The sequence below is a fragment of the Diabrotica undecimpunctata genome, chromosome 6 (assembly GCF_040954645.1).
Source record: "Diabrotica undecimpunctata isolate CICGRU chromosome 6, icDiaUnde3, whole genome shotgun sequence".
NCBI classification, from domain to species: domain Eukaryota; kingdom Metazoa; phylum Arthropoda; class Insecta; order Coleoptera; family Chrysomelidae; genus Diabrotica; species Diabrotica undecimpunctata.
In genome coordinates, this window is record NC_092808.1 from 63,264,884 (window position 1) to 63,508,676 (window position 243,793).

At 31.3% G+C, this 243,793-nt stretch overlaps 2 protein-coding genes and 9 non-coding genes across 11 annotated transcripts; 9 read left to right on the forward strand and 2 right to left on the reverse strand.

Moving 5' to 3' along the window:
• The first annotated feature begins 68,373 nt into the window (after positions 1–68,373).
• On the forward strand, positions 68,374–243,506 carry LOC140443470 (uncharacterized). The gene is made up of 6 exons (XM_072534755.1): positions 68,374–68,659; positions 205,312–205,510; positions 214,580–214,785; positions 220,559–220,994; positions 230,857–230,916; positions 235,026–243,506. The coding sequence occupies exons 1-6, from the start codon at positions 68,618–68,620 to the stop codon at positions 235,214–235,216; spliced, it is 1,134 nt and encodes a 377-aa protein (XP_072390856.1). The 5' UTR covers positions 68,374–68,617; the 3' UTR covers positions 235,217–243,506.
• Positions 174,494–181,699, reverse strand: LOC140442669 (uncharacterized). The gene is made up of 4 exons (XM_072533661.1): positions 181,161–181,699; positions 179,388–179,538; positions 176,910–177,236; positions 174,494–174,895 (listed from the first exon to the last, which is right to left on the reverse strand). The coding sequence occupies exons 1-4, from the start codon at positions 181,648–181,650 to the stop codon at positions 174,643–174,645; spliced, it is 1,221 nt and encodes a 406-aa protein (XP_072389762.1). The 5' UTR covers positions 181,651–181,699; the 3' UTR covers positions 174,494–174,642.
• Positions 181,795–181,867, reverse strand: TRNAF-GAA (transfer RNA phenylalanine (anticodon GAA)). The gene has a single exon. It is a non-coding gene; the product is annotated as a tRNA-Phe (tRNA).
• TRNAF-AAA (transfer RNA phenylalanine (anticodon AAA)) lies at positions 183,234–183,306 on the forward strand. Its single transcript has one exon. It is a non-coding gene; the product is annotated as a tRNA-Phe (tRNA).
• TRNAF-GAA (transfer RNA phenylalanine (anticodon GAA)) lies at positions 183,788–183,860 on the forward strand. Its single transcript has one exon. It is a non-coding gene; the product is annotated as a tRNA-Phe (tRNA).
• On the forward strand, positions 192,508–192,580 carry TRNAF-GAA (transfer RNA phenylalanine (anticodon GAA)). Its single transcript has one exon. It is a non-coding gene; the product is annotated as a tRNA-Phe (tRNA).
• On the forward strand, positions 193,044–193,116 carry TRNAF-GAA (transfer RNA phenylalanine (anticodon GAA)). The gene has a single exon. It is a non-coding gene; the product is annotated as a tRNA-Phe (tRNA).
• TRNAF-GAA (transfer RNA phenylalanine (anticodon GAA)) lies at positions 194,481–194,553 on the forward strand. The gene has a single exon. It is a non-coding gene; the product is annotated as a tRNA-Phe (tRNA).
• Positions 199,856–199,928, forward strand: TRNAF-GAA (transfer RNA phenylalanine (anticodon GAA)). The gene has a single exon. It is a non-coding gene; the product is annotated as a tRNA-Phe (tRNA).
• On the forward strand, positions 200,993–201,065 carry TRNAF-GAA (transfer RNA phenylalanine (anticodon GAA)). Its single transcript has one exon. It is a non-coding gene; the product is annotated as a tRNA-Phe (tRNA).
• TRNAG-GCC (transfer RNA glycine (anticodon GCC)) lies at positions 201,659–201,729 on the forward strand. The gene has a single exon. It is a non-coding gene; the product is annotated as a tRNA-Gly (tRNA).
• Positions 243,507–243,793: the final 287 nt, after the last annotated feature.

The window sequence follows — 243,793 nt, forward strand, 5'->3', positions numbered from 1 at the left end:
GTTCTTTTATAAAATATATTGTCGATATTAAACAAGAAGTTGTTAAAAAAAATAATATTTGTCTTTTATAATACTTATTCGTTGGGAAGAATTGACCATAATTGCGATAAAAGATATATCTATTTTATTGACGTTGAAGTTTTCAGGAACCGTTTTCAAAATATAGAACTGGATTTGCAATTTTTTCAAGGATTGCAACATAATTTAGAAAGAGTACATACACTGTGGCAACGCCATACGATAGTTTGCTCACAGATACGGTGATCAGGAGTTGGCTTCGGTTAAATAAAAAAAATAGTAATGCCTAAAAAAAATTATAAAAAAATTATTAAGGTTACCATTGGTATATATTTCAGTAATAGTAATATAAAATCCTTGGTTAGGCAAAAAAATGTTACAACTAACAATATAGTGCATATTTTTTTGCCTTTGGAACTGTGCCCATTTAGCCAGCCACCGCAATTTACCAGACTATAATAACTAATAACAAATATCAACATATCATAAGATTATACAAGGAATAAACATTTTCTTGCAACAGCTGAATATATAATATATTTTTTGTATCACATACTTAAGGCTTGAAAAAAATACATAATCTAAGTCACTTATTGTATTGAAATTTTCGCAAAAGTCCGACTGTATTAAATTTTATATTAATGTGCGGAATAAAAATTGTCTTTGGAGATCTAAGAAAGGTTCTAAACCTTCCACACGCAAAGGTTCACAAGGGGTAGAGCACATTGCTCCCAAACATTGTCCTAAAGCAGCGTTTTGTGTCACTTCTAACGGTTTAAAATGTGATTACTAGCCAAACTATAAAAGCATTAAACAGATTAATGATCTCCACCTAAGTTTTTTGTCCAGCATTATGCCAATATACGCTACTATATTTTTTATTGGAAATTGCATTTCATTGATCACAGTATGATATAAGGGTGGTGGATTATGCCTTGTAAAAAACACTATATTTAAATTTTCTGGTAATAATGAAAAACCAATTGAAATAAATTTAGTAATAAGAGAGTTTATATTTAATTTTAGGTTTATTGTACAGCTCTCAAAAGTTTAATCAGTGTCATATATTATGACAAATCGTCAACATATTGTATGATACTATATCTGTAATTTTTTTCGTAAGCTATTTCATTATATATAGTACATGCTATGTACTTCACATAGTACATGTTATGATACGACAATAAATAAAAGTAATAAAAAAAGTCTAGATTTATAAACCACTTTCACACTCATGTTATTCATATTCTACTCGATAACATTTTCCCAATTGTCAGTAGTTATATGGGTAAATGAATTTCTTATTATATTTATTTTAAAAGTGGACTTCAAAGAAAAGTTATTTTCACAGGAAATATTTTTTAATTGTGACTATAATCATTACATATCGTTGAGTATAGAATAGCATGGTGGTAAATGTAAAACTTTAAATCTTGGCAATGCTGTGTATAACAAATTTACATTTAAAATCGGCCTTTAAAAGGTTTAGCAACTGTTTTCTTTTGTGTAGTTTTCTTCAAAATATACATTATCTCCTGCATACTGGGTGATACTTGATTGTTTGTTCCTTGTAAATTTTTTTAAACCTAAATTTGTAACGTTATAAAAATCTTTATAGTAGTTTTCTGACACTCTTCTATCAATTTTTTTAGTTAAATGGTAACTAAACGATGAAATGTAATGAGATGATCTAGAAACTTTCTAGGTTCTACCCATTCCTTAATAATTTTGCAAACAGTTGATTAGTGTCGAATTTTGTATCTTTGTCAAAATGACAGTTTTTTTAGCCTCAGAAGAAGGCAATTTCATTTTTAGACATTTAAATTATTATTTTTTGAGAATAATTATAATTATTCGCCAGAATAAACGTTTAGAACTATTTGGTTCACAGTACTAAATAAATGACTACATTTATCTTTGTCAAATTCGCGGAACTTATTTCGAACGAAGATTCTCAAAATTCACTAATTCATACATTTTATCAAAAAATAGTCATAGATCACATTAACATCAAAGTAAAACTAAAGTTTGGCAGAACAAATAATATAAATTGCATTACTTTGACTGTTGCTGTTTTGAGATTGTACTACCTACCCTTCTTCACTTTTTAATTTAAGTAATTTAACAATAACTGTTTTGTCCGTTATAGTACCAAAAGGAACTACAATTTTAATTTTATTTTTGATCATATATAATCCCTTCCATGAATATATTGTGGTATAGCGAATGGTCATTATCTGACAATTTTTATTTTTAAAAGAATGCCATCGTTCTGGGTTGATATTTAATATCTGTTATAAATGATATGCTAATTGCCAATACTTGGTAATAAAATATGGTAATTATAATACGGTAATTGCCAATACTTGGTTTCAGCTTTCTAAGAGAAGACTATATACATGGAAGTCTCCTTCACATACAGAAAACCACATTGTTAGAAATCAAATAGATTTTATAGGTACTCGTAAGCAGCAGATATAAAAACTCTACAACCTCTGTTAAAACTTATCCTGGAGCAGATGTTAATTAAGACCACAATCCGTTAATTGCTGTCGTGAAAAAAAAATTAAACTCAAAGACAAGAACCAAAAATTAATACAAGAATGCTGAAAAACGATGAAATTAAAAACGAATTAAAAAATAATGTGAACATTAATATACAAAAAAAACACTATACAACAAATAATATATAACTGACTAACTGATAAACAAATTATGGACGTAAATAAAAAGTGGAATAATATAAAGAACCTCTTACTGAAACCAACTTAAGACAGTGTGACACAACATAGGTCAGAGGTTAAAAAACAATGGATGACAGAAGAAATACTACTACAGACGAAAGAAAAAATCATATTCAAGAAACAAGATCTGTTGGCCGAAAACATTATTCTTGGTTGAAGAATTTACGTGATTGGTATCAATGCAGATCGATTGATTTGTGTAGGGCAGCAATTTCAAAAATTAAAATAACCATTATCAATAATAATAATTGTTAATTATTGTTATGATAGTTTGTCTTGATTTTAATTACTTTTTAATTGTTCTATTTTTTCTGCATCTGACAGGACTGGATTTAAACATCCATATATTTTCATACTTTATTCGGCGCACCCTACCTGTTGCGGAGAGTATTCCACTTCGCTTTATCTGCAGCACGGGATGATTTTGTACTTGCAATTGCTGCAAATGTGTGAAAGAAATTTATTTATCGTATGGCAATTACAACACATTTAGAACAAATACACAAACACTAGTAATATAGGTATTTGACAAACTTTAAATAGTTACAAACAAACATCAAGTGTATTTATATAATCAATTGACTCTGAAGTTGCAAACAGGAAGTCTTCAGGGCTACCATTGTAGGATCTTGAGGGACACTCTTGAATAATGTGGTCGATGGTTTGGTTCTCCCCACAGTCACATTGAGGAGACGGGTTCTTTCCCCATTTATGTAGCATGTATGCACATCTGCCATGTCTGGTTCGGATCCTATTTAGAGTGGACCATGTTTTGCGTGGAAGATGAAAACCTGGTGGCTTGTGGGTAATGCACGGCATGTTATTTTGCTATTCGTTCCATTCTTGGGACCATGCATTCGTGATTTTGAACTCCTCATGTATCATTCTTGCCGTGTTCATTGGTGGTTTTCTAGAACGGAGACGGGTATTTCGTGCATCCTCGCTATCTTGGTGGATCGGCAGGTTTATATTGTTCATGATCTTTTTGTATTCACGTGTAAGTGCGTCGACTCGTCGTAAATGTGGAGGTGGGATGTGACTTAATACTGGAAGCCATTGGGTGGTAGTTGATTTAATTGTACCAGTTATCATCCTCATAGTGCTGTGCAGCTGATCGTCAACCTTTTTTACGTGTGGACTGTGTAGCCAGACTGGAGCACAATATTCAGCGGTCGAGAAAACAAGGGCTAAGGCAGTAGAGCGGAGAGTGGAAACAGATGCTCCCCAGGTGGTACCGTAGAGCTTCTGTATAATGTTATTTTTTGTACTCAACTTTTGGGCAGTTTTTGTTAAATGCTCTTTAAATGACAGCGTTCTGTCTAGTGTTACGTCCAGGTACTTCGGTGTTTTGTTGTGGGTAAGTGTGGTATTTTCAAACCGTATGTTGAGTTCCTTTCCAGCAAGTTTATTGTTCAGGTGAAATCAACTAACTTCTGTTTTGGATGCATTTGGTTGAAGTCGCCACTTGCGAAAATATTTGCCCAATATATATAAGTCTGCCGTCAGAACTTCTTCAGACGTTTCTAGTATTCTGAATCGTGTAGCGAGGACCTAGTCATCGGCGTATCCGAACTTTCTTGACTGTGTTTCCGACATATCTGCTAGGTATAAGCTAAATAGTAGTGGAGAGAGCACTGACCCCTGTGGTAGGCCATTCTTAAGTTTCTTTGGTAGGCTGATATCTGTGCCCATCACTACTTAAAACATTCGGTCGTTGAGCATGCTATCTATTAGGCGTGCTATTGGTTTACAGGGGATTGCACGGAGAATTTTGTATATAAGGCCCTCTCTCCATACTGTATCGTAAGCTGCCGAGAGATCAATAAATGCCGCTGAAGTTTTAAGTCTTCTTTGGAAACCCGCTTCGATGTAGGTGGTGAGTGACATTACCTGGTCTGCACAGCTTCGTTCTGGTCGAAAACCCGCTTGTTCGACTGGGATCGCCTGGAACAGTTCTGTACTGATTCTATTACTAAGCCTCTCTAATAGTTTGTAGATGGCAGAGAGAAGCGCAATTGGTCTGTAGTTTTTTAGGTTGTCGGCGGGTTTGCCTGGCTTTAGTATGGCTATTATCTTAGAGCGCTTTAGTTCTTGTGGAATATTTCTAGTTACCATGATGTCTGTGAAAAATCGAGCCAGCCACACTTTTGTATACTTGCCACAATTTATTAGAAATTCAGGGTGAATATTATCAAATCCTGGTGCCTTTGCTGGCTTAACGTCTTTAAGAGCCTCTGATATGTCTTCGCTGGTGAAGGGGAGGGAATGCTCCGTTTCTGTGGCTACATGTTTTATTGTTTTAAGTTCCCTCTTTACGAAGATGGTGTGTGCTTTATCCTTTGGTGCCCTGGATGTTTTTACTATATGTGATGCTACGGCATCTGGCTTTACGGCTGCCTCTCGGCGTTTCGTACGGACACCACTCCCTAATTTTCTTAGTAATGACCATGCCTGTCTGCTTGATTTCTGGAAGTTTAGACTTTCCACTGTTTCGGTCCACTTTTGGCTTCTAGCGGCGTCTAGGCTGTACAGTAGTTCATCCGCTATTTCTTGGTCGCCAGTTTCAAGAAAGCTTCAAGAAAGCAAGAAAGCTGATATAATTCCTCGCTATTTTCCGACCAGCCAGGGATATATTCTTTGCGATAGCCTCTTGGTATGTGTTTTTTGGCTACACTTAGGACGGCACCAACAAATCTGTGGTAGTTTTTGATATTAGGTGTAATCCACCCTAGGCATTTATCCAGATCCACAGAGAAGTCAGTCCAGTTGGCCTTTTTAAAATTCTATCTTGGACGTGGGATAGAACTAATTAAAGGGATTTGCGTCCCTACTTCTATTATTACTGGTCGATGTTGGCTGTGTGGGAAATCAGTTAGAACTGTTCGTGAAGCCCCTAGAGGTATGTCTTTGTTGTCGGTCGAGACGAAGCATAGGTCGGGGTTGTATTCCCGCCTCCATGCCGCGGATCTGAAGGTTGATCGATCTTTGGCATCAAACAAAAGGTACAGGCGTTTGTCTTTTGCCCATTTTATTAAAGCATTCCCATTCGCATCATTATTTTTGTACTTCCACTGTTCATGATGGCTATTGTAATCTCCAACATATACAGCAGGGTGAGGATGTACTTCAATTGCTTGGGCTGGCCACGACGTAGCAGGTGGCTTGTAAATGTTGGACACGGTAATGTTAGCGATTTTTATGACCACATTATAAATACAGTCATCAGTGGAAGTAGAGATTAGTGAAGCATTTTCAATATCTTCTTTGACATATGTGGCTGTGCCGTATGTTCGGTGGTAAGTTTTGCCTAATAGTTCATAGCCCGGTATTTTGCCCCTTTTTGTAGTTGCTTCTCTGTTTCGCAGTGGGTTTCCTGTATAGCAACTAAGTCAATGTTGTCATCTTTTAATAGTTTTGATAAAAACTGGCTTTTAGCATAGCTTATGCCTTCTATGTTTATATGGCAAATTCGAACTATAGGTCCGATTGGTCTGGTTGTGCGGTCCTCACAAGGGCCGTTTATTTTGTTTATCATCTTTCGTTGGGAGTGTTGTTTAGTCAGGAGATCCTAAGGATTATCTGACTGCCAGTATGTGATAGTTTATTTAGCGTTACCCAGGGTGCACGTGTAGTATTCTACTACGGACGCGAACTAGCTCTGCACCCCTGTGAAAGAAAAATATTTAGGAATAAAATAAGGAATGGACTATGGATAATAAGGATAAAAAAAATCCAAAAGAGCTTTATTAAGAACTTGCCAAAGTTTAATGTCAAAGATTACAGTGGTTAAGATTGTCCAAAAATGTATAACTAGATAGGAGGAAATAAAGAATAAAATGGCCTATCATGCGTTGGAAAATTTAGACAAACAAAGATTTAAACGGAATGGCCATCACAAACTGAAAAAAAAGCAAATAACGGATGTAGGCAGATAATCAGATGGTCAATTTAAATGTTATGAAAATAATACTGACTAAGGCGTAGTTAGAAATATGTTTGTGATCCCGAGATAATATCGTGAAAATATCGTGAGCACGTTTGACAATATATAACAACGTAACGGTCAATGTAACTCCGCGTGAAATGACTGTTGGGTGGATCGAGTAGCTTAGCAGACTTTCTTGCCGGTTCCAAGCCCGGATAAATGAGGAGAGAAGGACGGATAAGCCGAAGGCCAACAACCTGCCCTTATAAAAAACAGACTGGTATGAAAACTGCAAGTTTGCCTCGTAATCGAACAAGACAATCGCAATGGATAAGGATTTTGAATGTTGGAACATGGAATGTTCTGCGTTTGTACCGGACGGGAGCATCTATACATGCAATTAAACAGTTAGACAGGAAAACACGAATTAGTCACATATTTCGTAGTACGAAAAGAATATCTGAACAGTGTTATAAATTTCACGCCTATTAGTGAAACACTTTGTTATATTAGACTCAAAGTAAAATGGTACAATATCTCAATTATATCCGCATATGCTCCGACAGAAGATAAAGACGAATATTACTTCTATGAATAACTCGAAAAAACGCTTGAGAAAATCTCCAAATAAGACATGTAGATAATCTGTGGAGTCTTCAACGCAAAAATTGGCAAAGAACCTAACCTAATACCGACAATAGGACAACACAGCCTGCACGATATCTTAAACGACAATGGACAAAGGCTCGTAGAGCTAGCATCGGCTAACAATATGCTTGTAAAGTCTAACATGTTACAACATAAAAACATTCATAAACAGACTTGGGTCTCTAACGACCACTCCACGCGGAACCAAATTGACCACGTAATTATCGATGCTGAACATGGAAGTAATGTGCTGGATGTAAGAAGCCTCAGGGGATCAGATGGAGATACAGACCATCACCTAGTAAAAGCAAAAATCAGGTTGAGAATATCTTCAGAGAAACCTAAGGCCAACGAAGCATTGGGACAGTGGAACATCGAGAAAATGCAAAATGAGGAAATCCGAGAAAATTAAAAACAAGAAATTAAACAGCATCTAAATACAGTAGACCAGAGCAATGATGTCGAAAGGCTGTGGCAACAAGTGGCAAAATCAATTACGGCGTCAGCGGAACTAATAATAGAAAAAAGCAGGAAGAAAACAAGGAAATGGTTTGAGAGAGAATATCAAGAAAAACTACACGACAGACAGATAAAGCGAAACATTGTGCTTCAACAAAGAACAGCAGAAAGTAAAGAAAACTATGCAACTTCGCGCCGAGAAACGAGAAAATTAATTAGAGAGAAAAAAAGGAAGTACAAACAACAGAAATATAAAGATATGGAAAGGAATATGCAACAGTCATATAGCCGAGCATTTCACAAATCAGTGTCAAACGAAAAGAAAAGCTTCAGACCTAGATGCGTGTCTGTACTTAGAAAAAATGATGAATTAATAATAAATGAAAAAGAACTGCTCCAAACATGGCGAGAATATTTCAAGACTTTACTAAACATACATCAAGAGGAAAAACATGGAGAAAATATACATTTTGGGGTGGACATACCGGTAGAGGACCCCAAAATAGATGAAACATTGCAAGCAATTAACAAATTGAAGAACGGAAAAGCTCCAGGCTCTGACAATACACTGGCTGAATTCCTTAAGTACGGAGGAGAAACTCTACATAGACAAATACACAAACTAATACCACTTATATCGAACGAAGAGAACATACCAACAAAATGGCACGAAAGTGTAATAATCTCCATCCATAAAAAGGGAGACAAAACCAAGTGCTATAATTATAAAGGCATCTCCCGACTTAATACGGCATATAAAATATTATCGAACATCCTATTAAGTCGGCTGACACCGTTTGTAGAAAATTTCATGGAGGAATACCAAGCCGGCTTCATAAAACATAGATCGACCATATATTAGATCTTTACTCTAAGATAGCTGCTTGAAAAAGGATGGGAATTCAATAGAACTATCCATAATCTTTTCATAGATTTCCGACAAGCGTACGGCAGCATTGAAAGGGATTAGATGTGGAATACAATGGCAGAACTTTCAGTTCCAAAAAACTTATCCAGCTTGTTAAGTTATGTGTGAATAGCTGTAGATCCAGAGTACGGATAGGTAACAAACTCTCAGAATCTTTCGAAATAAGCAGTGGCCTGAAACAAGGAGATGCGCTGTCACCTCTTTTCTTTAATATCATCCTGGAGAAAGTAGTAAGAGCAGCACAACTTAAAACTGAATTACTGACAGTAAATGCACCAAAATTACTACTAGCATACGCAGATGACATTGACATTGTGGGAAACACAGTCACCAATGTGAAGGAGACTTTTAATAAATTGGAAGTAGAGGCAAGGAAAGCTGGTTTAAGGGTAAATGAAGAGAAAACCAAATACATGTGCATCAACAGACAAAAGAGACGAGATAGAATAGGGCAAAATGTTACAATAGACCCATATAACTTTGAAAGAGTGGAGAGTTTTAAATATCTCGGAGAGCAACAATTACTGCAGATAACGATATCGCGGAAGACATTAAAGGAAGAATTCAGGCAGCAAACAGATGTATGTACAGCCTCCACAATACTATTAAATCTAAAAGCCTAACACGAACATCAAAGATTAGAATATATAAAACGGTGATTAGGCCGGTGCTCATGTATGGGTGTGAGACGTGGACCCTGATCAAAGAAACTGAAAGAAAACTTAGATTTTTTTAGAGGAAAATCTTAAGAAGAATCTTTTTGCCTTATCACGATATTAATAGCAACCAATACCGAATGAAAACAAATGCTGAGGTCAAGCAGATGTGTAGAGCGAGCGATATAGTCCAAGAGATTAAATCCCAACGTCTAAGATGGACTGGCCATGTCCATAGACTCCCTAATAATCGCCTTGCCAAGTTAATATGGGAGGAAGCCCCCACAGAAAGAAGGCCCTTAAGACGTCCACAAATGCGATTGAGAGACAATATATGGTCAGATCTAAGAACAATGGGGCTACCCACTGACCCAACTATTATGGACGACCGTTCACGATAGAAGCAAGTTGTGCAGTCAGCCAAAACCCACCCCGGGTTGTAGTGCCACGAGAAGAAAAGTCAATGTACAAGTATGTAAGTAGAGATTAATAGAAGAGCTTGTTAAGGTGTTTAATGAAACTACATTTCCTGTAAGCTAAGATATATACAGGGTGGTCCTTAAGTAATTGTACAAAAAGGAACAGTAGATCCTACACTTTAAAATATTACGATTTAAGCCAAATTGCTTTAATAAAATGTTGATATTACGAAAGATACAGGGTGTTAAATTGCAAAATTAAAATTTTATTTTTCGCTATAACTTTCATGTTTGTAAACATTTATATATAAAAATTTACAACTGGGTACTTTTAAATATGAAAAATTATAATTTTATGCATACTTTGATATATCTGATAGAGGGCGCCACTTATGCCACATATGTGGTATAAATTTGCACTTAATTTTTTGCTCCTTAAGTTACCTATATTTGGGATAAAAATAATAAAAACTCGTTATTTTAACAAAAAAAGGTATACTTGTTAAAAACTCAACAGTTTTCGAGATAATTGCATTTTAAAAATCAGCTGCATAGTTCTGATCTAAGGCAATTACACCAGGCAACGAAGAAAAAATAGACAAAAACATTAATACTTCTGAATTTTGGTATAAAATACTTTTAACTAAAGTTAATAGTGAACAAAATATTAAATAACATAAATATATCAGCAGAATAATTAATAATAGAATTTGACAAAATAACAGAATAATAGGATTTTACGTCAAACATTTTACGTTTTATGTTAAATTAAAGTTATAATCAAAACATTTTGTTTACAAACCAAATTAAGAAATAGTTAAACTAAATAGCATAACTTTTTGTCAAATTAAATGTTCGATATGTCCACCATTTTCTTTAATTCGTTTGTCAATATATTCCATAAAAGATCGTCTCATATTAAATAGCATCATCGGTTCTAAAGAAACTTCTGCAGTATTTATTTCTTTCCATAGTTGGTTGCGAATGTTTATGGGAATCTTATAGACACGTTATTTTAATGCGCCCCATACACCAAAATCAAGCGGATTAAATTCAGGGCTACGTGGTGGCTATAATGTATAATGGATGAATATATCGATGACATTACTTATTTATATGATTACGTTACAGCTTATGAGTAACTATAATTACATCTCGAACAAATAAACTATTATGATTTACTAACGAACTAATATGCTGAACTAAATTGCCTGTGTGTTTACTATATTTATAACAATATCGGTTATTAGGACAACGATGATGTTTTTGTAAAAATGCTGAGTCTTTCAGGTTAGATTTGTAGCAAAAGTATTATGAAACAGGACACATGTGTGTTATTAAATACCTGTGCTCTAGTTTCTATTTGTCCTAATAAAAATGAGTAAACAATTTACGTAATGAACAATAAGTATTCTTTTCCGATTTTTTTATAAATTAAATAATTATATCAATATCTCACCACATTGCCAAGGAATATGACTACCACGGCCAATCCAACGTTCAGAAAAGTTGTATTTAAGTATGTTCCAACTGCCTTCTCTCTAGAATGTGGTTGTGAACCATCTTGCATAAACCACATATTATGGGTTTTTAGCATTTTACAATAGAATAGCAATGGGAAATTGCTACATGATGACGGCCAACGTCTGACTACGGACATGGCACCTAAAGAAGGAGATGAAATATATCTTCTCCAATAAGACATTGGGCATATAACAAAGCATTTTGTGATGTTACATTGTCATCTTTGAGTTGTTTTAATAAGAATAAACTATGAATTATGCTTATCTACAGGTATTCAGTGCTTTACCGCACAAATATCAAACTAAGAATTATTGTGCAGCTGACTTTATAAAATGCATTTATCTCGAAAACGGATGAATTTTAGGGTTACTATCAAGTATACCTTTTCTTTGTACAAATAATGTATCTTTAATATTTTTTAACAGAAATAGGGCTAACTTAAAGAACACAAAAGTTAAGCGCAAATGTATGCCACACATGTGGCATATGTGGCGCCCTCTATTAGTTACATTAAAGTAAGTATAAAATTATTGAAACCTTGAATTACTCGTGATATTGTAGTATGAGATACTCTTAACCTGAAGCCCATTTCACGATAACTTAACCCTACATCAGCTAAAGTAATTGCCTGCACACAATATTCTCCGCAAAATAGATAGCTTTCGAGATAGCCTTATCCTTTTCCAATGTTTTATTCATTCATGACATATTCATTATGATATCCCGATTTTTAAAAAAGACAAGTACGTTCAAAGCATTGCGTAATTTTCTACTCTCCAAAATTAACGCACCCATTTAACTATACCATAATTTTTCTTTTGAATCCTTAATTGGATTTCCATGTTTTTTTCGCATTGCAGATCTATTTCCAACTAATTTCTTTATTAATGTTTTATGGGAAATATCAACGTGTTACCCATATACAGGGCTTAAAAATAAAGTCGTTTTTTCATCATATTTTATAACAACCTGTAAAATTACCTAGAAGCAAACGCTACATCTTATTAATATTTCGAAATAGCTTCATTTTTGTTTTAATATTTTCGTAAAAAAATCATTGATATATTTATTATTAAAGCTCGGATTTATAGGCAACAAAAATTGAAAAAAAAGGGGTCTATATAGGCAAAGATTTTTATTAAAAAAGGCAGGAATTTAGGCAAAATATAGGCAATAAAAGAATATAACTTATTATTTATTGTACAAAGTGAATTAACGTAATATTAACTTAAGGCAGGTATATTTACACATCATAATCATAACATTAGTATAAATAAACTAGTAAATAAATAACTGTAAATTAATAATTAAACATTGTAACCACTTAAAAGTTTATCATTAATAGAAACAACTAACTGTTTTTCAATATTTTCGGTCTTAAAACTATGTCTTCGATCACTTAAAATTAGTTTGTACATTGAAAACGAACATTTGACATCGACAGATTTGATGTAATTGGAGCATATTTCAGAGCGTATAATAAATCTGGCATAATTTGAAATTCCTCGAAAAATATCCCATTTAAAACTTTAGCAACATTAGATAAAAACGAAAAATCTTCATTCTTGTCGAAAACATATTTCATTTTTTTTTTTTAATTAATTGACCGTTACTTCCAGGTGCCGATTTAATTTTCGTCTTTAAATTATCTATTAATTTTACTTACTCACATAAATGTATCTCTTGTTTTTCTAATAAGGTAATTGGGGTAACTATTAATTTATAATTGTCATTGATATAAGCGAGTTCCTATTTCAATTTGGGATTTTTTAATATTTTTTTTTGCTTCTCGAATGGCTTCGGAAATATCATCATCAAATTCTGACAACTAATTCTATTTAATTGCAGTGTTTAAAGTAAAAAAAAAACTGCTTCGAGCCAGGTTCCCCACCTTGTAATTACTGGTTTAGGTGGCAAAGGGACACCGGGAAGTCTTTCTTTATATATTTGCACCCTCAGCGGAGCCTTTACAAAAACTTTTTTCATAAAATTTATAAAATTATTTACCAACGGAAACAATTCTTTCTTTCTTTCTTTCTTATTTCTTTAACAATTCTATTTACCCCGTGGGCTACACAAGTGCAATGAATTAAATTAGGATAAAAAATCTTTAAATTAACAGCAGCTTTTAACATATAAGCCGCAGCATCTGAAATCATTAAAACTATTTTATTCACTGGTATAGCGTTGGGTAAAAAGAGGTTTGTTAAACTATCTTGTATAAATCGACTTATTGTTAAATTGTTTTTTTTTTTCAATTATTTAACGGCAACTAAATAAGGTTTTCTCGCAAAGTTTTTGTTCAAAATTCCAATCATTAAATTAGCTATATACCTGCCGCATACATCTGTCGTTTCATCCACGTTTCGGGTAAAATCGCAAAAAAATGAAAAAAAAAAACGTCGATTTTAAGGACTGAATAACCGCTTGCCACGCTTTTAACAGGTGTTTCTTGGTTCTTCAAAGGGTCAGAATTCATTCTGGGGATCAAGTGTCGAAGCGATTGGTACCTAATATGTATGTGTGCTCCATTTATAGAGGTATCTTTTAATCTATTTTAGGATAAAATCGCGAAAATCGCGAAAAAATGAAAAAAGCGTCGATTTTAGGGACTGAATAACCGTTTGCCACGCTTTGAGCTTTTTTTTGATTCTTCAAAGGGTCAGAGTTCATTCTGGGGACCAAGACGAAGCGATGGGTACCTAATATATATGTGTGCTCCAACTATAGAGGTATCTTTTAATCTATTTTCGGGTAAAATCGCGAAAAAAAATGAAAAAAAAAAAGTCGATTTTAGTGACTGAATAACCGCTTGCCACGCTTTGAGCAGGTGTTTTTTGGCTCTTCAAAGAGCCAGAGTTCCTTCTGGAGACCAAGACAAAGCAATTGGTACCTGATATGTACGTGTGCTTTAAGTATAGAACTTTCACTCGTTTTTCGAGGCAGATCGCTAGAAGAATGAAATTGCTTTATCAAACAAATCAGTTTTTTGTGTGGAAAAAACTTAAATTTGCCTTTTTTTTAGGCTTGTACCTGAAAACATGTTTTTTGGTATCAATCTACAGAAAAAAATTGTTACTGTGGGGTACGGGCAGCAAATTGCAATATCACCATATTTGGCTCCAGTTAAGGTGCGAATTTTTGTAGAATTCCTCATGTATATACTTTTAGGGTATACATATCTGCTATCTTGGGCCGACGGTCAATTCATAGTTGTTAGGTGCTGGAGGTAAGTAAAAATAGTCTTTACTTTCCCTATAGTATCAGTGCTTATTTTTACGTATGTTTTAAAAAATCTTGTTACACATTATTAATTAACATTTTCTTATTACGCAGGGCAACCCTTCTACCAGATGCTTTAAAGTTTTAAAAAAATAACGTAACTTTCCATATTATCCCACGCTTGATTTTTATCAAGCAGTCAGACCAATCGTAAAGGACCAAACATTCCGCCAGACACACACAAAGGCTTGCTATGTGTATTCAATAGTAATTAAGTTTCTTAAAGTCTCAGTGCTTATTTTTACGTATTTTTTAACAAATAATATTTAAAATTAATAATTAATCCTGCCAGACTTATTTCGTTGGTGATAACTTTTACCAGACACTTTAAAGCTTCCAAAAAATAATACAACTTTACTTATAATCTCACTCTTGATTTTTTTATATAATAGTCAGAGAACCAATTTAATATTTTTGTAAGCAGTCAGACCAATCAGAAGGGCTAAACATTACCCTAGACACTCGCTATGTGTATCAACACAAGGTCATTATTTGTCTACGAGCTGTATATTTTGGAAGTTTCAAAGCACCTGGTAAGAGTCGGACAGTATTAATTATTAATTAAGACTTTAAGACAAGTAATTATTGTTATATAAGTATATAAAGCGAGGCTTTGTGTGGGTGTGTGGAGGAATTTTGACTCTTTTGATTGGTCTGGCTGCTTACAAAAATAATTATTGGATAAGTTCCCTGAGTATCATATTAAAAATCAAGCGTGAGAGAATAAGGAAAGTAACATTATTTTTTTTGGAAGCTTTAAAGCGTCTGGTAAAATTTACCGTCATTGAAATGAGTCTGGCATTACTACTTATTAATTTTTAACAATATTTTGTAAACATACGTAAAAATTAGTAATAATACGTTAAAAAAAGTACTGTTGTGTACCTATAGCCAAAATTTTTGTGTGTCTCTCGGAATGTTTAGCCCTTCCGAATGATCTGGCTTTTCACAAAAATTATTAGAATAATTCTCTGGGCATCATATATAAAAAATCAAGCGTGAAAAAATAAGGAAAGTTATATTATTAGTTTTTGGAAGCTTTAAAGCGTCTGGTACAAGTTACCGAAAACGAAATAAGTCTGGCAGTATTAATTATTAAATTTTTAACAATATTTTCTAAAACATATGTAAAAATAAGCACTGAGGCTATAAGAACAGTTAGGACTGTTTTTACCTACCTTTAGCACTTGATACTTATGAATTAGTCGTCGGTCCAATATAACGGGTATGCACTTATTTAAAGATTATACTAAGCGTCCATAGGTCCGCATCGTACGCATCGGACGCATCGTAGGCATCGGATTCATTTTTCATACTGCGTCCTCTCTATCGGCAGCGATCGGATTTGCCGACGCGAGTATAATAAAAATGTAATTAACATTGGTACAGGAAAGTTATTAGGGTAGAAAAATTACTAAGACGGACTTTAAAATTGGTTGTTTATTTAATTTAATAAATAATTTTTGCATATTAACTACATTTATTAGTTATGGTAAAATATTTTTTGTAACATAATTTAAAGTTATTAAATTCAATTAAGTTTTACTATAATTAAGTTATAGCATACGTTTTATTTTAACCTTTTATTAAATTTTTGTTGTCATTTTTCATATCTTAATGTATCTGTTTAATAACAAAAATTTCCGCAAAAACGTAAAATTTATAGTTCTTTTTAAATATCTACAAAACGAAACATGCTAGGTACATACAACCTGATATCAAAAGAAAGGTTGTAATATTTACTACAAAATGGAATACTAATATACAGGGTATGCCAGTTAAAAAAATGAAAAAAAATTGTATTTGCAAATAGTGATCACATTGTATATTTAATATACCTATGTCAAAGATATTAAATTATTTAAAAATGACACATTTTTTTACCTTAAAACCTAATCCACACCCCTTTAAATATTACCATTTGTCTCAATAAAAGATTTTGAAAATTATTACCTTTAGACCTAGAAAACAGTGTTGACAAGACTATCGTCAAATGCAAATAGTCGTAGATTAGCTTCCACTGGACCTTGCGACCATGCGAAATTGCGAACAGAACGCGCAGAGTGCGTTCACTGATCGGCACTGATCGAAATTCCGTATGACGTCATCGGCACGCATCGCAAAAGTTGCCTCTAGCAAAGTTGCCTTAGCAAACCTTCGGCATTGCCGATGATGCCGTCTGTACGATTCGGATCAGTGGACGCAGTTACATAAGTTTTATATAAGGCAAACTAAAATCCATGCGTCCGATGCGTACGATGCGGACCTGTGGACGCTTACCTACGTTATTCTATACATTTTATTTGTAAGAAAATAAGGAATATCTGGGGGCCCTGGAATATTATAGACATCAGTCTATTATATTAAAGATAGAAGACTTCGGAATGGTTTATTAAAGTGCGATTAAATATAAAGGTGTCGACTACAAGAAAACAACATAAAAAGGACAAGAATCCTAATTTTAAAAGTATATGTGATATTCCTCCACAAGAAGCTACAGAAAAAAATAGTAGAAGTAAAAGGAGCAATTGTTAAACATTTATTAAAAGATATACATTCTTTAATTAAATTATGTTTGTTCATTTATCTATGAGCAATATATCTTTAATTATATATTAAAAGTTACTCTAACTATTGTTACTTTACCTTAAACAATTTAAATAATTTTCTTATTGTTTTTGCTGTAGGGTATTATTACAGTTGTTACGTACCAATGCAACAATTATTAGTCATCAATCAGTCAAAAACATATAACTTACAGCGCAAAAAGAGATGTACTCCCGTTTGCCGACCTAAGTAGTTAGCATTTTAACCACAACCTCTTACTCATATGTAAAACATTACTCACGATGCGTGCATACATTTATTATTTATTTTCATTATTATTCCACCTAGAACGTGCAAGCATTTTCAGAAGGAGCTTATGATTCAGGAAACGAAGGACATTTAAGTGCTATTATAAAGAACTTATCGTAGAAAATCTTAGCGTTCAATATTCTAAGCATATAAAGTAAATATCATTTATCAATGTAAATGAATTTTAAAAGGAACCAGTGGTTTGCTAGAAAATAGAGACATGTTCTATTTAAGTGAAGACATGAAATGATAAAATGTATTACAGGAATGAAAATAAACCAATTTCAATCTTCCACTACTTCAACCACATTCTCAGTTAATACTGTACTTTCCGTCCTGTAAGTGTTTCAGTTTAATCATGTTTTTTTTTTTCAAAATATGAAAAATTATATAGTTGCCGTACCACAAAAGGAGAAGAGATAATGAGAAAGATAAACAATTTTATAAGCACCGCAGGAACACCAAGAAGAATTCTCCTAGACAATGCAACGTATTTCCGAAATGATCATTTCAAGGGACAGCTAAGAGAAAGGGGAATAAAAACAAACTTTTGTTTGAGTATTAGAAATCCTCAGGGCAATCCTTCTAAACGATTTATTCAGGAAGTGACCAAATTTCTTCGGATTACGACAAATGGGCAACATCGACGATGGGATAGGAAAGTAGAGAAAATAGAGAATTAACCCTGTATAGGTTAAGAATTTGTAAATATAATGGTTTATAATTAAGAAAAAATATTTTGGGGTTATTAAGAAAGTATTGAATATTGTATAAAATCTTACAAATAATTATAGACGGTTTTGTATCAGATAAGAATTTCAAATGAATGTTTGATAGACAATGGTTTATATATTATTTTTCTTCGATGGTAATGCTATGAATTAGAAGTTATCTTTTACAAATACGGATTAGCCTGTAGACATAAAAAAAAGGTTAATAGGTTCTCTTAATTTAGAGAAAACCTAAGTGGGTAAAACACGCTTGATTTCTTAAAATTTAAAAATTGGAAATATATTGAAGATAGGTAGAAAGAATGATTGTGTATGATTAGCTGGGAAGAACGAGGGTAGGAGAATAGGACTGTCGATTTGAAAATTGAAATAGGAGATTTCAATCATTATGTTTTTACGATCCAGAATAAGTCCAGTTTGAGAACGGTGTGTGAAAAATAAGTATAAGTTGTTGTTGGTAAGTTAAGTTGGTAATAGCAGAATAGTTGAAGGCGAATCAAGACCAGGTCGAAAATGCCAAACTCCTTGTGTCCGAAGAGACTACTAACTGTGTAAGAAGTAAAGAAAGAAAATTTATATAAAGTTTATATGAGATAACCAGTCGAGGCAGGAAACCATTTGGCTGAAAGAGAGCCATTATTATTATTATTTTTGAAACGAGTCGGAGGTTGAATTTTGAAGAGAATCTGAACGAGTGCTGTTTTGTGTAACAGTTTTGGAAGAAGGAAGCAGAGCCACACGTGATTCGAAAATTGGACAGTTTTGCGGTAACACAATCCAGATACTAAATCCATCGGGAAACATCGCAGAGAGTAAATCAAAAAGGTCAGTCAAATTATTTGTAAAATGAGCATTCAACATGTAAACATGAAATTTAAATGTAAAATGTAATGTTTAAAGTTTAATAAAGTGCTTATTAAAAATGGCAAATTTGCCGAAACGTTTAAGAAAAATTTAAATAGTTTTTAAATTTTTCAAATGCTTGTTTTTACAATTTCTATGAAATTATAAAACAAGTATTATATATTTTCAATATAAATCAAGTATTGTAATTTTAGAATAAAAATATATATAACATAAATAATATACAAATAAAAATCTACTATACACGATAATCAGAATAATGAAAAATCAAGCATCCATCAAATCATACACCCAAAATTATAATAAAAAAATTAAATAAACTTAGGTATATGAAAATCAAAGACCTCTTATTTTATTCTTTTCTTTTCTTTTTTATTAGTGACTCAAATATTATATATTTACTTCAATTTTCAATTAAGAAAAACAAATAATTCTAATCTGAATAGAAATTCGTAGTTGATAGTTTCTGTTAACTAAATGACGAAACTAACCTTTTGTCTTCAAAATGGATGACTACACCTTATTCACCTTCGATTAGAAAGAAAATTAGATATGTAACATAAAAATTCAAATTTTAAAATAAAAATCGACCCGGTTTTGCGTTTTTCCCAAACTCTATCAGGAACAAAATTACAATTAACAGACTTTATCTTTATTTACTTTATAAGCTTGTTTATTCTTCTCAGCAATTGCTCCATTTTTACGTAAACCTAGAATTTTGAAGTTATTTAGATAAATTTTAAACTAACGTTGATCGATATATGATCAAGTCAATACAAACATTATATTTAGACATTTAGTGTAATAATTAATTTTTATAATTTGATATTAAACTACAATATATACGGTACAACATCCAATAAATCCAATAGTTATGGCATTAACTTTAAACGTTATATAAATGATCACATAATTTGTTTTACATATATTAATATCATAACATAGAAAGTGTTCAATATTTTTAAAATAATGTTAAATAATTATATCTCACACCTGGTATCTTAGACCAATGCGACCAATATACAAAAATAAGAAGAAAGTAGTTGGAATGTACGTTATATTCAACTCCTGTGGGTAATTAAAAATCTCGGATATCACATTACGACGAACTACTGCAGCCTTTATGTGCAACATTAATCTAATAAAAAGACAGTCTGCGAAAACAAAAACATTCATTGATGATCTTGTAAGATCTTAAAAGTTTTTAGAAAAATTTGTAATGAGAAAATAAAATAGTTTCCTTAATTTGATTTATTGCAATTGCTGGAAATTGATTACTGGATTTCCGTTTTATTGGCCATAACTACTTTGCATTACAATACAATGTATTTGTGTGAGATCTTCGATATTACGTGATTAGAAGGATCATGATTTACCCTTTTTATTAATTTTGTTTAATGCTTTTTCTTAACAAGTATAAGCTCAAATAAAACTGGTCTTCTAGACAAAACATTTTATGTCATTGGACTAAATCAGTGGTTTGATCCCCTCCTTTTAAGTCTTTTTACTCCCGTGTGAAGCACTGACCACTCAAGGAGAATATCCCTACAGTATTTCTCATGCTTGTCGCAAAAGTCGACTAAACGGAGAAAGAGTCGTGCTTATCTTTGAAAACTTTTAAAAATTCAACTGATATTTCATCGCATCCTTTTACTTTCTCATATTTTGTTAGATACATAGCTTATATCGATATATGCTACGATTATTAATTAAAAGGAAGTTAGCGGGTAGAAGAAAAGTAGGCAGAAGAGCCATATCATTGCTTCGCAATATCAGAACTTGAGTGAGCATAAACATTCTACAATTACTAAGAATGATGCAGAATAGAGAACATTTTGATGTAGTGATCACAAACCTCCAGTAATGGAGTGCACCGGATAACTTTTATTACCTCACTTTTCAATATCTTTGGTCCATTTACGTAAAGAGTGTTCGTTATATAACGATTATTTGTAAACCATTATTTTTTGTAAATTTCCTAAGGCTGTAACCATTATTTTTTGTATATAATGTAGTTTTTGTTGACTAACCTTCGAAACTGTGCTTTCTTGTAAGTATAAGTACACTTTTTGATTTTTGTATGCATGTTTAAGATATTATGTCTTCCTTCGAGCACTTTTCTCTCTTGACATTTTTCTTGTAACTGTTTCTGTTCATTTTTTTCTCTCTCTGCTGACAGTTGTATCTAGTTCTTTATAATATCGTTAGGGATTATTTTCATTTTCGCTCCTTCTGTCCATAAGATGTAATATTTTGTCTGTGGTCTACTCGTTCTTCTTCTTCCGTTAGTAGTAACCAATTACTTTTATCTCACTGTTGCATATAACTTCCCTTAGTTTGATTCACTATCTTTCGATATCATTGATAGTGGCTGTTGGGCCAACAATGTAATTAACGCTTTTTGTAATCTTGACTTTTATCTTGGGATCTCCAAGTTAATCTATATCTAATATTTTGTTATTCTGTTTCTAGATTAGGGTTTTTAGTCGGACTCGTAATTGCGCTACAAGTCGAGTATGATCAAAATTTATGTCAGTTCCAAGATATGTTTTGGCTGGTACTATTGCGTTATGAAAACGTTTGTTTATTGTTATAAAATCTACCTTATTTCTAACGATTTTTACCGATTTGTCTTGTGGTGACTTTCAAGTGTACAACCTTCTTAATGGTAACTTAAACCAAATGATAGTTAAGTTTTTCCTCAATTAATTAAGTAGCTCACCTAATAGGCTCTCTAATAGGCCATATCGAAGCATATAAGGTTAAACTGAAAACGTATAATAAGAAAATACTCTCTAAAATAACATCCTAGAAAGTATTACGTGAAAACATTGAAAGTTTACCTGACAGTGCCAGAATCAACGGAATTCATAAAAGAGATAACACTAATTGAACCATTTGAACTATATAAAACTGCGGGACTAGATCACATATTTCCCAGGCTATTGTAAGAGGGATTGGAAATAATTATAGATCCCCTTATCCAAATATAACTAGTATACTTATTTTTTTTAATTTTAAATTCAATTTGTTAAGAATTATTTTATTTCAAATATTTTGTGCTCTAGTATGCTTTTATAAGAGGTCGTCTAATTAAAATGTTATTTGGTTCTATCTATAAGACTGGTTTGTATTTATATGCCGATGAAACTGGCTTGTGATAAATTTAATGATGTTCTCTATGTCGACATTCATCAGTTTCAGTAATTAACACACTAATCGATTCTGACAAACAAACATTATAATTGTAATTGCCGTGAAAAATTCGATTCGTCAATCGAGATGTTCCAATGAGATAAAATTATTCGTATTAAGTTTATTCTAAGTACTGTATGTTTAACTTAAATTAGGCGAATACATATTTTAGCATATGACAAATGATTTACTGTAGTTGTCCAATTAAAAATTAAATAGTTATAACTAGATTACATTTGTTTCTATTGTTGACGTAAACACAACTTTTAAGCTACAAAATTGATGATAAAGTTCAATATTAGCAGTTTTGTTTGGATTGACTCATTCTGTTAATTAAAGATACTTTTGTCAGTTTTACTTTTGAAATAAGTAGAAGAGTAAGAAGAGTTTAAAAAAATTAAGAAAGGAAACTGTTACTTATGTAATATTAACTGGTATTGTTACCGAAATCTAGAGTACTTGGTAAGTGTTAGTTGCATGTATCACAATATATGATTTAATTTTGTAATAAAGCATTAGTTCTCACTAAGTAAAAGTTCATTTGCTATTTGGAAAAACGGTTCATCGTTGACACAAGTATCAGAAAAAAATCTGGAGAAAACTATTAACTGTTTAATAAGAAAACGCCAATAAGGCTGTACGGCTATCATGCATGACTGCGAGGCACTTATGCAATGCGCAAACAGTTTTTGAAGACTTTCAAGTGACTCGAAAAACATATGGGAACAAGTCAGTAGAGTGTACAGCTAGTACAAGGTTTGAAAAAACTATATTTCTACAATTTGTTAAAACATTTCGTTCCAACGGTAGTATGTTAGATGAATATAAAACCTGTTCGGGTTGTCGAAGAACAGAACAGAACAGAACACATGCCATGGTGAGATTAAAATTCTCTAGTTAGTGATTCCATAGTAAATTATGAGGGAAAAACCAGGAAAAACCTCATAATACTATCCCGACATGTTAAGTATTTGGTCTTACATTTAGTTTACTCTCAATAAACACCAAGGTATGATTTTATATGTTTGTTATTTAAAAAAAAAAACATAAATGATGTATCCTCGATATGTTACTGACTTACTGATACTGGTATTTTTCTTTTAATAACTTTCTCTTTTAATACGGGCAACCAGATCCTACTAGATTCTGCCGATGAATTTGTGATACAATTGGTCTCATTTAGCATAATTAGGGCCGTTTCTTTGATTTTTCCCTTTTTACCATCCGTTTCTTTTAGGACTATACTTGAATCATTCCATTAAGCCCTATGTTCATTATCCCATACGTGTTTTTTTATGTGAGATCTATCAAATTCTCTATTTTTAATATAAGATTGATATTCACTTATTCTAACATTTAATGGCCTTGATGTTTCACCTAAATAAAAATGATCGCATCACCATCTTTGGTTTTAGACAAAATAGATCTCAATGAGTTTGTTGTTTTGAATGTTGTTGAAATGTTAAATTTATTTCCTATCCTTTTAAGTTTTTCTGATAATCCTTTTATGTATAGTATTGTTATTTTCCTCGTATTATTCCTTGTGTATGCTGTAAGATCTCCTTCCAAGTTGTTCTGTTCTATTCGGTCGACTGTTGAAAATTACTTATTTATAAACGAAAAGGATAATAATTTTTTAATAAAACAAATGTTTTTCCTCCAAGAACGAATTTTCGTTAGAACAAGCAATTTTGGCTCTATCGTATAAGGATTTAATGATTCCCTTTTTAATATTAATATTGTGATTTGATTTGAAATTTAAATATTAGTTTGTGTGTGTTGGTTTTCCGTACACCTGAGTCTCATATCCAGTATGGTTTTTAGAGATTAAAACATCCAGGAAACGTAGTGAGTTATTATATTCCGTTTCCATGGTAAATGTTAATGTCTCTTCTTTATCGTTTATATCATTCAGGAATGTGTCTAACAACTCTGATCCATGAGGCCATATAATATTAAATAAAAATTTTGATAGTTCACTACAAGGAGAATTCATGTTACTACAAATGGGTCTAAGTGGTATATTCGTTTTATGAACTTTCAGTACTCCATGAAAAAGAGGGGTCTTGCTGTAATGAGGTGTAATTAATCTTGTTTATTTTAATATATATTATATTGTAATTAATATTTTTATTAATTTTCGAAACCAAATTCAAGAATTCCGCTTTAATCTGTGCCTTCTAAGAATTGCAAGGCAAAAACAGACGTTGATAAAGGTGTTAAGAGAGACATGGGGAATCTAAAACTTGCATTCCACAACATATCTTTTCAACTAAGCAAAATTCTTAGCGAATTGGTTTCTAGTACTCGTACAGAGTATATCGAAATAACAAGGAAAAGACAGTTAAGATTTTATTTCACGTATAGGGAGCTTGCGCATCCGTTTATACGTATTTCAGCCCAATAGGCATCATCAGAACGGCTTTCGCAAGCGCTCTGAACGTGAAATAATTCTTCTCTGTCTTAGGAAGCAACTATAACATGGCTTCGTATAGACGCAATGTAGCGACATCTGATAATAAAATCGTAGACTAATTTTCGAAACCAAATTCAAGAATTCCGCTTTAATCTGTGCCTTCTAAGAATTGCAAGGCAAAAACAGACGTTGATAAAGGTGTTAAGAGAGACATGGGGAATCTAAAACTTGCATTCCACAACATATCTTTTCAACTAAGCAAAATTCTTAGCGAATTGGTTTCTAGTACTCGTACAGAGTATATCGAAATAACAAGGAAAAGACAGTTAAGATTTTATTTCACGTATAGGGAGCTTGCGCATCCGTTTATACGTATTTCAGCCCAATAGGCATCATCAGAACGGCTTTCGCAAGCGGTCTGAACGTGAAATAATTCTTCTCTGTCTTAGGAAGCAACTATAACATGGCTTCGTATAGACGCAATGTAGCGACATCTGATAATAAAATCGTAGACTAATTTTCGAAACCAAATTCAAGAATTCCGCTTTAATCTGTGCCTTCTAAGAATTGCAAGGCAAAAACAGACGTTGATAAAGGTGTTAAGAGAGACATGGGGAATCTAAAACTTGCATTCCACAACATATCTTTTCAACTAAGCAAAATTCTTAGCGAATTGGTTTCTAGTACTCGTACAGAGTATATCGAAATAACAAGGAAAAGACAGTTAAGATTTTATTTCACGCATAGGGAGCTTGCGCATCCGTTTATACGTATTTCAGCCCAATAGGCATCATTAGAACGGCTTTCGCAAGCGCTCTGAACGTGAAATAATTCTTCTCTGTCTTAGGAAGCAACTATAACATGGCTTCGTATAGACGCAATGTAGCGACATCTGATAATAAAATCGTAGACTAATTTTCGAAACCAAATTCACGAAGAATTATTTCACGTTCAGAGCGCTTGCGAAAGCCGTTCTGATGATGCCTATTGGGCTGAAATACGTATAAACGGATGCGCAAGCTCCCTATACGTGAAATAAAATCTTAACTGTCTTTTCCTTGTTATTTCGATATACTCTGTACGAGTACTAGAAACCAATTCGCTAAGAATTTTGCTTAGTTGAAAAGATATGTTGTGGAATGCAAGTTTTAGATTCCCCATGTCTCTCTTAACACCTTTATCAACATCTGTTTTTGTCTTGCAATTCTTAGAAGGCACAGATTAAAGCGGAATTCTTGAATTTGGTTTCGAAAATTAGTCTACGATTTTATTATCAGATGTCGCTACATTGCGTCTATACGAAGCCATGTTATAGTTGCTTCCTAAGACAGAGAAGAATTATTTCACGTTCAGAGCGCTTGCGAAAGCCGTTCTGATGATGCCTATTGGGCTGAAATACGTATAAACGGATGCGCAAGCTCCCTATACGTGAAATAAAATCTTAACTGTCTTTTCCTTGTTATTTCGATATACTCTGTACGAGTACTAGAAACCAATTCGCTAAGAATTTTGCTTAGTTGAAAAGATATGTTGTGGAATGCAAGTTTTAGATTCCCCATGTCTCTCTTAACACCTTTATCAACGTCTGTTTTTGCCTTGCAATTCTTAGAAGGCACAGATTAAAGCGGAATTCTTGAATTTGGTTTCAAAAATTAGTCTACGATTTTATTATCAGATGTCGCTACATTGCGTCTATACGAAGCCATGTTATAGTTGCTTCCTAAGACAGAGAAGAATTATTTCACGTTCAGAGCGCTTGCGAAAGCCGTTCTGATGATGCCTATTGGGCTGAAATACGTATAAACGGATGCGCAAGCTCCCTATACGTGAAATAAAATCTTAACTGTCTTTTCCTTAATATTTTTTTCTTTATTTGCGAATGTTTTATTAGATAAGACTTTAAATATAGTCAAGACAAAATTAGACAGTGATGATACATTGGCAAATAGAACAAGACTAAACATATCAGCTATAATGGAGTTATTAACATTATGTACTGATAATACATATTTCCAATTAAATAACGAATTCTATAAACAAAATTTTGGTCTAGCAATGGGCTCTAGTTTATATTCATTCTAGGCCTATATATTTATGAAAAATTTTGAAACACATATTATTTCAAATCAAAATTTAAATCACAGAGTGTGGTGGAGATATGTAGATGATGTATTCTCAATATGGTCTCATGGATCAGAGTTGTTAGACATCTTCCTGAATGATATAAACGATAAAGAAGAGACAATAACATTTAGCATGGAAAAGGATTATATTAATACACTACCTTTCCTGGATGTTTTAATCTCTAAGAACGATACTGGATATGAGACTCAGGTGTATAGAAAACCAACACACACCGACAGATATTTAAATTTTAAATCAAATCACAATATTAATATTAAAAAGGGAATCGATAAATCCTTATACGATAAAGCCAAAATAGCTTGTTCTAACGAAAATTCGTTCTTGGAGGAAAAAGGTTTGTTAACATCTTTTTTGTTAAAAAATTATTATCTTTTATCGTTTATAAATAAGAAATTTTCAACAATCGACCGAATAGAACAACTTAGAACGAGATCCTACAGCACGCACAAGGAATAATACGAGGAAAATAACAATACCATACGTTAAAGGATTATTAGAAAAAGTTATACGAAATAAATTTAACATTTCAATAACATTCAAAACAACAAACAAATTGAGATATATTTTGTCTAAAACCAAACCTAACAATAAACAAGCAAGGACAAAGAACGTATTTATAAAATACCTTGTGAATACGATCAGTTTTATTTAGGTGAAACATCAAGGCCATTAAATGTTAGACTAAGTGAACATCAATCTTGGCTCAATGGAATGATTCAAGTATAGTACTAAAAGAAACGGATGGTAAAAAGAGAAAAATCAAAGAAGCGGCCTAATTATGCTAAATGAGACCAATTGTGTCGCAAATTCCTCGGCAGAATATAGTAGGATCTGGTTGCCCATATTAAAAGAGGAAGTTCTTAAAAGGAAAATACCAGTATTAGTAAGTCACTAACATATCGATGATACATAATTTATGTTTTTTTTTTTTTAAATAACAAACATATAAAATCAGAATTTGGTGTTTATTGAGAGTAAACTAAATGTAAGACCAAATACTTATCATGTCGGGATAGTATTATGAGGGGTTTTTCGTGGTTTTTCCCTTATGATTTACTATGGAATCACTAACAAGAGAATTTAACTGTTATGATGGCATGTGGTTGTCTTTTTTAAAGATGAATTACATGCTATGATTTTTTCTGACGGATATTCTCAAGTTAAAGTTGATTACATGTAATCAAATGAACTATCTTACAAGTAAAGTCGTCCCAGGAACGCAACTGAACAATATTGGCAATATCAGTTTAAAGTCGTCTACTTTAAAATGTTGAATGTATGTCTGAATTGTCAATATAAATGAGTCAGATAAAATTTAATTATTAGAAGAATTCTTTTCACTAAGTAACAAAAAAACAAAATTTGTTTAATTTACTAATGTTTGTATTTTGAGAACGATTTCCGAAGTGGAAATTGAAACTTCGATAAACTTACTTTAACATTTAATTGTGGCTTATTCCCATTTAAATAGTAATTACTTTAAAATGCCACAAGAAAATAGCTCTGGTCTAAATCATGTGAATTATGTTTCGATCTAGTTAAAATAAAATTAAATCTCAAAATATAAGACGTAAAGATCTCAGAGAAATTATATATATATATATATATATATATATATATATATATATATATATATATATATAATAAGGATACACTCGCTCAGTTAGCAATCCAAATAATTACATTCAGATCGGATCCATTCCACGATTTTCCTCGGCGATATCGTGATGCTTACTAACGATTTGCTAATAGGAACATTAGTCGCATATGTTCTCTTAACGAATATTTTTGAACAAAAACTTAGTGTTGGGATATTCTATTTCAGTACTTTATTCTTTTTATTAAAATCTGTTTGCATATTCATAAATGTTTTATTTATTGTTGAAAAAAATATATATGTAAATTAAATGGAAAAGCCGGTTTTGCAAGTGGACAATAGATTTAAAATATTGGCAAATAGGTGTTGAACATTAGTTTTACGTCGAATAACAAAAAGTCTGCAGACATTTATGCCGCTTTTTTAATTATAAAGGATTTATGTATTTTATACGTTTACTCACCTTTCTGTAAAAAATATTTATTCAAGAGCGTATTAGTATCTTTTAGTTTTATAACTTGGCAATTATTTACCTAATAAACATTGTTCCTATAGTTTTAAAACAAAAATAGAAAAAATATACTTATGTATTTTCTACGAACATATTTATTACAAACAAACGATAGATTGTTGAGTAAAAACTAGCTTGAATCTTTTAAAGTTATTTCCCTTGAAGAAGAGTAAGTAGAACTTAAAAATGGTATTGGAGAATTCAACGTTCAGTCACAACAAAATTTCGAAAAAGTAGAAAAAGATGTATTATAATTTAATTGTAAAAACAGACTTTATAATAAATATTGATTTAACTTCTCTGAGATCTTACGTCTTATATTTTGAGATAACATTTTATTTTAACTAGATCGAAACATAATTCACATGATTTAGACCAGAGATATTTTCTTGTGGCATCTTAAAGTAATTACTATTTAAATGGGAATAAGCCAAAATTAAATGTTAAAGTAAGTTTACTGACGTTTCAATTTCCACTTCGGAAATCGTTCTCAAAATACAAACATTAGTAAATTAAATAAATTTTGTTTTTTTGTTACTTGGTGAAGAGAATCCTTCTAATAATTAAATTTTATCTGACTCATTTATATTGACAATTCAGACATACATTCAACATTTTAAAGTAGACGACTTTAAACTGATATTGCCAATATTGTTCAGTTGCGTTGCTGGGACGACTTTACTTGTAAGATAGTTCATTCGATTACATGTAATCAACTTTAACTTGAGAATATCCGTCAGAAAAAATCATAGCATGTAATTCGTCTTTAAACAGACAACCACATGCTATGATGACAGTTAAATTCTCTTGATAGTGATTCCATAGTAAATCATGAGGGAAAAACCACGAAAAACCCCTCATAATACTATCCCGACATGATAAGTATTTGGTCTTACATTTATTTTACTCCCAATAAACACCAAATTTTGATTTTATATGTTTGTTATTTAAAAAAAAAACATCAATTATGTATCATCGATATGTTAGTGACTTACTATTATACTTACTATTATAATGACTGACTTACTATTATAATACTGGTATTTTCCTTTTAAGAACTTCCTCTTTTAATATGGGCAACCAGATCCTACTATATTCTGCCGAGGAATTTGCGACACAATTGGCCTCATTTAGTATAATTAAGCCGCTTCTTTAATTTTTATCTTTTTAACATCCGTTTCTTTTAGTACTATACTTGAATCATTCCATTGAGCCAAGATTGATCTTCATTTAGTCTAACATTTAATGGCCTTGATGTTTCACCTAAATAAAACTGATCGCATCACCATCTTTGGTTTTAGACAAAATAGATCTCAATGTGTTTGTTGTTTTGAATGTTATTGAAATGTTAAATTTATTTCCTATCCTTTTAAGTTTTTCTGATAATCCTTTTATGTATGGTATTGTTATTTTCCTCGTATTATTCCTTGTGTATGCTGTAGGATCTCGTTCTAAGTTGTTCTATTTGGTCGATTGTTGAAAATTCCTTATTTATAAACGATAAAGAATAATAATTTTTAATAAAACAGATGTTAACAAACGTTTTTCTAACTACCAAAGGAAAGGTAGTGTATTAATATAATCCTTTTCCATGGTAAATGTTATTGTCTCTTCTTTATCGTTTATATCATTCAGGATAACAACTCTGATCCATGAGACCATATTGAGAATACATCATCTACATATCTCCACCACACTGTGTGTTTTAAATTTTGATTTGATTCAAAATCTTTCATAAATATATAGGCCAAGAATAGAGATAAACTAGAGCCCATTGCTAGACCAAAATTTTGATTATAGAATTCATTATTTAATTGGAAATATGTATTATCGAACATAATGTTAATAACTCCATTATAGCTGATATGTTTAGTCTTGTTCTATTTGACCATTTGTTGATTGAAATTCAACATTTCAACAACATTCAAAACAACAAATACATTGAGATCTATTTTGTCTAAAACCAAAGATGGTGATGCGATCAATTTTATTTAGGTGAAAAATCAAGGCCATTAAATGTTAGAATAAGTGAACATCAATCTTATATTAAAAATAGAGAATTTGATAGATCTCAAATATATAAACACGTACGGGATAATGAACATAGGGCTCAATGAATGATTCAAGTATAGTCCTAAAAGAAACGGATGGTAAAAAGGGAAAAATCAAAGAAGCGACCCTAATTATGCTAAATGAGACCAATTGTATCACAAATTCATCGGCAGAATCTAGTAGGATCTGGTTGCCCTTAATTAAAGAGAATGTTATTAAAAGGAAAATACCAGTATCAGTAAGTCAGTAACATATCGAGGATACATCATTTATGTTTTTTTTTAAATAACAAACATTTAAAATCATAACTTGGTGTTTATTGAGAGCAAACTAAATGTAAGACCAAATACTTACCATGTCGGGATAGTATTATGAGGTTTTTCCTGATTTTTCCCTCATAATTTACTATGGAATCACTAACAAGAGAATGTTAATGTCACCATGGCATGTGGTTGCCTTTTTAATGACAAATTACATGCCATGATTTTTTCTGGCGGATATTCTGTAGTTAAAGTTGATTTCATGTAATCGAATGAATTATCTTACAAGTAAAGTCGTCCCAGGAACGCAACTCAACACTATTGGCAATATCATTTTAAAGTCGTCTACTTTAAAATGTATAATGTATGTCTGAATTGTCAATATAAATGAGTCAGATAAAATTTAATTATTAGAAGAATTTTTTTCACCAAGTAACAAAAAAACAAAATTTGTTTAACTTACTAATGTTTCTATTTTGAGAACGATTTCTGAAGTGGAAATCGAAACGTCAATAAACTTACTTTAACCTTAAATTGTTTCTTATTCCCATTTAAATAGTCATATCTATTTTAAAGTTGAAACAATGTTATAGTTTTGTTGTATTTCTTATAGTGTTAATGCAGTATATACCTATTTAATCCACAGTGCGCAATTCTTTCGTGTATAATTCTTTACGTATTTTATGATAACATAGTTAAATAAGAATAGCAGACATGAACATAAATTCATTCCCGTTTTCGCACGTGCAATGAAGGTTTCATTTTACAGTTTCTCCTTCTAATCTTAATGTACGATGACATCTCGATTTTTTCGAGACGGGCTATATTTTTGTGAAAGTATGCAATTATTAAGTATTTATTAGTTTGAGACATGTTTAATTGGATCTTGTCATATGATGGTAGTGAGGGGGAATATAGTTCTATTCAGCGTTCCTTTATGCCACTATGCCTTATATCATATATAGAATAATTTAAAATGAAAATTAACTTCATCCATCTTCGGTTTAAATAGTTGGGTTTAAATTCTTAGTAGTAATTCTGGTCCAACAAAAGACTAAACCGTTTTTTTATAAAATGTTTTGTATAAAACACTTAAAAATTAAATATAACATACGGATACCAGTATAAATATATGGACGTAGTTTTGCAAGAAAGAACCAACTACCAAAATATATAATTTGATATTATTGCTTATATGGCATAAGGAAGGTTCAAACTTTGTTTAGCAAAAAAGAACCAATGGCTTCAGCATCAATATTTTGTGTTATAACAGTTTGAATCAACTACCATTTACGTAACTATCCTTTTGAGCTTTGCATTCAGGATCCAACCGCATAAAGTCAGTCATGTGTTTTGCAAGAGGGAACCAACTACATCTGTGTTTATTAAATTGAATCAAAGGAGCCATATTGCATTTTACAAAAGAGAACCAATAACCAGTGTTGTTGACTTGTTGCTGTAGTAATTTTTCCTGTGCCGATATATGTTTTTAGTTAGTGTTAATAAAAGTTAAATTAGTTTAAAAACATTAATTAAGAATGTATTCACGAGGAAAAATAATGGTAGATATGTGCTAAGAACCACAGGAGAATAAAGCATCGTATTTTGAGGTTAGTTAGCTATTTTTTACTCTTATCAGATTATTGGTATCTACTTATATTTTTTTAGTGATTTTTAACATTACTTTTTTATGTATTATCTATCGGCAATTTTTATTCCTTATCTACAATTTTTCCCTTAAACACAAGAAAGTTTTCTCACTATTTAATGGTGATTGGTTCCATATCGCAAACAGAAAATAAAGAAATATTGATAGCTAGAGGTATGTTTGTGGTTTCAGGAAAATGTCCTGCTCCCTATTTTTAATGGTAAAAATAAGGTTTCTACTAGTAATGAGGATGAAAATATTGTGACTGACCTTGAAAATATTCCTGGTAATAACTATGATGAAAATTTAGTCATTCCAGTTAGTTATAGTGATGAAGATGTAATATAATTTACTACAATATACAATAATGATAGCAATATGATCCCTGAGAGTAATAATGATGAAAATGTAATGATTTCTGAGATTCAGCCTAATACTGATAAGAATTTAACGATTTTTCCTAGTACTGAAAATTAAAATTTAGAACCTCCACTTCCTGACGAAGAAATTATCATGCCATCTGCTCCTGATGCTAATGCTGCATTAACAGAAAGACAAAGTGTTTTTCAAAGTACTGAATATTCTTCTGATAGTTAAGTAGAAGTTTCTCATACGGGTAGGCCGAAAAAGGGTAGAAAGAAAAAATATGGGAATTTGAGTAGGGAGGACAGAAAAAAATAAGAAAAAATCTTAATAAATCATATGTGAATACTAAAGGTTTATTCAAAGTCATTTAGAGATTATATATATAACTGTAACCACAAATGTTATGAGCAAGTAAATGTTGAAGAAAGAAAAATTATATATAATAAATTTTGGGAGCTAGGGGATTACAACTCTCAAAACATAATAATTGGGACTATTGTTAAGGAATCTAAAGTTACACGTCATTGAGGTAAGGATACTACCAAAAGATTATTCAGTAGAAAATATTACTTGGCTGAAAAGGAAGTATGTAAAAATTTGTTTGTATAAAGCTTGCGAATTTCTACTAAACGTATAGACACATCACTTAAAAAAATGCATTCTAACTCTTTCCTAAACAAAGAAGACATTAAAGAGGGGCTCAATAAAATTTCTAATTCCCGAAAAATGATGCAGTAGACCATATAAATAAATGTCCAAAGTACAAGAGTCATTATCAACGAAACAATACAGATTCTTTGTACTTGCCAACTGATATTACGCTAATGAAAATGTATGATTTATATAAAAATATGTACAGCAACCCAGTAAGTATAAACATATTTTTCTACAAGACTTTAATTTACGACGTAAACCACTCAAAAGAGATACTTGCAATCAATGTGACACACTTATACTACAGATTAATAATGCTGAAAATAGTACTGAAAATATAAACTTCAGGAAAATCATGAGGAGCATGTGGCACTTGCAAACTTAGCTCAAGTTCTAATGAAAGACGATTTGAAGTTTGCAGAAGAAAACAAGAGTTCAGAGACCTAACCTTTGACTTGGAGAAAACAAAATGTTCTACAAAAGACAACTGATGTTATACAATTGTGGAATTCACAGTGGCAAGACTGGAAAGGGCTTTTGCTATGTTTGGATAGAGGAACAAGCTGGTCGGGGCGCTCAGGAAGTTTCATCTTGTTTATACAAACATATTATGGCTAATGTTGACAAGGATGTCACCAATTTGACACTATGGAGTGATTCGTGTGGTGGCCAGAATAGAAATATCAAGATAGTTCTTATGCTAAAAACTGTGTTGGAAGTCCACCCTAGCCTCCAAAATATTACTATGAAGTTTTTAGTCTCTGGGCACAGTTTCCTGCCAAATGACAGTGATTTCGGTGACATTGAGTCTGCACTGAAATTCCAGCAAAGACTTTACACACCTGAAGACTATATCAGTGTTATGAAGAATGCTAGAAAACGAAATATTTTAAACGTAGTAAAAATGGAATCTGCTGACTTTAAGTCTACAAGTGATATTAAAAAAAGTATTGTCAACAGAAAAAAGACACAACAAACACCAAGATAAGCTGGTTGAAATTTAAACAAATCCGCATTATTAAAAATAAACCAATGTCTATTTACGTCAGTAACAACTACAATAACGAATTTGTTGAAATAAATGTGCATGATATGATGATATTGATGGGTACATTGGGATGCTGGATTTTCAAATTGAAATTGATTAAAATACTACTCCATTTCATATATTAAAATTGAACAAAAACATTCTGATTTTTTCATTACACTAGTACTGTCATATTTGTTATTTTAAAATTTTATTATTTTAGTTCAGTCTATTTTTTATTTTTAAGCTATAAAATAATATTAGATTTGCCTTTATTTTTTCCTTAGTTTTTCGTATTAATATTGCCAAATAATTACAATAAAAATATAATCTAAAGAAGTTTGTGTTTTTATTTCTCTATTGTGAAATATAATACCAAAGCTGTTATTATATATTATGTTAGTTTAAGTATCAACAATAAAAATACTATCTCTCTCAAACACGGTACAACTTTTAGTAAGGTTGTAAGTTGTACCTGTAATTTACAATAGATAGCTTTGCGAAAATGTCTCTCCTGAAAAATACACTTTTTGGAGTTGAGTCTTTCTTGCATAACTACGTCCATATATACCTATACATTTTAGAATTTTAAAATTTATTTGATCAACACACAAAAATAGTTTTGTTTTTGACAAGTGAAAGGAATAGTGACAAATTATTACATACATTCATTATAAAATTTAAGTAAAATGTTTGCGAATTAAAATATTACACACAGATACTTGTTACCAAAAATTTAATAAACGACAAACACACTAAATACAAATATAAAAACATGAAATATTGCCATAATAGGGCAATAAAAGCTGTACATAGGTACTCTGTTTTTGAATAGAAACGAATGTTTTAACATGTGTGGTTTGATTTTGTACCTAAACGATAATAAATGAAGACTTTTTATTTCATCTGGCAAAAAGTTATACAAACCAACAGTCGAATTTTTTATAATATTTGTCAACCTAAAAAGTTGTGCTCTAATAGCGTCTCTAGATCTTCTGTCGTGATCATAGAAGTTGAAGTTTATGTTAAACTTACCTATGTTGGCATGAATTTCAATCATCGTCTTATATGTATATACAGTAAAGGTAGTGGCATAATACCTAAATTCAGAAATAAAGGTTTACAGTGTTCCCTATACTCTGGTCTTACAAGTATCTTCACTACTCTTTTTTGTAATTAAATAAAAATTAAAATAATTTTTTTGCGTGACAAGAACCACCCAAACAGTTATTCCGTACTGTAAATGTCTATGGAATAGTGTAAAGTAGCACATTCAAAGGGTACTTTTTAAAATCATATAAACTAAGTTGCGTATTAAAAATATTCGTGTAACAAGTTTAGAACTTAGGTAATCTGTATGAGCACTCCAATTCAAATTATCGTCTAGAAAGATTTCTAATACTATAACACTATTTCTTGAGATATACTTCCAATCGGACCTAAAAAGCAAATTCTGATTTTTGTCTTTATTTAGCTTCAGCCCATTATTCAAAAACCACTTTTATGCTTTCTGAGTATCAGTATTTATTTTAATTTTTAAATTGTGTTGATTAATATCAGTATTAATGAGAGTTATATCGTCTGCAAAGCATGCACATTTTATAGAAAAATCACAGTGAAATAAATCTTTCAGATAAATTAGAAACAAAGTGGTCCTAATATCGAACCGTCGGATTAACTCGGACGGTCTTGTCGGGTTATGAGTAAATAATAACTTTCGTAGATGTTCATTATAAAACAAGTTTTATTGAGAGAAATGAGTTTAAAACATGTTATTTTTGATGGTAGTAATCCCAAAAATAATTCTTATTAACTGTATATTTTTAAAAGTTGAGGTCAAATTTGAAAAAGACAAGCTGCGTATCAGATCTCCTCACACATCTCCTTGTGTTTTCTATTTATTTAAACTGGAAAATGGTTTTCACCATCAAAACGTTCTTTTTCCAAGACCAGATGAACTAGCTTTACTAGAAGAACCTGGTTCACCATTTCGAGCTGATGACGGTCGACCTAAATTTCGTTTTTTTCTGAAAGAAACAAAGAATTTCAAAACGATAGGCAAAACCATGTGAATCATATAGAACAAACAATTTTACACCCCATTTGTGCGGCTTATTTCGCATTTACTAACGCAAATGGTGTTTCGTTTTTGAAAAGCAAATTTGTTTATCAACACAAAGTCTAGACGTTTTGGAGATAGAATCAAACCTGCATTTAGTTTGTTAGATAGCGTACAAACCTGAAATAATGAATTATATCCTGGTTCACCTTTCTTATTTCGTTGTTATTCATTTTAAAAGGACAAATACTTCTTGATGGCGATAAACCGTTTCGATGTCATACAGTTTTGAATTGGCACAAAAGCATTATTTCTCCAATTACTATCTATGTTGGGATAGCGATATATAGACATGGGCAGCATTATAATAATATAATGTCTTATTTCGTCTGCGGCAGTCCTGAATGTTGTATTTATACTTTTTATTTAAAAGCCATTTTATTTACATGTAAATACATTAAGCGATTACGCCACGTCAATTTGGAAAGCTCTTTCGAGTTTTTTGATACTGTATTCAGATTAATAATAAAAAATAATAATTTAATAAAAAAGACAATATACCTAAGGTATAAATACCTATATTTTCTATATACTTATATCCTCCAGTAAAGCCACCACAGGTTGAATTAATAGTCCAGTACCTTCAACAGTTGGCGATGGAGATCGAGCTCTTTTGACTGGTTTAAAACATGCATTTGTAGAAGTGGATGTAGATGATTTTTGTACTTTAAATGTTTCCGTTGCTACATCATCCAAAACTAATGTTGAAAAAACTGCTGGTTAATCAACTTTACTAATATCCAGTGACAAATTTATATCATTTGCAAAAGCAACAGCTTAGCTTAGCTGCTGAACAGTTGTCTTAGCTTTAAGCATTTCCTGAATGCATTCGTCAATAACTTGTGATTTAGCCTCTGATACCTTGGATTGGCTGTAAGGCTTCTCAGGCTCAATACTATCATTAACATAGTCGGGATATACAATACTATGGTCACTACTATAAATGCTATCGTCGGTTTCAACGAAATCAATAACTTCGAACAATTGTTTATCAGAAAATTCTTTCAAATTGATTTTGTTCTTATGGTTATGATTTAGATGATGCATCGATCACAGAAAAGAAAAATAATAGAACAACAGGAAAATAATAACAAAATTTCGTACTGAAGGGAATATTTTTAATACGTAAATCGGCAAGACCGTCTTGAGACGGTCCTGGTATTTTTGTTTATAAAGCCTATTTTCACAATAGTTTTTATTAAAAGCATAATATATTACTGAAACATATACTTACCATAAAATTATCAAATTGATCATTTTGATCTAAACGTGTTTTTTGGTGGTTTAAAAATAATGTTTATAAAGAAATAATTTTCACTGTCATTTTATGGGATGTTAGCACTTGACTAAAGACCTAATGATAAGAACGGAATCACGATGCCAAAATCGTTTAGTTGTATAGAATAACGCCAAGTAAGGTTTTTTAACCCAAATATGCCTGACGTACAATAAATTGTACACCACAGATATCTTTTAACTTAATTATCTATGAGGATCGTATTTCTCGATAACAGCCTAAATACTTTCAGTACGTAGAAATCATCCATAGGGTGTATAAAAAAAAGTGTGTATAGTTTTGAATTGTTGGCTTTTAAATATTTAGCAATAATTTTGTGATAAAGTTTACAGTTTTTATAATATGGCTGAATTTGGAATACGATTTGCTAAGTAAGTAAATATTTGTTATATGCATGCAAAAAAAGAATTATTTTTGTGTTTACTTGTAGAAAACACATATATTTCAATTTAGATTTATAATTTGAATAAATTGATATTTTGTAACTAACGTTAGGCCATTTGATTTTAGTGTACAAAATATTGTACTACAGGACATATGACTACAGAAAAATTGCTGATCAAAATTTAATTGCAGTAGAATGACATGAAAATAATTTAGTAACGCTCTGTTCTATCTCCGCAAGACTTCAATCACTTTATCTTTTAAGTAAAATCTCAACATTAGTAAATTGAAAACAATTTACTAATGTTTGTATTTTGAGAACGATTTCCGAAGTGGAAATTAAAACGTCAATAAACGTACTTTAATTTAACCTTTAATTGTGGCTTATTCCCATTTAAATAGTAATTACTTTAAACTGCCACACGAAAATAGCTTCAGAACAATATTAAGAAACCGTTATGGGCCCAGCGTTATTCAAAATTTTCGGAGATTGAAAATTCTATACAAGAAACTGGCACATTGTCAAAATCATTCAAATTTTTACGAAGATGTAGAGACAACAACCTAATACCAAAGGGCTTGAAGTTACGTCCAGCATATTCAAGCAGAAGGTTGAAAAATATTCTACATAGAGCCAGCTTGCCCATGATCCACGAAAGGTTACAATATCATAGATCTAATTTATTTTTTGTTGAACAAGATATTGTAAGTATTAAAGATTTGCTTTTCAATGTGATATCAAATTCTAATTTTGATCAAATTATTTTTAGTTTACATATATAAGAAAATTCATATATTAAACAAAGAGATATACTTAAAAAGTGAAACTGGAACAAACCATGAAGTGGAGATATCCAGGAGTGGCTAGTATACCTGTTGAATACAAAGCACGTGGTGTTCGTGTGTATTAAGGTATTATTTTTTTATACCTTAATACACACGAACACCACGTGCTTTGTAAAGAGATATACATTTAAATAAATTTAATATTCTATTAAAACAAAACAGTATACACAATTTACTAATGTTTGTATTTTGAGAACGATTTCCGAAGTGGAAATTGAAACGTCAATAAACGTACTTTAACCTTTATTTGTGGCTTATTCCCATTTAAATAGTAATTTCTCTGTAACACTAGTAATATTTATCATTTTAGGTAGAACAACCCCATCTCGTACATCCCAAAATATTAGCCTTTACCGGATTGATCAATCATTGCATTGATACAGCAAAATAAAAAACCTTCTTCCTATTCTCAAGATCGTCTATCAGCCAATGAAAACATTGATATTCGCTATGACCGACTAGACCATTTGGTGATTCCACAGGAAAAACCAACTCGATGTGGTCTGTGCCACGATAGAGCAAAAATGAGGTGTTCAAAATGCAACGTAGGCTTACATGTTAAATGTTTTGTTTAATGCCATACTGAAACTTAATAGTTGCTTATATGCCTGGCGTACCCTATTTTGTCCAGTACTTTTTTACTTATTTTTCATAAATATTTTGTTTTAACGATAAATATGTTTTTGTTACATTTTATAAGGCGTAAGTTTGGAGAAAAATATTAAAAAGTATTTTCGGGTAAGTTTTAGGCATATCTGGGTTAAAGTTGGACGTCGTTACTGTGGCAGCAAAAAACATCCGGTGTAAGTTTTATAAGCTAAAATGCAAAGACCTGTTAGGGTTAAGAGGGTTAAGAATTAAAAATCCGTACAGTGTAAATGTTTCAAGCTATGTAAAACATACTTAATTTCAGTGTCACTAACAGGTAAAAAGAGTGGCAAGGAGAGCGTACATATATAATAGGCGAGTCTTCTACAGCTGGCGCCGTTTCTCGCATCCTAATTTCCAGTGTTTTTGTCGAAGTAATCATCAGTTTTTAAATCTCTAGCGGTCATTGCATCTTCGATATCTTCTCTCCATGACCGACTTGGTCTCGTTTTCTTGTAGTTGCCGGAGTTCATTTTTCTCTCTTTTTTGGCCATCTATTTTTATGCATTCTCTGCAGGTGTCCATACCCGTTTAGTCTTTTGGCTTCGATAGTATTTACTATATCAAGGTCAATTTCAATATCCCTCTTAATGTCTACGTTCCTCGCCCTATCAAGTCTAGTGTGCCGGCAACATCGCCTCCAACAGTCCATTTCCATTGCGTTAATTTTTGATTTGTTTTTTTGATTGATTTCCCAAAGTTCGGCGCCGTACAACCCAATACTTTTTATTATTGTTTTATAAATTCTTCTTTTATTTTCTTTTGTTATTTTATTATACCACAATAGTCTGTGTAGATGTCTAGTAGCCAAGCTTGTTTGGCTAATCCTAGAATAAATTCCTTCGTTACTCCCTGCTTTTGATGTTATTTGGACTTCCAAGTATTTGAAGGTTTCAGTTGATTTTATAGTTTCAATTTTAATTTGTAGGCTTTCTGATTTTTCTTCTATAACTATATACTCGGTTTTTTGTATATTAGTTGTCCTCCTCCAGTTTTCTAAGCATATAGTTTATATCGCTCTTGTCTTCAGCTAGCATGGCTTGGTCGTCAGAAAAGTGTATCGTGTAAAATACCTCGTCTTCTATTGGACTGCCCATATTGCAGCATTTTCTTCTCCAAACTGAGAGCGCCTCATTCAAATATATTTTAAAGAGTATATGTAGCTTTTAATTGTTATCTAATTTTACGTAATTCTGTTGATTTAATAATGTTCAACTTGACTTCATCTTCTGTGATTTTGACCATCACGTTTGTTTTTGTAGTGTTTAGCTTCAGTCTATATTCATCACACGTTGTGGTAATCGTATTAATCAAATGTTGTCTTCGGAAGTCTTTTCCAGACTTTTGGTCCACTCTGTATATGCCTGCAATTTACTAATATTGTGTCTTCTTTGGATAAAACTTAATTTCTAGTTTAAGTTTCTCATACATTTTGTTATTTTGCTCTTTAGTTGCACTTTCATTCGAAGCTTGAACATTTATCATAGATATACTGAATGCTTTGACTTAAGTACCTTTCATACCTTTATTTATTGGTTTAAATTGCATATTTTTTCGTTCACGTATATGTTTAAGAAGGCGAACCATATTCACCTTGTTTTATTGGTGTAAAATCTTAAGTTGTATAATTATTTTTATTAGTTTTTACTTGTCCTTTCATCCCATTTCTTGAATATATATTTGGTCACTTTCCAGCTCTGAGACAATTTTCGATATGTTTCCTGGTTTGACTAGTGTTCTGATGCTCCAGGTATTTCTTTTAAATGGAGCATATTTTTCATTTTATTATTATCATATTTTTGTTCTGCCCCTGGCCCCTGTGTTTTGTTACCTTTTCTTATCTATTCATGTTTCTGAATACATCATAGTTACACAATTATTATCATTGATAATAAAAATTAGCTAAATACATAAATCGAGGTCAGTGGCGTACCCAGGGGGGTTTTGGGGGTTAAAACCCCCCAGGGCTCTATTCCGACATTGTTCCTCACACATTTTAAGGACTCAAAATTGGGGTAGCATCATAAAAATAAATTTCGGTGCCCAACCAAACCCTCTACACCCCAGAGGAAAATTCTAGGTGCAACCCAGAGGTTGTAGATGAACACACAAATTAAAACAAAAGTTTTATAAGATTTAAGATAAAACCAAAGAGAAAAGCTATGCATTTCTTTAGACGCAAGCATTAAACTGAACTAAAAAACAAAGAAAACTTTAATAAAACCTTCATGAAAAAAGCGAATCATAAAAGTTTTTCATAAATTAAAATTTAAAATAAAAACCAAACTTGTAGCAGATATATCGAGTACAAACATAAATAAAAATGTACCTAATATGTTTCTAATAGGTACTCAAACATAACCTTTACGTAAAGAGCGGTTTTAGGATAATGGAATACTAATAGTAAAAGTAATAACAGTACAAATATTAATAGTAGAAAGCACAAAAAAAAAAGTTTTAAAATTATTAACCAGTATCTTAGTATTTGTTTGTGATAACTACAAATTGCAGCTAATAATAAATGTCCGCTTAAACCTACTATAATATACTTACATAAATTGAAAAGTTTAATATGAGTTGTACCTTTTTCCTTAGTAACATTCCATTGTTGATGACATTGTCCACATTTCTAAAATTTACGACCAAAGACTCGGCCTCACAACAGCGTAAATCGAAAGAAAGTGCCACCACGAGATCCACAAATAAAACACGTCTAATAAAATTCAAAATTTAAACATCCTCGTACGACAATACCACTTTTAGTGGTCGATAAAGTATTTGGAACAACTTAATAAGATTTTAAAATACGATTCAGCTTGTTAAATACCTGTCTTTATGGCGCAAAGCTCATTTTAACAATTAAAAATTACCACCATTATATACATGGTGTCAAATATCGCGTAAAACTATGGCTTTCCAGTCGGATAAAATATTGTCGGTAGTGTTTATGTGACAGAGACTGATCTGTAATATGCGCCACACACATCGTAGAGTCCTTTAAACCATTATAATAAAACAGGTAGTTTTGCCTATTTATAAATGTCATTGATAAAAGGCTGGCTGTACAAAAAGGGTCAGAAAAAAGAGACCTATGGCGAACTTTGATTCAATAAATTGCAATTAGAAGCTTTTTTAAGTTGAGATATTTAAGAATATATGATTTGATTTTAACACCATGGTTTATTTTACAAAAAGGTTAAATCGGTAACTTCCAGCAAGAAAGTTTTAACATTTCTAAACATTTACTTTCTTTTTATTACTATGAAATTCATAAAAAAACTGCGTAGAAAAATTATTTAAGAAACAATTAGTACCTATAAAATGAGTTCAAAAGTATGTGGGCTCACAAATACCATAATGAACCATAATCTTTGGCGCTTGGTGGCTCCGTTTTATAAACGATATTTCAGACACTTAGGATAATTACAAGAAACTCATTATTTATATAAATCTAGTTTATTTAATTTTTTGGGTATTATTGTTAGGCCGCATAATCTATTTATATTCGATATATTAATTTTTTTTTATTTCTCAAATTTCTATGCCGATGAGATACGAACTTCTATCTCTTAAAATGACAAGGAAAAATTCTATTTATATTCATTTTCAGCCATTTAAATTATTGCTTTTGGAGCTCGTTTAATGTTTAGTCTATTCAGGGGAACAGCGGCTACACAAATAATAAAGGTAGGTTGTTTTGTAATTATATGATATTGTTTTTAAGTTTTACCTTGTGGATATATAACAGACTATTTTACTAGACTACTAGACTATTTTTAACTGATAAAATGTTATAGCAACGCCACGTTTCCTACTGACAAAACTCCTTCCTGCCCGTGATTTCTCAGGGACAGAATTATGACAGAACCGTCACGAAGGTGTCTGGTAATTCTATTGTTGTCAGTTTAACAAACGTCAGTAAGGCGTAATGAATTTTGGACAGATATAATAAATCCAGACGAAAAATCAAGATTTGATGCCAGTCACGTGGAGAAATCAAAAAATTGGTTTCGGAAAATGTTCCATTGAATCCTAGAGGTCCAGAAGCTCTATTTGGACCCAATTTGTCTAGTTCCTATAGGTGAGAAATTTTACGCTTGAAAGATGTACTACCATAATGGAACTAGCAACAATTCTCGAGGATTATCCCTTTAACATGAAAAAAGGCAATGGCAAAGACTATAAAGAGTCGTCTGTAAAGTCAATGTGTCAATACTACAGCAGAAATGGTACAAGAAAAATATTTTACAGAGAACGACATACAAATCGACCCTTCCACGGATATATCTTTCAAATGTGCAAGATTGGCCAGAGATACCAGGCGGAGGCAGCTTCAAAGTGTTCAAGAAAAAAGAAAACTACGACGAGAAAACCCCCGATGGAGCACAAAAATTTTTTTTTCATCTTCGCTCATTAGAACTTGCTTGGAGAGGCAATGAGGCCGTAAACTGTAAGATTCACTTTTTCCAGAAGGAATTTTATGTTTAGAGTTTGATGGGAGAATTTACGCTCCGAAATGAATACAACAGCATTTTTTCCACAACAAATCAAGGAAGTTCGGAAAGTTTGACAAGCAGCAAATGGCTGGTAAGAAATTAATCAAACGAAAATCTATGCCCAGTTAGATTATTTTTAGAATTAATGGAAAAAAGGGGACCAAAGATTTTATCAGACAGACTTTTTCTTACCGTTCACCCCAACTGGAAGGATGAATCTTGGTTCAAAAACTGTCCACTTGAAATCAACACCGTATCTAAATAAACAAAAATGTCAGCTGAAAAAAATTAAAATAGACGCAAAAAAACATTAAGTAACAAACTATTCTCATCGATTTTCAGCTGTGTCAGCCTTGCTCAAGCAAGGTGTTTCTGAACAGCAGTTAATTAAATTAACGGGTCACTTAAATGAAAGCTCTCCAAAACCATATTTGCAGCTGGATTCCAGTCACCACCTGAAGTCTCAAAACAACAAATAAAGCTGGACCTTCGACTTCTTAAATGCTGCAGATCAATAATATACAAAATGATGCTTTGGTAGAAAAAAATGGGCAGACTGCTATAGCTTATAATAATTGTACATTTAATATTATTAACAAATAAATAAAGATTATGTTTCATTGATATGGTGCATTAATTGTCTTGTGAAATAGTCTTGTCGAATATCATTCGAGAGAAAATTATTTACCGGCAAAATTTTCTTCCGGTTTTATTCAAGTTTGTTGCCATGCCAATGTTCAATTATGAAATTTTGACAAAATCACTGGACTGACGTCTCGTGATTTAACTGTCAAAATTTAATTCGCGAAAATTAACAAACCTTCATACCAATCGAAAATATTGCCGGCAAAATTTTCTCTCTTATGATATTATATACGATAAAATTTATGGTTTATCTTACTTTGCCTTTCATATGCCATATGCCTCTTTCTTTTTCAGTTTCATCTTTTATCGAAGGTTGGAAATCTTCATGGCTATTCAGACTTTGTTGACTGCTGCTCTAAGTAGTTCTGCACTACTGCACTAAAACCATTCCTTTAAGTTCTTAAGCCACGATATTCTTCGTCTTACCACATTTCACTTTCCTCTAGTTAAGTTTCAGGTCTGTAAAGTTCTATTTCATTATCTTCTGATGTTTTCAGGGGAAAAACTTTCAATAGCGTTTCTATCATGATGTTTTAAATACAAATTTTGTGTGCCTACCAAAAACATTGAAAAGCGCTAAACCCTCGAACACACGCGGTTTTAAAAGTTACGAGTTTAAGACCACACAGAGCGGTCAAAAGAAGCGCGTCTCTGCTTAAGTTTTAATAATAAATATAAACACATATATACTATTTAAAGGCACTATTTATTAGTGTATGAATTGTTACACATAAAGATAAAATGCATGGTTATAGTAACAAATTTAGAAAGATACAAAGCATATAAAGATTGGAGCTGAAAGGTCAGAGAATGGAACAAGTGATGGAGTTTAAATATCTAGGCATCACATTATTTAGCTATAGAAAGCTCAAAACAGAAGTGGAAGATCAAGAGAATAGAGAAATAAAAATATCGGAAAAGAAATGAAAGGCAGAATTTACAAAAGAGTCATAAGACCAATAATGACATACGTGGCAAAAAAACGACCTGACATAAAGAGGACAGAAAGGACGTTGGAAACAGCAGAAATAAAAACACTTAAAACAATTGATGGTTAAACACTAAGGGACAGAGATAGAAGACCAGATATACGACGTTGATGCAAGGTGCAGAACATCAAGCACTGGGTAAGAAATAAAGGAGTAGAATGAAAGAATCATATAAGCCGAATTGCAGCAAATAGAGTAGTACCGATTTGCAAAAGACGGTTCCCCAATAACAAGACGATCATTAGGAAGACCACGAAAACGATGGAACGACAACTGTCAATGTGCTGGGGGAATATTGAAGAACAGACACAGTGATGTCTACATAAAAATAGGAGAATAATATTCTTCACAATGAATACATTGAGATTTTGTTTTTTCGATCGCATAAATAAAAACTTCCAATTGGGGTAGAAACCGGTTCTTCTGGTAATTGATAATTGATCATTTCCGAAATTCGTTTTTTATTTTATTTTGAGATATCCGCTTGAACACGTTTTTGTTAATATTAAAATAATGTTTTAGTTTATTGAGATTATTGGTATATTCTTTCCAAATAACGAAACTATTGATACCCAAATGCAAGGTTCAAGCAGCTATAAATTATTGCCAGTGGTCACCGTGCCACCGGATAATTTTCTTTTAGCTGGTCAACTACATCGACTCTGCCTTTTGTTTTATTATAAAAATCAGTTACATATTTCGATTTTCATTTGCAGTCGATTTATTACAAATATGGATGTGATCCAATTGGGTGATGACGTTATTATTTAAATATTATGTTTATATTGGAGTAAGCCACTATTATTGTTTGTAATGAAAATCACATTTTTAACTAACTTATGTTTGAAATTTCGATTTCCACTCCGGAACTCGTTTTCAAAAAAGATTAATATACAAATTCTGGGAAATGTATAACCAAAATTTTTGTAATTGGTTATGTTATTTTAAAATTAACATGCTTGACCTCGACATTGTAGGTAAAAAACATATAAATAGCTGAAAAAATCTGAGGGTGGTGATTTTATTCTAGGAATATCAAATTCTGACTGTTCTGTGTATTTTGTGTTATATGTTTGTGTAAAAACTGTATTGTAATTGTGGTTGAGTAACGTAAATTGAGCAATAGTAGATCTGTGTTTGTGTGTATTGTGATTTGCATATATGTGATTTGTGTAAAAACTGTATTGTAATTGTGGTTGAGTAACGTAAATTGAGCAATAGTAGATCTGTGTTTGTGTGTATTTTGATATGCATATGTGTTGTGCATAAGATTGTAGATGATATTTTTCGGCCTCCTCAGCGATTATATATATTGTTATTGTTGAACTTCTTCTTTTGGTATTGGCAATTAAAGTCTGCTACATTCTGCTGATGGGTTTGCTACACATTTTTTTTCGTTCAGTAGGATGAGAGCTGCTTCTTTGACTTGTCTCTTTTTCATGTCTGTTTCTTTCATGACTATTGATGCTGATACTGATACTGATGATCTTTCCATTGTAGTATGTGCTCATTGTACCAGGAATGTTTGCATATCTGAGATTTCCTAAAATCTCTGTTCTTGATATATGTTCCATGTTTGTTTAACCGGCACTTAGTGGTCTTGCGGTTTTGTTTTTCCTACGTAGAAATTGTTGCATTCACAATGTATTTTATAGATGCAGTTTTTTTTATCTTTCCTATGTGTTGTTGGGTTTGGTTTTGAACAGAATAGATTTCATTGTGTTGATTGTTTTGAATGTTGTTGTGATGTTGTACTTATTTTCCCTTTTCTTCATTTTTCTGATAATACCTTTACATATGGTATTATTTTCTGTAGTGAATTGGTTTTCTTCATCCTGTAGTGAATCAAATAATGGAATAAATAGTTGCTAGAATTCTCCAAAAAAGAATTGACAAATCGATCCTAAAAAACTATGATACCGTTTTCCAGTGTTTTGACCAAAATTACTTATATAAAGTTTAACCAGCAGTCTTAACGCAAACTTTAATCAATCAGCCAAGAAAACAATATAACATAAAATAAAAATTTAGTAGTACTAATCATGTGTTCACGATAACAATATTTATAGAAAAGTATACTGAATCAACGATGAAAGATCTTAATTTCAAAAATACATAAGTTTAGTTAATTTTCAGTTTTACTCAAACAGCTTGTATAAGACATTTGTGTCATAGTATTTTTGTAAAATTTCTCTTGGGATTACCAAATACTTAACACTACGTCAATAAAATTTACATTCAGAAGATGATGTTTTTAATAAAGTCTAGTAGAAGTAGTAGTAATACTGTTTGTGGCTCGCGCTGTCCGCTTTGCTAGACTTGTGGGTGGTTCAAATACCAACGGGCACGCAGTGATATTGAAAACTTGTTTTCGGCGAAGTAACTCGGTCGGTAATGAATGTGATTTATCAAGGATTTTACGGTAGAATTATCTTCGGAATACCACAGGAGCGCAGCTAGAGAAAGTCAGAAAAGCATCCATACTTTAAGATTTTTTGTTATTTAATTGAATTAATTATTGGAGTGTAGTACATAAATTGCTGTTAAAATAATTTTACAACTTATTGGTAAAAGGAATTGCAATATACACTTTAAAATGTATTAACGATAAATTAAAAGAGTAGGCTGAATTCATTAGAGCATCAACTTCTGCATGTTAACAATAAAGATACTGATGGAGAAAGCTAATGAGTGTAATATTTCCATTGTTCTATTTTTACTGTCGATTACTAGTGTCTTCAACTGCATCAAACAAACAATTACTTTTTATTTAAATAGTATTTTCCTAAATTATCACATTTTGAAATATAAATGTTTTATTCCTAGATATCGAACTAATGTTGGCATAGATTTGTTTTTTCATATCCATTGGTATATATTTAAAAATTTAAAACAAAAATAAATAAAAATGCATTAACATTAAAACTGTACTTCTAAAAGCAGCATTTGGCAGAATGATATTCTTCTTCTTCTCTTACACCACAACCTTGAAGAATATTCTGGAGCTGTCGACTACTATTTTTTATTTTATTGATAACAACATCAACCACTTTGGGTTATTAGTTGTACTATAGTTAATACATAGATACTTAAATGTAAACAGCATTTTTGATAAATTATTAGGTTGACAATTAGATAAGAAAGTTATATTTTACAATTTGTGAATAGGGTTTACAAAACATTAATAGTTGTTACAGTTTGTTTAAAACATTAATATCTTTCAAGTAATTAAACATAATTGTAAATTTACAATATGTTCCTAAGACTGCTTTTATATTGTTAGGTAGTGAGTGTTTTTGTCTTTCACTTATATATTTAGAACACTCTATTAGGGTATGTGTTACATTCATGTCGCAGTTACATAAGTCACAAATAGGGCGATTTGATTTGGAGATTAGGTAGCTATGAGTTAGTCTGCTATGACCTATACTAAGCAAACGGGTAAGGTTAATAAACAGCTGGCAATTTAAATTTATCTCGCATCAAGATTCGGTTGAGGTCTTTACGATGTGTAGAGTTGATTGTGAAAGATTCCATTCGTTTTTCCATTCAATTGTCACTTTTTCTTTAAGAAATGATTTGTAGTCGGAAACAGACACTAAGTTCACTAACACTAAAGAGGCACTGTGTATTGCTTCCCTGGCATGAAAATCTGCTTGTTCCTTTCTTTGAAGTCCAATGTGTGATGGAATCCAATCGACTACTTTCCTTTTCCAATGCTTGGTTTTCATTGATTTAAGTTCCTCTTTTACATCATTTATCTATATTTCACGGATGTTTCCGTGGTTCTTTTTACTTTGAGCATCCATATTTGTATTAATATTACACCGTCATTATATATCGGTATTTTTAATACTCAATAAAAATGTATCATTTACTTATTCAAATAAAAACATGAGAACAAAAAACCGAATGTCACGTAAATAAAGGTGGACTTTTTTGTAGATACCTTTTTAATATTTTTTGTCATCAATATTTGCCATTATATATATGTATATATATATATATATATATATATATATATATATATATATATATATATATATATATATATATATATATTATATATATATATATATTATATATATATTATATATATATATATATTATATATATATATTATATATATATATATATATATTATATATATATATATATATATATATATATATATATTATATATAGATATATATATATATATATATATATATATATATATATATATATATATATGAAAATTACTTAGTTCTCGGGAAGAACCGCGTTGAGAATTTATTACTCGACGTTTCGGCACCCATTTTGGAGCCATTATCAAGAGTGATACGGTTCGGTTCGAGTTCGGAGTCTCAATCTGCCTACTCCCCTCACTCGAGACGTACCAGTATCGTGTTCTATATTGCAAGAACTGTCTCTCGGCACTGAGGTCTCAATCTGCCTACTCCTCAGTGTCGAGTGACAACCGGTCTTATCCTGTGTCGCTGCTTTTATACTCGCTGTATGCGCGGGAACGGTATGCGCTGACGTGGTCTGAACTAACGTGGCCTGGGTGGTGTGGGCGGGAGGTCGCTGAAGCAGGGGTCGCCACGTTGCCGGCAATCGTTTCGCGTTATCGCGCGTGTTCAAGCTGTTAGGCGGTTTTTCGATTTCGATAGCTTCACGAATGATTCTCGATTTTAAGGAGCGGATGGGGGCGATGGTTTTTGCTTTTTCGAAATCTATTTTGTGGCCTGTTTGAATATGATGTTGGGCTAGGGCTGAAGTAGTATCGGAATGTTTGACAGATATAGAATGTTCGTAAATACGGTTATGAATTCGTCGGTTTGTCTGTCCGATGTATGTACGTGGGCAACTGGAACAGGGTATCTCGTAGACACCATGGTCTTCATTAGGGATTTGGTCTTTTACGGATCTGACGAGATTGGATAACTTGGAGTGAGTAGTGAAGATGGTTTTCACCATTTAGAGGAAGGAGAGTTCTACTGATTTTATCAGTGACACCTTTAATAAAAGGTAGAAAGATTTTGGGTTGGTCCGGCGGCAAGGTTTCTTTTTTGGATGGAATGGGGTTTAGATGTTTTTGAATGCTCTTATTGAATATATATATATATATATATATATATATATATATATATATATATATATATATATATATATATATATATATATATATATGTGTGTGTGTGTGTGTGTGTGTGTGTTCGGATAGATTTCCGCGGTCAGATAGATGAAAATCACTAAGTTCTCGGGAAGAACCGCGTTAAGAATTTATTGCTCGACGTTTCGGCACCCATTTTGGAGCCATTTGTAGAGCTAGCTATAAGGTAAAAATTTATGAAAACACTCCAGAATTTCCCACTACCAGAGGCGTCCGACAAGGAGACGCAAAATCACCAAACCTCTTCACTGCCACTCTAGAAAATATATTCAGCAAAATTAACTGGCAGAGTAAAGGAATATCCATTGATGGAGAATACCTCAGCCATCTAAGATTTGCAGACGACATCGTTCTGATTGTTAATAATCCTGCAGAACTACAAGAACTTATAAGCGACCTAAATGCAGCTAGCAATGATGTTGGCCTAAAAATGAACTTGTCAAAAACAAAAACCATGTACAACGAGCTGGTGGATGTCCAACATGTAATAATAAACAATACTGCACTTGAGACAGTAGACAAGTATGTATACCTGGGACAGTTAATACATAAATCTGGCTCCTTACTTCCAGAAATCAACAGAAGAATGAAACTAGCTTGGATACCTTTTGGTAGAAATGCGTTATATTCAAATCAAAGATGCCAATCCACCTAGTGTTTTAACAACTCAAAAATAATTTTGACGTATCATTTAAGCCCTAAAAATAAATAAACAATACTACCCTTAGTTTTTATAAAAATATTTTAAAAACCCTTTCGGATTTTAGATGTATATGCTGCTGTCTGGTCAGAAAGATCCATAAAAAATTTCGTACTGTTAAAGTTCTGATTTTACTACAGTTAAAGGCTTTCTGATAGTTCTTCTTTCAGTAACTAATCTTCCATTCTGGTAAATATTTTGTTGCCAGAAGCAAAACCTGCTATTTATTCCAACGCGTTCCTACAATTAGATTTACTCATTACTACTGCTCATTACAATTTCGTCCTTTTTAGTGAGGTAGAAACCACTAATTTTGGATTAAATTTCCTCTTGAAACGTAGTTCCAATTAAATGAATACTATTTGAATTTAGTTTCTAAACTATATATCTCTCCAATACACAAGAAAGGCACAAAGACGGATCCTAAAAACTATAGAGGGATCGCAGTGATTGCTACTATGGGCCGACTATACTCAAAAGTACTACGAAATCTGATAGAAAATTATATTAAAGACAAACAACCCGAAGAACAAACGGGATTTAGGGCCGGACGCTCCACTATGGATAATATTTTCACATTAAAAATTGCAATGGAAAAACGAGTGCAGAGAAATAGAGCAACCCATATAGCTTAAATAGATTTGGAAAAAGCATATGACAGTGTACCGATCTCCCAACTATGGATAGAAATGGGTAACTTGAAAATAAACCCAATTCTTATTAACGCCACTCAAAAATACTACGAACAAAACTTTGTAAGAATTAAAATGGGACAAGAAATCACCTCTCCTCTTCAAACAACAAAGGGACTAAGACAAGGCTGCTGTCTATCACCCACCTTATTTAAAATCTATTTGGACAGATCCTTAGTGAAATGGGTAAAAAATGTCAAATAACGGTGGAAGAAAACATGCTATATAAACTTTTCTTTGCGGATGACCAGGTAGTAATTGCCGAAGACAGCTACGATCTTAGCTATATGGTAAGAAAACTGCAAGAATAATATGAAGTGGCAGGTCTAAAAATGAATATGACAAAATGTGAATATCTCTTAGTGGGAACAGATGAAATATGTAACCTAGCCTTGGAAGACGACAAAATCAAAGGCGTGCAATCCTGCAAATATTTGGGGGTTATTTTCAACAAGAAGGGAAATAGCAAAAGTTAATAGAAATATCAATGATGACATAAAAAGAAAACAATTAATCTGGTTCGGACATGTTAAAAGAATGCCAGAGTACAGATGGCCTAGAAGAGTACTGGAATGGACCCCTCCTAAAATAAGAAAGAGAGGACGACCGCGGAGAAGTTGGCGCAACGATATTGATAAAGCAATGACGGCAAGAGACTTAAAAGAGGCAACTGCATATGACAGAAAAAGATGGGAATTAGTGGCGGAAAAGCTGCAATAGCCGTATTTAATCCGTTATTATATATATATATATATATATATATATATATATATATATATATATATATATATATATATATATATATATATATATATAAATAATAACGGTTTGATTACGGCTATCGCAGCTTCTCCGCCACTAATTTCCATCTTGCTTCCATCTTCCAACTAAAATAATACTTGCAGAAAAAATGTAGGTCGACAATATTCTATCTCTATTGACAGCGGTGTCATAAATTCAAACCCTCTGTCGCCAAACTTACATTTCATGGTCAAGTGGATTTTCATCCATACAATTCTACAGTATAGGTATTTTTACATGCAGAACATAATTTATTAAGGATATCCTTACAAAAACTAAGTCACACAACTAAGTAACTAACTATCTAAACTAAACTAACTAGTAAACTACATAACTAACTATGACACAAAATAATTATAATAATTTCGTTAATATGGAGGTTTACCAATTAAATACATACACCACTTTTTAAATTTTTAATTTATTAATGGCACCAATGAACTTATTTAGTACAAATTCTGGTCTTTATTGTCGTTTTCGTTGTAAGCAGCATGAAGAAAAAGGAGATTGGATTCGTATCTAATTACATTCCCTCCATATTGTGAAGTAGGGAATTTTTGTAGAAAAGATTGTTTTTCGTCGAATGTTTTTTTCTCAAAAAAGATGTGAAATCGTTAATTTAACCTAGGTTTAGACTAACAATATGTGTTACAAGTAAAAAATTATTGCTAAAAGTGATGAAAGAAACTGGAACTACTATCTATGTGAAAACAGGAACTACTAAAGTAACTTTTAGTCTATACCTACTTTCGAAGGGAGTATAGAAAAATTGATACACGAGGTTGAAATTTACACAACAAAAGTCATACAATATTAAAAATTCTTGATGTTTAGGCATGTAAGTTCCCAAAGTAGGGAAAAAGAAGTGAACGATGTGGTGAAGAACATAAGTACAAACTAACTCGCACTTATGGGTCCTAGTATTGCTGGTATAAGCAATCCCCCCTTACTGACCAGCGGCTTCGGGTGGATGAGTTGGTAAGTGGTAGGGCACTTTTTTAACCTGTAGTTGAGAAATCGGTGCCGAAGGCGGATAAGCCGAGAATATGGTCAACGTCATGAGAATGCGGAAAGCACGAGTAAACCACTACATTAAAGGAACATAATGAGCTTTCTTAGTATAATCAAGATGACTCATCTTCAGATGAGTCTAAAGAAACACATATGATCCATGATTGTCGAAGACCAAGGACAGGTGGGGGAGGAAGACAACACCTAGAACACAGGTGAAAATTAGCACATCATAATTAGAACATTATATACATCAACAATGGCACAAATACCTGTGAAAAAGCCACAAAGAAGCCAGCAACAGTCTTATACATCACCAACTTAAAAAGCAGTACTTGGAATGTACCAAGTGTGTTCCAGGCAGGAAAAACTACAAATATCATACGAGAAATGCTGCATCAGATTTTGAGATTTACTTCTCTGAAAAAAAAAAGTGGAAGCAATCAAAATTGAGTGGCTCTCACAGTGAGACACTATTTGGAAAGATCAGTTGCCGACTTTATACCAATATCAGAGAGAGTAGCTCTTCTAAAGTTTAAGGCTAAACAATTTGATTAAAACATCTTCCAAATGTATGGTCTGATATCGAAGAGCGAAGAAGATCAAATAGAGGAATGCTATAAAGACATACAGAATGCACTTAAAAATAAAAAACAAGCGAAATGGCACTTTTATTGGGAGATTTTATTGCAAAAGTCGGAAAAGAGAAAAAAGACGCATAGTAAGTAGTTTTGGTCTCGAAAAACACATATTTCAAACTATCGCTGCGAAGGTTATATACGTGAAAAACCTCCTATTACAAGGAACCAAATTGATCTTATCACAATTATTAAGAAGAGGTACACAAATTAAGACTGTATAGTTTTTTAATCAGATTATACCTTACTATATACTGATATATTTTTCTGCTTTGCAGATTACGAAAAAGTTTTCGATAAAGTAAACCACAGTAAAATTATCGATATTCTCAGAAAATCAGGTGTACAAGATAACGATCTGAGTTATATAAGAAATTTATATACATAACAACTTTTAAGTTGAAAATAACTATTCCAAAATATTAAATATCTAGAGAGGAATTCGACAGAGTTATGTTTTACCAACCTTATTATTAAAAATTTACTCTGAATAGCTATTCCGAAATGGCGGACATCTGGTAAATGGAATATTTATGAATAATGTCCGATACGCTGACGATACTGACCTTCCTGTTGATGGTAAAGGCTGATTAACCAAATCGAAATGACAAGCAGACATTTCGGAATAAATCTTAATATCGGTAAAATAAAAACGATGATAATCATCAAAAATTTTAATGCAAACTACCATTTCTTTATAAACGATAAGCCCCCAAAAAGAGTCCAAAACTTCACATATCTAGGGGGCAACTTAAATGAGGATTGGGATTACTTTGGAGAAATTCGAGTTAGAATCCCTTCGTTAAAAATCTGAGACAGAAGACATGTAAAACATGCTAAGAACTGTTTAGACTCGCTTTAAACAAACTTATGTGGGTCGAAATGATCGCCAACGCCAAATGTCTTCTATTATTTAAACTGTATAATTATTTCCATCAGTTCTTAATTACGATATTATTATCATACTCATTTTTTATTATTGTCTTTATTTATTATCATATTAGCGGATGTCAATATTCATAACATTACCAAAAAACCAAATGCAAAAGAATGCCGAGACCACCGGATAATAAGTTTAATGAATCATACGCTCAAAATATTTTTAAAAATTATACACCGAAAAATACACAACAAACTTGAGCAGGACATAAGTAACTAACAATTTGGATTTAGAAATGCAATGGGAACGAGGGAAACCCTGTTCGCTGTGAATATACTTGTGCAAAGGCAGCCAGTATATATTTGTTTCTTGGATTACATCAAAGCCTTCGATAAGGTAAGACATAACCGTCTTATCGAATTACTTGAAAAGAAAAACTTAGATATGAGAGATATCAGGATCATTAGCGCTATCTATTATAATTAGATCGCTGTGATAAAAAAGAACAACGTCTTTTCAAATTAAATACAGATTGAGAGGGGCGTCAAGCAGTGCTGTGTCCTGTCTCCTACTTTGTTCAATTTATATTCAGAGAAAATAATCCAGGAAGCACTAGAAGAACTAACTATGGGAATAAAAGTAAATGGCCGACCAATCAATAATATACGGTTTGCCGACGACACTATTTTATTAGCGGAATGTCTTGAGAATTTACAACAAATGGTTGACTGAGTGGTAGAAGTCAGTGAAGAAAACGGACTGTCCCTAAACACAAAAAAGACACAATTTATGGCAATTACAAAAGCCCAACAGCGCCAAGAAAACATAACAATACATGGAGAACAAATTAAAAAAGTTGAAAAATATAAATATCTGGGTACAACAATTAACGAAAATAATGAGTACACAGAAGAGATTAAGGCAAGAATAGGACAGGCAAGAAATTCTTTCAACAAACTGAAAAAAGTACTCTGCAGCAGGGACATTTCAATTTCTTTAAAGATAAGACTTCTGAGATGCTACGTGTTCTGCGTATTATTTTATGGGTTGGAGGCTTGGAAATTAAAGAAAGATGTTTCGGACAGATTAGAGGCCTTCGAATTATGGGCCTACAGAAGGATATTAAGAATAAGTTGGGTGGATAGAGTCACGAATGTCGAGGTGTTGAGATGTATGGGAAAAGATAAAGAGGTTTTAAATACAATTAATGTCAGAAAACTGCAATATCTGGGACGATATCATGTCATGAGGAGCGAGCGTTATAACTTGCTGCAATTAATAATACAAGGAAGAATACAGTGTAGAAGGAGTCGCGGAAGAAGACGCATCTCCTGGTTAAACAATGTGAGAGCTTGGTTTAACTGCACTTCTGCTGACCTCTTTAGAGCAGCGGTATCGAAAGTACGAATTGCCATGATGGTTGCCAACCTTCTTAGAGGAGATGGCACATGAAGAAGAAGAAGATTATCATAGTTGACACACAGTAAAGAGAAGACTCAACATCAACAAACCCTAAAGAAATTTTTAAATAAATAGAAATGTCCGTTGGCAGCTTATTGAATTGATATTTTGATTTTTGGTATATAAACCATAAATCTGCTTATCAGTAATGACTACTTTAATTCTGACTATTATGGGTTAAATATAACTTTGTTATAGACGTCTTTTTGGACAACCTGTATATTTTCGAAAATTTCGCATTTCCTATATTAACTTTACCTGTCACTTAATGTTTTAATTTAATTCCAAAACAATATATAAGAATGAATTTTTTGCAAATTTGCTGCAAGCGTAGTTTTTTTGATATTCTGTAGTCTGCTTTTGTTAAATTTATCCAGTTCTATCTAATTTTCATAATAAATTTAGATTGGTACGCATTGTTCATCGTACTCCTTACTACAAAGTAACAATGATACGTCTTTGAGTTAAAGAATCGTGACCGGGAACCAGAGCGGTTGTAGTTGATGTTGTTTTTAACCCAGGAAATTCGGTAACAATGTCTCACAGCGCAAGGTTGATGATGAAGTCGAGAAGCAGACCACTTTTCTTTTCATTGATTGTTTACCTTGGTTCAGAAGAAGAAATTCTTTCGTGAAATTGAAAGTTGATATGCACCTAAACTTTATATATTGAAGGTTTGCGAGAAAACTCAAAAAACCTACATTTAAGGTTAGTTTATTTTAGTATCTTTATACTAAGAAAAAGAATTAAAGACGAATATAATAATGAAGAAAATTATGAAGGACAAAATGATTTAGATATAAAATCAATATAAGACTTTATATATATATATATATATATATATATATATATATATATATATATATATATATATATACTGCGGAAGAGAAAAATATTTAAAGGGAAATTCAGAAACTCAAATCAGCGGTAAAGAAAATTTTTTAAGACAGTGATAGTTGATAAATTCATTGTGTGTGATCAGGAAATTAGTGGAGCGAAAACTGCAATATGTACAGAAAAATTATTGACATATTCAATTCATATCAATGAAAGTTACGTGGAAGAAATTTATAAAACCAGATTTTTTTACTCCTGGTTCCAAAAAAACTACAAAAAACATATTTACTCGTAGACTTTGAGTGCTGGTTATCCTGCTTATCCTGCTGTGTAGGTACCATTTTCACAGTTGTATATTGTAACATCTTCCACTGTTGGTCAGTTAGTCTTGAGTAATGCTTTGACGTTTTAGTTTAATGGGTCTCCCATTGACTGTGGGTTTTTTTAATGAACTATTGGGATTATACCCCATTTATACACTCAGCGTTCAATTTTGATTTTTAATTCTTAGTATTTCAATTTCATAGTTCGATCTCTTCTTTTAAACAGTATTGATAGCGCTTGGTAGACCTTTTTATTGTAGTCAACACACCCAATCTAATAGATTGTTTAGTCTATTTCTTGAATTTCTACTTTACGTCCACTTCAGTTGCCCCCTAACTAACACCCTAATTACTAACGACATGTTTGAGTGTGAGATCTGGATTACCCAATCTACAAAAAGTAATTTATATAATTTTATATTTCATCAGTTGATTTCCTATAGTAGTGTCAGTTGGACCTTTGGTCAATGCTCAGTTGCATAAAATTTTGAAATGTTCAGATCACATCACCATGATTGTGACTGTCCATCCAAGTTGTCATATTTTAGATGTCACTTTAACATTTCCGTTAAGACCAGGAGCCATTCTCTCTCTGATACCACCCAATATGTAGCTTCGTCGATTTTTAATAATTTTAAACTGTTTGCCTTGTGTCGTGTTGTGTTATTGTATCATTTAATGTTTATGACATTCTCCATATATTATTGAATAGCCTAATTTTGACGAAATAAGTCTAAAACGTTATATTACATAAAAAATTGTATCAACTCCGAGATTTTTCGAAGTTAATTAATTTTTCTTCAGTTGAAAAAACGTTTCTTGGCTTCTTTCAGATGCCCCTGAAGATACTCTAGGAGCGAAAGTACTTGGGCAAGATTTAATAAAAACTGTGCTCGATATCTGGCTTTTACTTGATTAAAATTTAGAATTTTTATTGTGGCTGGGTATTGAATTTTCGAATATAGTTTTTATATATCACTGTGGTTCAGTTGATTAAGAAGCTAAAAGCAAATTTGATTCAATAAATTCGAATGACATTTCCATTAACATTAAGAAATATGTCCTGTTGCTTAATCATATTTACTTTCGTTGATAATTATTTTTGACTCCCTAGTGAAAACCAATGTCGAAAATGTGCTGCTTATATCTACGAATAAGTAAATTATAACAGGCTATCGAAAAAAAAAATTATTAACCCACACAACGACCGAAATTTTTGGAGTATTTGATCCTTCGACCCTGGCTGTCAGCTATTTCGAGATGGTTTGATCTGATTATGTAAGCCAGCAGGAGCAGGCTCTGAAATAATTTTTGCGATTTTACACATCAGTACTAATTCTTTTCCTAATACGAATGGCACCATATTTAATAAATCTGTACAAGTGGTCGGATATGCAGCTGACATAGAAATTCTTGCTAGGTCCACAGGGCGTCTGCACTGAGAATGGGATTAAAAATAAACGCACAGAAAACCAAGTATATGCATTGTACTAGATCAGGCAACCAGATACCTAGACTATTAATTGATGATCTGGAACTGGAAGGTGTGGACACCTTCGTCTACCTGGGCTCGCTGCTGACCAAAGACAACAATGTCAGCGAAGAAATTAAAAAAAGAATAGTGCTTGCCAATGAGTGCTATTATGGCTTGAGGAAACAGATGGCCCCTAAACTACCCAGAAAAATTAAAGTTACCATATATAAAACACTAATAAGGCCAAAGTTAGTATATGATTCAGAAACGTGGTCACTTACACAGAACGACCAAGAATTGCTCAAACGTTTCGAGAGAAAAATTCTAAGGAAAATATATGGAGGAATCCAAGAACAGGGTTTGTGGCGTAAGCACTACAACTTTGAGTTATATAGAAGTTTTGGGGAACCTGACGTTGTAAAATGTATTAAATTAGCACGCCTTCGATGGATATGACATGTAATTAGGCGAGAAAAATCAGAAAAATTTTTGACCGAAAAGGACCAGTGGGAAGACGAGCCAGAGGAAGACCAAAACTTAGGTATTAAGATAACATAAAGGATGATCTAAAATCCATCGGAATTAAAGCGTGGAGAAGAGTTGCCAGAGACAGGGGTGAATGGAAGATTGTTCTGAAGAAGGCTTTGGCTCATAACGAGCTGTAATGCCACTGATGATGATGACTAATTCTTTTCCAAGCGGTAAAAGTTAATGTAATAATTAGTAATTGTGATAATTGTATTTAAGTGAGTTTTGAGTTAAATAAAGTTGGTTAAACCACATTGTGCTTCACTTAATCTCTGAACCTACAGAACAATGTAACAGTGGAAAGATTTAAATACTTAAGGGTAATGGTTGACAGATCAAATAACAGATTCACTGAAATAAATGAAAGAATAAGTGCAGGCAACAAATTTACTGGAAATACCAAAAATTTTATAAGAGAGGCGAACATCGGTAAAAAACAAAAATTAGGTTATACAAAGCTTCAAATAAACCAGTCATGACTGACAAACAATGTGCCTAACAGATATAAAAAAAAGTTAGGAATCCTAGAAAGCAAGATTCTCAGACGTATCCTGTATCAAAGAAAACAAAAAACGGGGAATTGAGACTGCTATTCAATAACGAAATTAGAACTCAGATAAACGGGGAAGACATCATTTGACACCCTAAGGGCCAAAGACTAAAAGTATTTTGGCGTGTTCAAAGAAGTAGGGAAGAAGAAATAATAAAGTAAATGTTAATATAGGAACCAATTACTACGAGACCTAGAGCAAAACCGAAGTAAAGGTGAAAGGAGCATGACACTAAAAAGATGAATATACATAACTGCAAAGAAAAAATTCAGGACGGAAAGGATTGGAATTTAATTACAAATCGAGCAAAAACACATACCAATCTGTGACGGAAAAGAATTGCAAACAGCAAAAATGCGGATTGATCCCCGCCAGAAGCCGGATCAGAAGAGCTCTTGAACTTACACTTCTGCAGCAGGAGTGTTACGCGTGTATACATATAGAAATAATTGAAAATGCTGACTATGCTACTACTGAGCCGTATATTTAGGTGACTTAATATCTTAACCGCGATTTTTTTAGGTGAGTAAAGAAATTATAGTTTAGAACATTTTACAGCATGGTACAGAAAATTATAGTTTAAAATAATTAACGGATATTCACTCATCTTACTAGATTAAAATAAATAAACTAAAAACTGCTAGTTTCAAGAATATGAACAACTTCCATAGAGGTAACAACATGCCAAGTAACAAACAAAATTGCATATGTAACAAACAACAAAAAAAGGGTTTTAATCAAGGAAGAAGTTTGAGAACAGTAAGACATTGATCTAATCTATAGAAAAATTATATGCCTAACCAATATTTTATCTATCGTTAGGCTTTGTCATTACAACTTAATTTTTAATACTTTAATTTTATTTTGTACTATTTTTCTTTTACCTACATACCCTTTTGTAAAGAAAATTAATTTGTGATCGATTATATTGTATCTGTCAGGAATTTCACTGTAATAGACATGCTGAGTTATACCGGTCTTGTAATGGTATACAAAAGCATTATGAGATCCGTCTACCTACCATCGAGTGATTTTATCAAATTATTGAAATTAACGGTATTATACCAATTACTAAACATTATATTATTAAGTAGTAATCGATATCTGCTTTTAGCATTTTACTCTTTAAATTACTAGAGATTTAGATTATTCTATACCGTATATAACAGCATACCATCACTCATCTATTTTACGTCACATGAGCTATGATTACAACCACCCACACTAGTGGAATGCGTGAAGTCGGACAAAGAACACTAGTCAAAACAAAATTAAATCTGACCGGTCGCAACAACTGTCACCTGCAGATAACTTAATAGGCGTCCGGTTTTTTTATTGTCCCTCGCAAGAGCTTATTTACATTTCATTTAAAATTTTCAGATAATCTGAGCGATTTATCAGACAAGAAGTGTGTCTTTTCTAACCCCTAAAAGACAGGTTCGGTTTCACAATCACAATGTTTTGGATACTTGAGATATAAAATCATAAAATCAAATTTAAAATAGTTTATCGCAAAAAGTTCGAATTTGGTGATATAATATCTCTCTCTCGCAAAACAAAAATCACGTTTGAACAATGACATTTGGAGAACAGGTTTTATTCAACATAAAATCTCAAATCCCTAGTTCAGTTTCCAAATCTCTTCAAGATTAGTTTAGATCTGGAGAAAAAAAGCTTTTGTAATTATAGTATGTACATCTAAAAGAAATATTTTGATAGTGTATTAAAATTATCCCTCAGGTTATTTGGATATACAAATTTGTTTTTGACGCGTAGAATCTAGACTTTTCCGCTAATTTCTCGTTTTATTTATGATCACATAAATGAGGTATTTATATATTTAAAAATGATGAAATTATACCGAAAAATAATTTAAAATGATATTTAAATCGACAAAATACATTGCAATGTGAAAGTTGCAAGACGTGCCAATTTTAGGTATTTAACAAACGCTGGATCAGAGTTATCCGACGTTGGCGATCACCATTGACTTCTGCCAAATTAAATAATTGTCCTGCATTTGATATCTCAGTCCATTCACGAATGTTTTTTATCTAAAAAATCTGTTTTCTTCCTACACTTCTACGGCCTTCTATTTTGCCTTTAAGGATAAGTTGTAATATTATATTTCGACTTCCCCTCACTATATGTCCCATAGACATTTTCCGCTGTTTATATAATATATATAAAAAGTTCTATACTGTGTGTAATTTTAAATTATTTTAAAGTTGAAACGTTCACAAAAATTTACTTAAAAAATAATATTTATGCAAAGAACACTAAACTATTGTCTACTTGTCTTAAGTAATACATTGGAATGGCCATATCACTTAACTTTTTGGAAAAATGATAAGCTAATTTTCACAAAACAAAATTCATTAAAAGTCTAATAAATATTAAAGTGTTAATAATATTTTAATTAGTTAAAACTTGTAACATTTTAGCTTGTAACATTCTAGATAATGTAAATGTCTAAAGTATGTAATAGTATGTTAGATGTAAAGCAATACCTTAAAAATCGTTTTAATGGAAGAGTTATACATCGGGTTTCTGAAATTGTTTGTTCTCCTTTGTCTCCAGATTTGAAGCCACTCAATTTCTTCTTGTCAGGTCACCTGTTGCAGTTTCGCAACTGTATATAAACATTGTTAAAATATCAACAGACTTTTTGTTAGTTTTGGTTCTCCCCGTATAGTTAACCAAGATTCCGCTTACAAATACCCAGACACTATCAAACAATAAAAAGTTGTTATGCAATGTTGCAATGAATTGGGCTGTCCATTCATACACTGTATGTTAATAATGAAGCATAGAGAAATGAGTGCTTTTCTTGGGTAATTACCGTACACACGTAGCGTCAACTTGGAAAAAACAACTCTTGAACTAACCGCCGTTTTACAGTCAGTACAAGACAGTCGTTCCATGCATTTTGTTAATGTTATATTTAAATACGTTTATTTTCTACAAATTCTTGATTTTTTGTGCTGAAGTCTATTGAAATTTGACTTGTTTAAAATTATTCTATTGTTTTACTATATTTATCTGGCAATCCGCTGTAAAAGTCATTGGTCTTTCTCAGCGTATCATATTTTAGCATACTCCTGATTTCTTTTGTAGAAAAGTGGTTTTTGTTTGATATAGGTACTCAAAGTTCGTCAAATAATATTTAGTTTTAGAAAATAGCTGTACTCCAGTCGTCAGAGATGAAAATGCAATTGAACCTCTAAAAATCATATAAACAAGCTAAATTTTGCCAAAAATATTAATTTAAGGACCCCAAAAAAGATGCAAAACAGGTTTACCACTTTTACCTCCGGGCTTCCCCCTAAAACCACCTCGTAGAAGGGTAAAAACGCAAAAAAAACGATTTACCAAGAATTTGTACACCGTAGAAAAAAATATTAAAATAAAAAATGTAGCTGAAATAATTTTAAACAAAAATGTTTATAAGCTTTTTTGTGTAGAATGAACCATTCTCTTAGAAACAACGCTTGAAGCGACCGTCGATTTAGCATGTCAGTTACGCGCGCGAAATCAATGTTCAATTAAATTTGTATCAGCTCGGCGGTAAAAATTCGATATATTTTTTGATTGAAGTGACCTGTCGACAAAAATTAAGATGCGTTTTAAAGGTAAAGAGTTCAGCTTACGTACGCAGTTTTGTACTTTGTCGCAAATAAACACAGATTTTATACAGGTGTGTAAAAAGTAAACGTGGCGCGATTTTTACCATTTTTTATGATTTTCACGAGATCAATACAATATATCCCGTTCATTGACTGGCCACTCTAAAGTTTTAATTACTAGAGTAAATGAAATTTAGTTTTGAGTTTTGGCAACAAATGTGAGTCATTTGAAATTTGCTTAAAAACCGCTGGATTTAAACTTTCACACAACAAACGATCTAAAACATTTCAAACTTTTTTTCAATAACACTAGTACGTTTTTTAAAAGATCAAAACTTTTGAAATAAATTACCCCCAAAACCATTATTTCAGCTACAGTTTTTATTTTAAATATTTTTTTACGGTGTACAGATTCTTGGTAAATCGATTTTTTTGCATTTTTACCCCCCTGCGAGGGGGTTTTAGGGAAAAATCCGGGGGTAAAAGTGGTAAACGTTTTTGGGGTCCCAAAATTAATATTCTTTGCAAAATCCAGCTTGTTCATATGATTTTTAGGGGTTAACTCTTTGACGACTGGACTATGTGTTTTTAAGCTAATTCGTTCACAGTTTGCACAGCAATTTGGATTATGAATAACTGGTCTATTTTTGTATCTTTATCACGCATATTTTAATTTATAAATATTAACTCTTCAATGTTCATTAGATTTTAACGAATTATGTTTTGTGAAAATTGGCTGATTATTTTTTATGGGAACGGAAGTATTCTCATATTTATAATAAATAAAAATTATGTACTATATCATCAATTTAAGAAAAATTTCCAAAATAGTTAAACATATTTTTTAATTCCAAATTATTTTTCATAATAAAAATTTTAGATATTGTGAAATATAAAGGTACTTTACTCTTGAGCGTAATTCGTATATTTTGACGTACTTTGTACAAGCTTGATAAATTTGATATAATATGGTGGTTGCATTTTGAGTTTTATACCGTGCAGAACTTTTTATGAAAAATATCTTTTTTTTTTGTAAAAATAATAATAAAAGAGTTTCCCATATGTTGCCAACTTAAGTAGACACGCTGTATATATTAATATATATATATATATATATATATATATATATATATATATATATATATATATATATATATATATATAGTATACAGTGAAAAACTCGTTGTATTGAAAACTTTTAAAGTCCCAAATTTTTTAATGAGAAACATGTAAAATACGCTGAGTATAGTAAATCTATAAAATAGTTACACTATATACAATAAAAACTTTTTTGAGAGTTCTTGAACAACAATAACCGATTTTATGAACTTTTGACTATTTCGGTTAATCCCACATTTTAGATAATCCTAGAATTTTGGCCACTTCAGAAATCCCATATGTAAACTATCCAAGAATTATCATCAAAGATCATGACAGTTGTCAATAAACAAGTAAAAAGTGCAAACTGTAAGTCTAAGAGTCTAAGCGTAATATCTAAGACAACTATACTGTCTAAGCGAGTATTTAAGTTTATCTGAAAAAATTAAAGTTTTGGAAGTTGATCAAGGCTTTAAAAAATTAACATTACTTCAAAATTCGGTATTTCACGAAGTTGCCTCGTCATTACTGTAACAAATCGCGAAAGTATTTAAAAAATTAGTGACGTTCAAAGCAGCAAAGAAGTGTACAGGTTTGTTCCCATACGCATTAAAATATAGCAATATCGGTAATTTTAATAAAGCAGAAGTCTTACAAAATGTTAAAAAAATATAACTGCGATATAAAATCGAAAAATTGTATACGAGAATGTAAAAACAAAAACGAAAGATTGTGATATTTATAGACAACCGTCCTGCATATCCAGTTGCTGTAGATAAAAAATTAACTGTTTGAATTATATTTTTTCCACCAAATATTACTTCCAAACTTCAACCCATCCAGGATATCATAAAAATATAAAGACACACGATTGTCCACAAAATGGTTAATACAATTGATAACAATTTTCGCGTTTAAAAATTTATGGGTAATGTGGGATTCACTGAAAATTTGAAAAACAAAAGAAATGAACCTCAGCGACTTAAAAAGCAATGAGCTATTCACAAACATTTGCTAGTCGACGCAGATTTTTAACTTGAGGACTTTTTAGGTATTGTAGATGATATTAGCACAATTGAGCACATTGAAGATATAAAAATATAAAGAAATGCGAAGAAGTAAAGACTGGAGGAAAATCCTGCCTTAGTTTACTGTTACTATATCCTGCCTTGCTATTACTATTCTTATTCCTTTAAAGTATCCTTTATAACAGATTCAGTGGGAATAAAATACATTTGACGATCTCATAACTACTTTAACAGGCCAGGAAAGAGTACCTGGTCAAATATTAAAGTAATTGAATTATTGTGAAAATTTTGTTAAAATTTATTATTATATAAAAAAGAAATTATTTTTTAAAAGTAATATTAGAAAATAGCAGATAATTTTTCTTTGTAGTCCATCAATTTATTTACATGATCTATCTATGATGTACCTATCTATGATTTACGTAAGAACATACTTTTTAAATGTGCAGTTACCTGATAAAGTTCGTCTAATAACTGAGTTTTGCATATACATATATATATATATATATATATATATATATATATATATATATATATATATATATATATATAAAACTATATTTTAAAACTATATTTATATATTTTAATTATATATAATCCTTTCGACAGTTAAAACAACAACATTCATTAAATAATATCCAATTGGTCATTGCCATTTAATACAACTTAGATACAATACTTACTTTCGTAACTGAGAAGAATTAACAATACAAGGAAAAATTGACAAAAAGTACGTTTTGGAAACGTACCTCGTGCATAAAGGTATAAACCATAAGTATACCTATAGTATCAACTAATCGATAACCGTTCAAGAAAATAAACTGCCTTACATACAGCTTTAATCAAATTAATTGGCAAAAATTACCAATCGAACGGAGATATTCAGAAAATTCAAATGAATTCAACGATTTTACAACCTCATATCAAAACTATTGATTACTCGGGTATTTCGAAACGTTTCCGCTTTAATTTACACACCGCTATCGCTATTTAACCATTTAAACGTCGACATAATCGCTTAAATATGTTCGCTCAGAACCAATTCCAAACAGTCGCCCAACTAAATAGATCGAAAGAATCTTACTCAAAGTTGAACAACTAATTGTATGTCATCGGCGGTTGAGCGAGCTCATGAGCTTGCGCCGTCCCTGGACCTCCCCCTATTCACGGGATTCGGTGATTGCAAGTCCGCAGACCACTCGCGTTAGTTCCAGGCAGACCGTGAAACTGAGAGCTTTGTGCGCGATTGTCTTTAGTTGTGATCTGCGTGTGTTTCGGATTTGCGACTGTGAAAGTGACCGATGAGTTTTCACGGAGAATATTTTCCCGGAAAAGGATATATGGACATTGTTTGAGGTGGCGGCTGTGGATTTTAGTTTATTTATTGTCTTTTGAGAATTTAGAGTGATTTTTTTGTGATATGGTTATTTTGGGTAGAAGTTTAGTTCAACGATAAACCTGATTGATGACTGATTTTTACATGGTGCTGGAACCTAGTATGTTTCTAGTAAGTGTTTTGTTTTATCTTATCCCTTTAAAGTAGTCTTTATAACAATATTTGAACATAAATCATCGTGATATATTTTGGTAAACCCTTATAATCCTAAATTCTAATATAATAGAATATTCTTACGAAAGTACTACTTATATGTCATGAATTTTCTTAGAAATCCTCCGTAATTTTCTTACGATGAGATGGTCCCGGAATCTAATATTTTTTATAATTTTAAAATATTATTTCTTCTCGCTTCTACATTCTCAAATTTTGTAAATTACATCGAGATGTCGCCAGGCCAAATGTTTTTCTGAATATATATACTTTTCTCCATTTATAGTTTTATTTCTCTGGATGTAATCCTTTCCTGGATTGCTACTTCTAGTTTCTTAGTTAAGTTCTTTCCAGGCGGTACATAGATTTTAAATATTTTATTTTACAGATGTTAGATAATTACAGATAATTTTCCTAAATATGCGACCCAGTGTACTTGTGATATTCATAGTATGTACTTTGAGTACTTCGGGATTGTTCCTGACTTCTTTGAATTTTGTTTTCCAATAAATAATTATGTTTTTATTATTTCTGAATACTTACATATAGAAGAAAACGGTGTATTATTTAATAGCTATATGAATGAGTGTTCTTACATCTATATTTCTGATATTTATTATCGGCTGTTTTTGAATATTATAAGTTTAAAGGATTATTGAATTCTGAACATTTTACCATGTTAACCAAGTTTCATTATCTCTATATGACCTATATCTAGTGAATCTTCTTTGATTTTTACAGGTTGTACAGTTTTCGTATTGTCTTTAAGATTCCTCCATGAATGATGGAAGTGTACCAAATGTATTAAACCGTTGAAATTTTTTTAGTCTACAGTTTACCATGGTTTTTATATCATGATATTTTATGCAAATAAAAAAAATTCTCAAGAAATAGATATCTTCGAAGGTATCTTCTTTTGTAATATAGTTAGTTACCTATTGTTGGAAACTCAGATTTTAAGAAAAGATAATACCGCAACCGACCTCCCTTACTTAACAACCTATTTGTCTTTCGGTACTTAATATTTCTATTTTCTTAGTTAATTTTAAAGTTAAAAGATTTTCGAAAAATCAAAATAAAATTGTTAGGTACGTTTTTTTTAAATAATTTATTTGGTTCTTTAGATTCAGATCTTAATATGTAAAATTAAAAAAAAAACTGTAATTGTAAAAATAGGCCGTATGAAGTTAAGAAAAACGTTATATTTTCTAACTAAGCCATAATTTCAGTATTTTCAATACATTTTGGGTTTGTTTATTTAGTTTTTTGAAAATTCTACAAAGTGGCAGTTTTTAAAATATTTATCTGGACTCCTAGACTAAATTTAGTTTTCTCTTTCTTTCGTTCTCTTTTAGTTTAGTTTTCTTTTGTCATTAATCCTTACCAAATAGTTTCATGAATTGCTAGTAGTAATCCATGTTTTATGGTACCTAAGTATTTATTAATAAGTACCCCTTTTGTAAAATTATACACTCTCGCTTCACATTAATTAAAATTTCTGTTAACTGTACACAACTGTTACTGAATTCTGTAAATATTTGATACTAACAAAAATTATATTTTTGTTTCTAGACATCCAATCGTCGAAAAACATATATCTAATATATTTTTCCGCCATCAGTATTTCCGCTTTCCTCTACATTAGTTAACTACTTACTACTTACAGTTAAATATTAATGATTAAACATTGATATTTCCATTTTTTAACTGATAATTGACTATGAATCTGCAATCAATGATAATTAAAATTCAGTGGATTTTAACAATACACAAACAAGTCTGGTTAATTGGCTCTACCAAAGCCATTTTTCTGAAGAAAAAAATGATAATTGTTCACGATGCCTTCATTCGATACTTTCCTTATTTGTTTCTTCTATATTGAGTCAGTTTGGCAGCAAAAACAAGTAATATTTTCGAAATATACGTTTAATATCTATTTAATAAAGATTATGATTTTAACCCACAAATTCGTTGGGTATGCAATGTCCCAATTTCATCTTTTTTATGGTATAATAAAGATGCTAAAATAGATTACCTCAATAACATGGCATCATCAGTGTTTCAAGATTTGTTTTTCTTTTTTGGTTTTCAATTTTAAAGGGTAGTCCAGCTATCATACCTAACTAATTTGTGAAATATTGTAGAAACAGTACAAAAACAGAGCTTAAGGAATTTTTTAATAAAAAAGTTTTGGATACGAAAAGCAATATGTATCTAGTTGATAATTTTGCAAAAAACACGATTATACGGTTTTGAGATTACTCTATCTCATTGTTTTTTCAATTTAATCGAAATGATTTAATAATTCCAAATGCTAAAACAGAGAGGGCAACGAAATAATAGCATTACTCTCTTAGATAACTCGTATTTACAGATCCCAATAAAATATACATATGAGTTGATATATGGTCAATACCTATCCAATAAAAGGTATATAAACCATAATTAGATAAGCAAATATATATTTTTGAAAATATCCTATAGAGACGAGAAAGTCAAGACTGCGACTTCCTCTTTCTTTCGTTATATTTTTGTCATTAGATTTTATTATATGCGTATGATTACGAATTGCTAAAGTGTATTTATGTTTCATGGTGTTTATTAATAAGCATTGTTTTTTAAAATTTTGCAGCATCTCTTAGTCTTCATTTTGAAACTAATTATACTTTTATTCTTTAATACATCTTTGATACTTTTATCCAGTTCTTCTGTTTTTATTTTACCTGCAGTGAAAATAGGAGATAATTATGAAAATAAGTAAATCTTCATTGGTTTCGTAGATCTGCTATAATGTTTGTTTGCAAGACATTTATAATTTTAGGTATCTGTGACAAATACCAATTTTAAAAACCTCGAGTTAACATTTCTTGATTAATTTGAATGTCCAGATATACTTAATATAACAGGTTATAACAGTACTATAATATAACAGTTTAAAGTAAATATGGGCATTTTATCCTTCAATATCGAATACCTATTTAGACAGTGCGTGGCACAAAAAAGTTTTTCGTCGCATCACTATTTTTCTTGATATTATTTTGCTTTTTTTCTCAGTTTCCGACGTAACTCGATTGTTATACACCTTTTAAGTATTAAATTTTTTTAATAATTAGGTTTGTTCTGTCTTTTTTGTCGAAATTAAATATTACGCTTTGGTTTTAATTGTTTTGTTTGGATTTTATTTTTTTTTTGGCAGTTTTTTTTTATTAATTAGATAGTTTTACTAAAGACTAATTAGCCAGTTCTTTGCAGTAATTTGATCCATAGGTTTTGTTTTTTATGCCGATTCTAGAATTAATAAGACGATATCGTATATTTATTGGTGTTTATCTTCTTTTTACAGTACCATTTTTATTAGAAGTTGACAGTATCGGCGTCTTCCCACCAGTCCTCTCTTACTTACTATTTTTCCTTTGATAATTTTTTTACCAAGCATTTGAGGAACACCCTGATTGAGTGCATAATCCGACCAGAGATATTTTAAAGAGTCTATAAATCCAATTTGTGTTTAAATGTTTTTTAATTTAGCTCTTCGTCTTTATCTAATATATAGCTTTTGTATGTTTATTACAAAAAAGTTTTGAAAACGACCTTTGTCACACGAAACGTCAATAAAAAAAATTGATAATTGTGAATAATTGCCATTACCTAAATAATAATTATAAAATTTCAAAAAATAGCACCACTACAATATTTTTATAAAATATATAAATAATTGTGACATTAATAACAAACGCAGTTTATAAAGTAAATTTATTTTATGCTCATATAAGAGAATATGTTAAAAATGTATGAGTATGCTATATAACGGAACTTTGTTGGATTTTCCAAGGACTCTTCACAATGCTACGTGCTTCCCTTTTTTTAATAAACTGAATAACGGTTTGATTATCAAAAATTTCTTATGCCGGAAATTGTCCTAATTGTTGATTTTGTTGCTTATTACTTTTCTCTGTTACCGATACATTGTTTTTGATATTTCATAATTTTTCACTATGTGTCATAATGTAGGGTTTTGAAGTTCTTTCACTTTTTATTATTTTTTATCTAAGTAATTCTTTTTTATTTATTATTTCTAGACCCTGTACTGTACCATACTTACGCAGTAATATTAGCCTTAATATGTAGGCATAAACACATCAGGAATTGTTATCTTTAAATTGAGAATATGAAACATGCGTAATTCACAACATAAATTTTGGAATCAGTGTAAATTTTTATTTGAAAAAAAAAGTTCTACACAAATAGCGGTGAAACATACATACTTCATTTTAAATTAAAAATTTTAGAAATAATAGCAAAATATACTTGCATACGACCGATCATGACATATGGCATAGCAGTGCGCGAAGATACCAACAAAACGAAACAGATGCTAAGGGTTGTCGAGATGAAAACCCTAAGAACAATAGTGGGCAAAACAAGAAGAGACAGGGTGAGAAATACAAACGTTAGAGAGCAGTGCAAAATTTTAAGATATTGTAAGATGGGGAAGGCAGTGTAAAAGGATGTGGTACAGTCATGTAAGACGTATGGATGAGAATAGACACCCAAAAATTGAACTTGAAAATAACCCGCCCAGTTCAAGACCTCCATACTTGGATGGAGGGATAGTTGGCAATCTACCTCCCTGGAAATTAACCAGAGGCAGCTTCAGAATTAAACAGATCGAAAGGTCTCCAAGAAGAAGAAGAAGAAGAAGCAAAATAAACATTTATGTATTGTTTATTATACAATAATACATTATATTAACAATATTAAGTATTCTGCCCTCCTAAGGAAAACCACAGCATCTGCAGTACTTATAATCATGAGTAAATGGACTTCAAAGAATCTGCAAGTTTTAAACAGGACGAAAATTGTTACAACAATGCGGTTAGAAACGATTTTACTTAATATCAATAAATCTGTAAATAAACTATGTTTAAAAAAAAGGGGCAGTAGTTTACCCTAATTTTATGCTTACTCTGGCAGATACTGGGAAAAAATCGTAAGTAATATTAGGAATTGCTAAGTAAAACTACAGCATCTACGGATGTTATGCTTATGCGGTGTTTGTTCTTTGCACAATGTTAAAGAAAATGTAATTAAACAATAAAATAAGTTTTTGAATAATTTATTAAAACTACATATTAAAAAAACACATTTATTAGACCGGATAAACCCTAACAAACAAAATTTAATACAAAAAAGAAAAAATTCAATATAGAAAGAAATTATATTATTAATCCTTATCTTCCTCAAGGTTTTGCCAAAATTGTAATCTATTTGAAGGCATTATGGTTTTGAGATTTTTAATCAAGGTTTCATTTTTATTTTTTGATACTCCACATGGAGATGTAAATGCCTGATTGCTTGGAATTTTTTTATTTAAAACTTTATTTTGAAGAAAATTCATTCCAAACATACTATCGAAGTTATTTGTTAACTTGTACGTTAGAGAAAATGATCCCCTGTTGGCAACAATTTCTCCTTTTTTCGCCAAGTAAGGACGAGGCTCTATTTTTTTAATTTTTGCTTGTGACGCAAAATTTTGCCACTTAAAAAAAACCTGTATACTGCATTGTTTTTATTGTAACCTTTTTTGAATTTGCATTTCCAACAGCAGTCACAAAATCGTTAAAATCGTAGGTTTTCTTTTGTTTTTTTAAAGATAGTTTCATATCTTGAGCAGATATAGCGTCAGAATTTACAATATATACAAGGAAATATAAAAAAATTCCAATTTTTATTTTGACCTGAGCAGTTATCAACCCAAAGTACAAAATGTTCGATATACCTGTAATGTAAAAGGAAAGCATTATATGAGTAAATTATTTCTTCTTTTCCTTTTATTGAATGTCGATGTTCTTTGGGTAAATACTGCTTTCTTAAACATATCGATCCTTAGTAACATTATGACTTTTTGTAAGTCAACATAGACTTTAATGGTCATTGATGTATCTGGTTCATTTGTATCAAAACGGTATAATTCTCTTGAATCTCTGGTACGTTGAATGTATTCTTTCCAGCTATCATAATTCACTACATGCTGGATTCAAGTTTTGAATAGAATAAACACAGTAACTGCAGGCTCCGTCAAGTATATGCGGGGTTTTACCTAAGTAATGTTGTAGTTGCGGGATTCTTCCATAGCTCCACGCATGTTTTCGTAGATGCTAGGTTTAGTATTTCGTTTAGAATAATAGATATTTTACTATTTGATGTTTCTTTTTTTATTGTGCTCTGATCAAGGGGAACTGTTTTGGTAGATTATTTGCCATTTGTGCTCTAATCGGATTTATTTTGTATTTTTAGGGCCCCTGCATTATCTAGTTATTCCATACTGCCACTTTACCTAGACTTATTTTCGTAAATATTAATAACATTTTAAATAAAACGCAAATTGTTATGTGTACAATATTATCAAATGGTTGACTATTACTTGGTCTTTCTGTGCAACGATTTATGTAAAAAAAATAAAGTAATATTTCAATAAAAATGTACATTGATAAATTTTTACAGTATCAATTACTTTTAAAATGAGAATGAAATGAATGATGTGTATTTGTTTTCGATGTTGACGCAGAAGAAGGTTCTGTCCATTCATACGAATGAAAATATTGATTTTTCAATGCAATTATTTACTAAGAAAAATTGTAAATTTTTTACAGATGAAGAGTAGATAGTAGTAACTCCAATAAAAACAATAAATTGTATAATTTGTAAAACATTATATTTACAGAACATAAAAATTTTAGTTAGTAAATAGTAGAAAATAATATTACTATGACTATTAATATCACTAACTAATAAAAAATATCATTCTGGATTCTTTTAATAAATATCAAAATGAAATCTCATTAGTTGATTTGGCTAAGGGGGAAATAACAGTGTATTTCTTTTTTAATGTGGCATTTTGGATTTCCTTTACGATTATTTTATGATTTTTCGTAGGCGTCATTCGTTTACCTGTAAACCAAAAACCTGTAACAAGTTACAGGTTTTTTTTTTGTTTACAAAAAATTACTTCAACCATGTTGAATCAAGGATAGTAAAAATAAATTTAAATAATTATAAATTCGAAAGAGTTGTACACAATTACCTATTTTAGATAAAAATATATATGAATTCTTAAAAATTCTTTAAGGGACCATGAAAGGGACTAATATTACATTTATAAAGAAGTTTCACTTATGAAAATGTTTTTTTAGTTTTTTCTTTCACAAATTTGTGTTATATACTGATAGTTTGTATAATTGATCGAAATGTCCGAGATTATTAGCGAGAATTATTATTATCTCTTGTGAGCCTGCTGTGGTTTGGAAATATAATTTTTTTGTATATCCTACTTATAAATAAATTATGTATTTGCTTTTCTTTCAATCTTTTTTGTTACCGTCTAGTAATGAAGTAGACTTATTCTTTCATTATCTAACTCATCTATGTAGCTGTATTTGATTATTTTTATTCTATGTCTTTGACTTTCTGATTTTAGTTATTGCTATAGATTAAAGATAAAAATACTATGTTTTATTTTTATTTTAAAACTAAGTTGTATTTATTTATATATAAAGTATATTAAACTTATATAAAAAATGATATATAGACCAATTTTGATAAGGATTTATAATCTACGTAAAAAAGCGTCATTAAGATTTTATTTATTTTGATCCATAAGTTTTTGGAAAAGTTAATATTGTCATGCCTTAAAACTATATTATAACTGTATATTTTTAACATGTCGCATTTGTGCTTTTTGGTGTACTACTAATATGCTCAGAATTTCCTTCTCTGCAGCCGCTGTTGCCCTAAATAACGCTGTTTTTGTATGAGCTTCCATATTGATACCATTCTTAAGTCAAATGTCAATATTGTACCATTATTAAGTCAAATGTTCAATATTGTACTGGAAAAACATTCAGCATGTTTTTCTTCTTCACTCGGCAGCTTTGATACCCAAAAAGCAAAACTTGGTCGGTATAATGAATTACTTCCAAAATTCAAATTTTTCGGGAATCTCTCTGGTTTTATTTTCACCTCCTGGCGGTATTCCGGCAGCTAATTAATGTATTTTGAAGTTTCCAGATTTTGATTTACAAAATTTAAAGAACTAAAATCATTTTTTTAAAATACAATATATTAAAAAAAAAGAAAGTTTACAATGTGAAAACTAGGTACGCTGTGATGATTATCACTATTTCATATAACTGTTAATTTTAAAAGTTACACTAATGCAAGAGAAGAATATCTCACAAAAAAAGCTCTTTTAATTGGGGAATTTATAGACACTTGGTATCAATTATAAGAAAAATGTTGGACTTTTCTTTTCGTTTATGTTTATATAAGAAGTATTTAAGTACTGCACTATATACAATTATGTATATCATCATTCTGGCTACGTCAGTCCTCAAGAATTTCTCTCCAGTCATCTCTATACATCGCCTTCCTCTGCCAAGCACGTATTACTATATTTCTCATGTCTTCATATATGTTATCAAGAAACCTTATTCTGGGTCTTTCTCTTCTTCTCTGTCCAATGGGTCTATCAATGAGCGTTTTTCTAGCTGGGTCATTTTGTTCCATTTGCATTGCATGCCCTATTCACCTCAGACGTCCTATCTTTAGCATATAAATATATTTTGTAATATATGCTTCCTGGTATATTCTATAAAGTTCGAAGTTGTATCGTCTTCTCCACACTACATTGTATTCACCTCTACATAGATTCGCCTTAGTACTTTTCTCTAAAACATCCTAAACATCCTAACATATTTTCATTACTTTTTGTTATAGTCCAGGTCTCTGAACCATATATTAGGACTGGAGGTGTTATTGGTTTATATAATTTTACCTTTGTATTTCTCGATGAAATTATGATATCTTCGATATCTTAATGGATTTGCAGATTTCAGCTGTTCATGATCTTGTTGTACTCTTGTGTAAGAGCGTCAGTTCTTGGCAGGTGGTCTGATTTTCAGCCATTACTTGAGCGTTAGTTTATGTAGTTTAGTAACTATATTCTTAATATATTGGCTTTTAGCCAGATTGGAACACGAAATAAATCTAAAGTAGTGGAGAGGTGGATAGAAGCAGATGCTTCCTAGATGGTGCCAACATGTGGTATTCTACAATGTTTCTAGTGTAAATAAACTTTATAAACATTTTGAATGATTTATCACAGCTTTAGAATGATTTTATAGCTACGAATCTACAAAATGTATTCAAATAAAATATAAATTAAAATTGGATTAAGGTATTATAAATACTTTTATTTCACATTTCTTATTAATAAAACAATTGTTTGTTCTGAAAAAGATTACTTAAAATCAAAGATAGGAACTAGTAGTGAGATATTTAACAAGCAATTTAATTTATTAATTAAATAATAATAATTAATCAATTTATTTTAAAAATGGGTGGTCAGAAGCTGTCCAATTTCTGGTTACATATATTAGAGCAATAATTTTTGAGTATATTTTTTCTTGGTATGTTATTACAGATATAACCATAAATGTCTTTAAATTCCATGAAAAATATTACTAAATAAATATTTCGACTTTATTTGACTAAAATCGGCACTACTGTTTATTATATAGGTTAAAAATAAGTCGGTTTTACCTCGGCCGCTCAATTTTTTTAATAAATATTTCTACCTTTTTCTATATGTATGTATATGCACATATCTGATAATAATCTAAGTATTGTGTTACTTATTGCATGTGATATTTAATCTGTAACTCTTTAAATGCCGTCTTTCAGTCTCTTTCGTTATCATAAGGTGTCACATATATATCTCCCTAATGTTTACCTAACGAATTTAACTGTGTACTTATTTGTTTATGTCACCTTTCGAGTAACAAAGTGGTTCTTTTTAATTTTTGCAAAAATATATTTAGAATACCTATCTATAATAAAACTCATGGTATTATAAAGATTTTTTATAGTGATATTAAGTATTTTTCTTCAACCGGTTAACTCGCCATATGTAGGCAGACGTTCATTATTTTTACACCCACAACATGACTTTTTTGTTATAAAAATTACTCTTTAATTGCAGGGTCCGGTTGAGTACCGAGTTGTTTTTAGTGTTGTTTGAAATAAGTATATTGTTATTAATATCTACGACCTTCTTAAGTTGATACATGATTATTTTAACAAGTATCTTGTCAGGTAAATTAAATCACGGAAAGTAGATAGATCATATCATTGATATAAGACTAAAGGGATATTAAATATTTACAATCTTCTTTCTACCTTATTTTGTTCTACTACTATACAGCTTATCATTTTTTTTAGTTCAAAATTTACATTTGTATATTAAATAACACATTTGTTCTCTCCACTGTATTGCTCCTGAGTAATCTTTTACATTTTGCTTCCAGATTTGCTATACATAAGTATAATTTTCAAATTTATATATGTGTCTTTTGGTTTTTTAACATCTCCCACCATTATATTCATATATTTGCTGACCGTCACTCGCGAATTGCAATTCAAAGGCGCAAATCCAATTTAGATTTTATACGGCTGCATTTAAAATTTTTTGATTATAGTGTGGCTCAAACCATGAACATAGAAAACCGCTAACGTCTTAATGAGTTACAATAGTCTGCTGAATTATCGAGATAATTCAGCAGGCTATTCTCGTTAGATAAGTATAAATTAAAAGGTTTTTGAAATATTGACAATCAAACATATATGATACCTTTTAGTTTCATTTGCTTTTAAATTAAATGTTCTTTTTCCACATATAAAGCGAGTAATTAATAATACATTATGTCAGTATGAGAATTAATCTGAACAACTTATAGCATACTATGGTTTTTAATTAAACATAATGTGTAACTATTTAAAACATTTTGTTTATCATACATTGGTGAAAAAATTTCAAGACATGAACTTTTACAATTATTGGATTGGTTGAATTTAAGTTTTATCTTTGCGTAGTACCCATTTAACATAATTCTGTCCGAATAATTCCAGTGTCATCCTTATATAAATACACAAAGTGCAGAATAAGCTCATAATATTGTAATCTATGATGGACTACTAGGCCTTGGACGTTAATGCATTAATCATTCGCCACATACGTGGAACAATTAGATAAGATAGTATTGCCCAGTGGATGCTAAACTAATCAATAAAACAATATGTTAAAAAATTCAATCTGTATTCTTAGTATATCTATATAATATTATTTACAACCACAACAAAAATAACAAATTTAAAACGATTTATTCCCATTATTTTTAGTATACATATTGTTAATATGCAAGGGACTAAGTAAAACGCATTAACTTGTTTTAGTTTTTATAATTGTCCAAAGAAGGAAATAACTGTTTATTTACAGCCGTATAAAACTAAATAAATATAAACTAATAAAATACGTGATTAACTAGCAACTTTAATAATATGTACAAATGCAAGCTAAAAAATTTAATAATGTCTTAAAAGCAATTAATATAAGTAATTGCACTAAACAGATCTATAATACAGATCTATTGTAAAATTGAACCAGACGTATTGCAAGAATATTAATTAACCTTAACCAATATTTCTCTATTCTTCTTCTTGTACGGCACTACAGCCCAAATTGGGCCTTGGCCTCCTTTATTGTTTTGCTTCCACCATTGCTTGCCTGTGGCTGATCTTCTCCATACACGGAGTCCTAAAAGGGTTTGTGCGTCGCTGTTTACTGTGTCTTTCCAGCGCTTTCTTGGCTTTCCAACCGGTCTCTTTCCCTGCATTCTAGCATTCAGTGCTCTTTTTGGTCTATCCTATCCCATTCTTATCACATGTCCGGCCTATTGCAATGTTTGTATTCTAATGAAATCTGACAGTGGTGCTTCCTTATAAAGTTGATAAAGCTCGTTATTGTATTGACTTCTGAAGATTCCGTTTTCTCTCACAGGTCCTAGTATTCTCCTCAGTACTTTCATTTTGAATGTATCGAGTTTGCTTTTGAATGTTTCTTTCAGGACTCATGCTTCACTGCCATAGCATGCTATTGGTCGAATTAAGGTTTTATAGATTCTTATCTTTGTATTTCTGTGGACATTTTTAGACCGAAATATATGGGAGAGGGCAAAATAAGCTCTGTTTGCCTACGTTATTCTCTTCCGTATTTCTCCATCTTCCGATCCGTCGGCATATATTTCTACTCCCAGGTATGTAAACTTTCCAACCGTTTTAATGTCATCTTCATGTATAATGATCTTCATCATAATTTTTATTTTTTCTGTGTTAATTTCCAGACCTAGCATTTTTGTTTGCGTTTTTAACTCTGCGTGTGTTTCCTGTGCTCCTGTTGATGTTCTACTCATAATATTAATATAATCGGCATATTTCTCTATAACAACTATAAAATTGAGCAACTATCAGAATTCGCAACAGAATCGATCTTTACCTATACTTCTACTCAAAAGTAAAAAATTAGCGTTAATTTATCATTGGGTAATATTACGCTGCAATGACAATATACGATATGAATAATTGTACGGATTATATAAATTTGAGGATAAAAATGCTAATAATTATATAAGTACATCTTTTATCAATTCCCTTATGAACTGCCTAAGCACGTGTTCTATTTACATTACATGCTATATTGTGAGTATGTAGTCCTGTGCAAAAATATCTTGCCTAAATAAACATGCTCACACTTATATAAGCATAATTATTCTACCATAACGCTGTGTGATCTTTCAAAGGCCTTCGACTGTGTTTCTCATGATATTTTGCTAAAAAAACTGCATTTTTACGGTATAAGAGGTACTCCTTTAAAACCAATTTCATCGTATCTAAAGGATAGATACCAAGCAGTCAAGTATGGAAATTGTCTCTCTGAATCTAAGCAGATAAAGCATGGAGTTCCACAAGGATCAGTTCTGTGCCCTCTATTATTTATAATATATGTTAATGGCTTGGCCAATTTCATGGCTCCATTTAAAACAGTTTTATTTGCAGATGACACTACTTTTGTTTTTTCTGATAAAAATCGTTCAGTTGTAGAAACCAGTCTAAGTATGTAAATTCCAATGCTCAATCATGGTTCTTAGCAAATAAACTTAAACTAAATGATAACAAAACTCAAAATTTAATTTTTTCGTCTACCTTCGATCTGAGTGAGGTAATCTTAGCAACTTAACATTCTTACTTTTTGCAATTTCATGTACGATACGCTCATCATACTGCGATTTAAAAAAAGCTACAACGTCCAACAGTTCGGATTTTAGGTAATCTTCTTCGAAATAAATATCCTTTGAACGCAACCACTCCTTTATGTCTTGAATCATTACTCTTTATCATTACTATTACAGTTTTATCTGGAATATTTGAAAGAAGTTTAATTTTAAACCAATGTTCAAAAAAAGTTTCAACTATTTAGTCATGATAGTCTGCTGTATTTTTCTTTGCTAAAAAAGTTAGTTCGGATCCATAAATAAAACCATCTTTACTTCCTGCATGCAGTAAAACGAAGCGTGGGCCACGTGCAGCAGGGGGTGTCGAGCCTGTAGTAAATTCACGAACAAATGCATCCCTATGTATCCTTCCATTCATAATTGACACTGTGACCAATATTTACTCATGATTCGTCCAAATAAACAATGTTGTAGTTTTGTTCCCGAAATGTACGAATTTATCGCAAATATCGGTGGCGCCAAGAAATAATTTTGGGTTTTTCTATCAACAGTGATATTCTGTCCCGTTTTGTGTACGTAAATCTCATGTCCTTAATTAGTCTATACAGTGTATTTCTAGAAAAATTACGTAAATGTTCGTCTTTATTATCTACTACTGCTAATAGAGAATGTCATGTTGCCGGTGTATGCTTACAAAAAAAATAATGCACTATTCGACGAATGCTACTCATTTGTTCCTTCATCGTAATTTTTATCACGCAATAATAAAGTTAGCTTGTTCTTGGATCGTCTCTTTGCTGGTTGTAATCCAAGTGCCGAGGAATTTTCTTTTCTTACAGAATCAATTGTTTTTTCGGAAATGCCGATTTCTACTGCCACTGTTTCTATTATTTTTGAAAGTGAATCATATCCTTGATTTACACGATAATTCACCATGTTGAATAAGATTTGTTTCTCCCCTAATGACAATGCCTTTCCTTGGGGATGTTTCAGAGTACTGTTCTCCTTTAATAAATTCAATCGTTATATAACACAAAAAACCACAATAATAACTATAGTCGATATGAACTTCAACGAATCAAATGAACTAACTAAAAAGTGAACTAACTAAAATTAATTTCAAGTTTAGAATTTATACTGAATTTTAATGAGGTTGTAAACACATTAAAATATCATTAATTTCAGGTTGGAAATCAGTCGTTAAGAATAACAAAAAACTGTAATTAGGATTTAAGTTTTTCTAAATAAGCAATGAGATACTCAATACAATGTTATCAGTAATAATTATAAGCTTATTTGATATTCTTTGTTATAACTTAATTTAGGAAAACTGACCATCAACAGTTATAATTTATTTCATATAAGGTTGACACAGTTTTATTAATTAAATCTTGCCCAAGTACTTTCGCTTCCTAGAGCATCTTCAGGGGCATTTCGTCAATTTTGGCCTATCCAACAATTATAGAATGTCATTTTATTTTATATTTTTCTCGACATTACTTCAGAACTGTCTATACTGTCAATACATAAATCAAACAACCATAGAACAACATCCACTTTTAATGTTGGATATTCTAACATACTTTACCAAAAAAAGTTATTACGCATATCGATTATAAAATTGCTGATTACTTTTCGAAAATAACTATCACTCACAAAAAACAATGAAAAATATTGTTTTACTACAATGCTATTGATTGTAACGGGTTAGTTTTAATTTAACATTTTTAGGGCCCTACATTTTTAGAACTCTGGTAATGTCAATCAAGTAATGTAAGTCAAGGAGGCGCAGACTATAGTACCTTATTTTTACTCAGACAATTAAAACTTGTTACAAGTATTGATACCTTGAAAATAACGTACTTTTCCCCTTTCCATTCATTTTTAAGATATGGTGTTATACTGTGGGGAAACTCTTGCAATGCCCTAACAATATTTAAATTGCAAAAAAAAGCAATAAAAATAATTGCAAAAGTTAGCTACTTGGAATCTTGCAAACCGTTGTTTACTAAATATAAAATAATGCCCTTGCCAACATTATGGCTATACTGCGTTAATGTAAAAATACATAAAAACGTTGAGACTTTAATTAAACACTGACTTAAATATCTATAGCACAAGAGGTGTAAATAACATCAGAATAGTTAAGTATCGTTTGTGTAAATCACAAAAAACTCAATTGACTATAATAATATATACAATGTCCTACCTAAGGATTTAAAACAACTTTCGATGAATAAATTTAAAGTAAGTCTGAAAAGATACCTTTTGAGATTTGCTTTTTACTTCGTTAGTGAATACTTTGATCACTTCAAGGCATTACCGTGAACACTGATGTACTCACTATGTTAGTATATGTCTTATTTTGTATATTTTATGTTATGCGCATTAATGTATTTTCATCTCCTATTTTATTTTGTGTATGTTATATATTATATTTTTTACTTATACATATAATTGACTTGCTACAATCAAATGTAAAATTTGTAAACGTAGTTAAATAAATCTTGAAACTATATGTTAAAAGTTTTTAATTCACGGTTCTGTTATCGATAAAGTAACCAAATAGGAAACCTTGCGAAGTTGATATTAATAAATCAATAAACTCATAACAATTATTGTTAAAAATAGAAACATATTTCAAAACTAGTTAAAATAACTTTCACATATCCCATAATTATTCTTAAGAAAACTGATTTATCTCCTTGTCTTGTTTTAATATTCCTTAATATACGTTGATACAAATGAGTAGCCACTGGGTAAGAAGTTCGAACGAGCGCAACAAATAATCTCAGTATTCATAATAGAGGTGGGCCAATCCATAACGAATCGTTCAGTAAAAACACGAAGAAACCGAAGGAATGTGAAACAAACAAAAAATTGTCAGGAATTTACTATATATAAATTCTTATTTTGCATAATAACCCGATATGTTCGTTTATATAGATCCAAACAAATAAGAAGGTAGATGGAATCGTCAATTCGATCCGAATATTTATTGCTGAATTTTAGCAATATTCTGTTCTGGAGTATAACAAATTTTTTGCACACGTAAATAGTTAGTTTAAAGTTCCTCTTCTGAAGAAGGTCTTCTTTCGCCATACAAATTAATTTGACGATATTATGTTGGATTTAATAAAGAGTGGTGTGTGTTTGTGTTTAGTTTTATTATTAAACATAAATTTTTATCAAGCAACCGCTAATTTCATAAACAGTTAACAATAGCTAATGAAAAGATCAGATAAATCGATTCTCAATAAAGTGCCAATACCGAAGATTTGGATTACTAAAAGGAACGGTTTGGCCCAGTTCTAATCCTAAATAAAAAAAATAACATTTGAATATGAAAAACCAGACGTTGAGATAATAAATAGGTACAAGATCTTTCCTGCCTTATTGTCGGCGCAACTTCGTGTTTCTTGATGTTGGGTTAATATACATTGTGTCTCCAATATACCTATTATTATAATGGTATTAGTGTATTATATAATGCATCATTAATCCATGGTTTTATTGGGTAATAAGAATATTTTTGAGTTTGGTTTTATTACTCATGATATCACCTTTTCAATATAGTTAATGGTTTAACTAGGAATTTAACTATATTTTATAACTAGTTTTGGCTTGTTAAAATTATTTGTAATTACTATTTAAATGGGAATAAGCCACAATTAAAGGTTAAAGTACGTTTATTGACGTTTCAATTTCCACTTCGGAAATCGTTCTCAAAATACAAACATTAGTAAATTAAACAAATTTTGTTTTTTTGTTACTTAGTGAAAAATTCTTCTAATAATTTAATTTTATCTGACTCATCTATATTGACAATTCAGACATACATTATACATTTTAAAGTAGACGACTTTAAAATAATATTGCCAATATTGTTGACGACTGGGACGATTTTACTTATAAGATAGTTCATTCGATTACATAAAATCAACTTTAACTTGAGAATGTTCGTCAGAAAAGATCATAGCATGTAATTCGTCTTTAAAAAGACAAACACATGCCATGATGACAGTAAAATTCTCCTGTTAGTGATTCCATTGTAAATTCTGAGGGAAAAACCAGGAAAAAAACCTCATAATACTATCCCGACATGGTAAGTATTTGGTCGTGCATTTAATTTACCTTCAATAAACACCAAATTCTGATTTTATATGTTTGTTATTTAAAAAACATAAATGATGTATCCTCTATATGTTACTGAGTTACCAGTACTGGTATTTTCCTCTTAATAACTTCCTCTTTCAATATGGGTAACCAGATCCTACTACATTCTGCCGATGAATTCGCGACACAATTGGTCTCATTTAGCATAACTAGAGCCGCTTCTTTGATTTTTCTCTTTTTACCATCCGTTTCTTTTAGGACTATATTTGAATCATTTCATTGAACCCTATGTTCATTATTCCATGCGTGTTTACATATTTGAGATCTATCAAATTCTCTATTTTTAATATAGGATTGATGTTCACTTATTCTAACATTTAATGGCCTTGATGTTTCACCTAAATAAAACTGATCGCATTCACAAGGTATTTTATAAATGCAATTCTTTGTCCTGTCTTGTTCATTGTTAGGTTTGGTTTTGGACAAAATAGATCTCAACGTGTTTGTTGTTTTGAATGTTGTTGAAATTACTTAATTTTGAATATACCACTTAGACCCATTTGTAGTACCATGAATTCACCTTGTAGTGAACCATCAAAATTTTTATTAAATATTTTAAAACCAATTGCAAATAAAAACGATACATTTATAAAAAATACACAACATTTTTTAAATAAATTATTCAATATTGAATTTAAATATTCAATAATTCAAATAATACTTTGGTAAGTTTTGACATAAATAGTTTATTTACGAATGTGCCAAGTCTTTAAATATAGTCAAGACAAAATTAGAGAGTGATGATACATTGGCAACTAGAACAAGAGTAAACGTATCAGATATAATGGAGTTAATAACATTATGTACTGATTATACATATTTCCAACTAAATAATGAATTCTATAAACCAAATTTTGGTCTAGCAATGGGCTCTAGTTTATCTCCATTATTAGCCGATATATTTATGAAGATTTTGAAACAAATAATATTTCTAAACAAAATTTAAAACCCTCAGGATGGTGGAGATATGTAGATGATGTATTCTCAATATGGCCTAATGGATCAGAGTTGTTGGACAAATTCCTAAATGATATAAACGATAAAGAAGAGACAATAACATTTAGCATGGAAAAGGAATATAATAATACACTACCTTTCCTGGGTGTTTTAATCTCTAAGAACGATACTGGATACGAAACTCAGGTGTATAGAAAACCAACACACACCAACAGATATTTAAATTTCAAATGAAATCACAATATTAATATTAAAAATGGAATCATTAAATCCTTATACGATAGAGCCAAAATTACTTGTTCTAACGAAAATTCGTTCTTGGAGGAAAAACATTTGTTAACATCTGTTTTATTAAAAAATGATTATCCTTTATCGTTTATAAATAAGGAATTTTCAACAATCGATCGAATAGAACAAAACAACTTAGAACGAGATCCTACAGCATATACAAGGAATAGTACGAGGAAAATAACAATACCATACATAAAAGGATTATCGGAAAAGCTTAAAAGGATAGGAACTAAATTCTACATTTAAACAACATTCAAAAGAACAAACACGTTGAGATCTATTTTGTCCAAAACCAAACCTAACAATGAACAAGAAAGTACAAATAATTGCATTTATAACATACCTTGTGAATGCGATCAGTTTTATTTAGGTGAAACATCAAGGCCATTAAATGTTAGAATAAGTGAACATCATTGCTATATTAAAAATAGAGAATTTGATAGATCTCAAATATGTAAACACGCATGGGATAATGAACATAGGGTTCAATGGAATGATTCAAATATAGTCCTAAAAGAAACGGATGGTAAAAAGAGACAAATCAAAGAAGCGGCTCTAATTATGGTAAATGAGACCAATTGTGTCGCGAATTGTTCGGCAGAATGTAGTAGGATCTGGTTACCCATATTGAAAGAGGAAGTTAATAAGAGTAAAAATACCAGTATTGGTAAGTCAATAACATATGGAGGATACATCATTTATGTTTTTTAAATAACAAACATATAAACTCAGAATTTGGTGTTTATTGAAGGTAAATTAAATGCACGATCAAATACTTACCATGTCGGGATAGTATTATGAGGTTTTTTTCCTGGTTTTTCCCTCATAATTTACTATGGAATCACTAACAGGAAAATTTTACTGTCATCATGGCATGTGTTTGTCTTTTTAAAGACGAACTACATGCTATGATCTTTTCTGACGGGTATTCTCAAGTTAAAGTTGATTTCATGTAATCGAATGAACTATCTTATAAGTAAAGTCGTCTCAGGAACGCAACTCAACAATATTGGCAATATTATTTTAAAGTCGTCTACTTTAAAATGTATAATGTATGTCTGAATTGTCAATATAGATGAGTCAGATAAAATTAAATTATTAGAAGAATTTTTCACTAAGTAACAAAAAAACAAAATTTGTTTAATTTACCAATGTTTGTATTTTGAGAACGATTTCCGAAGTGGAAATTAAAACGTCAATAAACGTACTTTAATCTTTAATTGTGGCTTATTCCCATTTAAATAGTAATTACTTTAAAATGCCACAAGAAAATAAATTCAGAACAATATTAAAAATTATTTGTGACCAAAAGCTTGAGGTATAATTAATCCAAAAGCATATAGAACTATGTTTTGAACAAAGATATATTTGTTTAGCTCATTTAAGTTCTAACTATGCAAAGTTGATTGTTTCACAATGCAAAGTGAATAAAACTAACCAAGAAGAAATGCCTTTTTTTATTCATTTTTTAAATAAATCTATATAAAAGTTTTGTATGTACCTATTGCATTTAAAATTATCGGTTGATGCTACAGCTGCGTCAAGACTGTTTGAACAAATATATATATATATATATATATATATATATATATATATATATATATCTAAATCTTAAAAAATAAAAGTTTTTTAGAAGTTGTATATTTATTAAAGACTTTTTTAGGTATTTGTTTATTTTTCATTAGAATAGGTACCAATGTATTGTAACTTCCGACTCGGAAATTTTTTTAACATAAAATTTTTGAAACCGATTTTCTACCGTTGAAAATTGCGTAATTATCCTTGCAGTTTATTCACAAAAAAAAAATATATTACTTAAAATGTACAAATAGTAGCTAGTACTTATTAAATTGTATCACATGTAATTAAATGCCTTTTAAATGTAAATTATTTTTAGAAAAAAATATTTACCAAGAATTTCCACAAAAAAACATTTATAACGATTTAGTTTATGACATGTTTATGCCTTTATTAAAACAAGTTAACTTGTGTGTTCAGTCTGTCCGTCTGTTAATTAGTGCAGCCAAAACCGCGACAAACACGAAAAAACTGTTGATGGTCCTGATTAAATATTAAAAGATATGTTAGACGAAATGATAAAACTTTTTACTTAAGATTCTAGGAAAACTAGAAAAACACATTTACTTGTAATCTATGACAGATACCCTTTATTCTGCTTTTAAGGTTTCTTTTGTGACTGAGCATTGAAGTCTGCAATATAATTTTGAATTCCACTGTTTTTCACATATGAAGATATTATAGAACTTAGCTTGTTTTGTTGAACAAATTCAAAAAAAAATTTCAACTTTTAAAAATGTGTATCTCGGTCAGATAGCCAAGCGGGCTAGGCGTGCGATTCTCATTCGCTTCACTGTCGGTAGGTTCAGTGGATGTGGGATCGAGCCCCAGCTCGGTGTACAGAAAAATAAAAAAGGCTAACGTAGCAGTTTAAAATTCTAGATAAATCTGCGGCTTAGACTAGAATATGCTGGTGTCTGATCGGCCTATGGTGGAGCAGTACGGCAAGGGATAAGGGCTTGCGGCTCAGTGATACTCCTCCATAGATCCCTACCGGAAGGGCGTGGCGCCAAAATACCGGTGTATATATATATATATATATATATATATATATATATATATATACAGGGTGAGTCATGAGGAACTTTACATATTTCTACCATATGTAGAGTCCCTCAGGGAGCATATCATGTGGCCACTAAAAAATGTCAACTCCTCTTCTTTATTAATTAACAGGGTGATTTGTGTAATTGACCATTTATTTCATTTTACTGTAGTGTTTATACGGCTCATTTGATTTTTTTAATTTTTGCATGATACAGTACACTACTATCAAGCATTCGACTGGTATTAGCTAAACTAAAAAATTCCAGGACTGGCTTTGGAAAAATTAATTTAGGGATTCGTATTAAATATTACACCCTGTATATATTTTTTTAAAAATTCAATAAGTGATTTTCAAACTACATAAATAGCCAATGAAAACGACATATGCGACAATGTTGTCGCACTTTTATTAAATTTTTAGTGAACGATCAAATCTTACCAAAAATAGAACAACCATAATGAAGTATCAAATTATAAGGTAATTAATTTAAACAAATGTTATAAATTTCAAACATTTTAATTAAAATGAGTTTCTACAACATAATCTAATACGTAGAAAATTAACATCTTTACTGTCACTTTGTATTATCTCTACGATAGAATCAATTGTTTTTCAATTTTAAATTTTTAATTTAATTACTATTTAACTGGGAATAAGCCACAATTAAAGGTTAAAATACGTTTATTGACGTTTCATATTATTATATTATGTAATCGAATGAACTATCTTATAAGTGAAGTCGTCCCAGGAACGCAACTCAACAATATTGGCAATATCATTTTAAAGTCGTCTACTTTAAAATGTATAATGTATGTCTGAATTGTCAATATAGATGAGTCAGATAAAATTAAATTATTAGAAGAATTTTTCACTAAGTAACAAAAACAAAATTTGTTTAATTTACTAATGTTTGTATTTTGAGAACGATTTCCGAAGTGGAAATTGAAACGTCAATAAACGTATTTTAACCTTTAATTGTGGCTTATTCCCAGTTAAATAGTAATTAATTTAAAATGCCACAAGAAAATAGCTTCAGAACAATTTTAAATTTTTACTCATAGATCGTATTGGGGCATTATTTTCGATAAATAATAAATTAAATTGATTAAAAATTCAAACCTCTTGTATGTGTTAGTTTTTGTTGATTGTAAATGATTAAAATTTTATGTCAAATAATAATACATTGCATCAACTGTACTAAATAAAAATAAATCTAAAAAAGTTTAAAATGAAGGTTGGCGTTGACCGTTTGACGTTTCTTGATATTTTATACCCATTGTCATTATTGTCATTATCAATTGTTATTTATGTGTACAAGAATACATATTTCTTCTGTCATATCTACGTTAAGTACATTGTGTTAGTTTTGGTACAGCTTTTGTTACTTTCGTTCAAAATGCCACATCAGTTTTCGACCACAGAATATGCAGACATAATATTTGTTTATGGATTCTGTAATGGGAATGGTAGGGCTGCTAGTAGAGAATATCGCAAGAGATTTCCTAATCGTCGAATTCCCAGTCATCCAACATTTGGGTCAGTTTTTAATTATTTGCGAGAAAATGGCACTTTTCCTAGTGGAACAACAGAGCGACATGTAGATGAAGCGCAGGAAGATGACATTATGGACGCCGTTACTATGAACCCTACAATAAGCACTAGACAAGTAAGTCGAGAACTCAATGTTACTCAATCAAAAGTAAGTAAAGTCTTACAAAAAAATAATCTATACTCATATCACATTCAAATGGTTCAGCGACTACATGCTGGAGATGAGATCGATAGGTTGGAATTTTGTAGATGGATTAATAATAATCGACCAACGCTATACAGGACACTATTTACAGATGAAGCCCAATTTACCAGAGACGGGATAAATAATTCACGAAATTCACATGTGTGGGCAGAAGAAAATCCCCATGCTATTCGAGAACGTCGTTCTCAGTTAAGGTTTTCGGTTAACGTGTGGATTGGTGTCATAAATAACCAATTAGTAGGTCCTCACTTTTTTGATGGTCCTTTAACAGGGCAGGTCTATTTGAACTTTCTACAAAATATTTTGCCGAATTTGCTTGCCAACGCGAACGTTGCTATCCGAGGGATGTATTTTTAGCATGATGGGGCACCCCCACACTTTTTACTGGCAGTGAGACAACATCTCAATAATGTTTATGGCAACAGGTGGATAGGACGTGCAGGTCCTATTTCGTGGCCTTCAAGATCCCCTAATTTCAATCCCGTTGATTACCATATTTGGGGACGATTGAAGCAACTAGTTTACGCAGTGAATATTAATAACCGACAACAATTAATTGATAGAATTATACATTGTTGTAATACTATTAGAAACGATCCCCAGAGTATCCGTAATTCAATACGTCAATTAACAATTCGGCAACAAAAATGTGTACAGGCTGCAGGGTTCCATTTCGAAAATCTATTTTGAATTATTTTTATTTTGTTACCATTATTGTATCTTTTCCAGTTCTAATTTGTGGGTTTATCATAACTATGTACATATTTTTAGTTTTTTTTTTTAAATTGTTCTTCGTTATTGTTAGTAGTCACTGTTTTTTGTTGTGCAGTGACTCAGTTTATCATTTCAATTAAAATGTTTGAAATTTATAACATTTGTTTAAATTAATTACCTTATAATTTGATACTTCATTATGGTTGTTCTATTTTTGGTAAGATTTGATCGTTCACTAAAAATTTAATAAAAGTGCGACAACATTGTCGCATATGTCGTTTTCATTGGCTATTTATGTAGTTTGAAAATCACTTATTGCATTTTTAAAAAAATATATACAGGGTGTAATATTTAATACGAATTCCTAAATTAATTTTTCCAAAGCCAGTCCTGGAATTTTTTAGTTTAGCTAATACCAGTCGAACGCTTGATAGTAGTGTACTGTATCATGCAAAAATTAAAAAAATCAAATGAGCCGTATAAACACTACAGTAAAATGAAATAAATGGTCAATTACACAAATCACCCTGTTAATTAATAAAGAAGAGGAGTTAACATTTTTTAGTGGCCACATGATATGCTCCCTGAGGGACTCTACATATGGTAGAAGTATGTAAAGTTCCTCATGACTCACCCTGTATAATGTGTATTATGACAAATATTTATTTGAAAATGAAGAATACATATTTCGATCCATAGACTTTTGTAAAAGCTAATATTGTTGCTTTAGTTTGAATTTTGTTTTCTGTTCGTTCTCTCTCTCTCTCTCTCTCTCTCTCTCTCTCTCTCTCTCTCTCTCTCTCTCTCTCTCTCTCTCTCTCTCTCTCTCTCTCTCTCTCTCTCTCTCTCTCTCTCTCTCTCTCTCTCTCTCTCTCTCTCTCTCTCTCTCTCTCTCTCTCTAGTTCCCCCTTGTAGAGTATTGGGCGCTTATGCGTTTCGTGACCAAAAGTGTAAGATTGCGCACTGGCCGGGTCAGCGCATCTTATTTCTTGTTCATTATCTGGGTAAACTCTTCTATTGCTTGCTTTGTCTTTAATACTTCGGTCCATCTTAGTCTAATTTTTCGTGTTTTCTCGTTATATATAGGTTTTAGTTTTTTTCCAGCTGTTGTCTTATCTTCCTCTCTTTCTTTTCCCCTCTGGTCTGGTAGAGTATGGCTAATCGATTTTCATTTTTTTTTCCTAAATTCAAGATCTTCTAACTCTTTGAATACGTTCCATCTGATTTAGGTTCGATCGTCATTTACTTTACCCACTATACAATCTATCATAATAAGGAAGAGGGTAGGAGGTAGTACACATTTCTGTTTAACTTCACTCTATTCCTATTTCTTCTGTTACTTCACCTGAGTATTCCAATTTGGCTTTATATCCTTCATAGAAAAGTTTAATAAAGTTAATGATTTCTAATGATATCCCATATAGTCTTAAGATTTTCTACATCTGCACCCTATTTATTCCGTCGAAGGCCTTCTCAATGTCAATAAAACTCATATCTATATCAATATTTTTTTCATTTGTTTGTTCCAAGATAATTATGAGGTTGGTCACCGGTGAAGTGTTTATCACGGAAGCCTACTTAGTTACTTCCAAATTTTTGTATCTAGTTCCGGCTTCAATCTTTCCAATATAATTTTGGTCAACACTTTGGACGTGGCACTTAGTACTGTTATTGCCTGCAAAATTATTGCATTTACTTATGTCTCCTTTTTTTGGGTATTTTTATTATCAATCCCTTCTTCCACACCTTTGGTAAATCTTCATCAGTCTATATCTTGTTAAAAATTTTCTGTAGGATTTCTATTGATTGCTTAGTATCTGCTTTGATTAGGTAAATGGGTATATTGTCTATTGCTTTGGGCATACCATTTTTTAGAAGGCTAAATGTTGCCTATTTCTTCCATTGTATTTATCCAATATTCACTTCTAGCTCTGGTGGTACTACCTCGTCTTCTATGAATTGTATTATTTCGTATTTAGCATATATTTCTTAGAAGTAGTCCTTCCATCTTTGTATTATTCCATTTTTATTTTTTATTCTGTTTCCTTTTTCTTCGTTTGAATGTGTATAAAAGACATGGCAAACAATGGAAAAAAATTTATCGATTAAAATCTTTATTAGCAACAAAATCTTAATTTTTTAATTAAAATTAGTACTTGATTAACAATATAGTGCAACTCATATGGAAATTAACATTGGAAGTCGTCAAGGTGCGTTCTGGTGATTACTGCCTCTTTTGAAGTCACGCTCGAACATGTCTTTATCAGGTCTCAAACAGATCATCTCCCGATATAGTTGCGCTTCCAGCTACAACATAGCTCTTTATAACTCATAGTCCTTTAACTGTAGTTTATTTTGGTTTATGGATTATACCCAAGTATTGTAAACATCACAAAGCATAAATTTTACTTTATACTATATTTATGCTTATATCAAATATACTATAAAAGTTTTAATTAGTGAATTTTGAAAATAATTAATATCCAGAAAGGTAATTAAAAGATATATTAAACTGGTTTTATTACTTTTTTACAGGTTTTTAATATCTATTATTTATAGAGTTTAAATTTTTTTTTAAGATTCTTTGTTGACGATAGAGTTTAAACATTTTATTAATGTATCAACTAAAATATCTACATCATTTATTTTATTTGTGTGGTCCGAAGTAGTTCTAAATGATAGTAATTTATTTAGTTAAATAACACCTACAGTAAAAGGCATTTTATCATTTAATTCTTTGATTACAGGTTTTGGATTTCTTAGAGAAAGCTAGATTAAAATCCGTCATAATAGGTTTAAATTAGTATATTGAAACAAATACTAAATACTAAAAAATATTTAAAATTGGTTAGTAAAAGCATTTATAATTAGTTAGGAAAATATAACGGAATGTAATGAAATTCAAACTTTTAAACTTAAAAAATATATGGAAACTGGAAGACTTCGACAACAATAGCCAAAACCAAGAAAATAGTAGAATGACTAAATCACGTAACATAGAATGTTAACCGACTTGATAACTACCAATATTTCAATTAACGATAATAATCATATTGTCATTATTCAAATGGGATCAAATAAGGCAGTTAATAAGGCAAATGGGATCAAAAGCATAATTGGATGTAGCAAGAATAAGAATGAGATATAGAGAACTGTTTTGCTAGATAAAATACTCGACCAAAGGCAAAATACAGAAGTTGTATTTCGTTATGTAAGGGTTAAATAAAAAGAGATGAGGCATCAAAATAAAGACCAAGTAAATGGATTCGTCCAAGAACAAGGTTTAATAATAACAAGCTCACGAAATTGATAGTGTTGCGTTCTGCACAAACGATGACCTCAATATAACAATTGGGGTTATCAGAAAAGGGAGAGAATATATTATGTTCAATCTAGAACTAGCTGGTTTAGCCTTTCGCATTGGGCATGTATATTTCTATAGAAAAATAATAAACGAGTAGACTATATAAACTTTATTTGACTATATAAAGTAAAATCAAACATACATGTACATCAACAAACATACAATTATAACTAAACATATCTGGATGCAGGATGTCGATGAATAGGTTTTCAAAACACATTAACAAAAAAGGAATTTGAGATTTCGATTGCTATGGTTGAGTATGATTAGAAATAACGCATAAAATTGATATTAGACGTTAAAGAGTAAAAAATATGCGCACATATATTAATATTATTATTCCGTGGTAAAATGAACATACGTTGTTGATAAAAGGTACACAAAATGCAATTAGACATAACATATATGAATTATATTGATCGTAATACAAATAATAATAAACTCGATTCAAAAGTATAATCGGTAATAAAAATACACATTAAATTAATAATGAAATTAATACAATTAGTAAACTTATCACGTAAACGCTGTGATATACATATAAAAAAAAGAATAATGAAATTATTACAATCTAATAAATATAAAAATCTACGATAAAGGTAATAACGTTTAACCAAACTTAAAATGTTCTCAAACGGTTAAAATATTCAACACGCGATATAATGTGAAATATAGTTTAGCACAAACAATTTCAACTTGCCAAATAATTGAATAATAATGTAACGATTCTACACAGTAAACGTACATGTTGTAATGCTTTATATAAGTTGTACTTTACCCCGTGAAACGGCTTCAGCCACGAATGGATTGCGAACCCTCTGGTTCGGTGAAATTCAGGAATCAAAATTAGTCCATTTCTACGATAGGAACTGTCTTTTTTACAAGACCGCAGCAAAGTCCCCTAGGAAGCGCTGCTATTAACCCACACACAAACATCTGTGTCGATTGGAAGATAATACTCGACTCCCCCACACGACCGAAGCGAAGTGTGTCAGGTACTCTTAACCGAAACCCACGTCTGTCTCATTTGGTATATGGAACTCGTCTCTTATCTCATTCTTATCTATCATATCTCAAATACACGTCTGTGTCATTTTTCAGATGGCTCATCTCGTAATATGTAGTTTTTAACACAGCTGTATTTTTGTACACGGAATCTTGGAATACGGAGAGAATCAAAACTACCACAAAGTCTGTTAATATTATATAAATGTTTATATATCGTTGCGAAACTGCAACAGATAAAATGCAAAATAATAATAGATAAATGCAAGAAGACGACAAACACGATTGCCAGAAAATTTGAAAAAGTTAAAAGTAAAAACTGGAAGAAGACTCGGAAGAAGAAGATCGGCGCTGAAAACTAGAAGTTTATTAATGATTTTATAGATAATTACTCTTTTCTCTAAATTATCAAACCACTTATCAATAGTACTTGAAACGCCACTTAAAGCAATTGACTTATTACATAAACATATGTTTCATAAATAAATTATTATTTGAGAATTAGAATCTTCCTAACCCATTTTATTTGGACAAAATCCATATAACATATTTTTAAATATAATCGTTTTCAATAATAATCGTGCTAAATCATTGTTTTTCTCGTGATTACTTGTTATAGCTTTTTTTTCTAATGTGCTGTGACACCTTGATTTACCTCCGTAGTAATTAAGTTTAAACTTATTAAGAAATTTATGACATTAGACAAATTAAAAATTGTATAAAAAACCTAGTAGAAATAGATAAATTATATAATTTTCATCTTTCATCTTTAAAAGTTGTTAATTATTATGTTAATTCATGGTTTTATTACAAAAATAAAAATAAAACATAAAAGTAGTACAACAAAATTTAAAAGTTATAAAAGTTTGAGTTTATTTTCCGCAGACTTCTTATATATGGGACGCCAAAATTAAATATATTTTAAGAACCTCCGAAAGTATTATCGTAACAGAAATTATACTAACCTACTGAAATGCTTGCAGAAATACATAGTCTACACTTTATAATTAAGTAAAAGACGATAACGGGTTTACATTGATTTCAAAATCTCTATTTAGATCACTTAAGCATACGAAACAATCAGCAATCCAGAAACGTATCTAAAACTAAAAACAGGTTCAACGAAAAAAATGAGAAGATTGTAAAATATTTGCAACAATTATATAACTTTTTATTATAATTGTCGCCTTTATTCCGAAAAAATTAAACTATCAATAAATTGAGATTTTTTAACTAAATACTTGGTGTTTTTTGCATATTTTTTTGTGATATATGTTTAACTATACATATACACGTGTTTGAGAGTCTTTTTGATGGCTCAACATACGATATGATATTGAGATTATTGCCTCTCTTTAGTAAAAGATGGTACCATCATAGAAGAAAAAGAGAAATGGAATGACAATAATTGGCATTATATTAAACATCAAGCATATTGTAATGGAAAGGATCAACTCTTTTGCTATTAACGCAAACTTATGGTGGAAACACAGCGATATCCTGTGAAAAACAGTACTCCAACAGCGGACAGAATACTGTCCGCTGATATATACAAGGTCATCTTATACACATAAAGATAAGGTGATCTAGAAATAGATCACTGGGCGTTAATAGGTTTTAAGCATTAGAAATACTATTTTCAGTTATAAATTTCAGGGAATATTTTATAATATAATATTTTTTGGCCATTATAAGCTTGAGGGTACCTCTCACTCTACCCCCAATATTGTGTCCCGCTTTGGGGACATCTAGAAAATGGTCACGGGAATTCTAACATGGTCTCTACCTTGAATATTACCGTCATATATTGGATGTAATTCCGTATATTTATTGACTCTCCTCTTTTACAAAGAAATGCATATTGGCTATGTAAGATTTAAGTAGTTGCTTCATAGTTTTGAACTCTATGGGGCTAGATAGTCTTGTGTTTAACCTGCAATCTCTGTTCCACAGTTTAGTAAAATGTGTGATATATCTACACAAGGCTGCAAAGTAATATCTTTTTCCATTCTTGGCCTTGTAAATCTGGTTTACTAATCTGTGTACATCAGTGCTTTGTTCGGAGTTTGTTCCGAAATCCAAATTCGGGATTTTAAATTAGTTGTTTTTTCCTTCGTTCATATTTTAACGTTTTTAGCCTATAGACTTTTGAAGACTTAGGAGAGCATTAGAAGTAGGCCTATTGTAATATAAGAGGAGAAACCCTCCCTTTTTTGGGTTTTGGGATCATGTTGATTTGTGCAACCTTCGAATTGATGAAAATGAAAAATGTATCAATTTGTAATATAAACAAGGATACTATCACTGTTACAAATTGTTCTATTTCGGTCTTTGTTATAACCGGCTTTATTAATATACATAGCAAGTGAAGAAGTACTTCTGATTACATAATGAAAGATTTAATTATCACAATGAAGTATTAAATATTTAGGATACTTATACATTTTACAACCTTTTTATGGAGGTATTTACTATTTTCACGTATGTTTTAATGATACAGGTGCAGTGATCAACGGGTAACGAAGAAGCATACAGAAGTATTTACCAATTATTTTTTTGTAATAACTTACGCTATAAATCCTTGCTTCTAACATTTAATAAACGTTAAAATTGTTTTGTATATCTTCTTTAGATGAACCAACCGTTAGATTTCAACGAAATACTTAAGATACTAGCCAATGTAATAAAGATTGTTTCTGATTATCTTAACAAAGGAAACTGTAAATAGGTATATTAGTCTTTGTGGGTGTATAGTACCTCAGGTTTTAATGGTAATCGGTGTATGTGTATGTTTTAACGCTCTCTGACATAAATATATATATATATATATATATATATATATATATATATATATATTATATGTATATTATATACTTATTGTAAATAATAATATTGTATATTTTTAGCATAATGCCCTGCTATACTTTTAAATATCGCTCATGGCTGTATCTCGAAGAGAATAACTCGAAAGAATTAGTTTTACTTATTACTTTAAATTATAAAAATAGTTATTTTTGGTTTGTTTTACTTTAAAAACTATATTTTATAATGGGCTTCGAATCTGAAGACTGGATAATTTACAGTTATTTTATGTAATTCTGTTTTATATAAATAATTAAAAAAAGGAAGATCTCAATATGAGCAACCCAACCGAAGACGAGTACACGATACACTTCACTGGCGGTCAGGCCATTCCAGTTAAAGACGAGAGTAATGTGCTTAGAAAACTAGAACAGTAATCACCAAGTAGGACCTCCCAACTAATATACATACAAAAATCCGAGTTCTTGATATATTCAATAAAGTGATTTTTGGACGATTCCACTGTGACCTGTTCAGATCTATTTTGGTCCTTTAATTAATTCTAGATATTTATTTATAGAAATGCATATATCATTATCTGCCAATCCTATCAGCTTCAACTGCTTATTCAATCTACAGTGGCCTGTTAACAGACCTTATGCTACTTTAAATGGTTAGTTATAGGAGAAAAATCAGAGAACCTACAAATCGTAATTAGAACTACAAATTCAACCGAAATCTTCAAATACTTGCGAGTCCAAATAACATCAAAAGCAGTGAGTAGCGAATAAATACATTTCAGGATTGGCCAAGCAAGATCAGCTACTAGACAGTTACACGGACTATTTTGAAATAATAAAAGAAAATTAAAATAGAGTTTATAGAAGAATCATAGAAAGTATTGGCTTATACAACGCCGTACTCTGGGAAATAATAAAAAAAAAACAAATAAAAAAAAACAAATAAAAAATTATGGCCATGCAATTAGAGATGATGTTGCCGGTTCATTAGACCTGATAGGATGAGTAACGAAGATATTTGGAGAGAAATAGAAATTGATCTAGATATAATAGACACAATTGAATACAAAAGACTAAACTGGTATGCCTGAAAATAGATGACCACAAAAGATGGATAGAAAATGGATAGTTTTGCCCATTAGAAGCAAACGAGGTACACCAAGATGGTCCTGGAGAGATGTCGAAGATGCAATGATCGCCAGAGATTTGAAAACTGAAGACTGCTTCAACAGAAAACACTGGAAATTAGAACGCAGTTGTAGAAGACTCGCCTATTATGTATTTAAAAAAAGAATATGCAACAGTGAAACAAGTTTAGAACGATATTCCAAATACTTTTAAATTGTGCTTTTTTTAATAATCGTACCTTTCAAAAGCTAATCGTTCATGAATATGTTACTTCAATATTTATATTTAGGTTAAAAAATCAGTGTCGAAAAGATTTTATTATTTTATATTTATTGCTGTCAAATTACTTATGTCTTAGAAATTATTTTCATTTAACAAAGTATCTATGTACACAATCCACATGTACACAATCCACACTAATGACCAACAATCTACAATTTCAATATTTTTAAGACCTGTTTCTAAACCTAGAAAATGTTTTAACCAAAATGCAATGCACACTCACAACAGCTTCTAATGAGACTTTTATTCTAATTATATTCGATAAAATTAATAATTCAGTCTTAACCAAAGCATGAAACAATCTAGTTCCAGTTAATGAAGTCATATTATAGATAACATTAAAGTAGATATAGTTGTTAAGTATAATTTAGGCAATAAACATTAACCTTTAATAATTTCATTCAATATGAGGTCGTTTAGTTAATTTTATAATTTCTCAATTTTAATCGCTTATAATGATAGAGTATTTGTGCTCTCCTATATCTTTTATCGAGATGTTTTTCTAGTCACAAATCTAAATAGTTCCCATGAAATGGCAGCTTCCTTAAGTATTGCTTAGATGTAATACTGATAAGAAATTTTTTGAACGTGCCAGAAAGTAATTACGATTAACATATTTCAACATGATTAGCTATAATTAAATAGTTAGATAAAACAAATATCGTGGAATTTTTTTATTGAAGCAAGAAGAGTATAAAATAAAACATAATTTACAACTAATTTAAATGTTTATCGGATAACGAAGTTTTCTAATCATCTTTAGTGATACTACTGAGTTTTGGCGTTTTTTGTCGCTAATTTGCCACATTTACACCATCTTTTCACGTTAATATTGGCCTGTAGTTTTCTAATCATCTTTAGTGATACTACTGAGCTTCGGCGTTTTTTGTCGCTAATTTGCCACATTTACACCATCTTTCCACGTTAATATTGGCCTGTCTAATATTGCCCATGGACATCGGTAATAGGGAAGATCAACTTTATTTGCTTTTGAAAAGTGTCGATCTTAGCATATCCTGGTTGGTACAACGTCATACACACATACACATATGACTTCAAAATTTTAAATTTCCTCGTTAAAGTTTTCGCAGAATTTCCGTTTTTAGTTTCCTATTTAGAGTAAATTTCACTGATTTGGTCTTATTGTTTTATCTTCGTGCATTGCGAGAATTATATTTTCTGCCGCAGGAAAGAAGTGAACGTTTTAAGTGTTGGTTGGTAGTAACAATAAGGTACTGATCATCAGCGTATGTTATAAATTTGAGTTCATTTATTAAAAATAGTTTCTCTACTGTATAATTCGATCTCGCTTGGAGAATTTTCCTGTATAATATTAAAAATAGAGTGTCCTACACAGTCTCATATGCTTATATAAAGTTTATTAAATAACAGGAAAGTATCAATATTGAATTCGTTGGTTTTTTTTAATATTTGACGTAGAAAAAAAATCTGATATATTGTAAACCTACCTTTCGATAAGCACCTTAGTTTTCACAAAGAAGTTCTTATACTTATTCAATTAAAAGAGTGTTTAGAGAGTTGTAAAATAACTTTTACACTGTATTCAAGAGATTTATGTCTCTATAATGTTTAGCCTAAATTAGATCTCCCTTTTTATGTAGTATGTAGATTATTTGAGTATATCAGTATTTTGACATTAGTTATTTGCTTCAGACTTTAAAAATTGTATTGTAAGTCAATATTTCGTACATTAAACAAGGATTTATTGAGGTTTAGTTTCTGAACACTAGTAGCATAGGGGCAACAAAAAATTGTAAGTTTACCTAATGACAATTTTAACTTTTATATAAATGTATATATACTTAATTGGTTTCACGTTTTTTGATGCCTAAGTTCCACCGCATTACCTTAGTTATTTCTTTTCTTCGGGATCTTTGAGATCTTTCTCATCTTCTGTGAAACAGAAACATATGTGGGGAAACCCATATCATAATCTTTTTTGGGAATTTTGCATTTTTCATCGTTTAGACATTTTCGTACCATAAGAGTTACTTTCTCTCTTCATCTGTCGTTACTAATCCTTTAGCTCTTATTCATCATCTTATTTTATCGTCGCAAATTCTGTCTCTGCGGGATACTCCAACTGTATTGGTCAGAGCGCATAATTATGTCATTATCTTTTAATGTGATGTTTGTTATTTTGGTTCCTATTCAGCCCCCACTTTCTATATTACTGTTATTGTGTCGTTGTCATTTATTCCAGATCGACTTTATCATTGCCTATGATGAACTGGTCATCAGCAAACTGCAAGGTATATAAAATGTCTCCATGATCTACACATGTAACTTTACAGTTGTGTTTTCATTGTTCCAAAGCCTTTGCAACATATATCTTAAACAAGGTTGGCGAAATATATCATCTTTAACGTAGACCCTAATTGACAAGGAATATCTGTGAAAATCTATTTCCATTTTGAATTTGCTATGTTGTTTCTTTGTATAAATTCCGTAACGCTCTGATTAAATTGAAGCTTATGCTAGTTTCTAGTAACTTTCCAGAGCTTGTTTGTAGGAACTGTATTATAAAAATTTAACAAACATAAGGTAGATTTCTTGATTTGTGCTTGACTTTTTTTTCTGTAAGTTATTTCCAGAACAATATATATTATCACTACAACCTTGTTTCTTTACGAAAACCGGCTTGTTGTTCTTCCTCTTGTTTTTCGTGCTTGTTTTAATGAGATCTCTTATTAATCTTCCGTAGAGATAGCTGAATGTACTTGTCACTGATATTTAATCATAGTTCACACACTTACGTTTATCTCCTTTTTTATAAATATATGATATAAAGGCGTTTTTTATTTGTTGGATACGGAAATGTTATTTAGATATTGATGTACGCACCAAGTGAGAATTAAAAAAAAATGTTGTTCCTATTTTATCAGTTCAGCAGGGATATCTCCTGGTGCTGGAGATCTACCGTTTTTCAGCTCTTTTTACCGACATAAAAAATATGTCAATATTTTCTACTTATTATACGCAGCAAGTTGGATTTGTTAAGCTTAAATATATTAAATATTTCCGGTTATCCATTATCATTTTTATGATATGCGACGTTTTAGTCTAGATTATGACCAATCCGAGGCCTGCGTGCCAGAACTTGGTACGACGAGACGGAGTTCTTACAGTGGCCCGGAAGAAGTCTTCTTATAACGAACACATGTTTTCAAGAATTTTCTTAAAATTCAGGTAAATCAGAAATACAATCCATTTACTCGGTTTAACTGGAAGTGATTAAAATTATTTAAAGTTTGTAAATTTTTACCATAAATTACTGTCTGAGATTTAAATGAGATGACTCATAGATGCAGTGTTCCTTTGGATCTCATATGTGTTAACTTTATATATTAAAAATTCTAAATGTCGATCAACGAGTCACAAACGTAACATGAATTATATACTGACTGGAATAAGAATATAAAGAGATTTATTTAATAAAATTTTTGGATTTTGGCGGAAAATTTCAAAAATCAGTTTCTAAATAAACTTTTTCCACCAAGTATAGTGCATAAACTTACTACTGACACTTTTTCCAAAAATTTTGACCATCTAGTCTGTGACTATCCTCTAGCTGTTTTGTATGATGTGCACCTCAATTAAATAAGTCTACAGTTCACCGTGTATCCAACGCTCTGGTCAATTGCTCTTTTCAGTTACATTTCAGCGACGTGATAACTTCGATCTTTTATCATTAAGTTCTTTGACCAATTTTTTCCTGTGTTATATAATTACATGTCTGCTAAATATTTTATAATAAAAATAAATACAGCAAGAACACTTCTTAATGTAACACTAGTTTAGTCAAGTCTTTTATTATATTTTGTCCTCTTTCTTCATATTTCTTTAAAAAAGAATTCAAATATTCTATAATATATTTTAACCATGTTAAGCGTATGCAATAAAATATTTAAACGAAAATAATATGTAATTTAGGAATCAGTAGCACACCATTACAATAAAGACTTCCCTTTTATCCAGTGACAATCGAGTTTCTCCGTCCTGTCGAGTAAGTTTATCACTTCTTCCTTTCACCTTGGTATCATTTTTCTTTCGTCCTTTTGAGATTTCGATGTATGTATTTACATACACTGCCTCGAATAAATAATCTTTGTAGCAAAGAAAATAAACGTTTCGTTGAACATGAGATTTAAGAATAAAAACTTCCCCGTATATGATCAAAATATAGATGCCATGAGCGAAATTTATATTTTCAAATACGTATGTGACTGGCTATATTATTATTGGTTTAAATATAAAAAAATGTACAAATATTTAATAAGTGCGAAATTTATTCTACAATAAATGAAAATCAAATTACCTTCTGAGTTTTCAGGGAAGGTTTCACAGTTCAATCGATTTTTTAACAGCACTAAAGAAGTATGCATACTCTGCACTTTTTTATTCGTTTGGTGTTATTAGATAATACTAGTAGTAATTAGAATAACAGACTGCTAATTTAATAACTTATTTTAGACTTAGACATCTACTTTATTTAACGCAATTTGAGCAGTACCTATCTAAGAAAGAAAAATGTACACATGGATTGAGAAATTTCTGCGTGGGTATCCCAATTAAGTCAGACACGAATTCGCTGGTAATATCGCTTCGAAATATTGATTGCCATCGGGAAATATGATTTCTGAAACAGAGATTCAGGATCAGGCTATTACTAATATTCGAACCAAAAATGACCTGGATATATTTGGCCGCAACATATCCCTTATTATTAATATACTACAACAGCATGCTTAAGAATGACAAAAATACTATACTGCGACCGCAGTATGCTCACAGACTAACCTGAGGCACATATTAGACCGGGTGGCATACTATTTGAATAAATAACTACTGGTGTTATTTTGAAAAACACCCTAGAGAACATAAAAAACTTCCAATATACTAGGTTATCCAGGAGTCAATAACCAATAAAACTCTAGGTCTGAAAATCTGAAACCTAGGTGTTTAAGATAAGCAAACTTTGACCCAGAGAAAGTAAGAGTCGTCTAGCTAAAATATTGAAAAAGAATAATAATCTAGATTTTAGTCGTGTATGAACGGAGTAATTCAGTCTTATAATAATTCTTATAAATTCGTATTTTTAAATATTGGAAAACGGTTTAAATTTTTATTTTGCTATTAAATACTTCTCCCATAGGTTACGAGCAGTGTCGCCTTTATGATATAGTAAGAAATTGAACAACAGATTGTCTTTGAATTACTAAGGTAAACTATTTAATCAACAAAGTTACCCAAGACTTCAAAGCAAGAAAAAAATTCATACATATATGCCTTATTTCTCTAATAATTAAGGAAAATAACAGTTGCAGTACTGTGGACATAGTCCAGGATAACCAATAAGATTCTCTGCATGGTAGTCTAATGACAGTAACAGCTAATAGGACGTTCATCTTATGAAGAAAATTTGTACATATCCTTCACAATGGTTGAATAATAAGTAAAAAAAATCCAACATTGCCTATCTTATTGAATTTGTTTTTCGTAGAGACCTAGAGCTTAGATGACGTTTATTGGCTTCTTCTACATCTTCCATTAACTATTATACTAGGCTCTTTAATAAGTTTTGCGGTTCGATAAGAGAGAGCGTTGATACTAGCCTAATTTTGTTTGTTATGTTGGTACACTCTTCATATGAACGTGTATGAAGATTCATTTTAATCATGTAACAGTATTTTTTCACACATTGGAAAAAATCAAGTATCCTGCAGTGTTTAAAAGTAAAGGAAATTCTAAACGAATGTTGAAAGTGTATAAGAGTCTTCATCTTTAATTAGTATAGTACAAAGATGGGTTGCTAAATTTAAACGTAGTCGTACAAGCCTTGAAGATAATTTACGTCAAGGATGTCTACAAACAGCAACAACATCAAAAATCCTAGAAAAAATACAGCGTGTCGTATTGGAAAATCGTCAAGTGATTGAAAGAGATTTAGTAGAGGTCCTAAGCAGCTCATTGGGTAGTGCAACTAATACTTTTACTGAAGTATTGTGTTTCAAAAACCTGTGTTCACAATTTGTGTCGCATGTGCTACCAATGAAACGAAAACATATTCGAATGAGACTTTCTCAGCAATATTTGAAGAGGTTTCAAAAGGATAAAGTAGATTTTGTGCGTTGATTTTTAGGGATAAGACTTAGATCTACCACCATTATCCTGAATTAAAACAAGCGGATAAAATGTGGTGTGATCCTGGTTTTTTAAACTAGTAAATCAGTAAACTCTGAATATTATTTAAATGTTTTAGACCAATTTAAGGGAAAAAATCCAGTTTGCACAAGATAAATTCCTTTTCATCAGGAATCATCCTATGAACATTTTGAGAATGGCTAAAATCCATGAATTAACGTTTAAATTGTTGAAGTGTCCACCATATTTACCAGATTTTGTCCCTAGTGACTTTCATCTGTTTCAATGTCTAAAATAATTCATAGATAAAAAGCGTTTTTCTTCAAGTGATGAAGTTATAACAGCTGTCGAAGCGTATTTTGCAGCTCTTCCAGATTATTACCTCAGGGATGAACCTCATCAATTGTAATCTCATGTGTTGATGTTCAGGGAGGCTATACTTAATAATAAAGTGTATTTTAAAAAATAAAATTTTGTTTTTCTTATTGAAACGCAAAACTTATTTAACAGCTTATTACAGTTCTCAGACTTACATAAACTCTACACGACTCTTATATCAAGGCATCATCGAACCTGCTCCCAGCAACAGTAAGTTCTGCATCAGTTGCCTTACTATGATAAAGGTTCGCCAGTAGAACCCTGAGTAAGTTCATTGGGACCCAGTTGAGGCAGAGTCCGCGATCATGGTCACCTCTCTGCGCGTTTTCTTTACATTTTTCTTTATGCATTCAGAAGAGTCATTCATTTGTGAGTTCTCTTTTGGACTATCTCATTTTTTGTTGTGTCCATTTTATTTCCATGAGTTGGGACAAAATATTGCCAGGCACGACTGTGCACACAAACCGTGCCAAGACTACAATCATCCAGAGATCGCCAGATCTCTGGGGCTTCACTTATACAACACTTTTTCCTCTATGCCATGCATTTTCTGGGAATGATGCTATTAAACCTCGGAATTACGAAGGGCAATAGTCACAGAACAGATCTCACCATAGAATGTGTCAATTAGAGTGCTGCTCTCGCTATTATGAATGATTTGTTGATTAAGCACGGTCTAGATGTGAATATGTGTATGAGAATTTTATGTGCGGATGTGTTTGCGTTTATGTATGTATTAGTGTATGTTATATTTATTCAAAAAATCTACAATTAATGGCTTAGTTGCGGAGCTGATATGCCATATTTTCCGTTGATATGCAGCTATTTCTTTAGTTATACGGTATATTCATTTGTTCTATGGTCCTGATATGCATAAAATGATCCTTATTAGCTATTGAGGCTAATAGGAATGATAATTTTTTCACTTGGAACGGTACGGATTATAGTTAGTTAATACCAGAGGTAACAGACTATTGTGCTTCGTTGCTTTTTATTATTGCTTAGTATGCTAATATATAATAGGCAATGATCCTTTTCGTTACTTGGTTTATTATATTCTCTAGTAGGCTATACTTCGGTTTGTTATCAATATAGTTTAATTAACTTAAAGGAAATATAAGATTATATCTTGCATTTGCTGCAGATGTTTATATCTTGCATTTGTTATTTTCAGCAGTGTATTTGTAATAACCTTAATACTGATAATTGCTATGAATTTTAAGTAACGAGTTATAACGATAACGATCGGTTGGTAACAGCTCAACAGATTTTCGTCATCATAAAGTATGCGTTTATGCGGAGCTATTCAAGCGGAACTCTTGAAGAATTTATATATCAAAAGTGATATAACCTTCGCTTATTGGAAAAATGTGAACTTTGAAATATATCAGGAAACGTATGCCGTATGCGTGCTTTCTGTTGATTATAAAAAAAGTGAATAAGTCTTAAAAACTAAAACTCTGTTCTACACATTTATTATCAAAAAACATAATATATAAGTGAAAGCTGTTTTACTTGATATTAGAAAATGCCTGTGTAGTAGTTTTCGTGTCACTATAATATTACATGAAATAGATAAACCTAGTAAAATAAAAATAACTGGTTATAAAATTTCAATTTTAAGATATTGGCTACGAAAAATGTGATAATTGCTACCGCAAAGAAACTAAAACAACACTATTCCAAAGACCAAAGACCTATTCCCAGAATGGAAAACTACATATGTCAAAAATATATACAAGAATAAATGTCCCAAAAAGAATTGTACGAATTACCAAGAACTTACTAAAACCAGCTCAGACTGTAGAGTATACGGGAAGATTAAAAGCAGAATTGAGATTTTTGGGAAGACGCTGAAAATCAGTGTATCTTTTGTACTGGCCATTCTTATATAGACAATTGGTTTACCAATTATTCTATCAAAAAGAGTATGTAGTAGTGAGAGTTGAATGAACGCACTTAGAACTGAGGCACATACAAATCAAAAATACTGACAACTATAAATAATTTATAAACATTACAAGGAATACAAAAGAAATATCAATATACTTTGGAATAACAATTTTACTGGTAACATAAAAATTAGGATATACAAGAGTATCATAGAATGTGTTGCTACATATAGTTCGGAACTTTTTGGATAATATATTAAAAAGACGCATCCAAAATAGAAACAATGGAAATAAGTTGTTGGTATAAATGTTGCCAACTCACTAGAAAAGATAGAATACAGAATATTTAAATCAGAGAGTGTACAGGCACAGATATCGTGGCAACTATAGAAACTATAGGATTCAAAAGGCTAATGAGCTAAGGCTAAAAACTAAAATTGGCCTGAATAAAACTAAAAAATGATGGCCAAAGCGACTGTTATAATAGATCCTCACCAACAATAGAAAAAGGGTAGATCACGAAGATCTTCGAGACAAGGAGCAATTGGTGCAATGGTAGATAGAGGTCTATAAGCAGCTGCAGTTGTTCATATATGTATATATATGTATGTATGTATATATAATACACGTATATATATATATATATATATATATATATATATATATATATACATTTACATAGTTGACTGTGATATGTAAATATGGATATAAATATTTACCGGTCAAAAAATCCGGTAACTTGCATTTTATATGTGTTTTTAAATAATGTAGGTGTAGTATCAAGTATTGCCTCCACTTCATTTACTAAGGATTTTAATACTTCTAGGCATACTTGCAATAAGTTGCTGTATGTGTTCTTGCAGTATATGTTCCTATTCTTTATTCAAAGCTATTTTCAGCTCTTGAATCGTTTCTAGCAATAGTTGCCTCTTTTTAATCTTTTTCCCTAAAAGGATCTATACATGTTGTAAAGGATTTATATCAGGACTACAAGCGGGTCCGTCCAAAATGGAAATTCCGACAGTATTTAGGTAGCCTATGACGATTCGCGCATAATATGGATGCACATTAGGCTGCATAAATAAAAAATTATCAACAATAAAAGAAGCGAAGGTGACAACATTGTCCTCCAGACACTGTCTGTATGTATCTGTCTGTAATCCTAACCTGTTACCTCGATGAGCGCTGTTAATTAAGTGTATGCTACTTGTGTATGAGAACGTTAACCAGTTTTATACAGGTTCAAGTTCTTCTTACAGTTTGTTTATTACGCTGATCTCTGCACCTTTTCCTGCCTGATCCTTGGTCTTTTAGTGTTTATCCAGTCTGAAGATACTTAGTTAGATCATCATTTATGGTATTTTTGGCAACATTCATATGCTTTGCATTATAACGTGTACTTCTACTTACTATCTTTATGTAATGTCACAACGTTTACATTATTTTCGGAACTCATACGAACACGATCTTAACTCTAATGAACAGCGATCTATGTTTATTAGAATCAACGTGAAAATAATCGCAAATGCAATGAAAAATGCAAAACATCTGTTGCTAGTAAACAAGATAATGTATCACTTTCTGCCGAAAGTCAAAATTTTGTTTCTATGATGACGTAATCAGTTAGAAACATTAAAAAATAATTTCCAATAATCGGATATGCATCTACTTAACAAATTCTAAACTCGTCGAACATATTTTAACAGAATCTCCTACGATTACAATCAACTCTGTAGAACTACCCGTAAGAAGACTGGTAACCCCAGCCAAAAGACTAATAATCTCCAACGTATGTCCAACAATCCCTCATGAAATTATAGAAAAACACCTTTAAGATCTAGGTCTTCAACTAGCTTCACCAGTGTCACATCTTAAAGCTGAAATCCCCGGTGATGGATTTACGCATATTATGAGCTTCAGAAGACAGGTATACGTTACTCCAACTCATCATTTATGGTATTTTTGGCAACATTTATATGCTTTGCATTATAACGTGTACTTCTACTTACTATCTTTATGTAATGCCACAACTTTTACATTATTTTCGGAACTTATACGAACACTATCTAAACTCTAATGAACAGCGATCTATGTTTACCAGAATCAAAGTGAGAATAATCGCAAATGCAATGAAAAATGCAAAACATCTGTTGCTAGTAAACAGGATAATGTATCACTTTCTGCCGAAAGTCAAAATTTTGTTTCTATGGTGACGTAATCATTTAGAAACATTAAAAAAGAATCGTTTTTATTGCTATAAATAAACGTTTTTTATTATTAGTGTTTACTTCCTCTCCATTACAACCAGTATACGCTAAAAAAAACATACAAAATGAAAGTGTCCCGAGGATTTTTTGACCAGGAGTACATATAAATTGTTGTTCCATAGTAAAATTCACGACATGATGGCATTAATGTCATCTTGAAAAAACACCATAATTTTATATGATATAACACGTTATAAAAATTGTAATAAATGATGAAATAAATTTATGATGGAATGAAAAAACAACAAACTAATTAACCTTTTAATAATATTGCTCAGAAAACATTAAATTTAATTATAGACAGTCTAGATAATATATTCTAGAATTACTTGCATCGAAATACTTCAGAAACGTAATGCTTTATTGAATAGGTAACTTTTTGTAACATATTTAAATAGTTTTCATATTATAAATATAATTACAATATATCTAGAACTAAAGGATAATAACTTGCATGTTTTTTACATAGTACCTTGTACCGTGTACATTTTTTAGGTAGCAACTAGCAAGTTACTAGCTTATTATGTATAGTATAACATTACATAAAAAATAATTTTAATTAAATGTGATAGAATACAATCACAATTAAAAAACAATTAAGGTCAAAATTTTAAATAGGTATTGATTTTAATTAAAAATTTAATCTGTTTGATCACTTGGTTTAAAAATTTTAGCCACCGCTTAAAATTGAACAGTCGCTCTGCGACGTAGTTTTGGTCTACATTTATCCATTCACAATATTTAGCGCTGTAACTTGCAATGTCTCCTTTGGCCAAAACAACTTACAGGTTTTTTTTTATTAAAGACCTTAACATTTTTTTCTGGAAGAATTGAAGAGCTGCGAGATTAAAGTTCAGCTAGAGGTTCTCCATAGCCATATTCAATAGTTAAAAAACGGTTTTGGGATCGTCTCACACATAATTACTTTGTTCTTTAATGATAATAGAAAGTTAGTAAGATAAGCTAGTAAATTTGTCTAAATTTGAAGCTGCGCACTGGCTCGTTGTTGTTTTATTGTTACTTCACTGTCTGAATGTATAATCAAGTGCTGTGTGTTTTATGTTTTATATTTCATGTGAGATTTGCATATGTTAAGTTTCCATTTATTTATATTTGCTAACATTTATAACTAAGTTTTTATTTTGTTTAGATTTTCTGCAAATTTCCCCATGTTTGTGTGGAACTAAAGTGCAGGAATATAATTGTGGAGGATGACGTATAGCGTTAGCTTTATAGTTATGAAATGATAGGTATAATAATAAAGCAATATATAAAAAAACTAAAAGATTTTTATATGAAATAAATAAATTGCTTTCTGATTACCGTGTAGAATAACCCATATGATCCATGAGATATATAGCTCTTTAAATTTTTATACGTTTTATTTGTTTCTGTAAAAAGACAATAAAAGCTTGAAGAGATAGTAATTTCTATCCTTTTAATTGACTTTGGGGAAACCGTTATAGCAATATTGTTTCTTTATAGTTTAACACTATAATATGTAAATTTAAATTTACTGCTTTTAAATATTTCCGGTCGATGAGTCGGTGACGAATGTTGTAATTATTGTACTTATTATTATAATTACAATCAAAACCTACGTTGGTTTTCTTCCCACGAAAATATAGGGATCAAATATGTTGATGCAATAAAATGATACATTTGCAATTCAAAACATTAATGTCAAATATTAGGATGAATAATTAGTAGAAAATGCAAAAGGTAGTTTTAAAATAATTTTAGTATACAGGATACATATTTTATGAATGTAACTTAAAAAGTATCATTATTGACGGTATTTATCGTCAGTAAGTATATTATTTATGTTTCTTTAGATTTTATCTTTTAGATTTTGCAGTTTTAGGAATAAAGTTTATCTTATTGCTTTAAACATGCTTATTTAATTCGAAATGCCTGTAAAACACATAAATTAATTAAAAACTTAAGTAATCGATTTATTTGATTGCTTTGATGATGCATAACATTTCTTGATGTTATATACTAGACATACAACAGCTTCAACACAAATTTAGCTGAAATATTGCCTGGGAGTGTTTCGTGAAATAGCCTTAATTTTGAATATTATTCTGTCTTAAAAAAAATTGGTCAATATTACATATTTACAAGTAATTGTATTTTAACTTTTTCATTTTTTTAAATTAAAACTTTTATTACGATTTAGATTATAGCACTGGAGACACTGGTATTCTTGATTTTGGGGACTAAATAAATCACTCTAGTCTATATCCAACTTAGTCTTTCAAAGAAACAGATAATATACATTATATTATTACTGTCAAACCAATATGTGACAGAGTTTATACATTAGGTGGTACAAAATTACGGTTACGTACAACGTAATGTAACCTATGTCAAAAACTCTTATCCTAAGTGCCTTTCCGATTGAGTTTGGCGGCCTCATATATCAATCTCATATATTACGTAGCCGTGACCTTCTGTTTTCCTGTACTTTCTTCGGTCTTACATTATTATTACTTCAATTTGTTCAACTTCATGATATCTTACAGTGTTGAATAGATGTAGAGAGATTTTATTGCGGTTTATTACCCTTTTGGTAATATTTTTGTTATTTTAACTTATTTTCAATATCCGTCAATACATCCACATTTCTAAATTGATTTATATTCCTAATCTGATTTGAATAAAAATTATGTTCATAATACCAGATCTTGCTATATTAATACGCATTCTTATTCTAAGGATGTTTTAATTAGCTATTTATCTCTCTGCCCAGATATATGTAACTCTTCACGTTCTGAGGTGTGAGCGTCGTCTATCTTTAAGTTGGTTATGATTTGTTTTTGATTTTATCGAATAACACAGTTTTCGTTTTAGAAGTACTGATTTCAAGCCAATCAAGTCATCATATGGCTTTCGTTTGACAGTATTTTCATCAAAGCTGTTAGTTACTCTTGTGATTCACTATCGTGTACTATCATCTGTATACCTTAATTTATTAATCATGATTTGAAAGGATTAACATTCTGATGATTTGTTCGGTAAAGACATTATATAATAAATAAAGACTAAATGAATCCCTTAACTCATCCTTTTACATTTATATGATTGATGTTATCTTTTTTTAAACATGCCCTTTGTCGTTCTGGTATTTATTGCTAACGACTGTTTATATCATATCGATTTAGTCCTACATATTTGAGTACTGCGATTAATTTTTTATCTTTAATTCCGTCGAAAGCGTTTTGTACCCGAAATGCGTGTACTATTTTATAAAACGAGAAATCCCTTTGTTGATAGAGTTAACCTGTTCCCTTTTAAAACCATACGGGAGAGACTACTAAAATAAAATATAAAAATATTATTTTTATAAAGCTCTTGGCAGTATTGCTGATCAGGGATATAGTTCGAAGGTCTTCACATTTTCTTGCTTTATTTTTTTTTGACAAATTAAATATACAGATGTGAGACTACCGTATACCTGCTAAATTTTTTTATTCATAATAACTATATGATATTAAAAATGTAGATTAGTTTTTGATAGCATCTTTATATAACTGAAGGTGCTATAGTCTTTTCCCGGTGTTGTGTCACTTTTAATTCTGCTATAGTTTGAGTCGTGTGAGTACAGTCATCATCATTTCTGGGTATTTTTTTGTTCTTTAATTATCAATTAGATCTTGAAAATATGGTTGCCGTATTTGCTTGTATTTTTTGGGAACTTTTCATATTCAAAGCCGTATAATATTAAAACTAGTAATGAAATTTGCTAGAAATGCAAAATATGACGCTTAAATAGTATAAATTAAAGTAACAGGTCACAAAAGACAGACACGTCCCAAACAAGTTATATAAATTTTTACTACGAAATGATAAATATCTTATACACATACATAGTATATTACTAAGAAGAGAATACCAATTATTCTGCTGAGTGAGTAATCTGATTATATTATAAATTAATTCAAAATTTTACTGTTAAACAATTGTCCAATACTGGATCTATTAGCTACTTATTTCTATTTTATACATACTACCGTTGATTTATGATCATTCAATTTATATTACGTAAACATAAAATCATATTAGATTAAATGCTTTAAATATCAAAATATATAAAGAAGTCACCCATCAATGGTGCTACAACCCTAGTTGAGCCTCGACCTTACCCAGTCTATTTCGCCAGTCATTTCTGTTTATCGTCAACAGTTGACAGTTTGCTGCGCCGATCTTCCTCGTATTCCCGTCCACACGATCTCTTCATCACAGTCTTGGTCTACCTCTACTCCTATATCCTACTCGTGCCGCTAATAGGGTTCGTATGGGTGGGTAATTTTCATTTGATCTCGACACATGTCCAGCCCATCTAAATCTACCTATTTTTCTGAAAGATATTACATCTCTACCATTAACTATTTCTTTATATTTCTCATATAATTCAAAATTATATCGCCTTCTCCAAATACTAATCTCACAGATTGCGCTCATTATTCTACGTAGTATCTTCCTTTCGAAGACCAGCAGACGATTTGCGTCTGTTTTGGTGATGATCCATGTTTCTGACACATGTCAGCACTGGCAGGATGAGTGTTCTATATATTATTAATTTGCTTTTTTTGATTAAATTTTTGTTTTTTAGCTGCTTATTTAGTCCAAAATAACATTATTTCTTTGTTCATGGTGATTAGTTGTTTTAAAAGTATTTAACAATAAACCGTCTCTTTCGCCAAAATTTAAAATTTAAAATTCTTTCACCAAATTTATGAAATAAATTTCATTACAAATTACAAGTCCACTCAAAATATATACACTATATGTATTTATATTTACCAATTAACCCGATTCAATAGGGTTGATTGTAGTGAGTCGGACCTCGGATTTTTTAAGAAATGTCTCCACAAAGTTACTTATAATTCGAATATATTTTCTCTTGATTCAAAGTGATACCGCAAAATATTCATCGTTAATATAGTTTTTCTTTATAAACATTTATATAAATTTTTCAAATTGCTATAAATTTTAATTTTCATTTTTGGGTACATGGTACAGCATTAAATCATGTGTATTACATAGGAAGTTGCATTTCCCTTATCGACAGGTAAGTTACGGCATCTTGTTTAAAAAGTTGAAATAATTGGTATTAGCTTGCATTTTGCTTTCAAGAAGTAGTATTTTTATTTATACTTTATAAAGGACTGACTGTATGCCTTTAGAGGTATTTTTCATTTTATTTAAACTTCCACGTGTCATTATTGTCTATTATGCGAGAAAGTGGGAGGAAGAGAAAAGAAAAGAGAGAGAGAGAGAAAGAGAGAGAGAGAGAGAGAGACAGAGAATAACCTATTATTTTTAATACTGAAGTAAATTTCAATTTACTTCAAGCACCAGCAAAAAGCGTTACTACCTGATTTGACAATGTCAATGCGATCTTGACGAAACGTCGTGAAAATTATGGTTTTTGTGAAAACCAAACTCATTCAAACGGAAATTTTAAGTGTAAAATGTATACCTAGTATGTATATATAGTATATATATATATATATATATATATATATATATATATATATATAATATATAAGAGTAAGAAAAAAGAAGTACTTGTGATTTGTTTGGAAAAAATATATAAATGTTTTGGATGGGTTGGAGTCAATAAAAGGGGCTATTGGTTAACTATTTATTATCTCGAGCTTTCAATTGTGTTTACAATTGAAAGAGCTTTATCAAGAGCTGCTAAAAAAGACAAAATATCTTACAAAGTTGAACTAGAAAGAAAATTTTTTTTGTTAACTCACCAAATAAAATTAGTTTGGTTAATAAAATTGCTGCTAAAACATTTCAAAAAGAATTACTACAAAAATGTCTTTATCCAATAAATGTTTCTCTGAAATTTTAATATAATTTTTAAAACATTTTCTGAACACAAAAACAAGTGAATTTATAAATAAATTAGAATAGTGACCAATTACAAATAAGCCTCAATGTCATAAATGCCAACTTAAAATTTTTATTTTTGACAATTATATTGCCAAAAATAAAATTTTGTTTAAAAATTCTTTTTTGTTTAGTAACAAAAAAGAAGAAGATTTATTCACCATTGATAGATGTCTGAAAAAATGTAACAGATATATGGAAAATTAAAACAAAATGTGATATTTTATAAGTTTCATATATAAATTATAAAGAAATAATATAATTATAAATTTAGCTTAGATTTTGAATTTCTGATCTTTTGTTTAAATTATTATCACTTTTGCTAATACAAACCATTTCCAAAAAAGTCCTTTTAAATTTATTACTTTTACTACATAAAATTTTAATGTTATCAAAATCCATAATATTGTCTTTATCGATTACATGCTCTGCCAAAGCACAAGATGGTTTTTTAATTCTGCAATCACTTTTGTGAGAAATAATGCGATTTGAAAGATTTCTTCCGGTCTCATCAACATACTCAGCTTCACACTGAGTACAACTAATGCTGTATACTACATTTGTTTTTTTCAAATTTGTCTATAGGATATTTAGTTTTGGAATATAAAGATGAAATAGTTTTGATGTTCTTTGTTGCTATTTTTATATTGTTAATAACCTTTATGATTGATTGATTGGCGGTCAGACTAGTTGGACGCGTGTAGTGTCGCTCCGAAATTATATTCCAATTTTGGGTGGTTTCGAGTGTAATCTGCATGCAAATTAGTGTAAAGTGTAGTTAAAAAGGACCTTTATTTTTAATTGCCCTACGGATAAAAGTGAAACTTCTGAGTGGTCGAAACGAGTTGAGCTTTTTACGCTAGACGGGTGATTAAGAACGATAAACAATAATAATTATCAACAAAAACAATAGGTCTGTTATTCAGGTTTTGGTAAAACTATACAGAATTATAAAGGCTGAATTTATTTGCTGTTTTTATATTAATTGTATTTTGTATTTACAAGTGGTAGAAGTCGAAACTGATTAGAATCGAGAATAATAGCTAAGATTTAACTGTAGAGGTAGGCGCGGCGCTTGTCGAGATTTGTAACCGTTACTTATAATATTTATATTTATAAATACTTTAATTATTTGAATAAGAAGAAAAATGGCGGATGGTAAGGTTGATGAAGATGGTAAAAGAAAAAGCAAAGAGGAGATAGATATATTTAGCAGGAGCAGAAAAGTGAGCCGAACGCCAGACAGGTCGAAACCAACAACGAATGAAACCAGCAGCCAGAACGAAATGATGGAACTAATGAGACAAATAGCAAGCGATAATAAAAAGAAAAACAATGACCTGGAAGAGATAAAAAATACAATGGGTAATATGATTGAGGAACTAAAAGAAATTAGGAAGGAAAATAGTGAATACAAATTGCAAATGAAAGAAATAATAAGAGAAAATGAAAATCTAAAGAAAGAAATGACAACTATGAAACAAAAAATAGATAAAATAGAAATAGCATTGGAAGCATGTCAGAAAGAAAAGAAGAAAAATAACCTAATTATGAGAGGCTTACCAATAGACACAATAGAAGCAGAGCCACTGGAGAACTTCATAGAAACAAAAATGGGAGTAAAATCAGAAATAAATAGGGTTCAAAAGATAAATGAAACAATGTGTGTCATCGAATGTAAAAAATTCGAAGATAAAATGAAAATACTGAAAGCCAAGGGTAAACTAAAAAACTATAAGCAACATAGAGTATATATAGAATGTGATCTAACATTAAAAGAGATAGAGATACAAAGAAATCTTAGGAAGATAGCAGCAGATGAAAAGACTAATGGGAAAAGGACAAAAATTGGATATGGTTTCATAGTTATTGAAGGCATTAAGTGGAAATGGAATCAAAAAACAAGCCAGATAGAAAAAATAACATACAATACAGAACCAACTAGTTCAAAAAACTAGCTGAAGAAAACACAATAACGGACCGAGAAACAAAACAGGCACAGAACAGGGACATGAGCAGATCTAAAGATAAAAACACAAACGGGAGTAAAAACAAATTGAAGTACAACTTAAACACAGAAAAGAACAAAACAATTTGGAAAATGGCATCATGGAATGTGAGAGGTATAAATGGGAAGGAAATAGAATTGGGGGAAGAAATTAGAGATAAGAACATTGAAATAGTAGCTATAACAGAGACAAAGAAAAAAGGAAAAGGATCAATAATATTAGAAAACGGAATGTTACTAATATACAGTGGAGTGGAAGAAACGAAGAGAGCTCAGGCAGGAGTAGCGTGCATGATAAAGAAGGAGAGTATCAACAAAATAAAAAATTGGATATATTACAACGAACGTATACTAAGAGTAGACATAGATATGGATACAGAGGAAACCAATACAAACCTAATAATATGTTATGGACCAGATGAAGACGCAACAAAAAACGAAAAGAATGAATTCTGGGACAAATTACAAGAAGTGATAAATGATTGTACAGAGAAAATTGTGATCACAGGAGACATGAACAGTAGAGTGGGGAAAGAAACAGAAAAATGGAACAATGTCATCGGACCTTATGGGGAGGACAAACTAAACAAAAATGGAAAATTACTACTCGAATTCTGTCTAGACAATAACCTGGTGATTATGAACACACACTTCCAACATAAAAGGATACACAAGATCACAAGAGAAGTCAAAGCAAGAGACGAACAATCAATTATAGACTATACTATAGTGCAAAAAACAGAGAAGAACTGGATAAGAGACGTAAGGGTAAAAAGGAGTTATGAAATTGGTAGTGACCACTATCTACTAGAAACCACATTCAAAAGCAAAAGAAAAGAAATAAAAAGAAATGAGAACATAAACAGAAAACACAAAGAAATAATAAAAATTTATAAACTAAGGGAAGAAACAACAAGAATAAGATACTCAGAAGGACTAGAGAAAGAGATGGATAATGAACATGAAATAACAGAAACAATAGAAGAAGAATGGGGAAAATTTAAAAATGCGATGATAAAAACAGCTAAATCAATATGTGGAACCACAAGAAATAACAACAGAGGGAAACGAACATCTTGGTGGAACGATGAAGTGAAAAGAGAAATAAAAGAAAAGAAGAAATTATGGAAAGAATACATCCAAAACAAAACACAACAAAAATATGAAAATTATAAGAGACAAAGAACAAAAGTTAAAGAAATAGTTAAGAAAGAGAAAAAGAAAAGTTGGGAAAAATTCGGGGAAAAAATGGAAGAAAACAGCACAGAAAACGTAAAATTATTTTACAGAACACTGAAAAACCTAAGAAGCAACAAAGAAACGAAACTGAAACAAATAATGAACAAGGAAGGAACAATAATAAACGACGATAAGACAATAATGGAAAGATGGAGGGAATATTTTCAGCTGATACTGAATGGAAATCAAGCGAATATAATGGAGAAGGAAAGCCACAACAGGAGAGTATCCATGAGAAACACGGAAAATCCAGAAACTATAGAAAAAGAAGAACTGGAAGAAGCAATAAGAAAGATAAAGATTGGAAAAGCAGCAGGAAGCGATGAAGTAGCACCAGAAATGATGAAATATATAGGAGTAAAAGCAAAAGAAAAATTGTTATACATATATAACCTAATATGGAAGAGAAAAGTAATACCCAGAGAATGGACAAATGCAGTAATTATACCTATATACAAGAAAGGAAACACAAGAGACTGTAGGAACTATAGAGGTATATTACTACTATGTGTAGCAGCAAAAGTATACGAAACCATAATAGAAAGGAAAATTAGAAAAGAAATAGAACATAAATTAGAGGATGTACAAAGTGGATTCAGGAAAGGACACAACACACAAGACCATATATTCACCATGCAACAAGTAATAGAAAAAGCCTTAAAGAAAAATAAAGAAATATATCTGAGCTTTATAGACATGGAAAAAGCATTCGACTCAGTCAAAAGAAAAGATATATGGGAAAGCCTAAAGAAGAAACAAGTAAGTGAAGAACTGATAGAAGCAACAAAGAGTATATACATGAAAACAACAAATACAGTAAGAATGTTAAATATACAGTCAGAACCATTCGAAACAACCCAAGGAGTTAGACAAGGTGGAAGCCTCAGCTCAGTACTATTCATAAATGTAATAGATGAGATAGTGAAAGAATGTAAGAAAACATTCAAGAAATACTGCATCGGTTGGAACAGAATGCAAATGATAAATGCTGAGATGTGTATATTTGCAGACGACATAGTATTAATTGCGGAAACTGCAGAAAAACTGAAATACAACTTAGAGAAATGGAACCTAGAAGCAAGCAAATACAACTTAAACGTAAACAAAGAGAAGACTCAAATAATGAAAATATCAAGGAAACAAGGGACGGAAGATCAAATAGAAGTAATGATAGACCAACAAAAAATAATACAGACAAATTCATACAAATACTTAGGAACAGTAATCAACAACAAAGGAGACATCGAGGATGATCTTAACAACAGATTGGAAAACACAGGAAAACTATTCCAAGCACTAAATAGAGGATTCCTTAATAACAAAGAAATATCAACAAAGACCAAGATGACAATATACAAAACAATATATAGACCTACAGTGACATATGGAGCAGAAAATTGGATATTAAACAAAAGACATCAGAGCAGAATTCAGGCAGCAGAGATGAAATACCTCAGAAGAACGATAGGAGTAAAAAGAACTGATAGAATCAGAAATGAAGAAATAAGAGAAAGACTCAAAATCAAACCAATACTCGAGTCAATCAAAGAGAAAAAATTGGCATGGTTCGGACATCTAACCCGGATGGACAATAATAGACAAGTTAAAAGAGTGTGGGACGCCAAACCAATAGGGAAGAACAGAAGAGGAAGACCCATTAAAGAATGGAATAGTGACATCTCGCAGATACTGCAGAGTAAGGGTAAGACTTGGCAGGAAGCAACACAGATGGCATCCAATAGGAAGGAATGGAGAAAGTTCGTTAAGAGCTAGGACACCTCAGAAGACTGTCAAATATTGAAATGTAATGAATTGTATTTTAAACGGCCCAACACCGAAAGGTACAAATGGGTCTACTGATTAAGTAAGTAAGTAATAACCTTTAGTGTTTGTATTAATTTAGGTGTTAATGATGGTATAAAAAGTAGTGAATGATAATAGATGTTCTGATTGTTAGATACAATGTTCTGAGATTTAGCAAAAAATGGTGTTATTAAAGTTATTTATATTAACAATATTAGAAAAAAAGCATCCTATGTAGCATATCTGGAAGATAAGAGTTTTCAATTAAAATATTTTTTAACAATTGAAGATCTTCTTGTAGATAATCTGGATGAGAAAGCTTTAAAACACGTTGTTTTAATCCTGTTATAAGGTTCATTTTCATCTTATTTGGATGATGAGAGTAATAGCTTATAAATATATTACTACATATGGGTTTTCTGAACCATCTGGTTTTCAACATATTGTCTGTATTTCTTACAATTCTCGTGTCAAGGAATGGTAGAGAATTATCTACCTCTTCCTCAACTGTAAATTGTATATGTTGATTATGATTGTTGAAAATGTTGACTGTTTCATGAATTTTGTGTTTAGGAAGTGCCAAAACTAAATCATCTATATATCTTTTAATAAAAGGAATGAAAAAAGAAATATATATATATATATATATATATATATATATATATATATATATATATATATATATATATTAACCAATATTATATTACTCAAGATAAACTGTTTATTTTTTTAACTGCAGATTTTCTTATGATTATATTAATTCTGTTATGATCATAAATCCCTTTTTCTCTCAGACAAAATTTATTAAATGAATTACAAACTGACAGTCTATTTATTTTGCATGGTATCAGATAAAAGACCGATCGAATAATAAACTACTATCTCTAATTAAATCAAATACTCAAAATCAGTCCCAACTAGGTCACTTATAAGAGATTATGCATTTTTCTCGTCGTCCCCGCATATCACTAACGTTGACAACTAGTAGTAGTTCGGTGTGTACAACAATCCATTAGCTGTTCGATATCATCAAATCCGATTTCTATTATTAATAATACTGACAAGGTTATTACTCCAAAAAAAGAAATCTGGATCGACAGTGTTCGAGTTCGGAAACAGCTTGTCCTTGAGACGCTTTCATCTCGAATGTTATTGATTTAATTGGATTTTATGTTAATTGCTCGATGTCCAGTAAGCTGTTCATTTTAAGGTTCCTTGGTACGATATTTTTAATTTTCCGTACCTATTTAAATAATTAAACCACGTGTATTGATTATTAAAGGCTATAATTTACAATTTACACATCTATGTATACATTTAACAATTTTTATTATAGAATATATTATTTTAATATAAAGAATTAATCTATTTTTCCTCTTTTTATCTTTCCTTTTATCTTCAACCCTCCTTTTTTTGGTTTCTTTTTTCTTTTATTTTAGCTTTATCTTTTTATTCTGTTTTACGTTTTTATATTTATGCTTCTTTTCTTTCGCTTCTCCTTTACTGTTTTTCTTATATTTTAAATTCAATATAAAGTTATACTTCAGTATTTATTTTGGGTTCTTCTTTGTGGTTCTATTTCTTACTATTTTGCGTTCTTCGTTTTGGTAATTCTTAGGCTTTTACTCAGGTTTTACATAATTAAGTACGTAAACAAAATAGGTAAGAACTACAGATGCGTTTTCAGAAGAGATTAATAAGGAGGTTGGTAATCATCACAGCTATTTTCACTTTTGAGATTGCAGCTCTGAACAAGTCGACGGAACTGCAATTATACCACTTTCTCAGATCGTTGAGCCAGGAAATGCGTCTTCTTCCAATACTTCGTTTTCCTTGTATTTTTTCTGTATTATGGTTTGTAGCAACACATATTTATTCCCTCTCATAACGTGGCCGAGATATTGTAACTTTTTTATCTTAATCGTATTCATGATTTCCATTTCCTTTGTCATCTTTCTGAGGACCTCAACATTTGTTATTCGGTCTACCCAACTTATTTTTAATATTCTTCGGTAGGTACACATCTCGAATGCTTCAAGTCGATCGCTCACCTCTTTCTTTAAGGTCCAGGCCTACACCCAATATAGCAGCACCGAAAACACATATGAACGTAATATTCATATTTTGAGTTGCAAACTAAGGTATTCTTATTTTAGGTATATATATTAAGTATTATATATTAAGGTATATTCTAAGAACTAGAGTATTCCTGTTTAAATGGGAATAAGCCACAATTAAAGGTGTCTTCTTCTTTGAGTACCGTGCCCAAGTTTTAGGCGTGGGTAGCTTCCATGACGATTTGCCGATATCGTTCTCGATCTTGCGCGGCATGTAATAATTCATCTGCTGATAATCCAGTCCATTGACGAAGGTTTCGGAGCCATGAGTATTTCTTCCTACCAATTTCTCTTTTTCCGTCGATCTTTCCGTTGAGTATCAACTGCATTATCCTGTATCTGCTTCTTCTCATTATATGCCCCAGATATTCGAGTTTTTTCTTTTTATCATCTTTATTAAGTCACCTTCACCTTGACCTACTCTGTTCAACCGATAGTTCTACCAATTAAAGGTTAAAGTAAGTTTATTGACGTTTCAATTTCCACTTCGGATTTTCCACTTCCAGTTTCCAGACTAGGAAAATATAGAATAGAAATATATACATTTCATAGATAATACCAAAGTATTTGACTCTGTCAAACGAATGAAGTCAGGCAAGGCTGTTGACTAAACCTTGTACAAAAATAAAGAAAATAAAAGTAAACCGGAATCGAAATCAACCAGTACACATCAATATATACGGGATACAGTTAACCAAAGTTATAATAACCCTAGATAAATCACCAGTTGTAGGAACCAGCACAGATCATCCTAGAAAGAGATGGAATGATAGTATACCAACGGCATTTGAAAAAACCTTAAAAAACAAACAATGTGCCTAAATAAAAAAAGGAGAACGTCACAAATTAAAAAAAGTAAGTTTAATGCTAAAATATTTTTTTCAATCCGTTTTGAAAATATTTGTTTCTCTCTCTATATATATATATATATATATATATATATATATATATATATATATATATATATATATATATACAAGGATTTCCACAGTTTTCACTGTATTCCTTCACTCAACCGTTTTCTCCAATTTTTCCTGTTTAGCCAGTCCCCTTCCTGGGGACTGGCTAAACAGGAATACATATATATATTCTCTCTATATATAGATTCTCTACATAATATGTAATATATATTATATATTTATTAAAATGCGCTTAGCTGTACTTCTCATCTTTAGATATACATTTTTAGAATTTTCAATATACCTACATTTTTAAAATCATTGTTCCTGCTTATTCTGTCATCAAAATAATTTTTTAAGAAATTGAATCGGTTCTCTGGTTGTGTGATGTTAAACCATTATTAGTAATACACATTTTGTAATTCCTCATCATCAAATTAATTAATAAACGTGTCTTCAAGAAAAATGATTTCTACCAATATCTATTTACTTAGCATTTTTATTTTGCTCATTATTCTTACTACAGAAGACTGTCTAGTTGACAATTGTTTAAACATAGAAAGCATTTGACTGCATTTTGTGTCTGAACAATTGTACCGAATTTTTCTGTTTTCCTGTATCTCTGGAAAACTCCAGTTTATGTCTAATGTGCATGCTAATGCAGTATTTAGTCAAATATAAGTATAACTTAATACTTCAACTCCTGTTTACTTTCTTTATTTACATTTTAATTTTTTAGTACACTTTTAAATATAAGAATGTAAAACATATCATCCTGGAATATGCGAAAATTGTATAATCCTCATTTCTCTATAACAAAATGAAATTAAAATAAAGACTATTTTTTAAAATATTCTTAAAATTGCAATCGTATTAGGCGTATTATATTTTTTCCAAATGTCTTCTTTGTAAAAACATAAAACCTTATTCAAATCATAAGATGCCAACGGTCCTTAATATTTTATCAAAATAAATAATGATGAAACCGTTTCGTCAAACAGGAACCATTTACTAATCGGACATTTAAAATGAATCTCATATAAAATATTGATTTCGATTCCGTTTTAATCACTTTTTTAATACGATCGAATGAATGATGAGGTAAAAGTAGAGAAATATGCTAATTGTGGAATTTGATGTGGTTTTGTTGTCGTTAAGTAAATTATGGCAATTTGATGAAACTTATTAACAAAGATGAGATTTAGATCATAAATCTTTAAAGCAGCTACCGATTTTTTTTTGAATACCAAGTAGGTTTTAGTTAATACCAGGTAAAAATATCGTTTTAAAAGGATAATGGATGCTGTTATACGTTTTGTTTTATTTTTAAAGTATAAAAATAGTTGAAATATATTACGTTATAAAAATAAAATTACATCCGTGAACTTAACAGAAAGGGTGGTAACAAAATTTACAGAGGAAATTATCCAGTAGCTGTAAGCAACCAGCAACATATATATACTGAAATATTATACTGCGGATGTATTCCGAAAGGATTCCGAGGTTAGTACAATTAAACCTAGGGCCATGATTAAATATATATATATATATATAATCAAAAAGATATGTAGCAGTCAATGATATTATATATGTAAAGAAGCTTACGACAATGGACATTATAAAATTATGTTGTATAAACAATTAATTGAAACTAAATACAGTTTACAAATTAACTCAAACTTAGCACAGCAAAGTATATATATATATATATATATATATATATATATATATATATATATATACATATATTTTTTTTAAATTATTTTTCGACCGTACTGTTTTAAATATTGATTTATAGTATCAGCAATCGGTCAGGAAATAAAACTCTGTTTGTTCAGTCTCAATATTTCGTCACGATTTTGTGACTTCTTCAAGAGAAAACTGTAAATTTATTAGAATAACTGATTATTATATGTAAACAAAGTGAATATTTTAATACTTACAACTATAAGAATAAAAATTTAAATTTTTTTACCATATCTAAATAAATGGCATATTTGTTTAATTTTATTTAGGAGTTATGGTAACCGCAATATTTTATAGAGTGAATTCCCATTGTACAACTTTTAGTGAGTCGGTTAAAATAAACAATTACTATGACACTATTATCCATGACACATATAATGGTTTAAAAACCTCACAGACTTAGAATTTCCTGTAGAAGTTAAAAAGTTGTTGGCTTTAGGTCCTAAGTTCGCTTTGCTTCCTAACAAAAAAGATTTTAAAGTTTTCTCTTTGTTGGCAGACATCGAAAACATTTTAAGACCAATTGAGAATGTCGATAAGGACATTCTAAGGTCCAAATGCACTAATATAATTACTAACTTTCTCAACAAAGATGAAAAAGACCATTTCTTAAATAAATATTATATCAAATGCAAAACTGTTTTGAAACATCACCCTGAGATTAAGATTGTCCAGAGCGACAAAGGCAATGTCACTGTAGCAATGTACACTAGGGACTATACACAAAAATGTGAAGAGTTACTCACCGACACTAAATATTATAAAAAGTTGAACAATAATCCCGTGTGTACTATGCAACAAAAGGCTAATAAACTAGTTTCTGATTTGGTAAAGGAGAATCAAATAGATCAATCAGTTGGTAAAACTTTGAAAATTTACAATGCAATTGCTCCTAGATTTTATGCTCTCCCAAAAATTCATAAACCTACTCTGTCTATGAGACCAATAGTGTCCTCAATAGGTACACCTAATGGCCCCATAGCAAGTTTTTGAACTAATATTCTCACATAAACATACAATAATAACAATGAGTTTTGCATTCAGGAATCTTTCAGTTTCAGTTCTTTTATTAATAACTTAAAATTACCCAATAACTATAAGCTCGTTAGTTTTGATGTAGTGTCTCTGTTCACTAATTTACCATTACACACAATATTGGTTAGCGTTGAGAAACAGTGGGATGACATATCAATGCACACAGCCCTTAACTTAGCTAATATCAATAAACTCATTTCTTTTGTTTTTGACTCTAATGTGTTTATTTTTAATGACTGTTACTACAAACAAGTCTTTGGTACTCCAATGGGTTCCACTATTTCACCAATACTGTGCAATTATGTCTTAGATGACTTGATTGAAGATTGTTTGCAACAAATCAATTTTGAAATACCGTTCATAAAGAGATATGTGGATGACTTAATCTTGGCACTACCTGCAGACTCCATACATTCTACGTTAAATGTGTTCAACCAACAAAACCCACACTTGCAATTCACGTGCGAGGAGGAGCGGGAGGGATCTTTGCCTTTCCTTGACATGAGATTGCATAGATGTGAGGATAATGTTGTGAAAACACAATGGTATAGAAAACCCATATGTAGCAATAAATTCATAAGCTACCACTCTCACCATCCTCCAAGGATGAAAACTAATTTAGTCCTAGCGATGAAAGAACGTGTCAAAAGGTTATCTCATCCGGATTATCTCCAACATGATCTCAACCTCTTACGTAATATTTTTGTTGGAAATTCATATTCTCTAAGACTGATTAATAAATTAATTTTTAATGTTCCCTTTGTTAATAGAAACAACAGACTTACTATGTCGCAATCAGTGCCCTCAGCACAAAATAATTCAGCTCCAACAAGTGTGAATTTTTATGCCCTTCCATATATTCCAAAACTAACCGTTGAACTCACTAAGATTTTTAAAGACTTTAAGAATATCCATATCCTAACAAGAACATCAAAACCATACGTCAGCTGTATAGCTAAATAAAACAAGCCCTAACCACTCTAGAGACTACAGATGTTGTTTATTGCATTCAATGTACTGAATGTCCATCCACGTACATTGGTGAAACTGGAAGGAATCTGTCTAGCCGTATTATTTCTCATAAGAGTGATTGTAGATTAAACAAACCTACTTGTGCTTTGGCAGAGCATGCTATCGATCTAGACCATAAGATAGATTTCAACAATGTAAAAATATTAGCCAGAGAGAAAAATAAATTTAAGAGAACTTTCTTAGAGATGGTACATATCAGCAAGAGTGATAATAACAATCTTAATAAGAGATCTGAGATCCAGAATCTTAGCAAAATTTAGAATTTTATATTGACTTTTGACTGAGCTATTTTGCATCTGAGTTTTCTTTGTTTCTTTTCTTTTTTTTAAATTTCAGTATTAATTGAATACTTGTGATCAAACTTCAGTTACTAATTTTATAATTGAATTTCAGAGTTATTTCGTTCTTCTAATGATACATGATCTTTGTATTTTTCAAAATACCATTTATACTTGCAGCTTTGACAGAACATCCCTTTATTTCTCTATCTACAGTCATTTTGGACAGTATCGTGTCCCAACTCGTTTAAAAGTTTATTTAAGTCTCTATGTGATATAAACATAATTATTTATACAGGTTGACCAAAAATATTATGAAAATAAAATGAATTTACGCAATAAGAAGTATCCATCTACGTAATGTATTTAATATAAAATATATTTTACTGCTGTTAAAAGTAAAATATTTATTTGACAAATAAAAATCGTTTTTCGCTTAAATTAAATGTTTAATTTACCACCCAGCTTCCTCCTGGCAATAATTGAACCGACAGCAACAATCCTCTTAAAAAGTTTTGAGTTATTTTACGAATTCTTAAAGTTAATTCTATTTTTTAAATCTTGTAAATTTTGCGGCCATCAAAATTGTTTTTAAACACTTAAAGATGTTTATAAATAAATGTTTAGTACTACTGTTGTCTCTACTAGTATGAAAAAACAAAAATTAATTTTCATATTAGACACATAAATAATGAAAACTAAAAAGAACTATAGCAAAAAGTGTAGTTTTTAAAAAGAGTTGGCTTAGGTTAAATTTCGCCTATTCTCGAAAACATGAATTTATTTCAAAATTTTGCTCCTCGCTATATATATGGTATGCAGATAATTACTTGTTCTCTATTTAAATCATTTTCAAAAAATTAATGCACTTACAGAACAAAAACCTTTCATTAACGGACTTGAATCAAGTAAAATTTAAAGAAAAATTCATGTTGAATACCTCTAGATATATTATAGTTTTATTTCAATAATCAAACAATTTGGGTCAATGATTGTGTTACTTTCATACTAACAATAATAAATAAATTATAACCTACAAGCAGCCAAAACAAGATCTATAACATCTTGCACAGTCATTTCTTAATTATTATATACTATTTGTGTAAAATAGAGCCCAGCTACATTCACATAAATCAATGAGTAAATAGAAGAAAAATTTGCAGGTGTTTTAATTTGGAAATTTGACTCATGCTATGGAATTCTATCAGAATGTTATTAACATATATATTCATTAGTGTTTTATAATTGGCAATTTAAATAAAATGACTTACATAAGTTATTTCGTTACTAAGGTCACATTACATATTTTTATGAAATAAAGCATATTTGAAATGACAATTTATAATATTATATAGTAATACATAAGTTGTGTTCTAACAATGTTAATTAAAAAAAATGTAAGTCAAACAGTAATCCCTCGATTAAGAAAATTTGAAAAATCAGTCAGTGAATATTATAGTTTAAAACAAATAAATATGAATTAAAGTTAGATATAGTCGTGGGGATTAATCGATATATTATATTACTAAAACTATGAATGATCCCAATGGATGATGTCTAAAGAATGATCCTTCCAAATTATTTATACTCTTAGCAAATTTAAGGAAACATAATTATTATTGGTATGTCATTTGTAATTTAATTATTTGCTGTTTTTGATATATGGCTTGTAAACTAATATAAATGTTAATAATGATAAATGATTTTTTTAATCTTTAAATGATCATATCCTGGAGATTCAGCTTGATAACTATATAATGAGAAAACTAAATATAAAACTTTATGATATGGGTAAAGTGTGAAAAGAAATTTAAATAACTGTATAAACATGTAATATTAGGATTATAAATTACAAGCAAAGCTATTAGATCTTCGTCAGTTGTTGAAGTATAAGATGTTTTATGTAAACTGTACAAAGTTTAGCAAATGACTTTTTCATAATTCATTTTTAAATATGTATCACAATTAGGCTCTTTATTTGAATTCCTGATAGTTTTTTCATATTGGATTTTAAAAATGTTCTGTTTCATTACAAACAGAGACATAGACGAGAACGTTGAATATGATAGGGATGTAGAAAACTTTAAAAATTACGCAAACTCTACATTGGTAATATGACAAGCAATAAAAATAACCAACAATATTTTTAATAACCAAAAATTATTTATTACTTTTATTGGGAAAAAGCCACAATTTAACTTTCAAATAAGTTTATTTGACGTTTCAAATTAATATTAAAAATTATTTGAAATTAGGCATAAAAGGAAAGCTTGGTAAATTCCAAAAAGTTTCGTTATTAATTTTTATTTATGGACCCAACGGTTTAACGGACGTACGGATTGACTTTGATGTCGGTATTTTAATGGGTTCGTACTCTTGGCCGCAATTATTCAGATTATTTTTTTCTCTATAGTAAAATGTTGAGGCGAGCATCACGGAAGCAGTGATACGAAACACGAAATAGCGATTTGTGGCTCGCAGTCATAGTAAACATTTGGAAGACTCCATTTACGCGACGGGAGTGTCCGTTATAAAACGTATAATTTTTTTTAATTATTTATTAAAACTGTAAAAAAATAATAAATAAATAATAAAACTACTTTATTCCAATTTAAAAATTATTATTTAAACTTTAAAAATACAGAAAATATAGTATGGAGCTTCGTACTAGTCTACAGTACCGCGTATTGTACCACTTTTTTTCCTTATATTTTTTGACATTTTCATTTGATTGTCATAAACGCACAAATTGTCTACTTCTATAAATTATGTAATAATGAAAATGAGAACAATTTAAACTGTAAAATATTAAATGTATATCAATGGCAGCCAATTTAACAGTTTACTTATTTGGCTTCCATCTTGTAGGCAACTAACCATGTTTTGAGTTGAAATTTTGGGGGTGATTTTGTACCTCCGGATTGATATTAAATTTTAATCTTTAATATTTAATATCTAAAATGTAAAAATAAAAAATAATGTATAATTATTATACTGTCGAGCACTTTAAGTTGAAGAGAAGAATATAAAGAAGAATAATTTGTGTTGTTTAATTGCAACATATTTAAGTTTAACTATAATTTAATTATAACGGATAATGAAATTGTTTATGAGGACAAAAGTCAACTTAAATTATTAATCTCAATTTACATACCTATTTACAGGCGTTCTTGAAACTACTCGTATTAATGAAAAATGCTTAAATATTTTCAATAACATCGAACAAATTAACAAGAAATTGTGGACCGCATACATTAATCCATATTTTTTTTTAAGTAACACTTTAATATAAACAAGTATTAAACTAAATGTAATTAAAGCGAAGGTAATATTTGACATCTTAATATTCATGCTCACCTACGTCCCACGATTGCCTCTTATTTCGTATTTATGGTTTCTTAATGAGAACGTATTTAAATTAATTATTCAATTATAATTAGTAATGTAAATTTAATAATTAACAAGTCTTATATAGATTTTTGTCACTGGACATTACTACGCCACATATAAACCTAAGGCTCAAGTTTGTTTTTATAATAATGTTATTTTTGAGAATTGAATATAAAAATCAGTTAACTGACCACGAAAGCGTGAAAGGGTACGACATTTGTTCTGCATGTGGCTTTAGGAAGGGTGCGACAAAGGATAATAAATATCATCAGATACGCAGATGACACTATAGTTCTTGTAAATCATCTGGACGATTTACAAACATAAATTAATTACATGACTAAAGTTAGCAGTACATACGAGCAAGACCTTAAAACAAAAATAACCAAATTTATGACAATTAGTGAACATGCAATTTTAAACGCCCAACTAGTGATTAAGTAATAGAAAATCTAAACAGTCAAGCATTATACACATCTCGACACCAATCTAATTAGCCAATGGGATAATTCAATAGAAATTAAACAACTAATAATAAAAGCAAAAATGGCAAAAATAGGACCTATTTTCTGCAACAAAGACATATCATATATACACATATGTCCAAAAGTTTGGAATATTGGAATATTTCATCTTTTTATCAATTTTTATATATAAACTCTTCTGAATAGTTAAACATCATTTTGTTTTAATTCTCAGCAATACTAAATAAATCTTAAAACAAGATAAACGATAAGCAAAAAAATTATTTATTCTTTTGGAGTGAAAAACTTACAATGTACAACTTACATTTAAAAATAAATTATTATAGAAAAAAAAATTTTTAATAAAACTAATAATTAGTATTTCCTCCATTGGCCTGTATTCATACCTGTAGGCGATTTGGCATGCTGCCGATTAACTGGTCGAGCTGGGCTTGCGGAATTCTCTCCCATTCTTCCCGAGCAGTATCTTTTAGTTCTCGAAGTGTAATAGGGAGATTGTTTCGCTTCTTAATGCGTGTTTTGAGAATGTCTCAAGCATGTTCAATAACTTTCATGTCGGGGGAATTCGAGGGCCACTGTAATGTAGATATTCCTTCTTCTTCCAGAAAATTTTGTACTGCTGCTGTTCGATGTGATGGTGCGTTGTCATGCATAAACACAAATTCATCTCCTACTGCCCCTCGGAATAGACGTACAACAGGATTTATAACTTCCTCGATGTACACAGCACCAGTGGCTTTTCTCTCCAAAACCAGCAGTGGCGTCCGTGTACCACTTATAATACCACCCTAAACCATAATACTGCCACCTTCAAATGGGACACGCGGATGTGCTGTTTCTAGTCGGGCTTGTCTTTCTGGGGCCCTCCAAACCAGTGTTCTTCGCGAATCAGATAGCAAGCCAACTTTTGACCCATCAGAGAACATCACGCTATTCCAGTTAGGACCATGATACACCATTTCTCTAGCTCATTGCAACCTTACTATTTTGTGTTGGTAGGTTAGTTTAGGAACACGTAGCGGTCTTCTACGATACAAATTTACCGCAGTTAGTCTGCGTGTTATTGTTTACCGTGAAATATTCAGTCTTTGAAGCCGAGAAAGTTCTCTTGATATGCCACTTGTAGATTCCAGACGATTTCTGCGAGCTATCAATGTTATTGGCCCGTCTTGAGATGATGTTGTACATCGCCTTCTACCACTTCTGGGACGATCCTTGGCGTCATTTGTATCTTAGAAATTTTTTTTAATTTTCGATACAGCACTCTGAGTAACATCAACAATATTCGCGATATAATTTTGACTTAAGCCCTGTTGTAACAAAGCAATTACTCTAGATCTGTCAAAATGAGATATCACGTTTCTAGGCATTTTTAAACGGCTCAATTCAAATTTAAACAAAGACTGCAATATTGCGTAAATACGCTAATCAGTTAAATGTAACCAAATTCATACAAAAGCGATTCAAATTTTTTATCATTTTCATTTAAAAACGCTCTAGAATGAATATCAACAACAGTTTTAAAACCACCATAGGCGTAGATACATTATTTGTATGTATTCCAAACTTTTGGACATGTGTGTACATACATATATCATACTCTTCCATTTTTTCATGTGACAGTAGTTTTATGGCCATGTAGTTTGTGCATTGTAGAACATCTTTGGTTTTGTATAGAGGTAATAAATAATTTACTTTATGTGTTAGAGTGGGCGTTAGTCCCACTCCCATTCTATTAAATAAAGCAACTTGTTCTCATCTTTTCTAATACACACTTTCTCAGGAATATCATCTAGTCCAACTTCTTTAACTTTCCTTTTCTTTTTTTATCCTTTTCTTTTCCATTTTTTTTTAAGTTCTTGTGCAACTTCCTCCTTTGTTATTTTAATGACCATTGGTGTTACTTTCTTCTTTAGTTTGCATAGATTTCTGTTAAATTCTGCAATTAATAACCTGTAAATTATTTTTTCCATTACTTTTTGATATCCTTTGGGTGAACTAGCGTTTTATTGTTCTCATCTCAGGTACATCTTATGTGTGACTAAAATCTATGGCTTCTTTTGCTCTATATTGTATATATTTTCTTTTTATCTTCTAACTCTAATTAACCTCTTTCCTCATTTGTTAACCGTCCACTCTTTGATGTTATTGTTCGATCTTTTTGTTTTGTTTTAATACCAACTTCAATATACAGCACCAGCAACTTATAAAGTTGGTTTTTAGTCTCACCGAATATTAGCTTGAAGTCCTTATGTTCACATTCATATATATATATATATATATATATATATATATATATATATATATATATATATTTCTTGTCATGAAATAATATATTTAAGAATGATTTTGTGCACTGTTATATATGTATAATAAGTTGACTTTTACTCTTTCGAAAGAACATGTTAACAATTGTCATGTCTAGTGCACTTTCTTATTATTCCAATATATCATCCCCAGTTGCTTTTTTAGTTCCAAAATCATTGTCATCCATGTATTGCGTCATATCGTATCTTTGATTGATCTACATGTGCATTAAAGCTATCTTCTATTACAACTGTCTCCTCTGGTAGAATATCTGTAAGTATAAGCATAAGCATATAGAGCTTTTGTTTTATTTTTGCCGACTTCGCTAATGAAGTTTGACTAAAACCATTGCTAATTCGTCTCAATCTTCTGCTTTTCTTAGAAGCGTATGTATGTTCAACCCGGTCCTATCGCGAATGAGGATTTTACCCTTCATAATCAGCTGCAACAACTCGTACTTCTCATTTCTAAGTACGTGCCCCATATATGATATCTTTCTTCTTTTAATGATGGTCAAAAGTCCTCTGTTTCTCCCCATTCTGTACTTCCCAATACTATTTCGTTCGTAATAAAGTCGGTCCATGGTATTTTCAAAATTCTTCTAAAAAGCCACATCGTAAAAGTTTCTAGCTTTCTCATCAAGTAAACATTAACAGTCCAAACTTTGGTAAAATAAAAAAGAATAGAGTAGATGTAACTTAGGTATTTCACCATAACATTTTACCATACAATATCGGATTTGCATATTGAGACTTTGCTTACTTAGAAATTTTCTCATCTTCAAAAAGAAGATGCTCTATGCTAAATTGAATTTCTGAATTTATATTTAGATCTTCAGTAATCCAGACTTCTAAGTACTTTATTTTGTCTACTTGTTCAATATCTTCGTTTTTTATTTGGATCCTTGTTATGATTTTATCTCTTTTACTGATTACCATGGTTTTTATCTTCTTTATGTTTATAGTTAAACCAAACTGTTCGCCAGTAACCCTTCTTTGGCAATTACAAATTTAACTGACATTATTCGATCACTTGTACTTAAATCTGCTACGTTCTCTTTAATTTTTCTATCGTTCGTCCTTCTGCGCCACCGAGGAGTTATATCAAAAATAAATATTGTACTGTGGTTATCTTGAAACACGTGGATAAAGAACTCAAACTTTATTAAAAATGTAGAAAATACTGAACTAACCAACCGACGTTGAAAAATTAATCAATTTGACAAAACACACCTAGTCCTCTCGTACATTTTATAAAAAGTCATTTCATGACACTTTTGGTTTAAGGGTGATTGCCAAATACCAACAGCTGGCACTCGAATATCAGTCCCATTATCATCATTAAAATTGCCCCTTCTTTTAGAATGGTGACCCTGCCAGTTCACTGTTTCCTCGATACGGGTCCAACCGATGCAGATGTACGATGTTTATTTTTGTTCTTGGTCATTGGATTCAGTAGACAACATCATTTTTTCGGGCTACCACGAGACATCGCCCCTTATAACGTACTGATCTTAAATCCACTAGAGTTAACTCGTCTGTCATATGGAGCTTTCATCCTATCTCTCTCCGTTCTCAAATGCTCTCGAACCTTCACATTAACATTGTCAATTCTTTTATATAAGTTTCGGGTGTAGTCGTCGTTATATTCTTCACAGGGTTCAGGAGTTCCAAGTAATAGATCAACAGGGAGCCGCCTCTTTCTCTTTCATAAACAACTTTCGCTGGCTCTTTCGCTTTTTGATTCATGAATGGAACTTTGATATGCAAGAAGGAAGAGCTGGATATATTTGACCCAGTTATCTTGATGTTTATTAACAACAATTCAAAAATGTTAAAGTGAAGTTCGGTTGAATCTTCCACCATTCCATCTGACTAAGGTCGCAAAGGTGTGGTTCTGGTCTTCACAATTCACAGCATCTGACACATTTTCTCGATTATCAGTCGTAATAATATTTATCAGAAACTGGTTTTACGCTACACTTTACTTTACTGTTTTAACAGTATACATATGGCTATTGTTAGTTTTTTACTGTAGTTTCATCATTATCATTTTGGCTTTACAATCCTGCGTGGGTCCTAGCCTCCTCAAGAATTTCTCTCCAGTCGTCCCTTTCCATTGCCTTTCGCCGTCAAGCACGTATTTACATATTTCTCGTGTCTCAATCGATGTTATCAAGGAACCTTGTTTTGGATCTTCCTCTTCTTCTCTGACCAATGGGTCTATCAAGGAGCGTTTTTCTAGCTGGGTCATTTTGTTCCATCCGCATTAAATGTCCTATCCACCTCAGGCATCCTATCCTTATATGTTTTACGATATCAGGTTCCTGGTATATTCTATAAAGTTCGAACTGGTATCGTCTTCTCCACACTCCATTGTCATTCACTGCTTCATATATTCGCCTTAGTACTTTTCTTTTGAAACATCCGAACATGTTTTCATTATTTTTTGTTAGAGTCCAGGTCTCTGAACCATATGTTAGGACTGGGCGTATTATTGTTTTGTAGAGTTTTATTTTTGTATTTCTTGATATAATTTTGGATTTAAGGAGGAGATTGAGCCCAAAATATCATCTGTTGGCCGTGCAAATTCTGCGGTTTATCTCTGCTGTAGTATTATTTTCGGTATTAAGGAGCGCTCCCAGGTGTACAAATTCGTTCACTGCTTCGATTACGTCGTTTTCTATAACGAGTGGCTGTAGGATTTGTGGTTGCGTGTTTATTATTATATACTTCGTTTTGTTGGTGTTTATTATTAAACCCATTTTTGTAGCTGATGCTTTTAATGCTACGTACGCCTCTCGTATAGCGTTTTCCGTTCTCCCAACAATATTGATATCATTAGCATAGGCCAGTATTTGCACTGATTTATTATGTATTGAACCAGTGGTTATGATTTGTGACATACGTATTACTTTTTCCAGAGCCAGATTGAACAGTATACAGGAGAGAGGGTCTTCCTGGCACAGCCCATTATTTGTTTTAAAAGGTTCAGACAGTTTCTTCTGAATTCGTACTCTACATTTAACTTTTTCAAGAGTTAGTTTTGTTGAATTTACCAACTGATTTGGTATTCTTAACTCTCTCATTGCTTTGAACGTTTCTCTTCTATTTACAAAGTCGTAGGCTGCTTTGTAGTCTATAAATATGTGATGAGTATCAATGCCATATTCCAGGGTTTTTTCCAATGCAATCTGATGAATTGTATTTTCCTACTATCCGTTCTGCATATGGTGCCATACGGTGGCATAGTCTTGTGGAAAATATTTTATACGCTGCATTTAGAAGCGTAATTTCTCTGTAGTTAGAGCATTCAAAGATATCTCTTTTTTTGTGTACGGTACAAAGTATTCCAATATTCCAATCATTGGGGAGGGATTTCTGTGTCATAATGGTATATAATGCATATTAATGCCATAATAGTAACATGGCCACCTTCTTTATATAGTTCAGCTGGGAGATTATCTATTCCGGGTAATTTGTTTCTGCCTAGTTTTTTAACTGCATCTTTGGCTCCCTGCTCCCCTTACCGCATCTCTTTCATCTTTCAGGTTTTCTTCTTCTTCCTCCATATTAAGTGCCTGGTTAAAGTATTCCACCCATCTACTCAATACATCTTTCCTTGTTGTTAATAGGTCGCCATTCTGACTTCTGCACAAATTTCTATTCATATTTCATCTTTCGCTGCTGCTTTAATGTCTTCCTTTATTCTGATCCAGTAGAAGTCTATATCTGTCTGGCCTTCTTCATTTACATTTTGATTTCTTAGCCTGCTAGTGATGTTTTCCGAGTATCGTTCTGCAATTGACGCATTTCTCAGCTTTTGCACATGTAATTTTTTGTATCTATTTTATTTTCTTTACTGGTGTTTGAAATTGTAGCCCTCGATGTTGAGATCACTTTGCAATGATTTTTTTGCGCGTCTATGTTTGCGCCTTTATAACTTCTGCAGTTTATTACGTCTGTTTCATGCCTTGAATCTATTAAGATGTGATCAATCTTACTCGTTGTTCTTCCATCAGGAGAGGTACAGGTTACCTTGTTTATGTTCTTGTGTTCGAAATAGATGCTAGCTACTGTCATATTGAGTGCTGCTACTAAGTATATCAGTCGTAATCCATTATCGCTACTGATGTTGTGCAGGCTATGCTTTCTTATCGTGGGCATGAAAACTAGCTCTCGTCCTATTCTTGCATTCATGTCACCTAATACAGTCTTAATGCCATTTCTGGGACATCTCCTGTAGGCTTGCCCCTAGGTCTTCGAAGAACTGTTCTTTTATTTCCTTTATTTCCTCTGGTTTATCATTATGTGCATTGATCAAACTGTAATTAAAGAATTTCCCTTTCAAGTACAAATAGCACATTCTTTGACTGTAGGCTTTAAAGTCAATAATTAGGGCCTTTTGTTCTTCGGTTTACAATAAATCCCACCCATCTATGTGTTGACTTTCATTGCAGCTATAATATTATGGAATGGGTTCTCTTGTCAAGAGTGCCAGTTCCCGTCCACCACATTTCCTGCAGTGCTAAAACACTGCAGGAAAGTTACTGTAGTTTTTTTAAATTTTGAATAAACAGTTCACTCAGTGATCTGCTGAGTTTAAAGTAATTGTTAAAGCACGTGATTTAACTTTTAATGTCTAAAATTAGTAGTTAGTATGATTTCTTGTGTAATTATTTAACTGTTACTATAAAGTAAGATTCTGCAACGATTTTGTTATCAGAACTTACTTTTTAATGGGAATAGATAGAAAGTCTATCATAATTTGAGAATTTAACCTTTTCGATGTAGGAAAACCTAACCTTTATCACATATCCTGAGATTAAAACGCCAACAACTAAAAGAAGAACCTTCTTTTTGAATAAAAAGAAGTTTTTGAAATTCCTTTTGAATATTTTCCAGAAAAATTCGTCATTAGTTTGATTCGTACATTTAGTATCCCTATTTTTTTCTTGTTCACTTCGTATTTTGATATACATATTGGTTTGGCAGTTTATGGTCTATTTACCTTTTTTATTCTTCTTAATTTTTTAAAACCGTTTTGCTAAATAGGCAGACCGACACGCTTATAATAAATTTATTTGGAAAATCGTATATTATACATTGTTTTTTTTTTAATACACTTCTTAACACTTAATTTTAGTTCGTCCAATTCCAATCCGTTTCAGAATTTCTCTCACGGTTAATTAATGGTTATCTACAAAAATGTCACCTTCCTACGATATATTTATCCTAAAAATTTAAACACTTGTTTACAACGCTCCGTTCTTTTTATCTGTCTTTTATGGTTATACCTAATTACATGCTAAAAACTTTCACATAGCAATACCATAAATAAAGGTACGAGAATACAATTAGTGAACTGTTATTTGCGTCAGCGGATAGCGCAGCTAAAAATAGATATCTTAAAGTTAATATTTTTAGATAATATTAATTACGGTCCATAAATTAATATATTTTATTCAAAAATTACGACACGTGGTAAATATCCAAACATGACCTCGTTTACCTTCTGAAAATTGTCAAAACCATTAGGATTAAAATAAAAACGAAGGCTAGATTTAATGCATGATTTAATGACTAATTGCGAGCAACAATTATTAAATAAATTTGGCAAAATTATAAGTAGGTGGTGAAGAAGTAAACCAAAGGAATAATTAGTCATAAAACTAAATAATGTAAACCATGAATAAGAGCCCAACCACTTGAAAAAATTGTAGTCCAATAAATGAACCTGAAATACGGCGATACCCTGTAATTTTCTGTGTCACCACCGAACTGCATGAAAATTTGGATTCATGTTCTACTTAACCTCCACTTCACTTATGGACTTGTGCAGTTAATTGCTATTTACTTTTTTAGGGGTGAAAGCTACCCCTATTAGAAACAATCGAATAATTGTAAATTAATGCAGGTAAGTAATTGATTGAAATCATATTTTAATGTAAATGAATGTCAATTAATATTAAACAATAGTATTTAAGATTTTATCACAGTTTAACCCCTAAATCTCACCCCTTGCGTTTGATCATATTGATGTAAGATGACAATATTTTAAATGTCTATATTTTTATTTTATGGTTAAGTTATGTATAAACAAGAAATTTGACCTAATACTACTACTAAACAATAAATATTACTTTATAAACAATCAATTATATTGTTTAAAAAGCAAAAAAATTAATAAAATGTTGACGAACAATCGCAAAACCAAAATTCATTTTGGTTTTCTAAATGTCTTGGTATCTCACCAATATTGTTTGTACAGGTACAATTAGACATCACGTTCCCAGTATTTTCAAAAAATCTTAAAATCCTTTAAATGGTTGAATGACTTCCAATTGATCTATTGGAATATCTTACGCTAAATAAAGAACTGACACTTTGCGCACTATTGGTTGAAAAAAACATTTTTATTATTGTTACTTTTTTTCCAACTCTTTTTAATCAACTATATTGTTTTATAAACAATAAATCACAAAGTAAATATTTTGGCAATTTAAATATTGTCAAATATCAAAAACATCAATATGACCAAACGCAACACGTCATACATATTTTTGCACTGTATGTGGCCTGACTGTTAGGAATGGCCTGAAAAATGTACTATATTTTTACAAAATTTTGAAATAAGTTTAATTCGCAAAATTATTTTAACATTTGTTTTCAATACAGATTTTGGTCCCTAGTTTTCCATGACTTTTGGTGTAAAATAATTAGGGAAGCAGGAATTCAACAATTTAAAATGTCCCATTGAGTTTCCTATGGCCCGTTTGACTATTCACCACCCTGTATATGTATAAATAGAAAAGGTTGAACATTATTATATATACACATATATATATATATATATATATATATATATATATATATATATATATATATATATATGTATATATATATATATATATATATATATATATATGTATATATATATATATATACATATATATATACATATATATATATATATATATATATATATATATGTATATATATATATATACATATATATACAGTAAAACCTCCCTTAACCGAAACGGCTGACAGTTTCAATAATTTCGTCAATAATACGTAAATTTTTATCGCAAAACGTAACAATTCCATTAATTTCCCTCACCGATTGCTGCCTATGTGTGTTGGGAAATCAAAAAAAAACAAGAGCTCTAAAAGATATTTCCGAAAAAGCACTTCTAGTTTTTTATAGAAGCAGAAAAAGGTCATGGATGTCGACCACTTTATTTTCAGAATGGTTCGAAAATGAATTCGTCCCAAGTGTAAAATCCTTTTTTAAATCAAAAAACCTTCACGTCAACGAATTGTTGCTGGTTGACAATGCGCCAACTCACCCCCAAAATATACAAAATAGTAACAGTTGTCAGATTTTTGCCACCTAATGTCACGAGCTTAATTCAGCCGTTAGACCAGGGAGTAATAGAGATATTCAAGAGACATTACAGAGGATCCTTCTTAAGAGATCTGTTATTACAGGAGACGAATGAATCCAAAAGTGTTCCCAAAATTCTCAAATCTTTAACAATGAAACATGTTGTTTATTTATTGGTGTGCTGTGTAGTGGGCCAAGATCAAATCTTCAACTTTGGAAAAATGCTGGAACAAACCTTTTGATTGGATTTTTATTGACGATCCTGAAGAAATAAATGATAAGATACGACAGAAGAAATTAAACCTTTAATAAAAAATTTGCCGGGATGTGACGAAATTAAACTAGAAGAGATACGTGAGTGATTAGCAGCCGATGACTCAGAAAGTGAATTCATCGACCAGGACATCATTAATATGGTTCTTGTGGTAAGAATTTTATACAGTAGGCCTAATTAGTTAGAGACACGACTAGGTTCTTAATTTTTGTTGTCATTGCATAAAGTTGTGTCCTTTTCAGATTGCATTACGTTTCGTCGAACAATCGAATGAGGCAAACTCATGACGTTCTGCAAATGAACGATGGAGAGATTTAATATAGCTGCAAAACATCGTTGTCAAACGAAAACGCAAAAGAAAATAAAAAATTTCTTTAAAGAAGCATGTTAAACTTGTTCATTTTCCTTAATTTTATTACTTTATTCTGTATTTACTTATCAGAAAACATTACGAAATCACCTCATAGTATTTTTTTAATACCAATACTTTGACCAAGAATACTGTAACACACAATGTTATTTTTAACCGAAATTCTTGTTATCCGAAACGGCCTCCCCCGCAATTATTTCGGTTAGCAGAGGTTTTACTGTATACATATATATATATATATATATATATATATATATATATATATATATATATATATATATACATACACATATATATACATATATATATATATATACATATATATATATATATATATACATATATTTATACATATGTATACATATATATATATATATATATATATATATATATATACATATATATATATATATATACATATATAAGGGTCCCTAATTATACGTACGTGTTTCTCATGCTAATAATCTTAATTACGTTTTTGCCATTTACAAAGTGATTAGGGGATATCCCCCATAAAAGAGACAATATTATTATTGATGCAATCTTGATTTTAATTGATTTTGTTGACTTGATCCGTTTTCTCTTACACCTAATATGTAATAAATAGAGAAAGTGAAATTTATACCGTCATTAATACAATACATTTACATACGTTTTCAGTTTATTTAAAACTTTTAAACTGGAAGAGTTTCGAAAATGGTCTATCAAATTAATATTTGTTTTTAAATTATTTATAGCGATAGTATGTCGTGTGAAAAATGCAAATATTGCTATCTGATATCTATTTTGATAGATTGAATTTAAGTCTCACACTGACTCACTTCCTGGAAGTAAAATTTGAAAGTAGCAATATTCTTTACTGAAAAATAAGAGATAAGTAGAATATAGTTTATATTTATATTGATAGTTATGTATTATAGTTAATGATTTAAAATGTATTTTGTTAACCTATTCCGATATGGTGGTAAATAAGTAACCGAGGTTTTTCTGTTTTACAGAGTGTGTACTTTTAATGTAGAAATGCAGAACAAAGCAATCCAAGAGCTACCAACAATCTGAAAATTTAAAAACCTAAAATAATGATATTTATTATAGCAATTGTTGAGTAGTAAATGTATATTTAATAGAATACAAGTAAAAAACCAACATTTGCTTAATTTTAATATTGATATAAAAGTATTACACAAAAAAAAATGATCAAATTTATTCATTTTAGGTTCATCCCTTCCTTTGGTGGTGAGGTAGACTCGGGTACTACACTATAAGACATGAAAACTGGTTGTCCTTTCTGTCTCATCGTCATCATCATCATCCAGCCTTCATTTATCACGTCCACTGTTGGACATATGCCTCCCTTAAACTCCTCCATTCTTTGCAATTTTGTACTCTTTGTTGCCAATTTTTCGTGATACGCCTGATGTCGTCAGCCCAACGTGTAGGTGGTCTTCCTCTACTAGCAGAGGAAGACCACCTACACGCCTACACCTAGACCTATGTCCAGCAGTGGACGCATACAGGTTGATGATGATGATATATAACCAAATCCGTATTAACTCAATGACTTGTAACTCAGGGTGTACCAGATCAACCTATGGATCAGTAGTAACGAAGGGAAATAATCTCTTGCTTTGGCGGGTATATAAATTTGTGCATGATATATCATGTTACTAACTTCGATATATGTGCGAGACGATTTAAGGGAGATTGGACTAAGGGGATGGAAAGGACAGACACTCGACAGGAAAGAATGGAAGGATTTTTTGATGCAAGCCAGGTCTCACGAAGGGCTGTAGCGCCAACTGATGATGATGATATCATGTTAATACTTTTCCAGTACTCTCTACATTTACACTCCATTGGAAGGGTGCTTAATAATTGTACTATCGAAGGGATTAAGCTAATGAGGTATAAATTAAAAATATCTGAAAGTAAAATTTTTTGTATATTTCAGAAGTAATGAGCTTTCATTAATTTAATTAAAATTATTTCCAATTTTTTTATAACATATTTGTTATTTATTGTAAGCCAATTTGCAGAAATCGAAGTTACAATAAATGAAAAACAAAAATACACCTCTTACAAACTTTACTTGAATTTAATTAAAATTAAATTAACTAAATTTAGTGAAGGTTTGATAGTAAATCAGTTAATAAAGGTTTAATATTCACTTAACCAAATATGACGACTGACTGTCAAATATGGCTTGAGAAATTTAACAAAGTTGCTCTTTTTCTAACGTTTTCTTTTGCCAATTCTAATCCTAATTTTTTTTGTATATTGTATTTGTATATATGTATATTTGGGACAACTATTAAATAAAGAAAATCAGACCGGAGAAATAAAGAGAAGGATACGGTTGGCTTGGGTATCCTTCGGAAAACTTTCCTATATACTGAAAAATAGAAAATACCCCCAATATTTAAAAACAAGAGTCTTCAACCAATGTATACTTCCTGTTCTCATCTACGGTTCTCAAACTTGGACGTTTACAAAGGAAAACATGGAAAAAATAGCAAAGACCCAAAGAGCCATGGAAAGGCAAATGCTGAACATCAGGCTATCAGACAAGAAAAGAAATACTTGGATCCGCAACAAAACAAAAGTGACCGATGTATTAACGCAGATAGCAAAACTTAAGTGGAAGTTCGCTGGACATACCATAAGACAGAAAGACGACAGATGGAATAAGATGATTATACACTGGAGACCATATAGTTACAAACGCAAAAGAGGAAGGCCACAAATGAGAAGGTCAGATGACTTAAAGAAACACGCAGGCCAGAAGTGGATACAAACTGCCTACAATAGAGAGACGTGGAAGAAGGAAGAGGAGGCCTATGTCCAAAATTGGACAGCAAGGGCTGTATAGATAGAGATAGAATCTTAATTTTAATCTAACGTTGATGAGGTTTCCTCGCAGTCGATAATAGCCCATTCTCATATTCCCTTTTATGTGTTTATCACTATGTGTGATAGAGAGAGCTTCAGTAGAACCTCCATTGCTATTATTGATATGCCCCTCCTGATATGCCTTGATTGCAAGGCAGGCAAGTGTTTACACCTTACTTAATTCACTACACCTTGCTAAACTTCTCAGTTTGAGCACTTTGAGGGTTACACTTTTTTGCTGCACGTTTGGTCATTATACCACTGACGCATGTGTAATTGTTGTTTTTATTATAATCCCAAAATACTTAATTTTACTCACAAGAGTTAGATGTGTACCATTTACGTTTGGAGGAGCTAATTACTTCTGATAAATTTTATAAATTTGGCCTTCTGGAGGCTTATGTAAGACCCTGCATTTAAAGTTCATTCTGTAACTACAATTAGAGTCTGTTGCATTCTATCTCTGACTGATCAGGTCATCCGGATAGCCCAGGACATTATGCCTGTCGTTGCTGGGTCTAGCTATCAGCCTATTCATGACCATATTCCACAAGAGGGAAGATTCCTCCTGTAGACAGACTCTAAATACTTGTGCTGACTTCTGTACTGTATTTCTCAGTAACGTTGCGTGGATCGTATGGTTTCTCTGCATGCAGTCTATCCATCTGCATCTTGTTTTTGCTTCCTTTTTTATCCTCTTCGGCTCAGCTTTAGAGAGGCATTTTTGATAAGTTTTACAGTAGTAGTTTTTTACACCTTTTGGGTCAGTATTTCTTCCTGTTGTGTTTATATTTGTAGGTTTAAAAGAGTTATTCATTTCTAAGTCGTTTTCTGAGCGATCTTCTTCTGCTAGTCTTGCTGGCTATATCTATATTCCTACGAGTTGGGACGAAATACCTATTTTTTCTTGCATAATATTCTGTAGCAGACTATATTTGGAACCTCTCATTACATGTCTGAAGTACTTAAGTTTTCTTTTCTTGATACTTTTTATAATCTCAGTAGTCTTGCTAAGACGTTGTAGTAGTGTTGAGTTCTAAATCTTCTCCACCCAACAAACTTTTAATATTCTTTTATAGCACCACATTTTGAGAGCCTCAAGGCGATTTAGATCATTTTTATTCACAGACCAAGACTTGATGCCATAAAGTAAAACCGAGAACACGTAGCAGCGAAGTAGGCGGATCTGCAATGTCTTTATTTAGTTCGTTGATCCACGGGTCTTTATTTAGGTAAACTTTGTTCACACTTATTCTATTTATACATCGGACGCTCCATATCAATCATGCGCTCCGTTAAACCATCTTATAAAGTACCTCCAAGTAATTAAAAAATACACGAAAGTCTAATTTCTGAAAATCCTTTAGATTTTTTATTGACAGACTAACTAAAAGACTTGTAATTAATAGGTTGTAAAAAATTAATATAGTTTGTAGATTCAACGCTGTATGCTGTAAGACTAACTCGTTTAGATACGCAAATCAGTAAACTAAAAACACAGATAAGTAATTTACCTTCATAAAATCTATTCTGAAAGAAGAGTAGTTAAATGGAACTATAATAGTTAAAGTCGTTAAAATAGTTTGACAAACGTGAGCATCCAAACAATCGCTGCCCAGAGTATGTTAAAATTTTATGAAAATATAAAAAAATTAAAATAGTTAGTTGTTTTATTGGCATAGTAAATGCTTTCGGCTTATAGTGTTTGAATCACTCTATTCGAAACATAGAATCTGAGGTTTAATGTTTCATAACGGGAAATTTGATGTGTTTGGAATATGTTTTTACAACTAATTCTTTAACAAAACATATGCAAAGACAATGGTATCCTGCGTGACGAGTTTTTTTAATTTTACAATGGAAATTTCTTCGGGTCGAGGTCAAGTTTAATCATAAAACTTTATTGGTTGTGTAGTTATTTAGTTATTGTGACTGTCCAGTAATTTGTTGATTTACAACATTGTCATAGGTTTAAAACAGATTTGTAGTTTAAGAATATAGGCGCCAATTTTTTAATATTTAGTTGTCTACATTGTTAAATAAGCAAAACTTTATCCGATATTTAATTAATAATATATAATAATAATTCTAATAATACAGTAAATAGAAGAGAACGGTAAACAACAAAGCAACCGAGAGAAAAATCTAAATAAGTTGAGTTACTTTTTGATCAGTTATGCGTTATATTTCATAAAATAAATAAACAACAATTAGACAGCGTTATGTAATAGCGGATTAAGTGCAAAATTTAATTTTGAGACAAATGGGTTTAAAGTGTTCAAATTAATTTTTGGTGCTTTTTCTAAAATATAGTACTGACTTATTTCATATTTAATAGAATAATATAAATACAGAAAGACTCTTACACGTTTTTTAAATTTTTTAAAAATAATTTATACTTGAAAAATTATTAATAAAATGTCGCTTACTTTGTCAATAATTATTTAAGATATGTATGGTTTAGAATCAAAATACAGGATTTTTTTTTTAATTAAATTAACGTGCATGTGACATCTATGGTCATTAGCACGAGTTACGATTTACATGGTAATATCATATTAATTACAAAATAATGTAGTTAACATTTAACATAAAGAGAAAATAATAAAAACTTATAATATAACATTTATATTTTGTTGAGCAGTTGACTTTTCTCGAGGAATTTCATAACCTTGTTGATTTGGTCTGTGCTGTTTAGGACCTCTTTGAAGTTAGTACTGATATCGAGCTGTTGGCGTATTTTGGCATAAAAAGGGCATTCGATAAGTATATGCCTGATTCGGAGAGTCGTATTGCAGTGCTGACATTTTGGTTGTGGAGATGATGTCATCAAGTAGCCATGAGTTAGATGGGTATGTCCTATACGCCATATCCGTATGATTGCCATATTTTTTCGAGATAAACTGGGATAGGTAAGAAGGGTCACTGAGGGTTTAATTTCATGCAGCGCTGAAGTAGCATTATTCCAGTGAATCTGTCAGGTGGATCGATTCAGCTTCTTCAGTCTAGCTTTGAGATCGTTGCAAATTTGTAGATTCATAATGGTGTCCGTGGATGATGCGGCCTTTTTAGCAAGGCAATCAGCTATTTCGTTACCACTAATACCAACGTGGGATGGTTCCCATATCAGAGTGATAGTTGTATTTTGGTTTATAAAAATCTGATATGTGTCATGAATATCTTGGACGATAGGATGGTTGGTGGATATAGCGTTAATGAAGTGTATAGAGGAAAGTGAATCAGAACATATGGCTATGTGTATATTTGGATATTGTTGGGCATATTTGAAAGCATGTGAGATAGCTAGTAGTTCACCAGTGTGGATGCTACACCAAGGAGAAATTTTAGATAGTTCGATAGGCTGTTGTACAGTGGTTACAGAATATCCAACACCACTTTCAGTCTTTGACGCGTCAGTGTAAAGAACTATGTTATATTTATTTTTGTTTATAAGTTCTAGCAAGAGAATTCTTAATGTACTAATACTGGTATTTTTCTTGTTAAACTTGGTAAGGGAAATATCATGATGTGGGAGTATGTTGGTCCAATAGGGATTATTGGAGAATGGTAGAGTTCTGGTTTCAGACAAATTTATATCTTTTAGTAATAGTTGTAGAAGACTAGGAATAGGATTTATAATTAAGTTACATGAAGGGTTGTTATGGGGATGATGTGATGATGTAATTAAATGATATACTGTATTGGACAGATTGAAATAAATTGCAGCAGCATAGGAGAGAAAAAGGTTTTCTCGCCTAAGCCATAGAGGAGGTTCATTAGCTTCACAGTAAAGACTTTCTGCCGAACTAGAACGAAGTGCTCCAAGACATAGACGAATAGCTGTGTTGTGTACTGTATGTAGTAAATTTAAGATTGATTTAGTACCAGACATATAGACAAAACATCCATAGTCGAGCTTGGAGCGGATAAGTGATCTGTAAACTTTCAGTAACGTAGTTTCTTCCGCGCCCTAATGATAATGTGAGAGTATTTTGATTATATTTAACCTTTTTAGGCAAACTCCTTTAAGTTCCTGTATATGTTGTTTCCAGGTTAATTTTGAATTAAATATCAGCCCTAATATTTTGCAATTATCAACAACCGGTAATTTGAAGTTGTTGATAATGATTTCAGGATCAAAAGAACTCATTCTTCTGCTAAATTTAATTTAAAATACAGGATTATAAGACGTATTTGACACTTAATCTAATGTGTGAAACTAAAAATCTGTGTTATAATAATGCTTTATTAAATTTTTAGATTTAATACACATAAATAGTTACATCCGTTACATAGAAAATACATCTTCAATTTAATGATGTATTAAAGCAATCAGATGTATTAATATCATCTTGAACGCCTTCATCCTCTATATTTATATTTTTATAGAATCTTTTAGAATCTACTGCATTGAAATAATGACCTTATGTGATAAGTTTCGTGATAGAGACATATTTCTATTAGGCCTTAAAATATTAAGTTTGGAGCAATATAAAGTTTGGAGTTCTTATACTTACTCTTTTACTTACGTCTATTTCTTAAGAAATTTCCCCAGTGATTTGTGCTTAAATAGATTTTGAAGCCAGTTAATCGAATTTCCATTTATATCTTTTTTACAATATTTTTTAACATGTCGCAAACTCCTATAAACTCTTTTTGTCGCATTTGAATCGTTAATTTGTTTTGTTTTTTGATAACGTTTATATAATCGTCCTGAGTATAGAACCGATTTTGGAGCTGTCATACTGACCCCATTTATGTCCCAAATTGGGAGTCATTTGGCATATAACTATTTCCCAATAAGGGAAACCGAATCTTAATTTTTTTAAGAAGCCATAAACTCTAGCGGTAATTTTAAAAGAGTCTAAATTTTAATATTGCGATTTTATCCTCCTATTAATTTAGTTACTTTAGGTATAAGTTTCTCTTGCAAATATTACATTAAAACTGAGCCTACTTAATGTGCTCCTGTTCCAGTTCTGCCTTTAACCCAAACATAGCAATGACCTGGCTCAGTTTTTCCTGAATGTACACTGCAGTTATAAAGCCACGGCTTTCTTTTGTAAAATACAATGTTCATTGGAATGCGTGACAGATTAAGTACTCTTAGCTTTTTGGAGAACTGAGTTTATTAGGTTTCTAGCCGCTTTTGCTTTATTTTGGTGACTATCTTTCTTTGACTCTCAAATTCTTTTTTTCTTGCTCAGTTCTAGAACTTTGAATTTTACCAGAACTGAAAAGTTATCACAGTTATTGTATGTGTCCTTTTAAAGTTTTTTCTTTGCAAATTAAAATTTTCAGAAACTATGCATTTATAGGAAGAAAAAGAAACAGTATCCTGATATTTTTCGCTATATAATACGTTAAGCAATATGTTTAAGGTTACATCACTGTTTAAGAAAAGTCGTTCACTTTGGTTTCTGCAATAATATGACCTATAATTTGGAAATTTGCTTATGTAGTCAATAGTCCTTTGTTTTTGGGCTTCTGACATTTTTAGATGGGTAGCTGTGTTTTCTTCTCTATGAGCTTTAATGACTTCTTTTGAACTTGTTTGAACTTTTTTGTAAATATCGGTTAATTCTTGCCGACGACATTCTCAAAATTTGAATTAACATTTGAACATCTGCTTAACTAACTAGGTGGTATATTCTTGTGTTGGTCCCTTTAGTGGATGATTTAGCTCTTTTTCTTTTTATAGGCACAACCGTGACTGAAAATGATACATAAAGGTATTTAACTTGATATTCTTCGAATTTGCTTTTCTGGTCTACACATGTCTCATTAGTGTCACAGAAAATTTTACGAGAATGCCGAGATTGATTGTTGACTCGTTTCGTGCTACCCTTTTTTGGCCTTCCTTTTCTGAATTTCTCCACGTTTTCTATTTCTAGTCTATTAGCATGTTCATTATATTAATTTTGTTTTAAAATAACCAATTACATGACAAAGGATGTCGCTTAACTCGATCTCGTGAACCTATAAAATATTTTTTTTTTTTAAGTACAGAATTAAGCGACTTTCCTTGCCGGTTAATTCGTCATTACGCTTAAAATATGCGGATTTTTGTTTTTGCCAATGTATTATGCACTATATTGACACTTAATTGAATATTACAATTTTTGTTGTAAAGAGTTTTAATTATTAAAAATTAACTTGACTCTTAATTCGATATAATAAGCTTAACGTTAGATTTTTCTTACTAAAATATCAAATTCCGCTTAATACAGGTATTTAAAAACAGCTAATTTTATACTTTTTTTACAGAAATCATATTTTTATACATAGTTTGAACCCTATCTACTAGTTGGAATTATGATCGGGAATTTTAATTATTGGAGCTTAATTTGTTATTACATATGGCGGTCAAATTGAAGGGTTCGGTGCAAAAACTAGTCAACTTCATTTTTTACAATATGTGGAAAATTAATAAAAACTTTCTAAACTTGTTATTTGTAGAAATTTTTTGTCAAAAAAAATACCAATTAAGTATTGGTATTGGAAAATAATTTAATAACAAAATATTATTTTGAGACCTCGGCAAAAAAAATGAAAGTCTTGGAGTTGACTGTTTTTTGCACCGAACCTCCAAAAAGTACACAAATAAAGTAACATTATTTCGTTCAGCATTTATTTATCATAAAGACATAACTTTATTTTTTAACTTAAAGCAACTCTAAAAAACAAGAAAAGTATTAGAGACCACAGGAAAAATAACAAATAATGTGATAAAAAACAACTTTTCCCAATCCTGAATATTACTATTGAAAGCATTCATGAATGTATGAAAGAACTGCACTATGGTGTTATTTTTGTTTTGGGCAAAACAGTTATCCGAAAATAAATAGAGGGTCGGAACAGTTTCCGGGACAAAGTTTCTTAAATAATGATGTAAAAAACTCACCACTTTTTTGGCAGTGAGCTCTGAAACTCTCAAACATTTTATCTAACTTTCGACTACAGAGTTGATTGACGGTTAGTGTTTTTAGAACAAAAAAATCTTTTAGTTTTTGGTAAACTATTAAAAAAGTACAGTTCCTTTTTGCTATATAAATAGAAGCTTGATGAATTTTTCGATCTTTGAACAATAGAGATTTAATGTCTTCGTAAACTTATGAGTGCACCTTCTTGAAGATGGTAAGCTGATATGAAAATTTGGAACTTAATATTAAAATAATTTAAAAGACATTAATATCGAGTTGAAATAGTAAAAAAAATGTCAAAATCTATGACAAACATAATTTTCCAAATAACTACCATTTTTCTAATAAAACCGGTAATGTTTACTGCTTAGTTATGATATGAATTGATGATCAGTTACGGTATTTAAAAATACTTTATTTATTTGCCAATAACATATTTACTACTTCAAGGAATTCTAAAATTATCGTTGAGATTACGGAAGGTTTGCGAATTCTAAAAATTTCGTATCTTATATAAGCAAAAGATAAAGTATAGAATATTAAATATATGTATATACAAACATATCAGTAGATCTTTGGCAATGTTTAATTTGTAATAATTTTATTTTAGGTCACTTAAACAATTATTCATTAATAACTGTGTTATTGTCCAAATATGACAGAAACTTCCTTTTATGTTACACGATTTCAAAACCTAATCTTTTCTATACCCAATCGTATCTGTATTAATACCTTAGTTATTAATATAATAATAATAAATGCCTACCTTTTTGTTGATAGCACGCTGGTAATCGTAAGTCAAGAGCATGTTTTGTTGCAGTCTTACATTGTTTGTCTTTTTCTTTGTACTTACCTAGGTTGTCAAACGTTATTTTAGTCATACCGATACGAACTTTAACCTCATTTTTACAAATTAAATTTGTTATTAATATTAAATCATAATTATTTAAACATCCGTTATTTATCTGATTTAATTAATAGCAACCACAGACTATTACCATCACTTTTGTTTTATTTATATGTATTTGTAATCTATACTGTTGTTCAATCACGTATAATACTCAACAGATATTGCAGACAAAATTCTCAATAATGGTCGTACCGTAGACATAATTAAGATAATTGCATTTAAAGGAATTCAGTATTACTTCCTATATACGTAATTTTTAGACGCCGTCCTTTACCAGTAGGTGGTTTTCAGCCAATTTTAAAAACCGATTTTTGAATACTTAATGTTTATTTATTACATTTAACCCCTGTTGAACTTTTTCTTGTAATATTTTTTTTTTAAATCTAGGTTTTTTTCTACTCGACCACTCGACTCTACGTATTAGAATAGTCCTTATATATATTTCTTAATCACAAATGATTATAGAGCTTTGGCATAGACGGTTTCATTATAAGGTAGAAGTAAATCTGTGCGTTATAGAAACGTGTTTCTGGTTTCTGTATTGAGTTCACATTTTTATACAGTATACATAAACGCAAAGACAAATAATCAAATCGTTTTTACTTAATTTCAGTCTGTAATTGAGAAGGGCTCAGACTACTTTCATAAAGCAGTACCTAAGCAAGAATGTGCTTTAAACAATAAGTTATCTATGCGATGGCATTTACAATAATTGAAAATATTTAAAATTATTACTATTGATATTTTGAATCGGAAAAGCTTCAATCTTAACTATGGCTTCCGCAGGACGGTCCTGTGCAGACCAAATACTCACACCATGAATGGCGGTTATGAATGAAACGTGTTTACTCGGAGATAACAGAAGATGAAACAGGAAATAAAAGCGAGTGGAATCTCGTCAGACTGGTCGCCGTTGTCCAGTCCTGTTGACTAGTCCTCCAGATATATCGAGACATCGTCTTCGAATCTTGAAAATAGCCTATAGCGGCGATGTTGCTCCCAATCCTTGGGATTTTTTATATAAGTGGAAAAACGATAGAAGAATGAGAAACGTGATATGCATAGTTTTTGTGCATAAAATAATTTTTTAATTAATTTAACGTAGGTACAATTTTAGTATTAATTATATTTATTTTAAACCAAGAAATCAAGGGTATTCGTTACTACTCTTACAAAACGGAAAATATAATTACTTTATATTAATTGCCTATATCTGGTTACGATGTAATACTCCACATAAATGAGTCACATATTTGAACTGTTATTTACAATCATTTACCGCAGAGTATACTGCAATATATATATATATATATATATATATATATATATATATATATATATATATATATATATATATATATATATATATATATATAAGTATTGTAGGTACTATTGTTGCCGAGAGGGGGCATTTGGGCCTGTAGGACCCATCGCCGGCTCTTCGGACTTTTTCCTGTCTCCGGAATTGGAACGGGTGTTTACCATCTTCGTTTGTCGCTAGTGAAATGGGTCAGTACTGTTGCCGTTACAGAATAACCGTTACAGCGACAAGTATCTGTTACAGGTAACGGTTCCAAGGAACAGTTACAAAATAACAGATCAAAAATGGAAAACAGAACAGGTAAAATAATCTAAGTATTCCTTGACTTACGGAAGGAATAACTTGGTAAACAATAAAATAAAATGGTATGATAAATGTAGTGCAAAGAATATGTTTCTAAGTGTTTCTTGACTTACGGAAGAAACAACTTAGAATGAAAAGTAAAAATGTACAAGATCAAAGAATAGAAAAATGCAGAAATATGAGTAAAAATACACAAGGTAAAAGAATGCAGAAATGTTCTTAAGTGTTTCTTGACTTACGGAAGAAACAACTTAAGAGAGGAATATAAACAAATGAAATAAGTAAATATAAAACAATATGTGAAAATATGTCTAAGTGTTTCTTGACTTACGGAAGAAACAACTTAGAACAGAAAAAACAACAAGAGAATCAAATATGCAATAGAAGAATATAAATATTTACAAGTGTTTCTTGACTTACGGAAGAAACGACTTGTAATATAGAATAGAAAAAAATAAAATGCAAAAATAAGAATACAAATATTTACAAGTGTTTCTTGACTTACAGAAGAAACAACTTGTAATAGAAAATAAGAAAATAAAATGCGGAAAAGATATAGAAATATAGCTAAGTGTTTCTTGACTTACGGAAAAGAACGACTTAGACACACAATGAAACACAAGTGAAATATCAGAAAAATATTTCTAAGAGTTCTTTAACTTACCGGAAAGAACTGCTTAGACACAAATACAAGAAATATAAACAATCAAAAATAATCAAATAAAATAGTAAATAAATCAATACATGAACAATAGTAATATTCTAACCTGAAAAGGTCTGAATATACGACAAATGCTAAAATAAAAAGGTACACAGGAAATCAGAAATAAAACAATAGCTCAAGTTGATACAATAAAGCACCGACTAGGTCTACAGTAAGAAGAGGCAAGCTCGACTGACCGATGAGAGAAAATCTACCTGCTTTTATGTAAAACAAATCCTTTGTTTTACGTAGCGAAAGTGGAATTTCCCTGCATCGAATCAATTAGAAATTTGGATTTGGCCAACCTTGGAATTCCCAAGTATTTTAACCGATATCCAAATTCCTTGATGCGTCGAGGACACTATTGAAGTATATGCCGTAGGAGCGCGATTTGTAAATCTTTGTAAGATGTAAATTTCAAGGTTGTTAGCTTTCATCAGGCATGCATAGACGTATACGAACCCAAACCCAAACACCAATAAGACGTATCTACTTATTTTCCCACCTAAGTGGAAGCGGTAGAATGGTGCCATCTGCTCTGATGACTATAAACGAACAGTTTCGTAATTATCGTTGTTGGTCCTTTGTGTTAGATGAAATGTGCAAAATGTATCTTTCAGAGAAGGTTCCGATAGTTTAGATCTATTTAAAGCAGTGTCTGCTGTAGGAGCACGATTTGTCAGTATTTGTGTTTCAATTGATAAATACCAGCAAACTATTATAGATTATTATATATTATATTTTAAAATAGTTTCTTATCATCAGACGTATTATAGGTGTATACGAACTTAAATCCAAAGTCCAACAAGACGTCTCTACATATTTTCTCTCCTAAGTTGCAGTGGTACAAAGGTGCCGTCTATAGTCCTCAGAGTAGATCCCACCGTAAAAAGGCTAATTTCTGCAACATGAAAAGATTTAGAAATGAATGCAGTCTCTGTCCATTATAATTTAATGTTTATATATAAATCTTGTCAAAAAATAGGCATGTCCATCCATCAATGATGCCCATCTATTTACCTTGAGTTTTGCAGAGGATTAATCAGTGGTATGTAGCCCAAGATGCATTTGATATAGAGTTTATGTTGAGAATGATACATAATAAATATATAAACTGAATATTTAGTTATAAAATCTAACTCAATGTTCGGGGTTATGAACGACTGTAAAAAAAAATAAGTGAAATTTTTAAAAATACTAAATTTAAATCAAGTATATAAATATTCTATTTTAAGCACATAAATATCAGACACATTTTTCAGACCGTGTTACTAATATACATACATACAATATTAGTAATGTTTCTCATTATTTTTAAATTTAGTCAAAATAGTTAATGATACTAATTCGCTATAAAAACTTTGGCATTCCCGTCAAGCATCAAATTCCCGTGAAAAGTAAACATACAAAACTGTTGTAACACTTCTTAAAGCGGCCAAACCCGACTAAAGAAACAAAATAATAGGCGATTACGTATCCTCAGGCACGTCCGTAGTTAACAGAAGTTTGTCGGGACGTGACTGAATGTTTTTCCTACTAATGTTCTTTGTGGTTGCGTATGCGAATGTCTAATGTCATCGGTTTATTACCAACATACCGGCCGGTATAGATAAAACCTCTTAAAACCATTAGGCCAGTTGTTAGAACTGATATGTCAATATGTGAAATTGATTTTTAAAATGAGCCTAATACCATATTTGTTTCTGGTAAATTGCGAGTCACGGCAGCTCGTTCATTAATAATATGGGTAGTAGCTGGTAGCTAAATTCATTATTCTTGTAAAAAGTTCCAATAACCTCTTCTGATCTCCTTAAATAGTAGTGATTTGTAATATCGTAGTTTCTCAATATAAACGTAAAAAGATACAAATATATTTGTGTAGTGTACGTATATGATTATACACACACACACATATTCATATATATATATATATATATATATATATATATATATATATATATATATATATATATATATATATATATATATAAATCGTATAACTAAGATTAATATTATTATAAGAATTAATATTAAACTCACCAAATTTCCGGGTTGAACCGCGTTGATTATCACTACGCCGAGCTTTCGACATCCGACCTATTATGTAGACCTTATATTCTTTCTTTTGAAAAATAAGTTTTACGCGTTTTGAATTGGTAGTAAGTTTGAATAGAAATAAAAAATGTCACTAATAAAATTTCAAATTCACTAGTTTGCTTTTGATGACAAAAACATTCGAAACTTTTTATGTTTTAAGTCGACAACTCTGCACGCTTTCTTGGCTTTTGTTTTTACCTGTTTTCAATCTTTGTAGGAAGATATTCGTTTTAAAACGATAGTTTTGTTAAATAGTTATAGTATTTTGTCTTTTGGTCAGCGATGTGTTTCTATATAGAAACTTTTCAAATATTTTTCATATACAAATTAATTTTTAACATCTTTTCACATCATAATTTTAGAATCTAATTTGATTTCCTTTAACATGTACTTCAGCCGTCTGCCATGCACTTAAATTTTGTGTGAATTAACCAATATATAGGTATTGTTCTGAAGCTATTTTCTTGTGGCATTTTAAAGTAATTACTATTTAAATGGGAATAAGCCACAATTAAAGGTTAAAGTACGTTTATTGACGTTTCAATTTCCACTTTGGAAATCGTTCTCAAAATACAAACATTAGTGATTTATTATTATTATTTACTAATGTTTGTATTTTGAGAACGATTTCCGAAGTGGAAATTGAAACGTCAATAAACGTACTTTAACATTTAATTGTGGCTTATTCCCATTTAAATAGTAATTACAATATATAGGTATTTTTAATCAAAGTTTTTACAAAGACTCATTACATTTGTACATATTTTATTTGTTTTTTTTTTATTGCTTTTTATTTTCTTTAAGAAATTCTTGAAAACAGAAATAAAATTTTCTGAAAGCTTAACTCTTCAAATCCTAGTGTACTTCGTAATATACTGATTTATTTCGTGAAAAAGAATATTTTGGAACAGTTCGGTTCTCTATTAAAATAGGTCTTTAACTGCATTAATTTTTATAAAAAGCAAGTGTCATATAAAGCAGAAATATTACGGTTATGTGATGACTAGACTGCAGATCAGTTAAAACGCTAGATATTCTAGGAAAACCAAGATTTATTAAGAGTTAATGACAACACTTTATATGCATTTGTTGCATTTTCTTCATTACTAACTGGCCTAGTATAGATAAAACTTCGCCGTATGCATTTTTTCGCCATAATCGAAATGGCACATCGATTCAGCTCTGTGCAAAACGGAATCACGTACTCCGTGAGAAACTGACGCGTCGGCCTTATCTGTAGTGTTAATGACGGTTCTTTTTTCTTTCCTTTAGTTAATTTTCACGCTTGGTTATTACATCTGATAAAGTATTTCTCTATTATAATATATTTATTGTATCTGATAGTGTAGTTTATTATTTCATGACTTTCGTGCACAGCGGTTAAATAGATATGGGAGCACGGAAAAGCATGATGTGTGAAGAAAAATCTATATCAGTATATTTTGTTAAAATTGTGTATAATATGTATATATATATATATATATATATATATATATATATATACATGTATATAAATATATATATATATATATATATATATATATATATATATATATATATATATATATATATATATATGCAAAAATTGGCAATGAGCAATTTTTCCAGCCAACTATAGGACGTGAAATTACCTGAAGGGTCAAACGATTAACTGGTTGAGACTATTAAACTCTGCAAGTTCCAAAAACATGATAGTAGAAGGACCAAGATTACCTCATAAAATGGTATACAAAGGAATATGGAAATCTCCTAACAACGAAACCGTTAACCAGATAGATCACATCCTGATAGATGCAAAGCATTTTTATTACCTTATGGGCGTCAGAAGCTACCGAGGTCCAAACGTAGATAGTGACCAATTTCTTGTAATACCAAAAATTAGAGATAGAATATCAAACCTAAAGAAGGATAAAAATATAAAACAAGACAAAATAAATGAGAATAGGGAACAGGGATTATAGAGCCTGGAAGCGGGGAAAATATTTGGGCATCGTAAATATTGAAAAAACAAATTTTTTGAAAAGGAGTGCTAAGAAGCACCACATAACAAAAATAGAGTATACCTAAAGACAAATCAAGCAGGATGTACAAGAAGAGCGAAGGAGGATCCTAAGAAGAGAAGAAAAATGATAACATAGAAGAAAAATAAAAGCAATTTAAGAAAAAGACAGCCAGAAAGTATATAAAGGCTACGAGAGATTATTATCATGCTTAATAAATTTCACTTAGAGTTAGCTTATTACAAAAATATAAAACATACTGTATCTCAATATCGACAAGACTTGTCACACGCATTTTTGGAAGTCTTAAAATAAAATGTCAAATCGCCACAAACAATATATCAGATTGCTTTGAAAACACTAAATATGTGCAAACTTACTTCTATAAATCTTGGCTGGTTCTGCATACATCAACTCTGTTGATCTGCAGCGTTTCTGTGTATTTTTAATGGCTTTTTAAAGCAACAAGTATAACAATCAAAATCAGAACTGATTTGTTGACATCATGGACTACCAAAAATATGCAACTGTTAATACAAGAAATACTATAGGGAACTGAAAGAACACGGAAAATTTCTTGAAAAATATAGAATATTCCTGCAAGAAATATGAGGATAAAATTGTTAAACTTAAGAGATACTCGCACAATTAACCTCAAAGATAAGACACAATAGATCTCAAGTATAATTTCATTAATACGTCGATGTTTTAAAGCTTCTCCTTTTTATGTTTCAAGTTTAAGGTGTTTCGATTAATTTACTCGCTAATAAGGTTTATCAAAATATAAATAGAACAAGCAAGTAGTCTAATTATTGTATTTTTCCATTATTCTAGACGTGAACGTTGACATTTAAAAAGATTAAAACGTGCTGCTTCTTATTGCATTCTAATTCAATGCAATTATTTCCTATAAATATTACTGCATTATACATGAAGTATGTAAGATATTATAAATGTATATTTAACTATTTCTCAATTAGTTTGTAATTAAAGTCGTTCCATTGCACATGGCTTGATCAGCTGATCCGCTGTATAAAACAAATCTACTGCTTGGTAATATGCTGTTTGAAGGAAAAAACCAATCACGAGATTGAACTTTTTTAATTCAACTGAAAATAATATGTCTTAGAGGTTACCTATTATATCTGACTTTGGACAGATGAGGAAAATAATGGGTTAATTAAAATAATATAATGTCATTTATATTATGTTTTAGTAAGAATATATTTTTTTGTTCTTGTTTCATTTGCAACAAGAAGATGGTCAACATTACAATGTTGTCAAAAAGAAAGCGAAAAGGGCATAGCAAAAACTAAAGTGGGTATAGCAAAAACTAAACTAATTGTGTAAAAATATCCACGATAACTTGATACTAGTGAGGAAAATATACGCTGTGTGTCAGCCAGATGGAATAAATTAGATAATAAATAAATGAGGAAGTGTTCAAAAAAACGGTCAAACACGTCTCGATTGGTATTTATAGTTGTGCATTTTTTTCCATAAAAACTTTTTATCAGATAACGGTGGCCAATACCAACTTGCTTATTTTAAATAGAACACCCTGTATATTAATTAAATTTTAGATTCCTCAGACCATTTTAGACATTTTTTGAATACAATGTCCTATACCTATCTTTGACTGTTTCGCAAATATTAAAATGTCAATGTAGGAGATGTTCAAAATGCTCCCCACGAACGTCTTGGCAACACCCTAACCGTGAATAGGAATTTCTTCTAACGTTACTCAACATCTCAGATATGATCGATCTAATCGCAAGCGTTATTCGTCTTCGTAAGTCAGCTAAGTCAGTGGGTTTAGTTTTGTATACAATACCTTTCACATATCCCCATAAGAAAAAGTCTAATGGCGTCAAATCGGGAAATCGTGGTGGCCATTCCATCGATCCTCGCCTCCCTATCCACCAATCCTTGCCTCCCATCCACCGATTTGGAAATATTTGTTTGAGGTACTGACGGACATGGATTTGGTAGTGGGGTGGTGCTCCATCTTGGTAAAACCATATCATATTCGCTGGAACTTGTGGGTTTCCTTGATCAGGATACAAGTTAACCAACGTTGGCACTACATTATTTTTTAGTAATGCTAAATAATTGTCGCCATTCAAATTGAAATCTATGAAAAAGGGACCTATATTCTGATCTTCAATAATTCCTGCCCACACGTTAACCTTCTCAGGGTATTGAGTATTGCCTTCTCTCATCCTGTGAGGATTTTCCCTAGACTAATCGCGGCAATTCTGCTGATTAGCATGACCGTGAAGAGTAAAGGTACACTCATCAGAAAACAAAATATGTTCTAATTGGATCACATTGCTGTCTTACATTGCCATCATTTGTTCATAAAAATACGTTCTCCTGTCAAAATCATCTTCCATGAGCTCCTAAGTGTATATAATTTTATGGGGATGCATTTTGTTTTCTTGTAATATTCGAATAACCGATTAATAGCTAATATCGAGTACTAGGGCTGCTTTTCGAACAGATGTATGTGGGTGTTCCTCAAACTCAAGCATAACAGCCAATTTGGTATCCTCACTTATTGCATTGGCAGCTTCTTTTTTACCTTCCTAACATGGCCCAGCTTGTGGAATTGCTTCTCTATTTTATTAATTGTCCTTTGAGATATGTGCGGCAAATCAGGAAATGCTTCGTGAAATATACGAGCTACTTCCATTTGCGTCCGTGTCTTATCTCCATAGCCAATCGTCTGTATAATTGTAATTTTGTGCATTTCTGTTAACCATTTTTCTGAACCATTTTTCTGACTTGCGGTTAATGAAATTCAAACGACTATAGCACTGACAACTACTTCTGTCATGGAACAATAAAACATTGGCGTTTTAAACCAAAGTAAACAATTTTTTGTTTTTTTACATATCAATTAAAAGGAATGCTTAAATAGTTTTAGCTTACTTTATCATTACCAAGACCTAAATGGGCAAGAAGTATTAAGACAGGGGTAGCTACTTTCTACAAATAAATAATTTTCTTTTCTAAATGTGAATTTTTGCATTTTACTTAATATTTCCGAAACAGTCAAAGATGTGTATAGGACATTGTATTCAAAAAATGTCTAAAATGACCTAAATAATCTAAAAATTAATTAATATACAGAGTGTTCTATTTAAAATAAGCAAGTTGGTATTGGCCACAGTTATCTGATACACTCCGTATAAAAAGTTTTTATGAAAAAAATGCGCAACTATAATATAAATACTAACCTACGTGTTCGACCGTTTTTTTGAATGATGTTTCGAACAAACATCAACTCTCTGTTGAGACAAATCTCTTGGGGGTTAAAAGTGACTAATAGTTGTTTTATTTTTTTATGTTATATGAGTAACACTTTTTTCCTTCTTAAAATTAATTGCCAGACATAACAAAACAACACCGCTAAAGAATAGGTAAAGTACGACATCAAAGTAGAAAGTAGATATATGGTGGGATTCGGTTAGACTAAAAATGTAATAAATATAATTATAAATAAATCTATCACATTCGTTATCTTTACATAGTTCTCTTTTTCATTATATTTATTTGATTGGAAATCGAAAAAGAGTCGATTAAAAGTTGATGTATATTATATTATGTGAAAAGACATATAAGTGATGGATTCGACCATTACTTGATGGAAATTCATTCATTTTATTTTAAATTATTATCACTACACCCGTTTCGGGCAGAGTGCCTTTCTCAAGTGATATATTTTTGGAATGTTTAAGAGTGTTTACACTTTGAGTCTTTAATTGGATAAGTTGAGGGGAGAACTGTTTGTCTCAAGTTGGTTATTCAGAATTATGTCTGTTATTTTTAATTTGTTGATTTCCATAGATTCTAATAAAGAAAGCTTAAGGCCTTTATTTTGTTTGTGAATAATTTGGAATTCGTCATTAAAAGAATGGTTATCGTCTAGAAGGTGAAGTACGTACGTAGAATCTGTTTTTGTATTATTGAAAGCCCTTTTATATTCTGCCATACGTTTGAAAAAAGTTCTACCAGTTTGACCTATGTAATTTTTTGCTATTCTGGTGCTATTCCTTTCTTTTTTATATAATTGGCTATTTTGGTTAATATCTCGCCTATATATGTAATTAAGCAGAAGATACTTGGTTTTTTCTCTGGTGGTGGAAATATTCATTGCAAGCTTTCTTATTATTTCTTCTTAATATCTTAAAGATGTTTTTGACGTGGGAATTTCTATTAATCTATGTAACATGCTCTAATAGGCTACCAATTTTGTTGTGTAGGATATAATGATGAATTGTGTATAGTCGTGTCAGTATGGTTACATTTATGAAATAGGGAGAACTCATGTTTGTTTTTAAGTCTGATAATTTTTAAAACTAGAAAATTTATGGATTAATTCTATTATGTTTCTATTGTGAATTCAATATAACTATGAAGTGAATTAATAGGTATACGATAAGACTTGGTCAAGTTGTTTGTTAGTTCCCGTAAAACATACAAGTACATCGTCGACGTATCTCCACCAATACAAAAACTGTTTTAATACGATATATTTTGAAACCTTGGTTTCTAGATGACACATAAAAATATCCGATAGCAATGAGCTTAGAGGATTGCACATTATAAGTCTTGCACTGTTATTTGTATATTTGATTATTAAATTCAAGATAGTCTATTGCAGAAAATTGAAAGAACCAATCAAGATAAGAGGCATTAAATGGAAGAATATTGCTTGATAGCTTTAATGTTGATAATAAATAGTTTGATTGTATGAAGTGCACAGACTGATAAATAACAGCAAGGAGTATAATAATAAAAATTTGTATATTTGAAAATGTGATTGTTCAATCCTTTTTTTAGTGCTAGCCAAACATACAAATTTAAAGCATCTCATCAAGTCATATACATGTGAATAAGCTTTTAGTTTATTAGCACATGTAAATATTTTTAATTTAAAATTTCATTATAACAGAAGCGCGAAGTGTCAGAGAAATCCCATCGGGGGTTAGTAAAACAAAAACACACCCCTTATTTATATAGGACAATATTGTTTGACTTTAGGGCGTGTTCGGGTTCGTAGCTTGTTAACTAGTTGGATAAATTCGGTATGGGAAGCATATTAGCAGCGTGTTTTAGTAGATGTGTATAAAATGTAAAAATAAATATGACTTTAATGGCGTAGGTAGAAGGGAGGGGTTATTTTCAATTTTGATTTTGTTATTATTTATACAAGGACTGGAAAATCTATTTGTCCTAAAATTATTTTTTTATATCACTTTAGCTGCTATTATTTATAACTTTTTAATAATTTGTTATTATTTTATTATTTGGCACTCATACAGATGTAGATTAAAAGTCTTATATAAAATTTTCCATTTTATCAATATTAACATAATATTAGTGTTTAAATGTTCGCGTCATGATTTTCTTTTCCATTATACATCGGCTTTCATAATGACACTTCTTTTTTCTCCTCGTTCTCTGATCAGCAACTGAACACTTAGCAATTCTTCCTGAGTATCCTAAACGAATCCTTCATAATTTTGACATCCACCGGCACCACACCTAGATATCTCCGAAGTATTCCAGTGCTTCCAATTTCTGTTTACAAAAACGATTCTTTCATTTTATTTAATATTACGTCACTTATCTACCCACGTACAACAAAAAATATATTTCCGTTATTGGGAAATTAACTTTTTGCGTGGTTTAAAAGTATATTAATTGAAAAAGAAAGACAGCATTCTGGTCTGCTACCAATAATTTCTTTCTTATTTTTGTGAGTAAGTAGTTGAGCTCAACGTATTGTCGATAAAGTAACATAAAAATATTAAATTTTTAAGTAAATTAAAAATCCTTGCATACGTGTGGCAAACAAGATTTTTTGTAATGCTTTTAAAAAATTGAATATCGTAGTTAATAAATTATTTTTAAATCATTTATTTTGAAATGTTCTATCGCAACAACACTATCAATAGCTACATAACCATGCTGTCTCTTTCTAAGGAGGATGCGTTTTGTATAAAGATCGTTTCAGTACCTACTAATTCAGCTAGCACTCTCGGACTACAAAGCTTTTTAAAACGGTGGAAACGATAATTTTCAAGATATTTAGAACAAGATTATAATAAATTAACAGCGTTATTTAAATTCTTATAGTTAGCCTATAAGACTGTACTGATAAATCAGGCCACCAGACCCAGAGTGGCCCAAGTGATAGAAATCAAAACTAGAGATATGGGCCAAAATAGTTTAGTGAAACTTTCGAGTTACTCACCTTTTACGTTACATGCAGTGCCTTCCGCGCCTTCGTCCTCACTTCCATTCATGTTTTTATTGATTTTCTAATTAAAACACTGTTATACAATGAGAAAACCGCAAATAACCTCTCAATAATAATCACAATGACAGTTAAGCGTTGCCAATGCCAGAGTGGCCCAAGTCACCTGGGTCACTATGATTTTTAAAATGGAGTATAAAATTACAATGCCAAAACAATACTAGTGTCGCCATGTGTTATTCTCGGAGAAAACTAATCTTGGGCCACTGTGGATTTGAAAATATTATTATTTCACATCGTTTTTTGTGATAAAGTCTAAATATGAAAAAATGTCACTTGGGCCACTCTGGTTCTGGTGGCCTCAAATACTGTTTAGATGGGTCAACATATCGTACCAAATAAATATTAATACTAGAAATAAATATTCACATATTTGTTCTGGTAACGTAAATGCTTCATGTGGTGCACCAGCATCTTTAGAATTTTCGTGTACTTGCAAAGTACATAGTCTATTTCAGTTACTTGTAATCTTAAAGGTTTGATACAATCAATTCAACTTTCCCAGCGAGTTTCGCATAAAGGTTTTAAAAATTTAAAAACACATTGTTATTTAAAATATTTTACGTTACAGATACGTTTCAAAAGATCATCACTATCATTAGATGCCAATAATGTAATTATCGCATTTTGTATTATTTTACTGTATTAAGTAATTGTTGTTTTATTTGATATTATTTGACGAATATGTTCATGTAAAGTTGTAAAGTAACATTATATTTACTAACAAGTTCAACCAACATTAAGGAGTTTTCATTATTTTTAGTGAAAATTAATCGGATGAACCACGAAAGGCCAAATTGTGTTTTGCTAAATATAACATAATATTCGTTAGTCATTTTAATACATTGCTCTCGTTCTTTAGCAATAGCTGATATTTTTATCAATTATTACTGTACAAGTTCGAAATCTTTTCAGTTCCTCAGACCATGCTGTTTTAAATACTAGTTAAAATGATATGCTGTTGCTAAGGGCGACTGGACTTTATGTAAAATAATTTACGGCAAATGCAGAATACCTTATTTTCACTTCTTGAATAGGATAACCAACCATAAACATAGAAGAAGTTCTCCATTTGAAGTTGTCCTATAATACATTGTTTTATTAAAATTACGAGTATCTGAATCTCGTGGTTACGTGGAATGAGAATCAATTTCTTTTGTTATCCAAGGATTAAATGCAAGGATATCTAAACCTCTGCATGAAGAATTTAGTTCGTTTCCAAGTACCCTGATCACTATATTAAAAATTTGTATTAAAATTTTGTTTGCTAACGGTAGTTAAGCAAGAGTGGTAACGGTGGTAAGTTCCAGATTAGTTTTAGGTTGATGATTGTTTAAATTTGAGATTCAGGGTATTTCTTCGAAACCAGTTGCAGAATTCTCTCCGGAATCCAGACTCAATTGTTTTTGGGGATTGTTTTTAGTTATAACTAGATTTCGGTTTCTTCTGATTTAAAGAACCCAATTATGTTCTTTTGGCTTTTTTTGGCTCTTCTTCTCGATCTTATTTTATTATGATTTCTTACCATCAATTTAATTATTAATTTATATTATTTATTACGTGAATACCTAGTTACTAAAATTTGTGTAACGTAAAATTATTAAAAATAATTAGTTCAACAATGAATACATAGCAAAACTATTTTTATATTTCACATTAAAGCACGCACTTGAAGTGTTGTTAAATGTTAGTACAAGTGTATGTTTACAGAAATTAAGACGTATGAAAAGCGCCAGTATCTAGCATCACTGAGTATTCATAATTTGATTCATATTAGTAATTTAGAATTTTGATCTTTATGTTTTAAGTAGATTGTTGTGATACGTGATACTGCTTACAAATTATTTTTAAAAAAAATATTATCGAAAATTAACTTTGTAGAGATTAAAAAGAATTTGTGTGCATCAATATTATGTAGAAGCCATAAAAATTCTTAGGTTTCAATCTTTTTATTAGTAAAATTTTGTTTTTGTCTATTAATCTCTTTTTGGTTATGAATTTTCGCTATACAAATAGTTATCTTAGAAATAGTTTTACAATGATTCAATCAATGAATGAAAAAAGATCAGCTTTAATTTAAAATCTAATAAATAATGAGTGTAAAAATATTTGATTTTCATATTGGCGCAACTCAAAATTTGACGGCCCGGGTAGTCGCCCGGCTTCCTCTAAACTGATCTAAAAGTTAGAAAGAAAATTTGGGTTTAGAAATAGAAGTTCATTTGAGAAAATGAAATCATGACTAGTATTTCTTGTAGCAATTAATTTCCAAAATAGTTTTTACAACATATTCTTTGTTTTCTTTACTGTGTAATATTGTACAGTCCGTTATTTCCAACCTGACGAATTATATTTAAACAAGCACTAACCTTATCCAGTAACATGGAACTAAAGAAGCAACAATATTAACGATAATAAAACATTAAATGTCCCATCTGAGAAGCTGAGTTTAAAATTTATCTTCTGCTTATTTTACTCTCAATAAACACCAAACTTTGATTTCTGAATTCTTTTGAATCCTCGATATCTTACTGACTTACTAATAGTGGTATTTTTCTTTTATTGACTTCCTCTTTTAATATGGGTAACCAAATACTACTGCATTCTGCCTACGAATTTGCGATGCAATTTCATTGGGCATAATTAGAGCCGCTTCTTTGATTTTTCTCTTTTTACTATCTGTTTCTTTTAAGGCTATACTTGAATAGTTTCATTAAAACCTATGTTCATTTTCCCATGCGTGTTTACGTATTTGAGATCTATCAAATTCTCTATTTTTAATATAAGATTGATGTTTTGACTGATTTCGCGTTTTTCTTATAATGTTTAAGCTATTTAATTAAAAAGAAGCGCAGTATCTATAAATTTTCGGTGTGTCGTAAAATCGACATGTTTCGGAAAAATTTGAGAAAAACGTCCCAGAACCAAAAAAAGTCGCAGACGGAAACCATGTCAGACTCAGTCTAACAAAGGGATACTCAAAATTTGGAGAGAGTATCTATCATAAACTTTTTTGCCGACGGGCAGTCTATTCGCAGTGCCTTACATTAATATTTCAGATAAAAAGACTGAATATATTGACTTTATATCTTTAGTAAATCTTCATAAACTTTTAATAATTAAAACCTCTTATGCTATTAATTTTTATTACAAAATTTATTAGATTTTAATCTAGAATAAATAAACAAACGAGGTTCGCTAACTAGTCGAACCAATCCAATTAGGAAAACATTTACAATCTTTAAAAACCCGGAAGAAATTTCCAACTCAATAATACTGATTGACGTTTATGATTTTTATCTACTTTTTAACGATGTTTCTTAGTTTTTTCATTGTGCTTTTAACATTTTCTCTTTTATTAATATGAGACTTACACGCAACGCAGGTCAGGTTCTCATAACAAATCAAATTTTACTGTCCGGTTTAACAGTGTAAAAAAATATGAAAAGAAAAGCATCAAACTAAGACGGTCGTAAATTTTTCAGCTGGAAGTCAATGCGCATAAATATTGAATTTTCGTTCTATTTATGTATTCCGTTCCGGTCATAGAAAAGATATGTTTTAACAATGCTACAACGGTACTTTGTCGGAATGTTTTTGTTTTTAGTCATATGAAATATTATTTATATCTTGTATGTCAATAATTTATGTATGTTTAAGACGAGTGATTAGTTGTGAATAGTAACCCGTTTTATATATATATATATATATATATATATATATATATATATATATATATATATATATATATATATATGTTGTCTAACAGTTTGTTACATATATTATTTTTTTTTTTTTGTTTTTACATTATATTTTCCTAAGGACCCTTTATTTTTCAATAAAGACCCTTTATTTTTCAATTTTGTCATAATTTTAAAATCTTAAAATTATGTGTAAAGTGGCATCAAGTGATGCCCAGAATAAATGCCAAGGTTAAGGAAAATAGGAAATAAGTTGAGATAGTTAGGACATGTCCAACGTAGAGATTTTAATCACTAAATAGAAATAATTTCTGTTTTGCAAGTCCCTGTGAGGAGTGAAGAAGAATACCTAAGATGTCCTGGGAGGAAACGCTTAGACAGGGTGCTAGGTAGACGAGATAGGAATATTCCTGTACGTATATTGGCACACAACGTTACGTATATATGCACATCATTTTATATTTCGTTAAAAGTAGAAAGTTAAGAATTAATTTTACATGATGGAAGTTTGTAAAAGAACATAGATTAAGAATTGATACCTCTTGCTAATACAAAATTAATTATTGTCGGCAGAGCAAGAACAAAACAGGATGGGTAATCGAAATATTACCAGATATGATGTTGTCGATAATTTGAGACTACATCTAAGAAGTGCAGTCAATAACAAATGGTATTGTAAATAGAAAAATCGACGACGTATTCAGATAAACCGGATAACTTGACCCAATTAAAATCCGAAAGGGGAGGAATTTAGCAAAAAATATTCTGATATTTTCCAATAGACCTACAAGGTGGTCTATTGGACAGCCTATTGGAGAATAATTTGCAAATTTAAGATGAGGTGTTAGAACTTCGAATGCATTGGACAACAAGAAGGACAAACACATCAATTTTTGAAGAGGTTTACAACTCACGGCATCTTTAGCTTCGTATTTACAAGTATATTAGACTCCGTTGGTGATACACTAGTACACACAATAAGGAGAATCTAATGGTCCAAGGAAGATCATTAGTCAAGAATAATTATTAGATTCCAAACTGAAGGATAAATGTGTTAAGATTAAGTGGAGAAATTGCTGAATACAAACTTCGTATATGTATAGAACCTACAGAATAGGGAAAGATGAGAAACCTATGTCAACACTGATATTGCTTTTTAAAAATAAAAGTGTCCACTTTATAAAATTATAGGATTTCTCTTTATAATATATATTTTGGAACAGACTTCGTCATTTAAAGTTTTATGTTGGATAATCGCTTCCCAATTTACACCTAACCTATAGGTTTAATATTTTTTTCATGCTTGCTATTTTCAAATATTTGATTTAGGAGATGATTCACCAAAATCTCAAACTAGAAACTGAAATAACAAGATTTAAGGAAATGTATTTATGTTTTTAAAATATTTCTAAAAATATTTTCCTGTTTTTATGAAGTTGAAGAAATAAGGCAATAAAAGAAGAAGGTTTCATATACAATAATTGTATAATTTAACAAACTTTGGTTATACGTAAGGTGTTTTAGTAATGATCACATAGCTGTGTACCATTGAAAGTAAATTATTTATAGTTGCTGTTGGACATATATTCACAAATATATAGTGGCATTTTCTAGCCATTTAAATTACGAGATAAAAGTGGAATGCGACCACTCTCCGTTCTCAATACCTATCAATAAAACAAAAAAGTCGATTTCACAATGCCATCTCTGCAAAGAATGAAGATAAAAACAATAAAAACCGCACACCACTCACTCCAAAATAATAATTTAACAGATACAATCTGTAAAAAAACAATAACGCGACCAAATAGGTAAAGATATCACATGAAATAATAAAAGAATCTCGTAGAGTGAGGAGAAAAAAGTGTTCGATCCATAATGATAGCGGTAAGACCTCATCTGTAACGATTTCTCTTACCTATATGTCGATATCAGCCTATAATAGTAAATATTGGTGCGGTGTCCATTGATCGTTACGGTTGCACTCTCGCAATTGGGTCAAGATTCTTGACAAGAATCAGTGCCGGGATCGTAAAAGTTAATGCTTGCATATAATTCTTTAAATAATGGATGGATTGGTTTTGTTGTGTCGCGCATTTAAAGCTATCACGTAATAACATATTGTTTTATACATTTTTGTGAATTTGAGTCGATGTTTAAAGTTGCTTAAATGCAGTACTGTCTCTGTAAGCTTCCTTGTACACCTAAAGGGTTCGGAATAGTATCATATCCTTCTATAGCTACCAAACTTTGGTATAGTACAAGAAATATATTTTTTATTTTATTTTTTAAATTAATTAAAATTATTACAGCTGTATATGTTCAAGAATATTACAGTTTAGTAATTGTATGTCAGTACTTCACACTAATCATAGATGTATATAGACGTTTTTTTATATTTAACAGGAAGTCAACTGCAAGAAATTAGGTTCATTTGCTTATTCAACTACTGTTCTTCTTTTTCTTAGTTTTTAGGACCTGCTTTAAGATATTTCTGCAGTTACTTTCTCATTATGTCATTCAGATCTTAGCATTATTGGTTATCATCACTGGCATTTCCATTTCTTTCCTGAAAGAGATTTTTTGCTACATTAAAGTTCCCTACAAACATCGTTTCGTTTTAATGAACGCTTCATTTTTTTCGTCTTTTAGGTTTACAACAACCATATCTATATTTTTGTTACTGGGTTTTTCTTTTCCAATAGATGTTCTAGTATGTAAACGTGATTTAAACATAATTTTTGTTTTCTTTAAGTGCCGTCTTCGAATCGGAGGTTGGATATCATCATCACTATCTTCACTCTATCTACCGTTGCTCGGAAAAGTTCCACTTGACTACATTAATACCAATTTCCTAATTTTTCCAACTATGACACTTCTGCCAATATTCCTTATGTTTGCTTTCTTTTGCATCCATGCTCTTCTAAGCATACTTCGAATATACATTTTAAATGACTGCAATTGTATTCTTTCAAGTGTCTAAATTTAATTCTATATTGTTGCATCGAAAACATTTAACATATCAGAACTAAGGTCGCATCTAAGGTATTTATTGCAGAGAATTGTTTTCATTTATACAAATTCATTCGTTGCTATTTCAATCCTGGATCATTTCTGTTGTTTGATTATTGTTCTTTGAAATTTAGGTTTCCAGTTGTTTGTATGTGTTTATATTTTCTGTCATATATTTAGTCTTTTTTATATTCATATTTAATCAACATCAAGTCTTCCCTATTAACTACATTATGTTAATACATAATATTTTTTACCAATTTTTCTTTAAAAAAAAAACTAATTTATATTTAAAAACAAATAATTTAAAATTTAAAATAAATTATAAAAGTCCTAGGTTCTATTGTTAAACATTTTATTCTATGATAGTTTGTATGGAATTACAAAAACCGAAAATATCCCTCTGTATAGGTCAGTGAAAACAAAATTGTTCTAACTTGTTTATATTTCTAGAGTTGTCGGAAAATATAATAACCAAGTAATAATTCTTTATATACTAATGAATAATCAGTGAATAGAAAAAATTTAATTTAAGAATAAAATCGCTGCCAATATACACCCTATTAATTCAATAAAAATGAATGTTGGGATATTGCAGCAGCTTCTTAATATGTCTAAATCATCTAGTTTTTGTTGTTTACGTAATCTTGGCTCCATAGTATCATAAATGGTTTGGTTAAGGTTAAGGTGCCCTGGGTTTTCTTTTATAACTTGACAAATAAAACCGCCGATTACAGTGTTTTCTAAACTTCCATCGTAAACTTGGTCAAGACAGTAACTGTAATAAAATAAATTTGTTAAAATATGTTTTTATGTTACCAAAAAATATTCTAGCTTACCACTTCGGCTATCGTGGAAACCCCTCAACAACGTATCGAGTATACACAATAGTTAATGAAATTGGTATGTATCTGATATAAGATAAGCTAACGACATAACGGTGTTAACAGATAGCGCAGAAGATCTCTCTAACTTCTACAAAACAAGCTAACCAGAGGAGGCGAAGATCTCGGCCTGAAAATTAACTCGACTACAGCTAAAATCATTGTCCATTGTCTAAACCACAAAATACTTACTTTAATAATTACTTCACAAAAACTAAGTTTTTAGAAGAATGGGCCAAAAGCAGATAACTGCTAACATTAATCAAGATGAGAAATATAACAATCCTAGGATATATGTCTCGACACAAGAGATATAAGCTCCTAAATCTAATAATAGTAGAAAAAATAGAGGGCCTTGGAGGACCTGACTGTTAGCAGTATTCCTGGTTGAAGTACATCGGTGATTGGACGTGATTCAATTCATATACACTTCTAAGAACACCACAAAACCGCATGGAGTTTAAGAAAATTGTGGCCAATATTCACTAATGAAAAAGGTACTCTTGAAGAAGAATGAAATTGCAAAAAGTCTTAAAGAAAAGGAATATCGTAATTCGACATCTCCCAGGCTAAATAGTAAATTACTTCTGCACATAATTATATTGAAATTAATTTGGGTATACTAAATCAGAGCAATTAGTAAAACACTATAGTGTTAAAGCAAACTAACGATCCGTAATGACTTTACTGAATTGAACATAGTTAACATGTAACCATAATAACAAAGGAATTAATAAATGTCTCCAATAATAGACCAGCTCACTGTTATTCCCATACATAAAAAAGGTTCACCCACAGATTACAACAAAGTACTCCTCATCATTATTAATGAAAGACCAAAATCAATTATTTTAGCCCAGATTTCCCAAGAACAATGCGGATTCGTCTTAGGTAGGGAAACAAGAGGACATATTTTGAATAATAGCCAAATTATCGAAAAATCCCGTGAGTTTAATATAGTAAACATATTTGTGCTTTTTTGACTTCTCCAAGGCCTTCGATAACGTAAAATGGGATATACTTAGGGAAATGAGTACGCAAAACATCTAATGTATTTATTACAAGAACTGCATGTAAATAATATCGCTAATGTAAGAGTTAACAACGTCGTTTCGAAAAACTTCAAGTTGAAATCTGGAGTTCGGAAGATATCTTTAATATCCCTCATTCTATTCAATATATATATAGTGAACATATAATGCCTTAAGTTTTTGAGGAATGGCAAGGTGAAGCAACTATAGGCAGAAGAAAAATCAAGAATATACGAAATGCTGATGACGGAATATGGTTTGAAAATAAATATACAAAAAATTAAAGTAATGATTGTCGATAGAAACAGAAATAACCAAACAAAAATAACATGGCAGGGTACGAACTGGTACAATTTAATTTAGGCTCCGTCATTACTAACAGTAGAGGTTGCAAAGACGAGGTCCGTCGACGCATCACAATAGCCAGATCGGCAACAGTCAAACTCACAAGAATGTGAAAGAACACTGAAATTACAAAATACACCATGTTCAAGCATTAATACTTTCTAACGCTACCTACGCTTCAGAAACATTGACCATCAAAAAAGACGATTCGAAGCGTATAAGTTGGTATTAATTTTTGAATCAGATACTATTAGTATCTGTTTTATTTGAGAGATATTAATTTTGCATTGTATATTAAGTTAAAAAGGTTAACATTAGTACACACTAGTACTGAGTAATATTGAGCCGCAATCATCTATTGCTTAAATCATCGATTCACTAGACTAGATCATTCACAATAAAGTTATTCCGTTTTGTGTGCGTGGCCCGCCAGGCTATCTGACTAACTTTTTTTTTCTTTTAGTAAAGGATTTATCTTCAATTACAATCAATAGTGTTTAAATTAGTTGAGGAGATATGAATAATAACTTACTCAGTGATATTATAAGAGTCTTCTTGTATTGCACCCTGAAAAGTCATAAGTGACCCATCTTCCTGTATATATATTGAACCTTCCAATCGTTCCATTTGCATTTTTTGCATGAAATCATTATCAGAGCATGTAAAATTCTTGTTTAAAACATAATATTGTGGTTGTTTTTCAATTTTCTGATTCTTTACGTAAAATGTTGGTTTAAAATTGGTAAATGCGGGATCAACAACGCATAATTTATCAGGTATGTTATAATAAAATCCTTTAGGACAACATTTTTGTATGCATATTTTTTCTGTACAGGGATTAACAAAAGTGACCAAATGTCTAAAAAGAAAAATATATTAGTTTGCAAAACATTGATTTTAAAATATTTAAAATCTTAATACAAATGAGTTCGAAAATATACTCATCTATAGTATAAAAGTATCAAATTAGTAGAATGTCAGATCTGCAGGTTTTGACAGTTCCGCATTAAGCTATAGTGCGGCGGATGTTTTTTTCTGGTAAATAAATATCTAATTAAAAATATTTATTTTGTAATTAGGTATATTTGACCATTTTTTATTTACATTTAACTCTACAGGGACTATCTCTCACTGCATGCTTGCATTGACAACTGATGTAGAATAGCTTTTGCAATTACTCTTGTTATTGTTAGAATTATTGTTAGTATAAGAACTTTAAAAAAACATTGTTAACTCTAAAATTAACGTAAGTATACAGTTCAAAATTTTTAAAACTCAGCAAAAAACGCAAGCATGTCCCTGCTCTTTTTTTACTAAATTATCACTTAAAATACTGATACACTTAATTCATTTTCTCCTTCTTCCGTATTTTCTGCGTCACTATCATCATTCAATTCTTTAATAAATTTATTTCCGCCATTAATCTGGAAGTGCCCAATCTTCTTATAGTATTCTTTAACTTTGATCACTTTGGCGATTCTTTTCTGCATGTCTTCTTTGGTCATATTAGATATTTCTGTTTTAAATATATCAATTACCTTTGTATCAAATTTAGGACATGTATTTGCACGCCTTATACTTGGTTTTAATCGTCCACAAATTAACTCTATATAATTAAAACCACAAAAATAGGGGGAAGTCTGAATATAGTGTGTCAATGCTTTTCGCCAATACTCTCTAGAGCGTATAATTTGGTTAAATTGCTTCATGTATAGATCTTCAATAAGTTGTTATTTTGTATAGAAACCTTCGAATACAAATCATGTTTCATTAAAAAGCTTTGCAGTTCAGCTTTCTTTCAATATGTATTTGGTATCTTAGTGAGCTGTCCGGAAAGATAGAAAGTGTTGATATTACACTGTTTAGCTAAAAGCTTGAGATCGGTGAGTTTTCAAACCAATCATAAAAAATATCAGCTTCCATACCCTTGTGTTAGTCAACGTTACAAACCTCTATTTTATTTCCACATAATTTTAAAGCATTCGGAACCCATCCCTTACTTTTTCCGCAATGTACAATAATTAGCCGTGATCCTTTATTTGCGGGCATTTTTGATAGGCACATGTTTGAACCACCTGTCCATCCTTTCTTAACTATTTTCTTGCCTATATTTAGTAATTTGTTCTAGGTATATATTGCATCTATCAGCTATTTTTTGGCTTGTCATAACTGCTTGATGTTTATTGATTGTTTTAAATTTAAAGCCCATTTTCATTATCCAATTTTGAAGAGTTTTCTCACAGCAGTTGTTTCCAATCTCCTTATTATTATTTGTATTGTAGGTATTTTATTGCTTCAATAATATTGCTTAAAATTTCAATTAAAAATTTTACTGCTCAAAATAACTAAATTTTAGCGCATACACCTACACTCTCATAATAACTACTCCCCAACTAAAAATGCTTCGCACAGACCGATTCAGTCTGTAGTCTGTGCGAACTGGCCGTTGTAAACAGAGAATGGATTAAACATTCCGCTCTTAAGGCATTCTACTATTCTACTATATTTCTTACTTTTACTATACTCGTAATATAAAAAGCCTAAAACAGAACACAGATTGGGAGATGCGAAAAACTGAAAAGATAAAGATTGTCAGAAGATTTATTCAGTTTATTCGGGAAGGGTTCATTAAGTATTAAACTTAATTTAATAACACATTTCAATTATATGGAAAAAGAAATATTTTATAAAAATCAGTGTGTGATAGAATTAAAAAAGAGAAAGTACGTCGAAGATTCTAAATTTACGACATCATCCAACGAATTGCCGAACTAAAGTGGAACTTGACTATGTGGGAAGAAGGACTGATGGATAAAGATCAGCATCTCTTTTGTCAGCAAAATAATAATTTTCCTAATTTTCGATGTTTGGGACATTAAAGGTTAATATGGGTAATAAAAATATAGAAAATATAGCATTTCAAATTAACATTTAGGTTGTACATTTACAATTACTAACTTAAAAATATCTGAATGTAAGATTTTTTTATACTATATTTCTGGTTACTTACTTTCCCGGTGAAATTATATCTACACAATAGGATTGTGGAGAAACAGAGGTCACCAATCGCGTGTTGTTAATATGGATGAACTCGTTTAAAAAGAGTTCTTTTCGATTAAAGGCATAACGGTGACTTCTATTTGAGGAGGGCCAAATCAGGGCTAAAACGATTTAAGAAGATTAAACATTGCAAAAATCAACATCACTTCTAGCATAAGATATATTTTATTCTGTAAAATATGTTTCATTTGTAACTAAAAAATCCTAAAAAAAATTTTTTTACTTTTCTGTGGACGTTAATTTACAGTCATATATTTTATAAATCTGACAAGGAGCTGACATACATACTTCTGATGATCTTTCTGAAACATGGTTGTTTTTAATTCATAGGTTGTTTTATTATTCTATTCGGCGTCATAAGAACCATTCATTTTAAATGAATAATGTTAATAGTCAACTCAAAGTTTCATTCTTGATCAATCTGAACTAATTTTTTGATTATTTTTCTATTCTCATGTTCTTCCTGTGATTCCTATCTACTATGTGTATTTTCGATCATTATAACTATTTTTACTTTATTTACTTACTAAGCTTAAAAGGGATCAAAAATCACCAAATGTAACCATGTAAATATAGCGGTCTGTAGGCTGGCGTGGTCGTATATTCAGATGACGGATCAACAAAGAACAAGCATAGTTCAACAAGACTTGTAATATATATCCATGAAATGAACATAAATGTTACTATCCTGCATAGATTAGTCACTTCCGCTAATTATATTGATAGATAAGTTTACTGCCGTATTGTTATGAATATTAGAGAGAAAAAATTTGGTGTTAACAATAATTGATCGCTACTACGGTACGTGTCATGTGTACTTGCATGCAACCCAAAGTATTTAATCCCTTTAATTTGTCAAACATTTACTTAATACTGTTGTGAAGATATTTTCTTGTGACATCTTGTGACATCAATGGTTTCTTAGGTCGATCCTTCAACTACCTAACTTATTATCGGTTCGACAATACCTTTCTTTCATCTTCACAAGTTAATAAACAAATGACCCTCTTATGTTTTTCAGCATGACTCGTGTTATCGATCTCGTAATATATATCCGTAATCTTCAATCGTGAGTTTTTCTAAATTTTGTGCTTTTTCATTAAAATGGCCAAAAATTTTGTTGTCGATAAATGATGTGTACAAAAAATAATGTGTAAAAATAAAAATGATAGGAATATATGCAGTGCTACAATCTTGTTGACACACCAGTGGCTCATAGACGGGGGGAAAGAAATGGGGAAACTCCCCCACCCAACAAGGTCCAAAATCAAATAAAAAAATTGGTGAAAATAAAAATATATTGGCTGACACGAAACTTAAACCACAGGCAGACAAAAGATATTATTTATGCCTTTTATGTAGTTTGGTAATGATTTTTATGTATTTTGATTGGTGTTTCATTGGAAGTTCACCAGATCACCAACCCCCCTCCCCCAGGTAAGTCTAGATTTGCCACTTCGGGCTCGGTTCAAATGGTGAATTCGGAGGAATGGTGTTACCGATATAAAAGATCTATCTGACAGTTCCATTTGAGAACATAACATTTAGTATCCTATTAAATCTCATTTTCTCATGGCGCCGTCTTCTTTCGAAGGCTGGCGATCCAAATGGCAATTGTAGTTTTGGAAACTGCTGCGCGAAAGATATAGCTTATTATAGTAACAGACGATATTATTAAAAGAAGCACAGTATATAGTGTAAGTATGTGATTTTTTTTTCTTACCAAATGCGTCTTCATTTCGCAAATGCAAAATATAATTATATTTCAGATTTACTAAATTCGGATTTATGTAATTTTGTTCCATTGATACATTTTCAAAATAATTAGAAATCTTGTTTAGAAGTTCTCCTGATGAAATATGTTCGTCTCCATCTTGACACTCATAGTTCTCGTTCAAATACTCTTTATCTGCACAGCATTTATTTAAAGTAACCATATTTGTTGTTGGTGTTGTATTTGGAATATTAGGTTTAGTTATACCATTACTGTAATCAATGTTGTTTATTGTATTCCGATTTGTCGTCAATAGTTCATCCTTTAACTGATAATCGTTAGATGCGATTCTTTTCACTCGTATTTTATTTTCTCTTGATATTGTGTTTTTCGATAAGTGAGGTAGTGATGTAATATATGTATATGTGGAAAGCGATATAACGTAAAAACTTACAAATAGCAATAAAAATATTGCAGATGTACGCGTAAAAGTACTCATTTTATAAATGTCAAATATTACTATTCTGACAAGTTGAAAATAAAATACATAGATATCTGTCAGTAATAAAAAATTAAATCAACCTTAGCAGGTGTCAATATTTCCAATGAATTTTGATTTACGTAAACAAAAAATTAAAAATTTTGCCGAAACCCGGGATCGAACCAGGGACCTTTAGATCTTCAGTCTAACGCTCTCCCAACTGAGCTATTTCGGCTGACATGACAGTTAATCTGTACATATATGTAGTGTGTAGGACGATTCTTGAATCTATTTTCTGGTAGATTTCCGGGCATTTTTTTTAGTGTTAGTGGTAATATTGTGACGGGTAGCTCTATAAGACACCAGTCTCAATAAAATACAAGTTTAATCTAAATAAAAATATATTCAAGTAAATAGTAAAAATGAAATTAACTTCTATATATTATGTACAATAACATAAAAATACGAATCCTAGTAAATAAAATCGACGGAGCTGCGGTTTGCTGTTGATACCTGCGGAAAATAAATATTGGTTATATTTGGATGGATGAGGATAATTGGTGAATAGGTATGTATCCCAAAAACCAGGAAAGACTAATCAATACTTGGTCTAGGTTAGAGGGGGCCCATCGATCATTGCTCTATAAGGAGCAGAAGCGATCGATCAATACTGGATTGCAGATGGAATAGGCGGTTGAACCTTTGATCAACACTTAAAGACCAGGGGTAGGAGCTCTTACCAGATCAGTTCTCCGGATTAACCTCGGTTTGTTGTCGTTATAAAACGGCGTTTTATACCTTTGCCGGTGTTTCATCCCCAGCGCTCATCGATGATAGTGATATGGTATGGTGATATTATGTTGTCGGTGGGAATGCGTGGATATAGAAAGATGGCAAGCCGGCAACGAGCGCTGGCATGGCATCGTTACGCCTCCTTCTCTTTGCAAAACAAAAATGTAACATACATTTTTTTATGGTGTGAAGATTTTAACGGTATGATCTTTATCGGTTGAGCGATAACACATTTCGTAAAAGGTATTGGATGACTGTCTAGAAAATGTTCCCTTTTGTAGATCTTGCGAATGGCCCCAATAAATCAAGTCGAACAGTGTTCCAACGCTTTTCTACAGTAGATGGTTGCATTTTTCATGTTGGTTGTATCTGCGACGATTTATACTCAAGGTACTGCCTACAGTTTCTATCATAGTGGGCCATTTGTTTAAGCATCTTAGGCCAGTAGTAGTATTTTTGCGATATTCAGCAAACGGTTTTTGTCATTCCCAAATGGACTGCTGCTATGCGGTTCCTATTCGATTTTTATTCGGTTTCTATTCGGATTCGGTTGATATTCGGTTCTTATTTGGTTTCTATTTGGGCGAGGTTCCTATTCGGATACTATTCTGTTTCTATATGTTTGGTTCTTATTCCATTTCCGGTTCTTTTCATTGCTCCGAGATCTTTGAAAAATCATGGCACGCCAATACTGGGGCTGATGTAATTCATCCTTGGACAGGTAATATACCCACGATGTATTTGTCGTGGTACCGGTTACTGGTCTGTGTCTGTCGTTGACCAACCCTGTTTAGTTGAACATATTATCAGCCAAAATAGCTCAGTTGGGATAACGTTAGACTAAAGATCTAAAGGTCCCTGGTTCGATCGCTGGTTTCGGCATACCTTTTAGTTATGATCTCGATACAATTTCCAGTATTTATACAACTAAAAAGAAAATCCAGAAAATGTGTCTTATCCTCATTAAATGTTCGGCCTAAAAATAATGTAGACAGTAACATAATGATGAACCGTTTCATTAAGTTGGGTTTTTTTACAGGGAAAAAGCTAAAATATGATTTTAAAATTATATATAAAACTAAACGCAATAACTAAAACAAAATCATCAACAAATTAATATTAAAGATTATAGGACCAATATTCAATACTACTAACAAAAAAGATCAACTAAAAATAGTTGTAAGTGTGGTTTTAATACTTAAAAAGCACTAAAATGCATAATACATTAATCGTTTGAGAATTAACATTAACAAATGTAATTAATAAACTTAAGATATCGTTTGTCAAACACTTTCTTACATAATCCCTAAAATTATGTAGTTTTTCAAAGGCCGTCCCTGTTTAGTTGGACATATTATTATCAGCCGAAATAGCTCAGTTGGGAGAGCGTTAGACTGAAGATCTAAAGGTCCCTGGTTCGATCCCTGGTTTCGGCAAATCTTTTAGTTATAATATCTATACTGTTTACAGTATTTATACAACTTAACTCAAAAGAAAATTCAGAAAATGTGTCTAATCTACATTAAATTCTCAGCCTATAGCTATAGATAATGTAGACAGTAATGTAATGATGGACCGTTTCATTTTGTTCTTTTTTTGTATATATATATATATTGTTATGATATGTAAAATCGAGAAAAATATTGGTTTGTTTAAAAATATTTCAAAATTCAATAACATTAAAATAATTCAGATAAGTAGGATAATATCCAACAAACATTTCGAAGAAGGAGAGTTATTAATTTCTTGAATTACCTGTACCAAACAAAAAGTAAGCTTTGCATAAATTATTTCTTTGTTATACTTGAGTGACCCGCATAATTTTAAGTGAAAACAAAAAGACAATTGAACGGGGTTTTCCAAAATACATTAATGCAGTGATTAGGGACAAATAGAAGAGATTTTAGATAGAGGTTTTTGTTAGTTTTTAAGAATTATAGAAAATATTATTTGTAAATAAGTTTTAGGAAATTTTATAATTATAGGTAAAAATTTGTTTGTTATCGAAATGAAAAAATGGGGGAATTGTGACGAGTTTTGATTGGCGGAGATTGAAAAAGGTGGGATAAGTATGTAGGAAAAAGTTTAGCGAGATTGAGGAGGAGAGAGAAAAAGATCAGTTGGTTTTCAAAATCTGTAAGAGGAACAAGGATTGTTCTCTGGCGGTTCCTGAGAAGTAGCAAGCAGTAGTGTTGAATGTTAGTGAGTTTTTGTGGAGTTAGTGTATCTGACAGAAGCTGGAGCAGCAAAATATTGTAAGTCATATTTTCCTACTTATATTCCAAGAGTCACTGTTCAGGCCAACGAGAGATTCAGTTTATCGTAAAGAGAAGATATTCCAAGAGTCATTTTTCACTCGGGCCAACGAGAGATTCAGTTTATCGAGAGGAGAAAGGCTATCATAATTTGAATGATTTGTGCTTTTGAAGGAGATCATTAAGGACGATATACTTGCAACAATCTGTTGTACGATTGCTGATTACATAGGGAGCGGTTGAGAGGAGATAATATAGTCTACAAGGAACAAGGATTTGGACCACTCATCATCAGAGAGAGATATTTTGTTTCTGCAGTTTTTTTTTTCTTTTATTGATAACACAATTTTTACACGTAATTTGGAAAGGATATAAATATTTTGATTAGGAGAGTTAGAATAGTTTGGGATTTTGAGATTTCAATTAATATTGTTTGTACCATTAATTTTGATTGTTCACGTACGGAGAACAAAATTTTGAGAATCCTTATATGAGATTTGTTTATTGAAAACTTTTGAGTGTGAATTATTTCATTATTTTTATTTCAATATATAGTGTTAGATCATATGTGTTTTTTATTATTCCGGTATTCTCTGGACCTTACCTTTCACATGTAATAGCATAGATATTGAAGCACGAATTTAACCCTGAGATAAAAGAATTAAAATTGTGATAGAGTAATAATCATATCATTTAAATAATTTTAATTAATCAAAAAAATTAATTAGCTAATTATTGCTTGGCGCACCAAGACTTTAAATATCACAATAACTGGCGCCCAACGTGGGGCTTGAAAATATCGCAGCTTTACATTTGAAGGAAGGGAAAGAGATCTGGAATAAGTACAGGTGATCCAGAGATAAAAACATATAACATTGAGGGAATTTGAATTTGAAAGTATTTTGACAATTTTTCCAGGGAATATAAATTTGATTTATTGATTGATCGTAGTTAGTGGATATTTACTGCTATTGAATTATTTGATTTTATTTTCTTTACCAATCGTACATTTGATATTTATTTTGAATTATTTGAATTTTACTGATTGCATATTTGATATTTGTCGTGAAAATTTAATACATTTGGGGAGAAATATTGTCGTGTTCTGAAACATATAGAGTGTTGTAAAATTTCACATTTGGCGGGGACAAAAACATTAACAAAAAGAAACAACATGTCGACCACAAGGAGTCAAAGCAAAATGCAAGAAAGGAAGGAGGATAACAGAGAAGAGGAAACAATTGTTGAAGAAGGATCGGATAATGAAGGAAATGTTACAATAGTTGAGGAGAAAAAAGAATTATCAGGAATAGAGAAAATATTACAACTAATGCAAATACAGACACAAACAATAGAGAAAAACCAAAATGAAACATCAAAGAAAATGGATAAAATGGATAGAAATCAACAAGAAAACCAACGGGAAACAAAACAAACAATGAGAAATATAGAGCAGCGTCTGGAAAACTATGAACAGGAAATTAAAGGATGTGTTGAGGGGATAAAGAAAGAACTGATACAACAAATAGAAGAGATTAATGAAATTAAAAATAATATGAAAGAACAAGAAATGAGAATTAAAGATAATTTGGAGGGATTAGAAATAAAATTTGAAAATGCGCTACAAGAAGACAGGAAGGAAGTAGAAAGAAGATTAAAGCAAAATGAAAAACAAATGGCAGAAATTGAACTAAGAGGGGTAGAGAGAAAAGAAGTTATCATCCATGGAACAAGCGAGGCGAAAATACAATTTGGCGGGGATATTCGGAAAACACACCCAGTACCGTTTGTCAAAAATTTGAAAACCAAATTACAACATATTAGATATTTTGACGATTGCAAAGAAACAATTAGAAACCATTTGAAAGAAGGAGCAGCGTTATGGTATGAAAGCAAGGAAGATGAGTTTGAAAATTGGACAGATTTTGAAAATAAATTTCTCAACTATTTCTGGGGGAAAAATAAACAGAGAGAAATCAACCAAGAGCTACAGAATGGAAAATATCACGAAAAAATGGGAATATCTGAAGAAAGATATGCTTTGCAGATATATAACAATTCAAAATATCTAGAATACAAATATTCTACCGAACAGCTGGTAGAAATGATCAGCAGACATTTTGAGGAAACGTTGGAAGATCACGTGATTTTGAAAAACTATCAAGATATTGATAGTTTGTGCCAATTCCTTCAATTAAAAGAAGCGAAAAGAAAAGAAGTGAGAAATAGAAGACAACATGACCAATATAATGGACCGGAAAGAAGGTATTCATCAAATTATGACCAGAGAAACCGACATACCAGATCAACAAACGAATATAGGCCGAGAAATTACAATAATTACAATAGACAACAAAATTACGATAACCGGAATGATACACAAAATAGAACAAATGAAAATCACAACAGGAATAGAGATGCACAAAATCCTCCGAATAGGAATACGAACGAACAAAGGGACGATAGAAATAATCAGAGATTCCAACGACAAAACAGAAGAGAGATGAATCATGTGGCAATAGAAAAGGAGGAAGAAGAAGTATTCAATGAATCCAGACAAGATTTTCAATAAGGCATCCACTAAACAAAAGTAAAAAACTCTCCGGTATATTTTGTCACCCGAGAGAGTTTATACAGTTGGCGGGAAACGAAAAACAAAATTCTAATTCCAATCTAATATTTTTAGATGCATTTATAAAACATAAAGCGATTAAAATTCTGATTGATTCTGGATCGGAAATTTCGTTAATCAATAAAAAACTAGTAAAAGAATTAAATATGGACAGATTTGTGTATAAGATTCCGAGGGTTGCTTTAGTGGGTGCAAATAATAAAAAATTGACGACAGTAAACGAAGGTTTAGGAGTACGGATCAGAGTGGGAGACAAATTCTATATTATGCAATGTGTGGTGATCGAAGATCTAAATCATGATATGATAGCGGGAATTGATGAATTGAGTGAAAAACATATCACCATCAATTTTTCGGAAAATCAACTGGAAATCAGAGCAGAACCAGACAACATAGAAGAAGAAAAGGAGACAGATAGGAGAAAATTTTCTGAAAGGATAAATGGACAAGAAAAACATAAAGAAATCAATATGACGGTAGAGGATAAATCGAAAGCTCAAGAAAAAAATCAATCCGAAGAGGAAAAGAGAATAAAAAAAAGAAGAAGAGTTCGAAAAGAAAGCAGGAAAAAAAGGAAGTTATAAGCAGAAAAATGGAAGGAGCCGAAACATGGTGCTCGGAATACCAGATAGAAATTAAAGATAAAGAAAAAATAACAGAAGAAATAACGGAAGAGGACAGAGAAGAAATGGCAATTATGGACGAGAATCCAGAATTTTGTGAAGAAGTAATACGGACAGTGAACACATGTGAACAAACTGAGGATGAAAGAAAAATAATATGTGGAGAAAACATGGAGAAGGAAATAGAGAAGATTTTAGAAAATTATGGAGATCTTATTAATGAAGAAAGCCGAGTGGCTAAAAATTATGAACATTCTTTTAAAGTTAAAAACTTAGAAAATTTTAAATCGAAAACATATCCAATCCCGTATAAATACCGGCAAAGCGTCGGACAGGAAATTGAAAATATGATCAAAGACAAGGTGATCGAAAGATGTGACTCTCCATATATCAACCCGATAGTATGCGTAAAAAAATCAAGTGGTGATTTGCGATTATGTTTAGATGCAAGAAACATTAATTCGCACACAATCGCGCAATACGAAGCGCCTTTGAACATAGAAGCCATTTTTGGACGAATCACAGGATCACACATTTTCTCCAAAATCGATTTGAAACACAGTTTTTGGTTAATACCTTTGGCAGAAAAGTGTCGAAATTATACCGCTTTTTCTATCGACGGAGTGGTGTACCGATTTAGGGTAGTACCATTTGGACTACAAAGTGCATGCGCTGCTTTGGTTCGCGCATTACACACAATTTTAAATAGGCATGGAGAATTTGTTGTACATTACATAGATGATTTATTTATTTTCTCACCGGATATAACAAGCCATCTACGACATATTCATACTGTTCTCGAAGAACTTGATCAAGCCGGATTAAAATTAAATATTCAAAAGTGTCAGTTTTTCCAAAAAGAGGTATTGTATTTAGGATTCAAATTAGACACAAAAGGGATTTGTCTTGCAGAAGATAGAATTGAAGTCATAAACAACTACCCTAGGCCAACCAATTTAAAAACTTTGCGGGGATTTTTAGGAATGGTAAACTATTTCAAAAAGTTAATACCAGACCTCAGTACAAAAGAAATACCGCTAATAGCATTACTTAAGAAAAATGTCAGATGGAAATGGGGAACGGAACAAGAAATCGCTTTCAAAAATTTAAAAGGAGCGTTTTCCACAGCTGTAAGAGTGCACCACCCAAGATATGAGCAACCTTTCATTCTCAGGACCGATGCTTCCATAAAAAAATTTGCAGGGGTGTTATCACAGATACAAGACGATATAGAGGTGCCAATATGTTTTGTTTCCCGTGTAACCAAAACGTATGAGAGAAAATACAGCGTTACTGAATTAGAGTTTGCCAGTGTGTTATTTTGTGTAAACAAATTACGTTTTTACCTACTTGGGGCAAGATTCACCATTGAAACGGACCACGCAGCGTTGATACACATAATGAAAAATAGGTTGGTAAATAATAGAATTCATAGGGGCATTCTTTTACTCCAAGAATATGATTTTGAATTTAAATATATCAAAGGAACGGACAATATTTTGGCTGATGCGTTGACGAGAGATGAACAATTCCGCAAAGAGGATCACAAAACTCTCCACGTAGGCATGAACATAATGAGAGAAGAAGCAGGCTTATTTTCGTTGGCCAAAATCAGGGAAAATCAGGAAGAATTGAATGAAAGAGAAAAGCAAAGGGCTGAACAAGAAAATAACCTATATTTTAAGAGGGTCGATGGTAAAGAACTCTATGTAATCACGGAGCAAATGGCAAAAGAAGTTTTTTTAAAGTTACACTGTGACAACGGACATATTGGAAGTAGAAAGGTGTGGCTTATGTTCAGGGAGAACTACATTTGTCGACAGGACTATACAATAGCCAAAGAGGTGACTCGAAATTGTGTGACATGCCAAAAGTGTAAAAGTAGGAACTTTAAAAATGAAAACGTCACAAAAAACGTCGTAGCTCGGAAGAAACTGGATATTGTTGCTATTGATATGTTGAGCGATTTGATACCAACAACTCAAAGGAATAAACACATATTAGTTATGGTGGATCTTTTCTCAAAATATGTTAAATTGTACGCATGCAGAACCACAAAAGGAATTGAAATACTTAGGAAGATAGACAATTTTATAGAAACGGTGGAAAGACCAGACAATATTTTATTGGACAATGCGACATATTTTAGGAACGAACGTTTTAAAAGGGAATTAAGAGAGAGGGGCATCGATACAAAATTTATAAGCATCCGTCATCCACAGAGCAACCCATCGGAGCGTTTTATACAAGAAGTCACAAAATTTCTACGAATTGCCGCGGAAGAACATCATCGACATTGGGACAGAAAAGTGTTTGAGATCGAGACCTATTTGAATTGTGCTCCAAATACGGTTACCAAAGAGACGCCTTTATATATAATGAAAGGAACAATGCCTACAAGACCGTGGGAAGACACCGCCCCCAGACAATACGAAGAAGTGATCGAGTTGGTTCAAAGAAGATTGAGACGAAGTGGAGAGAAATATCTCCAAAGACAAGAGAGAACCCGAAGAAGAAGGCCGATCAAATTCCAGAAAGGAGATAAAGTCTTAGTGAAGGCACTGAGGGTGTCGAATTTACAAAATGGTATTTGTGCTAAATTGATGCCGATATTTGAAGGTCCATATAGGGTCAATACGGAAAATGGGGTAAATAGTTATGAATTAGCGCACATAGAGACAGGAAATATACGGGGTATTTTTAACATTCACGACATCTATCAATATCATGAATAGATTTTAATAACATAGTGAAATAATTTGATCCTAGAAAACTTTTGTCATTTTTAAAATTTAACAAAGAGTTTTCGGCAGATCAAATGGCGGGGATTTGTTATGATATGTAAAATCGAGAAAAATATTGGTTTGTTTAAAAATATTTCAAAATTCAATAACATTAAAATAATTCAGATAAGTAGGATAATATCCAACAAACATTTCGAAGAAGGAGAGTTATTAATTTCTTGAATTACCTGTACCAAACAAAAAGTAAGCTTTGCATAAATTATTTCTTTGTTATACTTGAGTGACCCGCATAATTTTAAGTGAAAACAAAAAGACAATTGAACGGGGTTTTCCAAAATACATTAATGCAGTGATTAGGGACAAATAGAAGAGATTTTAAATAGAGGTTTTTGTTAGTTTTTAAGAATTATAGAAAATATTATTTGTAAATAAGTTTTAGGAAATTTTATAATTATAGGTAAAAATTTGTTTGTTATCGAAATGAAAAAATGGGGGAATTGTGACGAGTTTTGATTGGCGGAGATTGAAAAAGGTGGGATAAGTATGTAGGAAAAAGTTTAGCGAGATTGAGGAGGAGAGAGAAAAAGATCAGTTGGTTTTCAAAATCTGTAAGAGGAACAAGGATTGTTCTCTGGCGGTTCCTGAGAAGTAGCAAGCAGTAGTGTTGAATGTTAGTGAGTTTTTGTGGAGTTAGTGTATCTGACAGAAGCTGGAGCAGCAAAATATTGTAAGTCATATTTTCCTACTTATATTCCAAGAGTCACTGTTCAGGCCAACGAGAGATTCAGTTTATCGTAAAGAGAAGATATTCCAAGAGTCATTTTTCACTCGGGCCAACGAGAGATTCAGTTTATCGAGAGGAGAAAGGCTATCATAATTTGAATGATTTGTGCTTTTGAAGGAGATCATTAAGGACGATATACTTGCAACAATCTGTTGTACGATTGCTGATTACATAGGGAGCGGTTGAGAGGAGATAATATAGTCTACAAGGAACAAGGATTTGGACCACTCATCATCAGAGAGAGATATTTTGTTTCTGTAGTTTTTTTTTCTTTTATTGATAACACAATTTTTACACGTAATTTGGAAAGGATATAAATATTTTGATTAGGAGAGTTAGAATAGTTTGGGATTTTGAGATTTCAATTAATATTGTTTGTACCATTAATTTTGATTGTTCACGTACGGAGAACAAAATTTTGAGAATCCTTATATGAGATTTGTTTATTGAAAACTTTTGAGTGTGAATTATTTCATTATTTTTATTTCAATATATAGTGTTAGATCATATGTGTTTTTTATTATTCCGGTATTCTCTGGACCTTACCTTTCACATGTAATAGCATAGATATTGAAGCACGAATTTAACCCTGAGATAAAAGAATTAAAATTGTGATAGAGTAATAATCATATCATTTAAATAATTTTAATTAATCAAAAAAATTAATTAGCTAATTATTGCTTGGCGCACCAAGACTTTAAATATCACAATAATATATATATATATATATATATATATATATATATATATATATATATATATATATATATATATATAAAACTAAACGAATTAACTAAAATAACAGCGTCAACAAATTTATATTAAATATTATAGGATTAATGTTTAATACTAATAGCAAAACAGATTTACTAAAAACAGTTGTAAGTATGGTTGAAATACTTAACAAGCACCAATATAAGAATTAACTTTATACAATGTTATTAATAAGATTAAGATATAGTTCAATAAACTTTTACTTACATGATCCCAAAAATTTTATGTTTCTTCAAAAGCCGACCCTGTTTAGTTGGACATATTATTATCAGCCGAAATAGCTCAGTTGGGAGAGCGTTAGACTGAAGATCTAAAGGTCCCTGGTTCGATCCCTGGTTTCGGCAAATCTTTTAGTTATGATCTCTATATACTGTTTCCAGTATTTATACAACTTAACTCAACAGAAAATTCAGAAAATGTATCTAATCTTCATTAAATTCTCTTCTTAAAGATAATGTAGACAGTAATGTAATGATTGACCGTTTTATTTAGTTCCTTTTTTGACAGGTAAAATAAGATCTTGGCGTTATATATGTATAAAACTCAACGAATTAACTAAAATAAATGCACCAACAAATTTATATTAAATATTATAGGATCAATGTTCAATACTAGTAGCAAAACAGATGCACTAAAATCAGTTGTAAGTATGGTTTTAATACTTAAAAAGCACTAATATAAGAACTAACATTAACCAATGTAATTAATAAGATTTAGATATATTTCAACAAACTTTTACTTACATGCTCCCTAAAATTTTATATTTCTTCCAAAGCCGACCCTGTTTAGTTAGACATATTATTATCAGCCGAAATAGCTCAGTTGGGAGAGCGTTAGACTGAAGATCTAAAGGTCCCTGGTTCGATCCCTGGTTTCGGCAAACCTTTTAGTTATGATCTCTATACTGTTTCCAGTATTTATACAACTTAATTCGAAATAAAATTCAGAAAATGTATGTAATCTTCATTAAATCCTCAGTCTAAAGATAATGTCGACAGTAATCTAATGATAGACCGTTTCATTTAGTTCTTTTTTGGACAGGTAAAATAAGATCCTGGCATTATATATAAAACTCAACGAATTAACTAAAATAAAACCATCAACAAATTTATATTAAATATTATAGGATCAATATTCAATACTAATAGCAAAACAGATGCACTAAAATCAGTTGTAAGTATGGTAATAATACTTAAAAAGCACTAATATAAGAATTAACATTAACCAATGTAATTAATAAGATTTAGATATATTTCAACAAAGTTTTACTTACATACTCCCTAAAATTTTGGTTTAGTTGGACATATTATTATCAGCCGAAATAGTTCAGTTGGGAGAGCGTTAGCGTGCGTTCATAACGAGGCGCCGACCCTCGCTCGGGCCATGGGATAGTATCATTTAATCGATTTTCGGTAAAATAAATGCATTACTTTAAATGCGAGCGTTCGCCGTCAGTGCTACGCTCTAGGCGAGGAGACGATGCGATGGTCTCCGTTATGAACGCACCCTAAGTCTAAGGTCTAAGGATCATCGCACCGTCTCCTCGCCTAGAGTGTAGCACTGACGGCGAACGCTCGCATTTAAAGTAATGCCATAACGGAGACCATCGCACCGTCTCCTCACCTTGAGCGTAGCACTGACGGCGAACGCTCGCATTTAATGTAATGCATTTATTTTACCGAAAATCGATTAAATGATACCATCCCATGGCCCGAGCGAGGGTCGGTGCCTCGTTATGAACGCACGCTGAAGGTCCCTGGTTCGATCCCTGGTTTCGGCAAATCTTTTAGTTATGATCTCTATACTGCTTTCAGTATTTATACAACTTAATTCGAAATAAAATTCAGAAAATGTGTCAAGTGCTCATTAAATTTTCAGCCTAAAAATAATGTAAACAGTAGTGTAATGATGGAACGTTTCATTTAGTTATTTTTTGACAGACGAGAAGCTAAAATATGATCTTAAAATAATATATAAAACTAAACGAATTAACTAAAATAAAAGCGTCAAGAAATTTATATTAAATATTACAGGATCAATATTCAATACTAATAGCAAAACAGATCCACTTAAAACAGTTGTAAGTATGGTTTTAATACTTCACTTCACTGATATGAGAATTAACATTAACAATTATAATTAATAAGATTAAGATATAGTTTATGAAACTTTTACTTAGGTACATGATCCCTAAAATTTTATATTTCTTCGAAGACCGAGCCCGTTTAGTTGTACATATTATCAGCCGAAATAGCTCAGTTGGGAGAGCGTTAGACTGAAGATCTAAAGGTCCCTGGTTCGATCCCTGGTTTCGGCAATTCTTTTAGTTATGATCTCGTTACTGTTTCCAGTAAACGTGAAACGACATATATAATCTACATATAAAAACAGTTCCTACCCGTTACCCGTTACCCCTTTAAATTCTTGAAGATAGTCCTATCAGGGAAAATGAATCAATCCCTGCCCTCCGCAGATTCCGGGGGTTTCCTGACCCGGGAAACTAGTACCTGTTTATGGTCCCCTGTCCAGGGTTACGGATAAAGTCCACATCGGCAGCCACGGCGGAAAAGCGGAGCTTCAGTATGGAGGAAGTGGCAACCCTCGATTATAGGGTTAATATAGAATCAAAACAGTAGCGTCTGATCCAGAATGGACGTGTAGCCAGCGTGGTGTTTTTAGGCTACTCATCCTTCCAACTATAAAGACATGGCGAATACTAAAACGAACGGAAACAGTCCCCAGGTGGGTGGAGTATGTTATGCCAAATCCCGCACTCAGAAAAGGGTCTGCCTCGTTGAATCTGGGGGAGGCAAGAATTCGCTTAGTACACACAGAATGCACATCGGAACATATAACATCAGAACGATGAGGACAGAAGATAATCTAGAAGGGTTGCAAGAAGAACTTAAGACCATAAAATGGGACATAGTAGGATTATGCGAGACAAGGCTTAAAGGCGAAGAAACGACTCTAAAATCAGGGCACATTTTGTACCATTACATTTCAGGAAATAACCAAGGTATAGGTGGCGTAAGCTTTTTGGTACATAAGAGAATTGAAAACTTGGTAACTAAATTTTACGTGATTTCTATTAGAGTTATCTATCTGGTAATAAAACTAAATCGTAGATACAGCATTAATCCACTGTTTTGCACCAACTTCTTCTGCAGATGATGAAGAGGTAGAACAACTTTATGAAGGCCTTACAAGAGCCAGAAACTTAGAGAAAACATATTACGTAATAATTACGGGAGATTTCAAGGCTAAAATAGGAAAGAACGAAAATAACAACGACAACGAATATATTGGAAATTTTGGACTGAGAAGTAAAAATCGCAGGAGAGATATGCTCGCAAATTTCCTCAGCAAAGAAAAACTATTCTAATTAAACACATTCTACAAGAAAAAGGTGCAGAGAAACTGGACGTGCACAGCCCAGACGGCTAATAAAAACGTAGTAAAACCTAGTAAAACGTGAAATTGACTTTATACCTCTAACTTCAAAAACATTGCTAAAGATGTTACTGTATTAAATTCTGTTAACACTGGTAGTGATCATCGATTAGTTAGGGTATGAATAGAAGTAAATACGAAATTCGATAGAAGAAAATTATTAACACAGGATAAATTACCAAACAGAAGCTCTCGAAATGAATCAAGAGGAATATCAAGGTGAACTAAAAAAGAGACTAGGACCTCTACCAATATTCAACACGAAAGATATAACTGAAATAATACAAAAATCAACAAATGACATAACATCAACTGCAAAAAAGATCTGTGGTAAAAATAAAAATCCGAGAAAAACGAAATTGAAACAAACAACACTGGATTTAATGGAAGAAAGAAGAAGAACATCGAAAGAATCACCAGAGTATAAAGCTATCAACAATAAAGTTAAAAAGAGCATAAGGTCAGACTTGCGAGCCTATCAAACAAAACAAATATTGCAAACCATCGAAAACAATAGAAACATGAGAGTAATTGAAATCAAATTTAACTAAAGGAAAATCAAAGATAACTAAAATCAAAAACCAGCAGGGAAATACGGTGACGGAAAAACTCAAATAATCAAGGAAATACAAACGTTCTGTGAGAATCTGTATACATCTACTATACAGAACCCTGGAACAGACCATAGAACAATTCTAAATGTCGGCTAGTAAACTCTCCCAAAAATAACTTTTTCGGAAATTAGACATGCCTTACAGCAAATGAAAAATAAAAAAACTCCTGGTGAGGACCTTATAAGGTCTGAAATGTTAAAAATGGGCGGCAACATCGTTGTAGAGATTGTGGAAGTTTTGTTGAATAAGTGTCTAACAGAAAAAAGAATAGCCAGTCTGTGGGAAAACGCCGAAATAATACTTTTACACAAGAAAGGAGACACTACTAATATTGAAAACTACAGACCTATAAGTTTGTTGTTACACTTATACAAATTGCTAACAAGAATAATAACCAACCGCATAACCGGTTGAACAGGATGGATTTAGAAATGGGTTTGGTACTAACGATCACTTACAAACCATCAGAACACTGGTAGAAAAAACCACAGAATACAACGTACCTCTACATATGGCATTTATTGACTTTCGATAGTATTGAAACTTGGTCCTTTTTATCAGCCCTGAGGGATGCTCCAATAGACTCACTGTATACTACACTTATTAAAAACATTTATGAACAGGCCATATTCCACATCAAAATCAATGAAGACGAAAAAACTGAAAAAAATGCGTCTTAGTAAAGGTATTAGACAAGGTGATACTATTTCACCAAAGCTTTTTACCTTAGCATTGGAAAATATATTTAAACAGCTCGACTGGGAGCAAAAAGGTCTAAACATTGATGGTGTACGTTTGAGTCATTTGAGGTTTGCGGACGACATAATATTATTTAGTACAGATATCAAGGAACTGGAGCAAATGCTCAAGGACTTAAATCAGCAGTCAAGTAAAATAGGTCTTAAAATGAACCTTCAAAAAACAAAAATAATGAGTAATTTACAAACTAATATTGTTATTGACAACGTCAATCTTGAAAATGTAGATCACTATATATATCTTGGACATACCATTAAAATCGGCAAAGAAAACCAGATAGCCGAAATAAAAAGCCGCATACAATTGTCTTGGGTAGCTTTCGGCAAGTTAAGCTTTATCTTGAAGAATAAAGATATACCAATGTGTCTAAAACGTAGAGATTATGACAAATGTATCTTGCCTGTAACTACATATGGACTGGAGACCATGGCCTTTACAAAGAAAACTTTAGAGTAGCTCAGTACAACCCAAAGAGCGATGGAGAGGGCCATGCTAGGGATTAGTTTGAGAGACAGGATTCGAAATATCGACATTCGAGAAAGAACAAAGATTACTGATGTCGCAGAGCGTATAGCAAGGCTCAAGTGGCAATGGGTCGAACATGTTGCCCGAGATAATCCCGAAAAATGGACACAGAGATTAACAAACTGGAAGCCAAGAGAGAACAGGCGAGGACTACGCAGACCACAGAAGAGGTGGGCAGATGCTATCAAACAAGTCGCGGGCAAGCAGTGGATGAGAATTACCAAGAGTAGAAATCAATCGAAGCAAATGGAAGAGGCCTATGTCCAGCAGTGGACGAATACAGACTGAAGAAGAAGAAGACATATAAAACTAAACAAAATAACTAAACAAAAAGCATCCAATGTAATTAATTAAATATAGGATCAATATTCAAAACTACTAGCAAAATAGATCAACTAAAAATAGCTGTAAGTTGGTTTTGATATTTAAAAATATATTAATATGCATGTTACATTAATTATCCAAGAATGAATTAATAAGATATAGTTTATTAAACTTTTACTTACATGAAGAGTACCTTTTAGTACCAGAATACTTGAAAAAATAATAATCTAGTATTGTGAATGCTTAACGGTTAAAGATAAAAAATATAGAATCGATTTAACTCTGGAGGACAAATAATCGTCCCAGTTTTCGTTTTTCTAAATAGAAGTATTTTGGAGATATTTAAAAAACTAATTACAAGGCCATCTTCACAGAACTCTAGCTTCCTTAGGAAGAATTTTCCTTTAGGATGAATCTGCGAATAGGCTGGCCTAGATATTAACCTCGCGAAAACAGAGTACCTATCTACAAGTGAAGAAGACATAGAAGATCTACAGATTGATGTCAACGTAACAATCAAAGGAAAGGATAAATTCAAATACCTGGGGTTCATAATCACGAAAAAGGCAACAACAGAGGAAGAAATTACACAAAGATTAGGACAAACAAGAACAGCAATCCGACAACTTAACTCAGTATGGTGGGATACCTAAGTATGGTTTAGACACCTAAATATGAAGACAAAAACGCAGATTTATAAAACATTAGTGCGAAGTATTATGACATATGGGGCCGAAAATTGGATCATAAACAAGAAAAACAGCAGTAAGATAATAGCAACAGAGATGGAATGCCTGCGAAGATGCTGCAGAGTAACAAGAATGGATAGGAGAAGTAATGACGAAATAAAGCAAAGAACATCAATAGAAACAGACATACTAACATATATAGAACAAAAAAGACTAAAGTGGTATGGACATGTAAGAAGAGCTAGCGACAGCAGATGGATAAAAAGAATAACCGAATGGAGCCCCATAGGAAGGAGGAAAAGAGGACGACCCCGAAAATCCTGGAGGAACGAAGTAGACGACGCCATGAGTAAGAGAGGACTAAACGATGGAGAATGGAACAACAGAGAGAGATGGAAACGGTTGAGCGAGGGAAGGCAGTGAATACTGTAGAATCCCTAAATATATATATATATATATATATATATATATATATATATATATATATATATATATATATATATATATATATGAATCTGCGTTCTTCGTTTATCGGGAGAGTTTCTGGACACCCCGCGTATATGGTATATATCATATCATATGATATGAGATCATATCATTATCAGCTAAAATAGCTCAGTTGGGAGAGCGTTAAACTGAAGATCTAAAGGTCCCTGTTTGGATCCCTGGTTTAGGCAACTGTTTTAATAGTATATAATAAATGTATTATTGAAATGTATTACTACACACCCAAGTATTTAATCCCATTTTAAACTTTGTCCAAATAAGTGGTTTATATTTAACCATTGTATTCCATAACGTTGTCACAAGGTATAACAAACTCAGGAAAATTTAAATATATGATCTGTAACAGATCATTTTATACTAAAATTTAATAATAATTTAAAAAATACAAAGTTTTTTTTTGGCTAGTTAAAAACCTAATAGGAAATCATCATATGTTATACATAATACGAGTATAACGTTAATGAAATACTGCAAAATACTACAAACTGCATCTGGATTACATTCTTGATAAAAAAACGAAGACCAGAATTGATATTTATTTTCTTTCATGTTTAAAATTTATATAAAATTATTATTTAGTCTTACAAGTAAACAGATTTTACGCTTTTCATATTTATGTAATATTCACTGATTTCTAATCTTCAGTTTTATTACATACTGATGTAAATATTTCAAAATATAGAAAATAAGCCTTAGGCCGCTCCTGTTTTAATCACCGACACGATAACATGAGATCATCCCACTATCAGCCGAAATAGCTCAGTTGGGAGAGCGTTAGACTGAAGATCTAAAGGTCCCTGGTTCGATCCCTGGTTTCGGCATTCTTTTTGTTTTTAAAAGGCAAAAATGGACAAATTTATTGTTGAGTATTATACTACACTGTAAATTAAATTCACGTCATGACAATGAAAGTTTTTACATAGAGTTACAGTACTGTTGGTATTAATAGATAATTAGGGTTGTATTAAATTTATTAATAAAGGTCTTTCATTTATTACATTTCAAAATAAACGAATATATGATTATAATACAAAAAATAGTAATGTACAGTCCAATATTAAATAGCGAAACAATAGTTTTGTTTTTCGACTTTTGAGCGGCATCGTAGCCACTTAGTACGAGGTGAATGAAACTCATAATTTCCTTATTCACAGAATTTAAGGTTTGTTTATATAGATCCACTAAAAAAAGTGGTAATTTAAGAAAGCAATGGAATTACTTATTTCTACGGACCGGTAACAGCATAGTCATCACGCTGGATGACGTAACATTAATTGTTTGACATTGTCAATACAAAGTTTGGTTAAGCCTATATTTTCAACAAACTTTTATATCCACAAGTTTTATCACATTGTTAACATTGTCTAAATAAGTGGTCTATATGTAACCATCTTATTCTATAAAGTTGTCCCAAAGTATAACAAACTCAGTTAAATTTATAAATATGATCTGTAGTAGGTCATTTTATACCACAATTTAATAATTTAAAAAATACGAAAATTTTTTTTAAAACCTTTGGAAGGTACTAGTTGAAAAAGTGATAGGAAATCATCACTTTATTTATTTTATTTTATTAACATCAATTATTGATGTTAATAAAATAAACAAACTGTATTTCGATTACATTCTCAAAAAAAAAAACTAAGATTAGAATAGAAAGTTTCATTTTATCTCATATTTAAAAAAATATATCCTTAACTGTAATTATTTTCAGTATTACAACTAAGCTCATTTTACAACACTTTTCGTATTTAAATAATATTTACTAATTTTTGATTCAATTTTACTACATACTGATCTTAGATATTTTATAATATAAAAAATTAGCCTTAGCCCGCTCCTGTTTAAATCAACGACACGATAATATGAGATCGTCGTATTATAAGCCGAAATAGCTCAGTTGGGAGAGCGTTAGACTGAAGATCTAAAGGTCCCTGGTTCGATCCCTGGTTTCGGCATTCTTTTTATTTTCAAAAGAGATTGGACATTGTTAATAAATTATACATTATGTCTTGTATATAAAAGTTAAATTCCCATCAATCAATTTTGACCATATTTTTGACATAGCTTTTTACTTATAGCACGGGATCCGAGGCTCATTTTCACCATTTATTACTAATAAGCTAATTTTCCGTAGGACCACGATAATGTACCGCGCAACTTGCAGGCCAATGTGTTTGGTAAATTATATAAATATTAACTGAGCAACAGAAAAGCAAGAGAAAAAAAAATCAGGTGGTTAGTAATTATTTTTTATGACCTGTTTAATGATACATATTGGCTACAGGGGACTCTTTGATAAAAATTCAGTAATAATCAGACTTAATTTTATTTACTCACATAGGAATAAGGCGCTAAAAAAAGTGTTCACTTCTGCCGGCACTCTTCAAGAGCGTTTTTCTTTTTAATTTAATGAGTGACTGTAGATGGCAATTGATTGTATCTCCCTTCTCATGTGATGCAACGAACAAAATCACTATAATATGCAATATCACTATTATAGTTAGAAATATTCACAAATAACTACGTGAAATCAGCAAAATAAAATGTCGCATCGGTGGTTCAGTGGTAGAATGCTCGCCTGCCACGCGGGCGGCCCGGGTTCGATTCCCGGCCGATGCACTTCTTTTTTTATTTCAATTTGTTTTTAAATCCAAATTTATTATATTATTTGATTTTTACATTTCTAGAAATTATGATGAATAATAATATTTTTTTATCACATTGAATAATTCCTAAGACTAATATTGAAATAGAATACTTTTGGAAAATTTTGGAATAAATTGCAGTGATGTAGCTCTACTAAAAAAAACAGAACTAGCTAGCCGAATTTTAAATGTTTCTGCTCCTCATTTTAGTTTTTTGTCTTTAATATTTTAAAGTTGTACGCACCAAAGGCAATAAAAAATTAACTATTAAATTTAAAGAAAAACGCTCCGACATGCATAGGTTTTTATATCTAGATTTGTATTGGATTAAACTTAATTTATGCATTTTATAGGACGTGTCTCGCTCCTTACGCATTTATCACCTGTTCGTGAGTGAAACTTAATTTAGGAAGTCACGTGCGTGAACAGGCGTGAGTGAAGTTAAGTAACCGTGAACGGGATTGAAAAACCATTATTAAACAAATTATTATTTTTTTACTTCGCCATTTCTATATCATATGTTTCTGACTATTTATTATTATTTCTTTCTACTCAATCAATAATTACAATACATTAATATAAATTCAATAGTTTACTGATAATTTAAAAGTGATATTTTTGACCAACATTAACAGGAGACTAGTGACATTACATGAGAATGTTTATGTTTAGAATTTAATATATTGTTGTTTTCAAACTTCAACCTCCCGCAGTTTTTCAACCATAATGCTGTGTCATTTTTGCCGATGCTTCATTTGTTTTTTATAAATAGAAATTCTCTAGTCCACCTGTCATAATTGATAGTCTTACCATTGTTCATTTATTTTCGGGGGTGTTAACACGAAATATGTGTCAAGATTAAAGGAAATTAAAATTTAAATCAGTCGTGCGGTATGATGAATTGACTGCGTTTTGAGAAATGGTTTATGATTGAGTTCGGGTATACCAGTTTGGTGTATTTACCATAGTAGAAATCATCTAATCGTTGCCAGTATCGACAAAAAATCAAAATAATAGATATATGAATATATTTCACTTATAGAATAAAAGCTTCGATAAAATAAAAGTGATGAAGACAAACGCATTTGAGTACAAATAAAAGAAAAAGAAAAGAATAATTTTTTTGGCAAAAAATAGGATACGTGATGTGTGGAATGTGTGCATACGTGTGTGTGTGCGTGCGTGCGTGAGCGCGTGCGTGAGTGTTATGTGTGTATATGTGTGTATTACTAGTTTTACTGGGATTAAATCACAATTTGAGTGTAAAATTAGTTTATTTTGACATTTCGATTTTCGAAGTGGAAGTCGAAAACTCGATATAAACTTATTTTAAACTAAAATTGTGGTTTATTTACAGTAAAAATAGTAAATTAAACTTAATTATAATACCGAATATATATTTGCCTGAATAAGATAACAGATTGTTGAAGTTAACTGGTAGAATAATGTTCAGATCGATTAAGTCTAGTTATAGGTTCCGAGTTTAATCTCTATGATTGGTACCTTCACATGATTGAGACATCCAAAGTGTTCTTGAATCCAGAGTTAAGTGACTGTTTTTTTGTGTGTTTTAGATTATGTAATAATTTATATATAATCAAGAATAATGTAGCATTTGAAATTATCTAATAGATGTCCACAAATATTCTGCAATACTACCTGAGATTCTGACACTATCACATTATTCTCACAAGAATTAGTGACACATCAAGTTAGTGCTTTCTGTATAACAAATTTTACTGTAAAAATAGACCAACCATCAGTAATTCGATTTTTCAGCATAGCTATTGTATGTTTGAAACAAAAAATGCAAAACCAGCACTTACTTTAAGTATTGATTTATCTTTGAAATTATTTTTAAGTGTACCTCTAATTGGCTTATTGTGGAATTGAAATAGAATTTAGTGATAAATATAATGTTTCAAAAAACGAACAACTTTGCACTCATTCGAAATGCTTTGTTTATTTTCTTCAAATTTCTTTGAAGTTGTTTAAAGGTTTTGTGTTAGCAGTTAGGAGCGTAAATGAATTGTTTGTAGTAAAATAAACATTTAACATAAAATTTAGTTTATCATTAGCTTTAGTCAATTTTATTAATTATTAATTTAATTTAGGAGTCCATGTGTGTATCCATTATCTAATGTTGCATTTAGTTAACATAAAACGATTGCCAAAAGATTAGATAAATACAATTAATTTTAAAAAACCGAAGGGCGCCTATGCTAGTTTTGCAAGCGGGCACCTGATACACTAGCACCGGCACTGAAGTAGGCAATATGATGGTTAGTTTCTCTACCAGAAATTCAAAATCTTGATCGCAAAAAGGTAGCTATAAAATATAAGACTCGTATGAATTTGTGTCAATAAAAAAATTGGACCAAGGTTTAATCCTCCAGTAAGAATTTGTTAAATTTTCTGTCAAAAGTAACCCTATTTTGAGAACCATAACTGTATTTTATAAAAAGTTTAATGGCTAATATTTTAATTGCAGTATGCCATCAAGTAGACTCAGTTCTCTATTGCAATATAATGCTTTCATTTTGAAGAACGCACTTCTCGCTAATGCGATTCTAATGTTGACTTCGACTTCAGGATCTCATTTATCGTTTATCCAGCATCCTAAGTATTTTGTGCACTGTTGTATAGTGCAAATTATTGCATATTTTAAATAATCCTCCAAAAAGAAAGTATCAGCTATGCGTACAATGCCTTTTCATTTTTATTTATTAATTTATGAATAATTATTGTATTTGTCATAGAATAAGTTTTAAAAATATAAAAATGCCCTATTAATACCAACTGTTTTATATCGACTACATCATTTTTTAAAAATTGATGATTTAATAAATACTCTACCTTATTAAAGTATTTTACAACAACGAATTCTGTCTTTTTGAATGTCGTTTCGAAACTGCATAACAAAGAAAAATTTTAATTCTGAAATGACCGGCACGGAATAGGCAGTACAAAAAAAATTGGAAAGAAAATTTTTCTTCGCTCAAATGAACAATCGCTTTGGTTTTCTTCCTACGTAAAAAACAGTCGATTTTAACCATTTAAAAAATAAATTCCAAATAATTTGTAGTATTTTATCTCATTGGTATAAACGCCAATGACCTCAAATCAGCATGTCTTGATGTAATTTATTACTAAAAATGTTTTTAATGAATCCGCAGACTTAAAAAATATAAACCTTAAAAGTACATAAATTAAAACAAACTTTTCCGATTATGGAAGATGCTGCAAAATAACATGACTTCCTCTAATGTTCATAGATCCTATTGGAAAGCATTCTGGAATAAAAATTTAATTATTACACAAATAACTAAAGGATCATGTGAAAAGCTGAAAAGAATTACTGCTATACTTACTTCTTCTCTTTTTCTTTTGCTTACTTGCTTGATACTTAAGTTCAATACCTATCGTCCGAAGATCGTTTAAAGAGTTTCTAAACATCGTTAAACAGCGAAACAGAACTTAAATTTTTCTGTAAATCCATAATTCATACGTTAATATAATGAATCAAAAATAAAACTAAAAATATTTTTTATTGCAGACCAGCGACCTGGACACGTTCCTGTGTAAGCAGGACTGGGAGCGACCGCTGGATGAAGAGCTGGAGAAGCCACGACGGGATTCTGTACCTCAAATCGATGATTTCTTCGAAGCCACACACCACAATAATAACAACAATACTCCAAATAACAACACTAGGCATCAGGCGATGAGTTACGTGTCCATGAGGTCACTTCCAGGTAAAATGACACAATAATATTCAGTAAATTTATTTTTATGTTTATTTTAATTTTCTTAATGTATAGGTAGATCAAAATTTCATTCAGTTGGGTATTATTGCTTTCAATTTTATATACTATTTTCTTCGATTGATTTTGTGTATTCTCACAATATAATAAAATAGTTAAAAATTGCGACCGTCATCAACGTTATCAAAAGAATATGGAGGACAAAGACGAATGAACTTTCTACCCAATTTCGAGCTTTGCTGCCATTTGTAAGTCGATGTTTATATTAAATTTATGTGAATTTTCCACTTATTCAGAGTTGGCCGAAACGAGAAATCTACGGGAATGCTCTTTTGTTAAACCCGGCAACAAAACTTGGTGAAAATAAAAAGTAAAAAATATAAAGGAATAGAAAATTTTGTGAAAAGTAATAGTTTTGTATACCTAGGATCGGTAGTACAGAGTAATGGAGAAATAGATGAAGATGCATGCAGTAGAATTAGGGAGGAATAGATGAAGGAGGAATGAAGCGAATAGTCTGTTTTGAAGATTTATATATGTTAGGAAGATTTCAATGAAACCATCGAAGTGAACTGAACTGTAATAGTGACATCAGTTGATTCCAAAATAAGAGAGCATAGATTAATTTGGTTATTTTATCCAATACGAAGTAGGTTCCTGGGAGAACTAGAAGTAGAAGACCAAAGAATACTTTGGGAAAAAAAATTAAGCAGGAAATGTCGGTAAATGGGGGTTGATACTGGCATAACCCAAGATAAAAACTTTTGGAGAAATGTAATTAGGGAAGCCGACTCCGTATAGAGATAAAGGCAAAGACAATGATAATATATATATATATATATATATATATATATATATCATTCTGTGATTGAGTCATTATCTTCTCGACGTTGAACATGACCCAACCATCTTAACCTATGCTCTATCATTTTAGCATCAATTGGTGCCAACCGTAGAATTTTGAATATATTCTTTCTTAATATTTTACTTTTGTCACTCCACTGATCCATGTAAGCATGCTCATTTCCGTAACATACATTCGTTGTTACTCTTTCTTTTTAAGTGCCCGTATATCATTATGGCTGTTTTATAGAATTTTCTCTTCAGCCTCATTGGAATTTTTATCTCACATAATACACCACCCGCTTTATTCCACTTCATCCATCCAATCGTAATTCTAGTAAAGTCTTTTTAGCCTATGATGACCGATATGCAATTAAGATATGATCAGTGGGCCTCAAACAGTGGGTCGTTAATATTTAATTCCAATCGCTTGAAAAGTAAAAATATTTAATTTCTGGTATTTTATGTTCAGTAATAATATTGGGTTTTACTGTATCAAAAAGCAAATAAAATAAATATAATATGTATATACAGGCCGTGTTAGAAAAAGTCTGACGGAATATTTCAAATACGCGACATTATTTGTCGACATCAAATTTTGATCAAGGTCTCTATAAGTCTCTATTTTGCGTAGAGTGAAAATTATACGAATGGATTTGCATGCATTAAATTGGAAAATACTTGCCAAGTTGCTGGTATGTCCAAATTTAAATAAAATAAATCCAAGACTTTACTTTCTGCAGACACTGTGTTAAATATATCCTTGAAACAAATTTGCACTAAATCACTTCCGAGTTTTCAGCAAAACAAAAGGTTTAAACACGTGTAGTCCAGTAATTAATACCAAAGCTATTGAGAGTATGCAGTCCAGTAATTAGACCAAAGGTACTTTATCGTTTAACTAAAACACACCACAAAGTCCGAATTGAATTCCCGAAACACTTTTTTGTTACTTCTTTTTAGCAAACAATTTGTCCTATTCACTGTCTGATATTTCACTATCAGAGTAGTCACTATCTGAATTATCTATCCGAATAATTAGAGGCCGGATCTCATCTATAACTCGCTCGGTTTGAAAAAAGTAAACGATTATGTCTTCTGTATGTCCAATACAATTTTGCCATTGTTCCACCTTTATTTGTTCTAGCGATTCTTTCCATAAACTAAGATCGCTAGCGTCATCTGTTGTTTTGGATGCATATTTATCATAAAAATTTTTGGCTATACCCCAAACTACCTCAATTGCATTATAGTGGCAATGGTAGGGCGGAAGTCGAAGAACTTTATGGCCATATTTAAGAGTCATTTGGTCAGTAACAAATTTCCTTTTGAATTTTGTGCTCACCACACCTTTTAAAAATATGTCACTGTGATAAACTTTCTTTTCTGTCAACCACAACTTTATTTCTTCTTTTGTCCAGCTGCTTGAAGGAAATCTCTCTTCTACTCTTGAGTGGTAGGCTGCTTTATTCAACACTATTATGGATGGTCGCTCCATTTTTTTAACAAATTTTCTACAAACCATTCTTCAAAAATATTTGCATCCATATTTCCATTTTAATCACCTGTATTCTTTGGGAACAAAAAAATTAAACTAGCATCAGGAATAAAACCCTCATCATTTCCAGCATGAAGTATAATGTAGCGTTTACCATTACCGGAACGAAACAACATTAGAGAGTTCACACAATACTTGTCTATTATTTGTCTTTTTATATCGAAAACCTAAATGTTTCAGCACTCTCCACAAAATTGTTAAACTAATATCACACAGTTCCTTGTCTTTTATTTTTTGTAACAGCACTAATTGTTACAGTTCTTTAGCTTTAAACATATTATGTGTAATATTTTTAATTGTAAGTTTAATTGACTGGTGCAAATCTAAAGTTTTTGGATGTCGACGATGTCTTTTGCCTACTTTATTTATTTCATCCTCACTCATGTTATTAATTCTTCGGAATGTCATCTCTGAGATACTGTAAGCATCGCATGTGCGTTTCTGAACTGCCATAACAGATGTCAATGGACCCATATTTTTTTTCCAAATTGAAATAACTTTCGACTTTCAGAACTAAACGCCGTTCTTTTGGAGATAACACTCTACATTTCGACTGTATTTCATTTTCTTCCAAATTACTCATTTTACTTTAAAGTACCGCTTCACTACACTACAATAAAAAATAGGTACTTATATACAACTACTACACCCTAAAAAGGACGAGGGTTGTACAACAGACGAAACAATCGAACACAAATTATTTAACAGCCAATGCTAAACAAGCATAAATACTACATTAATTGTGATTGCAAAAACCGTTCGCATGTTTTAAATGAGATTTTTGCTGATTATGTATTTTGCTAAATTATTAAATAACACTAATATAACCCACGACCATCAATTAATTTTTAACGATAAAGAGAAGTGTAATATGAAGACAAGTTTGAATTTGATTAGATTTAAGAAATGTATTACTAAACAAATTTTTAAAGTGTGTATAATGGAGATTACAATTATTATGACGCATGTTACTCCTTATTTTTCAAATAATATGTTCTTGTAAAGGCATAACTTTGATTATTGGAACCTACATTATACGATACGTCAGAAGAAATTAAAAAAAAATAGCATGTAATAAATTCACTGTTTAAATAAATATTCCTTACTCGTACTATTGCAATAAAATATTAAAACCAATAAACGATAACTTGTTGAGCAGTGCTGATTGAAACAACAGAGCAGTAAAATGTTATTCATAAAGTTAGTCTAAAATATATCGCCGCTTATCTGGTCCGCGAGTAATAAAGTTACCAGCATTTAATTGCAAAGCGGTCTTCTTAGGTGGAAAATACTTTATGTGTATCTATCTATTTCCCCATTACTGTGTAATACCGATCCTAGGTACTTAAAACTATTACTTTTCACAATCATTTTACCAGTCAAAGATATCATTTTATTTGCACTAACTCCATCTTTAAATATATATATATATATATATATATATAATAACGGATTTATTACGGCTGTCGCCGCTTCTCCGCCCCCAATTTCCATCTTTTTCTGTCATATGCAGTTGCCTCTTCTAAGTCTCTTGCCGCCATTGCTTCATCAATATCGTTGCGCCAACTTCTCCGTGGTCGTCCTCTCTTTCTTCTTTCAGGAGGGATCCATTCCAGTACTCTCCTAGGCCATCTGTACTCTGGCATTCTTTTAACATGTCCGAACCAGATTAATTGTTTTCTTTCTATGTCATCATTGATATTTCTCTCCATTTTCATTTCGTTTCTTATTTGTTCGTTTCTAACTCTCTCCAGTTTCGATCTACCGCAGCTTCGTCTCAGATAATCCATTTCTGTCGTCAAAAGTTTGTTTCTATTAGCTTTGGTGACGTCCCATACTTCCGAACCGTAAAGTGTAATACTTTGGACTATACTACTGTAAATGTGTTTTTTGGTTTCTCGTCGAATTGTTTTTTGCCAGAGAAGAGAGTTTAAGGCACGGGTCGCTGCTCTGCCCTTGTTTATTCTTTCCCTGATTTCGTCTGCGCTATTTCCCTTCTTGTTGAAAATGACCCCCAAATATTTGCAGGATTGCACGCCTTTGATTTTGTCGTCTTCCAAGACTAGGTCACATATTTCATCTGTTCCCACTGAGAGATATTCACATTTTGTCATATTCATGTTTAGACCTGCCACCTCGTATTCTTCTTGCAGTTTTCTTACCATATAGCTAAGATCGTAGCTGTCTTCGGCAATTACTACCTGGTCATCCGCAAAGAAAAGTGTATATAGCTTGTTTTCTTCCACCGTTATTCCCATGTTTCTACATTTTTTTACCCATTTCACTAAGGATCTGTCCAAATAGATTTTAAATAAGGTGGGTGACAGACAGCAGCCTTGTCTTAGTCCTTTTGTTGTTTGAAAAGGAGAGGTGATTTCTTGTCCCATTTTAATTCTTGCAAAGTTTTGTTCGTAATATTTTTGAGTGGCGTTAATAAGAATTGGGTTTATTTTCAAGTTACCCATTTCTATCCATAGTTGGGAGATCGGTACACTGTCATATGCTTTTTCCAAATCTATTAAAGCTATATGAGTTTCTCTATTTCTCTGCACTCGTTTTTCCATTGCAATTTTTAATGTGAAGATATTATCCATAGTGGAGCGTCCGGCCCTAAATCCCGCTTGTTCTTCGGGTTGTTTGTCTTTGATATCATTTTCTATCAGGTTTCGTAGTACTTTGAGTATAGTCGGCCTATAGTAGCAATCACTGCGATCCCTCTATAGTTTTTAGGATCCATCTTTGTGCCTTTCTTGTGTATTGGAGAGATATACGATTGTCTCCATTCTTCTGGAACTTCTTCTCCGTTTAAGCATCTTTCGAATAATTTTCGGATCATCTCAAACAGTTTTGATGATCCATACCTAATCAACTCTGGATGTATTCCGCCTGGGCCTGGAGATTTTTTTAATTTCATTCCCTTAACTGCTTCATTCACTTGTTCTATTGATATTTCGATTCTTCCTTCTACTTCCACTTGTTCATTTGTCTGTTTAAACCTTTCTCTTCTCTCTGTTAATAAGTTCTCAAAATGCTCTACCCATGTGTTCTCTGGTATTCTATTTATTATGACTTGGTTTTTTGTCGTTGTTCTCATCGTTTTTATAGTTCTCCAGGCTTCAGAGCTCTTTGTCCCTCCTATATGGTTGTCTAGGTATTGGCATTTTTGTTCCCATGTTTTGTTCCCATCTTTAAATAAACATTTCAAATATCTACTCTTTTTTAGTCTTACTAAGTTTTAAACCTTTTTTCTCAAGAGCTTGTCTCAACTGTTCCAGTTTTTGTTCTAAATCTCCTTTCTGTTGAGTGCCCACCACAGAATCTGTCAAGGAACAAGAATCATGATTTTTCAAGATCAATTAATACCATGTAAGTATTGGCTTCTTTATTCCTGTATTTTTCCGTCAACTGCCTTATAATGGTAATTGTGTCCTTTGTCGAATTACCTTGCATAAAGCCAATTGATAATCGAATGTTTCAGTTTCTGCACGTGTCGATCTCTCAATTATTACTCCCTCCCATATTTTCATCGTGTGACGAAATAGTTTTACGACCCTGTAGATTGAACATTGTGTATATCTTCATTGTTTTTGTAAACAGCTACTAATCTCAGATACCATCTAATCTGATTAAAATATTTTGCTATAGTTGCCCTGTTTTTGGCTATTTTATATATCTTTGTTTCTCCTTCCCTGATCATCCATGATGATCTCTATTCCCTGTCAAGTTGATCGTATCGATTTTATATGCTTTCGCTTAAGCTTTTGCTATTGGTATTTTTTCTTGAATCTATTTTAACTTCTTTTATTTTTTCTTGAACTTCGTTTGACCACGACCAGTTCTCCTTATTTTCAAATTTCTTTTCAGACGTTTTCTTACGTATTTCAATAGCAGTATCTCTAATAATACTGACCATTTCATCCAAATTATATTAGGACTTCCTTTCATGTTCCAACGCGTAAGAACATGTGTACTGTAAGATCTGTAAATGAAAGCAAGAGGAAAGAAATAAAGGTAATAATGAATAATACAAATGAATTAAAAACTAACATAGATAAAATCTTAAAATATGGAAAGATTATTACGTAGAGAAATTTAATTAAACCAGACTAAACTTAACAAACACAATAACTAAAGAAACAAAGAACGAAGAGGACAAGAATGTGAAGAAATAAATATGGAAGAAGTAGGAAATGTGCTAAAATGAATTGAAACAGGAAAGACCTCCGGTGCTGAAGAAATAGAATAAGAAACGTTAAAATGGCTGAGAGAAAATGTAAAAAAAAACATGGCTGACAGAATTATATCGTAAGGTATGCCAACCACAAGACAGATTCCAGTGGAATGAGAAAATAACCTGTATAGCTCGTAAATAAAAAGTGAAAAGAGTTTCAATGTCATAATTTACAAAGTTATATGTTTATCTGCAGTGGCATTTAAAGTTTACACAAGAATAGTGGAACAAAGACTTAGGCAGATGATACAAAATAAAATAGGAGAGTAACAAGCTGCTTTTATAAATGGAAAACAAACAATATTAATAATAATTAACTAAAAGCATTATAGAAAGCCAACTAGAAATGGGAGAAGAGCTATACATAATTTTTATAGAGTTAAGAGCTACTTTCGATACAGTAGACAGAAGAATTACATATACATGCGTAATAAACTAAGGTCCGTATATAAAAGAGTAACAGCAGAAGTTCAAATGAACGGAAAAAGATTTGAAAAGTTTGTAAATGCAAAAAGGTATAAAGTAAAGAGTTAACTTAAGTCCACTAATGTTTATAACAACAATGGAGAGGATAATAAAGAACACAAGAAGACGAACAAAAAATTCACAAACAACCATAGGATATATATAAGATTGAAACTAATACAAGTAGAAGCACTAATGCACGAATACAACCTAGTTCTTTTAGTAGAAAGTTACGAACAATAATAAATAATAGAACAAACTCCAAAATGAAACAATCACAATACAAAAAAGAAGACAATTAACATATACTATGCATTCAATAAAACAATATAGTTACACAGAGTTTTTAACGCAATCGTTATTCCATTTATTACACATGCGAGTAAGGCATGGACATTACAGGCAAAACATGAAATAAGAATAACAGCTATATGATGAAATATCTTAAAAGGATTACTGAAAAGACCTAAATAAATAGATACAGTAATGAAACAATTAGACAACTTTACTGGAATAAATTAAGATGAATCAGTTTGGCTCGTACGGACATCTAATAAGGAAAAATCAAAATCATTTAACTAAAAAGCTAATACCTAGAAACAAACTGAACAAAGAAAAGAAACAAAGGCAGACCAAGTAAAAAATGGATAGATAGAATAAACGAAATTAAACAAGAAAGGAAAAATGATTGAAAAAATGAAAACAATGGATGTAGACTAAAAATCCTAAAGACATGGATAAGCAACAAAATAAACAATCCGAGACTGAAAAGTATAAGGATTTCACGCGAAGAAAAGAAGAATACAATAATTTGTTCGATGTTCGCATAAGAAAACTTGATAATTTTTATTTATTTGTGAAAATACGTGGTAAATTCTTGTGTTTAATATTGAATGTTTTTATTAATTTTTTTATTAATACTCAATGCATGATTCAAATTTACAAGCAAATTTAATTATTTAAACTTCCTTCGAAAAGTAACAAAAACTTTCAAGTATACCAATAAGTAAACAACCAAAAAGAAAAACAAAGTGTTTTGTTTTTCAACAAAGATTTTCTTTTTCTAATGAAATCAATCTTTTATTGTTCGACAATTAAATATATTACTTTGTATATACTGTCTTCACGTTCTGTCATTTACAAATGTGTTATCTTCATCATTGGTGCTACAGCCCTATAAAAGAGCCTCGGCCTTCCCAAGTCTATTACTTTAGTCAGTACTATCCATTGCCAACTGTTGCCAGTTTGCAGCGCCTATTTTTCTACCATCCTTATCTACACCATCCCTCCATCTGAGTTTTGGCCTACCCCTACTTCGACTTCTCACAGGTTGTGACATAAGGATTCTTCTAGGAGGGTTGTTCTGTTGTGATCTTGCCAGATGTGCTGCCCATCTTAGTCTTCCTATTTTTATAAGAGATACTACGTCTTTACCACCAAATATATGTTTATATCTGTGATATATACGCTGCAACATATTCTCCACATTGCTGTATGGTATGGAGAGCTGGACGCTTACAGAGACATTAATGAAAACATTAGAGGCCTTTGAGGTGTGGATTTATCGACGACTATTGCGAATAAGTTGCTTTGATCGAATAAGAAATGAAATAGTTTTACATCGAATGAAAAAGAGCACAGAAATAACAAAAACGATAAAAATTCGAAAGCTACAATATTTCGGTCATGTAATGAGACATCCAGAGAGGTATAACCTTCTAAACCTCATAATACAGGCTAAGATCGACGGAAGGAGAGGCCCAGGCCGGCGAAGAACATCCTGGCTCTGAAATCTCCGAGAATGGTATCAAGAGACCACCGCTAAATGTGTTATTTAGTAGAATATTTTTATTTTATAATGATATAGTCATTATAATCCTAATTGCGAACGTTATATTATATCGTAGTAATGTATTATATATGATATAATGTCACATAATATATATATATACTACATTTTTAGGGGCAGACGATGACGCTTTTTTACGACCGCCAGCGCTCTGGGAGGACATCGCTAGTAGCATACAAAACATCGACCCAGAAAATGCTAACATGTTGGGAGTTAGTCCAGGACATGTCAAGTTAGAAGCGGTCGATGATTTGACAGTAAGTTGCGGCGCCACCGCGCCGAGTCCGCTTCTGTCTCCTTTAGAAATTAAAACAGAAAAGGTAAGTGTATTTAATGCAGTTTCATAAAATATATTTCTTAATAAATTATATTTTACGTAAATCGACGTATTTCATTAAGTATGACTACATAAATTTAAAATGGCTCCTAAGAATGATTTTCTGTATTGTCTTATTACTAAGAATATTTTCTCTACTATCTCTTCCAAAAGCTCCATTTTCCTGTAGCAAAACCCGTGCAGTTAGTTAGGTAGTTAATTCATAGATCATGGATTTCCTTTTTTTTTTTAGCTTACTGACCATTTGGTCTCACTCTATTCCTCTATTAATCGCTTGCAACCGAAAAAAGGTAAATATGGATCCCGTGAATTTTGCTTATCTTTCATGATTTTTCTGAATCACCTTAAAGTTTACCACAAGGCTTCCTTACTAATCTTCTTGTTTGTCACATACAACTGCAGTAAGCTTTTCTGTTGACGTCATTTTTATTTCTTTACTATGTATTTCTCCCGACTGGTTGGTCAAACCAATTGTCTATATAAGTCTATATAGACAATTAGTCTAATTGTCTATATAATTGACTAATGGTCAATTATGTAACATATATGTTACGTTTTTGACAAACAAACTTCTGATTTTTATCCAGAAAAAGCTCCAGTTTAGATTAAAAAACTGAGTATACTATTTAAGGTTTATTTCACAACAGAAAAACTATGCACTCTTTACTAATGAAGCCTAGGTGGCGATTTTGTATGGCAAAGTATAGTATATAGTAAAAAAATAATAAAATTACTAAGTATATATATATATATATATATCTTAACTTTAATAATCAGAATTAAGAATTAACCAAAATTTCGGGTTAAAATACGTTAATTTTGACGTTTCGATTTCCACTTAGGAAATCGTTCTCACAATACAATTTTTTTTGTTTTGTTAATTCCCATTAAAAATAATTAATATTAAAATGCCAGAACAAAATAGCCTTAGAACAATATTAAAATTAGTGTGAAATGTACAGAGTAAATTTATGCAGCCGTAATTTAAACCAATTTACAATTTTTTTAATACAAATTTTGTATACCTTATACAGGGTGATTTTTTAGAAGTTCCAATTAGACGTTTTAAAGAAACTTGACATAATTAATATCAAAAAATTTAGGATGAGGGGTTTTTAGATATGCGCAATTAATCTAAAGATTGAGAGTCTACTACCACTTCCGGTTATACCGGAAGTTGACTATTTTAAATACAATGCCCCGTATATTATTATACATTTCGATAGAACAGCTCTTAAGAATTCCCTCAATATAAGGACAAGGTTATACTACTTTACATCGAGGGTTTTATGAGATATGGCCAATTTTATTATGAACCAGTGTCCGATTTGTCACCCTGTATCTTTATAAATACTAAAATGGCGAACATTTTGCTTTCTACGATTTTTAAGTTGCGTGTATTTTGATGAAACTTTTGAAACATTTTGTAGATAAAATATTATTTAATATATAAAGTAATTCAAAACGCTTAATTGAAACTTTCTCAACTATCTTAAATGGATAACCATATAATATTTTATAACGTTATTCGAAAGAACTAACTATTCTAAAGTTTTGTTAACTACCTACTTCCTACTAGACCTAAATCTGGCAGTTATTGGGTTATTTAGCTTGTAATGTAGATATATATATATATATATATATATATATATATATATACATATATAATATATATTAAATGTTTGTATTTTGACAGTTTTCAGTTCGTCAAATTATAGACAGATAAACATGTTTATTTTTCACTTGCTATTATTTGTTTATTTTAGCTTGAATACGGTTACCATAAATAGGGGAGAGTGTTCCACAGCGAAACATGTTCCACACTGAAACAAAGAGATTTTAAAATTCAAATACCGCGCCAAATCAACGCAACCTTCGCTTCAGAGAAGTTCCCGCCGTCCTCTACTTGTTATCTTAACCTCAGTGTGTGTAAATCCGCCGTTCTGTTGCGACGAAAAAAATATTGTTTTTCTGGTTCCAAGTAAATTTTAAGTGATATATTTTCAACCCGGTAAGTCTCCAATTATTTAATTTAATATGTGCTAAGAACGTTGCGGGGTAAGGTACATAATTGATTGATGATTTCTGAAATTTGCGGCATTTTGAATGTTTTAGGTTAGGTTGTTAAGTTAATTGTTGGGAAAAGTGCTTAATGGTCCAGATTGAAACAAGTCCCTGTGGGGCACAGTGAAACATGTTTCACTGTACCCCATGACACATGCAACAATGTTTTAATTATTTATTTTTTAGTTGTCATCCAAGTTTAAGATGGCTCGTAACCGTAAGTGCAAAACAAACATTGGCACTTTCAGTCAAGAGCAGATGAAAGCAGCTGTGCGTCTCGTTGTTCAAGAAAATCTGCCTATAAGACGAGCAGCCGAATTACAAGGTGTTGCCTATGTTACTTTGTTTAGGTAAGAAATCAGATGCATTTAAGTAACTTTTTCTGTTGTATGATGCACTATTTTTCATTTCTAAAAATAGTTTTTCTTTTATTTTAGGTATGTACGCAAAGTTAAAGCGAATCCCGATTCAGACACTGTTTTTCGTCCCAAATATGATGTGAGGTTAATTTTTACACATGATGAAGAGAAAACCTTAGTTGACTATATTTTGACCTCTGCAAAGATGTGCTATGGACTAATGCCGCAAGCTTGCGTTTGAGTCAGCAATAAAAAACAATAAGGAAATCCCTAATAATTGGAAAGAACAAAAAATGGCAGGTAGAGAGTGGTATTTTGGCTTCAGGAAAAGGCATCCAGAATTAAGTTGTCGAAAACCAGAAGCTTGTAGTTTATCTCGTTCTACTGCGTTTAACAGGCACAATGTTTCAACTTTTTTCAAAAATCTTGAAACAGTTCTTAAGCGTGAGTCTCGTTTTAGTGATGGCAGTAGAGTCTTTAATTTAGACGAAACTGGAACCACAGTTCATGCTCCTCCTAAAATTCTTGCCAAAAAAGGTATGAAACAGGTCTCTCAATGTACTAGTGGGGATAGAGGGGTTCTTGTAACGACCTGCAGTATCATTTGTGCTGGTGGTTATGCCTTACCTCCGGCCATGGTATTTCCCAGAGTTCATTTCAAGGAAATGATGATACAAGATGCTCCAGCTGGTACGTTGGGATTGGCTGCTTCTTCTGGATGGATGAACAGAGAATTATTTCCGCAAGTAATGGAACATTTTATAAAATATTCTTCGAGTTCTTGTAACAACCCCAGCCTTCTCATCATGGATAATCACGAGAGCCATTTGTCAATGGAAACCTTGGATCTTGCAAAGTCGAATGGGGTCACAATATTGACACTACCTCCACACTGCTCAAACAAAATGCAGCCCTTAGATGTAGCAGTATTTTCATCGTTCAAGGCGTATTATAACAATGCCATGCAAGGTTGGCTTCTTAATCACCCTGGTATTCCAGTAAATATTTTTAATGTCGGAAGTTTTGTTAAAGTTGCGCATGAAAGATCAATGACACCTACGAACATCAGTTCAGGATTTAAGAAAACTGGCATCTTCCCTTATGATCCAGAAATATTTTCAGATTACGATTTCCTCATGTCGACTGTAACAGACAGACCAGAAAATCATTCTGAACCAACAGTTATTTAACAGCCTGAGCAAGAAACAGAAAAACAGCAAGGCATCGAGGGAACTGATCAAACGCCAGCAGAAAATAAAACCAATAATAAATCTTCTTTTGTTTCTCCACAAATCTTTCGAGGATTTCCAAAGGCACAAAAAAGAAAGATTCAGAAATCTAGAAGGCAAGGAAAAACAATTATTGCGACTGACACTCCTGAAAAGGACGAACTAGCTAAAAGGGAATTGAGTAGAAAAAAAGTAAACCAAACAGCTGTTAAAAAGGTGACAAGAAAAATTACAGATGATGATGATGACGAAGAACAAGAATGGCAGGAATCATCAAGTTAAAGCGATTGGACACCGGAAAGATCCAATTCCAGATCTTACTGAGGAATTAACCAGACCTCCAACTAAAAATAACTTCGTTTTGATCGACCACGATCAAGAATTTGATTTACTTTGTTTGGAAAATATTGAACGTTTTGGAAAAAGATGAATTTGAAATTTCCTTTATGAGGAAAAGCGCAAAAGTAACTGGCAAATTCTTCTTTCCTACAAATCCAGATATTTCAGTTGTTCGGTTAGAAGATATTAAAATGCTTTTACCTCAACCGATTCTTTCTGGCTCAACGTCAAGACAAAATGCCTACATGAGTTTTGAAATAAATTTTAACAATCATGACGTTCGGTAAAATATATCTAAGTTCATTTAGGTCCTAGTGAGTAAAACTTGTATGACACTACATATTTTACATTAAACATATTTTTGTTTAGAAAGTGTTTCATTGTACCCCACCGATAGTTTCAGTGTGCCCCATATTTGGGGCTCACTGAAACAAATGACATGGTAATAAAAAAATAATAAAAGATAGTTAATATTATTAGGTAATTCAAACCAATCGCTGCTATAATGACAAGTAATGTCTAATATTTGCGATATTACAAACAAATTATACAAAAATCTAATTTTTCTAAAAAAAATGTCATTTGAAAAAAAAAATGATCCACTGTGGAACACTCTCCCCTACACTTGTTATATCCTAGGACATTATAAACGGGCGTTACGGCCTTTAACGCCCTGTTGTATAGGAAAAAAAAGCAAATATGTATAGAACGAGTTTTTTTATTTTAAATAATTTTGAAATCAGTATATATTATAGAACTAACATTTTTTAATAACCTTTATAAATATTAAAAGTACAATTTTTTTAATAATTGAATATAAATAAATGACATAAATCCATAACTGAATATAAATCCAACTGTCAACTACATAATATAATCAAAAAACGTCAAAATATCAACAACTGTCATAGACCACTTCAAATAAGCAAAAACATCTCAATTTTAGTTGTGTGGAGTGACAAACAAAATCTTGTATGTACCACTTATGTTACAGGACTGTCTGGATGTCTGACTGGATTATATTGCTCTCCAGGCATATTCATTTTAATAACACCCTCGCTGCATAAATAACTATTACATTTTTAACAACTTAGAACTGTCAACTATAATGTCCATGACACACTATACAATAATATTGAAAATTTAAATAGAAACATTTATTCTATACATTTAAAACTAAATATCTCAATAACTGTGAAATTAAGATTTAGAAAGTATTTAACAAAACTTAAGGACCAGTAAAGTTTTTTCTAACATCATAACATATAGGGTGATCCATTTATAAAACTTAAGAAATTTTTAATCACGCATGTTAAATCTCCTAAAAAAATTGTACCAAACAAAATGTTTGCAATTTTAATATTTATAATGATACAGGTGTTAATTATTTTAATCTAGATCTCTAGAACTGTTGTTCTTCCTGAGATATCAAAGTTACAAAAAAAGTTTAGTTGTTTAAAACAGATACATCATACAGGTCAAGCTTAAATGTAAGCGACCATTTTATAAATAAAAATAATAAAGCGTCAAAACAATGATTGCAACACAATTAAAATGACTGCATAGATATTAAAAATGTAGTAAAAATCAACTTCAATATCGTTCATACACCCATGAATTAAATTATAAAGGAAAATAAAATCTCTGATATCTGAAAAGAATTCATAACTATTTTTTACATATAACGAATAAGTTTACTGTACAGTTTAAAATCAATACTAAATGTCTCGGTTCATAATTTTTTAACCTCCAATTTTGATTATAGGTTCTCCAACAGTCATGCCCGACGTTACATCTACTCGGAACCCCCACCAGTCCGTACACGCAACCCCAACCGACTAGCCCCCAACATCATCCTCCCCACTATCACCCCCAACAAGCGATGCACCACCCCCATAATAACAACAACCAATACAAATACAACAATGTGACAGGGGCGCAAGCAGGGCCTGCTCCAGGCAACGCACTCTATCCCATGCCCTCTAGACTTATGTATGTGTCCCCCTTGACGCCGCCAAGTTCAGAGCCCGGTTCACCAGGGGGGGCGTTGCCTCGCAGGACGCCTCCGCCCCCCTATCCCGCCCCCGGATGTCCGCAACAGACACCGGCTGCCGCAGTGCCGCGGATAAGTGGCGTCAAGTACAATAGGAGAAATAATCCAGAATTGGAGAAGAGAAGGATACACCATTGTGATTTTATAGGTAAGAAAAAATTAACTGAATACTGAACTACATCATAAAAAATAATTGAAACCTTTCTGAATTCAAATATTTAAATTCATGCAAGGAATTAAATTTCATTTATTAAACTTAGTATTAAAAAATATAAAATATGCTCGTTTCTTATAAAATGAGGATTTTTAATTATTTCTTCTTACATATAACCTCGAATGTAACAAGCAAAAAGAAAATAATATTAAATAAACTCCGTCTTTTAAACTTCGCTCTCAGTATTTCATGTATTCTGCATTGCTATATTTATATAAAGTATGATCAGAAATGCAAAGACATTAAAATCGCTTAAGATTTTTTGCTGACAGAGTTTTTATTACGAGATTGCACAAAAAGGATTAGAAAAATATTGTTGGTATGATATTATAATGTTTGACTTTTTTTAGTCCTAAAACTGCATCAACACAACACAAAATCCGAATAAGATTGAAAAAGTATTTACAGTGGTACCCAAAGAGGAGAAAAGTGTAAAACACCAAATATACAATAATATATTTAGTAATTTAAGTTAAAGAAGAATTGATAATTGGACAACTGTGACCAGATTTCAGTGGTATCCGCAGGCCCGGTGATAAAGAGCCTGCAAATGATGCACTGCAGGTGGGCGCTCCTGTTTGGGGGTCACCAAAATGAGTTTTTTTTCTGCTAGTGTTATACAAAATAGTAAAAAAAAAATTTTTTTTAATTTCAATTCCAGTCATATTTTGCTAATCTGTGTTTGCTATTTTTGCATCCCACACACGTAAAATATACAAACATATACACCGAATAGAATTCTTACCGTATATAAATTTATTGGTACCACAATTGGAATTTATTGGTAAATATATTATGTTTTAAAAAACAAACAGCTTTGCACTTATTTGAAATGCTTTGTTTATTTTCTTCAAATTTCTTTGAAATTGTTTAAAGCTTTTGTCTCAGCAGTTAGGAGCGTAAATGAATGATTTGTAGTAAAATAAACATTTTCCATAAAATTTAGTTTACCAGTAGCTTTGACAACTTAGTATTATATGTATTTAGTAATACAGAATACTTTGTCATCTTACTGTGCAATTAAAAGAACCTTATCTAATGTTGTATTTAATTAACATAAAACGATAGCCAAAAGATTAAATAAATACAATTAAGTAAATTTAAAAAAAAACGAAGAGCGCCTATGCTAGTTTTACATCTTATACCCTAACCGAGACTGGGTAATAAGCACAGCTTATGTGTAATATAAAAATATACAATAGTGGAACTAAACCTTCTAAGAACGATTTCAGGGAAGCAAATAGTTCGTAAGAAAAATAATATCTACAGTTTGACCGATCGGTATGAATCAGCAGAATATGTGTTATTTTATAATAATTAATCCAATATAATCTACATATTGATCAATAAAAAACATCTACATATGATATTATTAATATTGCAATATACTCTCAAGTGCATATTTATTGCTCTCAAGTACATGCAAGTAATGAAGCTGATTTCAATTACTAATGTTGTTAGTCATTTATATAGATTATATCCGTACTACATATACCTGTATATTACAATAAATATTTCTGTATATATGCAGATATATAGAAATTCAAATGCAATTACATGTATTGATAATTAGGATGGGCTTTCTCACAAAAGAAGAATAATTAGCGTTTTGCATAAATAAAATATAAATGTTATTTGAATTAGCATGTACCGTTCGAATTGCACGACGCGAATATATGTACTTTGATAGAGAAGTTTGTCACAAATGGAGGTCAAACAGGTAAAAATTCCAAGAGCAAAATTTGTTTAAATTGCATAAATAGAAATATGTTTGCAATTTTTTCTTCCAATATAAACCTAATACACTTATATTAAGTAACTTAATAGATAACTCATCAAACCGATACCAGAGCAGAATAGGGTCCTACAGAGGTAACTTTATCGTACACTCGCCACCAAATTATTGTAAAATTTATAGTCTCCATGTCATTATGAAGTCGTATGTATTTAATGGAATTACTAACAAAAGCAAGTAGTAGTAGCATTGTGTTCATCTGTGACTGAACTGTGACTTTGTTTATGGTAGATACGTCTCGAAACTTAACGACACCACTCAAATACAAATGAATTTGGAATAAGCTTATGAAAAGGTTTTCTGCAATAATTTATAATACAAGTATAGTTGACAACTATACTTGTATGTAATAGTCATCATCGCATGTCCCAGACGTGTTTAATGAGTGAAAGATTATTATTTGTGGTCAGGACAAAAAAATGAGCCAACTTAGTTCTGGCTGTATGCGGTCGCACATTATTTTATTGGAAAAGTGGGTTAAGAAGCATCCCTATATAAAGCAAAATATAAGGATCGACCACTTCCTGTCCCAATCCAGTCGATCACTTCGGTGTCAATGAGTAAGATGTAGGGCGAACTGAGAACGCTATGAAATGTGCCCAAAATTTTTGATCTGGGGATCAGAATAGTTTGCATTCTAATAAGCCTTCCATGCACTTCAAAACACTAGTCTGCATTTGACTTTGTGGACGTGAAGGCTCACTAAGGCGAAGATCTTGGTGCTTGACCGTTCTTCTGACGCCCTGTACGAGCCTTCTCACACACACGGTTTCCATATAAACAGTTCCGTGACAGTTCTAGTAATATATGTATTTGAACGAAAGCTTTCAGACGTCGCTGTGACCGCGTCGTTATCCTAGAGCGGCGCAGTCACGGTGGTATTGGTTTTGCCTTAGTTCATTCACATACACACGACATGGTCGTACCTCTCGACAGTGGCGTGTTTCGACGTAGTACGTATTTAAATACAAATGGTAAAAGGCATAGATACCGAGTTATTAATTGATTCAATCGAATTATTAACAGGTTAAGAAGCACAAGAATTATTAACAGGACTCTTATCTTCTCAGGAGGAATGCTTCATAAAAAGCATTACAACGTAATAGTATGCTTGGCGGACCAAATACAGGGTAATTTTTACAGGCGGGTAGGCTGCAAAGTTGTAAATCTGTAAAACGTCTCCTGTATTATGTCCGCCATGTATATATCGTCGCGGTTTAATGCTTTTATGAAGCATTGCTCAGAAAATTAGACTGCTGTTGATAACTAAATTAATGTTCATTAAATTTACATACTACAGTTGTCTGTTCTGTTTAATATCCGAACATATTTGTCCGTCCAAATGTGCCTTGACTTTGTCACTTATAATTTTTGAATCAGGCATAACCATAATAATGTTATTAAAACTTAAGAAGTTGTTCGTTACATTTTTAAGTAAAGCACGAAGTTACATCTTGCTGTTCTTTTTTGACTATTTAGTATGATGGTCAGGTCAACATATGCTTTATAATCACCTATTATTGCTCCCTTCTCTATTGGAATATCTCTGAGTATGTCTTCAAATTGATAGCAGAAAGCTTTTATTTCAGCATCATCAATTTTGACTTGGCATACGTATACTATATACACTATATTAAATACGAATTTTGGACAGTATCCTTTACTTGATATTACAACTTCTACCAAGTTTTCTTTTATGAGGAATTATACCAACTCCATTTCTACTATTATTTTTCCAACATACCACTATATGCTACTATACACCATATAAGTTGAGTACCAAATGTACGTATTATTATTTATATAAAAGAATTAGTTCCAGTAAAAAAATCCATATATAAAAATATGCTACTTTTATAATTTCTTTTATCCTTTAGACTTTAGATAATTAATAATACATTTGTAGTACGCAACTTACTTAATATACAATCAAATTTGTTTACAAAATTAAACAATCAGTTCAAGTAAACAAAAATAAGTAAAAAAAATTTGATATTTTTAGAAATTTGTAGCAATGATAAAAGAAATTAATTACTCAAAATATTATTTCTAATATCTAATTGACGTAAATTTGTCAATTCTGTTTTAAGAAGCTCCTGGAAGCAAAATGAATTGTGAATGTTACCCATATATAGAGTGTTTTGTATTTACATATAGCATGTCTTTTACATGTTCGATAGGATTGAGGGTTGGAAATTGTACTGACCGTGACAATACATCAATACCCATCAGATCAGTTTGATCCAATACAGCTGATCAAGAATAGATTTCAGAATGGTATAAAGGTTCTACAGTTATCAGGAACCTCTCCATAGTATTATTGTACCAACTTTGTATGTGTAGACTTCCTCGACATATCTTAAACGATCTACATTTCCCGATCCTCTACATATTCTTATTCCACGCGAATCTGTATGAAATCCAAATCTGGATTCATTGGTAGATATTGTAGCCCAGTTATTTTCACCCCAGTTATTTTCACCCCAGTGTTGATATTCTCGACACCACTCTAATCCTGTTGCAGCGTGGTTACCTCTGGAAAGAGTTGGCCACCTGAGGTTATAATCGACTTTAGGTTTGTTCCAACACAACAAAAAACCGTCACGTAACGGTTACGCTCCAGCGCACTAAACAAAATACGTTCCAACAAAAATATGATCGTTCATCTCATCGTCCTTCCGACCGTTCCAACAAAAATTATGATCACCCAGTGACGGTTTCGTGACGATAATTTCAGTAATCTGGCAAATGTATGTAGGGGAGAGTAACATAAGATGGGACACTTTTTTTGTTCCAACGAATTTTAAACAATCATTAAGGCAAATGAAAAAACAAAATATGGAAACAGAAACTTTATAACATTGACAAGAAACATTTTCATAGATAATATGTAAAAAAACAAAACTTTTTTTTCTAATTTAAAATGCAAAAAACTTTGCAAATGTCCCATTTTAGGCAACCTATATCCTAAAATGGGACATGGGGTTACTCAAAAAGGGACACTAAGTACAACAGTTGATACATGTGAAATAAAGTTCATCTAAAATTCCACAAGTTTCATTTGCCCAAAGGCAACAGTTTTTGCACTGATACCAGTCCTCTTTGCTAGATGCGTAAATACATTTACACACTGCACACAACTCCTTTTCTTCGCGCTCTTTTTTTTGTTCTGAGTCTAGCTTTCTTTTGCCTTTTCCACTTTTATTTTTTGTATTTTCATTCGCTTCAAGTTCATTTTTATACGGAGACTCAGTAAGAATGGTTGATGGTAGGGACCTATTAGAATTCATTTTCTTTTTTCTGCTCCGGGCTACTGGAACAGGACTTATCTGCAATATGCTGATATGCTTTTTCTGAGATTTTTCACTTTCGTCCTGGATTTTTGATGTTGAAGGTTGTGGATTATTTAAGATTCCGGCGTTTTCCTTTGATTTTTTCTTATTCGGGATATTTAGTGACTGATCTTTACCCAGAATGGACACTTCATTGGTGTTACTTTCAATAACTAGAGGGGGAGGGGCTTCAGTTCTGTCGTTTTCTTCCAAAGGTAATTCTGTCGTTTTACTTGGGGCAAATTCGTATTCCTGAAATATGTCGGGGTTGTATGGCCATATGCCAGCTGCTCTAAAACCATTCATAGCAGTTTTAACAGAGGCTGCCTGTGAAAAAGCATCAGTTACCGCTGCAGCAACCTGATATATGCCAAAAGTACGTCCAGGGTGGTTTTTCATCCATCTATTTAGCCCAGCGTCGTAGAATGTCATAAAAGGTTTAAAAAATGACACATCTAATGGCTGCATTTTGTGCGTGCAATGAGGAGGCAAGCTTAAAAGGATAAGATGGTTTTCTCTTGCAAAATTGATTACGTCTAAGCTTTTGGTGTGCGAGACATGACCGTCTAATATTAATAGGACTGGTTTTTCGGCAGTAGGTCTTACATTATCCACAAAATATTTCAAATATTTCAAAAAAACGTCGCGGTCCATCCAGCCCTTATCTTGAGCAAATGCTACACTTCCATTGGGAGCATTATCCATAAGCTCAGGTTTTATCCTCTTACGAGCAAAAATAAATGCTGGTGCTAGAAAATTTCCCGTCGCACTCATTGCACAGACGAGTGTGGTGTTCACTCCTCGTTCGGCACTTGTTAGCCCTCCTACCTGTCGTTTACCTTTCTGAGCTAGTACTTTAGACAGCTTTTGTACTGTTGTTACTCCTGTCTCATCCACATTCCATATTCGATCAGGAGACAAATCATACTTGGCAAAGATGGCTTCTAAATTTTTGAAAAATGTCGAGACAGCATTTTTGTTGAAGCCCGTCGCCCTTGCGTAGGACGTTGCTTCTGGTTTTCTAAGAGAAATGTTCGAATGACGGGACAGGAAACAATAGAGCCATTTTTTGGAAGCCATTCTTGTCACTTGGTTGAAGTTGTTGGGGATGCCGTTAATTGCAGCGAAATCGAAGGCTAATCGACGAAGTTCTTTATAGGAAACTCCAAAGAATCTTGATTCCATTTCCAAAACGTATGCTATAATTTCCTGTTCTTGCTGTTCATTGAAAACGCTACGAAATCTGCCCAGATGTTTTTCGCTGTTCTGTACCGTTTTATTTTTATTTCCCGTTCTTCTTGCGAGGGTACTTTTTGGCACATTGTAACGTTCTGCCGCGTCTCTGATGGAAAGCTCTCCTTTATGGACCTTGACAATCGCCTGCGACATATCTGTTTGAGACCACTTGCCGCGATTGGTTTTTCTAACATATTTGTATTTTTCTAAGTTGGGCATCTAGAAACAAGAAAAAATGCTGTTTACTATTCACATAGTAACTCTTTAAATAACCCTACTAACCGATAACACTTTATAAAAATATGTTTTATTTTTATTGTAATGCATACCAAATATAAGAGAAGAAAATAGAATAAGTTACCTAAGATGGGACGTCTCGACTTAGGAAACTTCTTTCTGTCCCATCTTAGGAATAATGAATATACAAAAAAATTTCATAACCCTACTTATCAGCAGTCGAAAATAAAATCATGCAACCATAGCAATATGTACAGTATAAAGTACCTAATGTTATGCCAAATAAAGAAATAAAACGCACTTACATTTTCCGAGTAAAAACACGCCTCGAATAAACCAGAATATTTTAACGAATGGCACGATAACAAGCAACGGCTTCTCACAGGACACTGCGAGATCGATGATGGCCGATATTCGTAAAACTTGTTCATACTGAAGGAAGGTTTCCGCACGGGACGGTAGATGTCAGTAGCCTCACAGAATAGACGGGCAAATTACGTGTCTCATCTTAGGTTACCGTCCCGTTTTAGGTTACTCTCCCCTACTGGTTGGGATGACTTGCGCACTAGGATTTTATTCTACTTCTTTAAATTTGTTCAGAAAAAAGAAGTTAGGTTAATGATTTTATCACATGCTTATGATAGACTTATGATTTATTTATATATAATTTGTTTCTCGTTATTTATAACTTTATAAATATGACTGACGATGAAGGAATTAGTGATTTTTCTGATTATTATAGTAGTGAGGATGATTTGGAACTATTAGCCGAACCTAGGGTGAAAAACCAGAATTATTTAGGTAGATTGTACTTTATTTTAAATTTGTGCAAACTACTGATTAATAATTAAATAAATAAAATAGAAAAATAAATTGTCACCAAATTATTTCAGTTGTCAGAAAATCGTTCCAACATCAGTTTACAAATTACCGTCATCAGACGATACAAATGATGAACATGCGCATTAAAAACGGTACAAGTAGTTTCGTGACGGTTTTCGGACCGTACAAAAATTGCGTGTTGGAACAAACCTTTTAAAGACTCCCATGTGCTTAGCTACATCAGTTTGCAGCTTGCCAGATTAAATAAGGCCTACAGCCTAAAGTCATATTCATTTCGTCCAAAATTAAATGATATCGTTTCTTGAAAAAAAAGTAATTTTAACGCACCTACTAAACAAAAACTATATAACGTAAATCTAAACGAAACTAAAAAATATTTATTAAGTATAAAAATTCTGTTTTTTCTCTATCCTGTAAATATATTGATAAAACTTTTTTACCAATGCTGCTTTTTTGTTAACCTATAAAATTATACGGAATAAATATTTGTAACAATAAATATACTGAATTTAGACATACGCAAAATTTCATTTTTGTTAATTTTATGATTTTATAACAATATCGCTAGATTTATATAAATGATGCGTCTTTAGTTTACTAGTCCTCGTATAATCATAATCTAGCACATAACTAAGATAACATTCTTATTTCGTTCGCTTTGCGTCAACGTATTCGAACCCTAACCACTGCGTTAGTGGAGCAAGAGATTATTACAATCAGCATCAACCTACAGTACAATAAAACATTGGAAGGTGCAATTTGTAAAAGAAACAAATGAATGCAAATGCGTGTCATTTATATGCAGAAGAATTCAAAACACATATTTTACAATAACTGAACCCATATTTAACGAAATGCATGCGAGAGTTGGATCTAATCTGACCCCGAGAATATGTGCACATTCTTGTCCTTTCTCTTAAATAAATATTTCAATACATTTGTAAGAATTTATTGAAACGGATCGCTCGTCTTCTTAAAATGGACAACGTAGAAGGAAGTCAGTCAAAGAAAATAGTTTACCTTTTCTGTAGAAATCTAGAATACAGCGCGTGCCGGATGGCATGATTTTCTTTGTACAGAAAATGTTAATGATTAGAATCAATTATTTATTTTAAATACAAAACAAGTAATTAAAAAAAAATAGTGAAGGTTAAAATAAATAAAATTAAATATAAATTATATAAATATGACTGCCACACATGACGATTGTCCATTGAATACACACAAAATTGTATTGCTGTCTGTTCACTTTTTTAAATTCATTATTAAATAAATCCATCAAACATTAAGTAGCAAACGTTTCGTTCCGAAATCTTGTATAACACGTAGACCGTCATTCAATACCAAAGATGAAGACAGTTAAATGTATGGACCTAAAGGAAATAATGGATTTCAAAGAAAGCAAAAAGGAAAAACCATGTAGTGATCAACTAATAGAGTCGTTATTTTGAGATGCGACAGGAAAACTTTGTATTGTTTAGTATTCTACAAAAATTAAAATGAATCTATTTAAAAGCGTAATGCTTTAAATTTTTTGGTTTTTTTGTGTTAGAACAGGTACTGTTCTATATCCGTGCCGGTCTGGGAGTGTGCTTGGGGAGAGTTCTGGGAAGGGAACTTTGTGTCTCCAACACGGCGCCTAACAATGGCTAAAAAGAAACGTGCCTGTGGATATATTATGGGACAGAGAACAGGTGTGAATAATTTATAATCACATAAACACCTACGGATCATCTGAGGATACAACAGAGGCTACAGATATGTAATTAACTGTAGATTTGTTGATTCAACCTGACACTCCCACATACACATACGCACACATTTATGCACACTTACACTATGCGCAATCGGCAAATTACCAACCAGTCGCATCACAACCAGCTCTTCATACGATAAAATACGATATGTAACATCGACGTGATCGTGATGAGACCCACTATCGTGCATCGCCTGCGACATATAATTCAGTGGAAAAAGTGTTGCCTAATCGAAGTCTCAGAGAGCTGGCGTACTGTGGGAGATTATAGCGTCAGAAAAGAACTCAGAAATAAGCGATTCCTTTAACTCTACAAATAAAAAAGGGAACAAGCAGAGTGGCGACCTATCTGGTCTGTCTGTCCCAAATAGGTCTTAAATGACCCCAATCAGGATCTCAGAAGTGAACCTTTACCTCAGTTAGGTAGCTTCTCGGCCTTTACCTCAGTCTCGAGTACTTTTATAATGGTTATTAGCAAATGTACATTAAGCCAATTGACTGCAGTATGACCTGTGTAGAACAGACAGCAGAACAAAGAAAAAACAGAATTATATATTATAACTTCTTATCAATCTCAAATATATTTTTCTGTTACAGGTTGTACGAAGGTTTATACAAAAAGCTCACATCTAAAAGCGCATCAGAGAATACATACAGGTAAGAACAATACATTTACTTAAGTTTTAGACCTTAAATTTGACATATTTTGGCCACAAACGTAATCTTAGTACTCCTCGTATTAATTTATTTATAGATCGAAATGAGATTATGTGCTTATAAGTTACAATACATCGTGGCACTACGATTATAGTGGAACCTGAATTTAGACAAGCATATACTTCCACTAGTCTAAATATAAGGAACAAATACATGTCGAACATCAAACTGGATCAGATCTTGCTACACGTCGCCCAGTAATTAATTAGGGCTGGAGTCAGAAGGTTGGCCTAAATGTTAGAGAAACACTCTTTTGACTTTTTGTCGAGCTTTCGGAATGGTTTTATCTCAATAATCTCAACGACTAGTAAGTTGCACTGACAAATTGTGATATTTTGTTAATATTTACACATTTTTTATATATATTAGGGTGTCTTGAAAAAGGAATAAAACCATTCCGAAAGCCCTAAGAAACTGGTGATTTTGTCGATGATGATTATATCGACAGTCACTAATATTCTGTATTATAGTGTATATATATATATATATATATATATATATATATATATATATATATAATATTTCTGCGGTTAGTACAATTAAACCTAGAGCTAAGAATAATACTATTACAAGAATTATTATAACAGTCTTCCGGGTTGACGGAAAGTATACATACTAATCCACAGTGGAGTAGCAAAAGAAAACAGGGCCATAGAAGGTGTAGCCTTACTAATACACCAAAGGTACCAAAATCACATCAGGGAGTGTCAATACATATCAGAAAGAATAGTAACAGCAAAGAATGGAGAAGGAAGACCTGAACATCATCGGAGTATACAAGCCTCAAACAACATGGGAAGCGTTTTATGACCAATTACAACAAGTAGTAGATCAAGTCAGTGGGAAGATAATAATTTTGGGGGATTTTAATGCTCGAATAGACAATCAAGTAATACCCGGCATTAAACAAAAACATAACATGAATGTTAAAATCGAAAATTGAGAACCGATGATCAACTTTTGCATGAATAACGAACTAAGAATAAACAACACATTTTTTGACCACAAAGATAAACACAAATATACATTTAATAACACCCGTGGACAAAGATCTATGATAGATTATGTTATAACCAACAGAGATATACATCCATCGAAAATAATCGACGTAAGATGCCTCAACTCAGAAGGTGTAGGTAGCGACCATAGCCTAGTATTCTAAATATAGTAACTCCTAAAGTACGGAGGACCAGATCTGACCAAACAACTATTAAAACTAATCCAAAAATTAATAGAACAAAACCGAGAAGACAACATTCCTCAAGAATGGAGATTAAGTATCCTAATACCTCTCTTCAAAAAGGGAGACAAATCGGACCCGGAAAATTACAGAGCAATTAATTTATTAAACACAACACTAAAATTAACAACCAAAGTGATAACAAATAAACTGAATGAAATTATAACACTAGCAGAAGAACCAAAGGTTTTAGGTCGCGAAGATCATGTACCGACGCTACATTTATAATGAGGCAAGTGCAAGAGAAATCATAAGAATACAACAAACCGGCATATCTATGATTCGTGGTCCTGACGTAGGCATTTGACCGGGTCAAATTAAAAAACGTTATCCACTTACTGTATGCAAGAGAGATGCCTCTAGAAATAATCAAAACGATCAAAAATATCTACCAAAACAACACAATAAAAGTAAAAGTAGAAGAAGAACTAACCGACCCCGTTGAAGCTGGCAATGGGATAAGATCGGGAGATTTCCTTAGTCCTCTATTGTTTAACCTGATTATGGATGAAATAATAGAAAAAGTAAGATCTAAAAAAGGATACCAAATGGGAGAAAAACAAATTAAAATAATCTTCTATGCAGACGACGCAGTACTACTCTCTCAAAGTGAAGATGATTTACAACGTATGCTGTACCAATTTAATATAACCGATAGAAAATTTAACATGTTAATTTCCCCAAAAAACACAAAATGCATGGTTACAACAGCAAATTTACTATGATCTAAATTGGAGCTGGAAGGTCAGATAATAGAACAAGCGATGCAGTTTAAATATCTAGGTATCTAAATGAAACAATATGGAGAAATAAAAATATCGGGAAAGAAACGAAAGAAGAATTTACAAAACAGTCATTAGACTAATAATGACATACGTGGCAGAAACAAGACCTGACACAGAGAGGATAAAAAGGATGTTAGAAACAGCAGAGATGAAAACACTTGATGAAGAAAAATTGATGGTAAGACACTATGGAACGGAGCTAGAAGTACAGATATACGACGTATATGGAAGGTAAAGAACATCACAATTTTGGAACTGGGTAAGAAATAGAAAAGTAGAATGGAACGATCATATAAGCCGAATGACAACAAATATAGTAGTAAAGATGGCAAAAGACGGTTCCCCAATAGGAAGACGATCAGAAGGAAGACCACGAAAACGATGGAACGACAACTTACTGGAGGAACATTGAAAAACAAAGTCATGTCTATATAAAAAGAAGAAGAAAACATAGAATGGAGAAATTTATCTCTAACCATATTCTCATTTGGATGACCTATTTTGTAGACAACTAATGCATTTATGACCATTACATTCAATATATTGAAAAAAATTAGCAGAAGCCATTATCTGCTGTTTCGTGCTCATTGCATACATTTGAATTACTATATCGGAGCCATAATGAATGCGTTTTTAATAATACTTAAATAATGTTTTAACTAGCTGCTAATTTATCGGTTTCACGTTTTAATTGTTTATCAGTTATATTATCAAATCACAAGCAACACAACAGAAATCGGAAACGAGTCTATGACATTGTACAATATATAACTTCTATGTCCCTACCATCAGTGTTCCAGAGATGTAATATATTTTGCCTGTCAGATTTACATATTCTAGTAAGATAAAGTATACATATTTTTGACTGTATATAAATATTGATAATATCTGTCATTATTTCAATAATTTCTGCAGTAAAAAAAACATTGCAAACACTATAATATTGTTGTATTATTTTTTCTTACACGTTTCAGTTCACTTTTCTTGTCAATAATGAAAAATCTAGTTTTTTTTTAAAGGCAGTTTTCTCTACCTTGCTAGTTTATCTTTTCCTATGCAATATGGAATATCATCTTCGAAAGCATCAAGTGACTTTTAAACTATTGCTTCGGCTTGCTATGCTGGTTGAGAATAATTTTTTCTCTATCAACTACAGCACCCTTGTTTTCATTTTCGTCAAACTAACCCAACACCTCACCTATCTTCTGTATGAGGAGTATTTTTGTATCCCACTGCAAATATTTACTTCGAGTTTCGTCAGAAAATATTAAATACAGTATAATTCTTATGTAGTGTTTATAACGAACTGCCAACGAGTAATAGCTTAAGTCTTATGATGCAACCATACACAGAAGCGACGCTAGCACAGTTTGATAATTTTTAAGATAGGAATATACCCCTAGCGAGTATTGGAAAGGTAACTAAAGTTGTTTGCAGTTAAAACTATATTATTGGTGTATGAAGATTTGTTAGTTTCGTTCCTTTAAGTTACTGGTTTCTATCCAGAACAATTATTTTACCTTATCCAGCTGGTTACATACTATGTTATTTTAATCGCAATTCTTTAACGTGGAATCACCCTGCACTGCTTCAAGTGTTGAAATTTTCGAACTCGCTAATTATTAGTTTCTGGTTTCAGTAGTTGGTGTTTGTTACCTACAATATCTTATATCCTCATGCGTATCATCAGCATGAGCACAGGACCTACTGCCTGTACTCTGTACCATACTATATAACAACAACATACAATAACTTGTCTGTTCTCGCTTGCTCTTTTGCTCCTTCTCCATGTATGTGTGTAAAAGCACAGTGAAGCATAAAGGTTTTTTTTTCGATTATCTCGGGAACAGCTCACTAGCAAAATTGGAGGATGCTGTCAAATTGACCCTAGATAAGGGCTCCCATTTGACAAATACCTTAAACTTAAGTAGCGACTATACCATTATACTATTAAGTATAGTATAATACATATTTTTGTTGCTGAACCAAATGTATTTAACTTAATCCGTTTTTTTATTTTTCAGGAGAAAAGCCTTATCAATGCCAGTGGCCCGAATGCGAATGGCGATTCGCACGATCAGATGAGTTGACCCGTCATTATCGCAAGCACACGGGCGCCAAACCGTTCAAATGCGGTGTCTGTGAAAGGTCGTTTGCTCGAAGCGATCATCTAGCACTACATATGAAACGCCACCTACCGAAAACGGCCAAATGAACAAATTTCTGCCACTTTTAACGATTATTTTTTTATATATTTTATTTATGTCACATCACACGAGCACATTCCTTTATTTATGATTCGATTAGAAACTCAAGATGGGCTTTGGAGAACCCAAAAAGGACGCAGACTGTATCAACAAGATTATATAAATCAAGTTTCTTATGAGACGATAATTAACTCTTGACGTTGATTTTTTGTTTGATATTCTTAGAACATTTAAGTCGGCTGGGTTTACAGAAATAATTTTTACCAAGTTCGAAAAAAGATATTTTAAATGGAAATTATCAATGTTGAAACTTTCACTAAACAACTAACATGGCAACAGAAAACATTTTTCACGAACCAGCTTCTGTGATTGAAGAATATATAAAAATCAGTTTTTAAACCAATTAGGAAAACTTACTAATATTATCGAACACTCAAACATTACCTAGATCCTTATTTATATTTATTTTGTATATTTCCTCTTGGCAGGGACTACATATATTTCGGAAATTTGGTTGTCCTCGATTTGAAGAGCATTATAATGTATAATATTTTGTCTTTGAGGGATATTGCACAAAATTTATGTTGTAGTTCCATTGCGATAAAAGCTTTAATCAAATATCTCGTTGCGAATAAACCAGAAATTATAACATACACAGTTTATTCCAGATTCTTGTTTCAAAATAGAAAACCGCTTTCAAAATAAAAAAATTTAATTACATATATAGGTACACTCAAATTTGTAGAGCGTACTAAATTTGAAGTAACTGTTCACTTGCCACACTGAGGGGAGCTATCACTTGTGATTAAAAATTAAATCGACCAACTATATAAGCAGATATTTAAAGAGGTCTCAGCGGATTTATTTTTCACTTCTGAAAGGTATTTGTATTTGAGTAACTGTATATGAATCTTTCAATGGCTTTTGCTTGCCGTCTGTGAATATTTAAGTACATAAAAGGCCCTGAGCAACGGCCTAGCTAAGTCTTACACTCTTGAAGAATTACATGTAAGTGTAGAGAAATGTTGGGAACATAAAACTCATAAATGGTTCAATCAAGGAAATAACCTAAATTTGAAACTTTGTAAATTTGATTATGGCCATGGAAGTCGGAAACTTAATGTTTTCCAAATTGAGTATGATTTGCGTGGAAATTAAGCGTTGGAAATTTATTATGCATTTTATTAGATTTTATTTTAAAATCGTTTGTTTGCTCAAATTTATAAAATAATTTAATAAAAATAATAAGGGGGGAAAACGTACTTACACTGAATACTTATTTCTGAGATAAATTCTTCTTACCTACTGGTATAACCTACAATAATACCTGCCCAATCCATTCAACAAATGATTCAGATTTAAGTAAGAACTGTCAGTTAATTAAAAATCTATAATTTCTTAATCTGAATAATGTCCTTGGGTCTCTAGAGCGTTATTGAGTAAGAACGATCTCAACGTTTTAAAAACGTTATAATTTTTAATAACATTTGTTAAAGAAAAGTTGTACCTCATATCAATCTCGCTATTTGCCTTTTTAACAACTTGTGGCCTTTTCCAGTGTACTTAGAAAGATGTTTTATCAATATTAAAGTATTTATAACTTAGTAGAACTGTCTAACAACGAAAAATTATCGTTTTAAAAAAGTTTCTATCGAAACATGGCTTTACTAACAGTATGCTTTGTAAAATAAAAGTTATTTATATTTAGGTAGATGAAGTCTTATAGAAGACCTTAAACTTATCGCTGAAAATAAGTAATTAGCTGAAAATAAGTAACATTTTTGTGTATATTTTGTTATGTCAAAACGAGAGCACTCATCAATTATTCGTTATTCACGGTACATATTTCATTCAATTTTTTACGAAGAGAGATTTAAAATTGCCTGTTAATATAATAAAATACTTGGTAAAAAGGTCAAGGAGACAATTAACCAGTTTTGTTTTTTTTTGTATAAATATTTTCAATGACTCAATAACTTTCTGAACGTGGTACTTGACAATAGTTATTATATACTTTTATAAAACCCATTCCAAACAGTCTTTTAAAGAATTTTAAAATTTGTTATTTCAAGTATTTTTAATTTATGGCGTATCTATAGATATTTTTAATTTACTTTTATCGTGTATGTTCGTAAATCGTTATATCTTTTTTTATAAATTTTTGCAGTATTCCAATTATTCAAGTTGGCCTATTTTTACCTTATTAAACAGTATGTTCTCTTTATTCTGTGATGTATTTTCCAGTGACAAAAATATTCCCTATGGCGAAAGGATTGTAAAACTATATATCTAAAACTGTAAATAAAAAATATTTACTCAAAACGTAGTAGACTCAAAACAATTTTACTTACATTTTTGCGCTCTCCGTTATAAAAAAAAAGGTTAAAACAGTACTTTAACAGTTTCTTTAACAGATAGCACGTCATAGTAACTGGATAATAAAAATTTGCAGTATCCTTCGTTACGCTCTCTATTTATTTTCAATTATACCTATCGCTTTAATAAAAATGTGTTCATTGTTTTTGAGCTTAATTTATCCATAGGTGCTATCTAACTAGATATAAAATGTAAATGATACCCTCAGTATGGCCCTTCATCTAACAATCCGTCCATTTGTAGTTCTATAATTGATTTAAAGTTGGTTGATAGTACAAAGGGGACGATATATGTATACATATCCCAACAATTTTGTTGTTGGACAGTTTCTTAATATAAGAATATGTGATTTTCTTCGAGATATTCCATATTTACAGTGTGATATTTTATTCTGTAGCAGCTTTAAAAGAAAATACACAAATATCAGACTGTAAATTCAGACATTTTTATTTAGAAATATACAGTGTTCAAAATAGTTAATGGAACATTTTGAAATCTATTTTAAAATTCAAATTCAGTGAGTAGTATATCTAGCAAAATGCAGAAACAATACTAATTTTGCTATACGTATAAAATTAAAGGTATCGATATTGATAAAAAAGATGTATTGATTTTGATGCAAGTCAACATATTGTTTTAGAAAACTAGAGATTTAGATATTCTTTAAATGCATTTTTTATTTAACGCAAAAGTTAAAAATCTGTAAAAATTCGTAAAATATGCACACTTACCGACGTTGCACAAAAACACAAGTGCAGAACAGGTAAAAAAATTATTAACTATTAAATCTAAAATGCTATATAAGTATATGTAAAGTAAATCAATGACTTAACTAAAATAAAAACTTGATTTACTTTTTGTCATTAACAATTTTTCGTTCCTTTTTTTGTCATTAATTATTGGTGTTTATGTAAATAACTACAGTACAGTGTGTGGTGCCGGTATTTCAAGCCAGCATTTAAGCACTATCAAACTTATTACAGAATTCTCAATCAAGCGGAATATCAGCACATAGTATCAAGTAAAAACGCTTAAATGAATGTTTGCTGAAACTCTTTGCAACCAACATGAACTAAAACTTAAATTTGTTAGATTTATGTAAAATTTAAAAAAAGATAGGCATAATTTTGGTAATAATGGTCTAACATTATGATGTGTACAATTTCATCAAAATTGTCAAAGGTAGAAAGACGTCAAAGAACGGATTTTTAGATGGATAGAAGAACATCGTTGATTAAATATCAATGACAGTGGTGCATACAAACAAATAAATCTCTTTACGAGCCGAAGTCAATCAAGTGAGGACCGTCAATATGATAGTATAAAACTCCGCTATGAGGATACAGCAATCCAAGACTGGATTTAAACTGCAACACTACAAGACAGCCCTTTATTTTTTATTTGAGTAGGTATATAAGTTACTCATATTGCGTTGCAATAATTAAGTTAGTATTGGTCTGATAGTAAAATGCCATTTGTGGTTAATGTTATTATGTGGTTATCAAACATGTTCCTTTAATTATTTTAACTAATGTAGTTATGGTTTTTACTTTTGTAAAAAGAGAAAGAATTAATGATTTTGGTTGTGAAATATTTGTTATTGGTGCCCGTTTCATTTGAAAGGTATGCACCTTTGTAATTATTTTTATTCGTGCTATGTACATTATTCATTTATGTATGTATTTCTTTTACATTGCCATCGGTTTACCCACATATGTGATTTTTTAGATGTTACTTTTGACATAGATACTAGGTAAGCCATTTAAGGGTTATAAACGTTTTTGGTTAGATATATGTACTTGTATAGCGGGAAAGTTGTGTATTTTCAGTGACAGTTTTGATATTTATTATGTATTATTATATATAAGATAAACTTGTTTACATCATTCCTCTTTATAGACAATTGTTTATATTTTAGTCTTGGCGGGATGACACCATTATATAATTTTTTCGATACAAAACTAATGTAGCCAATAAGGTTAAATACTAGTGACGTTATAAATAAGAGTTCGCATTTAAATTCTAAAACCAAACAATAAACATCCAAGAAGTATAAAATAGTTGAAAAAAAAATAACATTAATTAATTGATATAAACACTTCTCTAGAAAAAATAATTTTGATTTAAAACTTAAGCGGCTTACCATGTATTAAACTGGCATACATTTTGGCTTCAATTGTTGTCTCTTTTACCCAAAAAATGAGAGCCAAATTGATGTCGTTCATTCCTTGGTTAACTTATAAGTAAACTGTACATGTATTTTTTGCAAATTGTTATAAATAGACAGGGAGTAATTAAAGAAGATATTGCATTTGAAAACTGACTGCATTAATTTAATCGTTAGACGTTGATATTTTGGAAAGAAAATATGGTTTTTATATACATAGTTCATGTTTGTATGTTTCTATCGATTTTTAAATCCAAGTTTTATTTAAATACAAATATAATTTAGGTTGTTTTCCTTATTCTGAAATTTTGGAGTGAGTAATTTTCTATCTATAAGCCTTCTTTAACTTTTCAATTTAATATATAAATATGGCATATCCATTGTTCCATGGTCAATATAGGCTATATTTTCACATAAAACTTATATTTAAGTTCAGTCTTTCTTTGAAAACTCATTTAGAATATGATCGAATCGAAATATTCTAGATTATCCTCTCGTAATATTCGATTTTGTTCGAATTCATCACTCGAAATTCATCATTATCATAAGTGGCTCGACAATCCGTTGTGGATCTTGGCCTGCTCACAAAGAAGTCGCCACTCCTGTCGATTCCTGGTAACTTCCTTCCATTTTCTGACCCTTAGAATCTGGTTTTTAAAATGTTAATCTCTTTATCACTCGAAAGTATTGTTGTTTATGCTGCTGGTAGGTATATAGAGGCAAATAAATGTCTCTTCTTTTCTTTCTTATCTAAGAGCCCTAAAAACAACTATATAATTGAAAAAACATAATACACGCAAAATCCAGATAGTTGACAGTTTTTAGTACACAGTAATATTTTTTAAACATATTTTTTAATGTATTACTATGTAATTGGTTAATTACTATTAATATATATATATATATATATATATATATATATATATATATATATATATATTCAATCAACAACACAATACAAAATATACTTGCTCTAGCAAAATTAATTAATAATAAAGAATGTTTATTTTGTTGGCAACTAAATATTGGGACATAGAATAAATATAGTTTTTACAACGGAGAACATCGCCCTTAGACTTTATGGCTGCTCGAATTCGGTTGGGAATTTACTCGACTAAGGATCTGCACTATTCAGAGGTAAATTCATTGCAAATCTGTTCTATTTTGAAGAAAAGATATGAAAATACAAGACAAGAAAAGACATTTATATTGTGGTTTTCAAAACAGTTGTTTGTGGTTCTGACCGTATGACAGGTCGCTTCTTCATGCTGAAAAATATAATTTCCCTCAGCATTTAATTTTACAATACTTGGTAGGATCCTATTTTGAGGTATTTGTTGATATTTCACAGCATTTACGGTACCCTCAATAAATTAAAAACATCCTAAACATGAAACTGTCATAAAACCCCAAATCGTCAATCATTTAGGAAATATTACGATCCTTTTCAAACAGTCTTTGTGAAAAGCCTAATGCTTAATGCGAATAGCTTGTTTGCGTTAATTATCAATACCTACGTCGAATTTTGATTCTTTACTTAAAATTACTCGAGGCGAATCGTCTACCGACCAAGAAAAATTAGATGTTGCTCAAATAAGCCTTACTTGCTTTTGTTTTGCTGTTAACAGTGTTTTTTTCTTTGCCTAGTAGAAAATATGTTAAAATATATAAAACTACGAGTACACTTTTAAGATGTTACCTGTACCTAATTCAAACTTATAACATTTTAACCCGGATTTATGTTTCTACTTGCGACAGCATTCCCTTGGCATATTTAATCCAGTTTCATAACTCAATTCAGCTGTATCTGGCCTAAGAGTATTTCGTCATCCTTTTTTTGTAAACTTTTACTAATCTTCTTCTGTTCATATCAGAAACTAGATTTGAACGACTCAGGCTTATACCTTTTTTACCTACTTCATGTTTCCTCATAATACTTAATTTTCTTCCAAGCTCTAGTTTTAGAAATATTAACTTAATCCTCCACTTCAAGGATTGTTTTATTGCGGCAATAATTTTTTAATCACCAACTCAGGAATGTTTGAATTTGTACCGTGAAGATACCTCCCACCATTTTATTGAAATAATACAGCGATTCACTTAATTTGACAAGAAATTACTGGTAGAATATAGTTTGACGTTTGTTAGAGTGTTTAATTGTCGTATCTTGTATGGTTTTTAAAAATTACTTCTCGTACTGTCCCATTATTTAGTTGTCACTAATTTTTACATATTTTGATGATCCTTATGACATTAATAGGTTATATGGGTTGTATAAAACAATATTAATTACATTTTGTGATTATATATTATTTAAAATATTGCTTATTTAGCATTATTAGAACTTAAAAAAAAATAATACATTAACATTTAAACACCTGATTTTGTTATATATTTTAATTTGTCCCATTATATAATTGTTAGGGCTCCTAGTATTATTTCTTTAATATTGGTATTCTACATTTCTATTTCTGAGCAAAAGAACGAAAGTTATTCTGAAGAATTTTATGTTAAACCTTTTTTGGAAATATTGTTTATACGTTTACTTAATTATTCTACTTCTTAATTGTCAACCTGATGCACACACCGTAATAACATCCAGTAACGTTTTCGTGGTCCCTATGTTATTTCTGTTTTTTGCCTATCTTATATAATATGTGTGTAGTGCATCTGATTGCAACCGATGTCTCGACAGCTCTTCCCTTCAAGTTATTACTGGTTTTAGTAGATATGCATGGACGGTAATGAATAATTAATGTGGGTAACGCCATCACTTGATTACGTCATTAAATGCAATTTTTAATACTTGCATATTGCTTCTGCGTTATTTAGTTGTTAGTGTAACGTTTTACAGCTTGGTAGGTACACCCTATACGGAAAATAATTGCCATTTTACAAGGACATTCGTCTGTACCTATTTTCAGATTTTTTTATATTATTAACTTAAATAATGGGGATTGAGACAAGCTTTTCTGTGCATCCTTCTAGTAAAGGGTAACCATGAATAAGCACTATTTTTCATTTCGATTTTCCAAAATATCAAAATCGCACCAAATCATACATTTAAAACAACTTACTTGTTACTGTAACCTGCCAGTTTTTAAAGTGTACAAGCCCATACCAATAATTCTTGTACTCTTATCATATACGAAGTATTCGGTATATGAAAGTTACCAAATATGTACACTGAATTTTAACTTTTTGTACATAAAAACAAAAAACTGACTAGATCCTAGTCCAGTAATTCTGATATTTGTAATTACGTGTAAGTTTAAAACTGCTATGCATATCTAGTGTATTTATATTCTTTATCATAAGTATTATATATAGAAAACTACCAACTTTCGGAAGAGATTTATGCAGTTTATTCACATTGGGACATAGCACAACAGAGATAAATATGTATCTGCTTTATGTTTTTTTTATAGCAAGATAAACCCTTTATCCTGTGTTCATTGACAATAGTCACTATACAAATGTGTGTTCGTTAAATAAGGCAAGAAATTATCTTTTAACTTTTTATATTTCATAAAATGTAATTGGATTATAAGATAATGTCTTAAAGTTAAACAAAACTGCATAAGACATTTCCTAATAGTTGTAGAGAGCGGACGTAAATTTTCTATTAACATTAATTTGAACTTTATTTTCTATTTAAATGAATATAGAGCAAGCTAGAGTACACATAAATGTAGTTAAACATTGTTTTTATTTTTTAATTTTGTATAATTTTCTTTTTAATACAAGTTTATTTTTACCAACGTGTTGTTTTTGTTCATAGCCCCGAAAAATGTATTTTATCAGTTTTTGCAGAAAATACTATTAAGCTTAGAGAGCAAACCAAAATATGGGAAAAAGGTAGGTAAGTGGAAATATAGAAAACAATAGAACTTGTGCAAATAATAAGAAAATATCCGAATTGCAGGTAAACTTCACGTTGTTCCAAATTATGTCTTTACCGCATAACTGCATAACTTTAAGATAACCGCATTGGATGGTTGAATCTTGAGTCTTCTTGAATCCAAACTTTGACTGTAGACTT

Excerpts from the sequence above, each read along its gene's own strand:
- LOC140443470 (XM_072534755.1), top strand. The coding sequence starts at position 68,618 with ATGACTGATTTTTACATGGTGCTGGAACCTAGTATGTTTCTA. Across the intron at positions 205,511-214,579 it reads GTCCATGAGGTCACTTCCAG|GGGCAGACGATGACGCTTTT; the intron begins GTAAAATGACAC and ends CTACATTTTTAG. Across the intron at positions 214,786-220,558 it reads TAGAAATTAAAACAGAAAAG|GTTCTCCAACAGTCATGCCC; the intron begins GTAAGTGTATTT and ends TTTTGATTATAG.
- LOC140442669 (XM_072533661.1), bottom strand. The coding sequence starts at position 181,650 with ATGAGTACTTTTACGCGTACATCTGCAATATTTTTATTGCTATTTGTA. Across the intron at positions 177,237-179,387 it reads GATATAATTTCACCGGGAAA|ACATTTGGTCACTTTTGTTA; the intron begins GTAAGTAACCAG and ends TTTTCTTTTTAG. Across the intron at positions 174,896-176,909 it reads GACTCTTATAATATCACTGA|TTACTGTCTTGACCAAGTTT; the intron begins GTAAGTTATTAT and ends ATTTTATTACAG.